This window comes from Monodelphis domestica, chromosome 7, assembly GCF_027887165.1.
Source record: "Monodelphis domestica isolate mMonDom1 chromosome 7, mMonDom1.pri, whole genome shotgun sequence".
Classification (NCBI taxonomy): Eukaryota; Metazoa; Chordata; class Mammalia; order Didelphimorphia; family Didelphidae; genus Monodelphis; species Monodelphis domestica.
In genome coordinates this window covers 172684855-172973212 of record NC_077233.1, presented here as the reverse complement: position 1 = coordinate 172973212, position 288358 = coordinate 172684855, and the positions used below count along the sequence as shown (strand labels likewise).

General features: G+C 38.0%; 1 protein-coding gene across 1 annotated transcript; it reads left to right on the top strand.

Annotated features, from left to right (window-relative positions):
* Window positions 1-107728: 107728 nt before the first annotated feature.
* USP31 (ubiquitin specific peptidase 31) lies at window positions 107729-262956 on the top strand. Its single transcript, XM_001377847.4, has 16 exons — window positions 107729-108800; window positions 173448-173585; window positions 174780-174868; window positions 181097-181189; window positions 182302-182437; window positions 185301-185445; window positions 193234-193414; window positions 198247-198358; window positions 198985-199079; window positions 225940-226017; window positions 227536-227665; window positions 237313-237432; window positions 241263-241488; window positions 248689-248847; window positions 251134-251286; window positions 254628-262956. Exons 1-16 carry the CDS (start codon window positions 108072-108074, stop codon window positions 256190-256192), a joined length of 4149 nt encoding a protein of 1382 aa, XP_001377884.2. The 5' UTR covers window positions 107729-108071; the 3' UTR covers window positions 256193-262956.
* Window positions 262957-288358: the final 25402 nt, after the last annotated feature.

Genomic DNA, 288358 nt, shown 5'->3' with positions numbered 1-288358 from the left:
AAAGGATTTCTGAATCCCTTGAATTTACAAGGCAGCCTACAAGCTTGGGCATGCTCATCTCAGAACTGGGTTCTAATAAACCCAGAAGCAGCTGCTCCAAGCTCAGCATCAGACAAATATAGGGAGGAAGCACACTTTACCTGCAACGTGCTCGGGGCCACATGGTGCCTGGGTTGGGAGATGGACCAAGATGCCCTTCTCTCACTTCTCTTGGGAGAGCAACTAACCACTCAGAGAGCTCAAAGAAAAAGAGAATCAGAGGCAGTCCTTGCTCTTTAAAGGTCCACTGAGTCACTGACCCTTCCTGCCCAGTGGCCAATAAAGGAATATCTTTGTAGTACTGAAGTACCAAAGAGCAAAGCAAACATATATGGTTGGTCAGAATCAGGAAGAGTAATTTTACACATTTTCTGTTCATCCCTAGATATAGAAATAAGAGATCCTATTGTAGGCTGTCAGAGCCATTAGTGATAATGGTAAAAATTTTAATAATTTAATAAAAGCAACATTTGAAAAATAGTCTTTATAGACATGTTCAGTTTTACCAGAAATGCAAAGATAGCTGTTTTCCTAATGTTGAACTCTCCTTGCATATATTCATCCATTCACCTACCCATTCATTAAAAAAAATACAGTTTCATTAAAGCCTTATATTTTTGCATCAGAGTAACTTCTAGATATCCTCCTCCTTCAAAACCTGCCCCCCCTACTGAGTGAGTGGTCCCTTGTAATAAAAGAAAAATTTAAGCAAGATGGCAAAGCATAATTATATCTGACAAAAGTTCAGGGGCAGCTGGGTGGCTCAGTGGATTGAAAGCCAGGCCTATATGGGAGATCCTGGGTTCAAATCTGGTCTCAGACACTTCCCAGCTGTGTGACCCTGGGCAAGTCACTTAACTACCATTGCTTAGCCCTTACCATTCTTCTGCCTTGGAATATATATGAACTTTTTAAAGTCCTTACCTCCTATCTTAGAATCAATACTGTGACTTGCCTAGAGCTACACAGGTAGGAAGTGTCTGAGGCCATATTTGAACCCAGGACCTCCTATCTCCAGGCCTGCCTCTAACCACTGTCCCATCTAGTTGCCCCTAGATATTGTTTTACATTTTCTTGTTTGATCCTCCCAACCCTCAGGGAAGTACTGCAAGTATTATCCCCATTTTATAGATGAAAACCGAGTCTCAGAGATAAATAAGGATCATCAGCTAGGTGGACTAAAAATCTAGTGGTATTTCCCTTATACTTTACCTACTTCATTGGGAAGAAGGGAAGGAAATATGCATTTATATTGCTCCTACTATATTCCATGCACTTATATTGTTCCTACTTTGTGCCAGACACTGTGCTTAGTACTTTTTAAAGATTTTAAAAATTAAAGGTCATCTCATTGATCCTCATAACAACTCTGGAATATAGGCACTATTCTTATTTTCATTTTACAATTGAGGAAACAGAGTTAGACAGGTTACAGTGACTTATCCTGTGTTAAACAGTTACTAAGTAGCTTAGGCTCGATTTGAACTCAGGTCTTCCTGACTCTAGGACTAGCACTCTACAAACACCAGCTACCTCTTTGACTGCTTCCTCCAAGTCATTCTGTGTAACCATGTCACCTACCTGTCCTAGAACAAGAGTCTTGGACATTTTCAGTCTTTTTACACATTAAGCTCTCCCCCAATATTCTGCAGTCTGGTGTTGCCAGCCTCCTTGCTGTTTCTCAAGCAAAACAATCAGTTTATCCACTTATCTAGCTTGTTTGCACATATCAGCTTTCATGCTGTCCCCCCAATAAACTGTGAGATCCTTGAGAGCAAGGATGGTGTTTTACCTTCCTTTGTGCCCCCAGTGCTTAGCCGAATGTCTGGTGTAGAGTTAGTGCTTAAGAAATGTTTATCAACTGGCTGACTGATTAGTGAAGATCCCACTGTTGGGACATATGGATAAATGGAACATACTCTTCTTTACAAGATTAGCCACAGGACAGAGTCAAAACAAATATCAGTTGATACTTCTTGGAAACAAGTATAAATCAGTCTAGCATCTTATTTTTGAGAACTGGTAAGCACTTGCTAGTTACAGGATTGCCTGTCTGGTTTAGGTAAAAGCATTAGTCTATATGCCAAGTTTCTAAGGAAGCATCATGTAACTTTCCATTGCCCTCAGGCCCTGGATTTTGAAAAACTATTCAAGTTAAGCCAGTGGGAAGCAGCCAGGAAATTTCTGAAAAGAAATCATTTAGTATAGCTGAATCCAGCCCTGGACCACCTTCCAACAAAATCCCTACTTGACTTCTATTGGTCCCTTCATCCAGAGCATGTGTCCTTTCAGGGATAGATAACAGAGACATCATCTGGTGTTTTCTTTTCCTTTCCTTTGTAAACCTCAAAATTTCTTAGACTTATAAATGTTGGAAATTTCACCATTGGGAAATTTCATACTTGGAAAATTTCTTAGTGATAGTCTATTGGAATGTGAACCCAATTGACAAGGGAGGTTCCTCCTCCTCCCTTCTTAAGATTACTTTAGGACAGAAACCTTTTGCTGAACAATGGAAAGGGCTTTGACCTATGCTTAAGCACAGAACAGGAATTTCTTTGAGTCATGATTGATTTTAGAATTGATACAATAGAGATACTTGGAATGACAGAACCAGGTCTTGGAAAATACAATCTCCACCCCACTCAGTCCTAACAGGATTTAGGAAGGGCTGCAGCATAGATCAAAATTTAATTATTCCAATCTCTACCCTACTCAGGGTAACAAGATTTAGGAAGGGATGTAGCAAAAGATCAAGATTTAATTATTTGAGAATATGACCTTCAACAGACATGTGCAAAGCCACAGACCTCTGGGCAGTCCTGGGTTAAGCTAGAGCCACCATTAGCACAGGAAAAATGATGGACAGTGATTGGTAGATGTGAGAACTGAGGGGAGGGAACTTGGATGGTTTCCTTAAAGATAGAGGGGTCTGAGGAGGGGGTTGGTTGGAGAGTTTTGGCTCTGAGTGGTTGGAGAGGTGCTCTGAGAAGCTTGCTCTAAAGGAAGCTGGAGGTGGAGGCCCGTGAGACTGTTTCTCCATTTTGGTCACGTGAGTAATAGGGACTGATCTCTTTTCTTTGCCCCAGCTATCTAAGGGCTTGGGCCTTTTGGCCCAGCCTAAACAGAAGGGGTATTTAAGCCCTATTCCCTTCTCTCCCCTTTCTCTCTCCCTCTCTCTCTATCTCTAATTCCTTTCTTCCTCCTGTTTGTAATTAAACTCTATAAAAGGTTGACGGCTGACTTGAGTTTTCATTAAGGAATTACATAGCTGAATTCCTTGGCGACCTTAAATTAATATATATCAGTCTTTTAAAGTGATTTCCTTGTCACACCTTTCTTTTCTTTTCCTTTCTTTTCTTTTCCTTTCCTTTCCTTTCCTTTCCTTTCCTTTCTTTTCTTTTCTTTTCTTTTCTTTTCTTTTCTTTTCTTTTCTTTTCTTTTCTTTTCTTTTCTTTTCTTTTCTTTTCTTTTCTTTCTTTCCTTCCTTCCTTCCTTCCTTCCTTCCTTCCTTCCTTCCTTCCTTCCTTCCTTCCTTCCTTCCTTCCTTCCTTCCTTCCTTCCTTCCTTCCTTCCTTCCTTCCTCCCTCCCTTCCTCCCTCTCTCCCTCCCTTCCTCCCTTCCTCCCTTCCTTCCTTCCTTCCTTCCTCCCTTCCTCCCTCCCTTCCTTCCTTCCTCCCTCCCTTCCTTCCTTCCTTCCTTCCTTCCTTCCTTCCTCCTTCCTTCCTTCCTTCCTTCCTTCCTTCCTTCCTTCCTTCCTCCCTCCCTTCCTTCCTTCCTTCCTTCCTTCCTTCCTTCCTTCCTTCCTTCCTTCCTTCCTTCCTTCCTTCCTTCCTTCCTTCCTTCCTTCCTTCCTTCCTTCCTTCCTTCCTCCCTCCCTTCCTTCCTTCCTTCCTTCCTTCCTTCCTTCCTTCCTTCCTTCCTTCCTTCCTTCCTTCCTTCCTTCCTTCCTTCCTTCCTTCCTTCCTTCCTTCCTTCCTTCTTTCCTTCTTTCCTTCCTTCCTTCCTCCCTTCCTTCCTTCCTTCCTTCCTTCCTTCCTTCCTTCCTTCCTTCCTTCCTTCCTTCCTTCTTTCTTTCCTTCTTTCCTTCCTTCCTTCCTCCCTCCCTTCCTTCCTTCCTTCTTTTCATTTTGAAAAGAAATCTGCAATTGTGTAAATAAAGTGATTTAAAAGGCCATATTCTTTGAAATCAGAGATTCCCATATCTCTGGCCCCAAGGAAATCACTGAGAAAAAGAGTTTTATAGCCCCACTTTTTTGTGATAGCCAAGAATTGGAAACATAGTAGATGCCTGTTGATTGGGGAATGGCTGAATAAATTGTGCTATGTCAATGTAAAGAATTTTACTATTCTGTAAGAAATGGTGAAAAGATCTACTTGAACTGATGCAGAATGAAGTAAGCAGAGCCAAGGATGCAATATGCACAATGACTACAACAATGTTAGCAAAAAGAACAACTATTAAAAAAGAAAAAAAATTGTAAAATTATCTAGAGCAAGTATGTCTTAAAAGAAGAGGTATTAGAAGGCACTCTCATCCCACCCTTTTGTAGAGGTGGGGGCATACAAATGTTATATATTGTATAGACTTTGAGACTTTTTTGATGTACTGATCATTTATGTTGATTTCCCCCCTTCTTTTTCTGTTCTTAAATATATTATTTATTATTTGGGATGGCTCTCTGGGAGAGATGATAGGAGGAATACTGGAGGAAACTATGATGATATTAAAAAAAACTCTCCTGAAATATGTCAATACAAACTTGTTTTTAAAAAAAGGAATTAATATTTTATCCTAGTGGCAATTGGGATCCAGCAAAGTTTATGACATACAAAAATAACTTTAGCGAGCTGCATTTATATAGTACTTTAATGTTTAATAAGTCTTTCCCCCACAATAGCCCTAGGATGTAGATATTCGTATCATCCTCATTTTACAAATAAGAAGCTTTGGCACAGAGAGGTTAAATTAGTTTTCCAGAATCACAGAGTAAAGAGCTAGAATTCAAATTCAGTTGAAAAAAATACACTTACCTTTTGTCTTAGAATCAATACTTGGGTCGGGCAATTGGGTTTAAATGACTTGCCCAGGATCACACAGCTAGGAAGTATCTGAGGCCAAGTTTGAAGCCAGGACCTCCTGTCTCCAGGCCTGGCAGTCTATCCACCCAGTAGCCCAGATGCCCCTCAAAATCAGTTTTGATAACAAGTTATCTTCCATATGTTGTTCCTCACAGCTTTTCCCCCCTTCAGGGACTAGAAGGGAAACTGGAATCATGGATCTTTTTTTGTCAAAGCTGGAAGCCAGAAGAAGTTATAGCTTTCTTCCCCATTCTTGCTGATTCCACATGTCTCATGAAGGCATGGTGTATTTAATAATCAATCTCTACCAATGAAGAGAGATCCCTAAATAAGATTCCCTTCACCAAAAGGTTTCAAAGAGGCAGGACATTTGGATTTGAATCTTACCTCAGGCACTTACTAGCTGCCATATACTACTAGCTGCTTGAGAATCAGTTAACATCTTAGAACCTGAGTTTTCCTGAGCTGCAAAATGAGGACAGTTTTGTGCAGCTCACCACCCTCCCAGGGTTGCTGTGATGTTAAATGATTGTAAATCTTAATACACTACATAAATAAGGGCTATTGTGATAAAAAAAAAAGCAGGGGAAAATACTGAATTTGGTTTGGTGTATGTTTTTGAATTTGGTTTGGTGTATGTTAAGTTTGAAGTGTTAGTAGCTCATCTAAGAGGCATTATGGTATAGTGGATAAAGGGTTGGCCTCTAAGCAAGGAAAATGGTGGTTCAAGTCCTGTCTCTGATAGATGTCTTGCCTATATTATTACCCTGGGCAAGCCACTTAAAGTTTTAGCATGCCAGTTGCTTTTCTAAGCTGTAGAGCAAGTAAGTCCTGGCCTTGTCTTGATAGAGGGAAGTTCTTCATCTGGGAGTTCTTTATTCCAATGAAATCATGCATTCAGTTTCTAGCCCTATCTCATTGTTTTCATGCAGTGGAAACATCTAGCAAGTAGCTGGAAATGTGGAACTAGAGCTTGGAAGAAGGGTTAGGATCAGCAACCTAGGCAAGAGTTGAAACGTTGGAAGTGGACAGGCTCTCTGATGGAAATGGTTTAGAGAAAAAGGAAAGGGCTAAGGACTTAGTCATTCACCGTATAGAGTGGTCAAATGGCACCTGATAAACTGCTATTAAGAAAAAAACTTGATTCAGGGAACACATGGAAGGGGTAACACCCAGAGCAAACCTCCCAAAGGACATGTTGTCCTCATCATAACCTAAGGCAATTAAAGCAAAGACTATTTACACTCAACAGACAGTGTCAGACAGCAGTTTAATAGGGGAACATCACACAGGACAGAAGAGGAGACAAACAAGAGTTAAAAGGGATGCTAATCAGAGTCCAAATAAGCAATATTTCTAACTCTCCCTCTGTAATCCATTTCCTGCAGACTAGGTTGTTGGGGTCCTGTTGACTATAAGACCCAGAGATTTGGACCATTGTATCTTAAAAGTTTTAAAAATAAAAACCCAAACCCTTATCTTAGAATGGATACTAAGTATTGTTCCAAGGCAGAAGAGTATTAAGAGCCTCTGAGGTCCCATCCAGCTCTAGATCCTGTCATCCTATGATATCGTTTCCCCAGCCCAAATATTCATTGGGGCTATTTGTGTCTGGCCTGTGGTAGAGCCTTCTGAGCTCATATTGCTCTGATTAGCCAGTCAGACACATTGAACACTGACCCCAACTTAGTGATGCCATTTTGGTCCTCTTTGAATATGAAAGACAACAACCAACCAACCAACCACATAATACTTATCAGGTTCTTTAAAAGAGGTGCCAACTACACCTCAACCTTCCTGAATGCCATGGGGGTGGTGACATTCTGTTTCTCCATCTATTTCCTGTTGGCAGGTAAACCCAGGGCAGCCTTGAAAGGCAATTGCCTACCCACTCCCCTGGTGAGTAATGATGTGGCACAATATTGGAGAATGGGTGGTGAAAGAATGCTGATTTCAGTGACTTCTTTGCCTCCTGTCTCCCTCCCTCTTCCACAAAGCAAGGCATGGAGGAACGTATATACTTTGGAGAGCTGGCCATATTGTAGGATTTCCTGGTCAGGCTAATAGATTGTGAGGAGTTAGTAGGATTGAAAGCAAATGATTTTCTATGTCTTTGCTGAGTTTCCTCATCTCTAAAGTCATGGAATTTGGGCCAGATCAGTGGCATCAAACTCAAATTGAAAGGCGGGGGCACCAAACCATATATAAATTTCTGGAGGCATCCAGGTGACTCAGCAAATTGAGAGCCAGGCCAGATAGGTGGTTCTAGGTTCAAATTTGACTTTAGATTGGCTGTGTGACCCTGGGCAAATCACTTACTCCCAATTTCTAAGACAGAAGATAAGGGCTTGAAAAAAACTCCCAACCAATCCCTGTGGGCTATACACTGACATAGAAAGCCACATATTTATATTATCTAAATTCTATTATATTTTATTTATTTAGATAAATATTTCCAAATTACATAAAAACAACAACAACTTATCTTCTGTCTTAGAATCAATACTAAGTATTGGTCCCAAGGCAGAAAAGCAGTAAGAGCTAGGCAATTGGGGTAAAGTGACTTGTCCAGGGTCACATAGCTAAGAAATGTCTGAGGTCTGATTTGAACCCAGGACTTCTTGTCTCTAGGCCTGGTTCTTTAGCCACTGAATCACCTAGCTGCTGCCCACTCTACTCCACCACCCATTACGTTTTAATCTGTCTTGGGTTGCATTCAAGGTTGTTGCTAATCACATTTTATACCTGTGGACTGGATGATATACCAGGTTTCCTTTGACCCTCTTACATTTCCAGACTTCTATTTAAATGAATTGATTTAATTTATTTAGTCCCATCTCATATTTTGGGGCCTATCCCAGGCTTAGACAACCTTGATTCAGAAGTTTTTTTTTTTAAACTCAATATTGTCAGTCTCAGAACTGAATACATAGGATTTGAGAGGTCCACTAGTTTAAGATTTCACCTAGATAGAGTGATTGTCTTTAAAATATTCCTTGTATGACCAAAGAGGAAAACAATAAATGTTGGAATGAATGTGGGGAAATTGGGACACTAATACACTGTTGGTGGAACTATAAACAGATATAAGCATTCCAGCAATACCACTACTTGGTTTGTATTCCAAAAAGCTCAGGGATAAGGGAAAAGGATCTACATGTACAAAAATAATTTTAGTGACAAATAACTGGAAACTAAGGGGGTGTCGGGGAATGGCTGAACAAATTGTGTCACAAGGGGCAATGGAATACTATTGCCCTATAAGAAATGACAAATGGGATGATTTCAGAAAAACCTGGGAAGACTTACCTGAACTGATGCAAATGGAAGTGGGAAAATCTAGAACACTATTTTTAAAAATTAATTAACTAATTAATTTAGCCAATTTAGAACATTATTCCTTGGTTACAAGAATCACATTCCTTCCCTCCCTTCCCTCCTCCCACCCTTCTCGTAGCCAACAATTCCACTGGGTATTACAAGTGTCCTTGATCAAAATCTATTTCCATGTTGTTGATGTTTGCACTAGGATGTTCATTTAGATTCTATATCCCTAATCATATCCCCTACCCATGTAATCAAGCAGTTGTTTTTCTTCTGTGTTTCTACTCCCACAGTTTTTCCTCTGAATGTGGATAGTGTTCTTTCTCATTCCATCACCAACATATACCACAATTTGTTCAGCCATTCCCCAATTGGAGGGCATCCCCTCATTTTCCAATTTTTGGCCACCACAAAGAGCGCAGCTATGAATATTTTTGTACAAGTCTTTTTTCCTTATTATCTCTTTGGGGTACAAATCCACCAGTGCTATGGCTGGATCAAAGGGCAGGCAGTCTTTTATCGCCCTTTGGCATAGTTCCAAATTGCCCTCCAGAATGGTTGGATCAATTCACAACTCCACCAGCAATGCATTAATGTCCCAACTTTGCCACATCCCTCCAGCATTCATTACTTTCCATTGCTATCATTTTAGCCAATCTGCTAGGTGTGAGGTGATACCTCAGAGTTGTTTTGATTTGCATCTCTCTGATTATAAGAGATGTAGAGTACTTTTTCATGTGCTTATTAATAGTTTTGATTTCTTTGGCCTGTTCATGTCCCTTGCCCATTTATCAATTGGAGAATGGCTTGATTTTTTGTACAATTGGTTTAGCTCTTTATAAATTTGAGTAATTAGACCTTTGTCAGAGGTTTTTGTTATGAAGATTATCTCCCAATTTGTTGCTTTCCTTCTAATTTTGGTTGCATTGGTTTTGTTTTTGTTTGTACAAAACCTTTTTAATTTGATATAATCAAAATTAGAGAACACTGTTTACAGTGACAGAAATGTTATACAATGATTAACTGTGAAGGACTAAACCATTATCAGTAAAGCTAGTCTCCAAGATAACTACAAGGGACTGACTTGTGATGAAGATGTTGTTCGAAGTCAAAGAAGGAACTGTGGGAGTCTGAGGGCAGACAAAAGCATGCCATCTTCCACTATATTTCCATCATGAGCTTTTTATTGTATGTGTGATGTGTCTTCTATCATCATGTGAGCAACATAGAAATATATATTATGTGAAAAGACAGATATAACCTATATAGAAAATAAAACAAAACTATTCACCACCCCAGGAAGAGAGGTGAGGATAGGGAGGGAGACAATCTGAATTCTAAAATGTCAAAAAATAATTGTCAAAAATTTTTTCTACATGTAACTGAAAAAATAAAAAAATATCGGAAGGAAAAAAATATCCCTTGTTAGACTCACTTTGCTGGGCTTCTAAAGATTTGGTCCTTGTCATTGTACGCCACCTAGTGTCCCAGTGACTTATTCTCTCTCTAAACCTCTGATAGTCTAATTTACCTTCTCTATAAAATGCACAGGGGCTGAACTAGATAATTTCTAAAGTCACAGGATCATAACGTCATAGGTCTAGGAACACAAGGGGATTTAAACGTCTACCTAATCTAACCCTCCCATTTTAAGCAAAATTTTCAGTCATTTCCATGGTGTCCAATTCTTCATGACCTCATTAGTTTCCTTGGTAAAGCTACTGGAGTGGTTTTCCTTTCCCTTCTCCAACTCATTTTACCAGGGAAGAAACTGAGGTAAACAGGTTTAAGTGAGATGCCCAGTGTCTAAATTTAGTACATACCCAAGACTGGACTTGAACTCAGATCTTTCTGACTCTAGACCTTATGCTTTATCCATTGTACCACCCAGCTGCTCCTTATTTTACTGATGGAAATATTGAGGCCCAAAGCAATGAAGTGGTCTCTCTAAGATTTTTTCTTTAAACCCTTACCTTCCACCTTGGAATCAATATTGGTACTAGTATTGGTACTAAGGCAGAAGAGCAGTAAGGGTTAGGCAATGGGGGGACTTGTCCAGGGTCACACATCTAGGAAGTGTCTGAGGTCAAATTTGAACCTAGGATTTCCCATCTCTAGGCCTGGCTCTCAATTCCCTTAGCTACCCAGCTGCCCCTCTAAGTTCTAACAAGTAGTAAGCATCAGAAGTAGATTTTGAACCCAGGTTCTGACTTCAGAGCCTGTTCTTTCCATTCTCTTCCAGCTCTAAGACCTGTGACCTTACAGTTTTATGATCAGGCTTCTGAATTTTCCTTTGTCCTTGCTTTTATGTCCCTGACTGGAGATACCTTCCTCCTAACCCTAGCAAGCTGTATCTGGATCCCTGACCATAGCAGTAGGATTTTCCTTTCCACTTACACCTGTGCTGATTGTCTTCACTTTATAGTAGTTACAGAAGAAGAAGGAACCAGAGCTATTGTCCTCCTGGTTATTTAAGGGAACCCCTGAAGGCTGTAGATGGTGGTAAGGGAGGCAGGGCAGGGCAGCATGGTTCTCTAAGAGTCCTTAGTGGGCATTCCCATGATCAGAGAGTGTCTGTCACAATTCTTGGATGTGGGTCTTTACCCCACCAAAACCGTACCCATTGAGAGAGCCTGTACAAAGGAAGGAATGAGAAAAGGAAACAATGGCTTACAAAGTTCATATGGGTTATAAGCCAGGTTGCCAGACAAGCCTGGGTTGTTTTGTGTGTTATTATGAATGTAGAAATAAACACCTAACAGGGGAGAGAATGTTGACATGATACAGTGTGCCTGTGTAAGGAGCAGTGTTGCCAGGGAGAGAGACACACAGGGTGGAAGATTCAATTTGAGATGGACCCCAGGGAGGAGAAAGAAGATACTGGAAGCTGTAGACAGGTAGGTGAGGCTGACTATTCCATGTGATTTTATCCTCTTGATAAAAATTAGATCTAGAGTAGCCACAGTCATCACTCTCTTTGCTGCTTTTTGTGATTTAATTGAATATATCTCATTCATTTTGCATCAGGAAATACTTTCCTTAAGAGACTCTATTTGGAAAATTGAGGACACATTCCAAAATGAATGTAATGAAAAAATCTCTGTAATAGATGAGTCTTTGTGGGGGTGGAATCAAGATGGAGGTGAAAGTTCAAGGACCATCTGATTTTTGACACATTACCTTCCAAAAAGCTATGATGTAACTTCTCAAAATGAATTCTAGGGCAGCATAACCCACAAAAATACAAGGTGAAACAATTTTTCAGCCCAAGACAACTTAGAAGGCCAGCACATAGAATCCAGTCTCCCAGGATGGAGAGGAAGCACAGTGCACCAGGGCAGGCCCCACCATGGCAATAAGCCTTGGGCACAGCTGAAGCAGCAGCCAAAGTTTCTGGAATTCTCAGCCACAGATGGTAAGGGGGGTGGTCAGAAAACTGCTAAGAAGGAGATTACAGGAGTCCCTTTTCTGGCTCTATGTGCAAAAATATTGTCACTTTGCCTATAAGCAGAATTGGGTCACAGTCCTGAGGTCCAGCCACAGCTTGTAGCCACAGGGGAGCAGGGGACCTTGGTCACAGTTCTAAGATGTTAAAGAATGCTTGGGGTTACTCACAGACCAGAGTACAGACTGTAAGGTTATTTAACACACCTCTCCTGATATCATACCATCTTGGAAGAACTGAAAGCAGATAGATACCCCCAATACCAGCTCTGAAGGCAGCTCCACAAAGAATCTGAAGCTTGGAACAGTGCTCCCTTCACCCCAGTTATAGAGCCCAACTTGAACTAAAAGAAAAGAAAAAGACAAAAAATGAGCAAACAACAAAAAAAGAAACTCAACATAGAAAGTCATTTTGATGACAGATTCAGACTCAGAAGAAGACAAAGTCAATATTGCTCCAAGAAAAATGTTAATTGCCCTGAAGCCCCAAAAGAATTAATGGAGAAACTAAAAAAGAATTTTAAAAACCAAATAAGAGAGGTAGAGGAAAAATTGGGAAAAGAAATGAGTGATACAGGAAAATCATTTAAAAAAGAGTCAATATATGCTAAAGGAAGCACAAAACATACTGAAGAAATTAATACCTTGAAAAACAGAATAGACCAACTGGTAAAAGAGGCACAAATTTTCAAAGAAGAGAAGAATTTCTTAAAAAGTAGAATTGGCCAAATAGAAAAAGATATACAAAAATGCCATGAAGAAAAAAACTTCTTAAAAGACAGAATTGGCCCTTTGGGAAAAGAAGTACAAAAATTCACTAAGGAAAAACTATTTACAGAGTAAAATTGTCCAAATGGAAAAGGAGGTACAAATGCTTATTCAAGAAAATCATACCATAAAAATTAGAATTGGGCAAGTAGAAACTAATGACTCTAGGAGAAACAAAGAAACAGTCAAAGTCAAAAGAATGGGGGGGGGGGAGGGAATGATAATTCAACTCTTAATCATTATTATGGTTTTTTTTAAATGCTTACCTTCCATCTCAGAATTAATAGTGTATTTTGGTTCCGAGGCAGAAGAATGGTAAGGGCTAGGCAATGAGGGTTAAATAATGACTTCCCCAGAGTCACACAGCTAGGAAGTGTCTGAGATCATATATGAACCTAGGACCTCCTGTCTTTAGGCCTGGCTGTTAATCCACTGAGCCACCCAGCTGCCTGCAATCATTAATTTTTTTTACCACTTTCCCCTTTCTTCACTGAATAAGAAAGAAAAGAAAAGCTTTTGCAACAAATCTTTATTTACCTATGCTTACTGATTATGTAAAGAGAGGTGTTTTTGTTTTTTGTAAGTGTGGGGATGAGACCTGGGAAAGAGGGTTGTGACATTGAGGCAAAAAAAGAAAAACATGATAAGGGTATCTACAAATCACTAAAAAGAAGTACACAGATCAGAAGGAGGGAAATTGAAAAGTGGGACAGTTTTGAGACTAGTTGCTTAATGTTTTATATACTTAAAGAAAACAACATGCTACATGCAATAGAGTTTTATGGTTTCTGATGCAGTTCTCTTTTTCTATTCTTCTTTAGATGTGGGAATGATGCTGGTGTTGGTGTTTGTCAAGTTCAGGATAACAAAAACTCCAAAACCCAAATTTAAAAATAAAATTATATTGCCAGGGACTAAGCAGCTTCCTTTTATTTATATACCTCACCATAATATAATCTTTTTAAATGTGAATTTTCAGTGAAAAGAATTTACTAAAGCACCTATTAATTACTAGGCATTAGAAGGTGCTGAGATTACAGAGAAAGTTATGGTATAGGTCCTGCTTACAAGACATTTACAAGTGAATGAGGGTGAAAGGGAGAAGCACAATATGGTACCATGCAGTACCAGAAATATGATTTGACTCCAGAAAACATAGGTTTGAATCCTGACTACCATTTGACTTTAAAAATTATCTAATCCAAGGGGGCAGCTGGATAGCTCAGTGGATTGAGAGTCAGGCCTAGAGACGGGAGGTCCTAGCTTCAAATCTGTCCTCAGACACTTCCCAGCTGTGTGATCCTGGGCAAGTCACTTGACCCCTATTGCCTAGCCCTTACCACTCTTCTGCCTTGGAGCCAATACACAGTATTGACTCTAAGAAAGAAGGTAAGGGTTATTAAAAAAATTATCTAATCCAATTCCTTTATTTTACAGATGGAGCAATTGAGGACTACTACTAAATGACTTGCCTAAAGTTATACAAGTAGAATAAGTGGTAGAAGTAGGATTCAACCCTTACTTCTCTGAATCCAAAACTAGCACTCTTTCCACTGTACCATAATGCTGGCAGCTCATCAGGAAAGTAGCAAATGGAGAGAAGAGGCAATACTCCCTCAGATAAAATTCATCTTTAGGGATATTTCAAGTTTGGTGAATCATATCCATAGCTATACTCATCTAGTACATCAAGTATCTCTCTGGTAAAATGTATCTTTTCCTCTCCATGAGGAACTCTTTCTGCTCAACCAACAAATATATGCGGTGTACTCTATCAAAACCAAACCCAAATAGAGCAAAACTTCTGACGTTTAACCTACCACCCCATCAAGTATTATCCTAATTCTCTCTAGCTATTTATTGCCAAACTCCTAAAACTTTTCACTTGTTGCAATTCCAACTTCCAATGGGCCTGTGGGATAGCTGATAGATTTGAAGTTTCCTGTTGCATAGTGGATACATCCTCAGGGAAGGCAGCTCAAATCCTGATTAATCAAGTCAAGGGTACAAATGGTTACCTTTGTGGCTCTTAGCAGGGAAGAGAATCTCTCTGGTGCTGGTCATACTCCTTGGATAAGCAGCATGTTTTCCTCAGTCTGCTCTGTAGATCTTATTTATTCAATGGAGTGACAGTTGCTGCTAAGTCTTCACAAAATTAATTTTTATCCCCTATGACATGATTCACTCTAGTTTTGCTTATTTTGTTAGGTATCAGTTCATAGACATCTTTTCATGCTTCATTTAAAGCTCCAGGGCTACATGGCTAAGGGATAGTGTTTAATATTCTTTATCTTTTAAACTGCCTAAACTTCAGGTAGAGATTTCCTATGAAGAAATGGACACGATCCTCTAAATTAAACTTTGTACGTTGTCTTCAGTGTAAAAGTGGCTACATGGAACCAGAAGAACATTGGCCACTGTGGCAACAATATTTTTTTAGTGAATAACTGTGAATGATCTAGTTCTTCTCAGCAATGTAGTCATCTACAACAATCCCAGAGACTCATATGAAAAATGTCATCTGCCATCTGAGAAAGAACTGATGAAGTCTGAATGCAAACTGAATATATTATATTTTGCTTTCTTTTTTCTTTTCATTTTTTCCTCATTTGAGGTCTCTTCCAAAAAATGACAAATATAGGGAAATGGTTTACATGATTATACATGTAAAATTGATATCAGATTGTTTACCTTTTGGGGAAGAGAGGAATGAGTGAGAGAGAGAGAGAGAGAGGATCAGAAGAACAAAGAGAATTTGAAACACAAAACTTTAAAAATGTTAAAATTGTTTTTACATGTAATAGGGGAAAATAAAATATTATTTAAATATTTTTAAAAAGTTATTACATAGAAAAATAGCAAAAACATTAGAAAATAAGATTCAAGATCAAGAAACATGATATTTGCAGATTATTCAGAAGTCCTGACGTAGTCTTACCTTCAAGAAGAGAGTTAGAGGGCTCTGAATGTGCTAAGCAACTAAATATATCAAAAAGTAAAACTATTTCATTTAATGTAATTAAATTTAAAATATTTATTAATCACTGATTATGCACAGATTCTAGAAGTACAAAGGCAGAAACAAAACAACAGACCTTGAACTCAAAGATATTACTCTGTGTTTGTGTGTGTGCATGCATATGCACGCACCCGGCAAGATTATCCTGTATGGACATGAGCAGTATTTGAGGTACAAAACAATAGTGGTTAAGGGAGAGTTTCAAAGTATTTTTGGCATATATAATGAGAGTGTCTTAAAGGACAAAAAATGACTAGTTATGACAGCATAGGATTTAGAGAAGCATAGGAAGAATGATATGAATGGATATTAGAAAGAAGTGAAAACCAGGAAAATAATAAGCACAAATCACACAAAAAGTTAGATGGAAAGAATAAAAAGTGGAAACTGAATGGTGTGTGATTATTTAAGGGTTAAATTAGGAGTTTTGACAAAATAAGAAAGCAGCTTTTAATAACTTAAATTTTAATGAGAATATAATAGTTATAAATTAATATTATCCCTTTAAACCAGAGAAAAGAAAACTTCTAGCAGCTTTTAATAATTAACAATTTAGTTTTATTAAAATAGAGATAGTAAAAGAATATAGTAAAGGAGAGAAATATAGGAAAGAAGTGGAGAAAGAAACTGCCTAATACCTAACTAGGTATCATAAAACTCCCTATAACTACGTATTACTGCCTGTAACTGCTTATAACTGCCTTTAGAGAAAGTCTGTCTGATCACCCTTCAGCTCAGCTCACCAGGTAGAATATAATATATACATATATAGTGAATTCTAAAACTACTCCACCCTACTCAGACCGTACTATAGAAGATCTGATTTAGCTATTTCCTGATTAGTAACAATGGAGATACTTGGTCTAACAGAATCAAGTCTTGGGAACTCTACAGTTCTCCACCCACCCTGCTTAGTTTAACAAGGTCAGGAATGTCTGCACCAAACTCAAGGATTAAGTATCTGAGAAAATGGTCTTCAACAGACGTGCAGAAACAGCAAGACAGACCCCTGGGCTGTCCTAAGTCAAGCTAAGCTATCATTGATACAGATGAGACGCAGGAAAGTGAAGTAAAACCGTCTATATAAGGCACGTCACTTCCTCTCTTCGCTCTCTTTTCCCAGAGAGGCGTCTCTGGCTGGCAGCATGCTAAGCGTTCCGACATCTTGGCGTGGTGGCAGCTATTTGTCTGGGTTTTGGCAGTGAGTTTTCCCTTGAGCTAATTCAGGTTCAGGCATCGTGGCTGAGCCCTCTTGAAGTTCAGGCTGATTCCTTCCTCTTTCACACTCCAAACCCTTACTTTCTAGATCCCCTAATCTTCCTGCTGGTACAAGCCAGGTGGGAGAAAATCCTACACCCTTTCCTTCTCTCTTCTTCTTAATTTCTTTCCACTATATTAATTAAATCACCATAAAATTTCAGACTGACTTGGGTATTTTTATTTTAGTATTTGGGATATCCATGGTGACCAATAATTAATATAATTTAGGTCACAATGCTAAAATTATTCTTTAATATATATATATGTATATATATATATATATGTATGTATACATATATATATATATAAATCCCACCACCAACTAACAACCAACCCACACCACTAGAAACCAACCTACAATGACCAACCACTTCCCAATGACCAACTCCCAACTCAAAAAAGATCCAAAAGCCCCTCAGTCTTCATGTAGGCCTTTTATAACTCCTTCTTACCTTACTTCCTATCTCTTTGGTTTCTATTTCCTTTCACTGTGGGCTGGTATATCTTTACACATCTCTATGGTAAAAGAACTTCCAGGTCTCCAGTTAAGTTAGAAGAAAGGGATTAAGAATTCCCTTTTACAATTATACTGACCCAAATGCCTAGAAACTACCTCAGCACTCAGGCATTTGATTTCTTTGTTAAGCAGAGATGTGGCAGATAAAAATAATACTCCCTTAGCAAAAAGGTCAGTATGATTCCATTTTAAAGCACCACAGAGGGGCTTGTAGGTGTCTCAGAGAATAGAGAGCTAGGCCTAGAGAGCCTGAGTTCAAATCTATCCTCAGACACTTCCTAGCTGTATGACCCTAGGCAAGTCACTTAATCCCAACTGCCTAGCCCCTACCACTCTTCTACCTTGGAACGGATATTTAATACCAATTCTAAGAGAGAAGGTAAATTTTTTTTTTAAAAAAGCCATGGAGGAGAATGACTAAAGACATTAAGTAATAAGTCAAAGGATATCAAAAGGCAATATTCAAAAGATGAAACATAAACTATTAACAACCATATACAAAAATGATCCAAATAATTAATAATAAGAGAAATCCAAATTGAAACAATTTTGAGCTGCTACTTCATAACTATTAGATTGGAGGGACAGATAGATGGCTTAGGGGATTGAGAGCCAGACCTAGGGACAGGAGGTCCCAGGTTCAAATATGGCCTCAGCCCTTTTTTTGCTGCGTGACCCTGGACAAGTCATTTAACTTCCATTGCCTAACCCTTATGTCTCTTCTGCCTTGGAACCAATATACAGTATCAGTTCTAAGATGGAAGGTAAGGGTTTGTTTTTTTTTAAAATAATATTAGATTGGCAAAATTGACAAAAGAGGAGAATGGCAATTTTAGGAACTGTGTTAGGATGTGGGACAGGCACACTAATACTCTTTTGGTGGAACTATGAAGTTGTCCAACCCTTCTGGGAAACAATTTGAAATTATATACCCAAAGTCACTGAATTGTGTCTGCCCTTTTGGTCCTGGTGATATGTAGGAACCATTTTGTACTGGCTGCCAAGAGATAGTTAAATTTTCAGTGTGAACACTTATACTTCAGAAATTGGCAAGTGCTACAAATGAGGACATGATTTATTGTTTTGTTAATTGTCTAGACTTAAGAAAGTGATGGAAAAAGTGCTAGTCATTCAGACAAAACTTAAAATGTGTGTTTCATGCATTCTTTTCCATCTCTAACCCCCCCCCCCCCCAGCAAGTTAAACATTAACTGCTGGATCCAGGTATAAGTCATCTATCTGCCCTGGGAAATTATGAAAATGCTTTCCTATACAGCTCCTGCTCCCAACAGTTATCTAATTGTTGGCTTTAAAAATTTTTAAGCATTAAAAAACTCATCTCCACCTGTTCTCCTCCCCCATGCCAACGTTAAACGATGGCACATATTTAGCAACAATCAGCAGTGGTTAACGGGCTTCAGAAAAAAAGTAGCCAGAAAGATTAACTTTTTTAGTAACAAAAATAAGTCTATTGTATCTGCTAACTGCTCTATGAGAGTCCCTGCCACATTAGCTTTGACAGATGAATATTTGCAACTGATCTTGATGATAGAGAATACTTTTAACTTCAGTGAGGTAAAATGTTATCCCTTTTGGTTTTAAAAACTCAGTCAGATAGTATGATTACAATTGTATTTTGACTTTTGTCAATAAGAAATGTCTTTTTTTCTCTCCTTTCATGATAAGTACCTACATGATAGCCTTCATTTTACCTCTTGGACTTCAAAACCTAACATATTTACTCTCTGGTCCTTTTGGCTACTGGCATAGGGCATAAAAAGTCCAGCCCAGGAGAAGTTGGTGTCTCTCAGACTTGGCTCAGATGGAAGTGTAACATCTTGTAACACACTCTTTTGACTGGATGTTATTTATGGAGACAAGGAAGATTGAACTGATGCTGTAGAGTTATTGAATAGCCCATCCTTACTATCATTAAATAAACTTCCTACTGGCAACGAAATGATGTAGTGGTAGAATACTGAGCCTGTAGTCAGGAAGACTGGAGTTCAAATTTGGCCTCAGAAAGCTAATAGCTATGTGACCCTTAGCAAGCCATTTCATTTCTGTTTGCCTCAGGTTCCATAATTGTAATATGGGGATAATAATAGCACTGATTCCCCAAGGTTGTTATGATGAAATCAGATAATATTGGTAAAGTGCTTAGCAGAGTGCCCAGGAAAACAGTAAGTACTTGATAATTGCTTTTTTTCCCCCACTTTCTTTTAGTTAACTATTAAGTGAGCTACTAATATCTAATTTTGTTCTTATCTGAACTGATCTGAGTCAAGTTTAGAGGAGAAGGGAAGGAGAAAGAAAGGGAGAAAGGGAAGGAAAGACCTCAACCTTCAGCTTCAGTAGTTCTTACAGAGATCCGTCCAGTGGTCTCTCTGAGAGTCCTAGGGGTCTCTCTGCCCAGATGTGACATCACGGTCCAGTAAAGAAGATGAGACACACTGTGCATTCAACCCATGCATGCAGGCATCACACACAGTCATCTGCCATAACACCGTGGTTCATTTATTATATAGGCTTTTTGGTACATGCTTCTTTGACATCCAATCAATCTTCTACGTATGTGACATTCTGCAGTTGGATTGGATATTATCAAATCGCCTAAACAACCCTCTTGTGATGTTACTACAACAAACAATCTGTGATCATTTACTAGGTTTCTACAACACTCTGTGATAGACATGATTAATGTGAATAAAGCCATTTGTAGGTTAGAACCCCTTGACCTGCTGAGAGGATCATTGTGCTTTTGGTCAGCTTTCACTGTCCACCATAATTGCTTGGGAGATGAACAATAAAACATCTTCGTATCTAGGTGTGAGGACCTAAAGCAGTCCAGTTTGGGGGTTTTCCTCAATTTACAAGTTCTATTTTTCTTGTGTTACTTTGAAGTGCCTAGCAATGCTGCGTGGCTTCTGTTTATCAACAAATTCATTGGAGTATAATAACTGTAGGTAAAGATTTATTATGGTGCTCAAGCTTTCGGCCAGTGTTTATTGTAAGGCCTTGAAGCGTGTCTTATGCTTGAGAAAGGAGGGGTTATGTGCAATAATCTTTGGGCTTTGATTCTGTAATTACAATCTTTTTGGGGTATTAATCTAGGGGGATTAAAATGGTGTATATATTTATTGTTCCTATAAGTATTTGCTCTCATATTATTTTTCCTGTATTGGGGAGACAATAATAATCATAGCAAGTCCATTAGTGGGGGAGGTTGAGGAGAGAAATCACAGAGGGGGATCAGAGGGGGCCTCAATTTCTGGGGGCTGCTTTACAGACCTCATTTCCTCAGACTGTGACCTTTTCAGCCAGTCAGGGTATCATTGTCCCCAGTAAGTTCTGACTTGTTCAACAACAGTGAATGCCTATTTCTCCCACGCATGATTTAATTATGTCATCTAGGCCTTAAGAGTCCAGAGTTAAGATTCATGGCAGCTGCTTCCCCTCTGTGGCTTCTTTCAGCTTTCACTCCCAAGTACTTCTTGCTTTCCCTTCCCAAATCCCTTAACCTGGGAGGAGCCAGCTTGTCAGTCAAAGTCCTCCCCATGGGAAGGGGGAATTCTTTTTTTTTTTTAACCCTTACCTTCCATCTTAGAATCAATACCATGAATTGCTTCTAAGGTAGAAGAGTGGTAAGGGCTAGGCAATGGAGGTCAAGTGACTTGCCCAGGGTCACACAGCTAGGAAGTGTCTGAGGTCAGATTTGAACCCAGGACCTCCCATCTCTGGGCCTGGCTCTCAATCCACTGAGCCACCCAGCTGCCCCCTAAAGGAGAATTCTGAGAGATTTCTACCTGAGCCCAGCTGGCATCCATCTTCAGCATCCTGAGTTCCTTGGCAACTTCAAGATAGCTTATACCTCTATTATCTTATTTGAGAGTAACTTGAGTGAAATGGGTGCTGTTATAATCATTAAAATGAGGGAGCTAAACTAGGACCCTACAGCTCTCAGGTCCTTTTTGGCTCTGACATTTCATAATGTTGAGAGATATGGGAGAAGAAAAATGGGAGGCGGAAAGGGAAAGGAAGAATAAGAGAAGCAGAGGAGAAATCAATTATAGAGGTGCTTTGCTTCTGATCCTTACAAAAGAAATAGATATCTTTAGATACATCACTTGTGTCAGAGTGCCTAAAAAAGGAAAACTCTAGGTCAACTTTTGGGAGGAAGCCCTGAGAGAAGATGCTAAGTTTCTTCTGCCTCAAATCCTGTCCAGAAAACCTGGGAAAATTATAAAAAACAGGTTAGTATCCTGGGATCAACTCTGTACTTGCTGTTCATACAGTATATCTAAGAAAACTCTTTAAGCTGTTTTTGCCCAACCTGTGGTAGAGTTTTCTTTTTTCTTTTCTTTTTTTAAAACCTGTATTTTCTGTCCTAGTAACAGCATTAAAAAAAAAAAATTATATATTTAGGTGGCAGCTGGGTGGCTCAGTGGATTGAGAGCCAGGTCTAGAGATGGGAGGTCCTGGGTTCAAATTTGGCCTCAGAAACTTCCTAGCTGTATGACCCTGGACAGGTCACTTTTAACCCCCCATTGACTAGCCCTTACCACTCTTCTGCCTTAGAACCAATACACAGTATTGATTCTAAGATGGAAGGTAAGGGCTTTAAATATATATATATACCACCACCACTGTAGCATCCTAGGTATATTCTCATCTTGAAAGTATTATTGATATATTAATATTATAACCTATGTGCTCATGTACTAAACTCATGGTCATATTATTTCTTGATCATTGTATTTCTAAATCTTCAGTCCAAGGGACAAAAGAATTCCTGAGCAGGACATTAGTTGCCACAGGGTCCCAGCTCCCACCTTTTAAGACCACATTCCATACCAGGTCACATGTTTAACTAACCTCCTCTTTGATCTTGTGGTTATCAATTGAGCCAATGTTAAATCCTATGCCATGTCACATGTTCATTAGCTACCTGCCACACCACTTTCCTGGATCCTTCAATAAAAGATTAGGGACATGCGCAGCACTCTCTCTATATATACCACCATCAGAGGAGCAAGCATGATGGAGCCCATGTTTTTCAACTCTTTATCTCTGAGTCTTTCTTCCTTTATTATGTCCCCCCCTCCTCTAGCCCCTTCACCCATTTTCCCTCAGTTTCCAATTCTCCTTCTCTGGTGTCCACCCATGAAAAGATTAATAAGTAACTGCAGGCAGTTGCTTTAACCACCAACAAAAAGTCATATACATATACATATACATATGCATATACATGCATAAAAATTATGTTCAAAACCACAAACTCCACACTATGATTTGTTTAAAAATGTGTAAATTATATATGTTGTTGATATAAATATCCTCTGTTTTTGATTTCCCTTTGGATTGGTTTTACTTGGATACTTTTTTGTCTGGATTTTTTCTTTTAAAAAATAGTCATAGTATGTATTATTCTTATTCTCTTTTCTTCTTTTTATATCTTATTTTATTTATTTATTATATATTTGATATATTATATTTAATATTTAATATATGTTTATATGTAAATAGTATTATTTACTTTATTCCCATATTTGTTATTTCTAGTAACATAATATAATTCATTACATTAAAATATCACCATCTATTCAGCCATTTCTCCCATTCATTGAATTTGTGTTATTTTCAGTTATTTTGTTGTTACAAAGTTTCCATGAATGTTCTCATACACACACAGCTTTTTACACTCTCAACAATGCCTGTAGGGCCTGATCCTAGTAATGGGATCCCTAAGTCACCAATTATGAATGGTATTACAGTTTTTAGTGTACTTTCCACCTTGTTTTCTAAAAAAACAATTCACAGCTGCTCTAGCAATGTAATATTGAGCTTGTTTCTCCATGTTTCTATCAGTCTTTAATTTGATCACTTTAACCTGTCTGATTCTCAGTTAATATACATGACCAGTACCATAATTAGCTAGATTAGTCCTTAGACAACGGTCACAATCTATTGCCAGGACCATACCCTTTTCAAAAACAAGTCTTTCCAGCTTAGTCATACTCAGTAGAGCTTTTGTTCCAATGCCTCAACCTCTCGGGAATGTAGGAATATTTCCATAGTCTGATGAGTGTCAAATAATACTTTTGAAGAATATATATGCTCTCTAACATATTGTTTTCTCACCAGATACTACAAGATTTTTGTTTGGATTATATGTATGCTTAGGCTTAGGTTTACTACTAATATGAACCTTAAGCAGGTAGGTGGGGTCTCTTTAGATATCGCTAATATTTAATTTACCTAAGGATCTATTCATCTCCTTAATTTTTCTTATTTATTTAATTTATCTATTTTAGTACCCTGTTATTATTATTTTGTTAACTATTTTCACTATTGGAGGCAGGTGGGTGGCTCAGTGGCTAGAGAGCCAGGTTTAAAGATGGGAGGTCTTAGGTTCAAATCTGACCCCAGATACTTCCTAACTGTATAACCCTGGGCAAGTCACTTAACCGCAACTGCCTAGCCCTTACCACTCTTTTGCCCTGGAAGTGATACTTAGTATTGACAGTAGGTCAGGATTAAAAAAAAAAAGAGTTATTGGTTAACTGAGTGTGTATGTGAATAGTGCAGCAAAAATTCTTAATTATGACTCTAAGTAAAGTCCTTTTAGGAAAGACTAACCTAGAGACCTGAAATCTTGTTAGTCTTTATAGTGAATCTCAGTGGCAAAGAAAAAAACTAATAAATAAAAATTTAAGCATTCTTATTATGTTATTAAATTAAAAGCATTTAGTAATCTTTTACTATGTGTCCACCCTGCTAAGTGCTAAGGATTTGAGTATTAAATCAAGACAATTTCTACTTTCAAGGACTTTTCTCTGGTAGAAGACAACATACTTAAGGGAAAGGTAGGATGAGAATATTATTTTGGTTTGGAATTTGATGCCCTCCTTGAGTAATTGCCTCAGTTGTAAATTATTGCATTCTTCTTCCCATAATTCAAAAATTCTTAGTATAGAATGAAAAATAAAGAGAGGGAGCACTAGGTAGATTTAGTAGATAGAGATCTAGGCCTGGAGACAGGAGGTCCTGGGTTCAAATCTGCTCTTGGACACTTCCTAGCTGTGTGACCCTTGGCAAGTCACGTAATCCCAATTGCCTAACCTTTACCACTCTTTTCCTTTGGGACCAATACTCTGCATTGATTCTAAAACAGAAGGTAGGGATTTAAATGTAAAGAAAAGTAAAGAGGGACATTGTTTATGTTTGCTGATTAAATAAGAGGAGAGACATTTATAGCTCATCTTTCCTTCTTCAATTCTTTTGAAAATGTATTTTTTAGCTTCATGTAGTCCCTTATTATCTACATCAGCCAGTCAGTCAAGAAGCATTTATTAAGAATGTGCTATGTGCCAGTTATTCTATTTATTAAGTAATGAGTATACAAAGAATAGGAAACAACTACATATACACATGAGACATATACAATGTCAATGTCATTTCAGAGACACTAATAGAGGAGGTAGGGAGTGGAGAGGGGGAGTTGTTGAAAAATGGAAAAAAAAACTTCTGCAGAAGCATATATTGAGTTAAGTTTTGAAGGAACATAAAAAAGACAAGAAAAACAATGAAGATGAAATTCTGCCTTGAGAATAACCATAGGAGATTATTTGCCATCTCTAGGAGGGAGGAAGGGAAAGAGTGAGAAAATTTGGATTGCAAAATGTCAGAACACAAGTACCAAAACTTGTTTCTGCAAGTAATTGGAGGAAAAGCAATTTTAAAAAGTATTTATTTAGGGGCATCGGGGTGATTCAGTGGATTGAGAGCCAGGCCTAGAGATGAGAGGTCTGGGTTCAAATCTGAACCTCAGACACTTTATAGCTGCATGACCCTGGGCAAGTCACTTAACCCCCTTTGCCTAACCCTTACTGCTCTTCTGCCTTGGAACCAATAGGCAGTATTGATTCTAACAGAAGGGTTTTTTTTTTAAGTATTTATTTAAAAACAAAAGCTCTAGCTAGAATTCCTAGAAGCCCATAGAGTCATTGGGACCAGAATCACAGAATCTGAGAGCTGGAAAATACCTTTGATGGGTGCAGCAAATCCAACCTATACTAGAAAGGAATGCCCACTATACCTACTTGACAAGTGCTTAGCAGTCTTTTCTTCTTGATCTCCGGGTGGGGGGGTTTGCGTGCAGTGTGGGGTGGGGGGGGGCGGCTTTGTCCCTCTAGACAGTCCATTTCACATTTGAACAGCTCTAATTATTAAGAAGTTTTGCCTAATATCAAGACTAAACTAGCCTTCTTGGAACTCGTACCCATTGTTCCTGGTGCTATGGCCAAACCAAACAAGTCTAATCCTTTGACTACAATAGATGGCAGTCCTTTGAATACTTGAAGATAGCTACATTATGTTCCCTGTGAGTCTTTTCTCCTCTCAGCTAAACATGTTCAGTTTCTTCAAATAGTCCAATACCATGTGTCCTAATAACCTTCTTCTAAACCCTCTGTAGCTTATCAGTGTCATCCTTAAACTGTGTCACTCAGAAACTAAACATAATAATCTAGATGAGTTCTGAAGAGGGTAGAGTACAGTGGGCCTATCAGCTCTCTATAGCTAGGAGAAAGAAGGTAGGTGATGCAGCTAGGTTGTGCAGTGGATAGAGTGTATGCCTGGATTCATCTTCTTGAGTACAGATATGACCTCAGACACTTATTAGCTATGTGACCCTGAATATGTAACTTAACTGCCTCAGTTTCTTTATCTGTAAAATGAACTAGAGAAGGAAATGGCAAACTACTGCAGTATCTTTGCCAAAAAACAATAATACAAATGAAGTTATGGAGAGTTGGATATGACTGAGACAAGTGAACAACAATAAATCCCTAGAAAATGACCCTCTTCATGCAGCCCAAGATCACCATAGTTTTTTAAAGTTATGATGACTCATAGTGAGCTTACAGTCTACTAGAGTCCCCCAAATTTTGTCAGAACTATTTCTTCTTTTCTTAAAAACCCTTACCTTCCATCTTAGAATTGATACTGTGTATTGGTTCTAAAGCAGAAAAGCTGTAAGGGCTGAGCATTGGGGGTTAAGTGACTTGCCCAGGGTCACATAGTTAGAAAGTGTCTGAGGGCAGATTTTAACTCAGGACCTCCCATATCTAGGCCTGGCTCTCATTCCACTGAGCTACCTCACTACCCCCATGCCCTTTCTTCTTCATTTTTGAGAGGAGAGAGAGCTCCAGTAATGCCTAGATATGTGAAATCCTCCATTGGAATTTTATTATGCTTCCATGGTAAACTTATGATCTATTTCCCAAATTCTTTATTTTTGCTTGCTTTCTAGATGGCTTATAGTATACTCCAATGACCAAATAACTTGTTTTTCCCTCCTTTGATATTCTCTCAAACAATGTCATGTTTCCTCTTTGTGGTTCCTGTATTTTCTTATATGGCTATTGCTTCTTAATATAAAACATCTCCCATCCTACTCCCTTTACCTGTCCTGTTTATTTTGCATAAGGAACTCAGCATTATAGCCTTTATCATGAATATTATCCTACCAAGTCTTAGGGTTACCTAGAAAGTCAAATTTGCCTCCTTGAGTTAAGACCTCTAGTTCTTTGTTTGTTGTTACTTAAACCATAGAAATTTGTGTATTGACATTTGAGGATATGAGTTTTACTATTGCCCCCTTTCTTGTCTCTTGGGAATTTCTGGGTGTCCCAATTGCTAGTCTTCTTTCTTCTTTATGGTTACTCTTTATGGTATTTAACTTGGAAGAAATGCTATATGTAGGCAGTTCTCTTCTCCCTCCCTCCCCATTTTAAAAAGTATTGAACCCTTACTTTCCATCTTAGAGCCAATAATTGGTATACAATAATTGGTTACAAGGCAGAATAGTGTGGAAGGTCTAGGCAATGGGGGTTAAGTGACTTGCTCAGGGCCATACACCTAGAAGTGTCCAAGGCCAGATTTGAACCCAGGATCTCCCATCGCTAGGTCTGGCTCTCAATCCACTGAACCACCTTGATGCCCTCTACAGCTCTTTTGATCAGATTTGACACCTGACAAATACATTATCAGCTTCTGTCAAGTATACTCCTTCTCTGGCCAGATATCTATCAAGCCTATATTGTAAGACACAATCAAGAAATTAAAATACTTCACTCCTTTTGCTAGCTATTCACTTCCCAAATTAAATTTTCTCTTCTATATCCCTTGTCTTCAGTGGACAATAGTGAGAAAAACATAACTTCTGACCTTATGGTAATCAGTTTCTTGGACAAGATCTCATAGTTGTTGGAAATCCTTTTCCAGTTCCTTCCTGAAGCCTCATTTCTGTCCATGTGAACCATGGGTAGTTGTAATTATTTTGATACCTTGTGGGGTTCCGTTATGTCCAAGATTCATACCATAGAAAGATTGCAGACTTTTTTATAGTTATTAGCTACCTCAATGCCCTCAGAATAGGGAATTATCCTATACCACTGTTCTTCTCTTCCTTCTCAGTCCCATTATTGATAAGCTCTCTTCTGATAACTTCTAGAACTTGACTATAGCATTTTTGTTTCTCTGTTTTTAAAAAGCCTTGCCTTCCATTTTAGGATCAATACTGTGTATTGGTTCCAAGGCAGAAGAGTGGTAAGGGCTAGGCAATGGGGGTTAATGACTTGCCCAGGGTCACACAAGTAGGAAGAGTCTGAGGTCAGATTTGAACCCAGGATCTCTCATCCCTAGGTTTGGCTTACAATCCTAGCTGACTCCTTACTGTGTCCTTTTTGGGAGGTTAAGCAGCTTCCTTTTCCTTAGATCATTCAATTCCATCCTTTTTAGGAAGAACCTCCAATTTGTTTGTAAGCTGTAATTGTACAGCTGCCCTTTTCTTTCTTTTCTACCTTTGTGTAATATTCTGCCATTCTCAGTCTTCTTTGTAAGAGTCAAATTCCTCTTCTTCTATTTCAGATCGCCCTGTTTTTCCCACCGAAGCCTTGCTTCATTCTTCCTAAGCATCCACAGTGCCGAGAGGTATTAAGTCCCTTCTGCTTCTATCTGTAAAGGGAAATGAAGCTATTTTTTCTTCAGTGCCAGCCTCTATCACAATGTTAAGTCACAGTTTCTCATCTGTGGCAGAAATACTTAATGTAAGTTACTACATGGTTTCCCTTCCTCTCTAGAAAGGTTGAGATGTTCAGCTTGGTTTCTTAGAACAACTTATAGATGTTTGTACCTTAACCATAAGTAACTGATTAAAACTACTACACCATTTATCACCTCTTAGTAACTTACACTCCACAAAATTTCTTTCCTTTGAATGAAGAACATGGCTTTAACTACATCCATTTGCCCTTCAGCCTGTATTAATCTGTTTGTTTCACCTATTTGTCCTACCTATCAACTCACTCCTTTAGTTTGTCTAGTCCACTGATTTACCTTTTTTTACTTATCCTGCCTTATCTTGCCAACTATCTTTTCCTTATCTTTTTTTTTTTTAGTTGACCTCTTTGGATTCTACTCAGTCATTCTCCTAGATCCTTCTTAATCTTTTTATGTGCTCCTTAGTTGTCTTTCCTCCCACTTCTATTTCAAATGGAAAAGTAAATCTGCCTTAGTGTATGAATTTAATTTAGGCAACTAGGTGGTGCAATGGATAGAATGCAGAGCCTAGAGTCATCTTCCTTAGTTTAAATTTGACCCCAGACACTCACAAGCTGTGTGATCCTGGGCAAGTCACTTAACCCTGCTTGCCAAAGTTTCCTCATTTGAGCTGAAGAAGGAAATGGCAAACTACTCCAGTGCCTTTGCCAAAAAACTCCAAATGAACTCACAAAGAGTTGGACATAACTGAACAATGAACATCACATCTGAGCTTACCTCAAATCTTACTCTATTTCTTCCAAATTTTGCCAAATTCCTTCTCCCTCAACTCACTTGAACCTATTTTACTAGTCTAAATGACACAATGGATATAGTATTGGACCTGGAGTTAGTATGACCTGAGCTCATATCCAGCCTTGGAGGCTATGTGACTGTGTGACTCTGGACAAGTCACTTAACCTTTGTTTCCTCATCAGTAAAATGGGGGACAATAATAGCACCTAACTTCTGAGTTTATTGTAAGGATAAAATGAGACAATATTTGTAAAGCAATTTGCAAACTATAAGGTTCCATGTAAGTCCTAGCTATTATTACTATAATCTACATACATACTTTCCTTTTTCTTATCATGCTCAAGTCCTTCTCTCTCTTGTACCTCCGCCTCTTGCCACCTTCCGTCATAGCATTTAGAAGAAGCAAACCACAGGATTCTAAGTTGGAAGCAAAGAGTACAGGAATGAATGGTGAGAAGCTCAGATTGGGGGTTAGAGATTGAGATTGTTGAGAATCCATTTGTACTATGCCAAGGGCAAGAACCTCCGTAAGGAAACATCCTATGATTACTGCAACCACAGTGCATTTAGCTTTCAGTTTGGGCATTAGATCTATCCAAAAAGTGATAGATAATTCTAGGTTTGGGAAATCACATCACATTTTGAAGACATTAAGGTAGCTGTTATTGAAGGTATCCCAGAAGTGTTCCATTATCATATTATAGGCTCTGCATCTCAGTAGGAAATATGCTCAATCACTTTCCTGCTTTGGTGAGTTCCTCTTGACTGACTTCGGTCGTGGAAAAAGCATACAGAATCACAGAATTAAATGGACTGTCCTTGGAAATCTTTTTGCCTAATTCCCTTGTTTTTATAGATGAGTAAACTGAGATCCTCAGAGGTTAATCCAATTGTCTAATATCACAGAATTAATAAATGGCAGGACTAGGACAAAGCCCAGGCTTCTGACCTATTCAATAAATGGTAATGATGCCCCTTTCATTATACTCTCACGACATCTTTTACCTCCCATTTTTTCTGTTTAAATTTTTGTGTCAGGTTTTATTTTCTTTTTAAATTCTTACCTTCTATCTTGGAAATAATGCTGTATTTTGGTTCCAAGGCAGAAGAGGATCTGTAAATCTGTAAATTGGGTACAGAAAAGGCATCTCCAGGAAGGAAGAGGGAGGGAGGGACACAATTTGGATCTTCATAACATCAGAAACTTATGTAAAAATTGTTATCACATGTAATTGGTAAAATAAAATAACCTTTAAAAAAGAAGAGTGGTAAGGGCTAGGCAATAGGGGTTGTTACTTTCCCAAAGTCACACAGGTAGGAAGTATGTGAGGCCAGATTTGAACCCAGGACCCCCATCTTTAGGCCTTGTACTCTACCCACTTAGCCACCTAGCTGCCCTTATGTCAGATTTTCTTAAAGTATGACCCATTTATATAGTTTTCTGTGTGTTCCTTGGCAATTGAGTCAAAAAGAATGTGTGAAAGGAATTGATCTCATGCCTAGTAATGGCTAAGAGCTGAAATTTCACAACTGATAACTTTTCTCATTTATCCCTAGGTAGGAGGTAAAGGGACAATTTTAATAGCCCACAGACAGAAACAATGAATTAGTTATAATATAAGTGGAATGGAAGGTCAGAAACAGGATTGGAGCAATTATACAGAGAGAGATTTTTTCATTCCTATTAGCCAGGAAGTGAGTGATGTACAAAGGTCATATCTGTTCATTCCACAGCACTGTTCTCCTCTGGTATTCAGCCCCTCCTGATGCTGGAGTTTCTAATTGGCATAATATATATTTCTCCCTCCCCCTTGTTTTGGAGAGTTTCTCTTCCCTAACCTAGAGGGGGAAAAGGATTGCCTTTTCTTTTCTTGTGCACGTTCAAGAGAATGAAAATGTGATGAATGAAAAAGCATTTAGTAAGCATCTCTGAAATCTGGCCTCGGACATTTCCTAGTTGTGTGACCCTGGATAAGTCTTGACTGCAAGTGCCTAGCCCTTACTACTCTTCTGCTTTGGAACTGAAAATTAATAATGATTCTAAGTCAGAAGGTAAGAGTTTTATTCTCAAAGCATCTCTAAGCCAGACTTTGCTTAAGATCCTAGAAACAGTGCTTCCTTCAAGGAGCTCACATTTTAAAAAGCAGAAACCATACTTATAGGGAAGGAATGGCAAGTGAAAGGAGCTTTGGGCTGAAAGTAATAGGAATAGAATCATAAGGTTGTCATGTTCTTTCCAGAAGCAATAATAGTATTGAACTTATTACTGTTCCCAGAACAAAAGAAATAGCGATGGAGAGCAGGTTTGGAGAATGAGTGGTGGAAGGGGGGATGACAAGATATCTAGGGTGGAGCATGGGAAGCATGGTCTAATTAGATATAGTGGGTTATTAGACAAGTTTGCACTCACATTACCAATTAAGACAACTCAGTCCCATGATGGGTCTCCCAAACTAAGTGGGTTAACGTGTCTTAGTGAAGGTGGGGTGAGAAAATGAAATATGAACTCTAGAAGTAAAGCCTGGTAGTTTCAATGTCTTTTCACAAATTCACCACAAAAGATCCATATAATGGGTTGGAAGTCTTTCTCACTCTTGTTATCTCAAAGATACTAGTGGAGTTTGTAGGTTCTGTATTGACTACTTTTTGTCACATACAATGTCCTACTTCAAATCATATTTTAGAAGTGACCCTTCCTTGGTTCTTGAAGGCTATACTAGTGAAAAATAAACTTAGTTCAGTTCTCTTATAATAGAAAAACTTCAGATAAGGTCCTGGACAAGGGCTGACTCTGTATTTTGAATATCGGCTTCAATACTTAGAAGAGGGTTAATTGCTTGGTAGTGAATTCTTTTTCATGGCAATCCATTCACTACCATGTAGTAGTAGTAGTAGTAGTAGTAGTAGTAGTAGTAGTAGTAGTAGTAGCAATAATAGTAGTAGTAGTAGTAGTAGTAGCAATAATAGTAGTAGTAGTAGTAGTAGTAGTAGTAGAGTAGTACTAGTAGCAGCAGTAGTAGTAGAGTAGTAGTAGTAATTGTGTAGTAGTAGTAGTAGCAGGAATAGTAGTAGTATCAGAGGAGGAGGAGGAGTAATTGAGTAGTAGTAGAAGTAATGGAGTAGTAGGTGTAGTAGTAGTAATATTAACTCACATTTACATGTCAAATGAAATATTTGTGAAATGCTTAGCATAGTGCCTGGCACATAGTAGGTGATTTATAAGTGTCAGCTATTATGATTATTATATATGCTTTTGTGGTTCTGAATATTCTTTCTTTATAATAACCGCATAAGTAGGTACTTCAAATATCATCCACATTTTTCAGGTGAAAAAACCAAGGGAGTGAGGAGAGATTAATTGATTTGCCCATTGTCACATAGAAGGGGAGGGATTGAATATAGATTTGTTGAATTTGATAATGTATTAGAGACCAGGTCCAAGCTCACACCTTTTTGAGTTATCCCTCAAGCTTTTTCTACTACTACAGTGGTCTTGGGCAAATCACTTTCTATGACTTCTTTTTCTTTATCTAATAAAATTATCTAGATGATCTCTATGGTCCCTTCTATCTCTCACATACTACTTCACTGTCTTTATGAAGTTTTTAGACTCTAGTATCTGGAATCAGCCATTTCCCCCTCGGGAAATATAGTAAAGCACTTGTATTTGGAATGTTAAACATATAAATAAGGTAAGGGGCCTCAACTTTTTGGGTATCCTGGACCTCTTTGGCAAACTGATGAAGCTTATGGATTCCTTCTCTGAATAAATTTTTAAAAAATTTCATACTTGAAGTTAATGCTAAATTTTAGTTAGAGGTTTATTTAAAATAAGATGTAATGTTTTTCCCAATCTAAGCTCATGGACCTCCTAAAATCTATCCAGACCTTTTTCAGGTCCATGGATCTGATTGATAATCCCTGATTGATGGTCTTTTCAGTGCCAGCAGAGAAGTAGTAATAAAGTAGTATTGACAGTAAGTAAGTAGTGATGATAACCCTAACGCTAAATTCATTTCTAACCCTAACCTTAAATTCGTTTCTAACCCTAACCCTAAATTTCTAACCCTAACATTGTGTTATTTTGGAAACTGTAGAGTCCTCCCGACTTTTTACTTTGCTTCTGAAAGATCCAGGCTCAGTCATTTAAGTATTTCAGTTGTTTAGATTTTAGATTAAGTAACCTTGGGAGAAGGCACTAGTAAATAGATGGTCCAGGAAAAGTTTCATTTAGAAGATTGCATTTGAGTTGAATCCTGAGTAAAACCAGAGCTTCCAAGAGGAAAAGGAAATGCATTCCAGGCATAGGTGACTGCCAGTCCAAAGATACAGAAATAAGAGATCTGAAATCTTTGACCCAGGTATCCTCAAAGCGCTCAAAAAATGTTAAAATTACCATTGACCTTGTGACACAGAATTGAACTTCCCAACTATTTGGTGTAGTATGTGTCTTAGAACTCAAACAGCCTAGTGCCTTCCCCCAGGGCAAATATAGATAGGCAGAGAAAATTGCACTTTAAGGCATACTCCCTAGAATTACATTGCTCTACTGCAAAAAAAAAGCAGTAAGGGCTAGGCAATAGGCATCAAGTGACTTGCCCAGGGTCACACAGCTAGGAAGTATTTGAGGCAAGATTTGACCTCTATCTAGGACCTCTAAATCTGACTCTCAATCTACTGAACCACCCAGCTGCCCCCTATACCTGTCTTTCTTGAGATATATCTTAATACATTCAATTCAACAATTAAAGAATTAGGGTTAGTTTAGTGAACACAAGCCACTAGTGGCAAGGAGTTTCTCTATAATTATTATAGTCCACATCTCTTCTATACAACCCCTTCTCTGCTCACACAACCATCCACCACCCTCATTCAGGTTCTCTAACTTCTTAATTGGACTTTTCACCTTAAATTTCTCTCCATTCCAATCCAACCTCCTCTTAAATGTTAAAGTGATTTTTCTGAAGTCCAGGTGTGACCATGCTCACTCAATAAGCTCCAGTGGCCATCTATTATCTCTAGGACCAAAAGTAAACTCCTCTGTTGGCATTTAAATCTCTCCACAACTTGTCCCACATTTTCTTTTTTTTCTCCTTTAGGCAATTAAGAAGTTTAATGCTACTAATAGAACAATTCTTCAGTACTTTTCTTATATCATATTCATAGAACAATACTCTATAATGGGAATATGCTAAATAGTAATTCCTACTGTCATATAGAGAGAGGTTTGATAGCATGATCTCTACATGCATTATTATCAGTAAGGAAAGCTTCTTGATAGTAGGACTATTTTTCATTTTGGCTTTGAATTCCCAGTTTTTAGTACTTAATATTTTAAAAATATAGTATTTTATTTTCCCCCATCTACATGTAAAAGTAATTTTTTAATATTCTCTTTTTAAAATATGGAGTTCCAAATCCTCTTCCTCCTTCCCATCTTCCCTTCCTGAGACTATAAGCAATTATAATTATATATAATTATGAAAAACATGTTTCTATATTAGTAATTTTGTAGAAGAGATCTCAAACATACAAAAAAGAGGAAATAGAGAGTGAAATAGAAAATGTTTTAGTCTACATTCAAATTATATCAGTTCTTTCTTGAAGGGCAGATAGCCTTTTTCATCATAATTCTCTGGGATCATCTTAGATCACTCACTTGCTGAGAATAATTAGGTCATTCACAGTTGTTCATCAAAAAATTTTGCTGTCATTGTATACAGTGTTCTGGTTCTGCTCACGTCACTTTGTATCAATTAATGTAAAACTTTTTAGATTTTCCTGAAATCATTCCATTTTCATTTTTCATAGCACAATAGTATTCCATCACATTTATACACCATTCCTTGTTCAGCCCTTCCTCAATTGATGGAAAACCCCATTATTTCTATTTTTTTGTGAACACAAAAGGCTGAAATGAATATTTTTGTAGGTCCTTTTCCCATTTTTGATCTCTCTGGATATAGACCTAGTAATGGATTTTGATGGATTAAAGGGTATACACAGTTGTAGAGTCCTTTAAGCATAGTTCCAAATTGCTCTCCAGTACGGTTGGATCAGATCACAACTCTATTAATAGTATATTAATGTCCCAATTTTCCTGCATCCCCTCCAATATTTTTCCTTCTCCTTTTCTGGCATATTAATCCATCTAATAGATATGAGGTGGTATATCAGAGTTGTTTTAATTTGCATTTCTCTAATTAAGAGTGATTTAGAGCATTTTTTCATATGCGTATACATTTCTTCATCTGAAAAGGGTCTCCTTTGATCCTTTGATCATGTATCAATTGGAGAATGACTTTTTTTAATTAACTTGACTTAGTTCCCTATATGTTTGAGAAATGAGAACTTTATTGGAGATTCTTACTATAAAATGTCCCCCTCCCCAGCTTTCTGCTTTCCTTCAAATTCTGATTGCATTTTTTTATTTGTATAAAACCTTTTAAATTTAATATAATCAAAATTATCCATTTTACATTTTATAATGCTCTCTACCTCTTGTTTGGTCCTAAAATTTTCCCTTATCCATAGATCTACAGGTAAACTAGTATATGCTCCCCTAATTTGCTTATGGTATCAACCTTTATGTTTATTATGTACCTATGTTGGCCTTATCTTGGTGTACACTGTGAGATGATAGTCTATTCCCAGATTCTGCCATACCATTCTGCAATTTTCCCAACATTTTTTGTCAAATAGTGAGTTCTTATCGCCAAAACTTGGATCTTTTGATTTATCAAATACTAGAACATTATTTGTGACTAAGTTTTGATTACCTAATCTATTCTACTGATCCACCACTCTATTTCTTAGCCAGTATCAGATTGTTTTGATGATTATTGCTCTTTAATGCAGTTTGAGATCTCATACTTCTAGGCCACCTTATTTAGGCAAAGTTGTCATTTTTATTTTATTTTTTTGCCTATTCATGAGGAATTAATATTTTTCCAGTTGTTTATATCTGATTTTATATGTGTGGAAGGTATTTTGTAATTAAGTTTATATAGTTCCTGGGTTTGTCTTGTTTTAGACTCACAAGTATTTTACACTATCTATCATTAATTTAACTAATGTTATATTTTAAGACTTATTTCACATTCTTCTGGTACCTATGTGGTAAAATGGATAGTGTATTGGACCTGGAGTCAAGAAGACCTGAGTTCAAATCCATCCCTAGAACTTTATTAGCTGTGCAACCCTGGGCAGGTCACTTAGCCCTGTTGACCTCAGTTCCTCACTTGTAAAATATGCTGGAAAAGGAAATGACAAATCACTTCAGTATCTTTGCCAAAAAAAACCCAGATGGGGTCATGAAAAGTTGGATATGACTGCAATGACTAAACAACAACAATAGATTATTATCTTCTATCTACTCTGGGGTCCAGAAAAATGAGTCCTCTTGCTATTACTTATAAATATCACTCTTATCTCTCATCTTTATACCTTTGGACTGGCAGTCACCTATGTCTGGAATGCATTTCCTCTTTTTTCCTTTTGGAATCAATGTTAAAGATCTAGCTCAAATGCTATAATCTTAATGAAACCCTTCCTGGTCTACTCTAGTTGCTTTTGCCTTCTCCCCAATGTTACCTTGTGCAGATTGAAAGACCACTGTGGAACCCACAGGGGCTGGAATACTATGCTCACTATATCCCTTTACTATGGAACCCATGCTTTCAGTCCAGACTGGCCTCTAAGGAGAGGAAAGGCATACTCCTTAACATTCCTTGACTTATTAAATCTCCCAAGCCAGCAGTGCTTATGTTTAGAACATCCTCAAAAGGCTGAGTAAAAAGACATTCAACATACAATATAAACAGGTATTTATTTTATCCCCTACCTTCTGTCTTAGTAACAACTCTAAAACAAAAAGGTAAGGACTAGACATTGAGGTAAAGTGATTTGCTTAGGGTCACATAACTAAGAAGTATCTGAGGTCAAATTTGAACTCAGGTCCTTCTGACTCTAAATCTGATGCTCTATCCACAGAGCCACCTAGCTTCCCCCAGACATTTATTTTCTGCATATAAAAAGAATGCCCCAAACTCTAAAGATTCTCACAAAGACTTATTGACACAAGGACTTAAAAAGGATTCAGTACCTTAACTTCTAAATATTATTACAATCTTTGGGGAGGCTGGTACTTAAAATTCATCAGAACATAAGGAAGATCGTGGAATTGCTGATTAGAAATTTTATATTTCATTCAAGATCTACACTGAACAAAGAATTTTTTTTAAACCTTTATGTTCCATCTTAGAATCAATCTCTAGGCTTGGCTCTCAACCCACTGCGCCATCTAGCTACCCTCTGTACAAAGAATTCTTGGTTTTCATCTGCAAATAAACATGGAGCTGACTTTGGTCCATCCTCTATTTGATCACCTTTTCCAAGAGCACTGCAGTAGACGTTGGGGATTCTTCTCCAGGCCATCTTTAACCAAAAAGACCCAGAACCTCTGGACCTCTTGAGTTCATAGGGTAACTTCTAAGCTAGGAAACATTCACTGTGAGATAAATGCTTATTTCTCTAAGACCAGGAAAAGAAACAAAAGCAGAAGGAGCAGACAGGAACTCAGGCACAAGCTTATCTAGTTTGGTCCCCTACTCTAGCTTCCAGGTGGACACGGCCACCATGATGCCAGAATGGTATATGGCCAGGTTTTCCCCACCCTTCATTGGAAGCCTTGAAGTTACATGATGCTACCTCAAGTGTACAGATAGAGAGAACCATCTGGAAGCTGACATACCAAAACAAAGCCTACTGCTGTCACAGGATAGGAGAAAAGGACCAAGATAGCACTTGGGATATATTGCATCATACCAACGTGCCACCATATGACTGGATACAGCCAGGAATTTCAACATTATGAAGAGATCCAAGGGCAGAATCACCTTGTCCTAGATTTCCTAGAGGTTACTCCAGGAATGCCAGGCATACCCTTCCAGGAATAACTCCTGTATGATGATATACTTTTTTAAATTTTATATATACTTTTATTTTATTTTATTTTTTGTATTTTGTATATATTTATATGTTGCCATTCTGAACTCACAGGACTTCTGTGCCTGCCTCTCCACTTGTGGCAACAGATCCACCTGTAAGAATGAGGAAATTGTCTGGCTCTAACATTCTCTGATTCTGATCCAAAGATTCTCTGGCTCTCACTGACTTACTCTAGTTACTAGAGTAAGAAGTTCTTAATTCATTTGTGTGTCAGGGGCTCCTTTGACAGACTAGCGAAGCATATGCCCCCCTTCCCAGAATAATGTTTCTAAATAATTGGAGGAAATTGCTAAGTTTCAATTAGAGGTCAGTGAACATAAAGATGCCATTTCCCCTCCCCCCCATGGAAGTCTATGGCCCCACAGATTAAGAAGTCCTGCTCCAGCAGCTGTGACCTCTTTCTTCAAAGGTCCTTCAACCAAAGAATAAGAAACCCCAGGTGCATCTTTGTGTTAGAACATGTCCAAGAAAGCCTGGCCTGTTTTTCCTGTTCCCAACTTGGGCAGAATTCTGATAACACAAACACTTTACTGGTTCAACTCCCCTCTTTGAAAACCTGTACAATCTAGAAGTGAAGGGGAACTGGGAGGGTTTATGGAAGACCTTTATTCTCCCCTGGAGGCTTCCCTAGCATGTATATTTGGGTGCTTAACCCCTTTAGAGGCCAGTGCCATGCTCCACTCTGGCGTGACAAAGGCTAACAATAGGAATTCACCAAGATTTAAAGCTGTCCCCAAAAGTATGGCTTGAAAAGGATTGGTTTGAGATCACTATCAGACTGCTTTCCAGTCTGCCAAAGCCTCCCATTGTTCAGAAGGTAATTACCCTTTTCCCTCACCAGGAATTTTCCATTTAGCCCTTAATGATTTAGTTTTCTTTCAAATCAACACCATGTTTGGGTTGTATAAACCAATCTCTATCAAGACTCTCCAGTTACAGTCCTTAGTTGACCTGGACCATCTTGGTTGGTTGAGGTTTCTTGTCCTCTTAGATTACTTGGCAAGCCATTACACTACATATATCACTCCTTGCATTCCATGCTGGTGTCATCATTCTTCAACATCTTCCTAATCAATGCCCAGGAGGTGTAGTGAAGCTATTTTAGGCTCTCTTCTCCTCAAGCTGTCTACAGAATTTGTTACCATCTTGCTTGCAATTTCTAGGCTTAGCCATTTGGTTTCACCATCAAGTTTGTTGCTACCTCTCTCTGGGGGGGACATGAGACATTGCACTTACACCCCTTCTCTCCAAGATCTTTTCAGTTCTCTATTAGCATATTTCTTCATTATGGCTAGGAATAGCTTTCTTCAGACCTTGTAATGAATATACAGTATTAGCAGTAATAATTATAACAGGTAGCATTTATTTAGTGTTTTATAGTTTGCAAAGCACTTTTCATATATAATGTCATTTAATCCACATAACAGTCTTGTGAGGTAGGGACTATTATTATCATTCCCATTTTACTGATGAAGAAACTGACACAGATAATTGATTGATTTATTTTATCCCCCCCCCACCATGATTCCATGATTCTTGTTGTCTCCCTCCCATCTTCCCTACCCATTCCTAGAGTTGACAAGCAATTTCACTGGGTTATATGTGTATTATCACTCAAATCCTATTTCCATATTATTTATTTTTAATAGAATAATCTTTTAAAACCAATCTCCCAAATCACATACCCATATAAACAAGTGATAAATCATATGTTTTCTTCTGGATTTCTACTCCCACAGTTCCTTCTCAAGTCCTTGAGAGTTGCCCTGGATCATTGCATTGCTTTTAGTAGCAAAGTTAGCTACATTTGATCATCCCATAATGTTACAGTTACTGTGCATAATGTTCTCCTGGTTCTGCTTATTTCACTCTGCATCAGTTCATGTAGGTCTTTCCAGTTCTTATAGAAATCAAGGAGCTCATCATTCCTTATAGCACAATAATATTCCATCACCATCGTATACCACAATTTATTCAGTCATTCCCCAATTGAGAGACACCCCCTCATTTTCCAATTTTTTGCCACCACAAAAAGCACCACTATAAATATTTTTGTACAAACAGAACCTTTCCCATTTTAAAAAAATCTCTTTGGGATACAAACCCAGTAAAGGTATTGCTGGATCACAGGACATGCGTTTTTTTAAAAGCCCTTTGGAGATAATTCCAAATTGCCTTCCTATTTATTTATTTTAAACCCTTAACTTCTGATGTGGGCTGACAGTGGACAGCAAGGAGTAACAACAGGAATGGAACCCTTATACTCTGAAATCTTGTATTTCTCAGCACTAGTTAAACATCAACTACAAAATCTGTAGTTTCAGCATTAGTCAAGCATGAATTTTAAATTGTTCAATCATCCACTCTTGGTACTAGATCTGTAACATTCTATACTAGGCATCAGCTTTGTGTTCTTAGAAATAATTAATTACCTACAGTGTATCACTCCCTACCCCCATGTTCTCACTCTAGAAGGGCAACAATAAATAAATGATGACAAAGTGGACAATGGAGGAACATGGAACCTGTGCACTGGGGACTCTGGCATTCCAGAAGAATCCCCTGATCTTGTGCATGCTCCTGGTATTCCCTGTAGCAACAAATCCCAAAACACACCTCTACCTGAGTTTAGAAAGGGAGATGCTAAGCTACCAGACCCCAGTAAATGTGCCAACCCTGATCCACAGGGTGTGGAATCTGCTACTTTACGTAACAGCTGCTACTCCATACTATTAGCTCCAAAGAGGTTACTCTACTAGTCCTTGGGCTTATCCATCAGCCCAAAGGTTATGTGACCAGCCCCCACACTATTCCACCAGCTGTGTTATATCACCACAAACCACCTCTATTTCAAATAAAATTCTTTTCTTTTTTCTGGATTAAACAAAGTTTGAATCTCCCATTCTTGGGGTGAGACTCTGCTACAGACTTGAGTGTGTTTCTCCTACATCACTTTCCATCTTAGAATCAATACTTTGGTTCTAAGACAGAAGAGTCATAAGGGCTAGACAATGGGGGTTAAATGACTTGCTCAGGGTCATACAAATAGGAAGTATCTGAGGTCACGTTTGAAACCAGGACCTCCTGTCTCTCAGCCTGGTTCTCAATCCACTGAGCTACTTAACTGCCTCCTTGACATGGAGAATTTATTTGATTTGCCCAAGGTCGCACAAGTAGTAAGTGTTAGAGACAGAAACATTTCTGACTCTGAGTACAAAACCCCACTGCATGGCCTAAATGCCACATTTTCCTCATCCTTAGATGAACCACCTCCTGTCCTTTAGATTCCTTCCAACAGGCAGTAATAGGGATCATTGGCTCTCTAGTAACGTGTGCATTTAATAATCTGTGTCCCCTTTTGCATCGATGTGTTATGTGCTTGCTGCTGGGCATTCATTTTCTGGGGAATCAGCACATCAGGCAATAAGCATTTATTAATTTATTAAGCCCTGCCCTCTGGGAGCTCATCTACTGGAGTGACTGCATATAAGCAACTATCTACAAACAAGATATTTACAGGATAAATTGGAGATAATCAATAGAGGGATACTGGAGAGGGAAATGACAAAGCACTCAGCATCCTTGCCAAGAAAGCCCTATGGATAGTATTAGCATGCTATGGTCCACAAATCATACAGAGTCCGACTCGACTGAATGACTGAAAAACAGCAATAGGGGGAAGGCACTAACATTAAGGGGGACTAGAAAAGGCTTCTCCTAGAAGGTAAGATTTTAGCTGTGACTTGAAGGAAACCAGGAGGTGGATATAAAGTTGGAGAGAATTCTAGACATTGGAGACAGCCAAGGAAAATTCCTGGAGTGGGGAGATGGAGTGTCTTGTTTGAGGAACAGCAAGAAGGCAGGTATCATTAGATCAAAGAATACATGGGGGAGGGGCATGGTAGCACAGAGGAGAGAATGTCAGGCCTGGAGTAGAGAGGACTTGGGTTCAGATCTAGCTTCAGATACTTCCTAGTTGTGTGACCATGAGTAGGTCACTTAACTCTGATTGCCTAGCCCTTGCTGTTCTTCTCTTTTATAATCGGTACTAAGATAGAAGGTAAGGGTTTTAAAAAAAGACAGAGATCCTTTATGTCTTGCCTAGTTCAATGCTTTGCATTATAAGGGGGGGAAAGGGTTTAATTTTTAAAAGGTTGAACTTTATATTTAAGAGTGTGGTCACCAGGAATTTAATTAATTCCAAAGAGATTTATTTATAATTTATTTACAAAATGTAGAAAGAATGAAGTAAGAAATCAGAGAGAGGATAAAGTAAGATATCTAGCCTAAAAACTAATTAATTTGCTCCTAGCCCCTGGACCGGGAGAGTTAGTTCTTAGCCAGAGGGGCCTCAACCCTTGTAACTGAGGCCCTGGGGATACAGGGAGCCTCTCTCAAGAGGATGTCTTTCCTGAGGCTGGTCTCTTCAGAGAAAAACCAGCAGTTAAGAGTCAGCTTTTCATTCACCAAGTGTCAGTCCAGTCAGGAACAGGGTCTCAGGTCTAGTCAGCAGATCAAAGAATGAAGAAATCTCCCTTCACAGGAAGTAACAGCTCCTTTTAAAGATATTTTCACTTGCATCATTTCCTGTGCCTTCACCTAATTCCATGTCTACCAATCACAGTTGAAGTCCTGCTCTAGGACTGCCCAGGAGGCAGTCAGTTGATTCTGATTAGTCACCCACTATCACACATGTGGGTCACAGTCCTCCCACTTCATGATTAAGTGGGATGTTTGCACTTTTGGTGATTAGATCTAAAAATGGGCAGATCTCCATACTTAACTTTAAGTACCATGTTTACTCTTATGGGAATTAAATCTAAAAATAGTCAGGGGTTACAATTTAATTCACAATCGGGAGAGTTAAGTATCTTCATTGTTATAATCAGGGAGAATTAAATTTAATCTTCACAGCATGTACTAGGTGCTTAATAAATGGTAGTTATTGAATGGATGAATGAATATACATAGATCTGGACATCTTATTTGATTTTGTTTTTTCTTTCTTTAGACCAAATCTTAAGACTGAATTTTTCAGCATGAATAAGTTACCCTTCCCTGGAATTGATCACTATCCTCCCAAGGAGGCAGGGGTGGTACAGAGCCCCAAAGTTGGAGTCAGCAGACCTGAGTCTAATACTATCTTTGATCATTATTAACGGGATCATCTACCTTTCTGGAACTTGTTTTTACTTATCTCTAAAATGAGAATAATAGAGTGTGAACTACCTGCTTCTTCACAGGTTATTTATTTTTTAAAAACCCTTACCTTCCGTCTTGGAGTGTGTATTATGTATTGGCTCCAAGGCAGAAGAGTGGTAAGGGCTAAGCAATGGGGGTCAAGTGACTTGCCCAGAGTCACACAACTGGGAAGTGTCTGAGGCCAGATTTGAACCTAGGACCTCCTGTCTCTAGACCTGGCTCTCATTCCATTGAGCTACCCAGCTGCCCCCTTCTTTGCAGGTTATTGTGGAGGTCAAATGAATAAGGCATGTGAAACTCCTTGTAAACTACAAAGAGCTACATGAATGTGTTACTATGTTGTTCAGTTGTGGCTGTGTCTGATTCATGTGATTCATGGTCCATAGCACACTACAGCCCTTCTATCCTCCACTATTTTCTTCCTTCCTTCCTTCCTTCCTTCCTTCCTTCCTTTCTTTCTTTCTTTCTTTCTTTCTTTCTTTCTTTCTTTCTTTCTTTCTTTCTTTCTTTCTTTCTTTCTTTCATCCCTTTCCTTCCATCTTAGAATCAATGCAGGGTATTGGTTCCAAGGTAGAAGAGTGGTAAGGGCTAGGCAATGGGGGTTAAGTGACTAGCCCAGGGTCACACAGCTAGGAAGTGTCTGAGGTCAAATTTGAACCCAGGACCTTTCATCTCTGGGCCTGACTCTCAATCTACTGAACAACCCAGCTGCCCCATCTCCACTATTTTCTGAAGTCTATCCAAGCTCATGTTCCTTGCTTCCATGACACTTTCCATCATCCTTAGTGGTTCACTTCTCCTTTTACCTTCAGTCTTTCCTAACATCAGGGATCCTGTCTTCTCATTATGTGGTGTGACCAAATGTATTTATACTTCAGCTTCTGAATTTGTCCTTCCCACGAATATTCTGAATTAATCTCTTTAAGTATTGACTGATTTGATCTCCTTGCTGTCCAAGGGACTCTCAAAAATCTTCTCCAATGTTGATTCTATGGCACTCAACTTTCCTTATGAGTGAACTATAATAGTATTTTATGCCCCCTTAGAGGCCGTATAGTTTAGTGGCTGAAGGGTTAGGGTTGGGGGCAGAAAGATCCAGGTTCAAATTCTGATTTTGATTTGATACTTCCTAGCTCTATGATCCTCTGTAACTCACTTCTGAGATCCTATAGGTAAAGTGCTTAGCAAGCCTTCAAACTAATAAAAACATTAGCTATTAGGTGCCCCAGGTAATTCCCTAGAATATATCTAATAAGTCTTAGGCAAATGTGATCTCTGTTGGTAAAGGAGTGTTTTCACAAATTGACATTTTTGTGCTGAATCACATGGGCAGCCTAGATGTTGTACCAGACCTGGAGTCAGGAAGACTCATCTTTTTGAGTTCAAATCTGACCTCAGACACTTTACTAGCTGTGTGACCCGGGGCAAGTCACTGAACCCTCTTATCTTCAGTTTCCTCATGTGAAGAAGGAGCTGGAGAAAGAACTACTCCACTATCTTTGCCAAGAAAGCCCTAAAAAGGGTCACAAAGACTTGGATGCGACCAAAAAATGACTAAATAGCAACACAAAATTACTGAACAACAAAAAAAAGCTGTATCATAGAGTCTTCTGGTTTTTGTTTGTATTCCTCCTGAAGACTGGAAATTCACTAGTAAATTCTACTTTCCACGGATAAGTATGTAGCTACTGGATAATATAGCCTTTAATATTCAAATAGTAAAAAAAAAAAATCCCTCTGTTTCTTAAGCAAACACAAATCTTTTTTTATAGTAAAATTGTATTTTATCTTCAGAGATCCATCTTCTGCTCATCTCCATTCACCTCCACTGAGAAAGCAAGATGAGTGAAAGCTGTATTATAAACATGGATAGCCAAACAATCCAAATTCCCAAATTGTCCAAGTTCAAAAAAATAGGTCTCAATCTGCATCCTGTGTCTATCCCCTTTCTATCAGGAGGTGGGTGGCATTCAGGGATGTGCTGGAGCCAGCTTTGACCAGCTCAAGAGAGCCAATTAAAAAATTTCAGTGTGAGCATTTACACATCAGAAATGAGATATAATACAAAATCAGGACTTGGTTGATTGCTTTGCTGATTGTGTAGATTTAAAATAGTAAAGGGCAAAATGTTAATAATGCAGATTAAATTTAAAGTGAGCATACTTTTTTCTTCTTCTGGAGAGCTGGTTGTTAAATATTTAACAGCATACCCCTGGAAGCATGTTTCATCATGAATCCTTTGTAATTAAGGTTGGCCATTGTATTCATTAGAGTTTTCAAGTTCTTTCAAGGAAATACAATTCTTACTAAGTTTGCTGGGTCCCAGATTTCTTACCTTCCTATAATTATGGTCACCAAGAACAGTATCCAATTTGACATCAGCTAATTTCTTAGGATTTTTCTTTCCCTTGGTGGTAGTAGAAAGAACAGAGGACATAGAATCAGAAGAAAGGTTCTTATCCTGACTGTCATCCACTGGTCTAATTCAATCACTTCAACAACTGTGAACTTCAGTTTTTTCATCAGTAAAATAAAGGTAATCATTTCTGATTCTATCATTTCTGAGTCTATCTAAAGGCTGTTTTGGGGCTCAAGTAACCAGAATGTATAAGAAAGAGCTTTAAAAACTGCAAAATTTATAATCTAAATCTATCTATCTATCTATCTATCTATCTATCTATCTATCTATCTATCTATCTATGTATCTATGTATCTATCTATGTATCTATCTATGTATGTATCTATTTATGTATCTATGTATCTATGTGTTTATTTATGTATCTGTGTATCAATATAGCTACGTGTCTGTCTGTCTATCTATTATCTATCATGTATCTACCATCTGCCTGTCTACCTGTCTATGCATCTACCTACCTGCTTACCTACCTACTTACCCAACCTCTTATCTGTCTGTCTATGTATATATGTATGTATATCTGTTTGCCAGTTAATGCCTTTTATGGTACAGGAAGGGGAGGAAAGGAAATAAATTCTATTAACAAAATTAAAAAATAAAATCGAACAAAACCTTGAGAAATGCAACAAATATTTAAGCTACTGTCACCACTACTACTGTTGTTCACTTGTTTCAGGTATGTCTGACTCTTTGTGGCCTCATTTGTTATTTTCTTGGCAAAGATATTGGAGTGGTTTGCCATTTTCTTTTCTAGCTCATTTTTTACAGATGAGGAAACTGAGGCCAACAAAGTTCAGTGACTTGCCCAAGGTTACATAGCTAGCAATGTTTGAGGTCAAATTTGAACTCAGATCCTCCTAACTCTAGGAGTGCCACTCTGTCTACCATTCCATCTAGCTGTCCTACTATGATGAGGATGATGACAATGACTAATTTTTAAAATTTGTATACAGAAGAAATTATAATAAATCTAGTTTATGTTTATATAAAATTTTGAGATTTTTTTTCAGAACACTTTTCTCACAGTAACTCTGTGGGTAGGTAATGTAACATTTGGGGAGGCAGAACAGTTGAGCCAATAGTTCTAATCAGGAACTCAACCTCTTTGTTGCTGAGACTGCCATGGGGCAAAGAAGAAAAGCAGCAAGATTCCAGGTTTTCAGGCTCACGTTCTTTAAAATGGCCCATATAACTTGATGGCAGAGATGATTATGTTGGCAAAAGGGAGAGCTAGAGAGGCTAGAGTGTTATCTGTAGCAAAACAGCAAAGCTCTGGGGAGCCTGGTTACCTTGGTGCCTCTGCACATTTGTCTGTTTGAGTTCTTCCTTGGTTGTATGTTTCTAGGCAAGTCTTGTGCATCAGCTGGCCTGAAGTTCTGGGCACCAAAAATGTGGGTAGGTTTAGGCAACGATGACTGTCATGTAGTTGGCATCAGCTGTTTCCTTGTGTCTCCCTCTTATTGGAGAGCTGAAGGATTGAGCACCGAACTGCTCTCAAAACTTTCTTTCTTAAAAATTTTTATTTTGTTTAAAAATACTTACCTTCCTTGTTTAGAATCAATACTATATATTGGTTCTAAGGCAAAAGAGTTGTAAGGGCTAGGCATTAAATACTAAGTGACTTGCCCAGGATCACATAGCTAGGAAATATCTCTAACCAAATTTGCACTCAGAACCTCCTGTCTTTGGGCCTGGCTCTCTATCCATTGAGTCACTCACCTGCCCCCCTCAAAGCTTTCCTTGTTAAGAGGGCAGGAGTTGGATTTCTAGGCCCTTCACTTTCCATATACAGTTCTATTTGGTTTTAACTCTCCCAAACAAGATCCTCCTCCCAGGATACCGCTGTTCACTTCTAATTTCATCACCATGCTGCCAACTCAGTACTCAATGTCCTGTAGATCTTTTAGCATTGCTCAGAAACCAATGACACATGAGGGCCATCTAATCATTATTACTCCTTCTTGCTACATGATTGGCCCATCTCTTTTTCCCAGATCCAATGGCACCTTTTAAGTAATTTCTCCTCTATGACTCCTCCTTTGTAATGTGCAACAGACTGTTTATGGCTGCAATATGCCTCTCAGTTGGGTTTTGGCTGGCCATCTACTTAAATTCCTTAGAGGATGTGGTATTCTCTAGTCATAGGACATCACCAGAAAGATACTGGCATTAAAAATGAGCTTTTGTTTTAAGGCGAAGTGGGAGTCATTAAAATAAAAAGCTTTGTTATGCAGATAAGGATACTAGATTACAGAGAGATTGACTGACTTCATCATGATCATTTAGCCAGCCTGTATCAGAATTGGATCTCAAGCTTGGTTTTCAAGTTTAGAGCTCTTTCTACTATATCAGACTCTAGTGACAATTGTATTACTTTTATAAATGAATCCATGGGCAGCTGGTGGTGCAGTGGATAGAACACCAGGCCTGGAGTTAGGAAGACTCATCCTCCCAAGTTCAAGCTAGCCTTAGACATTTACTAGCTGTGTGACCTTGGGCAAACTATTAAACCCTGTTGGCCTCAGTTTCCTTATCTTTAAAAAATGAACTGGAAAAGGAAATGACAAATCACTTCAATATCTTTGCAAAAACAAAAACAAATAGAGTCACAAAGAGTTGGAGATGATTGAAATGACTAACCAACAAAATGAAACAATGTTTTAGATCTAAAAGATATGCTTCATTAGAGCTTGTCCAGAATAGTTCACTAGATATCTTTGCCCTAAGGGAAAAAGCTGTAGGAATACTCTGAAAAAGCCCATCATGATCAACCTATAGCTCACTGAAAGGAATTCTCATCAGAAAGTCATGGCAAATATAATAACAGCAAAAAACAAACAAACAAACAACAAAACTCTTTCTGGGCTGGCTTTAAATGATCTGGCCCTACTCTAGCTTGCCAAAGAATTTTTCCTTTAAATTTTATTAAAATTGTTTTTACTTAAGCCTTCTATTTTTATACCTTTCTTCCTTTTTTTTTAAAGCCTTACTTTCTCTTTTAGAATCAATATTAAGTATTGGTTCCAAGGCAGGCAATTGGAGTTAAGTGACTTGCCCAGGGTCACATAATTAGTATCAAAGATCAGATTTGAACCCAGGACCTACCATGTCTAGGCCTCACTATCTATCCCCTATGCTACCTAACTTCCCCAATACCTTTCTTCTAAACACTCCAATCCCAAACCAAAGTTTTCTTTACAATAAAGAAAAATATTTAAACAAAACCAGCCTATTGCTTACATGCTACAGCTTCTGTAGTCCCAGCTCCTATTACTCTGTTCTTTTATTACATGCTATGTTTCATATAAGTCTTTCAGTGATTTTTTAAAAATTCCTCTAGGGATGGATACCACTCGAAACTAAAGGGTGTTCAACCAAATCAAGAGGCTTGCAGACCATCCCCGAGCCCCAAACCTATATGAGGAATGCGAAGATCTACTTATGTATAGATGTATAGTGTGGATGAATCTTTACCAGTCAAATTACTCAACTTCTTTGTCTTCATGCATCAGCAGCTCTTTTTTGTCCCTTCAGACTCTGCCTTCCTGAATTGTCTGTATCAATATTATTAATTTAACAAGTTTCTTTTTTAGCGAAAGAAACACAAGGTAATACCAAATTATCCTTTAGGTGCATCCTTGACCTCAACCCCTATTCAGTCCTTCTCCAGCCTCTCTAAACAGCATAGAAGCTTATAACCCTGAAAATTAGGTTTTTTGCTCAGCTTTCAGCTAGCAAAAGAGCAGTAGGGCTTTCTCTTAAAAAACTGAGTAATTGTTCAGACTGAGCTAGTGACTACAAGAACTTTAAGGTAGCTTTAGATCTCTTCTGAATGCTGCATATAATGGTGTGAATACAAAGAAATCTGGAGTTGATTTCACTTCTCCCTAGTGCTGATGCAGGTCTCAACTCCTTCCAGCTTCATGCTGGTCTCTCATGCTTGAGATTAGGCATATAATAAATATATCTTTCCTTTTAGTACTAGGATCTTTTGCAAATATCTTTAATAAAGTGATTACATGGCTGAACAAATTGTGGAACATGATGGTGATGGAATGGTGCTATAAGGAATGATGAACTGGGTGAGTTTAGAAAGAATTGGGAAGACCTCCATGAACTGATGCCGAGTGAAATAAGCAGAACCAGGAGAACATTATACACAGTAACAGAAGCATTGCAAGATGACCAACGTAGTAGACTTCGTTATTAACAGCAATACAAGGATCCAGGATAACTCTGAGGGACTTATGAGAAAGAATGCTATCCACAGCTAGAGAATGAACTGTTGGAGTAGAAATGCAGAAGAAAACGTATGATTTATCACTTGTTTATTTGGGTATGTGATTTAGGGCTTTGTTTTTAAAAGATTATTCTCTTACAAAAATGAATAATAAGGAAATAGATTTTGAGTGATAATACATATATAATCCAGTGGAATTGCTTGTCAACTCCAGGAGTGGGGAGGGAAGAGAGGAGGGAGACAATATGAATCATGTAATCATGGAAAACATGTAAAGTGGTTACTAGAATAAAATAAAGAAAAATTATAAAAAATAAAGTGATTGTAATACAACTATTACTTGAGATCCACTGACTAGTACAATAGGATATCTTCTATATTCAATCATTATTGTCCCTGTATAAGATCTTATGAGTCCAAGTGTAAAGGAGTTGGAAAGAGGGTTGGTGAGACACAACTTAGGCTATGCCTTTGACCCCAAGACTGTTTCCTGATCTTGGTTCTATGTATATTAGGTTCCAACAAACTAAGTCTCCATTTTTCTGTCAAATGAACACTTTGAACATATGTACATCTAGATCACAGATGTGACAAAACAAAGTCTCTGCTTCTGTATGGGAACCTGTCCTCTACCAGGGATGTTTTAGTGGTCTTTGATCCCAGGATCATTTTCTTTATGGAAGTAGTAATTATGCCCATAGTTCCATTTCTCAACAGAGAAATTTTTTTCTCTTTTGCTCCTTTCTTTGAATCAGAGTGTCTAAGCAAGGTCTCTTATCTTGCTTCCATGGTCCATACAAGAGATGTTTTAGAACCTACTACTGATCTCTTCCATGGTCTTCTGACCTTCTCTTAAAAACTTGACTTTCTGCAACAATTGGTATTTTCTAAAGTTCCCTGTATCCTAAAAGGTCAGCCAGTTTTCCTTCATCTAGCAATCCTCAGATCACCCGAGCTAGTCTGATATTTATTCCTTCTACCTTCACTGTTCTTTTGACTATCAGCTTTTGAAATAACTTTTCTAAGCAGAAATTTTAGAGGCTTTTCTCCCTACCATTGGTAAGTTCTGAGGAACTGGAGATATATTTTCCATTGATTTTTTGAGATATCAAACTAATTCTCTAGTTTTTTTCAAGCATTCCCACTTCAGGATTATGTGACTTCAGGTCACATATGAAATAAAATGTAGTTTCCTTGAGGTTTTATATTAGCTATTTTATTTCACCTCACTTTCCTTCTACTAATATCCTCTTCCAATGACATGTTCCATCCAGAACTTGAATGGTTTCTTCCTTAGCAGGATGTGAATGCTTTCCTTAAAAAGCCTATAACTTTCACAAATAGAAATCATGTTAACTATGCTGGAATCTATTGAATTGTCCAACAAATTTGTGTGTAGATCCTCCATTCAGGCTTAAGTAATCACTCAAACTTCACTCTTGGAGTGAGTTCAGAGCATGAAAAAATATGTAGCTTTCAATGGTTTTTACCTTTCTGAAATGCCCTACATAATAGCTAAGGGCATAATAAAAGGAAGCTCAGACTTCTATCACTACCCATAGAGGAAAAACTAAACAATTTCTGCACCTAAAATCAAAATTATTTTGTTGGAGAGAATCAAAATTTTAAAACAGTCAGCTCACATAATTCCCAACTGGTGATGAAATTTTATTCAGGCTAACAAGGTGGTGGTTCTCAACCTGAAAGAATTCAAGTGGAAGTTCAACAATGAGGTCAACAGAAGAGGAATATTTTATCTTATAGACAGGATTTAAAAAAGGCCTTCTAACCAATTGACCTGATGTATTAATGAAGAGGGGAAAAAAAGACTGTTTATTTCTAATAAATACTTGGAAATGTGGCAAAAAAAAAAGTGCATAACATAGGGCCTGGGTTTCTTGAATTTGCTCCAGCAGCTATAAAAGCTATTCATCATCTCTAGATCTTACACATCAACTTCCTCTAATCCACTTGTCTAACTCTGCCCTTAGACAATCCCTTTTGTTCTTTCTTCATCCTCAGGAGGAGGTCCAGTGACTAGTTGTCAGAAATAGTCTTGAATACTTACATCCTCAAGGATGCTGGAATTGATGGGTTGCTGATGGGGCTTTCCTTCTCTTTTTGTATTTTTTCTTTAACCTTTACCTTCCATCTTAGAATCAATATTATGTATTTATTCCAAGGTAGAAGAATGGCAAGTACTAAGCAATGGGGGTTAAGTGACTTGCCCAGAATCATAGTGGTAGTTTCTCGGTGACCGAGAATGACTATTGTCTTTGTGCATTATCATTTATTGATGTACCCTCATTGACTTTGGAGTCCAAAGACTGAGGCACAGAGTTTCTGGCACATGGGGCATGGGACGCCAGTTGTTACGGGAGGTGCAGCTGTGGCTTGGTGTCAGCGTTCACGCACAGCGGCAAGACGTCAATGTCACTCATCTTCAAAGGTGGTGGCGGCATGGTTAATGTGGGTTTGCCAGGTGCTTCTGACAGAGGCAGCGAGTTCTAGTTGTTTTGGTGTAATGCCAGCCCACTTCAAGTTTGACTTTAGCTGATCCTTGAATCTTTTCTTTGGTCTTCCTTGTTTCCTGAGTCCAGCTGACAGTTCACCATAGAATACCTGTCTTGGTATTTGCTGTGGGTCCATGAAGATGACATGTCCAGACCATCATAGCTGGGTTTTGAGGACCATGACTTCATGCTGGTGGAGTTGGCTCTGTTGAGGACTTCCTGGTTGGTGATTCGGTCCTGCCATAGGATCCTTATGATTGACAGGAGGGAGCGTTGGTGGAATTGCTCCAGCTGTCTCATGTGCTTCCGGTACAGTGTCCATGTCTCACAACCGTACAGGAGTGAGATGAGGACCACTGCGTTGTACACTTTGAGCTTTGTCACAGTGCTTACACCGCTATGTTGGAGGACTTTGGAGCACAGCCACCCGAGTACCTGGCTGGCCTTTTGGATCCTAGGGACCGGTCGTTGGCTGGTGCTGCCCAGGTACTTGAAAGTGTTGACGTTAGAAAGCTGCGTGCCGTCGACTGTAATGCACGGCTGGTTAGTTGGCCTCCCTGGTGCAGGTTGGAACAGCACCTCTGTTTTGCTGAAGCTGATAGTCAGGCCAAACAGTTTTGTTGTGGTGGAGAACCTGTCCACAATGGTTTGAAGATGATTTTCTTGGTGGGCCATGAGAGCACAGTCATCTGCAAAGAGAGCTTCCAGGATGAGTCTCTCTGTTGTCTTTGTTTTTGCAGTCAGGCGGCAAAGGTCAAATAGTGAGCCATCCAGCCGGTATTTGATATAGACGCCCAGGTCTAGATCCATCACAGCATGTCATAATACTTGGGTGAAAAATAGGTTGAATAGTACCAGAGTGAGGACACAGCCTTGTTTCACGCCATTGGAGATGTTGAAGCGATCGGAAGTCTCTCCACCAGATAGGACTTCCCCTGTCATGTTGACATGAAAGAGCTGGATCAGTTTGATGAATTTTGCTGGGCAACTGAGCTTGCTGAGTATCACCCACAATGTGTCCCTGTTCACTGTGTCGAACACCTTTGTCAGGTCTATGAAGACAACTTAGAGACTTAGGTTCTGCTCAAGGCATTTTTCCTGACTTTGCCTCACCGTGAAGACCATGTCGATGGTGCTACGATCTGGTCGGAAGCCACATTATAATTCAGGCAGGTTCTGCTCTGAAACAGATGACAGGAGTCTGTTGAGTATAACATGGGCGAGGATCTTTCCAGCAGTGGAGAGTAGTGAGATGCCTCTGTAGTTGTCACAGGCTGCTTGTGAGCCTTTGTTCTTGTATAGGGCTACGATGGAGGCATCTCTTAGTTCTGGGGGCATGTCTTCCTCTCCCCATATGCTGGTCAGCACTATGTGGAATGTCTGGAGCACCTTTCCATTTAAGGCCTTGTACACCTCGGTTGGGATCCTGTCTTTACCGGGTACCTTGCCTGCACTCATTTGTTTAATGGCTTTTTGGACTTCCTCTATTGAAGGAGGGACGTCAAGTTGTTCAATGGTGCAGTTTTTGGGGATCTGGTCAAGGGTGCTTTGGTCGACTGAAGAGGGTCGGTTGAGAAGCTGACTGAAATGTTCTTTCCACCTGTTGCTGATGCCTTTTTTATCTTTTATGAGAGTCACCGTCAGAGGATAGCAAGGGAGTGGTGGTGGATTTTAATGGCCCATAGACAGTCTTGAGGGCACTGAAAAATTGTTTGTAGTTTTTTGTATCAGCAAAACGCTGGTTTTTTTCTGCCTTTTTTTCCCACCATTGGTCTTGCATCTTCCTGATCTCATGCTGCGCCGTGGCTTAGAGAGACTTGAATCTGTCCTTTTTAGGAGCAAAGTTTTGGTTATTTTGCCACTCCATAAAAGCTTTGTTCTTTTTGTTCAATAGGTCTTCAATAGCAGTGTTGTTCTCGTAGAACCAGCCCTGGTGGTTGCATTGTTTGGGGCCTAGGACTGCCTTTGATGTTTCCTTCACTGCGTCTCTGAACTGGTTCCATTTCTCGGTTGAGTTTCCAGTGAGTGGTCCCTTGGCAGACAGCTTGTCGTCCAGGCAGGACTGGAATGTTTGCAAATAAGATGGATCTCTAAGACGACTCACGTTGTAAAATGCACGAACTGTCTGGGTGCATTTTGGATGGCGAGGCGCAATGTGCATTTGAAGAGTTGCTCTAACCAATTGGTGGTCTGTCTAGCATTCAGCTCCTCTCATGGCTCTGGTGATCTTTATATCCTGGATGTCTTGCCGGCCTACAATGATGTAGTCAATGAGATGCCACTGTTTTGATTGTGGGTGCATCCTCATTGTTTTATATTTGTTCGCCATTCTGAACACAGTGTTCATGATGGTGAGTTCGAAATCTGAGCATTTGCTGAGTAGCAGTAGGCCGTAGTTGTTCATTTTGCCCACACTGTATTTGCCGAGCACTCCTTTCCATCTTTCATGGTCCTGGTCAACGCGGGCATTGAAGTCTCCCAGTAGTATCAGCTTGTCATTTGTGGGCACTGAGTGCAGGACGGCACTCAGATCAGAGTAGAACTGCTCGATGGTCTCCTCTGTGCTAGTCAGTGTTGAGGCATATGCGCTGATGATTGTGGCATACCAGACTTTGTTGAGAGGTAAATGGATCTTCATGAGCCTCTCGCTGATGCCCATAGGCAACTCTGGCAGCTGTTTGAGCAAACTGGTCTTGATAGCCAGGCCAACACCATGAATTCTGTCTTCATTTGTGGCTCTACCTTTCCAAAAGGTGTATCCAGTGGTGGGTTCGCTGAGTGATCCCTCTTCTGGTAAGTGTGTTTCACTTAATGCTGCAATGTCGATGTTATATCGTGCCAGTTCTTTACCGATTAGAGCTGTTCTTCTCTCAGGTCTTAGGGTATTCTCTCTATCAAGTAATGTTCTGATGTTCCATGCTCCTAGTAGGAGTTTCTTTGTATTTTGTTTCTTTTGATTTTGACCGCTTAAAGGCATGACCCACCAGCCGTGGTGTGCTGACTGGGTGTTTGTAGGGCAGGCAATGTTTGGGACACCTTTTCTAGTCCCCTCCCTTGATTAGGGTGAGCAGTGCTGTCCTAGAGAGGGCTGCTCAGTCGCCCAGGATGCTGCCGAATGTCCCTGCTGCCCTACAGGGCTGAGCAACCACTGGTCCGTGGGCCGCCTATGTGCAGGATCGTGACTACAACTGCCAGTGGTCACCTCCACCTGTTGCGTTGCCACTCCCCCATCGCTTGTTAGATTTAAAATAGTTTTGAGTGTTAAATAGTTGTAGATAAGAGAGTGGGAGCCATAAAATGTGATAATTAAAATGTTTGGGAGCAAAGGAAATATATAACAATTATGACCGCTGAAATATGTTTTCTACTGTGTCTTGGTTTTATATAAATATAAGATGGTCGCCAGGGAATATATTCCTAATTTATGAATATGCCCAAGCCAACTGGGTTTTATAGAGAAATTTAATTTATAATACACTGATTAATCAATAGAAAAAGAGAGAAAGTAAGAAAGGAATAAGAATGAAGGGCCTCAAGCCAATAAGGCCTAGACCTCAGTCCTAAGAGATAAATCAGTCAGTTGGTTTTATCACTCACCCAAGATCTCTCTAGGTAAGGCTTCTCATGCCAACCTCAGGCTCCACCTTCAAGAGAGCCTCCTTTCAAGAAATGTTTCCAGAGAATCCTCCTCCTGACTCCTCCTGAGTTCTCTTTCCACAGCCTCCTTCAAGACCTCTCCAGGAGCTCTCCCTCCAGGACCTCTCTCCTCTCAGACCTCCTTAAGAGCATCAACCCTCTTTCTTTCAGTCCTCAGACCTTACTATCTTTAAGCCCATAATCTAAGTTCCCTCCCCTCAGTTCTCACATCTACCAATCACTGTCGATGTCTCCCCTGTGCCAATGGTAGCTCTAGCTTAACGCAGGACCGCCCAGAGGTCTGTCCCTTTTGCACATGTCTGTTGAAGGTCATATTCTCAAATAATTAAATCTTGATCTTTGCTGCAGCCCTTCCTAAATCCTGTTACTCTGAGTAGGGTGGAGATTGTAGTTTGCAAGACCTGGTTCTGTCATTCCAAGTATCTCTATTGTATCAATTCTAAAATCAATCATGACTCAAAGAACTTCCTGTTCTATGCTTAAGCATAGGTCAAAGCCCTTTCCATTGTTTAGCAAAAGGTTTCTGTCCTAAAGTAGTCTTAAGTAGGGAGGAGAAGGATCCTCCCATGCCAAGGAGTTTCATATTCCAATAGAGTTCTTACTAACAGTAGGAAATTTTTTCAAGTATGAAATTTCCCAATGGGGAAATTTCCAACATTCATAAGTCTAAGAAATTTTAAGGTTTACACGCTGCAGGTCTTGAAGAGGGTGGACGGGGTTAGGATAGATGAGTGTGCACAAAGATACTTGTGCGTGAAAGAGATTTAAGTGGAAAAGTCAATGCACAGAGACAATCCCACTCTCTCGGCGTTGGAAGCCTGGGTCCATTGGCACGAAAAATTGTTACGTCTGGAGACTTCCTCAGCTGCATTGGATGGCCATGTTGTCTTTTGTGCTCCAACATGCCCTAAGCACTCCACAGTGCTTTACTGTGTTGCCATCTCAGCAGTTGAACCTTCTTGTTGGTTTCTTCTGCCTGTTCTGCCAAAGCAGTCTTCACATGCTGGGTGATCAAAGCCCTAGTTCACCAGGGGTCGATGACCTGATGGCTACCCTCACAAGGTTTAGCCAGCCTGTCGAAGCCGTTGCCCAGGGTATGGCCGCTGCCACATACTAGCAGCTACTGGGAGCCACACGTGAGAGCTGGGTGTCAGGTGGGGGTCAGAGGCTGGAGAGCTGCCCTAGGAGGGCACGACAAGCCCTCCATACCAGAGATACTACCCCTCCCTGAGCACCCCATAAGAGGCCAGATTTGAATCTAGGACCTCTTGTCTCTATACTTGGCTTTCAGTCCACTGAGCCATCTAGCTGCCTCTTTTTTGTACCCTTAAACAAACACTTCTCTTCTTCTCAAATCACTCTGAGAACTTCTTAATACAACATGGATATTCTTGTTCTCATAGTAAATGGACCCTGATAACATGAGGAGCCCTTTATAAGGATACATATCTAAAGCTGTACACTGACATTCAAGAGATTTAACAGATACTTTGCTTATTTTAACTTACATTGTACACCACAACACAACTGTGAATACTTAATCACATAACTGTGCATCAATAACAATACCAAAGCCCACTAACATAAAATCGAAAACTATGAACTATAAGTTTTGTTCAAAAAAGGGAGTCTCAGTAAGAATAAGAAAAATTTGACCTGTCATAATGATTTAAGACAAGAAAAAAGGGTCACTTGGCTCACAAGAAATGATAAGGAGGCTGTACCAGATACATTTTTTAAAAAATCACACTTGAAATTATTTATACTCTAAATGAGCTTTCATGTGTAATGGATACCACCTAACACCAGAGGGCACTAGAGGCAGTAGCCAAGTCAAGCTATCCATCAAACTCTTTGGGCAGCTGGCTGTCAATCAAACGTTAGCCCCACCCCTACATAGGTGGTGTTCTGTTCCTGTATCCTTCTAAGGATGTACTAAGTGTGATTGCATCATGAAATCAATAAACTTATTTGCTTCTTTCTACCAGCATCTTTATTTGTCCCATTCAGATAGCTGTGTACCCTTGAATTACCTCTATATCATCACTTTGGAATTAAAGAGGTAAAAGAAAAATTACATTAATATTAAAGAAGCTCACTCTCCTCACTCCCAACGCACTTAAACCCATCCGAGACTATGATCTTTATTTGGTTCCACTCCAGCTTTTGCAACCATCAAGGGAAAACAAAACAAAATAACCCTAGAAGTTCAGTTTCCCTGATTCCTTCTTAAAGCAGTTTCCATGAACAAACTGGGAAATGGTTCTGAATAAACTATTGAGGGAAAGAACTGAGAAGTGTCTGTTGTCTCTTCCAAAGCTTATATACACTTCTATGAGTAGGGAGAGATCTGGAATTGGTTTTACTTTCCCTTTATGCTACTACAGGTCTCAACTCAGGTTGGTCTCATGTAAGAACAGGAATAGACATCAATATCCTTGACCCTTTAATACTGGAATAAAGTCTATTGTACTTCTCTATGGCGAGGTTGTATTGTCTTGTTATCCAAGTCCCTCTGAAGGAATAGAGTGGGTTGGCCACATTTGATTGTTATTACTCTTCTTTCATTTATCAGCATTCTCTCATCAATCATTCCCCATTCTTTCTCTCTCTCTTTTTTAAATCCTTACCTTCTGTCTTAGAATCGATACCAAGTATTGGAAGTATCAAAGGCTAGATATGAACTCAAGAAATTCTGTCTCTCAAACCACTGAGCCACCCAGCTGCTCTTCCCCAATATCTCTTAACCTAGACAATTGTATCTCTACCAACTAACATACACATTATTTGATAGTATTTCCTATGCTGTAATAATATTCCATCAGGGGGAAGCTGGGTGGCTCAGTAGACTGAGAGCCAGACCTAGAGATGGGAGGCTCTGGGTTCAAATCTAGTCTCAGACACTTCCTAGCTGGGTTACCCTGGAAAAGTCATTTAACCCCCATTGCCTAGCCCTTGCCACTTTTCTGCCTTAGAACCAATACACAGTATTGATTCTAAGATGGAAGGTAAGGGTTTAAAATAAGAAAGAACTCATTTAATAATGTTCCATTACATCCCCATGGCACAGTTTGCTTGGCCATTCCCAGATGAGGAGCTTGGACCAGATGACCTCTCAGGTCTCTTCCAGCATTAAACTTAGGGTCCTCTAGGTACAAAATGCATGCCTATTTTGTTTCTGATTTGTTTTTTGTTTTTTTGCTACCATAAAAAGTGCCAATACAAACTGCGAATGAAGATCTTTTATGTAATTCCACACTGCCAGTGGCCAATTTAACTCTGTTTCTCAGGAGATGAATCTGCCTTTGTATGCTTGAGGGAGTAGAGTTTCTTTGTAGGTATCGGATTGCATTGTGTATATCTGTATGGAACTAAAGGATTTCAGAAGTGAATCTTTAGGTAACCTATTAATGAGGACTTGGTACCTGCTGCTCTAAATTGACCTCATCTTAATCCATAGACTCAGGTCTGAGTCCTCTGTGACCATCAGTAGTAGCAGCAACCAGGGAAGATATGTACTCATTTGTGTTCTCTAAATGAATATTGCCAACTTGAGATTAAAATAATTCAAGTCTGAATGCACAAAATGTCATGAATCAGTTGTGTAAGGGGTAAAATTTATAGTTGGACTGGATATATCTTTAGTTGGTCACCAGGGATTTAAATTCTAAATCCCTATGAAAATACTCAAGTCAGAATGGAATTTATGGTGGTTTATTTACAATAGAGGGAAGAAATTAAAGGAATGAGAGAGGGAAAGAGAGAGAAATGGCTCTTATGGCCTGGTCTGAACCACGCAGCAATTCAGAAGCCTCAGACAAAAGAGAGCGGGGGACAGAGGATTGCATCTAACAGCTTCCAGCCACAAGGCCTCCTCCAAGATGAGGGGTCTCTCCAGAGGCTGGTGCCTCCAGAAAAGCCAAGGAAAGGGGAGTCAGCCTTTTAATTCACCATGTGACAGTCTAAGGGAAGCAGTCTAAGGTCTCACACGCTGGAGCTCCTCCAAGATCAAGTTCCACAGCAAACTCCCTCTCACAGGAAATGACAAGAAATATAAAGGAAGTTCTTTACGTCACTTCCTGTGTCTTACATGTACCAATGGTGGCTTAAACTTGGCTTTGGATGGCCCAGGGGTTCAGTAAGTTGTTTCTGATTTGTCACTTCTTAGCACACATGGGTCAGACCTTCCTCTCCTACACTTAGTGCTTAACTGGGGGTATATACATTCCTGTTTGCTAACATTCTAAAGACTAAGCAGGGTGGAGTAAATATAAAATTCACATACCCCCCTGATGATGATTGGGGGACTAATCTCCCCTATTGATCATTGAACATAATCATCTTGTACCTCTAAAATCTTCTAACTACAGGTGCATACAAAATTTGACCTTCTAAGAGGAAACTATAATAGTTAGAGATTAGAGGGGAATAGAAGAGAGAGAAAGCAAAACCAAAGTTTTGGTGGGTAGATTGACAAAAACCAATTTGGGGACTGTCCCCTTTGGCATATGAGTGTACATTCAAAATAAATGTTCAACCAACCTTCAGTTCAATCAACCACATCCAAACTTCATTCTGGATCTTCTTGCTGTAGTGTAGGTTTTTTAGGTATCTTTCTGCAAACAGTTCATTCTCTGGATTTTAGGAGTTAGCAAGCTTCTTTCCTTGCAGATCTTTCTCAAACAAAATTTTAAATCTTGAGTTTTTTTGAAAATACAATACCCCTTGAAATGGGTGTTGATAAACACCCAGTTCAGCTCAGGATGCATGGTTGAGTTATGGGGTATAAGAGTCAATTATCAAAAGAAAAAAAAGAAAAGAAAAAAATGGAAGAAAAATCAAACTTTTGGGAGAAAGAAGAGTATTTCACAAAGAGTGTGAATACAAGGAGTCCTATGTCTTAACATATGTCAAGTGTTGCAACCTCAAGTCTCACACTAGGTTCAAGTTCTTTTGTATTGGCTTAGAAGTTAATCAATCCTACTTGGATTGATTAGGTCCTTGTTGACCTTGTGCTTCATAGCACTGTATAATGGCCCTTTGTTCCCTTCTCCTAGAGTCAGACATAATCATTAATCACAATCTCATAATATTTATCAACAAATGTCAGGTTTCCATAGTCTAAAGCTGTTGGGTATGCATTAATATTATAGCAAGTATAAATTTTAAACTTATATTACTCTAGAAAAAACAATATTGATTCTATGTACTTTAAGTATAAGAAATGAGAAAAGGGGAAAAATCAAATATTCTAATCAAAATGTTAAAAAAGCAATAATAAAATAAAAATTCAGGAATTAATTGTGTTCCCAAAAACAGTATCCACTTGTTTATGGGTTATTATCTCCAATGAATGTGACAGGATACAGTCAATCAGTCTCAATAGAAGATGCTCTCTTTACATGTGAGCAATGAATCCAAGAGTCCTTCTTTCCAATTTTTATAGATGTTGGAGTGGTTAGAAATATTTGGAACAGCCCTTCCCAGGAAGACTGAGATGCTCTAGGATGCTGGAAGTTCTTTATATATACCTTGTCTCCTGGGTTCAGGTCATAAAGTGAAAAGTCTAGTGGTCCTGCTTATACTGCAGCTCCAGATTCTTGGAGTTCACACAGTTTGTACCACAATTCCTATATGCAGGAAGCAATAGAAGTATCTCCCCCAAATAGTGATGTATATGTAGGGGAGAAAGGCTTATCCTGTATAGGTGTATGTCCAAAAAGCATCTCAAAGGGTGAGGTGTGTAGATCTCCCCTGGGCCTGCTTCTAAGATAAAATAGGGCCAGAGGAAGAATTTCAGGCCATTTTAAATGTGTCTCAGTGCATAATTTGCCAATCATAGTTTTAAGTTCTCTGTTAATTCTTTCAACTTGACCTGAGCTCTAGGGATGATATGGTACATGAAATGTGGGGGTTATCTCCAAACAAGAATATATCTGATTTAGAACAGAATCAATAAAATGACTTCCCCTATCTGAATCAATACGTGCTGGCAGGCCAAAGCAAGGAATAATCTCTTTTAAAAGCACCTTCACAACAAAAGCCGCTGAGGCTCAGGCTGTAGGAAATGCTTCCAGCCATCTGATCAGTTAATTTACTATGACTAGACAAAATTTATAATTTCCAGCCTTTGGTATTGTTAAGAAATCTATCTGTAGGTGCTCAAAAGGTGTGTAAACCAGAGGACACCCACCAAAAGCTTTGCCATGAAAGGCATGTTGGTTATATGCTTGGTAGTTAGAGCAGGCTGTACAAACTTTAGAGGCTATAGTAATTATAACAGGGACTATCCATACTCTTTTAACAGTGTCCATGATGTCCTGGGTACCAAAGTGATCATTGTTATGAATAGATTGGCAAATTTGGTGATAAAAACTTCTAGGGAGCACGGGTTTTCCTTCAGATAACACCCATATTTCATTAATCTGTTTTGCTTTAAATTTTTGCTTCCATTTTTCCACTTCCTTTTTATTATAGGAAAGTGAGAAATTCAAGTCATTCGTGGTTGTTAATGTTAAAATTAATTTAGGCCCTTCTATGGCCACTAGCTTTGCAGCGGTATCTGCCTGGTCATTTCCCCTAGAGACAGGATTAGTGCCACTTGTATGGGCAGAGCAATGAACTATGGCTAGGGCTTCAAGCAGCTGGAGAGAAGAAAGAATAATTAATAATTTTTGTATTAGCTATAGATTTTCCAGCTGAGGTTAAAAATTCTCTCTGAATCCATAACATGCCCATTGAAAGATAAATGCCAAATGCATATCTAGAATCTGTATAAATTGTTGCCTTTTTATTTTTGGCAATTATATAGGCATGTTTAAAAAACAATCATAGTGTGAATTTCCCACTTTTTGGATTACATATGGTTCCTTACTGTGTGACGGTGGGGGGGGGGGTGTATAGTGATAATTGGCATTAAAATATCAGGGTCTGGAAAATAAAAGGTTTCACTCTTTGATTCCAAGGTCCTTACCTCCCCCCCCCCCCATAACACCTTCATAAAGAAGCTGGGACAGTTTTCTGGGATCCCCCACACTGATGGGGATTTTCACCCTGGTTATAGCATTAGACCAGCTCCACTTTTTATTCATTGTTGTTGGGCATTTTGCTGTATATTAGCATTTGTCTCATTTTGAGCACTGTCATTATTCTGATTGACATTACAGTTCCTATAGTTATTATTTCTTTTTTTTTTTTTACTGTAGCCAGTTCCTACAGACCATCATTACATGGCCTCTCTTTCCACAGTAAAGACATGTTAATGATTTATTTGTGGATTCCTGCAAAGGGGCTATGGTCTTTTCCTGATTTTTCAGTCTTCCCTTTAACATTTCAATTTCTTTTTTTAAGTCCCCCATTGATTTACTGTTTTCTTCACATCTTTTTGCATGGCCCTTATACATGTACCATGAATCAGGCCTACCAGAGCAAGCTCTCATAGATGTCAATAATGCTTCTCTGGCCTGGTTTAGTTTTGTGTAATCTGGTTCAACATTGGGGTTCCAATTTGAATTTTTGGGTGGCCAATAATTTGCTCCCCTACCTCACTTCTGATTTACCAGAGAGATGACTTTATTTTTCTGTCTGAAATTTTTCTAATAAATTTTCAACATCTATCCAAGTGGGGTCAAAAGTTTTGAATATGTTCTCCAATTTTTTAATAATGAATATCAGCTCCTCCTTGAATGAGGGGATGTCTTCCTTGAATTTATTTAAATCTTCAGGATTGAAAGGTAGATGGTGTCTTATAGACACCAAGTCCCCACTTTTTATTGAAGGTGGGTACTTCCCTTAAAGGGAATAAACTTCTATGTATTCCTGTCTCTAGGTTCCTTTGTTCATTTTCAATGGGGTAGGTAAGAGGAGGGTAAGGGATGGGCAAGCTGAGGGGGAGGGCCTGTGGGCCTGGAGTGTCAGAAGGATGAGAGGTAGGTGCAGCATGGAAATGGATTGGGCTGGGTGGAAAAGGGCTGAGACAAAGGAAGAAAGTGCAGGGGTGGGGGGGGGGGAGAATGCGGAGGGGTGGGGCAGGAGGCATGGGCAGGGGGAGGAGTTGGTTGGGTAGTAGAGGGAGAAGTAAGTTGGGTAGAGGAGGAGATGGTTTGAGAACTAGGAGCAGAATTGTTTAGGGCAGGGTGGGACAGTGATTCTGATAATGAGGAAGTTTGGAAAGAAAGATCTCTCTTACTCTGGGGTGTTTTAAAATTATTTTCCATACTTTTTATAAAAGCCATGATCTCCCCCAAACTTTCCTCCATATACTCAAGCCAAGCATTTAGTTCCACATATTGTTGAGTAGTGGAAGGAACAATTGGTCGGTTTCACTGGGAATGAGTTTTCCAAGGGGAGATTGACATAATTCTCCTATTTGATTCTCTAGCATATTTATGGTATTTTCCAGGTCTCTCAGAGAAAAATAGATACAGCATTCCACATCCAACAATTACAACCACACCCAAGAACCTTGTTGAGTATAACCATTGCCATACATTCTCTGGAATGAGCCAATTCAAAGAGAAAAGGAACAATACTTTTCCAAATTTGGTCATGGTGTTAGAAAGCCCGTGACAAAGTAGGCTGTATACTGGTTCTAACCACATTTTCTTAAATTCAATACAGGTAACAGTAAGTTACCTGTAATCTTGCTTTTTCTCAATAGATGGTGCAATTGCCTAAGATTTCATTTTGATGTATGGGGGGGAGGGGCTAGGCATTTGGGTGTGGTCCTTTTAAAAGCCTTAATCCAATTAACTATACTAGGTGAAAAGGGCAGAGGGAAAAAAACAAAGTCTTTTGCCTGAGGCTGAGTTTTTAGAAAGGCTAAGTTTGGGAGGGGTCACAAGGGGAGGCCCAAGCTTATGCAGCTTCTGGTTCAACAAAGAGGTTATTAGAAAGTTTTTGTTGTTGTTGTTTTTTCCTTCCCCTCAGGCTAAAACAACCAGAACCATGTGCTTCCCTCTTTGGGCAAAGCCTCCACTTTTCTTAGCTGGCCTCACCGGGTTTTTTTTTACTTCTTACTTATATTTAAAAACTAGAGACATGTGGGGACTTGGCATAAAAAGGAAAGTAAACCTCTAGGAGTAGGACAAGGATAAAACTTTCTCCAGGTTTTCCTCACAGCTAGTTAAGAACAACCCAGTCAGCTAGTATTGCCAGGGTGAGGGTCAGATAATTGGGTTGTTTGTTCCCTAAGGCAAGAGAGATTTGGAAACAGTTTCCCCAGATAAGACCTTAGGGCCCTGCTGATAAGATTAAAAATGGCTGTTCTATTTATTTTAAGGAGAAAAAAGAAATAAATGTTTTGCACTCACCTGATCCAGCAGTTTTGTTTTGAACTGTAGTTAGTTGTTTAAAAGACTGACTTGAGAGATAAAGAGGACAGAAAATTCAGGGAAATTGAGGGTACTGTGAAGATTGGATTTGGCTACTATCTCCTGATTTGTGACAATGAAGGTACTTAGCTCTTCCTTTATTATGAAGATTAAATTGTAATCCCCAATCTACTTTTATATTTTAATCCCCAAGAGTATTAACTCAGTATTTAAAGTAGATCTACCCATTTTTAAACACAAAAAGGTATTAACTTACCACTAAAGGTGGAACTAACTACAAAAGGTGTGATGTAACTACAAAAGGTGTGATCTAACGAAAAAAGGTATGATCTAACAAAAAAAAAGGTGTGAACACCCATTTAATACATTGAATGGGCAGTCCTGGAGAGGAGCATCTGCTGTGATTGGTAGACATGAAATTTAGGGGAGATGACACAAGAGAAAAAGGTCTTTAAATAGTGGAAACAAAGACTGAAGAGGATCAGTTACCCCAGGCTTGGAGTGAAGGATCAGTCACTCAGAGCTGGAGGGAAGACAGACACTTGAGGAGAGACTGGAAGACAGACACTCGAACGTGGCTGTGGAACTTGACCCTGGAGGACCTCGTGCAGGAGACCTCAGACTGCTTTACTTTTAGATGGTCACTGTGGTGAAGGCTGACTTTCTTGCCCTTTCTGGAGGCATGGGCCTCCAGGAAAGGCCCATCATCTTGAGACTCCTTTTCCCCTGGCTGGTGCCTTAGAATTTCTAACCGGTTTAGAGGAAGCTGTAATTCTCTCTCTCTCTCTCTCTCTCTCTCTCTCTCTCTCTCTCTCTCTCTCTCTCTCTCTCTCTCTCTCTCTCTCTCTCTCTCCTTTTCTCTCTTCCTTAAATAAACTACCATAAATTCCATTCTACTACTTTAGTAATTAATTTTGGGATTTAGAAATTAAATCCCTGGTGACCACATATTAAATATTCAAGTCCAACCATATAAAACTAACAGTACTCAGTCACAACCTTCTTGAATTAGTCAGACTGTTAGGGGTAAAATTTATAGTTGGACTGGATATATTTTTATTTGGTTAAAAGGGATTTAAATTCTAAATCCTATGAAAATACTCAAGTCAGAATGGAATTTATGGTGGTTTATTTACAATAGAGGGAAGAAAGTAAGGGAATGAGAGAGGGAAAGAGAGAGATGGCTGTTCTGGCCTGGTCTGAACCACTCAGCAGTTCAGAAGCCTCAGCCAAGGGGGTATGTGTGCAGAGGATTGAATCTAACACAGCTTCCAGTCACAAGGCCTCCTCCAAGATGAGAAGTCTCTCTAGAGGCTGGTGCTTCCAGAAAAGCCAAGGAAAGGGGAGTCAGCCTTTTCATTCACCATGTGATAGTCTAAGGGAGGCAGTCTAAGGTCTCATGCTGAAGCTCCTCCAAGGTCAAGTTCCACAGCAAACTCCCTCTCACAGGAAATGACAAGAAATATAAAGGCAGTTCTTTACATCACTTCTCGTGTCTTACATGTACAAATGGTGGCTTAAACTGGGCTTTGGACAGCCCAGGGGTTCAGTCAATTGTTTCTGATTTGTCACTTCTTAGCACACATGGGTCAGACCTTCCTCCCCCATACTTAATGCTTAAGTGAGGGTGTATATATTCCTGGTTGCTAAAATTCTAGATACTAAGTAGGGTGGAGTAAATCTAAAATGCACAGTTGAGTGATGTATAGTCTTACAGGAAACCTTAAGAAAAACTAGGATCAATTCCTCTAGGTTCATATAGACTTCTTTCATGTAGGCTTGGCCATAATATGTTCCAAAAATTTCTTTAAAAGCACATTTCTGAGGTAGAAGATAGAAGAATGAACACAAAGGCTAGAATGAACAAGACTGACAATCTGCTTCTGCTTGATTTGAAACAATCTCAGTTGCTGAGTTTGTGTGGAAGGCAGGAAGTAAGATCCAAACCACTATTCTGTTAAGATTAAAAATTAGTTTCTAGTAATATAAGTATTATATTTTAGAGGTTTATTAAAAGTTAAGAAATAAAGAAAATACAAAATAAGAAAGCACGTGCCTAGGAGGGCCAAAAGGCCCATTCAATTTAATTTACCCTACATCTTGAGAGACCATGTGCTTGGAAACAGAAGCAGGGAGCCCCAGTACAGTAGGCGGAGTCAGTTTAAATACCATTTTGTCCTCTGCCCAGGTGAGAATTCAGGTGAGGTTACAAAGCATTCTGGGAAATGGCCAAGGACTTCTGGGAATTGAAGTCCAGGGTGCAAATCTCCATTTTTACAATTCCAAGAAAATGGTTAACATTACTAGTTTTAAATAAGGCATAATTTTACCTAATACAGATCTGGTAACTTAGATTGGAAATAGGAACCCATTTAGAGTTCCAGGGAGAGATGGTAGTCTTTTAGGAATCATGAAGGGGAGATAGTATAAGGCAGAAGAGAGGACCATAGGAATGAGGCTGCTCTAGTGAGTCAGAACAGTTATTAGAGGGGAATAGCTGTGAAGTTTTTTTTTTTTAATTAATTGGTCCTATAATTATATTGGCTTAGGGTACTACTCCTGGTGAGGAAACTCCTCTCTCTCTCTCACTCTCTCTCTCTCTCTCTCTCTCTCTCTCTCTCTCTCTCTCTCTCCAATATATACTTTTTATTTATTTTGTCAAATATTTCCCAATTACATGTAAATTTTTAAAATTCTTTTTTAGAATTTGAGCTCCAAATTCTCTCCTTTTACTTCTTGAAAAGGTAAGCTATATATCAACTATACATGTGAAATCATGCAAAGAATATTTCCTTACTAGCCATGCCACAAAAGAAAACACACAAAAACCCAAAATAATAAAGGGAACAAAAGAATGCTTCAGTCAGCCCTCAGGATTTATTAGTTCTCTCTCTAGAGGCAGATAGCATTTTTCATTATGGGTCCTTTAGAATTGTCCTGGATCATTGTATAGATCAGAGTAGCTAAGTCTTTCAGAGCTGATCATCACATAATATTGCTGTTATTGTGTACAGTATTCTAGTTCTGATCACTTCATTTTGCATCAGTTCATACAAGTCTTCCCAGGTTTTCTGAGAATATCCTGATCATTTCTTACAGCACAACAGTATGCCATCATAATTATATACCACAACTCATTCAGTCATTTCTCAATTTATTAATATTCCTACAATTTCCTTTTTTTGTCACCACAAAAAGAGCTGCTAGAAATATTTGTGTACAAATAGGTCCTTTTCCATTTTATTTGTCCTCTTTGGAATACAGACCTAGTAGTGTTATTGCTGTGTCAAAGAATATGGCCTTTTGTTTGTAATGAGGAAACTTCTATAACTACAGACCAGCATCTGGCCTGCAATTTTACAGTCTTAGGACTAGAGAGTTGTCTAAAGGTCACTGATCTGTCAATAAGCATTTGTTAGCACTTACTATATGCCAGGTACTATGCTAAGTTCTGGGGCTACAAAAAAAAAAAGGCAAAAATATGGTCGTCCTCATCATTCTTCATGGGTCCTGACTATCACATTCTCTCTCTCTTTTAAACCCTTTCCTTCTGTCTTAGAATCAATACTAAGTTATAGAAACGTGTTTTGTGTGATAATAACATGTATAACCCAGATTGAATTGCTTCCCAGCTCTGGGAAGGAAGAGAGGGATCATATAACTTTGGAAAACTTATATAGAAATTTGTTATTACATGTAATTGGAAAAAAATAAAATAAAATTACATTTAGAACCAATACTAAGCATCAATTCCAAGGAAGAGGAGCAGTAAGGGCTGGCAATTGGGGTTAAGTGACTTGCTTAGGGACACATAGTTAAGAAGTGTCTGAGACTGGATACATAGCATCAATTCTAAGATAAAAGGGAGGGTTTTTTTTTTTTAAAGGATGGGACTATCCTTGTGAATATGCTTTAAAGAAACAGTAAAAAGAAGGGAGAGGGTAGGACATCTAAGAAGGGTAAAATGGATAGCTTTGAGGACAGGATTGTGAGAAGCCCAGGGAAATACTCTTTCATACTAGATAGGGAACATAACTTCCTCTTGAGGGGCCAGGAACCAGAGAAAGTGGGGCCCAAGAAAGTCAGAGAAGTTCAGTATATTCCAGGATCAGGGGAGATGGCATGTAGCCCCACACTTAGAGTAGAGCATAGTATGTAGAATTAGGAGAGGACTATGAATCCTCCCAGAAAGTGGGACACACCCTCATCTACTTTAGACTAGTAGTCATTATCCATCTCTTATCATCTTAAATAGATAAGGGGTACATAAAGAAAAGGAGCCAGGCATAGGAGCTCCCAATAAACTATTCAGCCCCAAACTGGCTACACTTCAGCTAAATTAGGATAAGAAATCTTCATTCTGTAAGTGTATTTATTTCTGTATTTCTGTAATTACTTTTTTCTGTCTAGTTTCCTAGTAAACTTCCTACTGAAAAAAATTCCAACTTTCTCTTGGTGGTACTATGGGGAAAAACAAGGTTAGAGAAGGGGATCAAAGCAGGGCATCATCAAAGGACTTCAGAATTGGAGAAAACTATAATTATCCTTCATGTCTAGTTTTTACTTCCTCCTTACCTCTGCCTCCTGGATTGCCTGGTTTCCTTTCAGGTTCAACTGAAATGCTATCTTACATGGAATATTTTTTTCTCTCAATGTTTTTTTCCTTCTTTCGGTTATATGTAGAAACATTTTTTGACAATTGCTTTTTTTTAAACCCTTACCTTCCATCTTAGAATCAATACTGTGTATTGGTTTCAAGGCAGAAGAGTGGCAAGGGCCAGGCAATGGAGGTTAAGGGACTTGCCCAGGGTCACACAGCTGGGAAGTGTCTGAGGCCATATTTGAACCTAGGACCTCCCATCTCTAGGCCTGACTCTCAATCCAATGAACCATCCAGCTGCTTCCAGACAATTGTTCTTTGATATTTTAGAATTCAAGTTTTCTTCTTCTCTAACCCCCCAAGGCAGTGAATACATATTTCAATATTGCTCATGTCATGATAGAAATCACATGTCACATATACAATAGAAATATCAAATGAATTATAATGGAAGATGGCTTGCTTTGATCTACACTCAGACTGCAATTGTACCTTCTTTGGCTGTGGAAAGTATTTTCATCATGAGTCCTTTATATTTATCTTGAAGACTTGCTTTGCTGATAATGATGTAGACCTTTACAGTTGATCAACATATAATATTTCTGTTACTGTCTGCATTGGTCTCCTGGTTCTGCTCACTTCACTTTGCATCAGCTCATATAAGTCTTTTGAAGTTTTTCTGAACTCATCCTATTCATTGTTTCTTATGGTGCAGTAGTAATCCATTACAACCATATACCAAAATTTATTCTTCCATTCCCCAAGTAATGGACAACCCCTTCAGTTACCAATTCCTTGTCACTACAAAAAAAAGCTGCTAAAAATATTTTGGACTATTTTTTGATTGAGGAATGCTTTGCATTCTTACAAATTTGACTCTGTATTTGAGAAATGATTCTTTTCACTGTAATAGTGGGATTTTGTTAGGGGAAAGAACAAGAAGGAAACATAAAAATCAGGTTTATTTTTGGTAAAGGGAAGAGGGAAAAGGGTAAGGAAGATTATTACAATTAATCTTAAACCCTAATTTCTATAAACCTATTTTAACCTAATTTATCTAAGCTAAAAACATTAAGTTTCCCCAACATAAAATCTCACAAATGGAGTCCAATTAATGGGCCAGGATCTTCAGATGAAAACTGTCTAAAGCAAGTCCAGTGGAGAAGTGAATCTTTAGTCCTCTGTTCCAGCTGCAGCAGCCAGTCCAAGCAGCATTCCTCTCTCTTTAGCTGGTATCAGGCCAGAACCCTGATGTAAAACCTCCAATCCAAGGTCGTTCAGGAGAGGAGTGAAGTTTCTGTTGGGACCTTAGAATCTTTACCCAGATCTTGACCCTTAGGCTCCCATGTGACTCTCCATCACATATGCCAGTCAATCACTAGAGAGTTTGCATTGCAAAGTTCTTTTGCAAATGTCCTCTTCCTATTACATCTCAGAGATACTTGCTATAAGATTCCCCCCACATTTGTTGTTTCCCTTCTAATCCTGGTGCATTGATTTTATTTGTACAAAACATTTTGAATTTAATGTAATAGAAATGATCTATTTCATTTTAAATAAGTCTCTATGTCTTATTTGGTCATACATTATTCCCTTATCCATAAGGCTGACAGGTAAACTTTTCCATGATTCTCTAATTTGTTTATGGTATCACCCTTCATTTCTAGATTAATTATCCATTTTGACTTTATGCTGATTTATAGTGTAAAATGCTGGCCCATGCCTCATTTCTGCCATATTGCTTTATAGTTTTCCCAGCAGTTTTTGTCAAATGGTGAGTTATTTCCCCAAAGGCTTGGATCTTTGTGTTTATTTGCCTAATCTATGGCATTGATCCACCACTCTTATTTATTTCTCAACCAGTACCAGATTGTTTTGATGATTGCCACTTTGAAGTGTATTATAAGTTCTGGTATGGTTAGGCCCCCATCTTCCTTACTTTTTTTTTTAACCTTAATTCCTTTGATATTCTTTGTCTTTTGTTCTTCCAGATGAACTTTGTTGTCATTTTTTCTAATCCTATGAAATAATTTTGGGTAGTTTGATTGGTATGGCACTAAACAGGTAAATTAACTTAGGTAGGACTGCCATTTTCACTATATTGACTCAACCTATCCATGAGCAATTAATGTTTTTCCAATTGTTTAGGTCTGACTTTATTTGTGGGAAGAGTGTTTTATAATTGTGTTCATGTAGTTGCTGAGTTTGTTTTGGTAGGCAAATCCCCAGGTATTATATTATCTAGAGTTAATTTGAATAGAATTTCATTTTCTATCTTTTGGTGATAGTAAATAAAAATGCTGCTGATTTATGTAAGTTTGTTTTATATCCTGTCACTTTGCTGAAGTTATTATTTTTATAAGTTTTTGGTTGATTCTCTAGGATTCTTTACATATACCATTATATCACATGAAGTCTTTACATGCTAGTTTTTCCCTCCCAAAGTTCTTTGAATCTATATTGTATATATTTTGTACATGTTATCTTTCCCAGTCAGATCATAAACTTCTTGAGGGCCAGAACTGTTTTTATTGTCTTTGTATTATCTATATCTGGCACCATGCCTGGTACATATTAAATGGTAAACTCCTTAATAAGGACAAGGAATGTTTCATCATTGTCTTTGTATTAGCAGTAGGCACTTGGTAGAAACCTAATAAATGCTAATTAGTTGATTGATTGATCTAGTCTACCCTGTACTGGAATAAAAATCCTCTGGCCTTTGCTTGAAGAACTTCAAATGAAGAAAGCCCACTGACTTCCAAGACAGTTCATTACACTTTTAGATTGCTTTTGTTACCTAAAGTCTAATTGTTCCTCTTTTCAATTTCAACCCATTAGACTAAGTAGTGATTTTCCTGGATCCATGGGCAAAGACTCTAATCAATGTAATAACAAACCACAATTTAGGAGAACCAATGAGGAAAACATGCTACCTACCTCCTGAAAGAGAGGGGAATGATTCTGAGTGTACAAAATAAGCCTTCTCTCTCTCTCTCTCTCTCTCTCTCTCTCTCTCTCTCTCTCTCTCTCTCTCTCTCTTTCTCTCTCTCTCTCTCTCTCTCTCTCTCTCTCTCTCTCTCTCTCTCTCTCTCTCTCTCTCTCTCTCTCTCTCTCCTATTGCCTATGTAGAAATTGGTTTGCTCTACATATTTTAAAAGGAATTTTATTTTTCATTATCAGTTGTGGGTGGAAGGGTAAGAGAGAAGGTAGATTTTTGCTAATTAAAAAAGAATACATTATTATTCCTTTTCTCTATCAAATAGTTAGCATTTGCAAAGGGCTTTAAGATTTGCACTAATAAATATTTCATTTTATGCTCCTAATAACCCTTGGAGGCAGGTGTTATTATTAATCCCATTGCAACCTCCTCCTCCAAAAAAAGAAACCATTAACATCAATAACCCATTTATAATATAATCTTTCAAATAGCTACCTCCTGGTGTATAGGCCTTGAGGTATATGGGGTTACTAATAAGGATGCTGATTTCATTGCCAATTTTTTTCTCCTGGGCAAGGAGAGTATGCTGGTAAAATTTTTGTTGACTAGTAAACATAGGTAATTACCTGCAAAACTGCTCTATGTCATAGTCACTAGCTTCATGTCAATAGAAAATTACAGATCTAGAGCTGAAAAGGAACTTAGCTGTGATCCAATCCCTTCATTTTATAGATGAGGAAACTGAGGTTCAGTGAGGCTAAAAGACTTACCCAGTATCAGTGTTGTTCAGTCATTTCAACAGTCTGACTCTTTGTAACTTCATTTGGGGTTTTCTTGGCTAAGATTCTGGAGTAGTTTGCCATTTCCTTCTCCAACTCATTTTATAGATGAAGAAACGGAGGCCAGTGGAGTTAAGTGACTTGCCCAGAATTACAGTTAGAAAGTATTTGAGACAAGGTTTGAACTCAGGTCTTCCTGACTCCAGTCCAGTACTCTATGTACTGCACCACGTATCTGCCTTTGCCCAATATCACAGAAGTACTAATTAACAGAAGCAGAATTTGATACTATATCTTCTGACTCTGAACACGTGGCTTCTCTCTGTTGTTCTACACTCTCTCTGCTATGCTAATTATTCTCTGTCAACTTTATTGTTTCTGGTGAGAGAGAGAGTAGCTTATCTATTGGCTTTCCTACAGCTAGAACTATAGGAAATTGTTTACAATCTGCCTACCAGCATTCCCAGAATCTCTCCTTTGGAGTACTATAAACAGTGGCCAGCTATAAACCCTGGATCCCTGATCTAAGGACTAACACAGATGTGCTAGATTTGCAGTCTTAGATGTGTGTGCCCGTGTAGTAGGTGTATGTCCACATGAGATGTCTAAATCCACAAAGAGGTGGCTTGAGGGGAGGCATCAATAGCTTTATCTGGAATCTTGCCCGCCTTTCTCCAAAGGATACTACAATTACTACCCTGAGGAGAACAGGACAAGTGGAAGTGAGTCTGGCCACTCTGTTCTTTGAGTATGACAGAGATATCTGATTAGACATATCTATCTGCTCCCCTTGGTGTTATCAAACGAGTGTCACAATTGGTTTAGATAAAAAAAGCCACTATTCCTTAAAGGGGAAACACACTCCTCAGCTAACACTTAGTCTTTTTCTACCAACCACAAACTTTTAGTACTATAAATAGCAAATAGCACCAATGCAGTAAAGATTAGAAGAAAAGCAGGAAACTGGAGGAAAAATAATATAGCAAACTTCTCTGATAAAGGCTTCATTTCTCAAATATATAGAGAAGTGAGTCAAATTTATAAAAATATGAATCATTCCCCAGTTGACACATGGCCAAAGGTTACAAACAGGCAGTTTTCAGATGAAGAAATCAAAGCTATCTATAGTCATATAGAAAATGCTCTGTCTTCATTGATTGGAGAAATACAAATTTAAAAAAACCCCTACCTTCTTTTTTAGAATTCATACAAGTGTTGGCTCCAAGACAGAAGAGTGATAAGGTGTAGGCATTTTGGTTAAGTGACTTTTCCAGGTTCACATAGCTTAGAAGTGTTTGAGATCAAATTTGAACCCAAGTTCTCTGGTTGCCCTAAGAAGTGCAAATTAAAACAGCTCTGAGGTACCACCTCACATTTAGTAGATTAGCTAATATGAGAGAATAGGAAAATGAAAATGTTGGAAGGGATGTGAAACATTTATGCACTATTGGTAGAATTGCGAATGGATTCTGGAGAACTTTTTGGAGCTATACCCAAAGGACTATAAAACTATGCATATCTGTGACCCAGAAATACCAATTTTTTTGGGGGGAGGGAGTCTGCATCTCAAAGAGATCAAAGAAAAAGGAAAAGGACCTATATGTGCACAAAAATGTATTTATAGCATCTTTTTGTGATGGCAAAAAGTTGGAAATCAAGGGACTACACATCAATTGTGGAATGGCTAAACAAGTTGTGGTCTATGGTTGTGATGGAATACTATGGTCTTAAAATAAATGATGAGTGCCATGATTTCAGAAAAATCTGGGAAGACTTATATGAACTGATGCAAAATGAAGAGAGCAAAGCCAGGAAAACATTGTAATAGCAATACTGTATGATGATCAACTATGAATGATTTACTTATTCTGACCAATACAATAATCTAAGAAAATTCTGAAGGACTCATGATAAAAAATACTATCCATCTCCAGAAGAAGAATTGAAGAAGTCTGAATGAAGATCAAAGCATAATTTTTAAATTTTGTTTTTCTTGCCTTTTTTTTTTTAACAACATGACTGATGTTTTGCATGATTTCATATGTATAATTTGTTTTTCTTGCCTTCACAATGAGTGAGAGGGAAGGGTGAGAGGAAAGGAGAGAAGCAGGAACTTGAAATGTAAAAAAAAATAACATTCAAAATAAATACATAATAAATTAAAACATCATGAATAGCAAGTAAATTTATTTAAGTAAATCGCAAACAAAAAATTGGAGATATTATCCAAATTAGATATTCCAGAAAACACACAAGAATAAATGAGGTTTTCAAATGATTTAAAGATGTAATCTTGTTCCCACAAGAGAGAGGTCTAAATCTCACTCCAGGAGAAATTCCCCTGTCTCTAGGGGGGCAAACTGGAAAATGGACATGTTGAGGAGCTGGCTTCCCCAACATGTCTGCTAGGGAATCTTTCTCTTTTTCCTTCTTGAATTTAGTTCTATAGAGCATTTAGAACCATATATGTCTCTCTTGAAGTACAAATAAAAGATATCTCTCCATTTTAAAGCTGATGAGTCAGTTCCTCTCATGTAGGCACACAGTTGTCATCACCTCCACATTGTCTCTATCAACTAGGAGAGTTTCATGCAGAATGCTCCAAGCTTGACCAGAAAGCTATGTTAGAGCAGTTCAAAGACTCAAGAGAAAATTAAGATGGTGTAAGAGCATTGCTTGGCCTGAACTTGAACAATGCAAGGATTCAAAGTTATTTGCTAGATCCAGAGTCATTTGTGGTGAACCTGAATATATTAATGAAATTTTCAGATATAAAAAGATGTTCAACTAGGATGAGAAAACAAATTTCTCTAATCTTGAAGGTTTATTGAATGCAATAGAACCAAACTGAGAGAAGGACCTGGGCTGAAGATTCATGGTCCTAAGGAAAACTTTTATTGAGATTTGTCTCCTTTTAAAAGCAATATATAGAGATGGGAGGTCCTAGGTTCAAATCTAACCTCAAATACTTCCTAGTTGTGTAACCTTGGTCAAGTCACTTGACCCCCATTGCCTCGCTCTTACTGCTCTTGTGCTTTGGAACCAATACATAGTATTGATTCTTAGGCAGAAGGAAAGAGTTATTAAAAAAAAAAAAGCAATGTAGCATGCCATGGAATAGACAGCTAAGTGACATAATGGATAGAACCCCTGACCTGGAGTCTGGAGGACCAAAGTTCAAATCTGACCTCAGACACTTAATAGCTATATGACCCTGATAGAAGTTACTTAACTTTTTTTGCTTCAATTTCTTCCTCTGTAAAATGACCTGGAGAAGCAAATGGCAAATCACTCTAGTATATTTGCCAAGAAAGCCCCAAAAGGGGTCATGAAGAGTCAGACATGACTGAAAAATGACCTGCAATAATACAACAGACCCTTGGGTTCTGTTATCAGCTCTAACATTTTTTAAAAAGTTTACCCCTGATCAAATTACTTAACTTTTCAGTTTCTTCAGCAATAAATGTGAAATGATAATATCTATAGTACCTCAGAGCTATTGAAAATTTATTATTATAAGCATGCATTGTTATTATTATTCTGAAATCTGGGTTTCTAAACTATTGTAAAATCTTCTCATTGACCTCCTTGCCTCAAGTGTCTTCCCAAGTCAAACTAGCCTGTCCACATCTGCCCAAATGATTTTTTTCTAAAGCGCTGAGCAGGTCATCCTGTTACTTAATAAATGAATGATTTGTTTTAAAATCAAATGTAAACTTACTAGTTTTGCTTTTATAGTTCTTTATTGCTTGGGTCCTTCCTCTTCTTTTTTTATTTTAATTTTTAAAAAACCCCTTACCTTCTGTCTTGGAACTGATACTAAGTATTGGTTCCAAGGCAGAAGAGTGGTAAGGGCTAGGCTTTGGGCCTCAAGTGATTTGCCCAGTAATTTGTCACATGGCTAGGAAGTATCCAAGGCTAGATTTGAAGCCATGAAGTCTCATCTCTGGTCTTGGCTCTATCCACTAAGTCACCTAGCTGTTTCCTTCCTATTCTTCTTACGCATTACTTCCTCAAACTCTATCTCAGGGGTCCCCAAATTTTTACACAGGGGGCCCATTCACTGTCCCTTAGACTGTTGGAGGGCTGGACTATTAAAAAAAAACAACTATGAACAAATCTGTAAACTACTGTCTGGGATAGCAGAGGCTGCAGCACTGGCTGTGATGGGCCTGTCACACCTTGCACAGCCCCACCACTGCCACCACTATATCGGATAGCAATATACACAGTGCAGAATCCCCTCCCCCAGATCACCACTCACCATGCTGATGTCTTCCATTGTGCAGCCACATAATCCTTTGCGGGGCACCTCCTTCTCCTTCAGTTACTCTCAGAACAAGATGCCACACAAAGGATTATGTCACTGGAAGTTGTGCTGTATGTGAGTGATGCCGTGCTTTGTGGCCACCAATGAAAGAAGTGCCCCTTCTGGAAGTGCAGTGGGGGCCAGATAAATGACCTCAGGAGGCCACATGTGGCCCACAGGCTGTAGTTTGGGGACCCCTGCTCTATGGTCTAGTCATATTTGGTCTATTCACTATATTCTATATTCTATCTTCCATCATTTTGCACTGGCTGTACCCCACTCCTAAAATGCTCTTCTTCCTCCCATCTATCTCTTATAATCTCTAGTTACCTTCTACTTAGTTCAAGTGCCATCTTCTGGAAGAGGTCTTTCTTTATCCTCCCACCTCCACTATGAGCTGTTAGCACCATCCTTTCTAGGACTATCTTCCATCTACTTTGTATATATCTTGTATGTCCCTACTTTTGTCCATGTTGTCTCTACAATTAGAATGTAAGCTCCTTGAGGGCAGAGGCTTTTCTTTCATATTCTCAGCACTTAGTACAGAGCTTGGCACATAAAAATTGCTTACTAAGTTAATTTATTGATTTCTTCTATTACTGTGATTTCTTGCCTATGTATTATTTATAGCTAATAAAGCCCTTCTTCTACTAAAGTTTTTTGTGTTGCCCTAGAAACAGTTGTCCTACATGTACTGCTGTTGATTACCCCATTAGGGAGTGGGCAGGAAATGAAGTAGAAAGAGCATGTTTATGAAGTCATTGTCTAGAAAAGAGCAACAAATTACTGGATTGATGGTAGCAAAGGCAAGGGAGCCATTGTGAACCAAGGGCAGATTTACCTAGATTTCTGGCAGAAGGGCCGTCCTTTCTCAATTCCCTATTTGCAAGTGACAGTAATGAATCATGAGAAGTTGGGACTTGAATGAGGAGAAACACTCTCTTTGTTTTCTTGGTTGCTAAATTCAGGCTCTGCCCAAACCTCCAGAATGGGCGAAAATCTCACAGTATGTGGGAATCTCTGCTATCACAAAATATGTGCCGAAGAAAATGAGTCTTTAAAAAAGAACCGTTATTGATGCCTTTTATTTTTTACCTCAGAGTAATTTCTGTGCACCATCACCATGATCCCTCAATGGTTAAGCAAAACCAACTAATGCACTGGGCCCAACAATATATGTAACACTCCAAATCCATAGTTCCCACTTTCTATTGACAAGAGGGAATCATATTTCCTCGTGTCTTCTCTCGGCATTTACTTACTCACGTACATATTATTAATTCTGGCCTTTGAGGAACTGTCTTTAAAAAAATAGCCCAACCCTTAACCTTTTCTCTTAGAATAGATACTAAGCATCATTGCCAAGACAGAAGAACTGTAAGGGCTAGGCAGTTGGGATTAACTGGCCCAGGGTCACAGAGCTAAAAAGTGTTTGAGGCTACATTTGAATCTAAGATCTCTTGTCTCCAGGCTGGACTATCCACCAAGATACCTCGCTGTCCTGAGGAACTGTCTTTTTATTTTCTTCCCTAGTGCTTAGTACAGTACTTGGTTCAGAGTAGGAACTTAATAAATACTTGTTGAATTTTATTGCTGTATAGGAATTTGGCTATATCAGATTGTACTCCAATAAATAGGACTCTTTCCTTGTTTTTAGGAATGTTTTAGATAGGTAGGTAGATAGGTAGATAGATAGAGAGAGAGGTAGATAGATAAATAGATACATAGATAGATACATAGATACATAGATAGATACATAGATACATAGATAGATACATAGATACATAGATAGATACATAGATACATAGATAGATACATAGACAGATACATAGATACATAGATACATAGATAGATACATAGATACATAGATAGATACATAGATAGATACATAGATACATAGATAGATACATAGATGCATAAATAGATACATAGATAGATACATAGATAGATCTGGAGGTACCCTTTGGTCTTTGTTTTTAAACTCGTGCTCTGAAGTCAGCATTATCAACCATCTGGCTTCTCAGCCTCTATTAGAATGCTGACTATGACCTCTAAAATCTAAATGGAAGAAGTCAAATTATTCTAAAGACCAGAGATGGGGAGATTCAGAGCTTCTTTATCTTTTCTGTTGCAGAAAAGCTGGAATTTTAATTCCTTCTGGAAATAGTAAAATATCCATGATTTTAGGCTGGCTTTTTGATGGGTATTTCCTATTATCTGGGAGAAATAGCCCTGACATTTATCTGGTCTAGCAGGGACTTATCTTTTAATCTCACAGTTTGGTCTGTTACCCTCTATTCCCATGGCCATTCTTTTTGTTATCTATTAACAGTATCTCATCTCCTGCCTCAATGCTTTGGTGCATGTAGTTCCCCATGTCTGGATTGCTTTCCCTTCTAATCTTTACTCCATAGAATTTCAAACTTTCTTCACAGCATAGCTTAGTGGCTGTCTTCTAGCTGAGGCCTTTCCTGACTCCCCCTTTTTTCTTTTGAAAAATCTATTTCTTTTTTATCACTCTTACCCTGTGTCTTATATCATCTCTAAGCCAGAAGGGCAGTTAGGGCTAGGCCAGTGTTGGTGAAGGTGTGGCACGTGTGCAGAACCTGTACTCAGGGAACTGCTCTGTTCCCCCTCTTCCCAGATCCCTAGGACACTTTTGCATGCCATGCCTCTCTCTCCAGCTGCCCAAAGTAAGTACTTCCTCCTTTGACTCTCTGGGGGTAATGGGGAGTGTGGGGGTGGATCAGAGACAGCTTGAAGTTGCAGTTTGGGCTCACGAACTTGAAAACCTTTACGAATGCTGGAGGTAATCAGGGTTAGGTAACTTGCTCCATGCCATACAACTTGGAAATATCTGAGGTCAGATTTGAATACAGATTCTCCAGACTTCAGATCTGGCACTCTAGTCACTGTGCTGTATCTAGCTGCTTCTCTCTTTACTCTGGTGAGTTAGAGGGATGGCTATCCCAAGTATCTGAAGACTTCTCCAACAGAATGGGTAGATGAGAAAAATTTGTTCCAATGGCCATAAATGTGGCTGGAGCAGCTGTTATAGTTAGACACTGAAGATGACACTGCATCTCAGGTCATTCCCAGCCATCTTGACTTTTCTCAAGACTTTTGTCTTGCCATTAGACTTCAATGACTCTGGAAGAGAGAGAGAGAGAGAGAGAGAGAGAGAGAGAGAGAGAGAGTGAGGTTGAGGATTTTGTGCAACTCTGCTCCATTTAAATCCAATTTATGCACAAGTTAAGAATCACCCCATGAGGTCTATAAAAATGAAGAATGAAAAATGGAGTCAGCTAGATGTCTCAGTAGATGGAGAGCCAGCCTAGAAATGTTGTGTCCTGGGTTCAAATTTGACCTTAGACACTTCCTAACTGTATGACCTTGGACAAGTCATTAAACCTCTATTGTCTAGCCCATATCACTCTTTTGACTTAGAATCAATATCCAGTATTGATTCTAAGACAGAAGGTGGGTTTTCTTTAAATGAAGGACAGACAACAACACAGCATTTTTTTTCAATCAATAAGAAGTTATTAAGTACCTACTATGTGCCAGTAACTGTGAAAAGCTGTGGGCACATAAAGATAAGCAAAAGATGGTCTCTACTTTTAAGGAGCTAATTAGGTCAAAAGGGTGAGATAATATTTTTTTAAATTTGTTTTAAATTTTTTAAATTTTTATTTGGTCATTTCCAAATATTATTCATTGGAAACAAAGATCATTTTCTTTTCTTCCCTCCCCTCCCTCCCACCACCTCTCCCATAGCCCACGCCCAATTCCACTGGGTATCACATGTGTTCTTGATTCAAACCCATTTCCATGTTGTTGGTATTTGCATTAGAGTGTTCATTTAGAGTCTCTCCTCAGTCATATTCCCTGCACCACTGTAGTCAAGCAGTTGCTTTTCATCAGTATTTTTACTCCCACAGTTTATCTTCTGCTTGTGGATAGTGTTTTTTAGATCCCTGCAGATTGTTCAGGGACACAGCATTGTCACTAATGGAGAAGTCCATTACCTTCTATTGTACCACAATGTATCAGTCTCTGTGTACAATGTTTTCCTGGTTCTGCTCCTTTTGCTCTGCATCACTTCCTGGAGGTTGTTCCAGTCTCCACGGAATTCCTCCACTTTATTATTCCTTTTAGCACAACAGTATTCCATCACCAACAGATACCACAGTTTGTTCAGCCATTCCCCAATTGAAGGGCATACCCTCATTTTCCAATTTTTGGCCACCACAAAGAGTGCAGCTATGAATATTCTTTTACAAGTCTTTTTCCTTATTATCTCTTTGGGGTACAAGCCCAGTAGTGCTATGGCTGGATCAAAGGGCAGACAGTCTTTTATCGCCCTTTGGGCATAGTTCCAAATTGACCTCCAGAATGGTTGGATTAATTTACAACTCCACCAGCAATGAATTAGTGTCCATACTTTGCCACATCCCCTCCAGCATTCATTACTTTCCATAGCTGTTATGTTAGCCAATCTGTTAGGTGTGAGGTGATACCTGAGTTGTTTTGATTTGCATCTTTCTAATTATAAGAGATGTAGAACACTTTTTCATGTGCTTATTATTGTTTTGATTTCTTTGGCTGAGAACTGCCTGTTCATGTCCCTTGCCCATTTATCAATTGGAGAATGGCTTGATTTTTTGTACAATTGATTTAGCTCTTTGTAAATTTGAGTAATTAAACCTTTGTCAGAGGTTTTTATGAGGATTGTTTCCCAATTTGTTGTTATCCTTCTGATTTTAGTTACATTGGTTTTGTTTGTACAAAAACTTTTTAATTTGATGTAGTCAAAATTACTTATTTTACATTTTGTGACTCTTTCTAAGTCTTGCTTGGTTTTAAAATCTTTCCCTTCCCAAAGATCTAACAGGTATACTATTCTGTGTTCACCTAATTTACTTATAGTTTCCTTCTTTATGTTCAAGTCATTCACCCATTCTGAATTTATCTTGGTGTAGGGTGTGAGGTGTTGATCCAAACCTAATCTCTCCCACACTGTCTTCCAATTTTACCAACAGTTTTTATCAAATAATGGATTTTTGTCCCAAAAGCTGGGGTCTTTGGGTTTGTCATAAATTGTCTTGCTGAGATCATTTATGCCAAGTCTATTCCACTGATCCTCCTTTCTGTCTCTTAGCCAGTACCAAATTGTTTTGATAACCACTGCTTTCTAGTAAAGTTTGAGATCTGGGACTGCAAGTCCTCCTTCCTTTGCATTTTTTTTCATGATTTCCCTGGATATCCCTGATCTTTTGTTCTTCCAAAGAACTTAGTTATGGTTTTTTCTAAATCAGTAAAGAAGTTTTTTGGTAGTTCAATGGGTATGGCACTAAATAAGTAAATTAATTTGGGTAGGATTGTCATTTTTATTATGTTAGCTCATCCCACCCATGAGCAATCAATGTTTTTCCAATTGTTTAGATCTAGTTTTAGCTGTGTGGAAAGTGTTTTGTAGTTGTGTTCATATAGTTCCTGTGTTTGTCTCGGCAGATAGATTCCTAAGTATTTTATATTGTCTAGGGTCATTTTGAATGGTATTTCACTTTCTAATTCTTGCTGCTGAAATGGGTTAGAGATATATAGAAATTCTGATGACTTATGCAGGTTTATTTTGTATCCTGCAACTTTGCTAAAGTTGTTGATTATTTCGAGTAACTTTTTGGTTGATTCTCTAGGATTCCTTAAGTAAACCATTATATCATCTGCAAAGAGTGATAGCTTGGCCTCCTCATTGCCAATTTTAATACCTTCAATTTCTTTTTCTTCTCTAATTGCTACTGCTAGTGTTTCTAGTATAATGTTAAATAATAGAGGTGATAATGGGCATCCTTCTTTTACTCCTGATCTTATTGGAAAGGCTTCTAGTTTATCCCCATTGCAGATGATGTTTGCTGATGGTTTTAGATATATACTGTTTATTATTTTTAGGAAAGGCCCTTCTATTCCTATACTTTCTAGTGTTTTCAATAGAAATGGGTGTTGTATTTTATCAATGGCTTTTTCTGCATCTATTGAGATAATCATGTGATTTTTGTCAGTTTGCTTGTTAATATAGTCAATTATATGGATGGTTTTCCTAATATTAAACCATCCTTGCATTCCTGGTATGAATCCTGCCTGGTCATAGTGGATGACCCTTGTGATGACTTGCTGGAGTCTTTTTGTTAGTATCCTATTTAGGATTTTTGCGTCTATATTCATTAGGGATATTGGTCTATAGTTTTCTTTCTCTGTTTTTGACCTGCCTGGCTTTGGGATCAGTACCATGTTTGTGTCGTAGAATGAATTTGGTAGAACTCCTTCTTGGCCTATTATGTCAAATAGTTTGTTTAATATTAGGATTAGTTGTTCTTTGAATATTTGATAGAATTAATTTGTGAATCCATCTGGACCTGGGGATTTTTTCTTAGGGAGTTCTTTGATGGCTTGTTCAATTTCTTTTTCTGAAATGGGGTTGTTAAGGTAATTTATTTCTTCCTCTTTTAGTCTAGGCAATTTATATTTTTGTAAGTATTCATCCATATCACCTAGATTGCCATATTTGTTGCCATATAATTGGGCATAGTAGTTTTTAATGATTGCCTTAATTTCCTCTTCATTAGAGGTTAGGTCTCCTTTTTCATCTTGGATACTATCAATTTGGTTTTTTTCTTTCCTTTTTTTAATTAGACTGACTAGTACTTTGTCTATTTTATTTGTTTTTTCAAAGTACCAGCTTCTAGTCTTATTTATTAAATCAATAGTTCTTTGACTTTCAATTTTATTAATTTCTCCTTTGAGTTTTAGGATCTCTAATTTAGTCTTCATCTGAGGATTTTTAATTTGTTCACTTTCTAATTTTTTAATTTGCATGCCCAATTCATTGACCTCTGCCCTTCTTAATTTGTTAATATATGAACTCAAGGATATAAATTTCCCCCTGAGTACTGCTTTGGCTGCATCCCATAGGTTTTGAAAGGATGTCTCATCATTGTCATTTTCTTCAATGAAGTTATTAATTGTTTCTATGATTTGTTCTTTAACTAACTGGTTTTGGAGAATTGTATTGTTTAATTTCCAATTAATTTTCTATTTACCTCTCCATGTTCCCTTACTAATTATTATTTTCATTGCTTTGTGATCTGAGAAAGTTGCATTTATTATTTCTGCTCTTTTGCACGTGTTTGCAATGTTTTTATGCCCTAATACATGGTCAATTTTTGTAAATGTACCATGTGCTGCAGAAAAGAAGGTATATTCCTTTTTGACCCTATTTATTTTTCTCCACATGTCTAATTTTTCTAAGATTTCATTCACTTCTCTTACCTCTTTCTTATTTATTTTTTGGTTTGATTTATCTAGTTCGGATAGAGGAAGGTTCAGATATCCCACTAGTATAGTTTTTCTATTTATTTTGTCCTTGAGTTCCTCTAGTTTCTCCTTTAGAAATTTGGATGCTATACCATTTGGTGCATACATGTTGAGTACAGATATTTCCTCACTGTCTATACTGCCTTTTATCAGGATGTAATTACCTTCCCTATCTCTTTTAACTAGATTTATTTTTACTTTGGCTTTGTCGGATATCATGATTGAGACTCCTGCCTTCTTTTTGTCAGTTGATGCCCAATAGGTTTGGCTCCACCATCTTACTTTCACCCTATGTGTATCTACCTTTCTCATATGTGTTTCTTGTAGACAGCATATGGTAGGGTTTTGGACTCTAATCCACTCTGCTATTCGCTTGCGTTTTATGGGTGAGTTCATTCCATTCACATTCAGAGTTATGATTACTAGCTGTGTATTTCCCAGCATTTTGATTTCTGCTCCTTTACCTGCCTTTTCTTCTTTCACTATTTCCTTCTACACCAATGTTTGCTTTTGAACAGTCCCCCTTGTTCCCACCCTTATTTTACTTCTCTTTCTACCCCCCTCCATATTTATTCCCCCCTTATTTTCCCTGTAGTCTTTCTAAAATTAATCCCCCACTCCCTCCCTCTATTGTACTACTTCCCTCCCCACCAGACCGTTTGTTACCCTTCTACTCCTCTATAGGGTGCAAATCTATTCTCTGCCCCCAATGGATTGGATTGTTTTTCCCTCTTTGAGCACTTTCAAAGCACGTAAAAGTTGAGTATTTCCTGTCTCTGACCTCTTTACCCTTCCAGTGTATTGATATTTTCCCCCCTCCCACCATGAGCTTCTTTATGACATATAAATTTATCCCCATTTGTTTCTTTTCCCATTTCTTTTAATATTAACCTATTTTTAAGCTCTAGTTATATATATAAACATATATATATATATGCATACTCATGAGTATGTATTTTTGCATGCATATATCTATATACCTATTTATGTCTTGTCCTTTCATCCTATACAGTTTGTTGCTGTTCCCTCTAAGTATACTTCTTTTTGCTGCCCAGCAAATAACAACAGTTTTTATGAGTTACCAATGACCTCTTTTCTTATAGGGATACATATCATTTTAACTTATTGAGTCTCTTTAAAAAATTTTTTTTCTTTCCCCCCCTCTTTTTTAATTACCTTTTGATGATTCTCTTGAGTTCTGTGCTTGGACATCAAATTTTCTGTTCAGGTCTGGTCTTTTCTTTACAAATTCTTGAAATTCTTCTATTTTGTTGAATGACCATACTTTCCCCTGTAAGAATATAGTCAGTTTTGCTGGGTAGTTGATTCTTGGTTGTAGACCTAGTTCCCTTGCTTTCCGGAATATCGTATTCCATGCCTTTCTTTTTTTCAGTGTGGATGAAGCCAGATCCTGAGTTATCCTCACTGTGGTTCCTTGGTATCTGAATGACTTCTTCTTGGCAGCTTGTAATATCTTTTCTTTGGTCTGATAGTTCTTGAATTTGGCTATAATGTTCCTGGGGATTAAGTCAGTTGGGGATTAAGTACAGGAGGTGATCTGTGGATTCTATCAATCTCCACTTTTCCCTCTTGTTCAAGGATTTCAGGGCAGTTTTCTTTAATAATTTCCTGTAATATAATGTCCAGGCTTTTTCTTTTGTCATGGTCTTCTGGTAGGCCAATAATTCTTAAATTGCCTCTCCTTGAATGATTTTCTAAATCCTCTGTTTTGTGAATGAGATGCTTCATATTTTCCTCAATTTTTTCATTCTTTTGGCTTTGTTTTATAGTGTCTTGCTGCCTTGTGAGGTCTCTCAATTCAAGTTGTTGTATTCTGGTTCTTAAAGACTGGATTTCATCCTTAGTTTTTTGGTCGTCCTTTTCCTTTTGGTGGGATTTTCTTTGGAGGTCATCTTTCATCTTCTTCACCTTATCTTTCCTCTGCTTTGCCTCATCTTTCATCTCCTTTGTCTCATTTTACAGCTGGTTGATTTTGGCTTTCAAGACACTATTTTCTGTTTCCAGATGACTTATCTTAGTTTTTAAGTTCTTTTCCCAATTGTCTTCAGCCTCTCTTAATTGTGTTTTGAATTTCATTTTGAGTTCTTCCAATGCCTGTATCCAATTCGCTGGGATTTCTGATTTTTCCTTTACTGGGTCCTCCCCCTCTGTTTCATTCGCTCTTTGCTCATTACCTGTGCAGAAGCTGTCTATTGTAATTTCTTTCTTCTTTTTCTGTTGTTTGCTCGAGTTTATCCCTTCTTTGCTCCCAGTATTTGGCTATGCTCTTGCTCCTCTCATTTTGTTTTGGTTTTGGGGCTGTCAGTCTCCCCTCTTGGAGCTTTGTCAGATCTCTTGGTACAGTCTCTAGGGGAGGAATGTTAGCTTCCCTGTCCTCTGGAAGCTTTTGATTGGATTGAGTTCAATTGGGTTGGGCTGTATGTGGTATGAAGCACTGAGGCTCTGAAGACTCCTGGAAGGCTGGGCTGCCCAGGCTCTCTCCAGTTCTCTCCAGCTGCTTCTCAGCTGTCCGCAAGTGCCTTTGCCTGCTTCCCTAAACTCTGAGGAGTTCTGATGGGATTAGTTCAACTGGATTGGTCTGGATGTGCCCGAGGCAAGGGTGAGACTGGAGCCTGATGGAGGGACTCAGTCATGGTCTGTTTCTCCCTGGCTTCCTCCCCGCTGTCCAAGTTGGATGCTCTGAGCCCGGCGCCCCACTGCTCACAAGGTAGACCCTGCAAACCAGCACCTTTGCCCACTCAGAGGTTCCCACTGCTGCTGGGGGCTCAGCCCTCTGGGTTGTGGGGGAGGGGTCCTAGGACCTTCACTCTGCCTTCCCCTTAGCCCTGAGTATTCTCAGATTCCGGCTTTTGGGGGGGTGTACCTTTTGAATTGAGTCCAGAAGGAGGGTTCCCCGCTTCTGTCCTGTTGTTCAGCTTGAATTTCGGTGCCCTAGGAGCATTTATTCTGTATCGGTAAGGAAGGGTCTTCCAAGAGGTCTGAACTTTTGCTGCTTGCTAAGCTGCCATCTTGACTCCACCCCCAACACAGCATTTTTATTACCCTCCCCAAACAATTTTGTATTTATGTGAAGACTGCTTCGGCTGAATAGGCAGAAGAAACCAACAAGAAGGTTCAAGGTTAAGATGGAAACGCAGCAAGGCACTGTGGAGTGCTTAGGGCGTGTTGGAGCACAAAAGACAACACGGCCATCCAATGCAGCTGAGGAAGTCTCCAGGTGTAACGACTTTTCGCGCCACTGGACCCAGGCTTCCAACGCTGAGAAAGTGAGACTGTCTCTGTTCATCGACTTTTCCACTTAAATCTTCATGCACAAGTGTCTTTGTGCACAAAAACGCACAAAGACAATAGTCATCCTTGGTTACCGAGAGACTACTACTACTAGTATACAATGTCTGCCTCCCCCTCCCCCCCCCCAGAAGAATGTAAGATCCTTGAGGGTAGAATCTTGCACAGTACCTGGTATGTGTTTTAGTCATGTTTGACTCTTGTTGACCCCATTTGGGATCTTCTTGTCAAAGATATTGGAGTAATTTGTCATTTCCTTCTTCAGCTCATTTTACAGATGAAGATACTGAGGCCAACAGAGTTCAGTGACTTGCCAAGGATCATACAGCTAGTAAATGTCTGAACAGATTTGAATTCAGGAAGATGAATCTTCCTGACTTCAGGCCCAGTACTCTTGTCCACTGAACCACCCAGCTGTCCCTACCTGCTATATAACAGTCATTAAAGTTTTTGTTGAATGCAATTGACTTGGTACTTTGAACAGGGTCATGTCTCATCTTTACTGCAACAATTTTTCAGTCAGCCACTCTGAGTCTGGGTTTTTTTTTTTTTGTTACAATTCATCATACACATCACTGTCAGATAATTTTTCCTAAATATGGGTCACTACCCCTCTTAACAACCTTATTGCTCATCAGAGTCCAAACTCTTCAGCCTGATGTTCAGGCTTTCAATCGGTCCCACCTTGCCCCAGTCTTATCTCTCCCTCTTCTCTAAGAGCTACCAACAGCTCCAATCAAGCAGTCCTTTCTATTGTCTTCCAAACACACAAGGCTTATTCTTATCTTGGCTCAAACCTGTTCTTTATTTGCCTCCCTCACAGGATCCTTCAGAAGAGAGCACTTTGAAAACTAGAAAGTGCATAGAATTGTGAGTTGTTAGTGAATGTGACTTGTTATCTTTTGTTTGGAATGCTCTTCCTTCTCTCTGTTACTTCAACTTCATTTCAGGTCAGCTTTTCCATGAAAACTTACATGATGGTTTTAGTTCACATGGACAGCTCCTTTTCATAGAATCATAGAACCTTACAAATGAAATCAAATGAAGTGATGCATGTAAAGAGCTTTGTAAACGTTGAAGAACTTTATAAATGATAGCTGTTACTATATTGTTATTTTTTCTTCTAATTAGTATTACAACTTAAAAGCACCTCAGAGATGATCTATCCTGATTTTCTATCTGATACAAGAATCTCTTCCATATATTTTGCATGATAATACATGTACAACCCAGATTAAATTGCTTGCCATCTCTGAGAGGAGGGAGGGAAGGGAAGAAGGGAGACAATTTGGATCTTATAATTTTGGAAAATGTATGTTGAAAATTGTTATTACGTGTAATTGGGAAAATAAAATATCTTTGAATTTTAAAAAATCTCTTCTTGAGCATTTCTGATAGACATTTCCTCTCTAATTGACTACCTCTAATAATAATAATTCAGTCGTTCTGTTATATCCATCTCTTGGGGACCCCATTTGGGATTTTCTTAGCAATGAGATTGGAGTAGTTGCCATTTTCTTTGCCAGCTCATTTTATAGATGAGGAAACTCAGGCCAACAGGGTTCAGTGACTTGCCAAGGGTCACACAGCTAGGAAGTGTCTGAGGCCAGATCTGAACTCAAGTTTTTCTGATTTTAGGTCTAGTTGTCTGTCTATGTACCACCTAGCTGTCCTACTTCCAGTGATTAGGGAACTCATGACCTAAAGAAGTTTTTTGTTCCATCAACAGATTTGTTGACTTGTTAGGAAATATTTCCTTATTCTTAATTTGGCCCATGCTTAATGCAATAAAGCAGAAAACCCAGAAAACAACGACATTTTTAGGAGAACGTAACTGAAAATTATGTGTAGGCTGGATAGATTAGAATGAGGAAGCCCAGAGTTGTAGTCACTGACTAAGTGGTTGTTGCAATCATTGTTTTTTTAATACCCTTATCTTCTTTTTTTTAATTGAAAATTTTATTTATTTAATTAATTTATAATATTTTCCCCATGGTTACATGATTCATGTTCTTTCCCTCCCCTCCTTCCCACCCCCTCTTCCATAGCTGATGCACAATTCCACTGGGTTTTACATGTGTCATTGATGAAGACCTATTTCCATATTATTGGTATTTGCATTAGGGTCATTGTTTAGAGTCTACATCCCCAATCATATCCCCTTCGACCCATATGACCAAGCAGTTGTTTTTCTTCCGCATTTCTACTCCCACAGTTCTTCCTCTGGATGTGGATAGTGTTCTTTCTCATAAGTCCCTCAGAATTGTTCAGATCATTGCATTGCTGCTAGTAGAGAAGTCCATTACATTTGATTGTACCACAGTGTATCAATCTCTGTGTATAATGTTCTCCTGGTTCTACTCCTCTCACTCTACATCAATTCCTAGAGGTCATTCCAGTTGACATGGAATTCCTCCACTTTATTATTCCTTTGAGCATAATAGTATTCCATCATGTAGAATTTAAAGTTAGTTTCTCTGCTAGAAGTATTATATTTTTATGAAGTTTTATTAAGGATTAAGAAATAAAGGAAATACAAGATAAAATAAGAAAAGCACATGTCTAGACCCAGAGAGCCCATTCACAATCATTCACTCTACATCCTTCCTGGTAGAGCCGTGTGTGCCCAGATGCAGAAGCCAAGAGAGCAGTTAGGCTGATACAGTCAGTTTAAATAGCCATAGTGTTCTCAAACTCAAGTGAGATTCAGGGAGATTAGAGGGCAATCTGGGAATTAGCAAGGACTTCTGGGGATTGAAGTTCAGGGTTCAAATTTCCATTTTTACAATCACTGCCAGATACCATAGTTTGTTCAGCCATTCCCCAATTGAAGGGCATCCCCTCATTTTCCATTTTTTGCCACCATACAGAGTGTAGCTATAAATATTTTTGTACGTATTTTTTCCCTATGATCTCTTTCGGGTACAAACCCTGCAGTGGTATGGCTGGATCAAAAGGCAGACAGTTTTTTAAAGCCCTTTGGGTATAGTTCCACATTACCATCCCTTTCCTTCTGTCTTAGAATGCATACTAAGTATTGATTCCAAGGCAGAAGAGTGATAATGTCTACACCAGGGGTCCCCAAACTTTTTACACAGGGGGTCAGTTCTCTGTCCCTCAGACCGTTGGAGGGCTGGACTATAAAAAAACCATGAATAAATCTGCAAACCACTGTCTGAGATAGTGGAGACTGCAGCACTGGCTGTGATGGACCTGTTACATCTTGCACAGCCCCATCACTCTCACCACTATACTGGGCATCAGTGTACACAGTGCGGAATCCTCTCCCCCAGATCTCCCCTCACCATGCTGACGTCTTCCATTGTGCAGCCACATAATCCTTTGTGCAATGCCTCATTCTCATTCAGTTACTCTCAGAACACGACTCCACACAAAGGATTATGTTACCCAAAGTATTAGTGTACATGAGTGATGCCACACTTTGTGGTGCTGCCACATACAGTGCTTCTCTTCACCAATGAAAGAGATGCCCCTTCCAGAAGTATGGTGGGGGAAGGATAAATGGCCTTGGGGGGCCACATGTGGCCCGCGGGCCATAGTTTGAGGTCCCCTGGTCTAGGCATTTGGGTTTCAGTGACTTGCCTAGGGTCACATAGCCAGGAAGAGTCTGAGATCAGATTTGAACCTAATTCCTCTCAACTCTAGGTCTGGCTCTTTATTCACTGTGCTACTTAGTTGTTCCTATTGCAGTCATTCTCATGAAGGGAGAAGAGGGCCTGGACAAGTAATAGTGGGAATGGAGAGGAAGGGAAAAATGTGAAAGATATTGTGAATTGGTGACAGATTAATATAAAGAAGAAATCTGTTGCTCTCTGATATCTGTCTGTTGGTTGTAGGAAGTCTGCCCTCTGAAGCCACAGAATAAATCCAATTTTAGTCTCATTTTTCTCTGCCATGGTTAGAATGAATCTAAAGTATTCTTTTCATTTTTGGACATGACAATTTAGGAATGACATTGACAAGTCAAGGAATATGCAGAGGGGGACAACTAGGCTTATTAAGGGAATTGAGTCCATGCATGCCATTTGAGGTTGGGCTAAAACCTTTTTTGTATCATTGACCCCTTTGGCACTCTGGTGAAGGCTATGGACCCTTGCTCAAACGAATATTTTTAAACACATTAAAAATGCATAGGATTACAAAGGAAACCAATTGCATTGAAATACAGTAATCAAAATATTTTTTAAAAATTCACAGACCCCAAGTTAAGGAACTTTGGGTTAAAGGAACTGGGACTTCTTAATTTGGAGAAGAGAAGACCCAGAGAGCATGGTAACTGTCAAATATTTGAAGGACCATCCTATAGAAGAGTGATTAGAAGTGTTCTCTGTGGCTATAGAGAACACATAAGATACTATGGATGAAAGTTGCAAAGAGGCCAATTTAAATTTGATGTCAGGAAAAGACTTCCTAACAATTAGAACTTTCCAAAAGTGAAAAGGGCTGCTTTAGGAAGTAGTTGGTTTCCTCCCTCTTCATTTGGAGGTTTTCAGGCAGAGGCTGGATGCTCACGTATTGGGTTATATTGTAGTTGGGAATCCTTTCTGGGTATGGGCCATTAAGACCCCTTCCAACTCTAGAGTTCTGTGATATTGTACAAAATAGTAGGAAAAGGAGGAAGAGTAGTAGAAATAGAAGGAAGAGGAAGAGAAAGAGGAGGAGTAGGAGTAATAGAATGAGTAGGAGGTATAATAGAAGGAGAAGTGGTAGTGGTAGTAATAGTCGGAAAAGGAGTAGTAGCAATACTGGTAGTAGTAGTAGTAATAGTAGAAGTGGTAGTAATACTGGGAATAGGAGTAATTTTGGAGAAGGAGTAAGAGTAATTGTAGGAGTAGGAGTAATAATAATAGAAGGAGTAGAAGTAATAGTAGCAGTAAGATGATTGGTAAGAGACAGTGGAGGAGTAACAGTAGGAGTGGGAGTATTAATAGAAGGAAAACTAAAAGAAATAGTAGGAGAAGTAGCAGTAATAGTAGAAGTAGGAGTAATAACAATAGTAGGAAGAGTAGGAGTAATAGCAATAGTTGGAGGAGCAGGAGTAATAGTAGGAGAGCTTCACACATAGGAAGCACCTTCTGTGGTCTTTCCCTCAGTTTGGCTGATTTCTCCCAGAACTTCCATTTGAGGAAGAGCCATATTTTCATTCCTCTCCAGACAGCACTCCCAATTTGATTCTCCTGGATTTTCTCTACCATTCTCCTCAGCCAGGTACTTTTATGTCTTTTCTGCCTCCCCTTTTCAACATCTTAAAAAAAATCCTTTCCTTTTGTCTTAGAATCTCTACTAAGCATTGGTTACAAGACAGAAGAATGGTAAGGGCTAGGAAATTGGTACAAAGTGATTTGCCCAGGGTCACACAGCCAGGCAGTGTTTGAGGAGGATAGATTTGAACCCAGGTCCTCCTGACTCCAGGCCTGGTGCTCTATCCAGTGTGTTATCTAGCTACCCCTTCTTTCTTTGATGTGTTGTCTTCTTCCATTAGAATTAAAGCTGGAAGGGATTGATTTTCTTTCTGCTTGGATTTGTATTCCTAGTACTGTACTTAGGACAGTTCTGGCCCATCACATAGGAAATTCTTAATAAATACTTGTGGTCTGGGCTTGACATGAGAGCTTTTTTCAAATATTTGAAACCATAAAGTATCTTCCTTAAATACTCAGCTCTCTGACCTTTATAGCATCTGGACTTTAGAGTACATAATTTAGTATTATAGTAGATAATTTTGCATTTTTCTCTGGTTACTTCCCACATCTAAATTTGGTCTCAAAGACGCAGGATAAGGGTGGTGGATTATAGGATGATTTTGATTATTTTTCTTAATGGAAAGCATTGTAGAGTTTGTTTCAAGTTCTGTCACAAGAGTAGTACATTGGAAGGGCAGCTAGGTGGTTCAGGAGATTGAGAGCCAGACCTAGAGATAGGAGGACCAAGGTTCAAATTTGGGCTTAGACACTTCCTAGCTGCATGACCCTGGACAAGTCACTTAATCTCACTTGCTTACTGCTCTTCTGTCTTGGAACCAATACACAGTATTGATACTAAGACAGAAGTAAGGGTTGACAAAAAAAAGTAATTAATCATCCTATATGGTACTTTACATACTTATGATTTAATTGGTTCAACATTGCATGGCTTCAGGGCTGCAGATCATGTTCCTGCTATCGTTTAGGAGATTGTTTTCAAGAATTATAGTGGCTGAAAAATTCATTACCTTGTGACCAATCTAGTGTTGAGACTCTAAACTTGTTCTTGGATGACAAGCATGCAGGGCATCACTAGGCCCATTTTCAAAATCTCTCCAGTTTGGTAAGACTTGTAGGAGCTTGAGCTCCATTGGTTTAGCCTTGGAGGGTCCAGGGTCAAGTTCATTCCTGGTGAGTTATCAGAGCAAGATATTAGAAGAGGGAGAGTTGCTACATAATAGAAAATTTTCTCTGACTTTGATCTGTGGTCTACGTAATGACCAGCTGCTCCATATCAATTCACTCAATAGAAGGGAATGTCATTATTGAGGCAGACACCAGGATGCAGGTGAGTTCTTGAGTCTTGGGTAGCATTGCCCTTCTATCTCCTTTTTTTCTACTAGGTATACTCATTGTGCAGCTGCCTCTACTCATTTCTGGGAGAGGCTATTTATCTCTTTGCTCTTTGTTACTTGATTTGCAAAGGAATCTAGGAGCTGGAAAGGATAACTGCAGTGCTTTGTAAATGTCAGATGGCTTCTAGGGCTTTTTAGCTGCCTGTGGCAACCCCACAAATCTCCAGGCAGTTTTATTACATAATTTTCAGAGGCCTCTATTTTTTCTTCTAAAATTTAAAAGTCATCTTGTCACTGCTTATATTGAGTTTTTGCTTTTTCTTCTATTGGTTTTTTTTCTTCTTCTTGTTTTCTTGGAAATGTGGTCATTCAGGACCTCATAATATATTCCTGTTCTCTTTTTTTTTTTTTCCTATCAAGCAAGCCTCAGCATCCAAAGACTATGGATCATCAGTACCTTGAAGTGGGGCCCAAGTCAGTTATCTTTCCAACCCCTATAACATCTGTGATAGGATTGAGCTCACGGTAGCACTTAATACATGCTTAAATGAATTAAGGGTTCTTTTGTCTGTGATGGTTGGCATTAATTGATGGTAGTTACTTCTCTCTAAAATGGTTATTCCTTTGAACACATGTACCTCTTTCAAGAAGAATTGTCTTCTTTTGTAGCTTCTTCCTTCCTTCGTTCCTTCCTTCCTTCGTTCCTTCGTTCCTTCCTTCCTTCCTTCCTTCCTTCCTTCCTTCCTTCCTTCCTTCCTTCCTTCCTTCCTTCCTTCCTTCCTTCCTTCCCTTCTTCCTTTTCCCCTTCCTTCCCCCTTTCTTCCTTAGCTCCTTCTCTCCTTTCTTTTCACCTTCTGGACTATGCCATATCCAAGTTTGTCTGTTGTCAGGATCAGAGTTTACTTTTTTTTTTTAAAGCCTTTACTTTCCATCTTCTTAGAATTAATAATGTATATTGGTTCCAATACAGAAGAGCCATAAAGACTAGGCAAATGGGGTTATGTGGCTTGCCTAGTGTCACACAGTTAGGAAGTGTATAAGGTCAGATTTTAATCCAAAACTTCTTATCTTTAGGCCTCACTCTCAATCCATTGAGCCACCTTGCTTTCCCCCACAGTTTATTTTAGGTGGATAAACATTTCCCCCCTTCTTATTAAGCTGCAAAGAAAACAGGAAGAGAATCCATATTCTTTTGAATGAATGAAAAACAAAACAAAACATTTATTAGATACTTAGAAACACAAAAATGAGAAAGTCCCTGCCTTCAAGAAGTTTACATTTTCATAAGGAGGGACAACACACATAGGGAGCAGTGTCCAGGGGAGGGAGTTTTGGTTTGGAGACTCATAAGTATTACCTGTGATTGGAGTCAAAAGGCAATGAGTCATAATGCCTTTTCTAGTAGTAAGGATGGTATTGAATTGATTACTGTTTTCAGGTTGAGACTGAAAGTGGAGATAGAAAGGTGGTAGTTACCCTAGTGCTATTCCAGGAGGGGAAAAGCGGCAGCAACAAGGCATGTGGCAAGGTGTCTAAGTAGGCACAGGTCTCCTGGTGGATGAATTGCTGGAACATGAAACGTGGTCTTAGGCTTTATTGATATAATGGGTTACCTATTTGACACTAGGAGAAGCTAAGTGGAATCACAAACCATTACCAAATCCCCTGCCAACTAGACCCATCTGGCCTCCTGGACAATCACCCCTCTTGTAAGTACACTAGGTGAGTTTGTTATCATTGAAGCCAAGTACTGAGACTCAATATAATTGTAATAATCTCATTGGCTTTGATTCTCCCTAATGGATCTGTATCTAGGTTAAGTCTTACAATAGGCTTTCTTCAGTCTTCCTCTTGGATTCTCTTGGTCAGTACTTGGCTGCTCTGATTACCACAGTAGTTCTGATACATATACTGAGGATCAGAAGGGACTTTAGATGTCATCTAGTTCATTTCCCTCATTTTATAGACAAGAAAACCGAAACCCTGAGAGTTTAAGTAAATTGCTAAAGGTCAGACATGTAGTAGTAAGTAGAAAAGCTGGGATACAAACTAAAATCCTGTAACCTGATCCAGGACTTTTGCTACTGCATTATTATGCCTCCTTGTCCCAGCTACATACATGCCCTTAGATTTATAAGAATGAAATTCAGGCATCATTCATAATAGTAATAACAGATAACATTTATATGTAAATTTTTTATATATTATCTCATTTGATCCTCATAACAATACTTTGAAGTAGGTATTATTATTATCTTTATCTTCACTTTCCAAATGAATAGACAGGAAAAAAGAATGTCTCTAGTACATTAGGGTAAATGTCTCATTTCCTGTGCCTATGATGAAAGGCTAGTGTATCAAGAAATATGAATTCCTATTGGTGATGGATATTTCTGGACTTGAGGAAAGAGAAGATACACTAAGTGTATCTTCACTGGTACTGACTAGAAGTTCAGAAGTTCCAGCATGTTCCTGACAATGTGAAGTAAGAAGAGATGAGCTATGGGGAGATTCAGGCAATATGTGGGCAAAGCTAGGAAAGAGAAAATTGGAAAAGAGTATGGGAAAAAGTAGGTTTAGATCAACATCTTATACACTATATCAAGATAAATTCAAAATGGGTAAATGACTTAAATATAAAGAGTGAAATCATAAAGAAATTAGGGGAGCATAGATTAGTCTACCTGTCAGATCTGTGAGAAAGGAAGAAATTTAAGACCAAGCAAGAGATAGAGAACATTGCAAAATGTAAAATGAATGATTTTGATTATATCAAATTAAAAAGATTTTGTACAAAAAAACCCAATGCAACCAAAATTAGAAGGAAAGCAACAGTCTGGGAGAACATTTTTATAACAAAACTGACAAAGGTTTAATTTCCCAAATATATAAGAAACTAAGTCAAATTTACAAAAAATCAAGCCATTCCTTGATTGACAAATTAAATCAAAACTATCAATAAGCACATGAAAAAGTGTTCTAAATCCCTCTGGATTAGAGAAATGCAAATTAAAACAACTCTGAGGTACTACCTTACACCTAGCAGACTAGCCAATATGACAGCAAAGGAAAGTGATAAATGTTGGTGGGGATGTGGCAAAATTGGGACACTAATACACAGCTGGTGAAGTTGTGAATTGGTTCAACCATTCTGGAAGGCAATTTGGAACTATGTGCAAAGGACTTCAAATTAATGCCTACCCTTTGATCTAGCCATAACACGGCTGGGTTTGTGCCCCAAAGAGATGGTAGTAGTCTCTTGGAAGCTGAGAATGACAATTGTCTTTGTGCATGTGTGCACAAAGATACTTGTGCATGAAAGAGATTTAAGTGGAAAAGTCGGTGCATAGAGACAGTCCCACTCTCGCGGCGTTGGAAGCCTGGTCCGCACGAAAAATCATTACACCTGGAGACTTCCTCAGCTGCATTGGGTAGCCGTGTTGTCCTTTGTGCTCCAACATGTCCTAAGCACTCCACTGTGCTTTGCTGTATCGCCATTTCAACCATTGAACCTTCTTGTTGGTTTCTTCCGCCTGTTCTGCTGAAACAGTCTTCACATGCTAGGTGAACAAAGCCCTAGTTCACCAGGGGTCGGCAATGACCCAATGGCTACCCTCACAAGGTTTTGCGGGCCTGTTGAAGCCATTGCCCAGGTTGTGGCCACTGCCGCATGCTTAGCAGCTACTGGGAGCCACAAGTGAGAGCTGTCAGGTAGGGGTCAGAGGCTGGAGACCTGCCCTAAAAGGGCATGACAAGCCCTCCATACCAAGGTGTTACCCCTCCCTGAACACCCCATACACCCCAAAGAGATAAGGGGGAAAAAACTCAAACTTGTGCAAAAATATTCATAGCTGTATTCTTTGTGGTGGCAAAAAAACTAGAAAATGAGAGGATGCCCATCAATTGGGGAATGGCTGAACAAATTGTGGTATATGTTGATGATGGAATACTATTGTGCTCAAAGAAATAATGAAGTGGAGGAATTCCATGGAGACTGGAACAACTTCCAGGAATTGATGCAGAGTGAAAGGAGTGGAAACAGGAGAGCCTTGTATACAGAGATGGATACACTGTGGCACAATCAAATATATTTGACTTTTCTACCAGCAGCAATGCAATAACCCAGGACAATCTTGAGAAAGAACACTATCCACATCCAGAGAAAGAACTGTGGGACCAGAAATGCATTAGAAAAATATATGTTCAATCACATAGTGCAATAGGAATGTGATTAGGGTTTTGATGCAAATATGAACAATATAGAAATATGTTTTTGAACAATGATACATGTATAACCAGTGGAACTGCTTATTGGCTTTGGGAGTGGGGAGGAGAGAGCGAGGCAGGGGGATCATGAATCATGTAACCATGGGAAAATATTCTAAATAAAAATTTTTTTAAAAGCTGGGAAAAATCAGGCTGGGACATTGTCAATCACAGAGTGTGAGTATTTGGTTGACAGGGGTAGAGAGGAGATTGGAATTGCTTTTTGGTATGTTTTTTTTTTCTTCTGGGGAGATATGGAATTTACATTAAGGATGGTGTTACTGAGGAATGTGTGCATACTTGCATGCACAGGGAAGAGACAGAGGCAGAGAAGAGAAGAGATAAAGGGGAAAGAGATAGAGAGAGAGGCAGAGAGACAGATAGAGGCAGAGAGAGAGAGAGAGAGAGAGAGAGAGAGGAAGGGAAGGAGAGGGAGGGAGGGAGTGAGGAAGGAAAAGAGGGAGGGAGAGAGAGAGGAAAACATACACTTAGTTTACAAGTTTGCCATTTTAGAGGCAAGTCTTACAGATGCTATTTTCCTCAGTATCAGTTGGAAAAGAGATTGCATTCATTTAGGGAATGTGTACTGAGTGTTTCTAATGGCCAAGGTTTACTTTTATGTTCCAATTAAACCCTTTTTCAGTGATTTTTAAGCTGCTGTTTGCTAGGGTTTCTGTTGATATGGTAATAACTTGAGTATCTAGACCTGAGCTGATCTTAGAGGTTCCCTATGTTACATAGGAGTGCAGGCTTAAGCCATGTGAGGTACACTTAACAGAAGGTATCCTTTCTGAACATGAATCCAAGTTGGTGAGAGGTTAGTGCTGATTGATACATAGATGAATCTTATTTTACATTAATACCTATCATGCAAACCATGTTTGAGTCAAATTGAGCTACAAGTTGTTACCTGAATTCAACATGCCTTCTCTTGTCTTTGAATTCACACAAGCTTAAGAATGCATTCTCTCTGTGTGCGTTTCAGATACCCTATTTTCCTTCAAGACTGCTTAGGTGCCATTTCTAGCATGTAACATTCCTTTCTCTTTCCAGCTTCTAGTGTTCTCCACCTTCTCAAAACATTCTCTACTACTATTTCTGCCCTCTGGGATAAAGGATAATAAACTTAATTCCTTTTCCACATGATAATTCTTCCAATACTTGAAGACAGTTTATAGTTCCCTTGTAAGTCTTCTCTTACCTAGGCAATCATCCCGCATTCTTTCAAACTGATCCTCCTATAGTGAGATTCCAAATCTCTTACTATGTTTATGACTTTCCTAAAATGTGGTGACCAGAATGGAACACACCATTTTAGATGTGGTCTGACCAAGGAAGAATATAGGGGAACTATTACTTCCTTTATCTTGGACACTATACCTCTCTTAAGGCACCTGAGGTTAGCATTATCATTTTTGGTTGCCATATTTCTTCTCCCTCCTTCCTTCCTTCCTTCTTCCTTCCTTCCTTCCTTCCTTCCTTCCTTCCTTCCTTCCTTCCTTCCTTCCTTCCCTTCCTTCCTTCCTTCCTTCCTTCCTCCCTTCCTTCCTCCCTTCCTTTCCTTCCTCCTTTCTTTCCTCCTTTCTTTCTTTCTTTCTTTCTTTCTTTCTTTCTTTCTTTCTTTCTTTCTTTCTTTCTTTCTTTCTTTCTTTCTTTCTTTCTTTCTTTCTTTCTTTCTTTCTTTCTTTCTTTCTTTCCTTTCTTTCTTTCTTTCTTTCTTTCTTTCTTTCTTTCTTTCTTTCTTCTCTTCTTTCCTTCCCTCTTTCCTCAATATTTTTTGGCCAGAAGCCATTCAAAGACCACACAAACCAAAGAGTAGACACCAGTGATCTTTATGTATGAGTGTGCTCTTACAACAATGACCAATATGAAAACATGTTTTGCATGACTATAAAAAAAAGAAAAAGAAAAGAAAAAAATACATGATAAAGAGAGCCAACCTCAGATTCAGGATGATCCAGTCCAAGTCCTGCTTTTAATGAAGACTAGTTAGATTACCCTGGGCAAATAACTTAAACTCTTAGGGCCTGTAGGCATACACCTAAGACTCTAAGTTGCAGAATAGTAGCTGACCTGCATTGACCAGAGGATCTGGGTAGAGAGAGTCTTCTCCCCAGAAGTTGTCTACATCAATGAAATTATAGGTTTGGATATAAAAAAAAAGTCATAAAACTCAAAGAAATGATAAAGATGGAAACAAAAGTATGGTATGTAACAATTTAATTTGTTTCAAAAAAGGTATTGTTGAGACCATTCCATTTCTATATTGATTAACTCTGGTTTTTGAAGTAGCCAAAACAGAAAGGCTACAATAGTTACGTACACATCTAGATTAGACAGTAACTCCCTTCTCCCATTTAAAAAAATGCCTATCTCATTGATGGACTGTATATAAATGTTACTACAGAGGTCAGCTTTGATTCCTCTCTTCATAGTGATATATACATATTTAGAATCAAATTTTATTTTATTTTCAGGTTTGCATTCTTTCCTTCCCACTTACCCATTGAGAAAGCTAGCAAAACAAATCCCCTGTTTTAAACTTATATAGTCAAGCAGAGCAAATTCCTGCATTTATCAAGTAAAAGAAAAAGTCATTTAATTTACTAATGCAGACGACAGTCTTTCTATGCCTTGGCAGACAGGAGTTGTGGACAAAAAACTAACTACCCTGGTATTATAGTGACCACATTTAGCCAGCTGCCCTGTAAATGATAGACATAGAAATCATTGTTGGGTCTATCTGAGCATCTAGGATAGATGCCTTTAGGTCTGTAATTAACATTTAGAATGGGACTAATTACAATTACGTCTAAGAAATTTCTGGCATGGTTCTAGTTAGATGGGAGAGAACAAACGAGTCTGGGAAAAGGTCTTTCTCAGGGCCAGTTAATTCTCTCTTGTATTCTGACCTATCTAAATAAAGGTGGATTCTCATATCACATTTGCCAAGAATCAATGAGTCAAAACCTTATCATAGATCACTAGCCTGCTATTGCCTTTGCTACCATAAGTCTTTTGCTGAAGGAAAGTGGTCCTTCTGGCCCCCGATAAATGTTGAACATGAACTCCATAGTGGAAGCAGTATAGTATGGTGAGAAAGACCATGAACAAAGAGTCATATATCCTGAGTTTGAATCCTGGCTTGAAGTGAATCATTATTTTAGAGTACATTTTTTTAATTACAGGCATTTTTGTGGACGTGAAGTAGACAATAATCACCTAAAAGGTTTATTGAACTCTGGGAAAGATGGTATTGATCAGACAGAGTGATATACCACTATTAAAAAAAACAATACCAAACCCTTAGTAGCAGTTCTAAGACAGAAGGGTGGCAAGGGCTAGGCAATCTCTGGTACATTATCTTGACCCTTGATGGAGTTCCAATACTAGCTAAGCTGTTCAGAGGTTAGCAGCAGATAAAAAAATATCTGGAAATCTGGCAAAAGAGTTTCCAAAACATACAGCTCATTTCTGCCCATCCAGCACCCCCAACAGTTAAAGATTAAGCAAGTAAAGATTAAACCTCCTTCAGTTAAAGCTCCTGTCCATGTGATTTGCCATAATCCAATATCGACAGAAGCTGGGATTCCCATAAAAACCACAAGTCAGATCAATGCCCTTGTTCAACTCCAGAACCTTGGATGATAATAATTATAGTTGCCTTAGCCTTTTTCATTTCCTTGAACTTATAGGTCTGAAGAGACATTTAACAGTGTAGCTGGATATTTGATCAAAGCATGATGTTTAGCAGACTGGCTCAATTGACTGCAAACTTTTGCAGGTGACAGAATTAACCAATATATTACTATATGCTCTGTGTGCATATGTATGTATGTAGGAGAGAGAGACAGAGACAGACAGACAGACAGACAGACAGAGAATGGCAGGTAAGACCTAGGTAGTTTTCTATAGCAGTGTGCCATTGCTTCTTCTTCTCTGTCCTCTCCTCCTTGAAGTAGCTAGTTAGCAGAGTGGATAGAGTGGGCCTAGAATCAGGAAGATCAGGGCTCAAATATGGCCTCAGACACTTCCCAGCTGTATGGCTCAGGGCAAATCACTTAACCCCATTTGCCTAACTTTTGCTACTTTTCTGTCTTAGAACTGATACTAAGGCAGAAGGTTGGCAGGGCAGTTTGTGGCTCAGTGGACTGATAGCCAGGCCTGGAGATGGGAGGTCCTGGGTTCAAATATGGCCTGATATATCCTAGCTATCTGATTCTGTACTAGTTACTTAAGCCCTATTGCCTAGCCCTTACTGCCTCTCTTCTATTAGGAACGTATATAAATTCTAAGGCAGAAGATACAAGTTTTAAAAAAAAGAGTCTAACAGAGGGCAGTCAGTAACACTCTTTGAGCAGTAGAATGACATAATTAGAACTTTTTTCTTTTAGGAATATCAAATTTCCAAGAGTGGAGAATGGGTTGTAGAGAGGAGAGAATAGAGCCTGGGGTACCAATTATAAGATTATTATGTAGAATGCCAGGCTTGGAGTTGGGAGGACCTGAGTTCAAATATGGTCTTGAATATTTCCTATCTGTGTGATCTTGAGCAAGTCACTTAACCTTAGATTTCCTGGCCTTTGCTCTTTTGTCTTAGAGTGGTTACTAAGACAGAAAGCAAAGGTTTTAAAATAATATATTATTGTAATAGCCTAGGTGAGAGGTAAAAGGTCCTGAACTCAGGAAGGTGGAGATATCAATGGAGAGAAGAGGACAGATGTCCTCTTATATTGTGGATATATTGTGGAAGATATATTGTGGAAGGAGAATAAGGCTTGACAACTGACTGGTTGGAAGGAGATGAGGGAAAAGAAAGTAGAAGATGATGCCTATGTTGTAAAACTTGAAGCCTTGAAAAAATGGTTGTGACCTCTTCCATATCAGCCCTACAAATACTTAAAGATCCCTGTCATACCCCCACTAATTTTGTCTAAGCTAAACACTCCCATTCCTTCATATGGCCTATACTCAAAGACCTTCACTATCTTAGTTGGCCTTCTTTGGACATTCTAGTTTAGCTATCCAGATGGGGGTCTAACCAGTGTACAACTATTATCTATTACTAGGGATTATAATTTCCTTAATGCAGGTTAATTAGTTTTCTTGGTTGCCTTATTATTGCATTGTGGACATATATTGCTTGCAGTTTGCTAAAATCCCCAAATCTTTTAACCACTGTCTAGCAACAAAATTTCCCTTTTTTACTTGGAATTTGATGTTAAAGAATTTTACAGCTGAAAGGGGATCTTAGATATCTTAAATCAGTATCTTCATCTTGCACAAAAAGGAAATAACACTACTTCTCATATTTAGTGACATTCTCCCAGTTACCCAGGATTGAAACCATCCAGTCTTTTTTAATCTGTTCTGCTTCTTTCTTTCAAATTACCAACTCCAAATTATTGGAGGGAAGTCCTTATTCTTTCTGTCTACAGTATTTCTTGTTTTCAGTTCAAACAACCCATTGTTGTCAGAATAGGCAGCCAACAAATATTTATGAACCACTTACTATGTCAGTTATTCTTAAAATTGGAAATACAAATACCCTGCCCTTAAAGAACTTATATTTCAATGGGAGTAGACAACACATAAAAAAGGCCTTTAAAAGAACATAGTATGGGGAAAGAGACTAAGGTATAATGATTGCTTAGGGGAGTGACTTCTTCCCTAAATGGAAGGGAGGAGCCATCCAATCACAGTGAGAGTCTCTGGGGTGGAGGATCCTTGTACTTTGTGAATTTAAGGCTAGAGGAGCTTCCAGGATGAAGTTTTCTGGGACATGGAAGAGAAAATCCTTTCTAAAATATTAATTATGACTTCACTTCCCTGCTTAAGCATATTGTTGCATTACTTATAGGATTAAGTTGAAATCCATATGAGGCCTCTTTTAGATATGGTAGTTTTCCTCCAACATTCAGTATTGTGGGTTCCCAAAATTAACATTTACTTATATTATTTTACTAGCCTATTATGTTTTCCCCCGTTTCTTGTGCACACCCAATTTTCACCCATCCTTTAGGATTCAGCTCAAATTTTATCTTCTTCAGAGCATTTCCTGTAGTAGTAGTACTAGCAGCAGCAGCAGCAGCAAGAGAAATAATAATATCTTTTTATGTCAATACTTTGGACATTTCATTTGGAGCAGCAGTGGATAAAACAATTAACTGGTGAACCATATTGTGCTTGGCTGGTCCTTGACCCACAGACACACAGAAGCTTTTGAGAAGGAATGCCAGAAACTACCTGGTTCTGAACTCATTTAGGAATTTCCCCTCTTAGCCCACAATGGTCATCCAGCTATTTTGTGAAGATCTAGTTCTTGTTAGGAATGATAATAATAACTGCCATTTAAAATTTGCAAAATGCCTTACATGTATTATTTTAATTTCCTTTACTATTTATATTTATATTTATATTTATATTTATATTTATATTTACTATTTCAATTTATTTCTGTAAACCATTACTTGTAGCTCTGTTTTTTCTGGCCAAGTAAAACAAATATCATCCCTCTTTTACTATTCTAAGGGCCCTCATGTGAAATATATGGTTTCCTCTATAATTCAGGTCTACTCTTCTCCATCACAAAGGTTCGGGTCCTTTCAGCTGATCCAGGTAGCAAATGCCAGGATCAGAACAAGTACTCAAGTTTCTTTCTTTCTTTCTTTCTTTCTTTCTTTCTTTCTTTCTTTCTTTCTTTCTTTCTTTCTTTCTTTCTTTCTTTCTTTCTTTCTTTCTTTCTTTCTTTCTTTCTTTCTTTCTTTCTTTCTTTCTTTCTTTCTTTCTTTCTTTCTTTCTTTCTTTCTTTCTTTCTGTCTTTCTTTCTTTCTGTCTTTCTTTCTTTCTTTCTGTCTTTCCCTTACCTTCCTATTTGGAGTCAATACTGTGTATTGGCTCCAAGGCAGAAGAGTGGTAAGGGCTAGGCAATGGGGGTCAAGTGACTTGTCCAGGGTCACACAACTGGGAAGTGTCTGAGGCCAGATTTGAACCTAGGACCTCCCATCTCTAGGCTTGGTTCTCAATCCACTGAGCTACCCAGCTGCCCCCTCAAGTTTCTTGATTCCAAGACCAGTTGTCACAGGGCATCTCTTTGCTGGTAAACTTGAAGCCTGGAGCTATAATTTACTTTTTTTTTTTTGGTCTCACTCAAAATATATTTGGAGCTCAAAAAATGCTGGTGGAATGAATAAATGAAAACCCAGGTCATAGACCCTTAGACCCTTAGGCAAGGTTGGTACTGATGATCACACAAATAAATGTAATATTGATCACATGTTTATATTTTACTCTTTTGGGGAGACAAAGCTGATTGTGTTGGGGTTATTGCTCATTCAGTGGAATTGGCTCTGTGCATTTGTGTGTTAAATGACTAGCTAATTAACTAGTGGGGAAACATTTCCCCAGCATTTCGGGGCCTCGGGGATAATGACGGGGTGCTAGGACTCCAGACAAAGACTGTGCACCCTCAGGGATACTCTCCAGCTCCCTAAGTACCAGAGTAGTAAACTTCCGTTTGCTTTGCCTGAGCCGCATCAAACACCAGGCTACCTAAGTTAGGCCATTGTGATAGTGATCATTTGAGCCTTTGGTGCAGGTACTTTTCAGGTCGAAGCTGCAGGATTTCTACAAGTTTTCCCAAGCTTTTGTACCCTCGGCTGGGGCGCTAGCGACGACTCGGCAGAGTCCAATCAATTGCACTCTTCCCTCACTTCTCCTAGCTCTGAGCTAAACAGCCACAAACCTATCCAGCTTGTTACTTCCCACCCTGGGAATAGGACTTTGCCCACACTAGACATGGCCACGCTCTGGCTTCACCGAACGGGACTGTGCCCAGAGCAGGCAAAGCTCCCGTGGCCGGGAAGAGGAGGCTCCGTTCCCACAGTCGACATGGCCGCCGCCTCAACTTCATCTTCACCGCGCGGGGGGGAGGTGAGATGGGAGGGGGGGGAGCGTGCCCTCCCGCGTCCGTGGCCACCGGCCGGCTCCCAGGCTTCGGGGGTGGAGGCCACGTGACCGGCCTCCAGCTGTGCCGGGGCCGCGAGCCCTTGGGTCGTCGCCTCTAGTCTGTGCCTCTCGCTGGGTCCCTCTCCCGAGTGTCGTAGCCCTCCCCGGGAGCCCGCGAAGCGCAGGGGGCGGGGGATGCAGCTCGGCAGCGGCTGGAGCAGGAGCAGGAGCGGCGGCGGCGGCCTCGGGGGGCGGAGGCGGGCGGGCGGCGGAGTGGAGAGGGGATGTACATAGGGAGCCGAGGCCATGTCCAAGGTAACGGGGCCCGCGGCCCCCGGGCCGGCTGTGACCGCGGGGCCGGCGCCGGCCGGGAAGGAGAAGCGCTCCTTCAGCAAGAGGCTGTTCCGGAGCGGGCGGGCGGGAGGCGGCGGCAGCGGCGGCTCCCCGGCCTCGCCCTCCTCCGCCCGCTCGGTGGGCAGCTTCATGAGCCGGGTCCTGAAGACGCTGTCCACTCTATCGCACTATAGCTCCGAGAGCCCCCCGCTGCCCGGCCGCGGACGACCTCCCAGCGGCGCGCTCGGCCCGGTGGGCTTTCGCAGCTGCTTCCCGCCGGGGCCCGGGTCGGGGCCAGCCGCCCCGCCCCAGCGCTGCCAGCAGCAGCAGCCGCCGCCGCCCCCCGCCGCGCCCACGCCGCCGCCCCCGGCCGAGCTGCTGTGCCTGACCGGAGGCGACCCAGTGCCCGGCGTGGCGGGGCTCAAGAACCACGGCAACACCTGCTTCATGAACGCCACCCTGCAGTGCCTCAGCAACACGGAGCTCTTCGCCGAGTACCTGGCCCTAGAACAGTACCGGGGCGGCGGCGGCAGCGAGCAGGAGCCCCCTGCCCAGGACGCCCCAGAGGACGGCCACCAGGCCAACGGACTCCCCTTCTCCCGCAGCCCACAAGGCAAGGGCGAGGTCACGGAGCAGCTGGCACACCTGGTGCGAGCTTTGTGGACCTTGGAGTACACTCCGCAACACAGCCGGGACTTTAAGGTGAGCGCCTCCCTTCGCCGGCTGGGAAGATCGCCTGGGGACTAGGCGGCTGCGGTTGGCCTCAACTGGGGTACAGTTGGGGGGCAGCTGTGGTTTGGTGACTTTATTGTAACCCTGGGGAAGGTTGGGCATCCAGGTCTCACCGGGGCCTCAGTCTACTGCGGTTTTGAGTACGGTTTCCTTTCCTCCCTCCCTCCATCTCTCCCTTGCTTTCAGTCTTTGATACACGCAGAAATCTGACTCGGTGGTTAGAGTGGTAATTTTGTCTCCCGGTCAGAAAGATTTTCCTTGCTGCTCAAGGAGGTTAAATTATGGATCTTGCTAAACAGAAGGATATGTTTTCCCCTTAGAGAGTTTCCAGCTCTTAAGAGATTTCACGGAGGGGTTTCCACTTGATTCATTTAATGGTTTCTTTTTTAAAAGAAAAGAGACCGATATTACAAATTCCAATTTTAATCCACATTTAGTCTAATTTGTGCATTTTGAGAACTACGTTACTGTGAGTTTATGCTCTGACCTGGGTTTTTAAAAAAGTGCTCTTGCACTTTGATTGTGAACATTTGGCTCTGAAAGCCAACAAAGAAAAAGTATACTAAGACTGGAGATATTTAAAAAAAAAAAAAGCCAGGAAATCAGAAAAGACCTTAACTGGCCATCAAAAGTCATGTTTTTAGTTTATTTCCTTGTATCTCTGAGCATTAGTTATAAACACTGTAAGCCTTTAAAAGATTTTATCTAGGACATAAATTCGGGGAAAAGTGGAATACAAAGCATTAAATATACTTTCCATGACACATTCCAATTGGAATATTATCCATCCTTTCCCCTCCTCTTAATATTACCTGACTTTCTAGTCTTATTCATTAAAGAAGCTGAGAACAGAAATGGGTCAATAGCTGTAGAAGTTCAGAATGATTTATAGGTGTGTTTGGCATTGATGAAGGATTCTTACAGATAGGGACTGGACAGAGTGTAAGGAATTCTCAGATGAGGAAACTCTTGCTACCAATGCAGGTTGGAGTCTTAGAGAGCATCCTAGATCACTGAGAGATTAAAGAGATTTCCTCAGGGATGTGTCAAAATCTGGACTTGAAACCATATCTTTTTGGCTCCCAGGGCCAACTCTTTATCCAACTGGCCAAAGAGATGACTGATTGTCTTAGAAATGAAGAGCTTTTCTAAATATGATGTTTAGTAGATGTCAATAGGTTCCTGTTGCACTCTTTAGGATTTCAGAAAATTTGTCATTAGGTCAGCAAACATTAAATTAAAGGGACAGGCTTCAGTTTTAAGGTGGTACATTAGGTATTCTATATAACAAATATTTATTAAGAGCCCTTTTGTACAGAAGAGTATGAGAGTGATACAAAAAGGAGTAAGACAAAATGCCTGCCCTCATGGAGGTTTTGTCTTCTGTATATATGGAGGGAGGGGAAGGGATGAAGCAAATACAGGATCATAGACCTGGAGCTGAATTTATCTAGTCTAACCTCTTCATTTTAAAAAGAAAGATACTGAGCCTCAGAGAGTTTGAATGGTTTGCCCTTGGTCTCACAGCTAATTGTCTGAGGTGGGAATTGAAGACAAGTCTTCCTGACTTAGGCATTCTCCCCTTTATTCTGGGATGCCTCTCCATATCTAACAAGAAGGATTGAAGAAGTATCTTTAGAGGTACAAAGTACAATGGGGAGATCTAGTGAGATTGAGGAGGGAACAAGACAGGTTTCATAAATGAGGTCAGATTTGAAATAGGATTGAAGGATGGATAAGGTATCAGAATATATCCATTCCATAAGTATTATAAATACCTATAATATGCAAGGCACTCTGGGTGTGTGTGGGGAATAAAGGGGATAAAGAAAAAGAGTTCCTGCCTCCACTATGAACTCATAGTCTGTTGGGGGGGGGGGGCGGAGTGAGAAATCTAACATATTCAGACAAATATATATATGTGTAATTTGATTAAGATGGAGAGAGCACCCGTGAATCAGTTAACGTTTATTAAGTACCTGATTTGTGTCAGGCATTGTGCTATCTGAGGATATAAAGAAAGGTAAAGCACTGTTCTCAAGGAGTTTACAATCTAATAGAAGTAACAACTTGCAAACAACTTTGTACAAATAAACTATATGTAGGATAAACTGGAAATGATCAACAAAAAGAATGTACTAAAATTAAAGATTTAGAAAGACTTCTTGTGTAAGTGGGATTTTTAGCTAGAACTAGAAGGAAGTGAGGAGACAGATCACGAAAGGAGAACATTTTTGGTATGGGAGACAACCAGAGAAAAAGCCCCAGTCAGGCAATGGATTGTTTAGTTTGAATAAAAGCAATGAGACTACAGTTACTGGATTTTACAGTACATGAGGATGAATAAGATATAAGAAGGATGAAAGGGGTGTAGGAGGTCAGGAAAGACTTTTCTTTCCATAGATGACACACCAGTTGAATCTTTAAGGAAACTAGAGATTCTAAGGAGCAGGAGTGAGGAAGGGACTGCATTTAAGACCTGGGAAAACAGCCTGTGTAAAGCTATAAAATGGTACATGGGAACGGGGAGCCTGAAGTATCTAGTTAGGTTGTCAAAGTATTACAGGTGAGGTGATGAAGATAGTGTCTGACTTTATGACTAAAGAGGAGTTATCTGAGAAAGATGTTATGGAGGAAAAATTGACAAGACTTTGCAACTGCTTTGCCATGAGAATAAGAAAGAAATGTTGGGGATGATTGAAGTAGTGGATCTGAATGACTAGCACAATGATTGTGCCCTCAATGAAAATAGGGAATTTTGGAGGGCATGTGAGTCAAGGGAACTAGATAATAAGCTTTATTTTAGACACATTTATTTATTTGTTTATTTATTTAGAGACACTTACTGGACAACTACTTGGAGACATCCAACAAACAATAGGTATGGGACTGGATGCTCGAGAAAGAGACTTAAGCTGTACACATGATAAATCCAGCACTTTTTCTTGTCTGAAGTGGAAGGTGGTGATTGTAAAAGCCCCTTTCATCTTTGTCTTTAGTGCCTTAAAAACTTGGTTGCAAGATCTGGTTTAGAAAATAATTGGGTTCAAAATTAGCTTCCTTTTTGTTTTTCCTATCATCATTTTCTTTACTTTCTAACCACACTGTAGCCCAAGGAGTTTGGTGAGATAAACTGCTTTTGGATGGGCTACAAAAGCTATGTTTTGTGTTGTTTTTTTTTCCCATTCCAGTTCTGAAATGTCTGCTATTTCAAGAGACTCTGCTAGGTGTTGGGTATGTAAAACCAAAAATGAAATGTCTACCTTGAATGAGTTTATGATCTATTGGGATTGGGGCTGAGCTAGTAATAAGTATATATAATAAAATACATGATGATTTTTGAGGAGAGATTGAATTTAGAAATGGCAGAATCAGGAAGACCTACAAAGAGGAGGCAGTATGTGGTCTGAGTCTTGAAAGAAGGGTATGATATTAGGGGCTAGTTGACTGATTTAAATCTAAGGACTTGGTATGATTCCTAATTTAACAACTTTAGATCTTGTTCTACTCTATGACTTGATTTACTATTTTCTTGGCAAAGATACAGGAATGACCTGCTGTTTCCTTCTCCAGCTTGATTTATAGATGAGGAAACTAAGACCAGCAGGGTTGTGTGACTTGCCCATAGTCACACAGCTAGTAAGTGTCAGAAGCTGGATTTGAACTCAGGAAGATGACTCTCTCTAGACTCAGTGCTCTATCCTGAAGTTAGTATTATAGATTTAGAGGAAGTTTAGGGATTTTATCTCATCATGTGCAGTTCTTCATTGTTTTTGACACACAAATTACTGACACTTATTTTTGCTAAATCAAGGCAATATTTTTTTACTGTACTCCAATATTTAAGTCCCCCTGATCTAGAGTAGTATTCTTTCCTCTTTTTACCACCTATTTATTGCAATAGCTAACTTGTTGCTTTCACATATCAGTTGATACTATTGTAACTTGGCCCTCCTCTAGTTGACCCCTCTTAAATTAGTTTTGTAGTAACAGTAACTTATAATTGTTACTCAAAATCAAAACTTCTTGATCCCTGAATGTACTGTTTTTAGGGAAGCAATTTGTTGCTTGACCTTAGTCTAATGATACTATGGGCACCTATTTTGGGTATGGGCATGAATTTTGAGGTCCCTGGGAGTTCTTATAGATATCTAACTTAAATCTTCTCTACATACTTTTTGCAAGTAGTAAAGGACAGATGTGAATCTCAAATAATATTGCTAACTTATGAGTAAACACATGTTTTATTTTAAGATTCTGTTACATAGTGGAGGCATAGAGCTGATAGTCATGGAGCATGCCTGTAATCCTAACTAGCTTTGAACTCAAGTGTTCCTGACTCAGTCCAGTGCTCTATCCACTGTGTCACCTATATGGACAAACTCATCACATGCCAACAAACTTTAAAAAATATATAAAAAACATATTTTATGAAACAAAAATTCAATAAGAACAATGCCATTGTTTTAGATATTTTTTTCAAACCTCTTTAATGTTTGGTTTACTAGAAAACAGTTGGATTCTCATAGTTGTTTCTCTATTCAATCTATTGTAATGCTATTTTGGTTGACATGTATAAAGAAAATCTATGCATATACAGATGTGTAATTGAAAAGGGGTTAGTATTTTATTAGGCAAATGACATTTTAATATTTTTACGAAAATAATTCTCACCTCAGGGACCCCCTAGAAGGATTTTGGGAGCCTTGGACTACAGTTTGAGAACCATTTGGCTAGTGAGTGTTGAGGTGCATTGGTTTAATCTGATTAAGTCTGGCATCAGTATGGTGAGCCTCCAGTGAGCAGGGCAGGGGTACCAGGTTACCTAAGAAGGAATAGAACTAGAAGTTCAAAGTTGTCCTGATCAGCAGTAGGAGGTGGCTTGTGATTGGCCTGTGAAGTTTTTCCATGAAACCTCATTGTTTTAACCCTTTATGATTATTTTTAAAAATTAATTAATTTAGGATATTTTTTTCATGGTTACATGATTCATGTTCGTTCCCTCTCCTCTTCTTTCTTCCCTCTCAGGACCAAGGAGCAATTCCACTGGGTTTTACATGTGTCATTGTTCAGAACCTATTTCCATATCATTACTATTTGCAATAGAGGAATCATTTAAAGTCACCATCCCCAATCATATCCCCTTCAAATCATGTGATCAATCATATGCTTTTTCTTCTGCACATGAAACCTCATATTAGAGAAAGTCTGTTCTATTTAAGAAGTTTATGTTCTCATAGAGAAAAGATTTCAGTGTTAGTAGTTATGGTTTCATGTTTTCATGATCAGTTTTTACTAAGAGGCTGTGTAATGTTTCTTGCTAGTACATTTCCACCAATGTTAAAAGCACAAAGAAGAGATAGGTAGTTTTGCCTGGATTTCAGCAAACTTTCATGTTTCAATTTTTTCTTCTGTTGTATTATTCAGATTATAAAGTTGTGAATAGAGGTGGTTTGTTTTTAATTAAGTCAAATAATGAATTCTTGGAGAATTGGGGGGGGGGAGGCAAGAATCAAAGATATGGAAATAAGACTTGTGCTCCTAAATGGGGAGATATTCTCCTGTTCAGCCCTGCAGCCACTATTTTTTCTCTTCCCACCTCATTGCACCTCAGGTTAGATTTCCTGCCCCTTATGAGTCAATAAAGTCTGAATCACTTGAAGAGTGATTTCCTGGGTGACTCCCAAAGTTTATTTAATTCATGATATGGGAAGTCAGATCCTAATGCCATGCCTTGATCATCCATTCATTGCTTGCTTTCTGAGGTATGACAAAGGGATTGTCCAGACCTATCCTCTGTTGTCGTAATCTCAAACCTGAGGCCTACTTTGGATTTGTCTTGCAGTTCCCTCAAAGGATATGGTGCAGCCCTTTATTCAGAAAGATATGTAACCAGATTAATGAGTCTGAAGAGAAACAAAGATTTAGATACTATGAACACAAGTAGTTTCTTTATAAACTTGAAACAAATGAGAGTTGAACTTGAAGTCACTGATCTAAGGGAAAACATGGGGAAAAGGATTGGATCCTCCTCTTGCAGTTAGCCCTTTATTTATTTATAGTCAGCCTTGTTAGTTTATCTTCCTCATTGTTACTACACATGATTAGGCATGTAAAACCGGCCCCACTAAGTTGTCAGAGACTCATCAGTTTTCCTGTTTCTAGCATGCTAGAAGTAATCATATGCTTTAGAGGACTAGCCGTTTTAGTTGTGGCATGCTTCCTATTTGCATGCCATCACTAGGCCATTGAACCATATTGTCACTTTCAACTGGGGAAGCCTTTTTTTCTTAAAAGGATTTAGTGTAGAGGGGAGAGAGGTACATGTGAGAAAAATGTATAAAGGTGGGAGACAGAATAGAAGGCATCCTAGAACTGGAGTTGGAGGAAGTGAGTTCAAAGTCTGACTCTGACATTTAAAGCTTGTATGGTTTTGGGCAAATAATTTATTTCTCTGGACCTCAGTTTCCTTATCTATAAAATCAGGGAGTTGGAAGAGATCTTCTTTAAGATTCTTTCCAGCTCTAAAACTACTCTTTGCAATCTTGCTGGGCCTGGTTACTCACCCTCTATTCCTCATGCATCTGAAACTTTTGTTCTTGTTCATCTCTATTTTGAAAACTCCCTTCACCTGGATCTTTTCCTTTGGATCCTCACCTGGATATTTTCATTTGGAGGAATCATACTCTCCTTAAAGTTCCATCAAATATTCCTTTAGCTTCATTATCAAGTATTTATTGAATGCTTAGTGTTATGGGATCCAACAAAGATAATTCCTGTTTGTATAAAGATTACAATCTAGGCATTTTGGGGTAGGGGAAAAAGAAGATAAATTGCTAAACTATAATGACTATAATCAGAAGGTCAGAGAAGGGAGAAGACACCTCTGGTTGGAATAGTAAAGACATATATTTTGATGGAAAGATGGCTTGGAATTACTTGAAACTTGAAGAATCAGTACAGTCCTTTGGGCAGAGAGGCTTTGAGGTATATGTAGGAGGAAGCACCATGAAAAATCGAATAGAGATTAAAATTAGCATGGTCTGTGCTTGAGTCAGTGAGGAGAGAAAATGTATAGCAGAAAGATCATTGAATTTGTAGTTAGGCTAGATTCAAAGCTTGTCTCCCATTTTTTACTTTTGTTGTTTTATCTTGGGCAACTCAGGCTTTCTGAGTTTTAATTTCCACATGTGTAAAATGAGAGAAGTTTAATTAGATTATCTCAGACCCTTTCTAGTTCTAAGTTCTGTGATCTTGAGTTCTTGGCTGCCAGTATTTGAGAGTTCGTTTTCAATGAGTGGTGTAAAATAAGTTTGCTTTTTTTTTTTTTTAACCCTTATCTTCCATCTTAGAATCATTACTGTGTGTTGGTTTCAAGTTAGGGCTAGGCAATGGGGTTAAGTGATTTGCCCAAGGTCACATATCTAGGAAGTGTCTGAGGCCAGATTTTAATTCAGGTCCCACCATCTTCAGGACTAACTTTATCAGCATGGGTATGTTTTGTGAAAAGTTGGAAGGGCTGGAGAGGGGAGCCTTTGAGTCAAGCACAAGGATCAAGTTTTGATATAGAAGGTAATGGGTATGCAGTTATAGGTTTTCAGAGTGACATGATAAAAGTGGTCTTCTGGAAAGCTGAGTCTGGTAGGGGTGGTGGCAGGCAGCAATAAGAGAGAATGACCCAGAGAGACTAGATAGGAAGCTGACTTCATTACCCTGCTCATGTTCCTATTTACTTATTTTTGCCTATGAAATTATCATTCTTTTAGTTACTTAGTTTGTCAATAACTTAGTTGCCATTTCTTGACAATCATGTATTCTCTTTCTTTCTCTTCACACCATAATCTTGCTGTTGTAATAACCACTGAACAGATTGCTGTTTTAGACACTCCTCTCACTAATCTACTCTTCCTATCACTGCCAAAATACTTTCCCTAATGAATCAGATCACTTTATTCTCATCCTTTAAAACATTTTTTCCATGGGATTATGGACTTTTTTTGTCAGTTTGGTGAAGGTTATGGATCTCCTCTTAGAAAACATTTTTAAAAATTCACAATTTACAAAATGTGAAATTTCAGTTGGAGGTTAGTGAAAATCCAGTCCAAGCTTACATACCTCTTGAAATCTATCCACAGGTCCCATAAGGATCCATAGAACTTAAATTAATAATTCCTGCTCTAAAACATTCAGTAGCTCTCCATTGTTTACCAAATAAAATGTAAGTTCCTTAGCTTGTTAATCATGACTTTTCATAATCTGGAGCCAACCTTCCTTTTCTTTTTTTTTCTTTTTTCTTTTTTCAACCCTTACCATCTGCCTTAAATCAAGACTGTATATTGGTTTTAAGGCAGAAGAGTGGTAAGGGTTAGGCAATGGGGGTTAAGTGACTTGCCCAGGGTCACACAGCTGGGAAATATGAGGCCACATTTGAACCCAGAACCTCCTATTTCTAGACCTGGCACTCTATCCAGTGAGTCACCTAGCTGTTCCCCCTTCCCCCACTAACTTTTAAATGAAACTTTTTCTGACTTAGGCTGCTGCAGATGTTTCCCTGCCTCACCCTCACACTTGCATTTATTTTGCATGTATTTATGTATGTATGTTCTGTCAAGGCATGAACTGTTTAATTTTTGTTTATATGTTTCCAGCACCTAGCATTGGGCCTGGCACATAGAAGGTACTTAACAAATGCTGGCCAGTTGATTGAATATAATCCACATTCCAATCTGTCTGGGCTCTTGAGTTTTTATAAGATCTCTTCTTATTCTTCCCCTTCTGTGCCTTGGCTCATACCATTCTCTGTGCCTAGAGTTAACTTCTCCCACATATTTGCCTCTTGAAAATCATTTTCTTCTTTCAAAGAGAAACCAAGAACTTCTTCATGTAACCATTCTTGATCCTCCTCAGATAGCTATGGTCCTTCCTTCTTCTGAACTCTCATGTTGTGGTATTTGAAATTTTCTATGTCCTTTAAGCACATTTTAACTTGTATTATAGATATTCAAGTACATTTTATACCTCTCATACCTCTTTCTCATTAGATCATAAGATCCCTTGAGGTTTTCTCAAACATATAGGCAACTGAGTCAAATTTATCCGAGTACAAGTCATTCCCTAGTTGACAAATGGTCAAAGGATATGAACCAGCAGTTTTCAGGTGAAAAAAATCAGTGCTATCAATAATCATATTAAAAATATTCTAAATCAACATTGATTAGAGAAATGCAATTAAAAAAAAACTCTGATGTACCACCTTATGCCTATCAGATTGGCCAATATGGCAATAAAGGAAAAAGATGAATTTTGGAGGCAATAATGGGACACTGATGAATTGTTTGTAGAGTTGTGAACTGATCCAATCATTCTGGAGGGCCATTTGGAACTATGCCCAAAGGGCTACAAAATGTGCGTGCTTTTTGATCCATTAATATCACTACTAGGCCTGTACTCCAAAGAGATTTTTTTTTTAATGGAAAGGACCTATTTGTACAAAAATATTTTTAGAATTTCTACTTGTAGTGGCAAAGAATTGGGAATTAAGGGATGTCCGTTAACTGGGTAATGGTTGAACAAGTTGTGATTTTTGATTTTGAGGGAATTCTATTGTACTATGAGAAGTGATGAACAGTATGATTTTAGAAAAAACTGGAGAGACCTACATGAACTGATACAGAATGAAATAAGCAGAACCAGGAGAACATTGCATACAGTAACAGCAATATTATCTAATGTTCAACTGTGAAAGACTTAGATATTCTCAGCAATACAATGATCCAGGACAATTCTGAAGAACTTATGACAAAGAATGCTACCCATCTCTAGAGAAAGAACTGTTGGAGTTGGAATGTAGATCAAAGCATTCTATTTTTCACTTTATATTATTTGTATCTATATCTTGGGGTTTTGGTTTTATATGAATATTCTCTCATAACAATGACCAATATGGAAATATATTTTGCATGATCATACATGTGACCCAGATCAAATTGCTTACCATTTCTGGGAGTGGGAAGGGAAGGGAAGAAGGGATATAAATTGCATCTTATGTTTTTTGAAACTACATGTTGAACATTTTTATTACATGTAATTGGGGAAATAACATTTTTTTAAAAAGATCCTCTGAGGGCCAGGACACTATTATTTTTCATCAGCACAGAGTAGGCATTAAATAAATGTTTGGGGGTTGAATGAGTCTGAGAAGTGAAGCTGCTAATGCATGATCTTATAAAAGTTAGAGCCACAGAACTGAAAGTGCTTGATTCAATTCTGCTGAATTCAAATCTAATAATCTTTCCATAGAAGTCTCTTTTCTTCTCTGTCTCCTCAGAATCTAACTCTTTACCTTTACCATATTCCTTAGCCATTTCTCAAAATTTTGTCCATTTTCTAGGCTTTCTCCTCGATAAATTCCACTCACTTTCAGAGATTTCACTGTTGCTTCTATAGAAGTGATGTCAAAACTTTTGGAGACCAAGTGCCCAAACTACAAGCCTTATGCCACTTGTGAGTCTCCTATCTTACCCCAGATAGGGGAGGAAGGAAGTACTCTCATTGGACTTCTGGGCAGAAGGATAGATAATATGAGAAATATATTTATGTACACAGGGAGATTTGGAAGGGAGCAGCCCCCTCTGGGCATGCATGCCATAGGTTCACCAATATGGTTCAATAGCAATGACTAATAAGCCTGTCTCTCTAGGTCCATTCATTGAATGAACAAATTAATGAATGAGTTACACAAAGAGAAGGGATGTTAAAGGGAAGTTCTATGAGTTTAGAAGAATTTCCTTCTTAGGAATTATGAAAGTTATAGCTTGAATAGAGACACATTCAGACACATAAGTAATGATTTTTTAATAACATTGCCTATATAGTCAGTGGAATGTAGAACAATGGGTAGGGGAGGAATACAGCTGAACTTTTATGACGAACAGTTGTCAATGTGTCAATGGGTTAACTGCAAATTCATTACCTGGATGCCAAAATTCTTTCAAAATCAGTCTTGATTGGCTCTAGTCACTGATCTTGTCTTGAAAAATTTCTTAAGTAATTTGATTTAAAATTGATCTTTAGTTTAAGATAGTATGTATCTATTAGTAAAGCTTACTTTTCTTCTTTCATAATTCCTTTCCCCATTAAAAAAAATAATATTGTAGTGTAAAGCGGAAAAATTTAGGGGCTATTGACTGAATATATTATACTAGTGGTCACCAGGTATTAATTAAATCCCAATAAAATACTCAAGTCAGTTTGGGAATTTTATGGTGGTTTAATTACAATAGAAGGAAGAAATTAAGAAGAAGAGAGAGAGAGGAAAGAGAATTTAAACTGTTCCAGTTTGGGCTGAGCCAAGCAGGAGTTCAGAGGTCTAGGCCTAGGGGCCTCCTCAATCTAGCCCGGCTACCAGCCACGAGACCTCCTCCAAGATGAGGGTTCTCTTAGGAGGATAGCGTTTAGGAGGTAAAAGAAAAAGGAATCAGCCTAAACCACTCACCAAGCATGCTAAGAACTTCTCCCAGTCACTTCACTGGCAAGCTGCAAAACACCAAAAACCCTACAAGAGCTGCAAACACTCCAAACACCACCCAGTACTCCCCATGCTGCTGACAGAGACCAAGGTCTCTGTGAGTGAGAGAGAACGGAGAGAGGAAGTGCCACGAAATATATAGACTGTCCTTTACATCACTTCCTGCTTCTCACATGTACCAGTGGTAGCTTAAGCTTGACTTAGGAGGGGGGGGGGTGTAAATCTTGAAATCTCTCAGACTTGTGAATGTTAAAAAATTTCCCCATCAGGGAATTCTTATTTGGAACAAATTCCCTACTGAGAAACATTCCCCATTTTGATGTGAGAACTCGCCAGGATCAGAAATGGGAGGACCTCTACTCCAACCAAACTTAAGACTGCTTTAGGGGAAAAAAACTCCCTGCTTAACAATGAAAGTACTTGGATCCATGCTTATGGTGGGGCAAGGAGTTCTTTGAGCCAGGCCCGTTTTTAGAATTGATACAATGGGATGCTAGGTACCTAAAAGGGTCGGGCAAGTTTTGTCTTAATAAGATTAGTTGACTCAGCTGTGTTTTCACTGGTTCAGACTTCCTGAGGAGATTTGTCAACTTAGCAGGAATTTAGATGGGCAGTCCTTTGGAAAGCATCTACAGTGATTGGTAGATGTAGGGACTTAGGGGAGGTGACATGGGAGAAAAACCCCTATATAAGAAAAAGCAGAATCTCTTGAGGATATCCTTTTGGAGAAAGCCTTTTGGAGGATCTCTGATGAGGATCGCTTGGGAAGAATCTCTTGAGAGAGGCCTTTTGGAACAGTCTCTGGCTGGAAGGCTCTCTGGTGAAGTCAGCTGAGATGGAGTTGGCCTGATGTCACTACAATCTTTGTTTAGTCAGACCTTGTGGTGAGTGTTAAAAAACTGACTGATTTCTCTCTTAAAACTCAGGTCTAGGCCATATTGGCTTGAGGCCCTTCATACTTATTCCTTTCTTACTCTCTCTCTCTTTCTTTGATTACTCATTGTATTGTTAATTAAAATCTCTATAAAACCCAATTGACTTGGGTATTTGAATAATTGGGAATATTTCCCTGGTGACCACCTTATATTTGATTTAAAAACCAAGACACTGTAGTGAAACATATTTCTGTGGTCAAATTTACTCACCCTCTCTTATATCTATCACAATTTATATCTTCCACCATTTTAACTCACTACAGTTTAAGACCTCAACCATTTTAAATCTCACAGGGGGAGGGTGTCTGTCAGTTATTTCTTATTTGTCACTTGAGGTTGCATTTGAATTGGATATTAAAGAATGGGTGGGATTTTAACATATAGAGATGGGAGTTAGGAGGTCATATGGTGCCTCGGGAATTGCATAAGCTAAGTCAAAGAACTAGGAAAATATTTGACTGACTTGGGTGATGGTAAGTAGTCCAGTTTGAAGGACAGAGTGTGGGAGGACCAGTAGTGTGTGAGAAGAGGGTAATGATAAGTTAGTAACTAGTAGTAGAAGGACTTGACTTGCTAGGTAAAGGAATTTGGCTTTTATTTGGTAGGGAGCCATTGAAGAATTATGAAGAAAAATGTTTATCTTGCCCAATGTTTGGTCAGTTATTGTTATGATCTTCAGGTATTGTCTTATCAAAAAAAACAAAGCTATATACATATTATACATATGTTTGTATATGGCTGTGTGAGGCATTTACTTGCTTTAAGTTTGTTGGTTGGGCAACATTTTGTGACAATACTGATTTTATCAATCAAGTCAGCAGGTCTACAGGTATTCAAACATAACTGTTTACTATGTGCTAGGAACTGTGAAGAGGCATAAGATTCCAACTTTGGAATGAAAAAAGGGCATGTATTTCTTTACAGGTTTCTTTATTATGGTTTTTAGGATTTGTTTTTCCCCATGCTGTCTCTCCCATTGGAATGTTAAACTCTTTAGGAGAGGGATCATATTTTTGACTTTCTTTATACCTCTACAATTTAGCTCAGTACCTGGCACTTACTTTTTTTTTTAACATTATTTTATTTCATCATTTCCGAGCATTATTCATTGGAAACAAAGATCATTTTCTCCCCTCCTTCCCCACCTATCCCATAGCCGACAGGCGATTCCACTGGGTATCACAAGTGTTCTTGATTCGAACCCATTTCCATGTTGTTGGTGTTTGCACCAGAGTGTTCATTTAGAGTCTCTCCTCAGTCATATCCCCTCAACCCGTGTAGTTTAGCAGTTGGTTTTCCTCGGTGTTTTGACTTCCACAGTTTGTCCTCTGCTTGTGGATAGTGTTTTTTCTCTTAGATCCCTGCAGATTGTTCAGGGACATTGCATTGACACTAATGGAGAAGTCCATTACGTTTGATTGTACCACAGTGTGTCAGTCTCTGTGTACAATGTTTTCCTGGTTCTGCTCCTTTTGCTCTGCATCACTTCCTGGAGGTTGTTCCAGTCTCCATGGAATTCCTCCACTTTATTATTCCTTTTAGCACAATAGTATTCCATCACCAACATATACCACAATTTGTTCAGCTATTCTCCAATTGAAGGGCATCCCTTCATTTTCCAATTTTTGGCCACCACAAAGAGCACTGCTATGAATATTCTTGTACAAGTCTTTTTCCTTATTATCTCTTTGGGGTACAAGCTCAGCAGTGCTATGGCTGGATCATAGGGCAGACAGTCTTTTATCACCCTTTGGGCATAGTTCCAAATTGCCCTCCAGAATGGTGGGATCAGTTCACAACCCCACCAGCAGTGAATTAGTGTCCCTACTTTGCCGCATCCCCTCCAGCATTCATTACTTTCCTTTGCTGTCATGTTAGCCAATCTGCTAGGTGTGAGGTGATATCTCAGAGTTGTTTAATTTGCATCTCTCTGATTATAAGAGATTTAGAACACTTCCTCATGTGCTTATTAATTTTTTTTTATTTCTTTATCTGAAAACTGAAAACTGCCTATTCATGTCCCTTGCCCATTTATCAATTGGAGAATGGCTTGATTTTTTGTACAATTGATTTAGCTCTTTGTAAATTTGAGTAATTAAACCTTTGTCAGAGGTTTTTATGAGGATTGTTTCCCAATTTGTTGCTTTCCTTCTGATTTTGGTTACATTGGTTTTGTTTGTACAAAAGCTTTTTAATTTGATGTAGTCCAAATTATTTATTTTGCATCTTTTGACTCTTTCAAAGTCTTGCTTGGTTTTAAAAACTTTCCCTTCCCAAAGGTCTGACATGTATACTATTCTGTGTTTGCCTAATTTTCTTATAGTTTCCTTCTTTATGTTCAAGTCATTCACCCATTTTGAATTTATCTTGGTGTAGGGTGTGAGGTGTTGATCTATTCCTAGTCTCTCCCACACTGTCTTCCAATTTTCCCAGCAGTTTTTATGAAATAGTGGATTTTTGTCCCAAAAGCTGGGATCTTTCAGTTTGTCATATACTGTCTTGCTGAGGTCACTTACTCCATTGAGTCTATTCCACTGATCCTCCTTTCTGTCTCTTAGCCAGTACCAAATTGTTTTGATGACCGCTGCTTTATAATATAGTCTGAGATCTGGGACTGCAAGACCCCCTTCCTTTGTATTTTTTTTCATTATTTCCCTGGATATCCTTGATCCTTTGTTCTTCCAAATGAACTTTGTTATGGATTTTTCTAAATCAGTAAAAAATCAGTAAAAAAAATTTTTGAAAGTTTCATGGGTATGGCACTAAATAGATAGATAAGTTTGGGTAGGATGGTCATTTTCATTATATTGGCTCGTCCTATCCATGAGCAGTTAATGTTTTTCCAATTACTCAAGTCTAGTTTTAGTTGTGTGGAGAGTGTTTTGTAGTTGTGTTCATATAGTTCCATTGTTTGTCTCGGGAGATAGATTCTAAGTATTTTATTTTGTCTAAGGTGATTTTGAATGGGATTTCTGTTTCTAGTTCTTGCTGCTGAGCTGTGTTGGGAATATATAGAAATGCGGATGACTTATGCAGGTTTATTTTGTATCCTGCAACTTTGCTAAAGTTGTTGATTATTTTGATTAGCTTTTTTGGTTGAATCTCTAGGATTCTTTAAGTAGACCATCATGTCATCCGCAAAGAGTGATAAGCTTGGTCAATTTCTTTTTCTTCTCTAATTGCTACTGCTAGTGTTTCTAGTACAATGTCAAATAATAGAGGTGATAATGGTCATCCTTATTTCACTCCTGATCTTATTGGGAATGCATCTAGTTTAACCCTATTGCAGATGATATTAGTTGATGGCTTTAGATATATACTATTTATTATTTTTAGGAATGACCCTTCTATTCCTATGCTTTCTAGTGTTTTTAATAGGAATGGGTGTTGTATTTTATCAAAGTCTTTTTCTGCATCTATTGAAATAATCATGTGATTTTTGTTGGTTTGCTTGTTGATGTGGTCAATTATGTGGATGGTTTTCCTAATATTGAGCCAGCCCTGCATCCCTGGTATAAATCCTACTTGATCATGGTGAATGACTCTTCTGATCACTTGCTGGAGTCTTTTTGCTAGTATCCTATTTAAGATTTTTGCATCTATATTCATTAGGCAGATTAGTCTATAATTTTCTTTCTCTGTTTTTGGCCTGCCTGGCTTTGGAATCAGTACCATGTTTGTGTCGTAAAAGGAGTTTGGTAGAACTCCCTCCTTGCTTATTATGTCAAATAGTTTGTATAGTATTGGGATTAGCTGTTCTTTGAATGTTTGATAGAATTCACTTGTGAATCCATCAGGTCCTGGGGATTTTTTCTTAGGAAATTCTTTGATGGCTTGTTGGATTTCTTTTTCTGATATGGGATTATTTAAGAAATCTATTTCTTCTTCTGTTAGTCTAGTCAATTTATATTTTTGTAAATATTCATCTATATCACCTAGGTTGGTATATTTATTGCCATAAAGTTGGGCAAAGTAGTTTTTAATGATTGCCTTAATTTCCTCTTCGTTGGAGGTGAGGTCCCCCTTTTCATCCTTGATGCTGTTAATTTGCTTTTCTTTCCTTTTTAAAATTAGATTGACCAGTACTTTGTCTATTTTGTCTGTTTTTTCAAAGTACCAGCTTCTAGGGTTGTTTATTAGTTTAATAGTTCTATCACTTTCGATTTTATTAATTTCTCCCTTAATTTTTAGGATCTCTAGTTTGGTTTTCTTCTGGGGGGTTTTAATTTGGTCACTCTCAAGTTTTTTGATTTGCATTTCCAATTCATTGATCTCTGCCCTCCTAATTTGTTAATATATGCACTCAAGGATATGAATTTTCCTCTAAGTACTGCTTTGGCTATATCCCATAAGGTCTGAAAGGATGTCTTACCATTGTCATTTTCCTCAATGAAATTATTAATTGTTTCTATGATTTCTTCTCTAACCAATTTTGGAGTATCATATCATTTAATTTCCAATTAATTTTTGACTTGGCTCTCCATGTGCCCTTACTGATCAATATTTTTATTGCCTTATGATCTGAAAAGGTTGCATTTATTATTTCTGCTTTTCTGCATTTGAACGCCATGTTTCTGTGACCTAGTGTATGATCTATTTTTGTGAATGTGCCATTTGGTGCTGAGAAGGTGTATTCCTTTTTGTCCCTATTTATATTTCTCCATATGTCTATTAACTCTAATTTTTCTAAGATTTCATTACCTGGCACTTATTAACTGTTTGATAAATGTTTGTTGACTGTTTAGTAGCATTTGTATACAAAAATATATGCATATTGCATAAATGCATATATGTTATATATACATATATTTGACAGTATTATTATATCACATTTTATTATTCTTCAGACTAAAATATTCCTCCAATATGATAGCAGTTGGTTCTGCCATTTTGCAAAGTAAGACAAAAGAAAATTGCAGCTTAGACACAAGTTTGCATATTAACACTTAAGTTATTACAAATACAGATTCAGTAAAGTGTTGGGCATTATCCCCAGAATTAACTGTAAACAAATGTCCAAACTTGCAGGCAGGATTTCCTTCACTATCAAAATTGAGCAGTTGTTTTTGTTTTGTTTTGCTTTTATTTTTGTGGGGGTGGGATGGGGGAAGGTCTCCCATACCAGGTTAGTAATTCAACTATAATGTTTATAGTTTAAGAAATACTTGGCATAAGAATAAAAGCCACCCCTATTTGATAAATGGGAGGATAAATGCTAAATGCTAAAAAAATATGAACAGAGTTTTTAGATTAAAGAAATCAAAGCCATATTCAGGTATATGAAAAATGCTCTATTGACTAAAATGATAAAAGGGCAAATTTGACAAAATGATAAAAGGGCAAATGTTAGAAGGGATGTGGGAAAATGAGAATGCAAATACACTGTTGATGGAACTGTGAATTGCTTCAATCATTTTGGAAAGCAATTTGGGATTATGCCCAGAGAGCTATAAAATAGTGTATATACCCTTAGACCTTGCTGGATATGTTTCCTAAGGAGATCTGGAAGAAAGGAAAAGAACCTATGTGTTCCAAAATATTTGTACCAAATCTCTTTGTGGTAGCAAAGAATAGGAAATTGAGGGAATGTCCATCAGTTGGGGAATGGCTGGAAAAATTGTGGTTTATGATTGTGGAATACAACTACTGTGCCATAAGAAACAATGAGCAGTTTAATTTTTTTTAAACTTGGAAAGACTTATAGAAAATATTGAAGAGTAAAATTAGTAGAACCAAGAGGACATTATATATATAAATATATAGATATATACATATATATATATATATATATAGCTTCAGAATTAATATTTGAAGAATGACTTATAAATGTCTACATCCAGAGAAAGAACTGATAAATAAAAACATGAAAGGCATAATTTATACATACATATCTTTTTTTGGTTCGGGAAGTAAGGAAGGAGTTGAGATACCTGGGAATAAATTCTATTAAAAATAGTTAAGTGGTTTCATGATTTTATGATGATAGAGATTTCTTCTACTTATGCAGGTAGGACTCTTGGAAATTCCATATAATTGTTGTCTATATCTTTCTATAACTACTTTATACATCTACCAAACCTCTGAAGGTCTTCCTTTGATTCTTTTTAATATTTTTGAACAACACTCAGATTGTCTTTTTTTCTCTCATTTTCTTTTTTGTACTTCCTACTTTTAATTTTATCATTTTTATTGATGCCGTAACTTAACTTGGTATTTATTATTTGTCCCTTTATTTGGGAAATATTTCTTATTCCCCCCTATCCAGGAAGCTATCCTCTGTAACAAAGAAGAGAAAAAAGAAAGAACAAAGAAGACAGTTCAGCTAAACCCACCAATGTGTGTTACTCGTGTTTAACGGTATATATAGCACTCCAAATACATAGTCCAACATCTTTGCAAAGAAAGGGATAGAAGTCACTGCAATTACATAAGGTATGGCTTTAGGGCCCCCACCGCCATTTACATTTTTGCCATTGTTTACATTGTCTTCTTGGTTCTACTCACTTTAAATTTTATTAGTTCATATAATTCTTCTTTTGATTTTTTCTATTCATAGCATTATTTTGTATGGTATAGTGATGCTCTGTTGCATTCATATGCCACAATTTGTTGAACCATTTCCCAAAAGTTATTACCTATTCTGGATATAATCATCACCTGTTTACCCCTTTGGATCCTCTTACAACAAAAAATAATGGCTAAGTGACTTCAACTTAACACACCAATTGTCAGACAATGTTCTACACCTGTAGTCCTTTGTAGTTACCTAGGAAAGAGTTATATTTCATCACCTGTTCTCTCATTAACTTTCATTCTTGCTATGTGACTGTCTCTTTGTTTTACTTTTTGCTGTCCTTAATTACATCTTTAATAACACTTTTTGAACACTAACCTTTTTTGGTATATGTTTCAGACTGCACCAGGAATTTTTGCATTGCCTTTTGGATTACTTGCAGTGTGAATATTTGTACAACTGTTATGTTACATGATTCACAACCATGTACACTACTAGGAGACTAGTGTTTAACACTACCAGTGTCAAATAGTTAGGCTTTCCCCTACTTCATGTTTATGAGAATATAAGAATGAATGTAAAATATAATGAATATCTTCTGAATTTAGATACATTTAGCTCTTTATCTTTCAAGGTAGTTAAATACTTTCAGTTCTTTGATGGATCTCAGAATCACGGGGCTAGTTTCATAACTTCATTATTTTAAAATTTATCATTGCTTTCCTTTGTCCCTCTCTTCTCCTTTTTCTTTTATAAGAGCCCTTACTTTTTGTCTTGGAACCAAAAATGAGTATCAGTTCCAAGACAGAAGAACAGTAAGGGCTAGGCAATTGGCATTACATGACTTGCCCAGGGTCACACAATCAGGAAATGTCTGAGGTCAGATTCGAAGCCAAGACCTTCCATCTCCAGGCCTGTCTCTATCCACTGCCTAGACAACTCCTCCCTCTGCCTTTCATTTTTTTTTTTAAGGTTTAGCACAAGTCTGGGACTAAGTCCATGACTATTTTTTTTTAATTTTATTTGGTCAATTTCAAAAATTATTCCTTGGTAACAAAAATCATATTCTATTCCTCCCTCCCCTCCCCCTGCCCTTCCTGTAGCCAATGGGCAATTCCATTGAACCTATTTCCATGCTGTTGATATTTGCACTAGGATGTTCATTTAGGGTCTATATCCCCAGCCATATCCCCTTCAACCCATGTAATCAAGCAGTTGTTTTTCTTCAGTGTTTTTACTCCCACAGTTTTTCCTCTGAATGTGGATAGTGTTCTTTTAGGTAGATCCCTCAGAGTTGTTCAGGATCGCTGCATTGCCACTAAAGGAGAAGTCCATTACATTCGATTGTACCACAGTGTTATCAGTCTCTGTGTACAATGTTCTCCTGGTTCTGTTCCTTTCGCTCTGCATCAATTCCTGGAGGTTGTTCCAGTTCCCATGGAATTCTTCCACTTTATTATTTCTAGGGTGATTTTAAATGGAATTTCTCCTTTTAATTCTTGTTGCTGAGATGTGTTGGAGATATATAGAAATGCTGATGACTTATGTGGGTTTGTTTTGTATCCTGCAACTTTGCTAAAGTTGTTGATTATTTCCACTAGCTTTTTGGCTGATTCTCTAGGATTCTTTAAGTAGACCATCATATCATCCGCAAAGAGTGATAGCTTGGTCTCCTCATTGCCAATTTTATTACCTTCAATTTCTTTTTCTTCTCTAATTGCTACTGCTAGTGTTTCTAGTACAATGTTAATAGAGGTGATAATGGGCATGCTTGTTTCACCCCTGATCTTATTGGGAATGAATCTAGTTTATCCCCATTGCAGATGATGTTGGCTGATGGTTTTAGATAAATACTGTTTATTATTTTTAGGAAAGACCCTTCTATTCCTATGCTTTCTAGTGTTTTCAGTAGGAATGATTGTTGTATTTTGTCAAAGGTTTTTTCTGCGTCTATTGAGATAATCATGTGGTTTTTGTTGGTTTGCTTGTGGATATGGTCAATTATGTGGATGGTTTTCCTAATATTGGACCATCCTTGCATTCCTGGTATAAGTCCCACCTGATCATAGTGAATAACGCTTGTGACGACTTCCTAGAGTCTTTTTGCTAGTATTCTATTTAAGATTTTTGCATCTATGTTCATTAATGAGATTGGTCTATAGTTTTCTTTCTCCATTTTTGACCTGACTGACTTTGGAATCATTACCATATTTGTGTCATAAAAGGAATTTGATAGAACTCCCTCTTTGCTTATTATGTCAAATAGTTTGTATAGTATTGGGATTAGCTGTTCTTTGAATGTTTGATAGAATTCACTTGTGAATCTATCAAGTCCTGGGGATTTTTTCTTAGGGAGTTCTTTGATGGCTTGTTCAATTTCTTTTTCTGAAATGGGGTTGTTAAGGTAATTTATTTCTTCCTCTTTTAGTCTAGGCAATTTATATTTTTGTAAGTATTCATCCATATCACCTAGATTGCCATATTTGTTGCCATATAATTGGGCAAAATAGTTTTTAATGATTGCCTTAATTTCCTCTTCATTGGAGGTGAGGCCTCCCTTTTCATCTATAATACTGTTAATTTGGTTTTCTTCTTTTCTTTTTTTTTACTAGATTGACTAGTACTTTGTCTATTTTGTTTGTTTTTTCAAAATACCAGCTTATAGTCTTATTTATTAGTTCAATAGTTCTTTGACTTTCAATTTTATTAATTTCTCCTTTGACTTTTAGGATCTCTAATTTAGTTTTCTTCTGGGGATTTTTAATTTGTTCGCTTTCAAGTTTTTTGATTTGCATGTCCAATTCATTGACCTCTGCCCTCCTTTATTTGTTAATATATGAACTCAAGGCTATAAATTTTTCCCTGAGTACTGCTTTGACTACATCCCATAGATTTTGAAAGGAGGTCTCACAACTGTCATTTTCTTCAATGAAATTATTGTTTCTATGATTTGTTCTCTAGCTAACCAATTTTGGAGAATCATATTTAATTTCCAATTAATTTTTTATTTGGCTCTCCATGTACCCTTACTGATCATTATTTTTATTGTGTTATCATCTGAAAAGTTTGCATTTATTATTTCTGCTTTTCTGCATTTGTTTGCCATGTTTTTATGACCTAGTACATGGCCAGTCTTTGTGAATGTACCATGTGTTGCTGAAAAGAAGGTATATTCCTTTTTGTCCCTATTTCTTTTTCTCCATATATCTATTAACTCTAATTTTTCCAAGATTTCATGTTACCTCTTTCTTATTTATTTTTTGATTTGATTTATCTAAATTTTATAGTGGCAGTTTAGTTTTATTATCTATTTCCTCCTTCAATTCCACTAGTTTCTCCTTTAGAAATTTGCATGCTATACCATTTGGTGCATACATGTTGATTACTGATATTTCCTCTTTGTCTATACTCCCTTTTTTCAGGATGTATTTACCTTCCTTATCCCTTTTAATCAGATCTATTTTTACTTTGGCTTTGTCAGATATCATGATTGCAACTCCTGCCTTCTTTCTATCAGTTGAGGCCCAATAGGACTTGCTCCACCCTTTAATTCTGACCTTGTGAGTATCTACTTGCCTCATGTGTGTCTCTTGTAGACAACATATGGTAGGATTCTGGATTCTAATCCACTCTCCTATTTGTCTACGTTTTATGGGTGAGTTCTTCTCATTCACATTCAAAGTTATGATTGTCACTTGTGTATTCCCCAGAATTTTGATATTCTCTCCTAGTTCTGTCCTTTCTTCTTTTGCTATATCCTTTTAAATCAGTGGTTTACTTTTAATTAATCCCCCTAATCCCCTCCCTTGATATGCTTCCCTTTCTGGCCCCTTCCTTTTTGTTCCCTTCTTGATTTTTTAGGGTCTATTAAGTTCCCCCCCCCACTTTCCCTACTTTTTTGTACTCCCCCCCCCCTTAGTTTCCCCTTCTCACCTTCCCTGTAGGATAAGATAGAATTCAAGACTCCAGTGCATCTAGAGGCTCTTCCCTCTCAGAATTGATTTCACTGAGAGTAAGGTTTAAGCATTACCTATTAGCACTCTCTTCCTCTCCTTCTTATAAGAATATTCTCCCCTCCCCTTCTTATGCATATCTTTGTGTGATAAAGATTATCCTATTTATTTTATTTCTTCAAGTATCTCTTGGTGCCATCCTCGATTCCCCCCTCCCTTTTTCTTTTTTTGTATATCATCTAAAGCACTTATTACCCCAATCTCTTTCTATGAATGATTCTTCTAATTACTATAATAGTGAATATAATTTTTGAGAGTTACAAATAACATTTCCCCATATATTAATATATACAATTTGATCTAATTGTAGCCCTTAAAGAAGAAAGTTTGAATAAAAAAATTTCCTCCTTTTCCCTCTCTTTCTTATTTACCTTTTTATGTTTCTCTTGATCTTTGTGTTCAGATATCAAACTTTCCCCTTAGTTCTGATCTTTTCTTTACAAATACTTGGAAATCTTCCATTTTGTTGGATGCCCATACTTTCCAATGGAAGTATATAGTCAGTTTTGATGGATAGGTGATCCTTGGTTGGAGACCCAATTCTCTTGCCTTTCTGAATAATATGTTCCAAGTTTTGCGCTCCTTTAGTGTTGTAAGCTGTCAGATCTTGTGTGATCTTGGCTGGTGCTCCTTGGTATCTGAATTGGCGCTTTTTGGCTTCTTGTAGAATTTTCTCCTTAGCTTGAAAGCTCTGGAATTTGGCAATTACATTCCTGGGAGTTGTCTTTTGAGGATTTAGTGTAGAGGGTGTTCTATGAACTCTTTCAATGTCTATCTCCCCCCCCCCCCCTCCCCCTTGTTCAAGAATATTAGGGCAGTTTTCTTGGATGATTTCTTATAGTATGATGTCAAGATTTCTGTTTATTTCTGGGTTTTCAGGTAGACCAATGATTCTCAAATTGTCTTGTCGTGATCTGTTTTCCTCATCTGTCATCTTGTCAGTGAGATATTTTATATTTTCTTCTATTTTATCAGTCTTTTGACTTTGCTTTATTAATTCTTACTGTTTTGCAAGATCATTGTCTTCCAGTTGCCTAATTCTGGTCTTTAAGGACTGATTTTCTGCTATAATCTTTTGATTTTCTTTTTCGGTTTGGTCTATCCTGCTTTTCGTGGCTTCCAGCAGTTTCTCCAATTGGGAGTTCTTGTCCTTTAAATTGTTATTTTCTCTTTGAATTATTTCCCACTTTTCTTTTCAGAAGGCTTCCATCTTTTTGGTAAGCTCCAATTTAAATTCTTCAAGAGCTTGTGGACAATTTCCACTTTTTTTGGGAAGTTTTGAGTTTATTCGAATTTCCTCCTATATTTCGGTTTTGAGTTTATTCGAATTTCCTCCTATATTTCCTCTGTAAAAATTTTCCAGGGTCAACCCCTTTGTCCTGTTTTTCTTGGAGGGAGGTTGTTGCTCCTGGGCACAATTTGCCATCACTGTGGAGTTTTTCCTTCCCTTTTTAGTCAGAAATCTGAGTGAGATGGGCAGGCTCTCTGTGTATGGAGCTAAGGCACAAGGATTTTGCCTGAGGCAAGCTCTTGAATCTCCACAGCTTCTGCTGTTTGCTGCTCTTCTCTGTGCTATTTCCCCGTGAGTACCCAGGGTCTGTGCTCTTCAGTCTGCTGGGGTTTCAGGTGTAACTGCTCTCAGGGTTAGGTCTTTGGGTGGTCTTAGTCAACTCCCAAGGATCTAGAAGTGCCCCTTACTCACTCTAGAGGTGGCCATCGCTCACTGATTCTGGTGGGCACTGGCTCTGACTCTGATTCTGGCTCCGTAGGTGGAATGGGGGAGGGGGTAGATCAGCTTGCAGTTTTGGTGGGAGTTTTTTCACCCCCTTATAGTGTGGAAATGCCCAAATCCCATGTACCTTCAATGCTGCTCCCTACTGTAGAATCCCTTCATTCTTAAGAATTTGTTTTTTTTGGTCTTTTGAGGTAGTCTATATCAGTGGGTTCTGAGGAGAGGATGAGTCTTACATCTAGACTGCTGCCATATTTACTCGGAAGCCCCCTTTCTTTTCTAAATTAGAAGGGCAGTAAATTTTTAATTTCTATTCTACAGGAATAAATATATATATAGCTGTAAGTATTCCCTGCACTCTCTTACATTTGATGCTTGATTAGGTTTACAATAACATTTACTCACTTCTGGATTAAAAATCACTAAGTGGAATTCCACAAGCAAAGAGATTATTGGTACTTCCTTTTATTTCTCTCATTGTGAAAAAAGCATTGAGCCTTGAGGGAAGAAATACATCTTTTACATTTGAGAGTTGTTTTATATTGATTCTTTCAGTAAACTGGAATTATAAAATTATTTTTTTAAGAATTAGAAGGGACTTAATGACCTGATAGTTTTACATAAAAATACTATATCACATAGATTTTTGGAAAGTCAACTCTGAGTAGTAATATAAGTATTTCAAATTTTTTATTCATAATTACAATGTTTCAAAATCTAAATCTTTTTAGTTTTTTAAAAGAAGAAAAGCCTTCTGTGGATATCATTGACCTTCTCTATTCCCTTGCCTAAAATCTCAACTTTAAAGTTACATATTTTACAATATAAATAAGTGGTCAATCATCCATACTTCAGTGGATCCAGACAAACTGGAAACTTTCCTCTGTTTCTTTGATTTCTTTTTTTTATGGATACCAGTGTAGTACTAGAGCTGACCAACTGTTGTTCCTCATTTCTGTTACATGACTAACCAGCTTTCTTTTTCAGTCATTCATGTCCTTCATAGGATGTATTTAATGCTATTCCTTATACTCAAGTCATCTTTGGTAGTATATTGCTTCTTGCTTAACTAAACAAGATGTTCTCTGCTCATATGTTATGCTATTACATAACAGTTGTGACCAAAGTGGTAACTTTTGTTCAACAGTCAACTGCGTAAGTTTCGTCAGATCATAAACATTCTCCCTTAAGATGTTCATTAGTATCATGGAGATTATTTTGTGAGAAGTCCAAGTAGAACAAATTCCTTTTGACAGAGGTAATAAAGATGCTCTTGTTTGTGCTCATATTGTGCTGGTTACCTTTAGACTGATTCCTTCATGTCCTCTCTATCTTCCATCCCTGTGAAATAGTCAGTAATATTTGCTGTACACTTATTTCAGGAAGCTGTCATGAGAATTTATGAATTTTATTAACTCTTAAAATTATTTTATCTACTCCTGTTGAGCTGCTCCCTGAAATAGAAAAATTAATGTAAAGGACTTTATAATTAAGGCACTGTGTTATCATAATACAATAGCCTGAATGAAAAGTACTGAATTATTGAGATCCCCAAAAGTGATTCATTTTGCAAAGTCCCTATGGATTTGTACATTTCAGTTAAGACCAAAGTAGTTTTAATTGAGATGAATTTTCTGGTTTATTCTTTGTCATTTAACTTTGTTCTGGTCTTTTCTAACACATGTGATTTTTGGGGGGACATTTGAAAGTTACTTGGGTCACTGAGAGATTAAGTGACTTGTGCAGTCACATAACCAGGTTATATTAGAAGCAACATTTGAGCCTGGATTTTCTTGACTCCAAGGTTAGCCCTCAGTCTACTCTTTCATACTACTTCATGACTCTTGATAGATTTAAATAAAACTATGTAAAAATATTTTTTCTCCTGGGAGATTTAAAAAAAAAATCAATGTTTTGTCCTCTTGATTGCTTTCCTTTGTGACAGTCTTATTTTTGTTTGCTTGAACTCCATTTCTAGATTATCTTTATTTTGCTCTAAATTTGGCCCTCTTCCAAACTTCCTTAATACTGTCACTATTATCTTTTTAGTCATGAATGTTTGAGATATTAAATCATCTTCTCTTCTTTCTCTTTCACCCCAATATACAGTCAGTTGACAAGTCTTGTCCACAACATTTATCACATTCATCCCCTTTCCTCCATTCACGTATTCACTACTTTATAGCCTTCAGACACTTATTCCTTCCTGTCTATTGCCTCGACTATTGAAATAGTATTAGAATTATTTTCCACAATCCTAGCTCCTCCCTTCACTAATCTATTCTATATACAATTGCCACAATAATCTATGTCTTATACATGCTGGGTCTCCCAATAGTATCTATGTTCTTTGAGGGCAGACTAGAGAGTTTCAGTTTGCCTTTGCATTCCCAGAACCTTCTATGGTTCCTGGAATATAATAAGGTGCTTAATAAATGTATAGTATGATTTATGTCATTCTCTACTCAAGAAACTTCAGTGGCTCTCTATTGCCTGTAGGATAAAATATGTACTTCTTTGATATTTAAAGCCTATAATCCAGCTCTTAAGAGGGAGCTGGCTTAGTATATAAGAGAGCTGGGCCCAGAGTCAGGAAGACCTGAGTTCAAATCTAGCTTCAGATACTTAATCTGGGCAAGTCACTTAGCCTCTTTTTGCTATAATTTTCTGGAGAAGGAAATGCAAACCACTCTGGTTTCATTGCAAAGGAAACCTCATATGGTGTCAAAAAGAGTCAGACAACTGAACAACCACCACCACCACAACTACCTAGGTCCAGGCTACCTTTCCAGTCTTCACCTTACCTCTTTCATGCATTCTGTAATGCTAGAGGAGCTATACTACTTGCTATTTCCTGAACATGGCATCCCATCTTCTACTTCTCTGTCTTTGCCTAGGCTAACCACACCAGAACTCTCCTTGTGCCTGGAATGCTTATTATATCTTCTTAGAATATTTAGCTTCCCTCCAAGCTCAGTTCATGTGCCAGCTCTTATTTGAAGCCTTTCTTGTTCTCTTCATTTTCAATGCTCTTTGCCTTCTCAAAGTATTTTCTGTTTACTTAAATGTTCACATATTACATCTCTAAGTAGAGTATAAGTGCCCTGAGGACAGGGGTATTACTGTAGTCTTTGTAACCCAAATATGTAACAAAGGCCTCAAATATGATAAGTGTCTAATAAGTATTTTTAAAAATGAATTGAGAAAAGGCAAGGGGCTGGGGTAGGGGGAGAAAGGAGACCAGCACTGAAGGAGGGAGGCTAGATACTGACTTGCCAGAAATAATTTATTTAAAAACATTTTTTTGTATAATGCTATCCACCTCCAGAGACAGAACTGTTGGAGTAGGAATGCCGATGAAAACATAGCATTTATCACTTGTTTATTTGGATATATGTTTTGGAGTTTTGGTTTTATAAGAAGTGAATAATATAGACATGTGTTTTGTGTGAGAATACTTATATAACCTAGATCGAATTGCTTGTCAGTTCTGGGGGGATGGGGGTGGGAGGAAAAGGGAGGGAGACAATTTGGATCATATAAATTAGGAAAATGTATGTGGAAATTTGGTATTAAAAATAAAAACTTAAAAAAATGAGTAAAAAAAATTGTGTTCAGGTCCAGTCTCTACCTTTCTCCACCAATGAGAAGGCAAGAAATATAATATCCATCATACGTAGGAAATCATGAAAAATAAGAACTGTGGTACAGCAGATAGTTCTTAACCTAGGATCCAGGATAGATTTTAAGGTTATTTTCACTAACTTTGTACTTAAATCAAGTATTTCTTTTTAATTACTTAAAAATATTCTGAGGAGGGTTCTGTAGATTTCACCAGATTGTCAAAAGGGTACATGGCATGAAAAGGTTTAGGAATCCCTGTTGTAAAGGCAATTTGTGCTTCAAATAGCAGATGGGTTTAAAGGATCTGTAAAGTCCCTGTCAGCTTCTTGTGCTTGGAATGTATCCCCATCTCACCTCCAATTCATGGAATCTCCTGGTTTCCTTTAGGACTCAGCAAAAACACCACTTTCTGCCTAGGGCTTTTCTTGATCTCCTCAGCAACTTGTGTGTGTGTGTCCTACTTATTAGAATATAAGCCCCTTGAGGACAAGGACCATTTTTTTTTGTCTTTTTTTTTCTCAGGGCCAAGCACTGTACCTGACACATATTGTATTATACATGTTGCTTGTTGATTTAGCTATTGGAAACTAGATTTGTTCTTGGGACTAGATAGCTAGTACAGTGCTCTTTTAGTATAATCTGCTGCAATTCAGGGCAACAAGTGTTTCTTGTGCCAAGTCTCTGTATCCACAAGTGGGCAGAAAACTTTGTTCTTCCTTTTCTCTCCTGAGAAAGAAATGAGTTCTTTCTAGCATGTTCTTAGGATGTAGTATATTTTTATTTCTTTAATATTTGGTTCTTACAGTTCTTAGAGTCAATCAGTGATTTAAAATTTTGAAGATTTATTGTACTAACATAAGCAAGTTTAAAAGATACAAAAATGATTTTAATTTTTAATAAATAACATCACAAAGATGGGGGAAATGTATGGAAAATTATAGTAGAAGGAAATCAGCTTATGCATTCAAGTTCAGTTTATTAGTTCTATAAATTTATTAGTCATTTAACTGGTTGAGGAAAATCTGTTTATCACTGGATATTGGCACCTATTTTGCACGTTCTACTCTTATAGAGTTGCCTAAGGGATTTGCTCAGAATCACAAAATAGCATTTGCCAGAGATGACTTACTTTCTGACACTGCAGTTGACTTTCTATCCATTGCCTTTCATTTGGACTATGAGGATTTTGTGATATATGAAAAAAAGTCTGCTCTAGTCTCACAGTGTAATAATAGAGAACTTGCTGTGGAACAAAACTAAGATGAGGCCTAATTATTATTATTTCCAGTAGCCATAAACTTTAGTAAAGATACTTGTTTTGATACATGAGAAATCATTATAGTAATAGTTTACATGTATGTAGAAAACCTAGTTTTTGAGTTATCAACAAACATAGGATGCCATAGTAAGAGTTTTTGAATCTAGAGGACTCAGTTTGAATTCTGGCCTCCACCATTTGTATTACCTTTGTGATGCTGGGCAAATTATTTCTTTTCTCTAGGTTTCAGTTTCCTCTTCTGTAAAATGAGAGGCAGCAATGAAATGATCTGGGACTCTTCTGAAAAATTTATGAAAGGGAGTGCTCTCCACTTCCAGAGAAAGAACTGTTGAAGTAATCTTTCACATCAGTGTATGTCTGGTTTATTCGGGGTTTAAAGTGTGCTCTTAAAACAGTGACTAATATGGAAATGTGTTTTGCATAAACATAAAATAAAAAAGAGAGGATTGGATTAAATGACCTATAAGGTTCTTACCAACTCTTAAATGTATATAATCCATATCAAGGTAGCTACTGTAAAGTGGGCAAAACCTTCATCAATTCATGCCTATTTGCAATAACTTTCAGAATGGTCTCCCTGCCTTTGGGTTCTAGCTATTTCAGTTCATCCTCTACTCAGCCATCAAAGTGATTTTCCTAAAGTATGGATCTGATTATTACCTCACTCCTCTACTTAAACACCAGTAGCTCCCTACCACCCCCAGAATCAAATATGAAATCCTCTATTTGGCTTTTAAAGCTTTTCAGAACCTTCACAAAGAAATCTTTTCCTGCCCTCTTATGTTTTCCTTCCTTCCATATACTCTGTGATCCAATGACACTGGCCTCTTTTGCTGCTCTTTGCACTGGATTCTCCATTTCCCAATTCCTTATCTTTCACTGGCTATCCCTCATGCCTCCCTCTTTATCTCTAGTCTTCATCTCAAATTTCACCTCTGTAAGAAGTTTTACCCTTGATCATGCTGTCACCCACAAATATGCAACTTCCACGTTCAAGATATCCAACCATAATCCATTGGTTTTCCAGATCTCCTTCTGCTTTCCTTCACCAAACCCTGCTCTTTGTCTACATCATGACCTCTAGTCTCTTGATCTTTCAATTCTCTCCCAAGCTATCTTTCCTGTATTAGCCACTGTCTCCTTTTCTCATCATCTTGTCCTCTGGGTGAACCATTTCCACTCTATGCTGTCTTCTTTTTTTGAGTCCCCACTTGCCTTTTCACATTGCAAATTACAACCTGCCAAGTCTTAGCCTTGGACAATTTCCACTCTCTGCTGCCTTCAGTTCTACATGAGTTGTTCATTGAAGGTAGAGAAAATAACTCAATTATTCTGATTAGGTTTCCTACAAATTTATGTTCTACAACCTCAACCGGGTCCTTACTGCTGTTAGCCAATCCTGTTGTACTGCCTTCATTGACAATTTATCCCACTTTCAATAGTAGCTCTTCCAAATCTTTTCATCTGTCCCCAAGTCTTCCATAGTTCCTTTCCCCCCTCTCTGAGGTGAGAATTTTGCTTCATATTTTACAGAAAAAGTTGAGGCAATTCACTGTGACCTCTCTCTTTTTCTCTCTTCCTCATCGTGTACCATGCACATGCCTCCTATCTCCTTTCTTTATCTGACATGAAGATGGGGGTCTTACTCCTTACCAAGGTTAATACTTCTACCAGAATAAATAAATCCTATTCCATCTAATCTCCTCAAATAGATTCCCCCTTTGTCTTCTCTACTTTACCACTTACCTTCATTTTCCTGGAAACATGCTTACATGTCTCCCCATCCTTAAAAAAGCCCTCACTTGATCTTTCCATTCTTGCTAACTTTTGTTCTTATTTTCTTCTGATCCTTTCTGGCTAACCTTCTTGAAAATGCTGTCCACAATAGGTTCTCCTCTTTCTTTCCTCTCATTCTTTTCTAAACTCCTTACATTCCAAATTCTAACCTGATTCTACTGAAACATCTCTCTTCAGTTACCAAATCCAATGGCCTTTTCTAAATCCTCATTCTCCTTGATCTCTCTGCAGCCTTTGATACTCTTGATCACCCTCTCTTCCTAGATACTCTTTTCTTTCTAGATTTTTACAACCGTTTCTCCTAGTTCTCCTCCTACCTGACTATTTTCTCATTCATGCTGGATCCTCATCTAGATCATACCTTCTAACCATAGGTGTCCCATAGGTTTCTGCTTCAGCTTTCTCTTCTCCCTTTATAGTACTTCATTTGGTGAATTCCCATGAACCATAAGTACCATCTCTAGGCTGACAATTTTCAAATCTATTTATCCTTCTCTAACTTCCCTGCTGACCTCCAGTCTCTTACCTCCAGCTACACTTCAAGCATACTCAATTGGATGTTCAGGTGACATCTTAAATTCATTATGTCCAAAACCAATCTCATGATATTTCCCCCTAAACCTTCCCCATCTCCTACTTTTCTAATACCATAGAGGGGAACAACATCCTCCATGTCCTTCAGCTATGTAACCTTTTTATTATCCTTGATTCTTTACCCTCTCTTACCCCTCATATACCATCACTCTGGTGCAGACCTTTATTATCTTACTCCTGGACTATTGAAATAGTCTGTCAGTGTCTGTCTCAAGTCTCTTTCCACCTTAGTCCATCTTCCATCCAGTCTCCAAAGTGATTTTCCTAAAGCACAGGTCCAAGCATGTGACTACTTCCTTTTCAATATATTTCATTGGCTCCCTTTTGCCTCCAAAAGACAAAATCCTCGGACATTTAAAACCCGTTATAATTTAGTTCTTTCCTACTTTTCTAGTCCTCTTACACTTTACTCCCTGCTTACTGTTTGATCTAGTAACATTGGCCTCCTTTTCCACAAATAAGATACTGTATCTTGTGGCTTTTGGGGCATTTTCTCTATCCCCTAAGCCTAGAATGTTCTCTTTCCTTATCTCCACCTGCTGGCTTCCATAACTTTCTTTAAGACTTAATTATTTTTTATAACTCCTCTTAATTTCTAGTGTCATCTCTTATTTATTTCCTATTTATCATATATATAGCCCATTTGTACATATTTATTTGTTTATTCTCTCTTCCATTAGAGTATGAGTTTCTGAAGAGAAGGGACTGTCTTTTGCCTTTCTCTCTCTCTCTCTCTCTCTCTCTCTCTTTGTATCTCTAGGGACTGCCACAGTGCCAACCACACAGTAGGTAGTTAATCAATGTTTATTGACTAACTTTCCAACCTCTCTCCACTATTAATACTTTCCCTTTGGGATTACCTCTTACTATACCATCTATATCTTGTTTGTATAACATCATTTTCATATTTTCTCCCCAAGTACACTGGGAACTCCTTGAGGGCAGGAAACATGTTTTTGCCTTTTTTCTTATTCCCTGCACTTTGGACAAAGTGTGGCACATAGTAAGCCCTTAAGAAATACTTCTTGATTGGCTAATACTTAAATAGATAACAATTATGAAAGACCTTAAAAAAGAACTCTTTACTTCTGCTCTCAGTCCCACCTCCAAATTATATTAATGAAAGCTGGTGAGTGATTCTAATGGTTTTCATGTGGATTCATGCTGGTGAACCTATGCCATGGGTCCTATGCATGGACCTAGAATCACTGCATGCAGAGACCTCTCTGTCAGCATGAATTTCATTGCCTGCTAGATTTTGTTATTAGAAGGGCAGAGGGTCTCAAGTGGAGCTGTTCCCTTCCCCCATCCATAGTGCCTGATGATGTTTCTCATATCACCCACCCCAGCCCAGTGGGAATGCTTTCTCCTTCCTCTGTGTGGAGTAAGGGAGATGTGGGGCACTCACACTGGGGGGAGCAGGACATGGCATTCAGTCTCTAAAAGGTGTTCTATCACTGTTCTAGGTGGTCTTCATAGAATGAGATTCTTTCCCTTTTGTTCCTGATGGTGAGTGTAATTTTAGATATAAAAAGAACTTGAGTGACCATCTAGTACAATCCTTTTATTTTATCAGAAAAGTCCAGATAGGTGAAATAATTTGCCCAAGGTCACACAAGAAGCAGAATCATCAGTTTATCAAACCTATGTCTTCTAACTCCCAGTTCTCTTCTTTATTCCTTACAACAGCCACTTCTTAGAGATAGTTTAAATACTACAGTGCTTTTAGGAAATCCACATTTATGTTTGTTTGTTTTTAAAGAAAGAAACTAAATTTCAAGACTTAATGGTCTTCAGAGTTAGACCACTAATTAGAAAATGTGGAAGACAGGAATGTTGGCTTCATGGAACATATATTTGGAACAGCCTGAAAGTGCTGATATTGTGTTTCCATTGGGAAATTGCCCTGTTAAGGCAGCAGGGAGTTGCCTAGAGAGTGATGGTAGCTTGACTGTCACAAAAAGAAAGGGAAACAAAGGGACAGGATAGCACAGAGAGAGATGAGGCTAGAAAAGAAATCAACAGATCAGCATGCAGCAAGGTTGTGGTATTGTCTGCTTTGCCAGACAATCCTAAAAGCTTTTGATAATGAGATACTGGGAACTATAATTTATGAGGCCAGCAATGATCTGTTCTCTCTAATTTTACTTCGTTACCCAATCAGGAGCAAGGGCAGCACAAAGGAAACTTCTTTTTTTTTACTCCCCCTAGTCTTTGATTTAGGTCATGTGAGGGCACTATTTGGTTCCCTTTGGTTAAACTTTATCCTATGTACTTACTGTAGATTTAGATTGTTGAATATTAAACAAAAACTACTGTATCTTCAAAAGTCTCTTGTACATTGGTCCTGGTAATTTATAAATACAGGTAAACCTTATTTTTAATAACGGATATTACTGAAAAGCTATGTTAGGTAGGTGTGATCTTGTTTTTCTACAATAAGTGAAGTCTTTTGTTTATCCTGATTTAATCATGTACTCATAATTCAGAGTCAGAGTCACAGACAGAAACAGAGAAGCAGATTCAGAAATTCAGGTTTCTATTGTAGAAAGCAAATAGGATATATTTTAAAGCAATTTTTAATTTTTATTCTCTTTTTTCAGATTTACTTTAGAGAAAACTGGCACTTAGGTTATTTTATTTGTCAATGCTGTTTGAAGTCAATACTTGGCAGGTGAATCATCTAGGAAATTGTTAAAATGCATATATTTAAAATTTTTATTGTTGTCTTCTGTTTATTGATTCTACACATTTGTCAATATATCTCCTTCTTATTTCCAAAGTACCATCCTTTATAACATGAAATAAAAAACAAAAATATAGTTTGGCATAACCAACCAAAAAATCAGTCAAGTCTGACATTATATGTAGTTTTCCATGTCCATAATTTCTCTCCTCTGAAAAAAGTTGGGAGAGATGCCTTCTCATACCACTTCATTGTAGCCAAACTTGTTTGTTATAATTATATAGAATTCAGTTTTAGTTGTTTTGATGTTATTACTCTTTTTTTTACATTCATATTTGTGTATATTATTTCATTGGTTTTGCTTCTACTTCATTTTGGAACAGTTTATGTAAATCTTTCCACTTGTTTTATTTGTCATGCTTTTTGCTTCTTATGGAGCAATAATAATACATTACATTTTTGTACTGCAACTTATTTAGCTCTTTCTCAACTGATAGGGGAATCTACTTAATTTCTAGCTCTTTACAAACAGTGATGTTTTGGTGCATATGTGATTTTTCTTTTGATATCTAGCCTCTTTGTGGTACATATTTAGTAATGAGATCTTTAGGTCAAAAGGTATGTTCATTGTTTCTCACTATATTAACATAATTATAATTTCTTTTCAGAATAGCTAGTCCAATTCATAGCTCTGTTGATGGAATATTTTGCTTTGCTGTATTAGAAAGAATGAAGTTCATTACTAAAAATGATATGTAATTGGTTTGCATTATTGAAAATCAAGTTTGTATAGTTAGACTATTTTTAATAACATGCATTTAATTACTTCAACAAAAACTTTTTCTGAGTTTATTTACTTTAGTTAATTTTATTTTATTTTTTTAATAAAACCCTTACCTTCTGTCTTGGAGTCAATACTGTGTATTGGCTCCAAGGTAGAAGAGTGGTAAGGGCTAGGCAATAGGGGTCAAGTGACTTGCCCAGGGTCACACAGCTGGGAAGTATCTGAGGCCAGATATGAACGGACCTCCCTTCTCTAGGCCTGGCTCTCAATCCACTGAGCTACCCAGCTTCCTCCACTTTAGTTAATTTTAAGTGAATTATTTCAGCCTAGTCAACATGAAGTTATCTGGCACAGTGAAAAAGCATTCAACTCTTAGCTAGGAAGTCTAGCTTTGTTGAGTTTTGAATCTAAAACTTACTAGCTGTTTGATCTTTGGCAAATGACTTCTTTGAATATCAGTTTCCTCATCCTTGACTCTTGATTCTGTCATCTTTTATATCTACCAAGTACGTTTTATCTATGTCCCTGCAACATCTCTTTTCATCCCAGTCCTTTCTGTCTTCATCACAACCATAATTCAGACCCTCATCAGCTCTTGCCTGTTCTGTTGCAATAGCCTTCCTAATTGGTCTTTCAGAACCTAGCCCTTTCCCTCTCCAATCTATCCTCTACACAGTTGACAAGTTGTTCTCCCAGAAGCCAGAGTTTGACCATGTTACTCCCAGTTACTTCACTGGCCACCCATTTCCAATAGTGTTAAATAAAAATTCCTCTGGTATTCAAAGCCCTTCACAATGTAACTCACCTAATTTTGTAGCTGAATACACATTGCTCTTCGTAATGAATTCTGTGCAAAGACACAGAGAGTGAAAAGGGAATGTTAAATACAGGAAATAGCAAGTAGTCTAGTTTGATTGAAATGTATAGTATGTGAGGGAAGATGCTAAAAAGAGAGATTGGAACCAGATAAAGCCAAACTGGATTACTCACTATTTCCTGTACTTGAGACTCTATCTCCAATCTTTCTGCCTTTACACAGGTTGTCCCCTTTGCTCCTCACATTTTCTTTTTCAACTCCATCCCTTAAAACCTTGTGGCTCAGACCAAGTTCCAGATTCCATAAGAGGCCTTTCCTGATTCCCCACAGTTAATAGTTCTCTGTCCCTTTAAATCTCTTTGTTTTTATTTTGGCATGTTTTTTTAGCTACTTAAGCATTTGTACATTTTTTCCCCCTTCTGTAGAATGTAAATTTTTGGATTGCAAAGTTCTGTTTGTTATTGCTATGAATTTCTATTCCTGAGCAAAATACCTGGCACATAGTAGGTGCTTCACAAAGCCTTGTTGAATTGTATTTAGTTGAGTCATCTGAAAAAAAAAATTTTTTTTAAACCCTTACCTTCCGCCTAGGACCTCCCATCTCTAGGCCTGGCTCTCAATCCACTGAGCTACCCAGCTGCCCCCATCTGAAAAACTGAAACAATGATATGTCTCAGGGCAGCTAGGTAGCTCAGTGGATAGAGAGCAAGGCCTGGAGACAGGAAGTCTTGAGTTCAAATTTGACCTCAGACACTACTGTATGACCTTGGACAAGTCACTTAATCCCAATTGCCTAGCCCTTACTGCTCTTCTGTCCTGGAACCAATAGTATTGATTCTAAGATGGGAGGTAAGGGTTTACAAAAACAACAATGATATGTCATACCTATTTAACAAGGCCATTTTAAGGAAAAAAATTTTGTTTATGTAAATCACAGACTCTATTGAATAGAGTTTAAGTTTTTAAAGGATTAGTTGGCTTGTACTGCCTACTTTAAATCCAGTAATGAAGGAACCTTAGAAGAATCCTTGGGGGCAGCTGGGTGGCTCAGTGGATTGAGAGTCAGGCCTAGAGATGGGAGGTCCTAGGTTCAAATCTGACCTCAGACACTTCCCAGCTGTGTGACCCTGGGCAAGTCACTTGACCCCCATTGCCTAGCCCTTACCACTCTTCTGCCTTGGAGCCAATACACAATGTTGACTCCAAGACAGAAGCTAAGGGTTTTAAAAAGAAGAAGAAGAACCCTTGATTTTAGACTTGAGGAATCTGAGGTCCAGAGAAATAAGAAATTTTTTCAAGAAGCTTCAATGGCTTTCTTTGACCTTTACAGAAAACCAATTCCTCTGTCATTTAAAGCCCTTCACAATTTGACTCTAATCTATCTTCCTAGCTGATAATGTATTAATTTTCTTCATGAAGACATCTACCCTTCTCCTCACCTTCCTTACCTATTTCCCCACTCTAGAGAACTAAAACCAAAACCAGGTCTAGAATCTAGGGCACCATATTCTAAGTCTAGCACCATATTGTTTTCCTCTCTCCTGTCAGAAGGGTGGACTAGTTAGGCTACTTCCTTTTCCCTTCATTATCTTTCCATGCCATCCTGGTCATATCTTTGGCTGAAATGAAGAGTGGAGTGGAAGGCATAGGATTCCAAAAGTAAAAGTACCCATCTCCCCATCTTTAGCCTAATGTACACCTGGTTCTGCCCTCTGTTATCCTTTGACACTTGGAGTAGGCTCTTCTGTCATCTGGTTGTTCCCCAAACTGCCATGTAGTAGGCTATTGACTGTATCCTCCTGTGTCCAGAGATCTTCAGAAGTGTTTCAAGAGCAGTTCCTTGCTTTCCAACTATTCTAATTTTTTCTCAACTGTTGGCATGGGAATAGGAATCACAAATTCACTACCTTTCCTCAATTCTCTGCCTTCTGCCTCTTTGACTCTCTAGGCCAGTCTTATGCTCAGGGTAGGGTAGGTAGAGTGGTGAGAATTAAAGAAGACTTCCTTATCCCCAAATATTATGAAGAATATGAGGAAATCCTGAAGCACTGGAACTTTGAAGAGGGCAGTCTTGAGGAAGCTTTGGGTAGCACAAAGGTCTCAGGTCTCGAAAAATGAGAAAACAAACCTGTACAAAAGGGTTGGGCACTAAAAACAAATCTTGCAATTTTGTTATTGGTGAAACTTGCTCTTTCTTCTTTTCTGAGATAGATTTCAGCTGCTATTTTGACTTTCGTCCTTTTCACCCTGGTCCTCTTTTCTGAGGAACATTGGGCTTTGCATGAACTCTATTATGATTAGGTGTATGTTGTCAACAAACCTAAGGTGTGTATGTGAATGTCTTCTTATCCCAAGGGGTTCTCTTTTTTATGCTGTCAAAGCCTCTTCTACTTAGGATAGAAAGAATATTTATTTGTTTTCATCAGTGTAGGAATTCATGACTTCAAAGCTCTATGAAATAATCTGCTTAAAAACACGTGCCAAGTAAGTAGAAAGACTTTTAAAGTTTGAGTAATATTATTGCTTTTGCTTGAATGTTTTATTAGTGATCCTTCAGGATACCTTTGAGGAAACTTTTTATCTTATCTCCATTTTATGTTGTGCATCAATTTTTCAATATTCCAAACCCCAACATCGTGGCATTTTTTTAGGGAGGGCAGATAGGGTCCAACTTTTTGGCTTCATGTTCTTTTATAATTTACAATTTTAGAGAGTTGGCCAGGGTCCTGAGAAGTTAAGTGACTTGCTCTTAGTCCCACAGCTAGAATGTTTTAGAGGGGAACTTTGCATGTTGGAGATTCACACTAGACCCCAAGACCAGCCCTCTATCCATTATAATATGGAGCTTTTTCATCCCCCACCTACACCTCCCCCTACCTCCAGGATATTATAAAGTATGTTGTGTTATGATTGTGACATAAGTATATCTCTATTGTAGAATAAATCTTTGAGGAAGACAGATAAGAGAGATTCACTTAGATGGAGCTTGTTACTTACTCTTTAGTATGGCATAAAGTTTGAGTTTGCTATGCCACTAATTCTTTTGAGATATTGCATTTTCTGATAATTGTCATCCTTTCCTGTGTCCACCTGTGCAATTGTTATATGATGGGGATACTAAATTAGGCTAGTGTTCTCTATTCATTTAATTTCAGCACAGCTGTTTCCTCCTGTAAACACTGTGGAAAACAATGACCCCGTATTTTCCACAAAAATCCTTTACATATAACAGTGGAAAAGAAAGAACACATCCAATGTTGGATCATTTAAAGTTTTCTGTTGTTTCTCTTTAAATTTTTTTTCATTTGTTTTGCTAGTTTGCTCAGACAGAAGCCCTTGCTTGAATGAGTTTCTTTTTTATTTGACAAACAGTATTTTCTGTGACTGAGCAAATCAGGATCTTTTGTTTTTAATGTGATTGGACTCTCTGTTACAAAAGCATTGTTTTTGTGACTTGGATTGTAAAAGCTCCCAAAGGAATTGGCTGGTCCCCACTGTTCATCTGTTGTGTTTCCTCCCCGTGACTGCCAACCAAATGGGGCTTGATGTTTGGTGGATCTACTGTAACTAGTGAGGAAATGCTGCCATTTTTTTAGTAATTGTTCATGATTCTATTGTCCAAGACACACCTCTGGAGTGCTATAAAAATTTATAATTTCTTACGATATTTCTTGCTTTTAAATGCTAGACAGTTCCCTTTAACTCTTTCTTTAGAGTACCAAAGCAATTCCAGACTAATGGAGAAGCTAGAATTATTGATAGATTTAGAACAAGAAAAGGACTAATGTGTCATCCAATTTCTTATAGGTGAGAAACTGAGGCTCAGAGACATTGAGGGACTTGCACAAGGTCATACAAATATTAAATGACAAAGTCTAGATTTGAACCCAGGTTCTCAGATTCTGAATTTCTACTATATAACATTGCCAGAAGGGTTGTCTTGTACTGCAAGGATTAGATTTATTCTTCCTGGCCCCAGAGGACAGAACTAGAAGCAGTGGGTGGAATATAAAGAAAAACTTCCTAGCAATTAGAGCTGCCTAGAAATGGAATGAGCTGCCTCAGGGATTATAGTTAATTCTCTGCTACAAGAGATCCTTAACCGGAGCCTAAATGACCACTTTGGGATTTTTGTCTAAGAGATTCATTTTTCTGTCATATATGTTCTGTATTCTAGCCATTTATGGTTGTATTTTTTTCTTTAAATTGTCAGCTCCATGATCAGTGCCAAACATAATACTCTGCTTATTCTCTAGTGTGCCAGGTTGACTTGATAGACACAAGAATTACTGAATGAATGTCAGTTCTGGCTAGGGGCAGGAGGGAGCTAGTCTCTTCATAGGACCAGGACCATAGGCTTTTAAAATAGTATAGACTTTTCAGTTTGGGTATTAGCAACCCACAGGCATTGGGTACATGCACTAAGCAATAGCTGAGTACATTCTAGATGCTTTAAAAACATGTGTTGGCTGATCAACATGATAATTATACCAAGGACTAAATTCATTTTCAATGCATTAAAATAAAAAAATCCAGAATTCCATCATCAGGAAATTTAACTTGTAGAACATGAGTTTTCAGTTACAATTAAAACATCTATTTCACAAAATTAACTTAATATGGAAACCTGTACTAATACAAAACAGTATGTGTTCCAAAAATCACTTGAATTGAACTTTACTATGATTTTTTTTTAGCATATTTTTAATTTTCTAGGAAGGTTTGCTGGTGATAGTAGCTTGTGTTGTCTGCAGCTTGGTGTGGTGGAAAGAGACCTAGGTTCTAATCCTGACTTTGCCACTAATTAGTATATAAGCAAGTCAGCATTTTGTTCACCTCTAGTGCTCTTATCATGTAATATTTTGTGTTATAATTAGCTGTTGGCTTGTCCTATGAGAATATTACCAACTTCTCTCCTACCTGCCAAGTGAATCAGTCACCAAGTCCTATGACGTATTCCCTTATTTTTCCCTTCCAAATGTCATCATCTTAGTTCCAGCCCTTCTAATCTTTCACCTGGAGTACCATAACAGCTTGCTGATTTGCTTCCACTTTAATTTTTTGCTCCTATAATTCATCCTTCATAAGGTTGCTGACTTAATAACACAAAAGGATAGTTTACTTGTATTATTCCCCTGATCAGGGGCTTCCTAAAGAAGTCCACATTCCATAGTCTAAACACTTTAGAATTCTCAACCTAAATTTGTTGTATCCTTTCGACTTTATTATGTGCAGCCCTCCTATACGGACCACCTTCACTCCAGAGTCTTTTGGTTACTATCCCTGGACTTCTTGTCTTTCTACAATTATAGTTTTCAATGATGCCGGCAGCCTCTCCAAATCCTATCTCTCCTTGCCAGTAATAAGCACACAATAAATATTGGTTGAATAAATGAATGACAATTGGATCAAATTCTATCTTTTCATTGTATTTATTGAACTCCTGATTAAGACAAGTGTCCCTAGTGTATCCTTCCTTTATCACTCTAAACCAAAATGGTCTCAACATTCTCAGAAGAGCTGTAGTAATTATTGCTGGTGAGTTCATTTGTCAATTAAATTGTGATATATTTATTTTTGTCTAGAACAGATCTTCTGTTAATGTTTGTTTTTTTATGTGTTCATGTATTGACTTCTCATGAATTAAATTATAAGTTTCTTGAAGGTAGGGACCAGGACTCCTTGTATTTGCTATAGCAACAAGTCCAGTGCCTTGTAAATAACAGGTGCACAGTGAATACAGTAAAACCTCTAATTACTGGGGTTCTGTGCATAACATATAATATTGGATTACAAAGGAAATCAGTGGATAGAGTGCTAGGCTCGAGATCAGGAAGACTCATCTTCCTGAGTTCAAGTCTGGCCTCAGACATTTACGAGTTGTGTGACCCAAGGCCAGCTAATTGACCCTATTTGTCTCAATTTCTTTGTTTATAAAATGAGGTGGAAAAGGAAATGGCAAACCACTCCAGTGTCTTTGCCACAAAAATTCCACATGGGATCACACACAATTGGATATGACTGAAATGAATAAATAACAGTAGTAGTACTAGTAGTAGTAACAGCAGTAGTAGCTTACATATTTATAGTATTTCTCAGTTTTTGAAGCTCTTATACATTCTGTTGAGAGTCTCAGAACAGCTTTTAGATAGACTAAGCAGGAATGATTACCCTCATTTTGCAGATGAAGAAACTGAAGTTCACAGATGTTAAAATGATTGCCTTAGGCCCTTGGACGACACAGTCATGATTAGAACTTTCTTCTGAGTCTACATCCCATGTTCTTTTTACTACCCCAAGAGCAAGAAAGGTCCTAAGAAAGAAGTTGATGTCAAAGGGGATGATGTTCTTGGTGACCATAATTGAAATGACTGAACAATAACAAAGTTATCAAAATATAAAAGTTAACAAACCAGGTTAAGAATTCCTTTCTAATACTGTAATTGTTGAAGAATATGACATTCTAGTTTTTCAGATAGTTGAAGGATATTTCACAATTTATTTGTTTTGTATGTGTAAATATTTCTAAAGTGCACTGTGCACTTCTCATCCTTCTGTTCCTTATATTATTGAACTTTGTTGAAGATACTGGTGAAGGCTGTATGGGACGATGGGGCTGACTAACTTATCTAGACCTACTTTTCCTTCAGGGGCAGCCAGCTGGTCCTTTCCTCAACCCTTTCATATTTCTTCACTCTACCTCCTCCTTTTTAGTGAAGCAGGGACCAGCTAGTAGAGACATTATGGTGTCCTAGAGAAGGCAAGACTAGCTCAGACAGGGTGAGGTTAGGCTTAATCAGAGTAGGGTGAGGTTTGTAGGCTTTTAAACTAGTACAGACTTTTCAACTGGGTATTAACAACCTACAGGCACTGGACACAGGCCAAAGGATGATTTTTAGTGGCATAACATGTTATCAAGGCATTGGTCAAAACTATAGAGTCATTTGGACTGTCTTACTTGTCTTCCCTTTCTGGATCCTTTTCCCTCAGCTGAGTATGGGTAAGTATCCTTGCTATCTCCACTCTACTATCTCACCCTGGCTAGCTTTCCTGCAAATTGCCCTGCACTCTGAATTTGCCCTTCTGCTCCCCACCTCAGACAGAAATCTCCATGGGGGGGGGTAGGCGTTTCAAAGATAGTGCTATAACAATTTAATTAAATCAGTTGCCACTGAAGTATGAGTGACTATTAGATTTAGTACCTTTTGGATTTGTCTTGATTGGTCTTCCTGCCTCCAGGCTTACCCCACTGCAGTCCATTCTTTACTCAGCTTCCTAAAGCCCAGGTCTGACCATATCACCCTTCTATTCAGTAAATTCCTGTGGCTCTCAATTACCTCCAGGATCAAAAATAAAATCCTGTTTGGCTAGTAAAACCTTTTATAGGCTGACCCCTTTCCACCTTTCCAGTCTTCTTATGCTTTACATCTCCCAATATGCTGCACAGCCTAGCCACACAGGCCTAATTGCTGTCTGTTATATGCACACAACGCTTCTCAGTTTAGTGCTTTTCAATAGCTGTCCGCATGCTGGGACCCTCTCTGTTGACAGCATCTCTTGGCTTCCATGACTTCACTCAAGATTCAGCTTAGATCCCACTTTCTGTAAGAGAACTTTCCCAAATCTCTCACCCTTGCCCCATTTGTGCCTTCCCTCTGAGGTTGCCTCCTATTTTACATAGTCTGCATACAGCTGTTTGCATGTTCTCTTCCATATTAGAAAGTGAGCCAGTCCCTTGGGGTCAGAGATCAGGTTTTGGCCTTTCTTTGTCTCATTGTCTCTTAACACAGTGCCTGACCCACAGCGAAATGTTTAAAAAATGTTTGCTGATTGATTGTCCTTTAAAAGAGGAATTTTCTTACCCACATGAATCTCTCAAGTAGTATGCAATGTATGGAGAAGATTTTCTGAGCAAGGATATTTCTGGTGCTGTTCCCTTCCCCCAAACATTCTTTGGTTCCCTGTATTCTGAGGGGCTCAGGAAAAACAATCCTGGGGAAGAGACATAGGTGCCACAGCAAGTCTTCAAAATCTCAAAGGAAATAGGTAAGCCTGCTGCATCTGTTCTGTTTGGAGAAATGGTAGGGGTGGGGAAAGGATCTTGAAAGACCATGGGAAAGGGAATTTAATAGCTCTTTTACTAAGTATATAGAGAACTGCCACAGCATGAACCTATGCCCTGCCCCCATGGCTAAAGGCAGGCTCCAAGTAATTATAGAGTGTAATTGTAATTCCTTAATCTTACTCACCCTAGGCTCAGAGTGAATCCCCTATGGGGCCTGCTGGGGCATCATTGTGTAAATTTTTCTCATCTCCTTAAAGGGAATGGCCTCACCTGTATCCCTCTTTAGAGATCTGAAAATTAAATAAATAAACATTAGCCTTGTAAAGTAAGAACATTTAGAGCAAACTGTCCCAGAGAGAGAGGACAGATTCCTTTAGAAGAAGCCACTCAGGGTAAAATAACCAGGGGTTTAGGAGTTTAGGGATTTAAAGAGAGGCAGTATTTGAAAATCATTCAGAGAGAAAGGAAGGAGAGTGGCCCCTTTTCCTTAGAGGAGGGTTTTCAGAGGTAGTCTCATATCTTCATTAATTCATGCCTTCATGATTGGGAAGCATTTTATGAGGGTTTTAGTTCTCTTTTCTGAGCCACTTGACTGGGAAGGCATGTGGAATTCAGCTTGAGTTCTTCTCCCATGCCTTTAAAAGCTTTAGGAGGAGGCAGCTTGGTGGCTCAGCAGATAGAGACAGGAGGTCCTAGATTCATAAGGCCAGAGCCTTAGACACTTCCTAGCTATGTGACCCTGGAGAAGTCTCTTAACGCTAGTTACCTAGTCCTTACCTTTCTTTTCCTTAGAACCAGTACTTACTATTGATTCCGAGATACAAGGTAAAGGTTTAAAAAACAAACAACTTTAGGAAACATCTTAATTCTCAGTTGATTTCTTAGTGGAGACTAGTAAGAAACAGGACCTGTTAGTGGCAAAGGACATCTAAAGGATTCCAGGGAAGGGAGGTAGGGAGTTGACAAAGATGAAAATTGTGCAATGTTTTCTTTAGGTGAACCTAAAGGTATTTTAACTTTGTGACCTATTTGAATTACACAGGAACATCTTATCTAGCATTAAATGAATGGGTTAGGGTGGATATCAAAACTTTTAAAAATACATTTTTGTTTTGTTTTTTGTATGTTTTGTATTTGTATATTTTATACATATACATATGTATACATGCATTTTGCATATACCTGTGTATATACAAAATATTTGTATATTTTGTTTTTGAACAAGAGAGTATCTCTCTCTTCTCAGATAGCTATCCTTTATAATAAAGAGTAAGGGGAAAATCCAGTAGTCAAAGTAATCAATATTTTTTAAATGTCTAATATATGTATCTTTGTAATCTTCCACTTCTTTAAGGTATAGCGACCCCCCACGGGAGTCCTATAATATTTGTCTGTGGGTAATAGCCTGAGGTGGAGAGAGGAGGCTAAGGAAATGGGAGAATAATAATGACTCAAAGACAGAAGTAGAAACACATGGGGAGTAATGCAAGCTCCAAGGAAATAAGAGGAACAAGAGAATAGGTGGGGAGTGTCAACCCCTTGATACTCCTAGACAAGAGAGTCTGCTTTGGGGGTAACAACGTCACTAGGAAAAGTGGGGAGTCTCAACTCCTTGGTGCCAAGGCACTGGGGGTAACAATGTCACTAGAAAAGGGGGGAGTCACAACTCCCTGGTACCTCCTATAACAATAGGAAGCACTGGCGACAGCATTGCTATGAAAGAGATATAGTGAAGCAAGAGAGTAAGAGGAGAGGAGGGAACAGAAGGAGAGAGGAAGAGTAAAAGTGAGAGAGCTAGCAAGAGAGCTTGAAAAAGAGTTTCACACTAGTACCCAGGTGTTTATTGAAGGTTTTAGGAATGTGGATCAACGAATACATAACATAACATAAGTTTTAATATTGGTTGAATTGACAATGACGAGATCAAAGAAGTGGGGATTAATCCAACCTGTGGTTTGCAAATGAGTGTAGTCCCAGAGGAGGCATCATGGTCCTGGTGGCCCCTTCAAGGCCCAGCCCATGAATTTGCCTGTCCTTTGCTAGTGCTTCAGCCTATTCCATTCCATACAATGACCATCAAGAGGTCTGACCATGTGTCTGGTAATACAATATCAATATATCAATCATACTTCCCAGATGCTAATATGCCTGGTATGCTACAGACAAAATAGTTCCTTCCCTGAAGGAGCTTGTATTCTACTAGGTTGATGCTAAATAAATGAAGCTAAGTTAATATGAAGCATTTGCCAGGTGATTTCCATAGAAGGAAACATTAATAACTGAGGAAGGACCTGCAAAGGCATGTGTGTAAGTGGTAATACCTGATCTGTGTTTTGAAAGAAGGTAGGAATTTTAAGAGCTTAGGAGTAAGTGCATCCTAGATAATTTGAGGGCAGTATTTGCAAAGGTGTGGAGACAGAATAGATGGATAAATCTGCTTAATTTTTTTCTTTTTTATTTTTATTTGAAAGTTTTTATTTAATTAATTTAGAATATTTTTCCATGGTTATGATTCATGTTCTTCCCCTCCTCCTGTAGCCAAGGAGCAATTCCACTGGGTTTTATATGTTTTTTACATGGTTTTATATGATCAAGACCTATTTCCATGTTATTAATATTTGCAATAGAGTGATCATTTAGAGTCTACATCCCTAATCATATCCCTATTGAACCATGTGATCAAGCATTTGTTTTTTTTCTGTTTCTACTCCCATAGTTCTTTCTCTGAATGTGGATAATGTTCTTTCTCATAAGTCCCTCAGAATTGTCTCAGATTATTGCATTGCTGCTAGTAGAGAAGTCCGTTATATTCGATTGTGCCACAGTGTTCTGTTTCTGTGTATAAGGTTCTCCTGATTCTGCTCCTTTCACTCTGCATCAATTCCTGGAGGTCATTCCAGTTCACATGGAATTCCTCTAGTTCATTATTCCTTTTATCACAATAGTATTCCATCATCAACAGATGTTTTTTTTTTGTTCGGCCATTCCCTAATTGAAGGGAATCCCCTCATTTTCCAATTTTTTGCCACCACAAAGAGTGTGATTATAAATATTTTTGTACAAGTCATTTTCCTTATGATCTCTTTGGAATAGAAACCCAACAGTGGAGTGGTATGGCTGGATCAAAAGTCTGCTTAATTTCTAACCTGGTACATTAATCCCATCTACAGCACCCTCAATCAAATGATCTCTTAGGATCACTTCTATAACTGAAACCATGTCTTAGCAAATGTGTTTTACACTCTTGTAGATACCCTAGCTTCCTTCAAAGCATACCTTATCTCATCATTATTTGTACTCCTTTCCTCTTGAAATTAACTTTGCATTTAACTGTGCATTTGTTGTTATTGAGTTGTCAGAGTCCATTTGGGGTTTTCTTGGGAAAGATTTGCCATTTTCTTTTCCAGTTCATTTTATAGAGGAGGAAACTGAGGCAAACAGGGTTAAGTGATTTGCACAGGGTCAAATGACTGGCTGGATTTGAATTTAGGGAGATGAGTCTTCCTCATTCTAGGCCTGGCACCCTATCCACTGTGCCACATACCTGTCTCTAACTGTATAGTCTATGTAAAATAATTTTTTCCTTCAAAGAAGGATGGCATTAGCTGATATGACTTGTGTACAATGAGACTGACACAATCAGGGCAGACTTCCTGAAGGGAGATGGAATTTAAACTAGGTCTTAAAGGATGTGTAGAATTTGCAGTAAATATTATTGGGAAAGATATTACAGACAAGTAACAACATCGTAATGGAATGTATGAGGCATATTAGTAAGATAGTTAACTAGGTTTGTTAATCCAGCTGGACCAGAAGGTTCATATAGAAGAATGAGGAGAGATGAGGCTGTAAATTTGTCTGGGATCTGAGGACCAAATTAAGAAATAACGGGTTTTGTTAGGGAATAAGGGAGTTCAGTGATGGTTTTGAGGAGGGGAATAACATGTTCAAAAGCTATGATTAAAGCGATTCATCAAGAATTAATTTGTTTTATAAAGTGATGGGTACAATGGTAACAGATTTTATACTTGTAGGAGATTAGCATTTGATTTCTTCTTAGGACTTGAGTTTAAGCCTTTGCTTTGCTATTTTCTATCTATGTGCTCTTAGGAAGGTTATATAACTTTTTCTGAATCTTTTGCCTCATCTGTAAAATAGAAATAATAATATTTCACCTAAAACACTGCCTGGTCATAAGGAAAGTACTTTTTTTTTGTTTTTAATTTTTATTTAGAATATTTTTTCATGGTTACATGATTCATGATCCTTCCCACCCCTGCTTTCTCCTCCCCCCTCCCAAAGTTGACAAGCAGTTTCACTGGGTTATACATTATCATTGTTCAAAACCTATTTCCATATTATTCATATTTGCAGTAGAGTGATCCTTTAACATCAGAACCTTAATCACATCCCTATCGCACTACGTGGTTGCTGATATATTTTTCTAATGCATTTCTGGTTCCACAGTTCTTTCTCTGAATGTGGATAGCATTCTTTCTCTTAAGTTCCCCTGGATTGTCCTGGGTCATTGCATTGCTACCGGTAGAAAAGTACATTACATTTGATTGTACCACAGTGTATCAGTCTCTGTGTATAATGTTCTCCTGGTTCTGCTCCTTTCACTCTTCATCAGTTCCTGGAGGTCATTCCAGTTCACATGGAATTCCTCCATTTCTTTATTTTGGGAAAGTACTTTGTAAAAACTTGAGGTCTTACAGTAAGGAAGAATAGTGCCAATTTTGATATAAATTTGTTTTAAGTCAAAGTTGATTAAGTGCCTACTCTGGGCCAGACTCTCCACCAAGTGCTAGTTATACAAAGAAAGAGAAAACAGTTCTTGCTTTCTAGTTGCCTCAGATTGGAGTTTGCATACTAGTTCTATTATTCCTTATCTGTGTGACCTTGAGGCTATCACTTCCTCTTTCAAGTCTTCAGTTTGCTTATCTGTAAAATGAGAGGAAATTAGATTAGATGATCTGTAAAGTCTCTTTTAGCTCTCAATACTTGCTCTCTTGTATTACTTCAAGTGCACACTGCATAATCTAGGGAAGATCAAGGTGAACTAGGCATGGTTTAGGAGATATTGGAGGGTGACAGTATTAGGGAGGGGATGCTGGGTGGAATTGTGCTATGTTCTGAGGGGAGCTGTTATGAGATTTAAATGCTTGTAATGTGTCTTGGGGGACAAGAATTAGTTTAGACATCAGTCTTTGGTGTAGTTTATGCCCTCAATCAAAATGACTAGTTTACTTAGTCAAATACACATGATGTTGGGGGCTTAAGATAGGGTCATATTGAGGTCCTTAACAAAGAGTCATCAATCAGCTATATTTATTGAGTGTTTTAGCTCCATGGCAGGGTAATATATAAAAACAAATGAATCCTCAATGATGACTTAATAGCTAATACTTATATAGAGTTTAAGGTTTTTAAGGTTCTTGGCATATATCATCTTATTTGATCCTCAAACAACTCAGTAAGATGCTATTATTCTGCTAATTTGATGGAATCAGAATCTAAGGCTAATAAAGGCTAAGTAATCTGAACATCTTCCTAACTCTGGCTAGTGCTCTATTGTACTATCAATTTCTTATGAAATAGGTGGAAAATTAACTCTCCTTTTCTTCTTACTGTTGTTTGGCTGTTCTCAATTATACCTGTGCACATTATCTCCATAGAAATAGCTGCATATTGATTTAAAACTAAGTTCATGCCCAAATGACTGGAAACCCTTTGTAAAAATGGGGTTTGGTCCAAATATTGTACATTAAAAAAATTCTCAGCACAAATCAATATTACCAGAATTGGGAAAGAGAAATGAGAGCATGGAAATCTAGTGTCTCTTCCCTGTATCTTGTACTTCTCTCTTCCTCAGCTGCACTAGGAGTTGATTGCATTTGCTTTATAATTGGGTGGACTGTAAACCAAAGTTTTATTTTTGTTCGGTCATGTTATAATTTAAAGGTGAATCTAAGATTAAGGAAGGGATTAGGGGGTAAGAAGAGAGATGCTGCATCTAATTGCTTTCTGAATGAAGTAAGCTGTTCACATAGGTGAAGGAGGATGGGACCCTTTTAAGCCAGAAGTCAGTGTAGATAGTGGCCTGAACTGACCCTGTGCTTGGCACCAGAACAATTATTATATTTATATAGCACTGTGGTAAGACTACTGTGGCCTGACTTTCATCTCTGGGTAGCAGAGTTGCTTAGACTGGTTTAGAATTTTAAAATAACGTTTATGAATAGTGCAAGTATTTATCAAGAGAGTAATGCAACCCCACCCCCAAAATAAAATAACTTTCATATCAGTTTGATGATGGACATGTCTCATAGGACAGATCTTTATGTCTGATCACTACTTTTTCCTCATCTCTTAGCCTTCTTTGTTTTCTTTAGCTTCCCAGGAGTGCCAAGAAGCACAGTTGTCTCTCATAGCCTGCAATTTGATCCTTGGTCATAATGCTGGAATATGATCTTGAATTCCCTTCCATGCCTCATATAATCCTAGTCATATTACCTGGGACCTGCGATTAATTTGAATGTATTAGGGGTCTGTATTCTAGGGAGAGATACAATTTTCAATAAAATAATCAGACTCAGTTTTTATAATCCCTTGAATAATCTGTAATATACATTACTTTCAGCAGTAGTTAATTATCAAGCATTTATTAATAGGCACTCATTTAAGTTCTGGAAATATAAAGAAAAGCAAAAAGTCACTGGCTCTGTCATCAGAAAGCTCCCATTGTAGTGGGGTGGGAGTGAGAAGACAATATACTAAGTACATGTCTGATATACACAGATGGAAAGTAATCTTAGTAGAGAAGGCACTAGCAGGGGGGAGGGAAGGGGACGGGATGGGAGAGGAGGGGAGGACTAGGAAAAGCCTCTTACAAAAAGTAGGATTTAAGTTGAATCTTATAGGAGGTCAGACAAACAACACCAAAAATAAAGCTTCAAACAATTAAGCATAAATTTTATAACTAGTTACATTTTAAAATGCATATAAAAATTCAAACACATCAGATTACTGTTTTCTTTTTAATTTTTAAGAATCAAATTTTTTTCCCACTGAACCCCACTACCATTAAAAAGAAAATAGAACTCCTATAATTATGTACTCATATATATATATAAAACCAATCAAAACAAATTCTTATGTATCAAAACATGTATCATTTTGCAGCTTGAGTTTAATACCTTTCTGTCAGAAAGTAACATTTCATCATCAGTTCTCTGGAATTATATCTGGTCATTACATTGTTCAAAGTTTTCACTTGTAAGGGGTGAATTTAAGGTTGAGACTGAATATAACTTTAGTTGGTCTCCAGGGATTTAATTTCTAAATCCCAATAAAAATACTTAAGTCAGTTTGGGAATTTTATGGTGGTTTAATTAATATAGAGGGAAGGAATTAAGAAGAAGAGAGAGGGAAAAGGGTATAAGATTTCTCTGGCCTAGTCTGAGGTATGGGGAGTTCAGAGACCTTCCAGCCACGAGGCATCCTCTGAGATGAGGGGCCTCCTAGGAGGATGTCATTTTAGGAAAGATAAAGAAAAAAAAAAGAGCAGCCTAAACTCTGAGAGAGCTCAAGGAAGATAGATACCTCACCTGACCCATGCCAAGATGCCAAAACGCTGCCATGAGCCAAACCCGAACAAGAGCTGCAGGCATGCCAAGACGCCCAGCATGCTGCCATCAGCCACGTCTCCACCACGAGAAAAAGCGAGCCACCTCTCCTGGAAAAGAGAGGTCTGAGAGAGGAAGTGACGTGAAATATATAGACCATTTTTTACATCACTTCCTGTGTCTCACATGTACCAATGGTAGCTTAAGATTGACTTAAGACAGCCCAGGGGGTCTCTCAGTTGTTTCTGATTTGTCACTTGCTAGCACATGTCTGTCATGGCCATTCTTCTCAACGTTTAATCCTTAAATAGGGGTATATATGTTTCTGATTGCTAGACTAAGCAGGGTGGAGTAAATCTAAAATTCACAATCTCCCCTGAGGATGATTGGGGGACTAGTCTCCCCAGTTGATCACTAAACATACTCATCTTGCACCTCTAAATTTTTCTAACTGCAGGTGCATACAAAATTTCACCTTCTAAGAGGAAACTACAATAGTTAGATAGAAGAGGGAAATAGAAAAGAGAAAGACAGCAAAACCAATGTTTGCTTGGCACATTGACAAAAACCAATTAGAGGGAAGTCCCCTTTTGGCATAAGAGTATACATTCCAATACATGTTCAATCAAACTTCACTTCAATCAACCACCCCCAAAGTTCATTCTGGATCTTCTTGATGTAGTGTAGATTTTCTGGCATCTTTCTGCAATAGTTCATTCTCTGGATTTAGGAGTTAGCAAGCTTCTTTCCTTGATGATCTTTCTCAAACAAAATTTTTAAATCTTGAATTTTTATTAAAATACAATCCCCCTGCCCCAAAGTGGGTGTGGAGAAACTCCAAGTTCAGCTCAGGATGCATGGTTGAGTTTTGGAGGTGTATGAGTCAATTATCAAAAGAAAAGCAAGTCCCAATACTAGATCAACAGTTTTTGTCACTAGTAAGGATGTAGCAGTACTCTAAGACATGGTGGTGCTCCTGATGCTTCTGGGTCCAGTTGGGCAGAATAATAAGCAATTGGGAGCTGGAAAGGTCCCAAAGTCTGAGTTAAAACACCTGAAGCTATCCCTCTTCACTCATGTACATACAAAGTAAATGGCTTGTTGTAATCTGGGATGCCTAGAGCAGGGGCAGACAGGATAGCCTGTTTTAGATCGATAGAGCTGACAGGTGTTCTGACTCTAATTAGAGGGGTTCAGGGACCAAATCCCTTGTTAGTGCTATAAGGGGTTTAGTAATTTCCCCACAGCAAGGGATCCATTATCCTCAAAACCTTGTTGCTCCTAAAATTGCTCTCAACTGTTTCTTGTTGGTAGGAGTGCTTAAATTTTGAATATTTTCAATTCGTTTGGGAGAACTAGAGTGGGCACCCGCAGTTAAGATGAACCCCAAATATTCTACTTTAGGGAGACACCACTGAACTTTATTCTTCGAGATCTTATGCCCTCTTTTGTGTAGTTCCAAAAGAAGGTGTTCACTATTTTCCTGACATGCTTCTGCATCTGATGAGGCCAAGAGTAGATCATCTACAGATTTCATTAATTTAGTATTTTTAAATGTTATATTATCTGTGTCTTGGCTCAAAATTTGTGCAAATAAACTCGGGCTTTCCATGAACCCTTGTTGCAGATGACTCCATGTATTTGTGAGCCCTTCCAGGTGAAACCAAAGTTATACCTGGAGTTCTCATGTATGGGTATGGAAAATAAGGCTGAGCATGTGTCTACCACTGTAAAGTATGTAGCTGTGCTAGGAATAGAAGAAATAATCATATGTATGTTGGAAACTACGGAGTATCTCTTTATAACATGGTTGTTCACAGTCCTCAGATCCTGTATGAATCTATAGAGGTACTTGCCATCGGGCCCTATTTTTGGTTTTTTAATGGGCAGGATGTGCAAATTGTGTTCAGATTTACAAGGAATTATTATTCCCTGGGCAATTAATGCATTTATTACTGGGGTAATACCCTCAATTGCCTCTTTTGAGAGGGGATACTAAGGAAGGAGGTGGGCTAGATTTAGTTTTTATGTGCACAGGAACAGCCGACTTAGGTAAGCCTACATTGGAAGAAGATGTGGCCCAAGGACACTCCGGTATATCTGCAGGTATTTCAAAGGTGGGATGCTCTTTCCCCTCCTGACTCTCTGAGAGAAGTACAGGGAGTAATTTTAATGATTCCTCAGGTACTTCCAATGATAAAGAACCATCTGGGGAGAAAGTTATTGTGGCTTTGAGTTTTCATAGAAGGTCCCTCCCCAGCAAATTTAAAGGGGAGTCAGGCATCAAAAGGAGGGAATGTTTTACTTCTAGAGGTCCTACAGACACCATTCTAAGGGAAAGCTTTTTAACTCTTTGAGGTATCCTTGGCACTCTCATTATATTCTCTGAGCCAATGGAATAGCAATGTAAATCAGGTGTACTCTAATATAGACTTGGAAGCTCCAGTTTCTAGAAGACAATTATAATAGATGTTACCAACCTTTAAGGTAACAGGGGCTCATCAGTATAGGGGGTTAGTGGATAGGGACAGCGGGTAGTAGGACATCAGAGTCTGGAAAATCAAAAGCTGTATCCTCTGTGGCATTTAAAAGAGTGGGAGCCATAAACTGTAATAATTAAAATGGTTGGGGTCATAAACTGTAAGATTTAAAACAGTGGAAGATATAAATTGTGATAGATATAATAGTGGGTGAGTAAATTTGACTGTAGAAAATGTGTTTTCCCTACAGTGTTTTGTTTTTAAATCAAATATAAGGTGGTCGCCAGGGAAATATTCCCAATTATGAATATACCCAAGTCAACTGGGTTTTATAGAGACTAATTAATAATACAATGAGGAATTAAAGAAAGAGAGAAAGAGTAAGAAAGGAATAAGTATGAAGGGCCTTAAGCCAACATGGCCTAGACCTGAGTCTTAATAGAGAGATCAGTCAATCTTTAATCACTCACCACAAGATCTGTCCAAGCAAGGATTCTAGTGACACCAGGCCAGCTCCATCTCAGCTGACTTCACCAGCTCAATCCTTCAATCTGAAATATTTCAAACTGTGTCCCTTGAGCTCCTATCTGAGCTCCTATTTAAAGGGCAATTTCTCCTATGTCACCTCCCCTAAGTCCTTACATCTACCCATCACAGTAGACGTTTTCCAAAGGACTGGCCATTCTTAGTTCACATTTTGTTATCACCTTTTTAATTCACATCTTGCTCTCACCTTTTCTGGGTAGACTAAAACTTCTGAGTAATTCACATCAGGAAAGCTCTGAGTAAGTTTTCACCTCTTTGCTCCTTGTAAGTTCACAAGTTGCCTGACCTTTATAGGAACTTAGCACCCCTTTGTAATAATTCTAAAAATAGGCATGGCTTAAAGAACTTTTTGTCTCATTATAAGTATGGGTTTAAGTACTTTCATTGTTTAGTAAGGAGTTTTCTCCCCTAAAGCAGTCCTAAGTATGGGTGGAGTAGAGGTCCTCCCATTTCTGATCCAAGTAGAGTTCTCACATTTTAGATCTAAGTAGCTTCACTGTTTAAAATGGGGAATGGTCTTAACCAAATGTTCTAAGGTTGAGTCTAAGAAATTTCAAGATTCACACCTCTGATTACTGTGCCCCAGCCCCCCTGGACACCTTCATAGTATTTGGGGACTTCCTTGGGTACCCTCCTGAAGGGCACCCCCCTGAGGGGCATTAGATCTGCAGCCATCTTGGGCAATGTGTTCTAAAATAATTCCTAATCACTTTCCAAGAGTTACTGACAACATACATTCTAACTTGTCTTGTGCAATTTTAAGGTCAAAATCCAGATATTGACCCTTAAACTCAATTATTCTGTCCATGAATCTGGAGGGTGTCTCTTCCTCATTTTGCTTAATTCTCTCAAATTCTGTCCACTTATCTGTATTGTCTGCACACTCTCTCATTGCTTCTTAGATGGCCTCTCTACAATGGTATAGTTGTAAATAATCCTCAGAGTTGTTATGGTCCCATTTGGGATCCTGAGATGGCTGGTGTGCTGCATTGAGCCCCCAGGTTTTATTGATGTAAGCAATTATTTTATTTTTCTCACGTTCAGTTAAAAAAGCCTGTAGTAAGTTTTCATCATCTTTGTAAGATGGATTATATTGAAAAAATATGTCTGTCATCCCTAACTGCCTAAATCCCCAGTCCCTGATCTTGGCTAAACTAAACGAAACCCCCCTTAGCTGGTTCTAAAGAAAGGTTCTGTTTAAGCCTTATAGGGCCCAGGGAAAATCCCAGATCCAAAAGGACCTAGGCCTGGTCTCACAATCACTGCAGATGATTCAGGATCACTAGGAACTGCCATAGATAAAACCAATCAGCAAAGAAAGCAGGGCAACAGAGTAGCAGAGCGGTAGGGCAGATGGATAGGGAATTCAGGATATTATAGGGTAGTATCAGCCACTAAGGAAAAGCAGCTTGTCTCTCCAGGTTAAAACCAGAGAAAGACCTCTAAACCTCAGTTAACCATCTCTCCCTTACTCTCCCATTTTAGAATGCTCTCCCTGCTAGTCTCATTCCTCTGCAACTTACATACTTTCCTCCTTAACTTTACTTTTCCTTATAACATTAGTTATAAATTGACTTTCTTCCATAGAAAATGTCAGTTCCGATCCTTTGACCAGTTATCATTTAGGAAATGGCTCTTACTCTTAAAAATTTGAATGAATTCCTTACAAATTTTGGAAAAAAAAAAACCTTTAGAGAAACTTGTTGCATAGATTTTCCCCAGTTTTCTCTTTTGTCTTCTTATTTTAGTTGCATTAGTTTGTTTGTGCAAAATTTGTATTTTATGTGATCAGACTTGTCTATTTGATCCTCTCTGTCCCTTAATTGATTATGAACTCTTCTTCCCACAAATCTTAAAAGTAATTTCTTCTTTACTCTTCTAATTTGTTTCTGTTATTATTTATGTCTTAAGTCAGGTACTTCTTTGGTATATGGTGTGTGATATGTTAGTGTATACCTAGTTTCTATCAGACTGCTTTCGAGTTTTCCTAGCAGTGCTTTGTTGAATAGTGAGTTCTTACCCCAGAGGTTTTATTAAACAGGAAATTACTGTGTTTGTGTCTATATGTTGAGTACTGTTATGGTTAAATTTAATGGTTGGACAATAATTTTTTGAAATTATTTGGTTGCCAATATTTATTATATCTTGAGTCAGAAATTTATTTACAGATATGTATACAAATAGAGAAGAAACAATGAAGAAGAGAAATGTGAGGTGGTTAGAGAGGTTATCTATCCTATCTTAATCCAGGCAGAGATTAATTATCTCTTATCCAGGAAGTCTGGTAATGAGTAACCACATGGCCTCCAAGATGGAAGCTAGTCTCTCCAGAAACTAGGAAAGTAGTCAGCCTTTCACTCACCCCACTAAGTAGTCCAGGAGTCAAGAGTCCAAATTGAAGACAAGCTTCAAGCCCATGATCCAAGCCACAGTCTCTAGGGAAGCTCCCTTAAAGACCCTCTCTAGTCAGGAGAGTATCTCCACAAGACTTACTCAAGTTGAAGGATTCATGGTTTTATGTTGCATGAACTTCCCAGGGGGCAGTGTTTGTGAGCACCAGTTCTCACCTTCTGGAGGGGTGTACTCAATCAAAGGCCTCTGAGAGTGTCATCTTTGATCATAGGATTCACAAATTTCTGGAGTTGTCACCCATTGTAGTAAGTGACTTGTGAACTCTTCTATCTAGTTCAAGCTTTTGTTGGTTCAATCCAAAAATGGACAAAGGAGAGTTAATCCTGTCTTCACAATTTAGTGAGGTACTAAGTAGGCATACTTAACTTATTGTTTAACTAAGTGCTAACTCAAAATAGACACAGGGAATAAAGAATTCCCTTTTATAAATGTAAACTTAGAAAAGAGAACAAAGAATTCCATTTGGTACCTAATCCTTAGACTTCTCTTTCCCCATTGGCCTCACATAATACTTTGAATCTCTTTTATGAATTTATGTATATTACATATTAAGATTATATAAGTATGTATCAAATATGCACCTTGAAGGAAGGAGGCCATTTCCCTAGTGCCTAGCTTAGTGTGTTCCCTTTTTAGGAAGGCAACATGGCTCAGTTGAAAGGTCACTCATTCTTGAAAGGAGGAGCTAGGCTTGATTTCAGTCTCTGCTATTTACTACCTGTTTGACTATAGACAAACTATTTTACTTCTCTGGCTTCTGAGGTGTCTTTTGTGTTACCTTTTAGCTCTAGAGCTTTGATCTTGTAAAAATTAGGAATGTAATAAATGTTTTTTGAGCACCGAATAAATGCTACTACCAAACCATTCTATTTCATGGTAATTCTTTTCATCCTCTCTTCTTGTAATGGTTATTTGTGAATAAAAATGTAATCCTCATTTACTAAATGGACAGCAAGGAACCTGGAGAAATATAAGATTCAGTCATTGGCCTCCAAATCTAATTGTGATAAGAAAAATATAAAGGTACAGAGAACTAAGTAATAATAAAGATTTATCAAAAGTAAAGACAATCAGTGACCAACTGCTTATTGAGTGCATAACATGGGGCAGGCACTGTGCTAAGCTAAAGGGATACTAAGAAAGGCAAGAAACATGTCCTGTTCTCTAGTAATTCCATATTATGGGTTAAGAAAATATGTAAAACAATATAGATATAGGATAAATTGGAGATAATCTCAGAGGGAAGGCTTTAATATTAAGGAAACTAGATAAAGCTTCTTATATAAAATTGGATTTTGGCTAAAACATGAAGAAATCCAGGGGAGAGCAGGAGACAGATGAATTGGGGGAGAATTCCAGGCATGGGATACCAGCAGTGGAAATGTCCAGAATTGGGAGATGGAGGGTTTTGTTTGAGGAACAATAAGGAGATCAGTTTTATTAGATCTTGGAGTATAAAGAGTGGGAGTAAGGTCCAATGAGCCTAGAAAGGTAGGAAGGGGCAAGCTTATGAAAGGCTTAAAAGAGATAAATTTTTAGGTTTTATCCTGGTGATAATGGGGAGTTAGCTGTTGAAGTTTATTGCATAGGAGGGTGACCTGGTCAAACCAATCTGACAATTCTGTGGAGGATGGACAGTTCTTTGGCACAAGTTTGACTGTAGTTGTGAAGGACAAGCCAAGAAACTGCTAGAATTAATGGAAAGTAGAGGGAGTTTTGAGACAGGGAGACCATCCAGTGGGCTATTGCACTTAAACTGGAGTTGGGTTATGAGGGCCTGTGATCAGTGGCATTATCAGAGGAGACAATAGATGGAGTGAGTGTGAGAGGTCTAATGTGACACCCAGGTGTTTTTTTTTTTAATAAAACCCTTACCTTCCGTCTTGGAGTCAACACTGTGTACTGACTCCAAGGTAGAAGAGTGGTAAGGGGCAGGCATTGGGGGTTAAGTGACTTGCCTGAGGTCACACTGGGAAGTGTCTGAGGCCAGATTTGAACCTAGGACCTCCTGTCTCTAGGCCTGCCTCTCAATCCACTGAGCCACCCAGCTGCCCTCGACACCCAGGTTTTAAGCCCAGGGAAGTTAGAAAGAGGGTAACATTTTTGGGAAAAGATAACAATTCAGTTTTGGACATTTTGAATTTAAGATATTCAGTTGCAAATGCCCAAAAGGTAGTTCTAAGCACAAGATTGTATGTCAGAAAAGAAGTTGGAACTGAACAAATAGATAATAGAAAATTAGAAAAAATAGAAAAGCTTAGGAGTAAGGCAGTAGAGACAGTCTTTTTTTTTTAGATCAGTATGCTAAAAAGATTGATAGTTAAAATAAATGGAATAATATATATATATATATAAGATAGAAGGAACTTTAGAGACAAATGTAGTTGAGTTTGTTTCCTCCTTAAGACTCATGTCTATTTGTAGGTATAGGAGAATGAGTGTGGAAAAAAATTAAATGAAAATGGAGAGAAATTTAACAAATTCAGTTCAAATACCATTTATTAAACACTATGTTTAAGATAGTGTGATAAGGGCTAGAATTGTAAAGATGAAAAGTGATACCGTCCTGGCCTTTAAGAAACTTACTGTCTACTAAGGTGGATTGGTAGGAATATGAACCCTAATAGATACTATCCGATGTAGGCCATGATAGGGGCAAAGGTCTGAAAGCAGAGATGAAATGGGAATGCATTCTGGGCATGGAGGAAAAATTGTATGACAGTGTGGTGGTGAAAAAATAGCAGTTTGGTTGGAATGTAGAGTGTCTGAAGAAGAATAATGTAAATTAAAAATGGAAAAGTAGATGGAAGCTAGATTGTTTGGATCTAGAATGCCATGCTAATGAGTTGATAGTTTAGTCTATAGTCAATAGGGATCCACTGAATGATTATGGGTAGGGTAGTGATGTGGTCAAATTCTTCCATTATAAAGCTTATTCTGGCAGCTATATGAGGTTATACTAGAAAGGGGAGGGTCTAGAAAGTATGAAGAGAATTAGGAGGCTACTCCAGGAGTGGAAGCAAGATATGGTGAATATATTAATAAGGTGGTGCTAGTATAAGTAGAGAATAAGGAATAGATGTGAGAGAGACTGGGTAAATATAATCTGCAGGGCTTGGCAATATTAGATGTGGGGTATAGGGAAATTAAGACTCAGAAGTGACTGAGGTTTTTAGAGTAGGTGACTGAGAAAGATGATGTTTTCAAGAGAAATAGGGAAGTTGGTTAGAAGGGCTGAATTTTGTGGAGACTGATGAATTCAGCTTTAGAAATGTTCATTTTGAGATGCCAGTGTAATATCTAGATAGAATAGGAAGTTGAAGGTAAGGGTTGGGATTGGACGTATAAATTTGGCATTCATCTGTTTAGGAGCGAATCTTGAATTTATAGATTACCAAGAGAGTATGGCAGTAGAATAGAGGGGTATTGATGGGACTTTGGGGATTGCTCACACTTAGTGGGGAGAAGATGATAAACCAGTGAAGGAAGAAGCAGTTTGGAAGTAGGATCAGGATTAGAATGGTGAATTGGAAGTCAAGAGAAGAGAGGGTATTCAGGAAGAATTAGGTGTACATTAATGTCAAATGCTATAGGAAAGATTAAAGAGAATGAAGAATAGAAAGATTTAGAAGTGGGAACATTGAGGGGGGGATGAACGATATCTGAGGGTACTTTAATCTTCTATCAGCCTGAAACTGTGTGTGTGAGATGATTATATATAATAGAAATTTAAATACTGGCTGAATTGAATTGAGCGTTCAGATGGGAAGAGTCATATAAAGGGAGTAATGACACATTTTTCTCTGATAAAGGAGAAGAGAAATTTGGTGATACACTTTTTTTAAAATAATATTTTATTTGATCATTTCCAAGCATTATTAATTAAAGACAAAGATCATTTTCTTTTCCTCCCTCCCACCCCCCATAGCCGACGATTCCAGTGGGTGTCACATGTGTTCTTGATTCGAACCCATTTCCATGTTGTTAATATTTGCATTAGAGTTTCGTTTAGAGTCTCTCCTCTGTCATGTCCCCTCAACCGCTGTAGTCAGGCAGTTGCTTTTCCTCGGTGTTTCTATTCCCATAGTTTATTCTTTGCTTATGAATAGTGTTTTTTCTCCTAGATCCCTGCAGATTGTTCAGGGACATTACACCACTACTAATGGAGAAGTCCATTACATTCGATTATACCACAGTGTATTAGTCTCTGTGTACAATGTTCTCCTGGTTCTGCTCCTCTCGCTCTGCAGGTGATACACTTTTTAAGAGTCAGGCTACTGTATGATGAATAGAGAGTCAACCTTGCAGCTAGAGAGATTGAGTTCAAGTCTAGCCTCTGATACATGATGATGTACAGTAGGCAAGTCATTCCATCCCTCAATGCCAACTTTTGTTGGAAGGAGTTTCCTTTACTGGGATTTCTGAACCAACAATATCACAGGTTCAGTCTCTATTATGATCCACCATGTTATATATTAGAGCAGGGATTCTTAATTTTTGTGTGTGTCATCTATTTCTTTGGCAATCTGGTGAAAGATATGAACCTCTTCTTAAAATAATGTTATTAAATGCATAAATAAAACATATAGGATTACAAGCCATTTACATTAAAATAAAGATATACCTCCCCCCCCATACAAGTTAATAAATGACCTCATCAATGAATCTTTTGGGGAATGTAGATTCCACGTTAAGTATCTCTGTGCGCTCTACAAATTGCTTAGGTCACTGATAGTAAAATGCCCAGAGTCATAAACACATATACATACACACACACACACATACACACACACACACCTCTCTCTCCCTCACAGGGTATAATTGAGAAGAAAGTGCTTAACAGAACTTTACAACATAATACAAAATGAATTATAACTTTCATATGGATTATCTTGTTTGACAGTTCTATTTAATATGCAGCATGAATATTATTCTTAATGGAGAGGTATTAAAGAGCTGATGGCATGAACATTTCAAACTTTTTGCTGAAGTTAGAGTATGAACTTTAATTGAGTGAAGATAAGTAGAGGAAGATTAAGAGAAAAAAAAGGTGTTTTTTGGTTAGAATTCAAAGATTGGGAAGCCTTGATGGAAAATGAAGTCAGAACAAGAAAACTATTACACACATACACGTGTGTGTGCATGCAGACAAAATTCCCCAACAAAACAAAATTCTATTTAATATAATGACCAAGGTTGTCCTTGATAAAGAGTTTAGAAAATGCTCCTTCCCACATTTGGAGGGTTATAGGTATAGAATATTGTATATACTGTTAGAGTTGATATATTGAGTAGCTTTGTTTAACTGCTTTTCTTTTTTATTCCACTTTCATTCCATCATATAGGTTATAGCTATCTAGGTATGTTGAAAGGAAGGGAAATATTTAGAAATGAAGGCATTATGAAAATAAAAAAATGTTAATAAAAAGAAAAATGGAAAACAAAAAACCCAGAAAAGGCATTTTATATTCTTTTGGATCTTTTAACTTCTTTCTACCTTTCTCTGTGGGTGTGGGTATTATATTAGTTCAGGAAACATTTGGACTTCCTTAATTTTCAAAGTTTGCCTGATTGCTCTTTTTGCTCACCTCTTGGCAAAAGCTTTGTTTTCTCTTCAAGGAATCTAAAAATGCATTAGCTGTGGATTTGTTCCAAGCTTGATTATTCTAGGTGCAGTCTGCTTTGTATTTGCTCTGAGGCACAAAGTATTAATTTGAAAACTATGATATTGTCTCCTTTAAGACCTCAGCATAACTGGACCAACTGGAAGCATCTAGTGTTTCCTCTGGTACTCTCTTAATGTTTGTATTCAATTTAACTTAATTAAGAGAATATTTATTGAATGTCTGCTACATGCAACACACTATCAAAGGTGCTGCTCAGGAAGCATAATGTCTAGTTGTATGAAATAAGAACTGAAAAAGCTACAAGAATTTTTGTAGACTGTAAGTTCAATATGAGTTAGTAGTATAATATGTTGGCCTCAAAAACCAATTCAATCCTGAGCATAGATTAAAGGAATGGAGAGATGATAGGCCATCAGTTCTTTCCCTCATCAGACCTCATTTGGTGTATTGCATTCAGTTCTGAAGATCTCAGCTTAAGAGGGACATTGTTAAGCTCGAGAATGTACAGAGAAGAGCAACCAGGTTAGTGGAAGGCTTTGAGTGGACACCATATGAGGATTGGTCAAAGAAATTGGGCATGTTTGACTTGGAAAAGAAAAGGCTTATTGGGGATATGATAACTATCTTCAGATATTTGTAGGACTGCCATGTGTGGTGTGTTTGCATGTGTGTGTGTGTGTGTATGTGTGTATGTGTATGTAAGTGTATATGCCTGCATGCATGCAGGGAAACTAGTTTTAGTTTGTTTCACTCCAGAGGGCATAACCAGGAACAATGGATAGAATTGTAAAGAGAATAACTTAGGCTTTTGAGGAAAAACTTCCCAATAATTAGGGCAGTCTAAAAGTGAAAATCAGTTGCCTTGAGAGGTGATGGGGTCACCAACCTTGGAGGTCTTCAAGCTGAGACTGAACTACCTTTTGTTCAGCATGTTGTAGGGGGAATTCCTCTTGTATTTGGGTTGCACTAGATGGCTGCTGGTGTTTTCATTCTCATATTCTGTGATTCTATGAAGACAAAGTCACTGAAAACTATCCTGTAAGGCAGATGAAAGCCAAAGTCTATATTTTGGCAGTTTCTACCCATTTTGATTAGAATCCAGCGCAATAACTTTAATCTCTATTCCACTTGTGAAAACTGTAAAGGAAATGTGAACCAAGGTGCTCTGGGCATTCAGAGGTAGAAAAGTTATCACATCATCTTGCAGGAATGTCTTCATGAAGAAGGTCATGTTTGACCTAGACTTAGAGGGACAAACAGGATTTCAACAAACAGAAATAATTAGGGGAAGGCATTCAGCAGTAAGCCCCTCATTGTCTCGTGGGGAATTTATCATTGTCATTCACTTCCTGAATATTTTTTTAACTCTTCAATTTATTTTAAAAAGCAAGATGGGTCCAAATTTTTTGAAAACAAAGCATTCTATTTCCAGTCTGTTTGTTAAGTCTATATATAAAATATTTGATGAAATCTAGCATCCTGAATTTGGAGGAGTAAAGAGACAGCTATTTTTAAAGATAGCACTATACTGATCTAGGATAATTTATGTACTTGCAGAGTATTGTCTCAAAGAATGCACTACAGTATCGGGGGAATTCCCAGCATGATGCCCAGGAGTTTCTGCTATGGCTTTTGGACCGTGTGCATGAAGATCTCAACAATTTTGTGAAACAGAGTGGTCGACCTCCCTTGAAGGTAAGGGAATTTATTTGATTCTCTCTCCATTCTTTTGGTTGGAGGTATAATTTTTTTATTAGTGTGTGTGATGTGTTATAATGTGTAATGTGATATAATAAATGTACAAGACAAAGAGTAGAAAGAAAGGTTGTCCCAAATTGTTAAGGAGTTATTTTTGCAGAGTTTGCATTTAGTTAAACCAATACAATGAAATAAAAAGAGGCTCTGGTTAAACTGTAAAATAAAACAAGAAATATTGAGGGCTTATCATGTACTTGAAACAATGAGGCTAAAAGATGTTTAAATTTCAGTTCATTAAACAAATCAGTGAAAATATGATCCATGATTAAGTGTCAGTGAGTGATAGAGGTGATCCATGCTGTTGGAGTTCAGAAGATTTGAGACTTTGTGAACTGAAAAGGTCCTTAGAACTTTTGTTGGAAGAGCTAGGATTTGACGTAAGCCCTGAAGGATAGGAAATTTGGGTATATGGATAGGAAAGAGGGATAGTATTCCAGGTAGGGGAAACTCAATGAGAGAAGGTAAGGATCTGGGAATGATGACAATATATTTATGGAGAGAGATGATGAAGAGACTGAGACCAAAAATATTAGCTGTTTCTACTCAGGAGATCAATTATTAAGTTCAGGGAGCAGGTAGGTGGCTCAGGGATAGAGAGCCAGTCCTAGAGATGGGAGGCTTTGAGTTCAAATGTGGCCTCAGACACTTAGAGACTGTGTGACCCTGGGCAAGTCACTTAATCCTATTTGCCTAGCCCTTACTGCTCTTTTGCCTTGGAACCAACACTTAGTATTGATTCTAATATTAAAAGTAAGGTTTAAAAAAAAATCAGTTGTCAAGTTCAGCAAACAAAATACCTTTTAATAAGACTTCTGGAGTCAGGCAGACTTGGGCTCATTAGTTGTTGTAAACCTTAACAAGTCTGTTATAAGTTCCCTGTTTCATTTTCATCTCTAAAATGAAGATAAATAACTTAACAGGGTTACTGTTAGTGTCAAATGAGACAATATTTGAAAAGCATCAGTCAAGCCTTAATGTGCTCTGTAAGTGTTGGCTGCTATTATTGTTGTGGTTGTTATTTCTGGCATATAACCTTCTGTAGCAGTTTAAAAAACAGTTTTGAATTTTAAAAGCTAACCTCTAATGAAGAATTGGGATTTCCAGGTTAAAGACGTGTCCTTTCTTTTCTAGCCTCCATTAGAAGATGATGTGGTTCCCGAAGGACCCTCCTTTCCAGTCAGTAGCACTTTTGTACAAGAACTTTTTCAAGCCCAGTACAGGTATGGTATGTCATGAGATTTATGGGAGTATATGGAACCTCTGTTGTATTTAGGACAATGAGCCTCTTCTAATCTCTGGAGGGGGAGGAAAGCTTCATGTGATACATGCTAACAATTCTCTACACAGCCCTTTTGTTCTTTTAGTCTGGTGGTAGTTGATTCTTTGTTCTTTGCAAATATAGGAACACAAGAATTTTGACACTGGGTCAGTCCTTTAGCCCATTCATCGCTGATAGTGGTGAACAGTGGAGAATGTTTGTGTGGGAGGACATGACTTTCCATCAGGTCACCAAACTTCAAAGTCTGGGAATGTATACTCCCTGGTATTTTGGTTTCCTTTTCATTGAATTTCCTTAATGCTGCCTCCTTTCAAAAAGAAGGCACAAAACTTTATTTATAGCTGATGTCAACAATTAGGATAATGATCTTTATTACTTTCTCATACCTTCTGTGAAAGTGATATAGGCCCCCTTTAGTTCTATTCCTTTGGATCCCCGTGAATCCTTGCCTGTAGTACTCCTCCTTACTGACAAAGATTTGAACTCATTTGATTCACTAAACTTTTTCATTTTATTTTATTGTATTTTAAAAACTTTTCCCAACTGCATGTAGAAGCAATTTTTAACAATTATTATCTGACATTTAGTGATTCAGATTCTCTCCCTCCTTCCTATCCTCCTGTCCTCCTGTACTCCCTCCATAAGGCAGTAAATAGTCTGATATAGGTTATAGCAGTCCTATCATGAACCACATATTTCCATATTCCTCATTTGGTGAAAGAAGATATATTGCACATGTGAGAAAAAAACTCATGAAAGAAATGAAGTGAAAAACATTACATTTTAAAACTGAAACTAAAAGCAATTTTAATGGACCTCTTTTGGAGAAAAGGTGAGTTTGAATCATGATGAGAATTTATCAGTCTTCTGGCTCTGTATAAATATATCTACAATTTATAAATATGTATATAGAAAATAAAATTAATATTACTAGAAGCTGTTGCCTTGATTCTAGAAACAGTCTAGTATTTGTTAAAACAGGTTTCTATCTGTAAAATGTTGACACATTTCCCAAATGTGTACAGAGAAATTTGTTGTTTGTAGATTCAGTCATTTTGTTTTTGTTCTTTCAAACATTTTCTCTTTCCTGTTTAGTTTCAAAAATAACCTGGTCTGTTTCAGAGATTCTGGCTTAGGACTTGCCCTCTTTTCAATTCTCTTCTAACCTTACTAATTACTTTAGCTTCTTTCATTCCTTTAGTCCTTCCTAGAATACCTCTTTCCCTCAGTAAACAAAACCCAACACCAAACAACCAGTTCGATAACTGTGAAAATATCTACCTAATGTTTTGATAAAATGTGTTTATTTAAACATATCTCATAAATGAAATGAATGCCCAAGTTCTGTGTAAGTAATAAAGTACCACATAAATTTAAAATATTGATTATTAAAATATCATTGTAAAGCATGAAATGTTGATAGATAAGTAATGAAATAATCCTCTATAAGAATGATGAAATGAAAAAGTGAACAGTATAGGATTTTCCTTTTAATTGAGTTGTATTAAGATCCTCAACATTTTATTAATAATGAGCTGCTGGCATGGGGAAATAACTTTGTTATAGAGTACGACCATATGTTATTCTATTTTGTAAACTTAGATTCTATCTACTACTCTATGGAGGAATCTTTCCAGGTCCTTGAAATTGAGAGCAGCTAGTTGGTGATCTAATTAGGAAAGTTTATAGGAAGTTAGGGAGTAACTGATGTTTTCAGTACCAAGTAATTTTTATTCCTTAAAGGAATTGACAATTCCAAATAAATCTCAGATTGATGGAGTGCCCATGGGAATATTGGTTTTTTATCTTTTATTTTAAAAAATATTAATGAAAATTAATTAATTAAGAATATTTTTTCATGGTTACATGATTCATGTTTTTTCCCTCCCCTCTTCCCTTCTCCCTTTCGGAGCTGACAAGCAATTCCACTGTGTTATACATGTATCATTGTTCAAAACCCATTTCCATATTATTAATATTTGCAATATTTGCAAATGAATGATCATTTAAAGTCAAAATCCCCAATCATTTCCCCATTGAACCATGTAAGTGATCATATATTTTTCTTCTGTGTTTCTGCTCCCACAGTTCTTTCTTTGGATGTGGATAGCCTTCTTTCTCATAAATCCCTCAGAATTGGCCTGGATTATTGCATTTCTACTAGTTGAAAGGTCTCTTATGTTTGATTGTGCCACAGTGTATCAGTATACATTGTGTATAATGTTCTCCTGATTCTTCTCCTTTAAATCTGCATCAATTCCTGGAGTTCTTTCTAGTTCTCATGGAATTCCTTGAGTTCATTATTCCTTTCAGCACAATAATATTCTATCACCAACATATCCTACAATTTGTTTAGCCATTCCCCAATTGATGGATACCCCTCATTTTCCAATTTTTTGCCACTACAAAGAATGCAGCTATAAATATTTTTGTACACATATTTTTCCTTATCTCTTTTGGGTATAAACCCAGTAGTGGTATTGCTGATCAAAGGGTAGGCATTCTTTTAAAGCCCTTTGGACATAGTTCCAAATTGTCCTTCAGAATGGTTGGATCAATTCACAACACCACCAGCAGAATATTACTGTCCCAATTTTGCCATAACCCCTCCAACATTTATTATTTTCCCTTACTGTCATATTGGCCAATCTGCTAGGCACGAAATGATTTCTCAGAATTGTTTTGATTTGCATTTCTCTAATTATGAGAGATTTAGATCACTTTTTCATGTGTTTATTGATAGTTTTGATTTCTTTATCCCCGTGGGAATTTTGTTTGGTTTCTTCTCATGTTCTTTGGCTACTTTGGATGTCTAGCCTTCTCAATGCCCCAAACTAGCTTCTTACTGGGAGGAATAGATGGAATCAGCCATTCATTAGACCAAGCACCAGCCCTCCTTCTTTTACAAGTAGCTCTTCACTCCATAACTCCCATTAAGAGTAGAAAAGAAAGTGTGCATTATTCAGTCCTAGAATGGAGAACTTCTCCTATGTATGTATTAATTTTTCCAAGTAAATTATTGTTTCTTTTTTTTTTTCCTCCTAAAAACCCTCACCTTCCGTCTTGGAGTCAATACTATGTATTGGCTCCAAGGAGAAGAGTGGTAAGGGCTAGGCAGTGGGGGTCAAGTGACTTGCCCAGGGTCACACAGCTAGGAAGTGTCTGAGGCCAGATTTGAACCTAGGACCTCCCATCTCTAGGCCTGGCTCTCAATCCACTGAGTTACCCAGCTATCCCCAAGATACTGTGTTTCTAATGACTGAAATCAGGTTCCCTCTAGGAGAAAAACCTAAACTTATAATTTACTTCTTTACCTGTTCTTAAATTCTGTACTTGTGATCTACTTATGGTCTTTAAAAAATTTTTATATTTATCACTAGTTGCTTGTTTCTAAACTTTGACTTATAGAATCTTTTAGTTGGAAAGGGCTTCACAGGTCATTTAAATAAAACTGTACCTAACAAGAAATTCCTCTACAATATTCCCAACATGTGATCACCTAGCCCAGCCTTGAAGACCCCACTGATAATAAACTTTCTTGTACCTAAGTTAGTCCTTTCCAAGTTTGGACAACTGCAGATTATTAGTAAGTTTTCCCATTATAGCTAGCCAAAGCCTATCTTTCAGCAACTTCTACTTATAGTTTTTTTCCTTATGGAGCCAAACAAAACAAATCTAATCCTTCTTCTACATGACAACCTGTCAAATACTGAAAAGAAGTTATGTCTCTCTTAAGTTTTGTTTTGTTTTCTTGCTTGGAGAGAAGCCAACATCTCTAGTTCCTTTAGCAAATCCTTTTATGACATGATTTTTGGTTCTGAGTTGCTTCATTATTCTAGTTACTCTTCTTTGTGTATTCCCCAATATTTAGGAATATCCTTCCTTGGTGACATCAAGAACTAATTGTAGTATTTCAGTGCAAAATATTACACCATTATGCCTTTCATCTTGGACTGTTTTTCTCCCTAATATGGAATAAGATTGAATTTGCCTTTGACTATTACATTATATTCTTGACTGATACTAAACTTTTCATCTTTTGAACCTCCTGGGGCTTTTAAATTTTTAAATTTATTTCAATGAACAAAAATCCATTTGTTCTCCCACACTCCTCATTAGGAAAAAAAGCAATGCCATATAACATAAATGTGTTCTAAACAAATGCCTACATGGGCCATATCCAAAAAGTATATCTTAGTCTATACCTCTTCAGCAGGACATAGAAGCATGCTTTATTTTTGACCCTTGGGAATTCCTTCCCTTCCCTCTCCTTCCCTCCCTCCTTGTCCTTTCTCTTCCCTTTCCTCTCCCCCTTTTTCCCCTCTCCTTCCCTCAGTATCCTTCCCATCTTGTGCTTGGGAATTGTTTTTTCCTGAGCCTTTGAATCTCCTAGGAGATTTGGTCTGCTCTTATACTTTATTGAGCTCTTTTTGTATCTTTACCAGCTAGCATATTACCTATATCTTCCCTTTCTCTATCCTCCAACTTTTGTGTCATGTTCACAATTTGATAAGGATCCCTCAAGGACCAATACCTTTATGGCTCTACTAGATTGTTTCCTCTGAGTTGACTTTGACCCATGAATGACTATGTTTTTTGGCCTGGATATTTATTCAATTCGCAAACCATCTGTCTTTACTTTCATTTAGTCCATATCTTTGTATCTTATTCACAGTATCCTGGGAAACTTTATGAAATGCCTTGTTAAAATCCAGGCATGCTATGTTTATGGAATTTCCTTTTAAGTACCAGTCTATTATCACTGTCCAAAACCCCCCCAATAAAACAAAGAAATGAGAAGATATTAGTCTGACATGCCCTATTCTTGAAGCTATGTTGGCTTTCATTGATTACCATTTTCCTTTATAAATGCGTATAAGCCAACATCTTAAAAACATGTACTAGAAAATTTCCAGGAATTAATTTCAAGCTGACTGGGCTATATTTTGAAGACTTTCCAGTTTGAAGATCATTCTCTTTGAGAGAGGAAATAGAAACAAAGTAAAAGTTTACTGTTTTTATCTTTTGTTCGTGGTTTATCATTATTTTCTCATCTGCTCAGAACAGGGGGTCCTATTGCTTCCCTGGGGCAACTTTTTACTTTCCATGAATATTTGAAAAATACCTTTCCATTGTCCTTATCATTCATTACATGCCTCAATTTCTTCTGTGGTTTAGTATTCCTGACAATTCTGTGATTCTCAGAGAATTGTGCTGTTTTCCATGTTTATTTACCCACTTGTAAATTTACCCACTTCCATCTTTTGTACATATCTTTTTAAAACTAATCTATTTAATGAGTGAACTATTTGTGTAGTTCATAAACATAATCTACATACCTCTCTTTTTTTTCTTCATCAGAAGTATTTTGTATCCATATCATCAGAATTTCATTCTTAAGGACTTCCCATTATTATGCAACTGACTCCCTCTGTAGAATTTTCTACAATCTTACTTCTTTTTTCTTGATGATCATTGGTTTGGAGGTAAAATTCATTTGAATGTTTCCAAAATATCTAAAGCTCTGGACCATAATGACTAAGTTTCTAAGGAGAGGAATAATTTCAATATCAGATCAATTTTTGTTAATTATTGAATGCATACCACATATGGGCTTTTGCTGGTGGAATGGAGAGGTTGCAATGAGATAGGAAGATGAGTAAGACATTTCTCTACCCTCAAGGAGTTAATATCATAGGAGGGGTAAGCCAAATACATTAATAATTATACTTTGTGTGCCAAAAGAGAGATACTACAAAATACTATGGAGTTTAAGAGAAGGGAGAGATACCATCTGGTAGGGAGGAATGTTTCATGAATGTTTATGAACAGTGTTCTATTTGCCTTGGCTACATGTAAAAACAGAGTTGGTTTTCTTGATTCCCTTCCCTGTCCTTCTCCCTAACATTTGAATTTTGAGATCATAATAATTTTGGGTGAAGACATTTGATGAATATAACTTGGCCTTATAGTCAATGAGTTTCACATATGTAGTTTTGCTCACATTTGATTAAAGTTAAGAAAAACTAAAATGCTAGAATGATAATTTTTTCATTACCTTTTTTTCCCTTTTTGATTATTTGTTTCTAATGAAATGGGAGCATCTGGATATTGGGACTAAATTCTAACAGTGTTGCTATCTTTGTGTCTCATGCTTTTGTTTTTGAAGATCCTCTTTGACTTGTCCTCATTGCCAGAAGCAGAGTAATACTTTTGACCCTTTCCTCTGCATTTCTTTGCCAATTCCTCTGCCCCATACAAGGTAAGAATAGAATTGATTTCACGAAGACTGTGTATATACTGTATAATTTGTTTCTCCTCTCTCTCATTATTGACATTGGCCAGGAAAACATTATACAAGGAACAGGATTCTAGATTAAGTTAAAGCATCCTCTAATAAACCCTTACAGAAGTACTTCCCTATATTCACAGGGTGCGCAGATCTTAGTGGTAGATATATAAATGCTGGAAGCTATTCCATTCAATCACTCCTCCCTAGACATATCTTTATAGTGAAGACTGTTGTTTTGGTCTATCAGTTAGTTGGTCAAACATTTGTTAATATTATGCTGTGTTCTAGGCAATATGCTTGATGCTGAGAATAAAAAGAAAAAAAATCAATCATTTTCTGCCCCCAAGAGCATATTATCCTGTCAGGGAAGCAAAATGTACACGTAAAATTCAATACAAAAATACCTGCAAAGTGAAGAAAATGAGAGGCAATTTCCAGCCAGTAGAGGGGAGATACTAGTATCTAATGGAATCCGCGGCTCCCTTTGTGTACTTTTTGGGGTCACTTTGCTATATCATAATAAGGTTAGATGTAGTACTTTTAATAATTTTGTGTGACTCAGTGAAATTATATAGTAATAGTAATAATAATGCAAAGCTCAGAAAACACAGGTTAACTTTCATTCCTATACTTGTGCTTTAGCATTTTGTTAGTAAAAGCAATCTTTTTAGAATACTTTTCTTTTTTAAAATCCTTACCTTCCATCTTAGAATTAATACTATGTATTGGTTCTAAGGCAGAACAACAGTAAGGGCTAGGCAATGGGAGTTAAGTGACTTGCCCAGGGTCATACAGCTGGGAAGTGTCTGAGGCCAGATTTGAACCCAGGACTTCCCATTTCTGGGCCTGGCTCTCAATCCACTGAGCCACCCAGCTGCCCCCTAGAATATCTTTCTTGATCTCAAAGCATTGTTTGTGCTGTTCTGGTCCACAGGATTTGTTCGGTTTGGTTTTTAAATTGTAAGTTGTCTGGAGGTAGATTTAGCACTGAGTTCAGCTCAGGCTAGATTTGTTTAATTATAGGTGTTAGCTGAAATATGAACAACCTGCCTAAAGGAAAGACTCAACTTTAATCTGTGCAGGCCTCTCTATGTCACAGTCGTGTATCAAGGAAAATGCTCTCATTGCATGAGAATTGGAGTAGCTGTACCTTTGTCTGGAACTGTAGCTAGGCTTCGGGAAGCAGTGTCTATGGAAACGAAGATCCCGACTGATCAGGTAAGGAAGAATTTATCCCACAGAATGTTGTACATCATGTGCATTGCCCATATGGCTGAATTTTTTTTAAAGTTCTAAACTTAAACATCAGGTAAAATGATTATTTCCATATATGTTGCAAAAGAAGGGAGGAATGTATATGAAACTTATGTAGAGCTTGCTTTTCTTTTAAAGTATATAATAAATTCCATCTAACTTTCAATACTTTCTGGCTTGTCTGTGATTCTTTCTGGCCTCCTTTCTTTTCTGTTCTCTTTTCTTGGGGGAAATCTATCTTTGAGCGTTACTTCCTTCCCCTCCCCCACCTAACTATTCTAACAAATAGATCTAGTCAAAGAAAAGAAATCTGCACCTTTGCTGGATTAAAAAATATATATATATACACATATACATGTATATATTTCTGATTCTGCACCTTGAGCCTGTCACCCCTCTGTTAGGTGGTAAGTAATTTTTTAGTATTTTTAAGAGTTTGCCTACCCAACATAAAAATAGATTATTTCTTTAAAATGTTGTATTCAGAGAGGGAGTTTTTCAGAGCAATATTGTCTAGTATCTTTTAAAAAATTCTATATGTGTATACATCTATATATCTTTTAAAAAATATAAACAAGATGAGAGATTTTATTATAGGTACCTACAAAAGCTTATTCCTAAAATTGTGCAGGGGATATAAAGACAAAAACTCCTGATGTTTCTAAATTACTTTATAATCATTATTATTAATTCTCAAGGAGATATGGAGCCAATAGAAGTATTATCCCATTATTAGCCAATGAACAGGAATATTTCTTATATATTGTCTAGTGATTCATGAAGCATCTGAAGCAAATCAGTTTTCAAATGAGTGAGAAGTGGGGAAAGATGTTTGTAATTCTTATTGCCTTTCTTTACACCCAGGTAATTAAACTGATAATTCATATCAAGATTCCTCAGCCTGTTCAGGTGGAAGAAGATACATGGAAATTCTCAGGGCATGTTAATATAAATCTTCTATTTTCTTTAGATTGAATAAAAAGAGCTTAAACCTGTTTGTCACTAGACATATGCTTTGGATATAGTCCCTAAGCATTTGCTACTGTGATTTCAATAAGAATTTCTTATATTGAAATTTACCAAGTCCTTTCTGATAGAACTCCTGTCATGGAGGTCATGTATTTATTAGCCTCCTTTTACAAATGGGAAATTGAGAGGATAGCTAGGCAGCTCAGTGGATTGAGGGCCAGGCCCAGAGATGGGAAGTGCTGGGTCCAAATTTGGCCTCAGATACTTCCTAGCTGTGTGATCCTGCAGGAGTCTTTGTCTCTTAACCCCATTGCCTAACCCTTACCGCTCTTCTGCCTTGGAACCAATACACAGTACTGATTCCAAGACAGAAGGTGATTATTTTTAAAAAACAAAAACAAATGTGAAACTGAGGCTCACAAAGGTAAGGTTAAGAAATGGGATTTAAGCCTGAGTCTTTTGACTTCAAAAACCAGTTCTCATCATTATCGTATATTGCTCCTCCTGAGAAACATTTCCATTTTGGAATTTTCTAAGACATTTGAAGTTTTTAGATTCCTTTTCCCTGATAGTTTCTGGAAACCACTGTGTAATTGGTTTAATAATAAAGATGCTTTGTCCCTGTTCTCGTGGGATCTCATTTGAGAAACAGTTATAATAAAGCAAACTCTATGAGCAATGACTGTTAACCAAAAACATAAAAATTTCTCAATTTCTCTAAGATTATAGAATTATTGACTTTTGGCCCAAGGTTTGTAATGATGAAAATAATATGATTAGCTGCTACTGGTCTGATTCTTTATGGCTTACAAATATTTTACATACACTCTTCTAAGAAGACATATGTTTAAAGTTAACTTCTCAGGATAGAAATTCTGTAGTTATGAGAGAAGATATATAGCATAGGTTTGGGTAAGAGCCAGCCATCTCCAACGAACTCTTTGTCTGATTGAATGGGAATTCTATTGCCTTACACCCTAGCTCTTCCCTAGGTTGTGGGTGGTGTAGAGTTGACTAAGTGCTCACCTTGATTTCTTTTAAAATTCATACATTTATTTAAAAAAAACCACCCTTATCTTCTGTCTTAGAATCAATACTAAGTATCAGTTACAAGGCAGAAGAGTGTTAGGACTAGGCAAGTGGAGTTAAGTGACTCTTCATGGGTTACACAGTTAGGAAGTGTCTGAGATCAGATTTGAATCCAGGTCCTCCTGTTTCTGGGCGGGGATCTCTATCTAGTGAGTGAACTAACTGCTCCTCACATTGATTTCTGATTATCTTCTAAACACCTTCCCAATGAAGGAACCCTGACATACTTTTGACTTTGGTTCTTGCCTGATTACTTTCCCACAAAAGACACATATTCCTCATTGAGGAAACTTTGGCAAGGTATACCAAAGAGATCACGAGGTGTGGAATCAAGAGACCTGGGTTTAAAATTAAAGCTCTGCATCTAACTAACTGTGTACCTTAGGCAAAGTATTTAACATTTAACATTCTTTTCCCCCCTTATCTCTAAAACAAAGCTGTTGGCCTAGGGAGTCTCCAAGATTTCTTCCAACTCTAAAATTCTAGAATCATATTACTTTCTTTAGAGCAGTAACATGTCCTGAAATTAGAGTAAACCATGCCAGTACTTTCTTAAACGTGCCAAGGGATTTGTCCCTTCTAAGATGTGCCCATTGAAAAAAGGAATTGTGGAAGTATGTGTTCTTTTCCTGTGAGTTCTCTTAAATTTGCTTCACTGCCAACTTGAGTTTTTTGTTTTTTAATTGCTCTGCTTCCTAGTAGAATTGGGAGATTAATTTTTGACTAACTCTCTCTAGTTGTCTAACATTTCTTTTTTTCCTATTTTTAGATTGTTTTAACGGAAATGTACTATGATGGGTTCCATCGCTCCTTTTGTGACACTGATGATCTGGAAACAGTGCATGAGAGTGACTGCATTTTTGCCTTTGAGACTCCAGAGATATTTAGGCCTGAAGGAATTCTTAGTCAAAGAGGTAAATCTTTAGGTTTTACACAGTAGTCCTTGGCCTTTCAAATATTTTGATTAACTATTGTTTTTTATGTCTTTTAAAATTGTGGTGTATTTTAAAGTAATAGATTTAACCAAATAACACAAGAGGAGGTGTTTTCTAGATTAGTGACTTGCTTTGTTATATCTTTTCCCATTAAGATTGTCCTTTCTTGGATTAGGTCTAAAAATACATTTTCACCTGAGCTGGTTCAGTTATTGAGAACTTAATTTTCAAGGTCTTTGGACAACAAAATGAGAAATATGTAAATCTATGTCTTCCTTATTTTGAATATTACATGAAAATAATAGGGAGAGTCTGATTGGCCTCCAAACTCTAAAATGTTTGTTTGCTGAGCTTGGTACCTATTTCTAAGAAATAAATACATGGCATTTTGCTGCTGGCACAGTATTGCTTGTTATGCCACTTAAAAAACATAAAATGTGCATCTGAGAAGATCTCCCAACAGCAGATGGTGAATTCTAGGGCTCTCTCTCTGATGGTCAGGAAAACTGTTGTCTTGGCAGCTGTCATAATATCTTTGGGGATCCTTTTAGGGGCTATCTGTTTTCAGTAAAAATGAAATGTTTGCTATAGATCTTCTGGTATTAAGGTAAGTACCTCACTTAAAAACAGGAATAATTGCTAACTTCATTGGGGATTTCAGGGTGTCTGTGTTGTAGAAGGGTATATAGTTGTTTCCTTTTACAGCAGTCTCAGAGGTTAAAAATATGCCTCCACATATACTAGTTTATTTTTTAATAACTTCAATAAAAAAAATTAGACTAATAAAAACCACTAGCACCTTAAACCTTCAAACTTAGTATTTCAAAAACTGCTTATTTTTTGACCCAAAATATGGATTTCATTATCTTTCTTTACTGCTTTCTTTTGCTAATCTCCCAGATTTGGAACCTTGGTTTTATTTTTGGCTCTTTCCACTTCCTCACCTTTCATACAAAATCATTTACCCATAATATCTATGTTATACAATTATTAAGTTGTTCAAATGAAATAATATATAAAGGACATTTTGTAAACCTTAAAATGTTTTATGAATTCCATTTTTTGTTTTTTATCTTTTTTTTTTTACCAAAGGCTTGTAAATAGATTAGGTTAGAATTTTTATTTTTATTTTTATTCTAATTTGCTTTTGATCTTTTCTGTTGGAATGGTTTACGGGTATACAGACAGCTGATTCAGAAATGATTGTCATAGCAGTAAGAAGCCATTTTGTTTTGTTAGACAATTTCACTTGGGGGAATAATGTTGTGTGATGTGTTTGAGGAAGGCATCCATTGTTATGTAGGTATGAAGATTCTGTATAGTTTATGTCTTTGGCTTTCCTTTCTTACTCCTGAATTATATTGTTCAGTATATACACACATGCATGTAATACATATATACATATACATTTATATACATTCATGTATGTTATATATGTACACATATGTGTACCCACATTTCCTATGCTATCTTTTTAACAGTACTAAAAATTCATGTTGATTTAGTTTGGTGGGTCTTTTTGAGTTCTTCATATCATTTCTTTGCCTCCTCATTGGCTATTTTAGATATTTAGCACATGGTGCCATTTTTATGTTGATTTTTAAAAAATAAATGCTTATCAAGAGCATTGCAATTTTAAGTTATTAAGTATTTAAAGAAATAATGCTTCTTATTGACTTTGGAAACATGAGAAAACCAACTCTGACAACTTCTTTATTTGTTTCTCCAAAGAGGATCTTTAAGACATCTTTCCAGGTATTTGTGACTTCTTTTAATCTTTTGTTTTTCCTTATAGCAAGAAGGTCAAGATGGATAGGCTCTAGGTCTTCCAGTTGTAGGTCATTTAGAGTGTTTATAGATGGTCTGAAAAAACCTTAATATTTTTTGCTTCTTTTTCTAACATTCTGAAAACTCAGTGCAGAAGGGGAAGTGGAAAGGCATATTATGTACTTTTTTGGGTATCTTTTATTTTATGGGTTGTCATGAAATTCTTCATCAAGTGGCAGAATAATTGGGTATTTTTGCTCCTGAGCTAAGAGTCAAAAGGGGAGCTTTGAATTGGAAATAAAGGAAAAATAAGAACCCCAAAGGCCAATGCTAGGGAAGAGAGGTTCAGGAGATTATAGATTAGAATTGGAAAATGTCCTAGAAGACATCTGGTCTACTCTCATTTTATAAATAATAATAATAATAATAGCTAATACTTATATATGGTGCTTATCAAAGACTGGGCACTGTGCTTGGTACTTCACAATGATTATTTCCTTTGATCCTCACAACAATCCTGGGAGATAAGTGCTTTTGTCACCCCCATTTTACTGATGAGGAAACTGAGGAAAATGGAGGCAAAATGACTTGCTTAGGGTCACATAGCTAGTATGAGTATGAGGTAGGATTTGAACTTGGATCTTCTTGACTCCAGGCCCACTCCACCACCAGCTGACTTTGTTGAGGTTATTGAGGTAGAAAGAGGTTAAGTGACTTGCCCCAAATTACTCAGATCATAAATGACAGAGCTAAGATTCAAACTCAGATTCTCTGTTTCCAAATCCAGGGCTCTTTCCCCTGCACCATGTTGCCATCTACTTCTATAGGTCATTTGGTAACTTTTAATCCAGCATGAATTTATTAAATGGCTACCATGTTGCAGTTGCAGCTGTGGATACAAAAAACATGATCATTTGAAGGGAGAAACAAGAATAATTATGAGGTTCAAGAAATACTTCCTACAGAAAGTACACATGCACTGAGACTTGAAGGAAACTAGGCGTTCTGTCGAGGTGGAGGTAAGGAAGAGATTGCATTCTAGGAATGAGAGCATCTTATTCATTATTCTCACAGAGATGGGAGCTAAAATTCCAAGTCTGGACAACGTTTTGGTCCTTTGGCTAGAATGTAGAATGAGGAAAGGGAATAATGTGAGATAAGTGTGAGAAGATAGACTGGAACCAGATTGTGAAGAGTATTAGATGGCAAACTGGGGACGGGTAGGTAGCACAGTGCAGGGCAGTAAATTCTTAGAAGTGCTTATTCAGGGGCAGCTAGGTAGCCCGGTGGATAGAGTACAAGTGGGAAGTGGGAAGGTAAACCTGAATGATGAGAATTTTGGTGGTGCTCTCAAAAGAACTAGGTAAATTTGGAGAAGCAATGCTTTAATAGAAGATAACATGTTCCATTTTTGACATGCATATGAAATGCCTATAAGATTTTAATTTGGAGATCTCTAACAAAGAGATGGTGATACAAGAGTAGAACTCAGGAGAGAGACTAGGGCTGGATACATACATCTGGGAGACATTTGAAAAGAAACCTATGTTTGGCAATCAGATCACTTGCTGAGAATCAGTATAAAGAAAGAAAATAAGGGGACGTTAGAAAGATCTTTGTGGGGCTCTTATAATTAGTGGGAAATTGGTTATCCAGCAAAGGTCACAGAGAAAGCATGTTCAGGTAGGCAGAGAATCAGAAGAGAGTGGTATAAAGAAAACTGGGGGAGGAGAAAGGATGGTTTGGTCAGCAGTGATAAAAACAGAAAAGAGGCAAAAAGAAATTCTTGGGGTGGCACCCTTGATACCATGTATCATCTTCCTATCCCATCCTGCTATAGTCAAGTACTAGGAGGCCCTGGTATGTTGTCTGGGCTAAATCTCCCATCTACCTGGGGCATGGACTGGATGGATAGGATAATATTCAGTGGGAACTGGGGACTTGTTGGAGTCTGATAATGGAGGTGGAGAAACTTCACCTTTCCTCAGCTCCTCACTCTTTTCTTTGTACTTAGGTAACCAAGAGACCCTGCTGATCTCCATTGTTCTTGGTTTCATTTTATGCTGAAGTTTCAGGGAGTGCTGAGAGTAATGGAGCAAGATGTCATAAAAGAAGAAAATGTGCTTAAATTTAATATTCTTAGACCATAGTAGGACTTAAGACTGTTGTCTGTCATCCCTCCATCATCTTCTAGGATCTAAACCTGCAATTGTTTCCCTACCCAAAAGCTTTTGGGGCCATTTTGATATCATCTAAATTTGATCATGACTGGAGCAAAACTTAGCAATCACTTTGATTTTGTTCTTCAAATGGCCACCTAACTGGAGTTGAGTCTTTCATACTTAGTTTGTCTTTTGAAAGTAGGTAGAGTATGCTACTAAAATTAGACCCTAAAGCCTTTCCAGCATGGTAGACCCTGTCAGAATTTGTGTTCCTCCATTATAAATGTCAAGAACTCGGGCCAGGATGAGGCACCTGGGAAGTTATTTGTGGATGCATTGTTGTTCAGTTGTGTCTGACTTGTTGGCAAACATACTGGAATGGCTTGCCATTTCCTTTTCCAACTCATTTTACAGATGAGGAAACTGAGGCTAACAGAGTTAAATAACTTGCCCATGGTCACATAGCTGTCTGAGGCCATATTTGAACTTGGGTCTTCCTGACTTCAGGTCCAGCACTCTATCCACTGTGCCACTTAGCTACCCATTGTGGATGTTATTTATATAATTTGGGAATATTTGTGTTAATTGATAAGAACCCTAGCTAAACTTATTTCCCAATTCTTCAGAGAGAGGTGGCACACAAAAGATATGGAATGAGGTATATATTTTCAGATATGACCAATATGTTGATTTTGTTGTTAGTTGCATTTATCTGTTACAAGGGAGAGTCCTTTGGCAGGATTGGGGAGAATCATTTGAAAGTCATTGCCATATTAAAAAGGAAAGGAAAGGGGGCAGCTGGGTAGCTCAGTGGATGGAGATCCAGGCCTAGAGGCGGGAGGTCCTAGGTTCATATCTGGCCTTAGACACTTCCCAGCTGTGTGACCCTAGGCAAGTCACTTAACCCCATTGCCTAGCCCTTACCACTCTTCTGCCTTGGAGCCAATACACAGTATTGACTCCAAGACGGAAGGGTTTAAAAAAAAAATAAAAAGGAAAGGAAGTTGATATATCAGCCTGTTGGATAGGCTGAACAAAGATATGCTTACATATGGAAGATGTGAAGAACTAGCTCTCTAACTTCTATCCTGTTATCCCAAACTCAGCTTAGGGTCTATGAAGGGATCAAGAAATATTGGCTTGAGGTTTAAGTGGTAGCTCTTAGATCTTTGTCCTAAGCTACAGACCATAAATAAATTATGTCAAATTACTGTAATTAAGCTAAGCTACCCAGAAAATCCATTACTTGGCTAGAAATTCAGGGCAACAAAGTTATAATACCAGAAACTAGGTCAGCCACCCTACCACCCACATATCTGTAATCCATGTTACACAACTAATTGTCAGCTTTTCCTTAATAACAGTATTTGTTATCCCTTCTTTTACTATTTCTCTTACTAAGAAAACTGGGAACTGGAACTACTGTATCCTGAAATCACTTTATTTCTGTAGACATTCCAGTAAAAGTCTGCATTGGGAAATCAAGGCATAAACACTTGTTAGGGCTATGTGGGTGCATAGTGAGTTGAATAGAGTTTACATTAATCAAAATATTCTTCTTTTGTGCCTTATATACCTTTTAAAAGTACTATTTTTTTTTAGTTTTCAGGTCTCTTCATTCTGTGCTTATCTGCTGTCTTCTCACTGTTACTCTGCTTATGTATCCATACTAACGTCCTTTTTTTTTCCTTGAACTTAATTTTTCTCTGGTGTTTCTGCTGTATGAAACTGAACCACAATGGAAGCAACTTTTGCAGAGAGCACTTTAAAGTTTACAAAGTGTCTTACTTAAAAAACAAAACAAAACTCTGGGAGGTAGTTAGGGAGTTATAAACATTATTATGCCCATATTTAAAAATAAAATTTTATTGATATCTTTTGTTACATCATTGAAATTTCCATCAGTACTCTTCTCCCTCCCCTCTCCAACATCCATCACCTATAATGATTAATATTTTTTAAAGAAAAAGAAGATTAAAAAGTCAGGAAAAATGATCAGTACCTTGAAAAAGTCTGAGAATAGCTGCATAATGCAATGATCCAGGACAATTCTGAGGGACTTATGAGAAAGAATGTTATCCACATCCAGAGAAAGAACTGTGGGAATAGAATCACAGAAGAAAAACAATTGCTTGATCACATGGTTCGATGGCTACATGATTGGGGATGTTGACTTTAAATGATCACTCTATTGCAGATATTAATAATATGGAAATAAGTTTTGAACAATGATACATGTAAAACCCAGTAGAAATGTGTATCCGTCTCTATGTACAATGTTCTCCTGGTTCTGCTCCTTTCACTCTGCATCAATTCCTGGAGGTTGTTCCAGTTCCCATGGAATTCCTTCAGTTTATTATTCCTTTGAGCACAATAATATTCCATCACCAACAGATACCACAATTTATTTAGCCATTCCCCAGTCGAAGGGCATCCCCTCATTTTAATTGGTTATATTTTGAATTTTAAATAGGGAAAGGTACTGCTATTGTAATACTAATATATTTCTTCCAATTCCATGCTTTCATATTCTTATTTCCTTTTTATTTATGTTTAAGTAAGTCAACCAACATTTCTGGTTTGATATTTTTCTTCTTTTAAGGTGTTTGGGAGAGGCAGAGGTTGAATTTTCCCCTCAATTTTGAGGGAGAAACTTAACTTTCCGAGGAATGGCTAAAGTTAACTAAAGTGAAAAATCCTCATTTTCATTCTTCTGAATCAAGTTCTTGGGCAGCTCTAGGAACAATGAGTAGAAAATAAAGAGAGGCACATTTTGAATTGGTATAAAGAAAAATTTCTTAACAATTATAGCTCTCCAAAAGTAGAAGAGGTTGTCTTGAATGGTAATTACTTCTGTATCATTTGTAGTCTTCAAGCAGATACTTTCTGGAGTGGAAGAATGTTGTAGAGGTATCTGGTTGAATAGGTATGGGTAAGAGTAGGTAACCTTTGAAGGCCATTACAACTTTGAGATTCTGTGATTCTGTGAAAGAAATACACTTCTTTTCCTTTTTTAAAAAAAATGTACTTTTACTTATTTTGTTATATACTTACCAATTACATTCAAATAAGTTTAACATTCATTTAAAAATTTTTTGAGTTTCAAATTCTCTCCCTCCATCTCCCTTCTCTGTCATTTACTCAGAAGGCAAACAATACAATATCCATTATGCCTGTGAAGTTATGCAAAAAATATTTCCATACATTAAACATACATTAAACTCTGAGAAAAATAAAGTGAAAAAAAATGCTTCAATCTATGTTCAAGTGCACCAGTTCTCTGCAAAGGTGGTTAGCATTTTCCATTGTGGGTCCTTTGGAATTGTCTTGAAACCTTGTCTTAATTAGAGTAACTAAGCCACAGTTGATCATTGTTACAATAATATTGTTGCTGGGTATGGTGTTCTCCTGGCTTCACTTTGCATCAGTTCATCTAAGTCTTCCCAAGGTTTTCTGAAATCATCTGGTTCATCATTTCTTATAGCATAATAGTATTCTATCACAATCATATACCATAACTTGTCCAGCCATTCCCCAATTGATGGGCATCCTTTCAATTTCCACATAAAAGGAAATATTATAAATATTTTTGTACATACAGATTCTTTTCCCTTTTCTTTGATCTCTTTGGGATACAGACCTAGTACTGGGTTAAAGGGTATGCAGGTTTATAGCCTTTTGGGCAAAGTTCCAAATTGAAGAAACACATTTTTTTCCTAAAAAATGTGTTTACTACAGTAGCCTTTGAGTCTACTATCAGGTAAAATTCCTGAGAGATGTCTTGAATAAAAAAGAATGCCTAAGCAAGAGAAAAATGCCAGTTCTTACTTTACTTTAGGAATGCATCTAAACAACAACCTGAACAACTTGAAGTTTGGCAGTGATCATCATAGAATATCTTCCCATGCACAGACAGCCACAAAACAAGCAAAGCCGGACCTTTCTTCCACAAGAACAGGAAATGACAAGATTGTTCTGCTGGTGTGTAATAGAGCATGCACTGGGCAGCAGGGGAAAAGGTAAAACATCTATTTCCTAATGAGATGTTAATTTTAAAAGTTTTTAAAGACCTTTTAGTTTAACTACTTTTCCATCTGACAAGTATTCATCAGGTGCCAATTCCGTGCAAGTTCCTGGAGATATAAAGATTGCTTGCCATATATGACAAGGTATAACCCATTTTGGTATCTAGTATAATATATACAGACCTGTAGAATTCCAACCACAGACCAACTTGTTTTTTGCATAGAAATATCTTATTGTGAAGGTTGATCCTTGTCTTGTTGCTAATTACTCTATTGTGAATTTGTATAACATTCCTTTCTCTTAATGCACCTACTATATTCAGTCTGTATTAGAGTTATTTGGGTACATAGCTTATCTCTCCTATTAGATTATAAGCTCCATAAGGACAAAGATTGTGTCTTACTCTTCTTTATATCCCTCTAAATTCTCACCAATCATACCCTGGTCTTGTACATAAGCATTCTAGAAATTTTGGTTGCATTGTCTGGAAAGAGCCAGTGTATATCAATGGGCTAGTTAGAGGGATAAAGTACATTTAACTTTCTTCACTGACCTCTATGTTCTTATTTGTAGAATAAGGGGGATGTCCTAGATGATATATAATGTTCCTTCCCTATCCTATTGTCTACAAACTTCCCTCAGCCTCTTCCCTTCATCCCTCACTTCTTTTATCAGTTATTATTTGTACTTTCCATATCAAGCCTCTTTAGGGTCTCTGCTGTCATGAATTGGAGCAATCAGTTAACTATACATGATGGACCATTTGAACTAGGGACCAAGAAAACAGCCCCAATTTACTTAAGGAAGACACAAGGTCTGGCTATCTCATAAATATCACTGGAACCATCATCCTTCTTCTAAAACTGATCTAGATAAAGTATTATTTATTAAACTTTTTTCTTGTAAACTTTTAAATTTGTACTCAACTGAAAGAGCCTATTAAAAAATAGTACTTTTCTTTTTGTATTACTCAGATCCAAATCTTTGTTTCTTTTCCTCACACTGGTTAATCAGATTGTAAAGTTGTCTGAACAAAGAGGCAAAGTCTACATATTCTGTCCTGGAAAATTTTAGAGACCAAAACTTTTCCTAACTTTTTCAAGCTCTTTTGGGTGTTTCCTTTATCCCTTCTCAGTCCTTTCTGGGAACAATACTTCCTAGGCTGCTATATTTTAACCTTCTTCTGTGTTGCCCTATTATTATTTTTAGTATATACTGGTGTCTAGGAATGCCCTTATTCACTAGTAGAACAAATATGGTGTAGCTTTTGAAACTGTGACTGCCAAAATGTGGTTGCCAAAGCTGTAAATGTTAAAAACTGTAAAGATAATTTTTAGTGTTTTGACTTAAAATAAAAAAATAAGTGGTTGCCATGGGAAATCCCCAAATATGAAAAATACCTAAGTCAGCTGGGATTTATGGAGATTTTTAATTAATATAAATGAAGGAATGAGAGAGAGAGAGAGAGAGAGAGAGAGAGAGAGAGAGAGAGAGAGAGAGAGAGAGAAAGGGCCTATTAAGGGAGAGCGAGTCAGTCTTCATCACTCACCACAACATTGTCTTCAAGCAAGCTCCAGTCCTTCGAACTCTGAACTCCAACTAACTACCTCCAACTCTCTTTTTGCCCAAACTGACTTCTCCTTTTAAAGAAATTTTCTCTTATGTCACCTCCCCTAAATTTTCACATCTACCAATCACAGTAGACGCTTTCCCCCAGGACTGCCCATTCTTAGTTCTCATCTTCTTTTGTTCTCACCTTCTCTGGTTAGATTAAATCCTCTGAGTACTTCACACCTCTTTTGTTAAGCTTGCCTTGTAAGTTGCTTGACCTTTTAGGTACTAATTTAACCTTTATAGGTACTTAGCACCCTTTTGTATTAGTCTGTATTTGTATTTGTATTTGTCTATTGTCTATAAATAGTATTGTATTTGTCTAAAAACAGACCTAGCTTAAGGTTCTAGCTTTACAATAAGGTATGAGTTGGGGACTTTTCATTGTTCAATCAGGAGTTTGAAATGTTATCTTCCCCTAAGGCACTGTCTGAGTAGGGTGGAGTAATTTTAAAAGTTCTCAATACATTCCTGATTAAATACCTTCATTGTTAAAAATGGGGAATAACTTAATCAAATCTTCTGAAGTAGAGTCTGAGTAGTTTTAAGACTCACAATCTCCCCCTGGTGATCATTGGGAGACTAGTCTCCCCATTGATCATTTAACATAATCATCTTGTAGTCCTAAACACTTCTAACTACAGATGTATACAATATTCAATTTCTAAGAGGAAATTACAGTAGTGAGGGAGGAATAGAAAAGAAAGAAAGCAAAACCAATGTTTTGCTAGGCGTATTGACAGAAAGCCAAATTAGGGGCAGTCCCTTTGGCATAAAAGTGTACATTTACAAATAAATGTTCAATCAAACTTCAGTTCAATCAACCACACCCAAAGTTCATTCTTGATCTTCTTGATGTAGTGTAGGTTTTCTGGCATATTTCTGCAACAGTTCATTCTCTGGATTTAGGAGTTAGCAAGCTTCTTCCTTGAAGAGCTTTTCTCAAACAAAAATTCAAATTCTTGGATTTTTATTAAAATACAACCCCCCCCCCCGAAGTGGGTGTTAAAAAACATCCAGTTCAGCACAGGATACAATGTTGAGTTATGGGGGTGTATGAGTCAATTATTAAAAGAAGAGAAAAACAAACAAAAAGATAAGGAAAAAAATTCAAAATAGGCCCTTGTATAGGTCTAATTTAAAGTAATTTCTATCCCACAAGTCTGTAGGACAGAATGCAGTAATATTTCACTTACCCATTTGCAGCCAAGACTACAGGAAGTTGCCATACTATAAGAAGAAAAGGAACTAGAATTTTATTTTGATAGGGAAGCATCATTCCCTGGTCTGATTTTTGTCATTCTCGGATATAGGGAGCCAGGATGATAGTCAGACTTTGGTACTTGTCTGAGTACTTCACAAAGAGTGTAGATACAAGGAAGTCCTACGATTTAACATATGTCAAGCATCACAACCTCGAGTCTCATTAGTATTTTCTGTGTGCTCTTTTCGGCACTATTAAGGTTAAGTCTGTGCTCCTTGCTTTTATCCCATTTCCTAGAATCAGACACAAACATTAATCACAGTCCCATAACATTTTATCAATAAATGGCAGGTTCCCATAGTTTAAAGCTTTTGGAGTATGCATTGATATTATAGCTAGTATATATATTAAACTTATATTACTGCAGAAAAATAATGTTAATTGTATGTACCTTTAGTACAAGAAATGAGAAAAAAAGGAAAAAATCAAATATTCTAATCAAATAAAAGAAAAGCAATAATAATAAAAATAAGGAGGAAAAGAGAAAAAAAATCATGAGTTCAATGTGTTCCTGAAAACAGTATCCACTTGTCAATGGATTATTATCTCCAATTCATGTGATAGGACACAGTCAATCAGTCTCAACAGAAGATGCTGTCTTCACATGTGAGCAATGAATCCAAGAGTCCTTCTCTCCAACCTTTATAGATGTTGGAGTAGTTAACAATTTTTGGAATGGTCCTTCCCATGAAGGCTGAGTTGCTCCAGTACGCTTGAAATTCTTAATATACACTTCTCCTGGGTTCAGGTCATGAAGAGAAAAGCCTAGTGGTCCGGCTTGTACTGCAGCTCCAGATTCATGAAGTTCATGTAGTTTGTGCTGTAATTCCTGTATAAAGGAAGCAATAGTAGTATCTCCCCCCTAATACTGATGTATATGCAGGGGGAAAAGGTTTAACCTGTATAGGTGGATGTCCAAAAAGCATCTCAAATGGTGAGATGTGTAGGTCTCCACTAGGACGCATCTTCTACCACAAACCTCTTGACATAGGGATTCTTAATTTTTTGTGTGCTATGGATGGGCCCCTTCTCAGAATAATACTTTTAAATGCATAAAATAAGGTATTACAAAGGAAACCATTTGTACTGAAATAAAGTTATCAAAATTTTTTAAAAGTTCAATGATCTCATTAACCCCTACGCTAGTCCTTCTACTGTAGCTGTCCTGATCAGCTAGGACCCCTCAGAAAGATGAGACTTCACTACTCCTGTGGAATTAGAGGTGCTATTAGGACTTGGAGGATTCACATGTAACCATCTAGCTATGATTGACATTTTTGGCCCAAAGTTTGCCATATCCAGCAAGTAATATGATAGGGGAGATTGTCTCCACTCCAAGTCCAGTGAGTCCCTTCTTAACAAGTTATTCTTGTTGACTCTGATGCCCTGGAATATGGACTCTGCCTTCTTTTCTTTCTGTCTTAGCCATTTTCCAAATACTTGACCTCTCATCTGCCTGACCACATAGTACTCCTGCTGATCCATTTAGCCCTATCTATTTCTCTGGTTTTCAATCTTCCTGTCTGCCTAACAAGGGAAACTTCTAGTCCTAGTCTTTCCTTCCTAGATCTCTGTCTGCTTTGCCATGCCAGTTCCAAGATACCAATTTAACTTAAATCAGTTATTACCTGTAAATTACTGTTCTCATCCCATTGATGCTATGGGGAAAGGAATGAATGTTGAATTTTCTAGTTTCATTTCAATTGAAGATATGTCCCAAGAGCATTTTTATTCTGATTCCAGATAATTAACTAGCAAAATAACCTCATATTTTGCATAGCATTTTAGATTTTATATAATATTTCCCTCTCAATGATATTGTAGGTTAAATGGTTACATATTATGATCATTTTACAGATGAAGAAATTCAAAGATATTATCAATAACTTATGGTAGGAATACAGCAAAAGATATAGTTTTAAGACTTTTTAAACATTTTATTTTCTTTAGATTTGGACAACCCTTTGTGCTACACTTAGAAAAGACAATAGCATGGGATCTCTTGCAGAAGGAGATCTTGGAGAAGATGCAGTATTTTTTAAGGCCCACAGTTTGCATCCAGGTGAGTAAAACATTCCAATTTCCACAACTTTGAATACTTGGCAAAGAAATTAAGTTATTAAAAGTGGCTTTAAAATTCCAAATTCATTTCTCATTAGGCCAGGAAACCAGGCTCCAGGGTAGAGAAGACCTGATGAAATGTAACTTGATTAAGTTGAATCTATTCAAATTTTTAGTAATTGTTGGGTTGTGTTCATCACAAACCTTACATATGAATCATTATTAATGAAGTTCAACACAAAGAAAGTTTGGGGAAATTTTGGTGGAACTTTTATATCTTGCCCTCAAAGTCTAGGCATTATTCTTTGTAAAAAAAAAAAAAACAACATAATTTGATCTCCTTATCTTAAAAAGAAAACAAACTCAAATATCATTGAGTTTAAAATGATGTACAAGAATACTTTGCTTTATGTAAATTATGTTAGATTTTAGCCAATGGACTTGTTAATTGGTGAAGATTTTTAGTAAATTATATTGTTCTTAAGTGCTTTAGAGGAATTCTCTTCTTTAATGATTCTTTGACAAAGCAACCTTTTATCTGTTCTGTAAATCTGATTATGTTAAATAATAGCAGGGATACACTTGTACTAGGCTTCCTACCTAAACTAACTCTTATGTTCAAAATAGGTGTGCCCATTTAGCTTGCGTGTTGTCAGTGTTGTGGGAATAACATACTTACTACCACAAGAAGAGCAACCTTTGTGCCACCCGACTGTGGAAAGGTAAAATCACGTCTTCTCTGACCTCACTGGCAGAGTGTGCTTTTTGCATGTCTGTATACCTGAGATTAGAGGGATATCTGTTAGACATTTCTCATTAGTGGTAAATTCTCTAGCCCTGCTCTGAAATTGAAGTTTTCATAGCTTACACAGCACATCTCTGGAATGAAAATGAGTCTCATTTGACATTTATCCATTAATTTTATGGTTATCTTCAACTTTATATTTTGGCAAATAACAGTAATAACATGTTTCGAGATCATACATTTAGAGCTTGAATTAGTTATGTATTCATTTATTAGGTGCCTCCTAAGCACTGTGTTGGCTGAGGATACAAAAAGAAGTGAAAGACAGATCCTGCCCTCAAGGAGCTTCCAGTCTAATGGGGGAGACATGTAAACAGAGATATGCAAAAGCAAGCTATATATGGGACAGACCGGGAAAAATACATATACATACATACATACATACATGCATACATACATGTGTGTATCAAGTAATTTGGTGGAAGGGGAAACTAGGACCTGAGTTGGGGCTCAGATAAAGTTTTATGTAGGAAGTAATTTTTAAGGTAAACTTTGGAGGAAGCCAGGTATTATGAGAGGCAGAAATGAAGAATGAGTGAATTCTGTGCATGAGGGAAAATTTTTACAAAGACACGGCTGGAGATAAGATGGAATGGCTAAAAGGGAATAGTTTGCAAGAAATTAGAAAAATAGTCAGATGGGCCAGGCCTAGAGACAGGAGGGTTCAAATCTGGATTCAGACACTTCCCTAGCATCCTGGGCAAGTCACTTAACTCCCATTGCCTAGAGTCCTTACTGCCCTTTTGCTTTGGAACCAGTACATAATATTGATTGTAAGATAGAAGGTAAGGTTTAAAAAAAATAGATGGGAAGGAGTCAGATTGTTCTGATCTCTGAATGCCAAATAAAGCAGATGGTGTTTTATCTCAGAAGCAAAAGGGAGCCCTGGAACTTTTTGAGCAGGCAGGTTTCAATCTTTAGGAATATCACTCCAGGAACTGGGAAGGGAACCTTGTATGCTACCTAATTCAACCTCCTCTAATTTTAAGAATAAGGAGAGTCACAGAGAGGATAAATGACTTGCTCAGGGTAACAGATAACTAAATGGCAGAGCTAAAATTTGAACTAACTTCAGATCTATTACTCTATGCACTGAATTAATTGGGATGCTTACTTTCATAATTTTAGAAAGATTCTAGTTACCAACCTCAGTGCAAATAAAATATTCTTATAGGTAAATAAAAACATGCAATTTGAAGAAAAAACTACTAATAGCTTAATGTTCTAGTTGATGAAATTGTTACTTGGCTTTTCTACATTCGGGTTCTTTGCTGGAAGGCAAAAAAGTAAATTAAAAATGACACCTTCTAAATATACAGTTTCATGACATAAGTGTCTTTTGTTTTGCTACCCCTTTAAATAGAAGTAATACTCCATTCTTAACTCATTTTTATTTCTTAGGATCTAAGGTAAATCTAAAATTAGGATAGAAAAATTTCTGGTAGTTTGGTATAAAATCAGAGAAGGGAAGGGACAAAACAAGTTTATTTCCTTGTATTTTTTAAATAAAAAATTACATTTTATTTTATTTTCAGATCTGAATTCCCTCCCATCATCCCTCCCCGCCCTCTTGAGAAAGCTAGAAAAACAAAACCTTTGTAACAAAAATGTAGAGTCAAAGACAAAACAAATAACTGCATTGACCATATTCTCCACCTCCCCCCCCTACTGCCCCATTATGTTTCAGTCTGTACTCTGTATTCCTCATTTCTATCAGGAAGTAGGCTGTATGTTTCATCTTGCATCCTCTGGAATTGTGGTTGCTTATTATGCTGACTAGGGTTCCTAAGTCTTTCAAAGTTGTTTGTCTTTACAATATTAATATTATTGTGCAAAGTGTTCTCCCAATTCTGCTTGCTTCACTCATATCAGTTCATACAAATTTCAGGATTCTTTGAAAGTGTGCTTTTCATCATTTCTTTCAGCACAGTAGCATTCCATCACATTCATATCCCATAACTTTTTTAGCCATTCCTCAATTGATGGGCATCTCTTCTGTTTCCAATTCTTTGCCACCACAAAAAGATCTACTCTAAATATTTTTGTACTTGAGTTCTTTTTCTCTTTCTTTTATGTCTTTGGTAGTAATAATAACACTGGGCCACAGTAATAGCTCTTGAGGCATTTTTCCAAATTGCTTTCTCAAATGTTTGAACAATTCCTTGTATTTTAGGTTTAAATTAATTCTAGGATAATAGGTCCATAGAAATAGTATCCTTAGAAAAGAGATAATGGAACACACCTCCCTTATCTCAGAAGAGAGGTGAGGAATTATTATAGCAGAATATTGTATGTGTTGTTAGATATTATCAGTGCTGAATGCTTTTAACTTTTTCTTTGATAGGAGGGAGCTGGAGGGGGCATATTTCTGAAATAGATTGTGACATAAAAACAAAAGGAATAAATAAAACATAAATAATAAAAAGAAAAAGAAAAATAGTATATCCATGAATACATGTATCCCTTGCTTTACAAAGATTTTCTTGACTCTGCTGCTTTTGACACTGCTCACCTTCCCCTCCTGTATACTTTCTATGTTTTAGTTTTTGTGGCAATGTTCTTTTCTGGTTCTCCTTTCTTTCTGGAGTTCCTTCTCAATCTTCTTTCCTGGTCATTCTGACTAACCATGGGTAGTCCCACCTCTTTTCTGTCTATATTATCTCAGTTGGTGAGTTCATCAACTCCTATAGATTTGATTACCATCTCTATGCAGATCTCTCTCTGTCTCCGTCTCTGCTGTCTCTCTCTCTCTCTCTCTCTCTCTCTCTCTCTCTCTCTCTCTCTCTCTCTCTCTCTCTCTCTCTCTCTCTCTCTCTCTCTCTCTCTCTCTCTCTCTCTCTCTCTCTCTCACTACTTTTCTCCTACATTTGTAATCTTGACAGTATCCTTTACATCTTCAACTCAACATTTAATTTGTTGGCAAAATTTGTCATTTTTACCTTTATGACATTTCTTATTATACATTCCCTAATATCCTTGTAAATAGTAATGACCTTGCCTAATGCTCTCATCTATTCTTGTCTGCACTATTGTAGTAGTTTTCTGGTGGATCTCCATGCCTTGAATCATTTCCCACTCTAATCCATCCTTGATTTAGCTTCCAAAGTAATTTTCCTAAAGCATAGATCTTCCCATGTCCATCCCTCTACTTAGAAATTTCAATAATTCTCTATTGTCTCTGGGATCAAATATGAAGTCTTCTGATATTTAAAGCTATGTAAAACTTGTCCCCTTCCTACATTCTTAGTCTTCTGTTAACAAAGAATGATGTCTTCTTATGCTTTACTCCCTTCCATGCACTTCTATTATTCAACTGCCCTGACCTGCTTTGATGTTTCACCTCCCACCCATCTCTTCACTTTTTTACTGGCTATTCCTCAGGCTTGGAATGCTTTTCCTCCTAACCTCTACTTCTTAATTTTTCTGACTTCCTCTAAAGATCAGTTCAAATTTCACTTTCGATAGGAATTCTTTCTTGCTTTCTTCCTTCTCTGAATGCTAATACCTTTCCTTCTGAGATTCCCTTCCATTTATGCTGTATATGTAAGGTTTGCATATAACTATACGCCATCTACTCCATTAGATTGTGAGGTCCTGGAGGGCAGAGGATGTTTTTGTCTTTTCTTTGTATCCCTATAGCTTAGTCCAGTGCCTGGAATATAGTAAATTTTTAATAAATGCTTTTTGACTGACTGGCTAATGTGAACTTGCAGAATCTATTGAGATCCAATATAAATATTAAGAAATGTGTCATGGAAAAAAATTCCCCAATAAACTGATATGAAAAAATTTAGCAGATTGGGACTTAAGATTTATATGCTGATCATTATAGTATGACAATAGTATTCCATCTGTTGGGAGTTTTTAAAAAAATTCTAGATTCAGTTGTTTTGTCATGAATCATCTATATATTAATATATGTGTGTGTGTGTGTGTGTGTGTATATATATATATATATATATAATTATCTTGGATACTATTTGGCATGCAAAGAAGTATAAGACACTTTCCTCCATGTCCTTAAGTAACTCCCTGGTAAGTTGGAGAGACTAGACTTCTGACGAGACAATATATGATAAATAACAGATAAGTGGTACAGAGAATCATGTTAGGAGGAGAGAGAAATTCAAGTAGATTAGAATTGTTTAGAATGTTGTTGTCAAGGCCTTCCAGAGCTGCACTTGTATACATTTCTGCATCTTCCAGTTTAGGACTGTACTCTCAGTTGGAAGGCACCCAGGAATCTTTGGATCCAGCCACAATCTGAACAAGAATCATCTTTACAAAATCTCTGACTAGTAGCCTATTTGGTCTCCATTTTATGACTGTTAGTGATACTTAGGACTGTTAATGATGGGCATCTATTCCAATTTAGGGCAATTTAAATGTTGAGGAAGTGTTTCTCATAATGAACAAAATATTCTTTTGGGCAATTTTTTTGTTCTAAGGTCTGTTTTATGGGGCCAAGCAGAACAAATATTTCTATATATTCATTGTTATTAATAACAGTAAAATATTTCATACTTTAAGGTTTACAAAATACTTTAGCTATATTATCTCATTATTTGAAGATAGTCTTCTCTAGGCTAAATCACCCTGATACCTAATACATGATTCACATGTGGCATAGTTTCCAGTCTTTTCACCATAATGATCATCTTTCTCTAGATACAATTAGTATGAAGAATATAAAGAATGGTAAGGCTTTATAATGGTAAGGCTTTATATGAACTAATGAAAAGTTAAAATAGGAAAACAATATGCATATTGACTACAAATCAAATGGAAAGAACAAGAAAAATGGTACAGCATATATTATAGCTATGATAACCAAGCCTGACCTCTAAAAAGAGATGAGGAAAGTATATCTTTTTAAGAAGAGGTAGAGGACTATGAGTGTGGAATACCACAATATTGTCAGGATCAGTTGACATATTGAATGAGTACTTCTCAGAAAGCACACCCACCAAAATAGGGACACTAATGCATTATTGGTGGAGTATGAGCTGATTCACCCATTTTGGAAAACAATTTGGAACTATGCCCAAAGGACTATAAAACTGTGCATATCCTTTGACTTCACAGTATTTCTATTAGGTCTGTATCTCAAAGAGATCAAAGAAAAGAGAAAAAGACCTGTGCAGATAAAAATATTTATAGCAACTCTTTTATGGTTACAGAGGTGAGGGGATGTCCATTAATTGGGGAATGACTGAACAAGTTGTGGTATAAGATTGTGATGGAATCTTAATTTGTGCTATAAGAAATGCCAGGCAGGATGGTTTCAGAAAAACCTGTGAAGACTTATATGAACTGATGCAAAATGAAGTGAGCAGAACCAAGAAAACATTGTACACAATAACTGTAATATTGTAAGGATGATCAACTGTGAAACATTTAGTTACTCTGATCAAGACAATAATCTCAGACAATTCCAGAGAAACTAATAATAAAAACATATTGTTCACCTTCAGAGAGTGAATGGATGAGCTTTTGAATGTAGATTTAAGCATCCCTTTTTTTTACTACCTTTATTTTTAAAAACTTTTTTGCAACATGGCTAATAGGGAAATAGGTTTTGCTTGATTTCATGTGTATAATCGATATTATATTGCTTGCTTTCTCAAGGAATAGGACAAGAGGGGTTGGAGGAAGGGATAGAATTTGGAACTCAAAATGTTAAGAAACTAATGTTAAAATTAAATAATTAGTATAAAAGGAAAAAATAATTGAAAGAATTTACAGAGAATACTAGATGAACTGAGTCTTGAAGAATGCTAAAGAACTGAATAATGGAAGAAGGAAAGAAGATATTTAGGGAAAACAATATAAATAAACATGTAATATGAGAGATTCACAGGGCACATTCATGGAAATGAATGTATAGACTATACTGGTTTATGACAGACAAGAAGACTGGATGGATAAATAGAAGCCAAGAAATGAAGAACTTTGAATTCTTGACTGAAGACTTTGAATTTGATCCTAGAGACAATGGGGAACCAAGGAAGGTTTCTGAGTAGATTTTTAATGAGAATGGTGGCTTAGGAATATTAATATGATATGGATCTGCAGGTTGGAGTAGTAGTGGGGAAAATTAGACAAGGAAACCAGTGAGTGAATGTGGCTTCCTGCCATTTCAACCCAGCATCTTCTTCCTACTTAGACTCCTATATGAGGACTTTAAGAAGTAGAAAAGGTACTTTAGAGATTACTTAGTCTCACCTCTTCATTTTACATTTGGGGAAAGCAAAGAACCAGAGAGATCAAATAACTTGTCCAAGGTTATTTAGTTTGCTGTTATCTGAACTAGAACAAGAACCTGTATAGTTCAGCTCATATGCTTACTTTGCTCCCCTCTTTTAGTTCTGACTCTTCCTTTTTGCTGGAAGGATTATGTAATGTATCACAGTAAGCATAGGCCAACCCTGTGGTCAGCTAAGAAGCACTGGATCAGAGCTATACATTGTGGTACTTTTGTTGCTTGTGGATAAAGTTAGGACATCTGTGATCAACAAAGCTTTTTTTACCTCATTTTGTACAGCTATTGTATTAGTACTAATGTATTTGTATGCATATAGAAATGTGACTACAAGATATTTTCCAGGTGATTGGCAATGTCAAGCATTATCAGGCAATATTGCCAACTGGCAGTCTCTCTTAGTCCTTCCTTCCTCCCTCCCTAGTAATAATTTTAGGACAGAAGGGCAAGGACTAGGTACTCTACCCACTGAGCGGCCTAAATGCCTCATCATTGGGAATGAAAAACAATTAAAACATTCCCTGCCCTCAAGGAATTCATGTTGTAATTGGGGAGACAACATGTAAAAAAATGCATGCACAGAGTAGATGCAGAGATGGCAGGAGCTAATCTCAGAGGTGTCAGCACTATCAGCCCAGAGGACTAGGAAAGGCCTTCTGTCAAAGGTGGGGTTTGAGCTGAGTCTTGAAACCGAGAGACAGAGGTAAGAATGATTTCAAGTCCATCCTTCTTTGCTGCCTCCCATTGCTTCTTTGAAAGCTAAGAGTCAAGGAACCTCCTTCAAAATGTGCTGCCATAATGTCTATTTTAACTTGTGTAAAGATTAAAATTTAGGAATATGGGGAGACTGAGGCAGGTAGAAATTAGTTTCTCTCTGCAAGGAGTATTATATTTTTTAGAGGTTTATTAAGGATTAAGGATTAAAGAATATACAAGTAAGAAACATGTGCCTAGGCCAGAGGCCTAGACAAAATAACCTCACATCATGGAAGAGACGCCTCTGCTCCAAAACAGAAGTCCAAAAAGAGAGAGCAAAAACCTTTGCCACCAGCTTAAATCCTTCCTCGATCTTGGCCCACCTCTAGAATTCCCGTGAGATTACAAAGCATTTTGGGGAAGGTGGAGCAAGGGCTTGTGGGGATTGAAGTCCAGAGTTCAAATCTCAATTTTACACTTGCACCCTTTAACCTATGGACTATCTAGAGAATTTTGCTTGAAAACAGAGAGGCAAGTCCACATATTTAAACAGGCATAGCAGAGAGCCAGATTTCCATCTTTTGAAAAGGTACAGGACAGCTAGATGGCACAATGGATGGAAAGCCAGGCCTCTAGTGGAGAGGACCTAGGTTCAAGTTAAAGTCTGGCTTTAGATTGGGTTTAAGTGAGTTGTCCAGGGTCACATAGCTAGGAAGTGTCTGAGACCAGATTTGCATCCAGGACCTCCTGTCTCCAGGCCTGGCACACTATTCACTGAGCAACCTAGTCATACTGTTACATATACCTAAGATGAGCGGGAAGGGATCTCAGTGACTCTTATTGTTCAGATGAGAAAACTAAATCCCAAGAGAAGGGAAATGACTTGCCCAAAGTCTCATAGTAAGACTGAGAAGTGGGATTTGATCAAACCCAGAACCTCAGAGCCAAACTCTTTCTGATATACTTTTTGGCCTCTTTTGTCTCTCTGAGGTTCTACACCTCTCAGGGATGTTTGGAGGAAAGCTCTTTACAAACCTCAAAGTCCTGTTCAGATGTGAGGAGTTTCTTTTTTGTTATTTTGATAGGTTAATTTTCTGAATAGGTGGAGGACAGACAAGAAATGGTCTTATCAGGAACCTGCTAGACCAGGCAAGGTAGCTCTTGTTTCCAGGGTGATCAAATTGCATAGGAATTTAGACAATTTCTGCCATGCCCCAGCTATCAGGACTCCTGCCTTGAGGCAGTGCTGTTCTTATTGGTTGAGAGTCTATTTCTTCTACCTACCTACTTTTCAAATTATGTGACATAGAGTTTGTAGCAAAATGACAAAGAGAACAGTAGGCAGGAATTATGAAGGATAGAGGAGGGAACAAGGCAGGTGAGGGAGGAGGAGGTAAAACTAATTTGGAGTCAAGAAGACCTACTCTCAAATCCAGCCTCAGAGACTTTCTTAGCTGTATGACATATCAGCAAGTCCCTTAACCTCTTAGCCTTAGCTACCTTAACTGTAAAATGGGGATAATAATAGCTCCTATTTTTCAGTGTCATTGTGAGGAACCAATGAGATGTTTTCTACTGACCATAGCATAGTGCCTGGCACATAGTAGGCATTATATAAATGCTAGCTGATTGTATTTGACTTTGAAAGATGGGTACAATTTACCCTAGTTAGATGGAGAAGATTGTGAAGGGAGAAGGATGTGCCTGAAGACACAGAGTCCGGGATACACATAACATGTTTAAGGAACAATAAATTGACCAGTTTTGTGTGATCAAAAAGTTCATATGGATGTTAAGTTAGTGTCTTGTGTATCTTTAAATTCATAATATAATACTTAGACTCTTTATTTTGTATTTTTTTCCCTTTTCATTCTTTTTATACCTATTTACTTTTTGTTCTGTTAGTTGGTGGAAAATAGATATACAAAAATTCCCTGTCAACAGTTCTTTTTGTTATTTCATCACAGATTGTATGTCACAAAATTTCAAAGGTAGAAGACAACTTTCTACTTTAGTTATGATGTGCCATTTAAATAGTGCACAAGGCCAAACTCTGGTTAACCACTCACTTTAGAGGAGTTAGTTTTGTAAATTTAAATGGCAAAAGAATAGAACAGAACATCTTTTAATTAGTTAAAATCATGAATTAGGTCTAGGAGATGTAGTCTTTCTATGGGAAATGAGAGAAAAAAAGTCATAGTTTTGGCCAGACTTCTGTCTTAGATTGAGATTATCCATGCAATGTTTAAAGTAGTAGCTAGGGTTCAAACATTAGATAACATGCTTGTTCACAAAAATGAAATGGAAACATATAACAGATTTTGAAAGGGGAAAAAGAGCTCAGAAGTCATTTAGTCTAACCCTCTCATTTTAATGGTGGGAAAACAAGAGCCAGAGAGTCCCCATCACAAGGAGCGTTATTATATTAGCTAGGATTTCTTTGCCTCCTGCCCAACCCCTCTGTATGTACTTGAATAGAATTGGCTTCTGGTTTCTCACTCTTCAATATTAAAAAAACAAAAACAATCATCTTGTACCCTAAAAGCCAACCAAATTTATCTCCTTCTTCTGTGTGTATCTTTAGTCACAAAATGACTTTTTGGGGATTTCCCCAATGACCATTTGTGGAACCCTCTTTCTTGTATGCAAAATAAACTGAAGAAAAATCTGGCCTCAGCTCATAATCTTGGGCATCCTGGTTATTTCCTATATAATGTCCTCGCTATTTCCCTTTATCCTAGTTAATTTCCTTTGTCATTTCATGAAGAATATGAATCTTCCTCCTTCCCCACCATGGATTATGTCTCTACTTTGCCCTATGCATCTTGCAATCAATTCTAGATATCCTTCTTGCTACAGAGGTACACTAAAAACACTGCTACATAATAGTACATTGTAGCCAAGAGCCTAGTCTCTAACATCTTTTGAATGCTGGTTACTTTGTGGTGTAGTTGAACTTGGGCTCCCTCTGGAGTTAAAAGGTATGAGTTCAAATTCTGCCATCCAACCTTTTCTGATGTTACCTTGGGCAAATCATTAAACTTCCTGGCCCTCAGTTTCCTCATAGATAAACCAATTGGATGGGACTAGGTAGCATCTAAAGAACATGTTCTTAAGTTAGGGTGTGAATGTGTTTTTTCTAAATATGTATTTTTGTAACTACATTTCATCAAAATTGATTTCCTTTGCAATCCTATTTTAAGGATTTAAAAACATTATTCTAAGAAGGGACCTATGGACTTCAACAGACTACTAAAGGAATCCATGAACAAAAAAAATTAAAAACCTCTCTATAAAATCTCCTTAAAAAAATAAAATCTCCTTCAGATCTCTGTCTATAATCCTGTTTACTTTCAAATGGGGCAGCCAAATTGACCAAAGAAAGTGGCATCTCTGATACAATTACACCACATTTCACATTTGTCTGTTTTGTGATGGCATTAGAAGAATTTTAATTGAATTTATTGTACCTCTAAAGATATACTTTAACTTCAGTTGTGGGGCATTGTCATTTAAAATCCATTTAAAAAATGATGGCCAATATAACATTTCCAGTGGATTTATCTTTCATCATTTTAGACAAACTTTAGTCAGATTTGGTATGTTGCTTAACTTTACTTTTCCTTCAGGTATTACCACCCCACTGGGGGAGAAAATGGGGCATTTAGAGATTCTTTGGGTTCAGAAATAAAGAAAAAAATGTTAAAAGAAAAAATAATTTGGGGAAGCTAAGTAGTACAGTGGATAGGACACCAGCACTGGAGTCAGGAAGACCTGAGTTCGAATATGAACTCAGACTGGTTTTAGCTCCGTGACCCTAGGCAAGTCACTTCACCCTGATTGCCTAGCTCTTGCTGCTCTTCTGTCTTAGAATTGATACTAATTTTTTTTTAAAAGAAGAATAATTTAGGAACATTAACTTAAAGAGTAAACTCCTAAAAAGCACCATACTATTTATATGTTGGGTCTCTGCCCAAAGAATTGTTAAGATGTTAGAACTGAAAGGAAGGGAACAGAGATCATCTAGTATAATTCCCTTATTTAACAGATGAAGAAATGAAGGTCCAAACTGATGACAGTCACACAGTGAAATGATAGATTTCTGGCACATCCAGCCCCAGAACTTGGGTCTGCTGATTCCCAGCCCTGTATTTGTTCCCACAACTTCACAGCTGCCTCCTTCCCCCCACCCACACTGCTAAAAATTTCCATGGGTCTTTGTCATACTGTCTGAAATTCCTCTAATTAGAGATTTATTTGGGTTAATAAGTATTTACTTTGAAAAAATACAACTGCGTTCAGAAGTGTTAAGGAGCTATACATCCCTTATACCTTAGTGTGAAATAGTCTGATTAGATTTGTTGTTGTTTTTTAACAGCTGCATTAAGGGCTTAAAGAGTTTTTGTTACGGTGAGTGAAAATAGCTTATTTGGGGACTTGGAGCAGCACTTAGGGAATTTGTATAGGGTAAGTCTATACTTGAGGAAATATAGCTGATCTTGGATTTTAGAGCACAACTTTGGGGGTCTGAATTGTTTTACCCTTCCTTAATCTCCAAGTGCTGAGGGGGTGAGGAAGGAGGTAGGAGAGAAGGGAAGAAATTGTGAGATTATTTAAAACAAATTTCACATTTTTGCCCTGACTAGGTTCATGCCATTTCCTCCATAGCATCCCAGATCTAGAGCTGACAGGGACCTCAGGGGCCATCTGTTACAATGACATCATTTTACAGATGATGAAACTGATACCTAGGAAGGTTAGTGACATACCCAAGGGATTATTGCAGGCATACAAATATTTTTGATGATAATAAAAAACCTTTGGGGTGGTATTGGCCCATATTTCTTGCACAGTAAAGGAGTTTAGTAACATTTACTTGATATGTCAACATCATTAAAATGTTCTTCAAATTAAATTAAAAACCTTTATCTTTCATCTTAGAATCAATATTAAGGATCAGTTTCAAGGCAAAAGGAGAGGTAAGAACTAGGCAATTGGTATTAAGTGACTTGTCCAGAGTCACACAACTAGGAAGTATCTGAGGTCAGATTTGATCTCAGGGTGTCCTGCCTCCAGGTCTTGCTCTCTATCCTTTGAGCCATTTAACTTCCTCTACCCACATCACTTTGAATGATTTCAAAAATGCCTATGGAATCTTGGTTATCATCCCTATACTTATTTCCAGTTTACTTGAAAGAATAAGCCCGATACTAGTACAGTGTTCAAGAAATTTTGTTGATTTTTAGGTTCAAAGGCATGGGGAGGAACCTTGTTTCCTCAAAAAGAGATAGTGTGGTATAGTGAAAAGACTTTTGGATTTGGAGGTAATAGAGACCTACGTGCAAATCCAACCTTTTAGTTGTGTGTTAAGTTCTGAAAGCCTCAGTTTCCTCATATACAGAATGGAGTTGGTAAAAATATGTTACCTATGGTCCAGATCGTATTCCATTCCATGAGAATCTTTGTGCTTCAGTGAACCTAGGTTTGATCCTAGAGACCCAGACTCTAAGAAGAAAGGGGATCAAGCTTTTGTCATTCTCTGGCTCTTAAGACCTACTCAGGAGTTTTTAGGAAAATTTCTTAAGCAACTGTCTCCTATAATGTATTTATAGAGTTCATTCTAACAGAAGTACACAATGTAAAAAGCAGGTATCTGACATAGGGTGGCTATTTATTTCTTCTACCACAAAGGAAATGCTTAAAACATAAGACACTTATTCTTTTGTTTTTATGTCATTTAGATTTCCCCTGTAATTTGCTTAGATTCAAGTTCAGCTATTTTGGGGTTGTTCTCTCCCACTTAACATTTTTGTACTCAATTGTATATTATTTTCATAGCACTATTTCACATTGCATCGGTTCATGATGGTCTTATGTTAATTTTTTTCATGTTTTTCATTTCTTATTAGCACAGTAATGTTCCATTACATCAGTATACCATGATATGTGGAGCCATTGCTCTAGTTCTTTGACTCCATTTTGTTGCTACCACAACAAAGTGCTGCTATCAATACTTTGGTGTAGATGGAGCTTTACTTTTTGTCATTCTTCACCTTTGTGTGTGTGTGTGTGTGTGTGTGTGTGCGCGCGCGCACATGTGCATGCACACATGTGTATACTTGTAGCTGCACTTTAATCTTATTTAATGTCCTATTTAATTTTTTTAATTTCCTATTTTTCTATTTAAACCTATCACAATGTATATATATGTTTACATATGAATATTTGTGTATATATGTGTACATATGCACATATAACCCCTTAGCATTGGCGCTATACTATTAACTAAAATAAAGTTTTAAGTAACAGAGTAATTATAAACTAAAATATTAAACAAGATTAAATATGGAATGTGGATAGCTACCTCTGTCTGTTCTTCTCTACCTACTTGCCTAGCAACAGAATCTTGAGTGAAAAGATATGGGTGTTTCCAACACTGTATTTGTATTAATTCCAAACTGCTATCCAAATGAGTGTACCAATTCAGAGCTCCATAAGCACTCTTTTAGTGGGGTTGTTTTTCCATAACCCTTCCCACTTTGACCTTTCCCATATTCAGTTATTCCACAAGGGGACCTCAAAAGCATTGAGTTGAATTCTCTCATTTTATAGGTGAAAAATTGAGGTTAGCACAGACTGTGACTTACTCTGAGATGCCCTACAATTAAGTGTCTGAGATAGAACTGAAACTCAGATCCTCCTGAATTCAAACCCAATATTCTATCCAGTGTGTCCTCCTAGTTGCTTTGGAGGCATGCCAGTCCAGCAGATAGGGAATTTCCCTGGTATACTCCTGCTGCTTTCAAGACCTTACCTTACAGGATTGCCATGAGGATCAAATAAGATCATATCTATAAAGTGCTTTGTAAACTTTAACATGTTCTATAAATGTCAGCATCAGTTGTCACTGGTATAGATGTATTGTGGAATCTTTTAGCCCTCTGGCATTTAGGAGTATAGAAACACATCAGGATTTCTCCCCAGCCACTTCTTATTGCACCTCTAGGGCCTTTAGACCATAGACTGGATTTTTAGACAGGCACCATTTATGTTTATAGTTGCAAAAACAAAACCTGGCCCTAAAAGTCTTCAGTAGCAATACTCAAAGAGGCTATAAGATGAAGATGTCACTCTGTGTCATGTGCTGAAGCTTCATATGTTTGGGTTACTAGGCTTAGTGTTTCCAAGATGATTTCCCTTTATTTTTCCCAGGTACATTTCCTAGAATTTGGATAATCTACCACCAGTGGACTGCTTGTATCCTAGTATACCAGCCTCCTGGGATGAACAGCTGAGGTTCTCATGGTGATAGTTCAATGAATAACATGCCATGCCATTATCTTGCACCCAGTTGGTCTTTCTAAAATAATAAAATAAAATCCAAATGGCTAAGGTAGCATTCACTATTCACTAACTTCAGGAGATCACTTATCTTGACTTGTATATTCCATCCACCTGTATAGATCCCAATCCACTCATGTCTTCTCATCTTGTCGTGTGTTTTTTTAGTGGTCCATAAGATTTGCCCAGTAGAGGCTGTATAGGCATCTGAGATTCTATCTGTTTTGTGTGATTTAGAATTGTTGTTATGCCTTGTTCTACTTGGTATAGCTGGAATTCCCTGCCCTGCTTTCTACAATGCAAGTGTTTTCTGTTCTTTAACTCGAATTAAATGGCGCCTGATTCTCCTCTTGCAGTTGAGCTTGCCTTAATGCCTGTCCACGGGGTAGTCATGCTGCAGTACCTAATGCCCACGGACCCTCCTGGTGCTTACTGATAGAGAATTTTTTTCTAATTCATAACATATATTTTATGCAAAGGCTAGCTTCATGGTCCATCTTTAGACAAGGCAGTCTGCCCTGAACTTTTGCTTGGTACAATCTGTCTCTTAAGATTTTGTTTGTGCCACTTGCTACAAAGGGTCTTTCCTGATATTCCCAATTGTTAAAGTCTTCTGATCCCCCCAAAACCAAAAATTACTTTGTTTTTATATTATTTTATATATAAATATATATATCTTATTTTTGCCTATTTGTTTTTTAAAAATTTTATTTAATTGATTAAGAGAATTTTTCTATGATTATACAGTTCATGTTCTTTCCCTCCTCTCCTCCCAGCTTCCTCCCATAGCCAACAAGCAATTCCACTGCGTTTTACGTGTGTCATTGATCAAGACCTATTTCCATATTATTGATATTTGCACTGAGGTGATCATTTAGAGTCTGCATCCCCAGTCATGTCCCCATCAACCCATGTGATCAAGCAGTTGTTTTCTTCTCTGTTTCTACTCCCACAGTTCTTTCTCTGGATGTGGATAGCATTCTTTCTCATAAGTCCTTCAGAATTGTCCTTGGTCATTGCATTGCTGCTAGTAGAGAAGTCCATTACATTTTATTGTACCACAGTGTATCAGTCTCTGTGAACAATGTTTTCCTGGTTCTGCTCCTTTTGCTCTGCATCAATTCCTGGAGGTCATTCCAGTTCACATGGAATTCTTCCAATTCGTTATTCCTTTTTAGCACAATAGTATTCCATCACCAACATATACCTACCACAATTTGTTCAGCCATTCCCCAATCAAAGGGCATCCCCTCATTTTCCATTTTTTATTTTGCCACCACAAAGTGTGGCTATAAATATTTTGGTACAAGTCTTTTTCCTTATGATCTCTTTGAGGTATAAACCCCACAATGGTATGACTGGATCAAAGAGCAGACAGTCTTTTAGAGCCCTTTGGGCCTAGTTCCAAATTGCCATCCAGAATGATTGGATCAATTCACAACTCCATCAGCAATGCATTAGTGTCCCTATTTTGCCACATCCCCTCCAACATTTATTACTTTCCTTTGCTGTCATGTTAGCCAATCTGTTAGGTGTGAGGTGGTACCTCAGAATTGTTTTGATTTGCATTTCTCTGTTTATAAGAGATTCAGGACACTTTTTCTGTGCTTATTGATAATTTTGATTTCTTTATCTGAAAATTGCCTATTCATTGCTTTTGCTTATTTGTGTATGTGTCATTCTCTGCCACCATTGCTCTGAAAGGTGAAGGCTTCTTGACAGCAGAGATATTTTCAATTTTGCCATTGTGTTTCTTGAACCTAGTATGGTGCCTAGCCTAACCATGAGTGCTTAATTAGCAAGAGCTTATTGAATTGAATCAGATGGCTTTCCTAGCAGTCTGATCTGCTGGTTAGTGAATGACCTAATACATGTGTAAGTCCAGGAATCCTGTGATTCAAGAGTGCTGAGATGGATGATGTGTCCCTACCCTACATAAGCAGTTTTGCTTAATTTGGTCAGTTACTGGTAAGTCCAGTGGTGACTTCTTTGGGCAAACGATGACACTGGAGGAGTATTCCCCAGACTGTCAGCAGACTGAGATGATCTTCAGTTTACTCTGTTTTTCTTTAATGAGCATAGTTTTTTTTTTTTACATGTTGTCTTGTCCCATTAGAATGTGAGGTTCTTGAGGGCAGAGTCTATTTTTTTCTTCCTTAGTGTCCCCAGCACTTAACACAGCTCCTGGCATATAGCAAATGCTTAATAAATGCTTATTGAATTGACTTCTCCCCATAAATCTCTCATAAAGACACTGCTTAACATGCTCAAAGTCTTTTTGTGTTCCTTTAAGTCATGGAGAACAGGGATTTGGATTGTCTCGTTGATGATATCTCTTACTTTTGCTAAATACCTGTCCAAATTCCTTTTCTGGTCAGATGTCCTTGATAATGCCTTTGATATCACTTTTTTTATGTGTCATCCTTAGTATGCTTGAGCCTATTTCTATTTACCATGGATCTTTCCATTGTCCTTTGGTTACCTGCAAATGAGATTCTTGTGTTCCATGATTCATAACCATAAAGCATCACTTCAAGAATATTGGTGTGGAAAAGAGGAGCTTTTGCTGCAGTTAATAGACTGGGATAATGGAATAGACAACAATTTCTTAATATGATTTGGACTTATCTCTTCTCATATTTAGTTTTGGATCCAAATGATTTTCTACTTCTAGCATCTGCAATCTAGTTGTTCTACCTTTTCTTCTCCGCACTTCTACCCTCCTCTCCTATATCTGATAGGCAATATACTGTGGAATTAAGAAGCTTATTAATGAGGGTGAAAAGAGAGTGTAAAAGCTGGCTTGAAGGTTAACATCAAGAAACTAAGATCATGGCAACTGGTCCTATCACTCACTTCCTGGCAAATAGAGGGAGAAGAAATGGAAGCAGTGCCAGATTTTATGTTCTTGGGTTCAAAGGTCACTGCAGACAGTGACCATAGCCATGAAATTAAAAGACACTTGCTCCTTGAGATGAAAGCTAAGGCAAAGCTGGACAGCATATTAAAAAGCAGATATCACCTTGCTGACAAAGATTCATATTATCACAGCTATGGCATGGCTGTGAGAGTTGAACTTTAAGGAATGCTGAGTGCTGCTGAATCGATGCTTTCAAATTGTGGTGCTGGAGAAGACTTTTCAGAGTCTCTTAGACAGCAAGGAGATCAAATCAGTCAATATTTAAAGAAATTGATTCTGACAATTCATTGGAAGGCCAAATACTGAAGCTAAAGCTTAAATTCTATGGCCACATAATGACAAGATAGTATTTATTGGAAAAAATCCTGATTTTGAAAAAGATTGAAGGCAAAAATAAAAGGGGATGTAGTAAAGGATGAGATTGTTGTTGTTGAGTCACTTTCAGTCATATCCAACTTTTTGTGACCTCATTTGGGGTTTTCTTGGCAAAGATGCTGGAGTGGCTTATCATTTCCTTCTCCAGCTCATTTTATAGATGAAGAAATGGAGGCAATCAGAATAAGTGACTTTCCTAGAGTCACAAAGCTAGTAAGTGTCTGAGGCTGGATTTGAATCAAGTCCTCCTGACTCCAGGCCTAGCTCTCTATCCATTGAGCCATTTAGCTGCCTTAAATGGATAAATAATGAAATAATGAACGTGAACTTGGACAGACTTTATGAGATAGTGGAGGATAGAACGGCCTGACCTGAACATGGTCTGTGGGACCACGAAGAGTTAGACAAAGTGCTTTAGTGAATAGGGAACTGGTCTGTGACTCGGGAATACTTAATTTGCTTGTTTCTTTTCTAAATCCTTACCATCTGTCTTAGTATTAATTCTAAGACAGAAGAGTGGCAAGGGCTAGGCAGTTGGGGTTAAGTGACTTGTCCAGGGTCACATAGCTAGGAAAGTGCCTGAGGTCAGGAGAACCCAGGTCCTGACTCCAAGCCTGTCACTGTATCCTCTGTGCAATTTAGGTTTTACCTCTGATTTCTGTGTCACCATGGGTAAGTTACTTAACCTCAGAATGCTCTAAATCAGAGGAGTCTAAGGAGGGGTTGGGGACTTATTCCAAGAGGCATAATATGTGTGCGTGTATTGATGGAGTAACTCAATGGGCTGCCTGCCCAAATGCATATCGTCATCTGAGCAAGAGTGTTTTTCATCCTATTGTTTTTCCTTGGTGGAAGGCATGCTTAGCTTAGTTCTTTTAGTGATCTCACTCACAAGACCCTTTAGCATTCTGGGACTATATGCAATCAGCATAATGGCATCTGGAAGTTTCTGTGGTAGTGCTCCATTGATAAGGGAAATCCCTCTTCTTTTTGAACATTGTGGAAGACTGTCTGTTGGGTTGTGAAACATATTTGCTTCATTCTTCCATTCAACAAGTATTCTATTTAAGCATCTACTACATTCTGGCAACTACTAAGTAGCTGAGCACATTTCCCAGCTTAATGCCTCTCTTGATGTTGAAAGTGGATCACTGAACAAAGTTATATTTGGGTTACCATCTATCATGGAATCTTATATGTGCAAGAAGCTGTATCTGAGGAAAAACTTTGTCGTCCTGTTCCTTTAAAGAGCTCCTTGAGGGGGCAGCTGGGTAGCTCAGTGGATTGAGAGCCAGGCCTAGAGATGGGAGGTCCTAGGTTCAAATCTGGCCTCAGACACTTCCCAGCTGTGTGACCCTGGGCAAGTCACTTGACCCCCATTGCCTAGCTCTTACCAGTTTTCTGCCTTGGAGCCAATACACAGTATTGACTCCAAGACAGAAGGTAAGGGTTTAAAAAAAAAAGAGTTCCTTGATTTTAATCACAAAATAGATATAGTAGGATTCTATATTCCAAATAACTCTAAGGCACTTGTATAACTCAAGATGCTCACCATAGAGAGCCATCTGTGAAATGGCTTTCTTTCTCATCCTTCCTCATTTTCCACAAGGATATTCTCAATGTGTATATAAACTATCATCATTTAAGATATGTTATAGAGATGTGATTCTGAATGATCAGTAGTTGCTCATTAATTCATTTTTGTTTTTTTTTGGGGGGGGAATAAGAGTATTATTCATAATCATGTCTAACTTTTTGAAATTTGCCCCTCTTTAGGATACCTTGAAAATTAATCTGAGTTTCTTTAAAGTTATTTTCTTCTCAACAAAATATAAATTTCTTGAGAGTAGCCTCATTTTTTTTGGTCCTCATATCCTAAGCATCTTGCATGGTGAAATGAACACATATCCCATGAAATTATGTTTTTGTTTGGTTTTGGATGGGTGATCAAAACAATTTCCTTGGCATCATCATTATTATTTTGAAAAAAAAAACTTAACTTCTTGCTTAAAATCAATTCCAAGGTAGAAGAGCTGTAAAAGGTAGGCTGGTTTTAAGTGACTAGGTCAAGGACATACATCTAGGAAGGGTCTGAGGCCAGATTTGAAGCCAGGACCTACAGGTCTGGCCTTATCCACTGAGACACCTAACTGAACACCACCACCACCCCCTCTCCTGGATCATTATCCACCATCTTTTTTAGGAGGATCTAGAAGTTATCTTTCTATTTGATTGTAACTAGTGTATCTTATGGTTTTATTTATATTAAGAATGTCTCTTTGGATAGGATATAGTTTTTACAATAGGGTAAATATTTATTAATCATTAGATTAGCATTTACAGTGCCAGGAATCGAATTAATATTTTAAAATCAATCAATAGATCAATCAATCATCATTAAGCACCCACTATGAACCAGACACTGTGTTAAGTGCCAGAGATATAAAAGGCAAAAGACAGTCCCTACCTTCAAGGACCTTACAGTCTAATGAGGGAGCCAGTATATACATATATGCAAATGTAAGTTACACAGGACAATAGGAAATAATTAACAGAAGGAAGGCATTCATATTAAGAGAGGTTGAGGAAAGATTCCAGCAAAAGATGAGATTTTAGTTTGGACTTAAAGGAAGCCAGGTGGAATGGAGATGGTAGAGTGTTTCAGACATGCCCCCATGCCAGGGAGAATGCCAATACTTGAGAGAGGTTGCAAAGGTGAAATCAACAGGTCTTGGTAATAGATTGGTTATGGAAAGTGAGAAAGAATGTTTTTTTTGGTTCTTTTTTTGCTAGCCCCCAAGTCCTAGAATCTTTTTGCATCCCCCTGCCCATTTCACCATGTTGGTACTAACATAATAGAAGTTGTTTTGTATTTTTATCTCTTTCAAGTGTCACCATGGTCAAAAATTTCATCAACTTATAATAGTCACTCCATTCTGGTGATGAGTAGGGGTGATCTTAGTGAACAGTGGTTGTTACTGGTATAGCATTCAGGAACTCAGATTCACTTCCTGATTATGCTAAGGAATATAGTTATAACAATATATAGAAAGAATTTAAAGAAATAGAAACACTTTGGAAAAAAAAATATACCTCACTCACTGATTTTCAACACTATTCTCTTTATACAGTATTTATCTCTTAAAGGGAACTTAAAGATCATCTAGTCCAACTTTTTCCCCAGCCCCAAATCCTAGTTTTTGGTTGAAGAAACTGAGGCCCAGAAAAATGAAATGACATGTAATCTAACATATTTTGTTGCAGAATTGAGTGAACATTTATTTCAAACTCTCCTTGAGGCTTCCCAGCCCACTGTGGTGCTTGTTACTTTGATCATGTTTTGGGCTCAAAAGTCTTTCAGTTATCTCCTGCTTTTAATCTCAGTGTAGCCAGACCTGAAGTCAGGAAGACTCATCTCTGCTGAGTTCAAATCTGGCCTCAGATTCTTATTAGCTGTGTGCAAGTCATTTAACCCTGTTTCCCTCATTTTTCCTTATCTCTAAAATGAACTGAAGAAGAAAATGGCAAATGACCCCATTAACTTTGCCAGGAAAACCCCTAACAGGAGCATAAAGAATAGGACATTACTGAAATGACTGAACAACCAAAAGAAATTGAAATTCTTGACAGATTGTAGTGACAACATCAGGCAGCAGTTTTCTCTATCCATGACCCCCTATCTCTACCTACTGATGGAAGAAATCTGACTAGTTACTAAAATTATTTAATGTTTAGCATTTCTTTTAATGTTCTTTTAGTTAACATTATTGTAATCACTCTTTTTTTGTTCTCTTTGTTCCACTTATTTTGCCATGCATCAATTTCTTCTGTTTTTGCAAAGAATTTAGGATTAAAAAAATTATAAACCAAATATTTCTCATACTCTGTACATAGCCTTTTAAAATGATTTCTCCAAATACTCCATGAAATTAGATAGCCTTTTTCTTTATAATGAGATATGGAGTACTTTCTACTTTTCGAGAATATATTATTATTTTTCAGTAAATCTGAGGTGTATGATAGGAGGAGAGATAATCCATTTTGAGCAAGAGAGCAGTCTTTGACAGAGATCAGCTGCAGAGATAGTGAGGAAGGAGCAAAAAGAAAAAACTGAAAGTTCCAGGAGAGAATGACTGAGAACTCCAACTGGTCACTCACTCACTTCCAGCTGGGAGCCAGAGGAAAGAGGAAAGAGGAAACCCTCCTAGGCTGGGAGGAAGCCTCGCTCTCTTTGGAGAACAACTGTGTCTCTTTCTGAGCTCCTAGATACCTCTCATTCAACTCTAAATTACTACAATCAAAAGCCATCAATGGATATTGTGGACTGGGACTTTGAAGAGAGCCATCCACAGAGAGATCCCTTTATCTCACTCTCCATCTCTCTCCTTTACCTGTCCCTGGACTCCTGTATTCAAGTTAGTTAGCTTAGAAGCAGGGATCAACTGGCAGTTGGCAAGAAGAGGGATCAAGACTGAGAAGTCTTGAACCCCAAGACTTTGGTGGGCCAATTTGCCAGAGGGTGCAAGTTGTAGGGCTTCCTGTTCACCCATTTTCCCTACTTGATACTTTTACCACTCCTTCCCTGTTTGAACCCAAATAAATTATCTCTTACTTTAGATTTAGGTCTGGGCCAGTTTCTAATAATAGAAAAGGGACTAAAGATTTGGGGAGGGTCATTCTTCTCCCCCAAAAGCGGAGTTAACCTCAGGATCCCAGTGATCCAAACTACCAGACCCAAAGAATAAGCATCTCTTCTTGGCTGTGGAGTAGCCCCAAGGTCCTGAAGGGAATTGGCAGTTGGTGTCCCTGAGGAAACCAGAGGCAGAAGAATTCATCTTGCCTATTAAGAATAGCTTGGACCTCAAGGGGGTCATTGTGTCATTTTACTAAAGTTTTCCCCTCTAGTTTTTGTCCTCTATCTCCCAGAACCATTCTCTGAGGAGACATACTCCGTCTTTCAAGGAGAAAGGACTTGGCTATCTCCTCCCAAAAGAAAGAGAAGGGAAGAACAATCTTTTCACCGTCTCTCCCCATTTCCCTCTCTCCCTCCATCCTCCTTGTTCCCTTTTAGTTCCTATATTACAGAGGAAAACAGAGGGTTTCAGGAACTATTGTATTTCTGAGCCACAGATAAGGAATAGATAAGTTTTGATAACATACTGACTGTATTTGCCCTTTATAATCAAGATATATTTTCATTCTGAAAAATGCATAGCACTGGTGAGTAAGACCTTTTTATTTCAGTAGTTTAGTATATAATTAAGTTTCATTTTCATATTTATAGGCATACTGGCCTTCAGGTACTCGTATCGTAGGATTTGAGAAGTGAAGGCAGGGAGTTAGGAGGAGGTAAGAAAAAGTCGATAGGCAGAAGAAAGGATGTGAGAAAAACATAGACAGAAGAGAGAAATGATACTTTTAAATGCTTTAAATTTTTTTCTGGGTTTCTTCAAGATGAAAATGGAATGAAATTTTTTTCCTTGAATTGCTGGAATTTTCCTTCCTTCCTTCCTTTCCTTCCTTTCCTTCCTTCCCTTCCTTCCTTCCTTCCTTCCTTCCTTCCTTCCTTCCTTCCTTCCTTCCTTCCTTCCTTCCTTCCTTCCTTCCTTCCTTCCTTCCTTCCTTCCTTCCTTCCTTCCTTCCTTCCTTCCTTCCTTCCTTCCTTCCTTCCTTCCTTCCTTCCTTCCTTCCTTCCTTCCTTCCTTCCTTCCTTCCTTCCTTCCTTCCTTCCTTCCTTCCTTCCTTCCTTCCTTCCTTCCTTCCTCTGTCTTTCTCTCTCTTTCTTTCTCTTCTTTTTTTTTTTGGTAATCCAAAGGAGATTACATTAAAAGATACTTAAGTTTCCTGAAACAGGTGTGTCATTTCCTCATATAATAATAGAGATTGGGGATTTAGGAACTTATTTTCTATTCTTATTATCTAGTCCCTGAGCTATCACTAACTATCTGTATGATCTTGCTGTGTCACTTAAATTCTCTTGTCTTAGTTGTTTCATCTTAAAAAATGAAGGTATTAGACTGGACCTCTTAAGGGTTCTTTTAGACTGAACATTTTATGATTTTTAAAATTGTTCTTTTTTTTTCAGTTTCAGTCACATGTGACTCTTCATGACCCCATTTTGGGCACGTCTTGGCAAAGACTCTAGAATGCTTTATCGTTTCCTTCTCCATCTCATTTTATAGATGAGGAAATTTGAGACAAACAGGGTTAAGTGACTTGCCCAGAAACACATAGCTAGAAAGTGTCTGAGGCCAAATTTGTATTCAGGTCTTCCTGACTCCAGACTCCATACTCTATTCACCTAGTTGCCCCCGTTCTAAAAATAGCTTTATAGAACACTTCAAGGTTTGCATTTGCTTTTTCCATTAGCTTTGTGAAGTAGTGACTATAAGTACTATCTCTATTTTGTAGATAGGGAAACTGAAGTGCAAAGAGTTTAAGGAATTTACCCATAGTTACTTAGCTAGTAACTGGAGTGGGATTAAAACCTAGACCTGTGATGACTCTCAATATAGAGTTCTTTCTGCTATATCATGTGCTTCCTGCCTCATAGCTAATAACCAGTTCTATTCATAGCTATAAATTAGTGTTTATTCATTTTTTTTTACTAATTAAGCTTTTACTAATTATAAGAAATATCCTTGTGCTTAATAACTGTGTGACCCTGTGCATGCCTCTAAATCTCCCTGGATCTTAGTTTCCTGAGCATAGGGTACAGCTTGTGCAAAGGTTCAGGGGTGGGAGAAAACAGTGTTATGTAGAAGGAGCAGCAATGAGCATTTCAGAAATCTTCCCAATCTCTCGTCTCTTCTCTCTTCTCTCTTCTCTCTGCATCTCTCTCTCTCTCTCTCTCCTCTCTCTCTCTCTCTCTCTCTCTCTCTCTCTCTCTCTCTCTCTCTCTCTCTCTCTCTCTCTCTCTCTCTCTCTCTCTCTCTCTCTCTCTCTCTCTTTCTCTCCCTCCCTCCCTCCCTCCCTCCCACCTGGAATCAATTGTACCACATATCTCATTTCTCTACATTTACTGTCCTATTCATTTGTTTGATTTGTGCCCATGGGCTCATTGCAAATTGCTCCTCGCTGTGATCCCTATCTAGTTATTTTGGGGAGCTTGCAAATTCATAAATGAACAAGTATACCCCCTATAGAATGTATAAATAATATGGGTCTCATACACACATACACACATTTCTCTTTTTCAAATGAATGCTGATGCTATTGTGACGAATAAAATGCAAATTCCTTTTAAAAATTATTGAATTCATAGTAGCTTCCGGTTACTTATTTTCTCAAATAATGAATACAGAAAGGTGAGGTTTTTATAATGGAACAAGTCCTGGTTCTTAAGTCCTAAGCCTGAGTTTCAAATCCTACCTCTGTTGCTTGCTGTTCAAAATCCTTATCTCTAAAATATGGGTTGGACTTTGAAATACCTTCTAGCTCTGATTCTATGATCATATTATTTTATGATAGAATAGTTCCTATCTGGGGGATCCAGGAAATGCTTTGATTTTTTAAAAAAGGACTTTCATGCTTGAAAAGTCTGGGGACCACTTCCCTACGTCATCACTCTTATGTCTCCCTTATGACCCACCTGCAACTATCTCAAGAGACTGTTCCTGTTTCCTGTGACAATCTCAGCTGGAACTTGATCTCAGCAGCTGTTAATATGAAAGTGTAAATGTGATAGGGAAGCTGCTGTCCTCATAGGCATTTCTGGAAATGTAGGTGCTGACACTCATCCCACCCTATTTTCAAAGCTTCATGAGCTAAGATGTTCTCAGGGCAACTTGAGGACATTAAGTAAGTTAAAAGGGATGACTGTTAGCCCCATTCACTTGGGAGAGTTCAAGACTTCCTTTCTTCCCCAAGCAGAGATCTAGCTACTGATCCATCTCAATTCAGCAAGCATTTGTTACATGTCTACCATGTGTCAAGCACTGTACCAGGGTTATGAAAAGGAAACTCTAACCCTGTAAAACCAAAGCCTGTTTTTAAAAAAGTCTTACCTTCTGTCTTAGAATTAATACTGAGTATCAGGGGTAAGTGACTTGCCCAGAATCACACAGCTGAGGTCATATTTGAACCCAATACTCTGTCTCTATCCACTGAGTCACCTACTAGCCCCTTTCTAAGCCTAAATTTTAAAAAGGAACAATTATTACTTCAGTTATAAAGGGTAGAATTTACAAAGAAACTCTCCAAAATTCTTTGTAATACCTAAAATTCTTCTCAAAAGTGAACAAAAACATCTTGGAAGCTGTTATAATTTTTTTAACTTAACTGTTGGAGTAGAGCACAATGGGTATGTAGTTAAGTAAATGTAAGATATATACAAAGTAAATTTAATTTGAGGGACAAGGGAAGAGTGGATGGAAAGAGAGCAGAGGGGAAAAGTGAAGATGTCATCAGCTATTTGCCTTTGCAGCTAAAGGGAGTTAGTGTACTGCTGTGCTTGCCACTGCTTCCTGGTACCCTGTTTGTCTGTAGGAGACCTCTGTTCTCACTTGAATGTTCTTTGTTCTCTTTCTGCCTTCCTTTCAGGGACCTCAAACTTTGTGAGGCTGTAAGGTCTCATATTATCTCCTCCTAGCCAAGAAATGGGCTACATTAGGAAAATAGATTAGAAAGGGCTATACTAGGAAGACTGATTGGGGAAAGTTTTAGCTGTCAAACAAAGGACTTGATATAGAAGCAGTAGGGAAACTTTTTGATCAAGGGAGTACATGGTCACATGTATGCTTTGGATTTATTTTTCCCTTCACAGTGTTAGGAAAACCTGATCTAGTTCTGACTAGGGAATCCTCAGATTTCTACTGAGTTAGGGCACCTGGATGTTTAGATTTTAAATGTGTAGAAGCTGGCCTCCAATAATTCCTATCTGTATGACCCTGGGCAAGTCGCTTAACCCAATTTGCCTGGCCCTTTCCTTCTGTCTGAGTTGTTACTGAGACACAAAGTGAGGGTTTAAAAAAATTTCATAAGAACCTTTGAACTTTTGAAAAACTCTTGCCTTCTGTGTTGGAATCAATACTAAGTATTGGTTCCAAGGCACAAAAGTGGTAAGGGCTAGGCAATAGAGGTTAAGTGACTTACCCAGGATCACACAGCTAGGAAGTGTCTAAGGCCAGATTTGACTTTAGTCACATTTAACAGAATAACACAATATTTTTTTCCTTCTCATAGGGCATTAAAGTCATGTGGACAAGGTGGTACTGCTCATGTGAAGTTAGTAGTGGAATGGGACAAAGAGACAAAAGATTAGTGAGTATTGAATTACTTGACAATTATGACATTCTTTTAGTTTTTCTCCTTTTTCAGCTCTGACCTTTGAAAGATTTGCTGGGCAGAGGCAGAGGAAGACATCCTTTCCCTTTCCCTGATGTAAATACCTTGAGAGTGTTACAGTCCGTTTGATTCATCTTCCCAATTATTCCATGCTTAGCTTCAGTTTTCCAGCCTCTCATACTTTCCTATATTTGTTTTAGTGCTAATGAAAAAAAGGCCATTTATTCAATTTCTTTATGTCAGTTGGCTTTATTGTATTCTCTTCTTCTCCTTCTTCTCCCCCATCAACTATTTTTTTCCAAACGGAACAGTCCATTGTTGGCAAACTATAGTAAGTTTAGTATGAGTTGCTACAATTCATTGTCACTACTCTAAAAGAAAATTCCTAATCCATTTTTTAAATCCTTATCTTCTGTCTTAGAGTCAATACTTTGTATTGGTTCTAAGGCAGAAGAGAGGTAAGGACTAGGCAATTGGGATTAAGTGACTTGCCCAGGGTCATGCAACTAGGAAGTATCTGAGGCCAGATTTGAACCTAGGACTTCCATTCTTCAGAAGGCCTGGCTCTCTATCCACTGGGTCACCCAGCTGCCCCTCAAATGCATTTTCTACTGAAAATGGGTGGATTTGGAATCAGGGGGACCTTGGCTCAAATGTCACTTCTGACCTTACTTGTATAACCTTGGGCAAATCACGTAAGTCTCTGAGCCTCAGTTTTCCTCAGGTGCAAAATAGACATAACAATGACCATAACTTCACAAGGTTACTATGAGCTCAGATGAAGTAATGTATGAAAAGTGCTTTGCAAACTTTAAGGCATTAATATAACTATAATACTATTGCTAAGCACAGTACAGTTTTGTTTGTTGTTGTTTCATGAGATACTACGGCCAAAGAATTAATTTCCTGTAGCCAGCCTATCGGGGATATTCCTTTTTCTACTTAGCTGGAGAGGTTTAGGAAAACGAACTCATTGCCTTCTAGAAGCCATACTCCATTGCACAGCTTTTGAGACCTCAGGCTCACCTCCATACCACATTTCTGTGGCAGGTAAGCAGGTCAGTTGGCGAAAGGTAAAAGGTGGATTATCTGAATATTTAATATCTTCAGGATGTAAGGAGAAAAGAAGAAAGGCCTTTAGCATTTTGAATAGAACCTCTGAGTTCTATCAGGCAAACTGAGAGAAAACACAAATAGGAATTGCACAGGACTGGCAGACATGGATGGTTTGCAGTCTGCATTGTTGGAGAAATCATCCACATAGATGTGATCACTGATTGCTTTGAGCTATATTTGAGTACTCTTCAAATTAATATTTTGGAACCCAGAAAGAAAAATCACATGTGTTTGTTCCTAATAGTTTTGCATATCTTTTGCTGTGAGTGCATTCACAGCTACATGGACCCATGATATTATTGGAAAGGGCTCCTACAGCTAGAGCCGTCTTAGTTTGTCTTTGTCTTTGGTAACACCCTTCTTTTTTTTTTTTTGCAGCTTGTTTGTAAACACAGAAGATGAATATGTCCCTGATGCAGAAAGTGTCCGTCTGCAGAGGGAACATCATCACCAGCCTCAGACTTGCACTTTATCACAGTGTTTTCAACTGTACACCAAAGAGGAACAGGTGGGTGGCGGTAGAATTGATAATTTGGCAATTTAAGAAGGTAGATTGAATTACTTCACAACAAACAGATCTAATCATTTCCATTTATTTTTAGCAAACTATAGCTTGTGGAATGATACTTGATATCATTTCCTTCCAGTTAACTCTTTGTTGATCATAGAAAAATCATTTTATTCTTAGAATAGTGCCTGGAACTCAGTAGGTACTCAGTGAATGCTTGTTGACTGTTGTTTTACACCACCCTGGACCAACGTTTCCCCAGCTGGAAAACAATAGAGATGGTAGTAGTCAGGGGATGTTGGATTAAATATCTAAAATTCTTTTCAGTTCTAAAGCCTAAGACCCTTTGTTTCTTTTAAGACTTTAGTTACTGAGTTATTAATATAACAGTAAAATGTTGATTGATTCGATGGCTTAGAGCAGGGTTTCTTAATCTTTTTTTTTGTTTTATGGATTCCTTTGGGAATTTGGGAAAACCTATGGGCTCCTCAAAATAACATTAAAATCATAATTGAAGGAAATATTAAGTTTCAGTTAGAGGTTAGTGAAAATAAAAATGTAATTTTTTCCCCATTTATGTTCATAGACCTCCTGAAATTATAGACCACAGGCAAAGAAATTGGTTTAGAGAATGAGGTATATTTGTTGGCTACTTTAATTTAAATTAAATTTAATTGAAATTAATTTCTATTAATTAAGAATAACACTGAAATCTTTTTGTTTCAATTTATGCTGTCATAAAGCTTTCTAAAATACATTAGTTCATTTATTGGCTATCTTCCATCCTTATATTTCTATAATGCTTTTCTTTTATCAAGTAGACAAGCATTTTTTTTTGTACCTACTCTGTGCCAGGCACTGTGCTAATGTAAAATTTAAATTTAATCTCAAATAATAAAATATTATATTTTAAGGGATTAATTAATGATTATTAGAAGTAAAGGAATAAGGAGGTAAAAAATAAAAAAACATGTGCCCATTACTAATCAGCCTGTTCAAAACCCCCTTACCTCCACCATGGTTGCTGACAGAAAGCCAAAGAGAGCCCGAGCAGGACAGCCCACTGAATTCATCCCCTGTTTACAGGAAGTACGTAATGACAGGAAGTCAGTGAGCTCCCAGGAAGTGTAGTTCTTTTTTAAGGTGACAGATTTTCAATTATACACTGAGCTAGACCATTTTAAAAAATGCTTACCTTCCATCTTAGAATCAGTATTGTGTATTGGTTCCAAAAGCCAGACAATTTTAAAACTTCAAGCCTTTAATAATCCCATACATTTCATAATATTTAGAATTTGTCCTATATGCATTAGGACTTGTAAGTAGGATCATCAGAGATGCCTTTTTCTCCTGGATATTCCATCTTCCCCCCCCCCCCAACCCCCATTACATGTAACAACAATTTTTAACATTTGAGTTTTTTTTAATTTTGAGTTCTAAATTCTCTCCTCTTCCCCCTTTCCCTTCCATGAGATACAAAGCAGTTGAATTACATATAAAACACTTATTTTAAAAAGAATTTTAAAATATTTTAAAATATTTTAATTTTAATATATCTTTAAAATTTTTAAATAATAGTATTTTCAAGTAAGTCTTCCCAGATTTTTCTGAAAGCATCATCTTTATCATTTCTTATAGCATAATGGGATTCCATCACAATCATATACCACAACTTGTTCAGCCATTCTCCAATTGATGGACATCCTCTCATTGTCTAATTCATTGCTACCACAAAAAAGCCACTATAAATACTTTTTTTTGGATAATTTTGGAATACAGACCTAGTAATGATATTGTTAGGTCAATGGATATGCACAATTTAATAGTCCTTTGGCCATAGTTCCAAATCTCTAGAATGATTAGATCAGTATAGTGCCCCAATTTTCCCATATCCCATCTGATATTTGTAATTTTTCTTTTCTGTTACATTAATCTGATGCATTTGAGGTAGTATTTCAAAGTTTTTTTTTTAAACCTTACCTTAGAATTGATATTAGTATTGATCCAAAGTAGAAGAGTGGTAAGGGCTAGGCAATGGGAGTTAAGTGACATGCCCAGGACCACACAGCTAAGAAGTGTCTGAAGTCAAATTTGAGCCCAGAACCTCTCATTTTCAGATCTCACTCTATATTCTTTGAGCCACTTAGCTGCCTCTTCAGAGTTGGTTTAATTTGCATTTCTCTTATCAGTGATTTAGAGCACTTTTTCATATGACTATAGCTGGCTTTGATTTCTTCATCTGAAAATTTCACATTCATATCCTTTTAATATTTATCAATTGGGGAATGACTTGTATTCTTATAAAATTTGGCTCAATTTTCTATATATTTGAGGAATGAAGCCTTTATCAGAGAAATCTGTTATAAATGCCACCTCTTCCATCCCCTCATTTTCTACTTTCCTTATAATTTTGACTGTATATTGGTTTTGTTTGTTCAAAACCTTTTAAATTTAATCAATCAAAATTTCCCATTTTATATCCCATCATGCTATCTATCACTTTTTTGGACATAAATCCTTTCTTTATCCATAGATCTGACAGGTGAAGCATTCTATGCTTGCCTAATTTGCTTATGGTATTACCCTATATGTTCAAATCATGTATCTATTTTGATCTGACCTTATTATACAATATGAAATGTTTCTGCCAAACTGCTTTCCAGATTTCCCATCAGTTTTTGTCAGTGAGTTCTTGTCCCCAAAGATGGAATTTTTGTATTTGTCAAACATTAGATTCCTATGGTCATAACCTGCTATTGTGTACCCAATGTATTCCACTCATTTGCCACTCTATCTCTTAGTACCATAAAGTTTTGTTTTTTTATGATTACTGCTTTATAATATGGATTGAGATATGGTACAGCTAGGCCACTTCCCTTACAATTTTTGTTTCATTAATCCTTTGATATTCTTGACCTTTTGTTCTTCCAGATGAATTTTGTTATTATTTTTCCTAGCCCTATAAAATAATTTTTAGTGGTCTGATATTGCACTAAATAAGTAAATTAATTTAGGTAGAATTGTCATTTTTATAATATTGGCACAGCCTACTAATGAGCAATTAATATTTTTTCCAGTTACTCAGATCTGACTATTGGTCAAAAATATTTTTTGTAATTGCATTCATATAGTTCCTGAGTTTGTCTTGGCAGGCAGATTCTGAAGTATTTTATATTGTCAACTGTTGATTTAATTGGAATTTCTCTTTCTATCTCTTTCTGCTGGGCTTTATTGGTAGTACATAGAAATAATGATGTTTTATGTGGGTTTATTTTATATCCTGTAACTTTGCTAAAGGTGTTAATTATTTCAACTAGTTTTTTAGTTGATTCTCTAGGATTCTCCAAGTATAACAACATCTCATCTGCAAAGAGTGATAGTTTTATTTCTTCATTGCCTATTCTATTTCCTTTTCTTTCTTTTTTCCCCCCTCATTGCTGTAGCTCACATGCAATATTGAGTAATAATGGTGATAATGGATATCTTTGCTTCATTCCTGATCTTATTGGGAAGGCTTCTAGCTTATGCCCATTATAGATAATGCTTGCTGATGTTTTTAGATAAATATTACTTTTTATTTTAAGGAAAGTCCCATTTAGTCTTTTGCTTTTTAGAGTTTTAAATAGGAATGACTATTGTATTTTATCAAAAGCCTTTTCCATATCTATTGAGATACTCATGTGATTTTTTTTTTTAGTTTTCTAATCAATATGGTCAGTTATGCTGATAATTTTCCCAATTTTGAATCAACCAACATTCCTGGTATAAATTTCTCCTGGACATAATTTATTATCTCTGTGATGTATTGCTAGTGTTTTATTTAAAAATTTTGTATCAGTATTCAGTAGGGAAATTGGTTGATAGTTTTCTTTCTTTGTTTTTGCTTTTCCTGGTTTAGGTAACAGCACCATATTTGTGTCATAAAAGTAATTTATTAGGACTTCTTCTTGGCCTATTTTCCAAATTGTCTATATAGTAATTAATTGTTTTTTAAATGTTTGGTAGAATTTATTTATGAATCCACTTGATCCTGAGAATTCATTCTGAGGGAGTTCATTGTTGATTTATTAAATTTCTTTTTCTAAGATGGGATTATTTAGGAGTTCTTTTCCTGTTTGGTTAATCTGGGTAATTTATATTGTTATAAATACTATGAATTTCACTTAGATCCTCAGAGATCCTTAAACAAAGCTATACCCTTCACTAAAATCCTACTCCTCTACCCTACTGTGGTGTGGGCAGGCTCTCTAATCCAATGCAGTTGGAGTAACAACTTTGGCAATGCAGTTGGATTAACAATTTAGATATGGTCTGGACAAGGAGCACCCTTCCAACTCTGAAGTTCTGTGATTATGGTTTTTTCCCTTCTTTAATTCTGAATATTGAAAGAAAACATTGCAAATGGAGTCAGAAGACAAGGGTTCATATTCTGTATTTCTAGCTTTGCCATTTCCTAGGTGTGTGACTTTAGGCAATTCTCTTATGCTAAACCTCAGTTTCTTTTTTTTTTTTTCAGAATAAGATAATGGGAAGAGGTAATAGTATTTCTATTAGCTACATCACAGTTTTCCTTTTGAGAAGAGTACATTGAAAACCCTTAAAGGTATAAAATGAGATACTGTATTATTTATAAATGCTTTCAGGATATTGGCTTCACTGAATCTCAGACTAAATTCTGTATGGGTTTGTTTTCGCCTCAATTGCTTTTTGCTATTTTATAAGTCAACAGTGCTCCCAGGCTATTAATGTTCTGTAATATTTTATAAATGAGTGTATATCCTCAGTCAAAGCTGTTTTTCGTTTTTGTGTCTTTCTGCTTTGACAAAATTATCAGGTGTTTGCTGGCTGAGCCCATCTTTTGGTGTTGTTATTGCAGTGACTTTTGCATTGTTCTAATGCAAATGGTGGCAGGTAAAATTTCAGACACTGACTCTTTTTTCCTGTTTTTCATATTTTGAGGGTTCATTTAAACAAGTCAGTTTAGAGTGGCTGTAACTGCATGTAGTGTTTTTTTTTTCATCCAATTCAATGAAACTTTTTCTTATGAGATATGCACTTTGGCCTTTGCTCCAACCAGTTAATGTTTCAGCTGCACACAATTGGCTGATTCTGAAAGGACTGCTCTATTGGTAATCAATTGTTTTCAATGTATTCAATATTTAAAATATATTCAATAAGATATGGCTGATATATTCTAAAAAATTATGTACTTTGGGGTTCTCCATGGCTGTAGTCTCCTGAGTCTTCAAAGTATTCAGGGTGTTTGAACGCACATTTCTAGTCACCTTGGATTTCTTTCATTTCTTAATGCCAAACCACATTTTCGAGCAGCCCTTATTGCCTTTTCCTTTACTCATGTAACAAAGTTAAGGATATACTGATCTCATTTGGAGAATCTCATCAGGTTCATCATAGAGTGTTTCTTTTTCTTTATATTTTATCTTTTCTATTGGTGCCTAAGGTACAGTTCTCCTACTGGTATTATCTGTTTAGGTTTACTTATAATCATAGAATGATGAAGTGATAAAATGGTCCTCTTTTGGTGGAGTAGAAGGAGCACTGTATTTGGAGTCCAAGGTCATGTGTTTGAATCAGATGCAGCATGTTGGACTTACAGTAGGGAATACATGGGTTCATATCCCACTTCTGACACTAGCTACATGCTCATGGCTCTATGGTCACTTTTTTTTTTTTCAATTCTTGATAAGTTTGATTAAGTTTTGTAGCATTCTTTTGTTTTGTTTTGTTTTTGAAAATTTTATTTATTCAATTTAGAATATTTCCCCCTGATTACAAGAATCATGTTCTTTCCCTCCCATCCTCCCAACCCCACCCGTAGCCAGCATGCAATTCCACTGGGTTTTACATGTATCCTTGATCAGAACCTATTTCCATATTATTGTCCTTTGCACTAGGGTGATCATTAAGAGTCTACATCCCCAATCATATCCCCATTGACCCATGTGGTCAAGCAGTTATTTTTCTTCTGTGTTTCCATTCCCACAGTTTTTCCTCTGAATGTGGATAGTGTTCTTTCTCATAATCCCTCAGAATTGTTCTGGATCATTGCATTGCCACTGATGGAGAAGTCCATTACATTCAATTGTACCACAGTGTATCAGTCTCTGTGTACAATGTTTTCCTGGTTCTGCTCCTTTTGCTCTGCATTAATTCCTGGAGGTTGTTCCAGTCCCCATGGAATTCCTCCATTTCATTATACCTTTGAGCACAATAGTATTCCATCACCAACATATACCACGATTTGTTCATCTGTTCTCCAATCAAAGGCCATCCCCACATTTTCCATTTTTTGCCACCACCAAGAGTGCAGCTATGAATATTCTTGTGTCTTTTTCCTTATGATCTCTTTGAGGTATAAACCCCACAATGGTATGGCTGGATCAAAGGGCAGTCTTTTAGCACCCTTTGGGCCTAGTTCCAAATTGTCCTACAGAATGGTTGGATCAATTCACAACTCCATCAACAATGCATTAGTGTCCCTATTTTGCCACATCCCCGCCAACATTTATTACTTTTCCTTGCTGTCATGTTAACCAATCTGTTAGGTGTGAAGTGGTACCTCAGAATTGTTTTGATTTGCATCTCTCTGATTATAAGAGATTTAGAGCACTTTTTCATGTGCTTATTGATAGTTTTGATTTCTTTATCTGAAAATTGCCTATTCATTGCTTTTGTTTATTTGTGCATGTGTCATTATCTGCCACCATTGCTCTGAAAGGTGAAGGCTTCTTGACAGCAGAGATATTTTCAATTTTGCCATTGTGTTTCTTGAACCTAGTATGGTGCCTAGTCTAACCATGAGTGCTTAATTAGCAAGAGCTTATTGAATTGAATCAGATGGCTTTCCTAGCAGTCTGATCTGCTGGTTAGTGAATGACCTAATACATGTGTAAGTCCAGGAATCCTGTGATTCAAGAGTGCTGAGATGGATGATGTGTCCCTACCCTACATAAGCAGTTTTGCTTAATTTGGTCAGTTACTGGTAAGTCCAGTGGTGACTTCTTTGGGCAAACGATGACACTGGAGGAGTATTCCCCAGACTGTCAGCAGACTGAGATGATCTTCAGTTTACTCTGTTTTTCTGTAATGAGCATAGTTTTTTTTTTTTACATGTTGTCTTGTCCCATTAGAATGTGAGGTTCTTGAGGGCAGAGTCTATTTTTTTCTTCCTTAGTGTCCCCAGCACTTAACACAGCTCCTGGCATATAGCAAATGCTTAATAAATGCTTATTGAATTGACTTCTCCCCATAAATCTCTCATAAAGACACTGCTTAACATGCTCAAAGTCTTTTTGTGTTCCTTTAAGTCATGGAGAACAGGGATTTGGATTGTCTCGTTGATGATATCTCTTACTTTTGCTAAATACCTGTCCAAATTCCTTTTCTGGTCAGATGTCCTTGATAATGCCTTTGATATCACTTTTTTTATGTGTCATCCTTAGTATGCTTGAGCCTATTTCTATTTACCATGGATCTTTCCATTGTCCTTTGGTTACCTGCAAATGAGATTCTTGTGTTCCATGATTCATAACCATAAAGCATCACTTCAAGAATATTGGTGTGGAAAAGAGGAGCTTTTGCTGCAGTTAATAGACTGGGATAATCTTTTTCCTTATGACCTCTTTGGGGTATAAACCCAGCAGTGCTATGGCTGGATCAAAGGGAAGAGAGTCTTTTAGTGACCTTTGGGCATAGTTCCAAATTGCCCTCCAGAATGGTTGGATCAATTCACAACTCCACCAGCAATGCATTAATGTTCCAATTTTGTCACATCCCCTCCAACATTTATTACTTTCCTTTGCTATCATGTTTGGCTCTATGGTCTTAAGAATCCCAACTCTGCTATTTACTACCTGTGTGACTGTGACAACTCATTTAACTGCTCTAATGTTTGTTTCCTCTTTATGAATATGAAGAAGTTAGGTCAGATCCTCTAATAGTTTATAAAATGAGGGGCAGTCTATAAAGTTCTATATATTTTTTAAAACTCTTACTTTCTGTTTTAGTAACATCTCTTAGAAGGGTAAGGGCTAGGCAAACAGGGTTAAGGGACTTGGGACTTGTTCAGGGTCACACAGCTAGGAAGTGTCTAAAACCAGATTTGAACCCAGATTCTCCTGACTCCAGATGTGGCACTCTATCCACTGTGCTACCTAGCTGCCCTGACTCCACTCATTTTTGAATCCTATGTTGAGTATATTACCTAATCTTTCAGTTATATGTACCTGAGGCAGAAGCTTATATTTTGGGCATTATTCATCAAATCAAGAGCAGCATAATGCGAAGGAAAGAGTCTTGGAGACAGGAGAAATCTGGATCTGAGTCTGACTCTGCTCTTTACTACTCATGAGACCCTGAAGAAAATCACTTAACTGTTCTGAGCTTTGGATTTCCTCACACTTAAAATATCTTTATATAATGGTATGCCATCATAAAAATATCTGTAATACCTATTTGACATGGTTGTTATGAGGAAAGTACATGATCTCCCTTAACGTACTATATGAATATAGCAATCAAGTCCAATTTGGTGTGAGCATTAGTATCTTTCTTACCTCATCAAGCTATTAAATGTATAATTTCTTCATCCTGAGCCAAGGCTGCTTAGGACTAGAAACCAGTCTCCAGTATGCTATTAAATCCTGTTTCCAGTGAGCCATCCATAGCTGAGATCAGCAGCAGACATTTTCTGAAGGTATAAGTTTGAAGGAACCTTGGAGGCCACCTAGGACAACTCTCTTGTTTTACAGTTGAGGAAATGGAGGCGTAGAGAGCTCGAGTGACATGCCCAAGGTAATAGGTAGTCAGTACTAAGCTAGGATTATTTCCACTCTGTCTTTCCCCTCTCAAATGCTGTGACTATATAGATCAGAACTCCCCTCCCTGATTAGTGCTCCTCCATGAGTGATGTTCTTCTATTAGAATGTAGACTCTTTGAGGTAGGGACTGTTTTGTCTTTCTTTTGTGTTCGTACTCCCTGCACCTAGCATATTGCTTCACACACAGTAGATGCTTAATAAATACTTATTAGTTGATTGATCTTACTTTGATTCTAGGATGTGCTTTCCATTGCCATTATAAGCTAATTTTCTGTATTTATCCCTATTTTCTCTAAAGGAAGAATTTAGTTTTTCAACAAGAGGTTTATGAACTTGGGCTAGAAAATACATCTTTATTTTCACCAACCTTTAGTTTTCTTTGTAATCCTATTAATTTTACTTTTTTGAATTTAACAACTTTATGTTAAGGAATCCTATAACCTTCATTAGACTGCTAAAGGGGTTTGTGTCACAAATAAGGTAAACCCCTTATGTCAAAAGTCTTAGTCTTTGTTTTATGGCATCATGCACTTTACCTCTTTTATTTTTCACCAGTATTATTTTGAATTGGAGAGTTTGGTGGGAAGGAAAAATTAATTTCCTTAATCTACATAAAATATCACTGGAAGATATAGCTTAATACAAGGACAACTTGTTCAAAATTTTTTTTAACCAATCTTTTTGCTCTTTAACCTATCTCTGGGACCTTGTATAAATCACTTCACTTCTCTAGACCTGATTTTCTGCTATTGTAGCATGAAGGGGGTTGGATTAGATTCTCTAATACTTGCCAATTCTTCATTTTAGCTTGCTCCAGATGATGCTTGGCGTTGTCCACACTGTAAGCAGCTGCAGCAAGGGAGCATAACATTAAGCTTGTGGACCTTGCCTGATGTGCTTATTATACATCTGAAGAGATTTCGACAGGTAAGGGCATCCTCTGCGGGATAGGAAGAACCCCAGTGACAAATTCTAAGTTTTGGGTACCATCTACTAACTGGCTTTCCTATGGTGAAATGGTGCCCCCAAATGGCCCTGTTATGCATAGCCCACAACTCCACCTTTGCCTCTCATTATTACCCAAATCAACATTGAACACCCTGACCTCTCTACAAGTTTACACGTTTTATTTCATGTTGCAGTTGCTTTGATATTCTTTAGTGTTTATTTTATTAATATATTTCCAAATGCTCAGCTTATGGTTTGGGGTATGTGTGAAGTTAGTGGAAGGTAGCACCAGTAGAATCCAAGTAATTGAGATCAGAAGTAATAGATTAGAGACACAGATAATTACGATTGCCCTTCATATAAGGTATGGCTGCTAGCTCTCATTCCTTCTATCAGTTCTTAGAAGTATTATTGTCTGCAGAGAAAAATTTGTCATATACTTGCCTGATATACAAAATTCAACTATTCCAGTAGAATATAAGTTCCTTGAAAGCGGTTCCTCTTTTGCTTTGCTGTTGTATCCCTTGTGCCTAGTACGGTGCTTGCGCATAGTAAATGTTTTCCACTTTTAAAACCTTTTAGGAAAGGTGTTTTTTTTAGTTACAAAAGAACTTATGTTGGTATCACCTGGGAAATGCAGCAGCTATAATCAATACAATCATGACAAGAGATGACTCATTAAGAGAATAGACTGATGGAGTTGGCATATGGTTGCTTAATAAATATATTTGAAATGAAGGTGATGTAAAAACAACAGATAACCACTGATTTCTTTTTGGAAAAGTTTCTAAATGACAATTTCATTGAAATAGTACTGTTTATGAAATAGTTTATATGAAATAATACCACTTCAGGGGCATCAAAGGCCAGTTTTTATGGCTTGTCCTGGGAAACCCAAGCATAATTAATTTTTTTAATGGAGAGATTTATTCTAGATTCTAAACAGCTGACTTATAAATTGTTGGAACACAGCCTGCTTGTTAATGAGAAGTTGGGGCTTATTTGTAGCATGAATCCTTTATATCTGCACTGCTAGGGGGAAACAGAACCTGTACATGTTCATTTCTCTTTTCTTTGAGATGTGATGCTGTTCTTAGAAATGAGAAACCATGGGGGTAGGGGGATAGATTGTTAGAGATGAGGTCAAGAAGACATGGGTTTGAATCTTGCCTTGGACATCTGCAAGATATTTATCTCATCTAAGTTTCAGTTTTCCCATCTGTAGAGGGATATAACAATAATACCTACCTCCCACAGTTGATGAATTTTAAATGAAATGGAAAGTATAAATCTTAAAGTTCTGCATAAATACAAGCTATAATTATTGGAAGGTAGCTATAATGTTGATGTTAGAGAGTAGCCTTGAGGGGTGAGTGGGTCTAAGTTCTATCTCTGACACATGCTGGCCATTTGATTTATCATCTCTATGCCCTGAGAAGTCTGCATTGTGTCCAAAGGTATCTAGGGTCCTGCTCCACTGTGGAGCTTATCTGGGCCCACCATCTTTGTTAAGGGACAGTCTGTTTTGCCATTGCTTCCTAACCTCCTCAGGACACTGCTGTCTGCCATGCTGTGGATTGAGAGCAATATCTCTCTATTAAAATGTTCATTGAGAGAACACTTATATTTCAAAGGCTTCCTCTACAACCTACATTAAAAAGGAGATAGCAGCTAACATAACAAAAATGACAATCCTACCCAAACATTTACTTATTTAGTGTCATACCCATCGAACTACCAAAAAACTTTTTTTATTGAATTAGAAAAAACATAACAAAGTTCATTTGGAATAACAAAAGATAAAGATTATCCAGGGAAATAATGGAAAAAAATGTGAAGGAAGGTGGCCTAATAGTACCAAATCTCAAACTATATTATAAAACAGTAGTCATCAAAAAAATATGGTACTGGCTAAGAGAAAGAAAGGAGGATCAGTGGAATAGACTTGGGGTAAGTGACCTCAGCAAGACAATCTATGATAAACCCCCAAAATCCCAGCTTTAGGGACAAAAATGCACTATTTGACAAAAAACTGCTGGGAAAAGTGGAAGACAGTATGGGAGAGATTAGGTTTAGATCAACATCTTACACCCTACACCAAGATAAACTCAGAATAGGTGAATGACTTGAACATAAAGAAGGAAACTCTAAGTAAATTATGTGAACACAGAATAGCATACTTGTCAGACCTTTAGGAAGGGAAAGATTTTAAAACCAAGCAAGACTTAGAAAGAGTCATAAAATATAAAATAAATAATTTTGACTATATCAAATTAAAAAGTTTTTGTACAAACATTGAACCAATGCAACCAAAATTAGAAGGGAAGCAACAAATTGGGGGGAAATCTTCATAACAAAAACCTCTGACAAAGGTCTAATTGTTCAAATTTATAAAGAACTAAATCAATTGTACTAAAAAAAATCAAGTCATTCCCCAATTGATAAATGGGCAAGGGACATGAATAGGCAATTTTAGATAATCAAAACTATTAATAAGCACATGAAAAAGTGTTCTAAATCTCTAATAATCAGAGAAATGCAAATCAAAACAACTCTGAGGCACCATCTCACATCTAGCAGATGGCAAATGAAAGTAATGAATGTTGGAGAGGATGTGGCAAAATTGGGACATTAATGCATTGCTGGTGGAGTTGTGAATTAATCCAACCACTCTGGAGGGCAATTTGGAATTATGCCCAAAATATGCTAAAAGACTGCTTGCCCTTTGATCGAGCCATAGCACTGCTGGGTTTGTACCCCAAAGATATAATAAGAAAAAAAAAAAACTTGTATAAGAATATTCATAGCTGTGCTGTTTGTGGTGGCAAAAAATTGGGAAATGAGGGGATGCCCCTGAATTGGGGAATGGCTGAACAAATTGTGGTATATGGTGGTAATGGAATACTATTGTGCCCAAAGGAATAATGAACTGGAGGAATTCCATATGAACTGAAACGGCCTCCAGGAATTGTTGCAGAATGAAGGGAGCAGAACCAGGAAAACATTGTACACAGAGACTGACACATTGTGGTACAATCGAATGTAATGGACTACTTTATTAGACACAATGCAGTGATTCAGAACAATTCAGAGGGACTATTGAGAAAAAACACTATCCACATTCAGAGGAAAAACTGTGGGAGTAGAAACACTGAAGAAAAACAACTGCTTGACCACATGGGTCAATGGGGATATGATTGGGGATATAGACTAAATGATCACCCTAATGCAGACAATGACAATATGGAAATAGGTTTTGATCAATGACACATGTAAAGCCCAATGGAATTGCGTGCCAGCTATGGAAAGGAGTGGTGGAGGGGAGGGGAAGAACATGATTCTTGTAACTAAGGAAAAATATTCTAAATTGACTATTTAAATAAAAATTTCAAAAAAAATTAAAATGAGATAGCACTTGAAATTGACAATAAAGTAAGTTATTCAGTTACTAAACAAGCATTTATAAAGCTCTGTCTGTATAAAGCCCTGTCCTTAGTGCTGAAGTCAGTTGGTTGATATCCTGATTCAGTAGATTTTGGGGTCAGATGGCCTTGTCTTTGAATCCTGCCTTGGCCACTCACTGACCAGTGTGAAGTTCAGGTTCATTTTCCTCATATGTTATGAGTAAGAGGATTTGGCCACATGGTCTCTGAGGTCCCCTTCAGCTTTAAAATCTAGAATCCTATGATCAAACCACTGCCCTGATTTCTTAAATAAGAGAGTTGAATACGCACCAAGCAAAATTGGCTGTTTTACTTAAGCTTGCTTTAAGTGATCACCATTATTGTAACTTGTTTTCCTTGAAATAGGAGGGTGACAGGCGAATGAAGCTCCAGAACATGGTAAAATTCCCTCTGACAGGCCTGGATATGACACCTCATGTTGTAAAACGGAGCCAGAGTAGCTGGAGCCTCCCATCTCATTGGTCCCCATGGAGGCGTCCTTATGGACTAGGGAGAGATCCTGAGGACTACATCTATGATCTTTATGCTGTGTGTAATCACCATGGGACCATGCAAGGGGGACATTATACAGGTAATCATGCAAGTCTGCAATTTGAAAAGTTGTATTGCTTTTCTGATGATCTCTCATATTTTTATCTTGCTGGTAGCAGAGTTTCTCGGTGTTTTGTGAACCTTGCTTCTTCTGTCAGCAACCAGGTGAAACTGAACATCTGTGGTAGCAATCACATCTGCACATGTCCATGAATAAAATGAATGAAAATCCCTTTTTCTTTCCCTGATCTGAGCATCAAACAGCTATAATAACATCTTATTTATCTGACATCATTAAAAAATTAGGATAGTCAGATTGACTATTAGGCTACCTAATTTGCAACACCAGGATGAAGTTTTAACTGTATTCATCCTAGGGTTCACATGGTAATGGTAGGACTATGGATAAATAAAATTAGTTTAATATTAAATCAAAATTTATTTTTAAAAGTAAAATTAATAGAAATGAATGAATGAAAAAGCATTTGTTAAATGCTTACTATATGCTATGCCAAGTCCTGGGGTATAAGTACAAAAGAAGATATTTCCTACCCCTAAGAAGCTTCTACTCTAATGGGAAGACAATGCATATAATGTATAGGTATTCACAGAGAGGGTTGTTTTTCTTTCTTGAAAAGTTATAGGAATGACTAGTGGAGCCAAAGGGGAGTAGATTGACATGCCCTTTCCAGCAGCAGTGGTGGTATGGAATGTATTTGATTCCAGAGCTAGAAAGTGGGGTGTGGGCACGGGGTACAGAGTGATGGGTATATATGTAGAAAAGAAAAGGGCTGATGAAAAAAGATGGCTACGGTGTAAGTAATAATGATTTTGCTAATCAATCAATAAATGGATAAATAATTAAAAAATAGGGATCTTGACAAGGAAAATTTTAAAATATGGGAATAGGATGAAGTCATTGCCATTGTCTTGACTGCTACTGGAACTGTCCAGAAGATGCTTTCTGTGAGCCTACAGAATATGAGACTCAATCATGGGGTCTTTTTTTCAGTTACAAAAAGCAGCTACTTTATCCAGCAACAACTTGTCCTACAACCATGTTTATCTGAGTGCCATTAAAAAAGATGACAATGATATGGCAATCATAATATCTTATTTATGTAGTGCTTTATTATTTTCAGAATGTGTTCAAAATGCAAGCATTTTCCTCCTTATTTTATAGGTGAAGGAACCTCAGAGAAATGTCTACTTGCATGAAGTCACATGGCCATTAGAAATAGAACTTTAGTCTTTTAACTCTTCTTTTTTTAAAACCCTTACCTTCCATTTTAGAATCAATACTTTGTAAGAACAAAGAACAGTAAGGATTAGGCAATGGGGGTTAAATGACTTGCCCAGGGTCACATACCTAGGAAGGGTCTGAGGCCAGATTTGAACCTAGGACCTCCTGTCTCTAGGTCTGGCTCTCAATCCACTGAGCTCCCCAGTTCTCCTCCAGTCTTTTAGTTCTTAATCCTGTGTTGTTTCCCATATATTGATCAAGTGCCTCCTACTATGTGCTAACCACTGTGCTAAATGCTGGGGATACAAAGAAAGCAAAAAAAAAAAAGAAAATCCCTGGCTTCAAGGAGCTTACAATTTAATCAGGGAGATAAGTCAGCAAATATATACGAACTACAATTTGTATAAATTAGAATTGATTAATTGAGTGAAGGCATTAGAATTAAAAAGCATTTAGAGACTCCCTTTAATAAGGCAGGATTTTCCCATTCTTTTTGTCCTGCCTTATCACCCTGTTAGATTATGTAAAATACTTTAAAGTGAATTCTAGGATTTTTTTCCTTTGGAAAGAAGTTGAACCAGATGATAGCTAAGATCTTTTCCAAATCGTTAATTTTTAAGTGTCCTTTGAGCCCCAATTTTTGGAATTTGAACTTACACATCTCATAGACTTCTTGAAACTTGGAGCTGGAAAGGACCTAAGAGAAGATTTTATAAGTGAGGAAAATGAGGCTAGGAGAAATATCTGACATAAAGCAGTTTACTTAAGCATGAGTATGATTAGCTTCAGATGGTCACTCTTTTGTTATGCTTTGTATTTTAGAAGTTTGCATTCATTGCTGTCTTACTTCACATCTTCATGGTGTTAAACTCATTTCAGTGGTTTCTGCAGCAGAACCTCTGGTGCTAGTTTTAGGGATATGATAGGGATTGAAGAAATGGCTCTTTTAGCTAGTATCCTAAAAAACTCCATTATTCATATCCAGAAAAAAGCCTCAAATACCTATACCTATTGGCCTCTCTGAATAGAAGAGTATGACTTGAGATAGGGGACTTTGAGTATGGAACACTGCATATAATTTCAGAAGTTTTCAATGAGTAGTTTTATTCAACTGTTTTTGCTCTTTTTAAAAAAATAATTTTTAAAATAAGCAATAGCTATCTGGGAGGGATAAAAGGGAGGCATAGACTGTAGATGATGTAAAGCCAAAAAATATCAGTAAGAATCTTAGTAAGAATTTTAAAAGTATGAATGAATCTTCCGCTATTCTTTAATATGTGTGTGGGAAGAGACGTATAGGGGGAAAGACAAGAAAAATTCTGTACTCCTTAACTTCTGAAATCCTTAATGAGGTCTTTAATTATTGAAGTGATCCCAATGACTACTTTTCAAAAGAAATGACCCCAACTTTTAATATAGTTCCCAGGCCAATAAAATTATTTAGAATTTTTGAGTGCTGTGGAAAATTTTTCAAGAAAAAAGAAGATATTCATTAAGGCCCTCAAGGAAAAATTTAAACAATGATATTGTATTGCAATGTAAAGCATCTCCCAACCTCAAAGCTCTCCTAAATGTTAAGAATGAGGGCAGAAATATTAACTGTTTTATTATTTATTATCTTAAATTTAAGATGTGGAGAGCTCCATTCAGTTCAGCAAAACGGTTATTAAGCTCTGATAATGTGCCAGAAACATGAAAAATGCCTTTCCAGGTGTTTATAATCTAATTGAGGGGAAACGGGACATGTACCCAATAAGAGTGGCACAGAATAGAATGTGATAAGGACAAATGAGAGGTGTAGATAAAGTGCTGTAAGAAACATGTGGAGGCAAGAGCTGTATTTTTTAATGTGCTGTATGTACACTTTATAGGACATCAAGGCCTCTTGTATAATCAGTGTGTTCAGTAAATTTATAACCATTTTATAGGACTTGGAGCATAATTTTACTATCTTAAATGATTATAGAGGTTTATAGCTGTTAGATCTTTGCTTTTATGGCAGAGTTGGTCATATCTATTATTTACTGGATGTTGACTCATAGAATCTTAGAGAGAGACCTTAGAGCTCATCTAGTCCAACCTCCCACTGGCTGCAGAAATTCTTTGTACAACATCCATGACAGATGGTTATCCAGCCTCTCTTTTGGTCAGGAATGTAACCCCCAATTAGAATACTGCCTCTATGGGAAAATACAAGCTGTTTTATAGTGCAGGTTCCAGAAATGCATATGCAGCGAAAAACAGTCTATGCCAGGTTTTTACCAGCTAGTGTTGCTACTTGTGCAGAACAGACTTAAGAAAAAAACAACTTAACCCCTTCTCTGTCTACCAGAGAGGAGAAACCATTTCCTCAGTTTCCATGCTTGCGAATTATCACTCTCCTTTTGACATCTGAACATATACAATTTTTACTTTTGTCAATAAGCCTCACCAGAAGATCCATCCTGTCAATAATGGAGAGTCTCATGGAATGGAAATGATTCCATTAAGCATTTACCCGTTCAAGTCTTTTTTGTTTGTTTGTTTTAAATCTTTAACTTTCTGTCTTAGTAACCACTCTAAACCAGAAAGGCAAGGGCTATGCAAATTGGATTAAGTGATTTGGCCTGGGTCACACAGTGAGGAAGAATCTGAGAGGAGATTTGAACCCTGGTTCTCCTGACTCTCAGCCTCGTGCTCTATCCACTGTGCTGCCTAGCCCCCCTTACCCTTTGAAATCTGAAAAAGAATTTTGTTTCTTCTCATGAAGGAGAATCAGTAAATAAGGCATCATTTTTCATGGATGTCATTTACCTATACTGTATGCACCGCTCAATTTCATTGCCTTTAAAGCACTTATATGTGTGCCAGGTACTGAGCTGAGCATTGTCAACATATAAAAAGGCAAAAATACATTCTCCTCCCTCCAGAAGCTCACAATCTAATTGGGGCAGAAAACCTGCAAATAATTGTGTACATGCAAGTGTATGGACACAATTGTAAATGCAGGGTCACCTGAGACGAAAGTCACTGTCAATGGAAGGGGAGGAAAAACAAGAAAGTCCTTCTGAAGAAGGTGGCATCTAATCTCTCTTGAAGGAAGTCAGAAAAACAAGGAGTCAGAAGGGAAGAGGGAGAGCATTCCAGGTCTAGTGGACATCCACTGCAAATTCACAGAGTTGGACCATGGAATGTCAAGCATGTGGGGAAGAGTAGGTAAGCCAGTGTAGCTGGTTCATCGCATGCTTTGAAAAGAGTGAAATGTAAAAAGATTGGGAGGGTAGGAGGGAGCCAGAGGATTTTATCATTGATCTTGGAAGTAGTAGGGAATGACTAGAGTTTATTAAGTAGAAGGTGACATGGTCAGACACGTGTTTTTGTAAAATCATATCGGGAGCCAGATGGAAGAGGACGAATTGGTATGGGAAGAAGATTACATCAAGGGGGAAGTCAATTATTAGGCTAATGCAGTAGTCCAGGAGAGAGATGATGAGAGCCAGTAGGGGGCAAATGATTTTGTGAGGGGAGAGAAGGGGTCATGTAGGAGAGATGTCAGTTTTGTCTTTATAATAGGATTTGACAACAGTTTGAATGTGTTGTGAGTGAGCAGGTGAGGGTGACCTTGAGGTTGCAAGCCTCTGTGACTAGGAGGAAGGCGGGTGGTGCTTGTCTTTTTTTTTTTCAAAAGATCTTCAGTTTTCATTAATGTTCCAGTGATGGAAGCCACATTATTAATAATAATAATAGTGATAACTACTGGCATTTTTATAATGCTTTAAGACCAGAAGGCACTTTTTTTTTAAATCTATCATCTCATTTGTTTTTCCCTACAAATTTGTGAGTTAGTTGCTATTATTATCTCCATTGTGCATGTGAGGATCCTGAGGCTTAGAATGCTTAAGCAACTTACTCAGGGTCATTTAGCTAGTAAGTATCTGAGGCATCATTAAAACCCAGGTCTTCCTGATTCTAAGCTCAGCACTCAGTTTTCATAAATAGTTCTTGCAAAAACCTCATTAGTTAACCTTATAATGTAGATAATATTGAAGGTTCTGTCTTTTGTTAACATCTTCTTCAGTGTCTCTTTGGGGTGTCTGTGACTCCTGAAGGCAATACCAGTAGCTTTGACAGGTCCAACCAAGCTGGAAAAGTTCAACTTATGGACCTTTTGATGGACTATTAGGCTGAGAACAGACTAAATCCTGAAAGATTGTTCAGTGATGAATCTAATAAAAACAACGTGTATAGGACATCTAGGTGGTTCAGTGGATAGAGAGCCGGATCTAAAGAGGGGAGGTCCTTGGTTCAGATCTGGCCTCAGATACTTTTTGGTTGTAGTGTAGTTGGGTTACCCTGGACAAGTCACTTAACCCCATTGCTCAGGCCTTACCACTTTTTTTGCATTAGAACTAACAGTATTGATTCTTAGATGGGGAGGCAAGAGCTTAAAAAACAAACAAACAAAAAACCCAATTCAAATAACCATTTACTAAGATTTGACTATGCAAGTCATTTTATCTTTCTGAATCCTGGGTACTTCATCTTTAAATAGTCATAATTATAATATCCATCACACAGGGTTGTTGTGAGGATCAAATGGGATAATACATGTAAAACACTTTATACAGTAAAATGCCACATACATGCTATGTATTCTAATTATTTCTTTATTATTATTGTTGTTCTTATTTCTGTGATCTGCCTTGGAAGGCATAGTCAGTGAAAATTACAAGTTGTTTGAAGTATAAGTAGTCTGTACCCAAAGCATGGCAAGAGACCGACATTATAAGTAAATACTGTTCATGAAAGATGGCCTCTTCATGGCTTTCCCTGGTAGGATAGGAATAAGCTGGGGATCTTACAGGGTACAGGGAACTCTAAGATGAAGAAACTCCTACCAACCCTCCTTTGCAACTTACAGTTTAGTGAGATGCCTAAGGCAGTGGTTCTCAAAATGTGGTCTGGGGACCCTTGAGGGTCCTTGAGATTGTGCAAAATCAAAATTATTTTCATGCTAATGCCAAAATGTTTTAATTTTTAATGTGAAAAAATATTGATAGATATATTCCACATAAGCGAAAGCTCTTAAAAGAGGAAGTCCTTAATTTTTAAGAATGTAAAGAAGTTCTGAGACCAAAACATTTAAGAACTTTTGGCCTAGAGAGGTTAACTTGCTTTGGGTCGCGCAGCCAGTATGTGTCAAATTTGGGACTTCAAAACCAGGTCTTTCTGACTCTGAAGCCAGTTCTCTATGCCCTTCTTCATCCTGCTCTCAGAAATTCTTATGAAGGAAAATGCTGACTCCCTTGTAGGAAGAAAAAAATGAGAATTATTTTGCAAATGTATCATTTATACTTTCATTTCCCCCTAAAAACAATGGATATTTCCAAGCTTCTGATAACAAATTATAGATTTTCCAGGGAAGAAGATTATAATGTAGCTTCTTATAGGATGGCAGGTCTCTTCCATGAACACAGTTTTTATTTGTTTATTTCAGCTACAACATGCATATTCTTCATTTCTATCTCAGTCTATTGCTTTGACCTGGAAAGGAGGAGTCATCAGCTTTCAGTGTTTGTAGAGTTGTTCTCTACCAGCCTGATGAGCATGTGTGGGTCATCTCTCAGTGCCTTCATTGTAAGCAAACACTCAAGCATTGCATCATGTTGAAATAAACTGGGTGTATTATGTTTTAACAATGACCAATCATTGCAAAGATAAAACAACTCATTTTTGTGTGCTCCTGTCTCCTGTTTCTACATATGTGTAGCGAGGTACTATTTGCTTGAGTGTGATGTATAACTTAGGTTATCTTTTGTCTTTTTCTCCAAAAGTTGTACTAATTGATTGGATTAACTACCTGCTCTCTTCTTGAAAATTCCATAAATTGACCCTATAACCCCCAAATATGGTGCTTTGTAGTTCATCACATGGTTGGATTTTGATGATGCATTAGTGGGAATGCATTAATGAGTGCTGAAACTGAACTCACTAATGATGGAAATTTCTTGTTGACAGCGTACTGTAAGAACTCTGTGGATGGTCTCTGGTACTGCTTTGATGACAGTGATGTGCAGCAGTTGTCTGAGGATGAAGTCTGTAAGCAGACAGCATATATACTTTTTTACCAGAGGCGAACAGCTATACCATCATGGTCAGCCAACAGCTCTGTGGCAGGTGAGGACCAGCTCAGGTTTCTGAAAGATGTAGCCTTTGTGTTCTTTTTGTGTGTAAATTTCTTTTAGGAAAGAAGTTTGACTTTTGGTGTGATGTCCCCCCTCAGAAGATCTTTTCTTTATGTAATTTATGATCCAGTTGTGTTATTTCATCAATAATATTGTAATGATCTCAATATCACCATTAATTAAGAGATGAGGAAAAGACACACAAACTCTCCAAGAAGATGATAAGAATCTAGGATTGGGGAAGGATACCTTTATATCAGAGATATGAGGATAGGGATATGACAGAAGTTTATAAACCCATAAATGGATTAGATAAAGTAAACAATGAACAACTATAGCAAATCGAAAAATATTGGAATCAAAGGGACTGCCTTTGAAAGTTGAGAGAAACTGAGAACAGAAGAAAAACATTATTATTTGTTATAGTGCGAAATAAAATGAAAGAATTCATTATTGTAAGAAGAGTGATGTTGGATATTATAGAAATGTTAAATGAATATATAGGAGATGAAACCATGAGTTGAGAAAGGAAATCGGAATGTTTTAGAGGGACATCTTACTAACCTTTTTGAATAATAATAGTAAATACATCCTAGCTTGTTGGCAGTCAGAAATGGAATACTTGTTTGGATATACCAAGGGATTAACCTTGCTTAACATTTCTTATTCTCTTATGACCTTTGAAGCAAATCATGATTACTCAGGAGACTGCTTGGTAGATAACAGGTGTCTCTGCCCCAACACAGAAGAATATAAAATTAGACCCTAAAATTTTATCTAAATGGGATGGTTACTTCCTAAGCAATCGTTCACGTTAATTATGAGTTGAGAAAGTGAAGTTTTTTTCCCCTAGGATGACTGTAGTGTTACTCTTACCCTCATGGAATGCTTTTCCTGGAAGTCAAAGCCCTAATGTTTCTCAAGTATTTCTGCCCATTTAAGCACCGAAATACAGTGCCATGTGCAGATCAGCACTCTCCTGGATTGCATTTCTGACAAATAGATTGCTTGATTGAGAATAGTTTGAAAAATCAACTTGGAAAATCTAGGGAAGCAATGTAGTGCAATAGAAGAAATGATAACTTGGGAGTCAAAGTACCTGGGTTTGAATGCTAGTTTTTCTCCCAACTACCTGTGTGACCTTAGACAAGTATTATGCCTCTCTAGGCCTCAGGTTCCCCATCTATGAAATGGAAAACTTGGACTAGACAACCTCTATGGTCTCTTTCAAATGACATCTGTGATCCTATGAATTTTGGTCATCCTGCGGTAGTTTTACAGGTTATCAGTAAGTAGGGAAGGATCTCTGGGGTCATTTGTCATACCTTATACCTGAAACATGAATCCTTTCTTATCTTGTCCCCAAAGTAGTCATCTAGGCTTTATTTGAATACTCTCAATAATCTTTGGGTTGTCCTTACTGTTAGGAGGGACTTCCTAATACTTATTCTTACACTATGCCTATCCTTATAGTTAATTGGTGTCCATGTGATTTCCATGTGTTGATGCTTGTTATTCTCTCCTGTGTCAGAGAACAAGTCATAGTAGCATAGACTTAGGCTCTTGAGGTCATTTAGTCCAAACACCCTTCATTTCACAGTAGAAACTAAAGCCTAGAAAGATTGATGTGAGTGGACAAGCCAGGATTGGAGAGCAGGTGCTTTTATTCCAAGTGTAGTGCTCTGTGTACTATACCACACTGCCTGCCTTCTAACTCTCTTTACCACATAACAGCTTTTCAGTTCTTCAGGATAGCTGTCTTAGTGTCCTCTCTTATTCCTCCACAGGTTAAATATTCCTTCAAACTGATCCTCCTCTAACATAGTTTTAAATCCCCTCACTTTCACTATCCAGGTCTGACTTACCTCCCTTTGTGTATTACACTGTGTAATATACTATATTGTGTATTACAGTATAGGAATAAATAATTAAGTCTCCACATACTTTTGAACTAAAAAAAAAAAAAGGATCCCGTGTTGACAGCCTTGAAAATGAAAATCACTTATTTCGTAACAGCCAGAAATATTACCCTGGGACTATGTTCTATTCAGCTGACATCTTCTCTTAAATTTAAATTTTGCTTTATGAAGCATTAAGAACTGTACTTGCATTATTTATAGCTAAAATGATATAATATGTACGGGAATTGGTTCCCTCCTTAATTAGTCATAGTGTACTGTCTCACTTGTGATCAATCAGCAGGACTTACAGGGGGCCCTTTAACTTGTAATTGGCCATGTGAGTCTGCTCTGATCTTAATTCTCTGGATTCTCTGCAGGTTCCACAAGTTCTTCACTGTGTGAACACTGGGTAAGCCGGCTTCCAGGGAGTAAGCAAGCCAGCGTCACTTCTGCAGCTTCTTCTAGGCGAACATCTCTGGCTTCACTCTCTGAGTCAGTGGAGTTGACCGGAGAAAGAAGCGAAGATGATGGTATGTATAGAAAGAGATGGAGGACAGGAGGAAGTGGCTCCTGGAGCTGGTCTCCAGTGGGGCTTCCGAACCTGGGGCCCATGGGACACCTGAGGAGTCTGCGTGTAGATTTCAAGGGCTCCTTGATCTTGGAAAGGGAAAAAAAAGATGTATGTCTCATTATGATTGGTTCCCTTTGTAATCTCATGTATTTTATTTTATGCGTTTAAAAACATTATTCTCAGAAGGGATCCATAGACTTCACCTCCCTGCCAAAGTGGTCCAGTGGCCCTGAAAATGATTAGGAATCTCTAGTTTGTAGTTTCTCAAGTTTGAGAGCACTGAGCCTCTGCAGGAATGTTCAGTTGTTTTTTCAGTTGTGTCCGACTCTTTGTGACCTTTTGGGGGGGGTTTCTTGGCAAAGAGTGGTTTGCTGTTTCCTTCTCCATCCCATTTTACAGATGAGGAACTTGAGGCACACCAGGTTAAGTAACTTACCCAGGGTCACACAGTTAGTCAGTGTCTGAAGCCAGATTGGAACTTGAGAAGAGGAGTCTTCCTGACTCCGGGCCTGGCACTCTGTCCACTCTAGCTGCCCCTTCTTGGGCAAGTTGATGAAGAACAGAGTTCACAGACTCAGGAGTTGCAGAGCAGTTTGCTGACTGATAGTATTAAGCCCCAGGTTATACCTGTTAAATTTATTTGTGGTTGGACTCTGAAATATATTATTAGGTGGTCGCCAGGGATTTAATTTCTAAATCCCAAAATGAATTACTAAAATAAATGGAATTTATGGTAGTTTATTTACAATATTTACAGTAGAAGGATGATATTAAGGAATAAGAGAGAGAGAAAACTCGGACTCCTTCTGATACCGGTTAGAATTTCTAAGCCCCAGCCAGGGGAAGAGAGTCTCAAGAAGATGGGTCTTACCTGGAGGCGTCCCACCTCTGGAAAGGCGGGGTCACTAATTCAGCTTTTCACTCATCAAGGGTGACAGTCTAAAAGAAGTCTGGTTGTCTGTCTTCTGGTCACTCCTTGAGGGTCTGTCTTCCAGTCGCACCTCTGAGTCAGTGCCCGAATGAATGATCCAAATGTCTGAATCCGAATGATTGAATGATCCAAATCCCAAATGATCCGAATGTCTGAATGATTTCCTTCTGCCTTTTGGTCCTCTTTTTAAAGATCTTTTTCTCTTGTGTCACCTTCCCTAAATTTCACGTCTACCAATCATAGCAGATGCTTTCTCCAGGACTGCCCACTCTTTAGTTCTCACATTCTTTGGTTAGATTTTCTCCAGGACTGCCCACTCTTTAGTTCTTACCTTCTTTGGTTAGATTATGTCTTTTTGGATTACTTAACACCTTTTTTGGTAGTTACTTAACACGTTTTTGTGGTTAAAATGGGTAGATGTACTTAAAATACTGAGTTATTACCTTTTTGTAGATTAAAATCTAAAAATAGATTGTAGCTTACAATTCTAGCTTCACTATAAAGGAAGAGCTAAGTTTCTTCATTGTTACAATCAGGAGATTACAATTTTATCTTCACAATAAAGGAAGAGCTAAGTTTCTTCATTGTTACAATCAGGAGATAGCTAAATCCAGTCTTCACATACCAAAAGCATAAGGCATCCTGCTATTCACCTTGCTGGTCTCCATTCTTTCCTACTTTTGTGATTGAGTGTATCATCTAGAAAACTGGAGTCACTGCTCTTTGGTATTGTTAATAATACTTGCAAGACAAATGGTGAAATAAGTTAATAATAGTAATAACAGAACCAGCATGTCATAATGGATGGGACGCTGGACTGGAAGTCAGGAAGACCTGTTTGCAGTGTTGGCCTCAGATACTTATTGTGAGCATGTTATTTAACCTTTATGTGTCTCTGTTCCCATATCTTTAGAAATAATAAGGTTGGACATGATGACCCCTAAAGTTTATTCCAGTTCTCAACCTATGATCCTGTAAACTTATATTTATACAGAGCTGTGAGGTTTGCAAAATGTTTTTCACATGTTATTTCATTTAATCCTCATAGTAACCTTGTCGTGTAGATGCTATTATTATCCCCATTTTACAGATGAGAACACTGAGGCTAATAGAGGTTAAGCAGTTTCCCTTTGGTCACATACCTTAATCAAGTGTCTTGAGTTTTGATTTAAATCTTGATCTTTGGAACTTCCAACACTACGCCACACTGCTCACATGTCGGAGTTTGCTTATCATGGAAGGGATGGTTTGGGCAGACCCCACGGTTATAATATGAAAGTTTTTAAGTACTTTAGGGTTATAATACTAAAGAGTTATAATACTAAAAAGTTGGAAAGGCACTCATGGAAAAATGAACTCCTCCAATGAGCCTGTGTTCTTTTTTATTTCTTGACTGAGAAATCATTCAGGTTATCTTGGGGAGAGGCATGCCAGAATGTCGATCTCAGAGCAACCCGAAATTTGTAGCAGGAATCATCGCGAGCCCAGGGGCGGCAAACATGGGGAATATCTGGAGGTTGTTAGTTCAGATTCTGCTACAAGGAGGGTGGGAGGAGGAACAACATAGTCAGACCTGAGCTTTAAGGAAGATTATGTTTATAAATAAGTAAAGGATGCGCTGAATTGAAGGGGGCGTGGGACAGGGAAACCACCCAGCAGACACCAGATTGAAACGTCATCACTTGTGCTAGATTGTGTGCCAAGGAAACAGTTCAGATGTGCTCCCTGCTTCTTAGGAATTCACACATAAAAGACACTACAAATTCCATAGTGAATTCATTAATATTGGATGGGTGAAGGATCCTGTAAATGTTCATTCCCTGGCACTAGAATACTATGTAATACTAACACCATGGAGGGTGGGAAGAGGTAGGTGACTCAGTGGACTGAGAACCAGGCCTAGAACTAGAGACAAAAGGTTTGGGGCTCCAAAATCTGGCCTCAGGCACTTCCTAGCTGTGTGACCCTGGACAAGTCACTTAACCCCCATTGCCTAGCTCTTACCAATCTTCTGCCTTGGATCCAATATACACTGTTGATTCTAAGACAAAAGGTAAGGGTTATTTTTTAAAAAGGCACTCTAGGCAAAGAAACAGTATCAGTGCTGAATATGCATATATCAAATGGCATGGCCTCTAAATTCTTTTTTTGGAAAAAAATTTTCATTCCTATCTCTTATGTTTACATCACCTTTATATCCGAAGGCGTCCTTCCCCCTTTATCCGCTTTATCATCATAAGTCACCCGTCAGAACAAAATATAAAAAAAGGAAGAAATGAGGAGGAACATCAGTACCCCCATTTTAATTTCCTGAGGCTATATGTTTATTCTATGCTTGGCCCTCACTTTGCTTTCTTTGCTTTTCCCAGGTGGGTTCTCAACTCGACCATTTGTAAGGAGTGTCCAGCGCCAAAGCCTCTCGTCCAGGTCCTCTGTCACCAGCCCCCTGGCCGTCAATGAAAACTGCATCAGACCGTCTTGGTCCCTGTCTGCTAAGCTGCAGATGCGTTCTAACTCCCCGTCCCGTTTTTGCGGTGACTCTCCTGTGCATACCTCTGCCTCTACCTTGGAGAAGATAGGGGAGGCAGCAGATGATAAAGTCTCTATCTCTTGCTTTGGTAGCTTAAGGAACCTTTCTAGTAGCTACATGGAACCAAGCGAGAGCCACAGCAGGCGCGAGCACAGGGCTGTGGGGAGAGCCCCTCTGGCTGTCATGGAAAGTGTATTCAGAGATGAGTCAGTTCCCAGGAAAGTGGCTCCCAGTCTCTCGGATGCCCAGAGCAAAGCCTCAGCACCAGGGGACCGAGTGCATCCCGTCTCAGATCCCTTCGATAACAATAATCAGATTGCCTACGTGGATCAGAGTGATTCTGTGGACAGCTCCCCCATCAAAGAGGCAAAGCCCCCCAGTGGCTCCGGCTCACTTGCAGAAAAGCCAGACAGCACAACTAAGAAGTCCCCTAGCGCCAAAGGGGTTTCTGAGCCAGATAAAAGCCTGAGGAAAGGGAGGACAGTCTTGGCTCGCCAAGAGTCATCTCTTTCAAACACTTCACCCACTTCTCCCGTTCCCTTAAAAAGCTCTGTAAAGACTTCCCGCTCTAGAAGCAAAGCAGAATCTTCCCAAGTCAGTAGGCGACATGCGTCCCCTGTTCCTGGTCAGTCAAAAAAGGAGTCGTCTACCAAATCCCAGGACACCGTGACTGTTCAGCAGAAACAAAAGTTAGCTTCCTCCTCTGCTTCTATTTCTTCCTCTACCGCTGCCAAAAAAACCCCTTCGGGCTCTGCCCCCAGGGGTCCCTCCTCTGCTGGGAAGAGTAGGACTTCAGACCGAAGCCTGAGCCGGGAAGGCTCCAAAATAAGCCTTGGTTCGGAGAGAGCCAGTGTCACTTCCACTTCCAAACCAAACTCCCCTCGAGTGGGCCAGTCTAAAGGAGGGGAGAGCAGGATGGATGGGAAGCATGTTAGGAGTTCCTCCATGGCGAGCCTGCGGTCTCCCAACCCAGGCATGAAGTCAGGTTTGAAGAGAGACAGCAAGTCAGAAGACAAAGGGCTGTCCTTCTTCAAATCAGCTCTGAGGCAGAAGGAGACCCGGAGATCAACTGATCTTGGGAAAACCACATTGCTCACCAAGAAATCAGGCGGAGGCTCCACCAAGGCGTCCGGCAAGAACACAGTGGACGAGAAGTCCGAGAAGGGCGGCCAGCCACTGCCCTCCCAGCAGCCAAATGCAAATACTGTTTCAAAAGAGCAGCCCGCTTCCAAGGATTCCACTTCTGTAAAACATTCCCTACTTTCTACCCGCAGATCCAAGTCTTCCCAGCTAGATTCTGGAAATCCCTTGTCTCCTAGTAGCAAGCAGTCTGCTGAAAAATCTTTAAAAAAGTTACCTTCTAGCATGCACACCTCTGCACGGCCTTCTCAAAAACCTCAGTGAGATTTCTGCAAACCAGGTGTTTTATCTGTAAAGACACTTATTTATTCAGAACTGAGAACTCTATTTTCGTTCCCTTTCCCCAACATCCCCCCATCCCCTGCCCCTGCTTTTGTTTTGTAAGTTTTGGTTCATGTGCCTAATGCGTGTGTGAGGAGAACTTAAACTGCAGTGTGTTGAAGTGTCTCCTTATTCTGCCATCAAACCAAATAATAGCCATAGGCAAAGAAAGCAGTGATACCAAGTTAACTGGAATAATTGTAAAACCGAATCCTGGACTGCCTCTTAGCACTTGTGCATATTTCTTTCTAGTGAAATGCCACAACTTTTTGTCAAACACTAGGGTTTGTAAACCTGTGAACCAGTTATGCTGTAAGTAGTATATGCTCTGTAGAACTGTGAAATAATATTATTTGGGATTTTTTTGCCTGAGCAGGAGTTCTCCTTATTGATTTCTGGATTGTTGTCTGGTATAGTAAGAAGTAGAAGCTGCGCTGAAACTGAGAACACTGTTGCTGCTTCTGCTCTTGCCCCAGGCTTCAATCTTTTTTAAAGGGCAATATTTTCACACTAATGTTGTTTCTCAGGTATATACTCAGCTAGTATAAGAGGGATGAGCATTAGTGAATGAACTGAATATAAAGGTAACCTTTCATGTGTGAATGTATGTCATTTTTCTCTTAGTATCATGGATGTCAGCTTTTTGAGATGTAAAGAATCTTGTTACTCTCATCTAGGTAAGATGTGTGCATACCTTAGCTGGCTATCCCTTAACTCTTGGACGTTGCGCTAAGAGGTGGTGAATCGGATAGCAAGATGCTAGTCACTGTCCATTCTTTTCCCCGTCCTCCATTGGAGTTCTGAAATATAACTCATCAGCATCTTCTAAGTTGTACCCTGGTAATTTTTTTGAAAACTGGAAACATGTACCTGGTGGTGTGAATGGTGCCTGGGTGATGCATAGATGTACCACTCTCCCTCTTGGCTTCCACTCCTTGTCTGTAAACAGAAGAATCAAATCTTGCCTTCTGGAAGTGTGCTTCTGTTTCTGTGTGTCTCAGCCCAATGCCAAAAGTCAGCAATGCAGTATCAAGGCTCAGTGTAACAAAATATTAAATGCTTGTTTTTAATATCTCTTTGTAAGGCTTGAATGTAACCGTGTTCTCTAGCAAACAATTCCTTTCCCTCCGAGTTACAGGTTTCATCTCCCTTAATCCCCTCCCCAAATCCGAAGTCAAAGCTTAAAGCGCATTCCACAAGGCATCAAGTTACCTTTCTTATTTCAAAAATGAAAACATCTCCCACCCTGCTCAATTTACAATGCACACAAAGACTGCTTTTATTTTCTTAAATTTTAAGACCTACTCTGGCTTTGTGCATCTCTTTCCTTCTTGATGAGAGCTGTGTAATCTGGGTTCTCTGTGAAGCAGATTGTGTCATTTTGCCATAATACAGGGTGGGATGTACTGTGATCCATGTTCATACAGTCTCTGGTTTGCATGTTTTCCAACATTAATGTTTTTCCAACACATAAATTCACCCAACTCTACACCAACTGTTAGTATCCTGGTTAATAACTACAACAAATAGTTTATCCATCCTGTAATATTCATTGCTTAACTTTTCTTTTGGGGGTTGGGGATGGATGATGGGAATTCTGGTATCAGATCACTTGTCTTACATAATTGCTCATTTGAGCATCAAGGTGACCAATAGGCCTAGAACCCATTCATGTAAGGGTAGTCAAAAGATCTAAACCCTTGCAATATTTAAGATTAGGATTCTTTTATATTCAGCCTTGTGAATATTTCTGTAATGCTCACTGTAATTTATTTGCCATGATCTTCTTGGCCACAGCCCTCTGCCTGGTCATCCCAGTTTTGTTTTGTTTTGTTTTTCTCTGTGTAATATAGGTATTTATCCCATGCCAAAGCAGTATTGCTCTCTGGTTTTCCTATTATTTGGCTTCTGTTCAAACTCCCTTTTGATATTGTTATTACTTTGACTGGTATGTTGAGTTTTGTGTAGTTACCTTTCCACAGAATAATATTTTAAACCCAGTGTGACTCCTCTCTAGTCTAGATTCTCTACAATGAAAAAGGGCATAAGATGTGAACAGTATCAATCACAGTTGAATGCTTTTTCATGAAGCTCTTCTTTCCTTTGAATATAGGGCAGAGTTGAATTGGAAGGGCCACTTCACCAAAATTTATAAAGCAGCTTTAGGATAGTTACAAGAATTTCTTTTGGAGAGGATTTATTTTGGCAATTACCAAGGTAGTAGTTTAAACTCTAGAGAAATTTGCTTCTTTTCCAGACAGACACTTAAATTCTAAAATTTAGGTTGGTTTTCTATAGGAGTAAAAAAAGAAAACCCATCCTTTAAATCCCAAGAGATAATTGCTTTGAGCTCAAATATAATTTTTCATTAGGTTTTAACATTACTTAGCTAGTAGAACAGATTCTCCTTTCTGGTCAGATAAGAATGCAGACCCATGCTTTTAGGAGAGACTGGCATTTTCTTGAACTATTGATGCTATTCTATTTCCTTTAGTTTTCATGTTTGATAAAACAAGGAAAATCTGATAAAATAGCAATGATTTCATTATCTTAGATTACTATATTCTTTAAGGACACCAGACAGTGAACATGGAAAAAGAACAAAGAATCATTGCACCCAAGGAGTTTTGCCAGAATGGTTCAAGGAACAATTTTAATAAGTTGGTTTAAAAAAAAAAAGAATTTAGGGTTTTTTTTTTTAACATAGGCAGATTTTTTTCCTTTGTGTTGCTATTTGGAATAAGGTAGTTGCTTGTTTATTTAGGTGAACAATTATCTGTAGATCATCATGGTCTTGTGTTTATGAAAGCTCTTTAGAGAGGTATGGTTAGAAGGAATTATTCCCTGGTGAGCACAAAAGATCACTAACAAATCCTGAAACTGGAGCAAATCCATAGTACTTTATTATTAATGTCTTTGGCATTGTTCACTTTGAGATAGTATTGGGATTATACAGGTTCTCCCACCCTCCCAACCTCCCTTTTGATAAGGAGACATGATGGTAAATAAACATTTTCTTCTGTTGTCTTTAACTCCCAGGAGCCCTTACTGCATACCCTTTTCCTAGTCCTTAAAGCAACCCTGTGCCAAGTTGATAACAATTTTTGCTGGATACTTAAAAATGAATGTTAGAGTATATTTGTGGTTTGGTGAATGTTTGTAATCATTTGAAAGGCTGCCTTGAAATTTCTTATTCAATACATAAAATAAATTGAAAAGGATATTTGTGTAAAAACTTTTGTAAGTTCACTTCTCAAGTTAGCTTTACTTTAATTAGCTCAGGGGCACCTAGAGTGCAGCCCATGGACCAAAAGAAGTCCATGCAGCCCTAACTGGGGCCACCCTCCCTAACATGGAAATCTATTTTACAGATCTTGCTGAATTAGCATGTTCTAGGAAGGGTAGTCCTTGTGACCAATTCTCTTTTATAGAGAGTAGTTGTAACCAATTTCATTTTATGGAAAGTAGATGTAGTCCTCATTTACCCATCAATCCACTATATGTCTTTCCATTGGTTTAACTCTTCTGCAGCCCAGCAATGAAGCTATTTAACTAGGTTCCTAACACTAGAATTTGGTCCTTCCATGTTTGAGGTGAATATGTGACTTTTTTGAAAAGAGAAGAAAACAAAACCCCACTTTTCTTCAAAATAGTTTCCAAGAAAAAAGATGTAGTAAAAGATTGCAATGAAACAGCTGGCTGCAGCTTTTAATGGAAAGTGGAGCCCAGGGGAATGAGATCTTTTTTATTTTTTTTAAGTGGGGAAACCATGGATTTAAATTGTGGGTTTTCATTTGGTCTGTATATTTCATTGTGATGTATTGCCTTTTTAGATCATTGAGCAATTAAGTTCTTTTTTGGGGGGGTGGGTAGGGAAGGGGTCTAATATAAAAGTTATTGTAGTTTTGTGATAGAAGAGAATCAATATTTCTGAGCTGGATTTTAAGATACTATTTAGTAGGATGCAAATCATAAGCACATTTTCAATGGGAAATCCCCCCCCCCAACCCAACAACAACCCCTTCTATATTATGTAAGGCACTTTGAACTTTGCCTTACTGATGGAGTGGAGAAATATACATTTTAATGACAAACTGGTGCCTATATCTTTCTAAACATGATGTATATGTGTCACTCGGCAAGGTTTTTGTCCCTTTTTGTTCACAAATGATTTGTTATAGCTAAATCAGCCCATATGCTTTAGATGGAAACCTGACACTTTGATTACAAGACTACATCTAAGCTGCCTCCCCCATCCTCCTTCATTCCCTCCTCACCCCTTCCATTTCCTTTTGTTCAGCTCCCAAAATGCAGAACTCTTGGCTCTCCACAGCTGTAATTTGAGCATGACCCGCCATTTTCCCCTCTAAGTAACAAGAACAATTCTGCATGGCCTTTATCTAGTGCTGCATCCTGAATGCATGCTCTCATTAACTATGCAAGCAACTGATACCGACCATAGATGGCACTAACTGCTTAAAATGAAGCTATTAGGTAATGGAGCTCTATTTTTGAATTTGTTGTTTTGTTTCCTCTATGATCTGAGTATCTATACACTCAGGAGCACGTATATGATTTCTTCTTGCTTTATTTTGCACATCCTTAACTCTTTTCTTTGCAGAACTTCTGGATTATTGACAAGATTGATGTATAAAATTCCTAAGTATTTTTCAAATAGGAAAGATATTGGATATATTAAAATGACAACATGCTGGTTTATGTATTATATTGTGGTGTCTGGGTAATCTACTAATGTGTCATCTTCTCTAAGTAACCTGCCATTTTCTATAGGATTTTAATGATTTATATCTTCTATATGACATCATGGTCTCAAGAAGAGACAAAAGCTTCTAGCAGCATTGACAATTAAAAAATTAAACCATGCTTTTGTAGAACTTTAGTGCTATTTGAAGTTGATATTTCCAGCCGGTAGACCCAATAGGACTAGTACCATGGTGTTTATGGCAGTACTGTGCAGTTGAGTTAGGATCTAGAGCTATCTCCCATTCAGTTCATCCATCTGGTATAGAAGACTAAAGCTTCAAACCTCTCAAATAAGAGACCTGATAAGGAAGAACCTGAAGTCCTAAAGGGGACAGAGCAATGGGATGCAGATTTAAGTCATAAGGCACTTGTGCAAATGGGGCCTTGGTTTGCTAGAGCAGCCAGCACACTGGAGGGCTTGGTGTTCTTAGTAACCCTCTGTCCTTGTCTGTAGATAGCAAGTGGAGGATTCTCTTGGTGAGGTTATGGATTTCTCATGGAATAATAAAGTGATAGAAAGTTAAGACAAATGGTCTCTGAAAAGCTTATCAATAGATAGAAGAGAGTGCCTCTTAACACCAAAGTCCTTTACATAGTGAGCAATTAAAATAGCAATTACCAGGCTGCCTGAAGGTTGCTCTTAAACCCTTTCTCTCTTGCGATCCTTTGAAGGATAACAGTTTCAGGAATTCTTTAAAACAATATGAAGAGTTGTGTTCCAAAGTGACATTTGATATCATTTTCCCCTTGTAATATTTTTTAACACTTCTTGTGAAATTTGCCAACTGACCCTAAATAATTTGGCTGTACATGCAGAGGCAACTGAAATTTAGTTTTAATCTTTGGTGAGCCAAAAGTACTGTGGATACCTCATTAAAAAAAAAAAAGCCAACTGTTAAACTTAGCTGTTTATCCTGTGGAACATTATTTTGCAAACATTTGGAAGTCAGGATAATATAATCTTTGAGCTTGATGTGGCAGAAGCCAGTAGCACCCAAATACATCAGTTTAAAATACACCCAAAATAATAGTGGAAGTGGATAATTAAGCTGAACTCCACCCTTGAGAAGTTTGAGCAGTGAATCCTCTAGGTCTGTGCTGGCGAACCTATGGTACGTGTGCCAGAGGTGGCTGATCCCCTCCCCCTATCCACATGCTCCGGAGGACATTTCTCTCATCACCTGACCCTCTGCCCAGCAGCCCAATAGGAGAGCTTCCTCCCTCCCCTGTCTGGGGTAAGGGGGTGATTCACATGTGGCATGAGGGACACCGTTTGGGCACACAGTCTCTAAAAGATTCGCCATCACTGCTCTAGGTGTTCATGAAAAAGCAGCATAAAATTGTCCTAGGTGCTATCTTGAAGGCTTTGGTGTCATTACACCAAAGAGAAAATGGTGGTAGTATTTTTTGAAGATAAAGTCCTCTTGTGGCCTTTCAAGTGCACCATACAGGTTTGCTCACCAACTGTGCCTCACCATTGGTTAAAATTGAATTCGGATCTCATTGCAAATATAGTTTCTTAACTGAAGTCATGCTTCAGTTTTTACACTGGAATTTCTACAGTTCTTCTCAAAGCCGCATGCCATTGTCACTGTACACAAAAACATTTTGGTATAGTTCACACCTTTGATATTGGCTTCTGTATAAATACTTTGGGGTTGTACAGTAAGTAATCTGGAAAGCAGAACGTCTTTATCTGAGACTGGAGGAAACATAATTGTGCCGTAAATTTTAAATTATTTGAAGACAAGTGCATGAGACTGTGTCATTGCCTCCTGTTATTTATTTGTATGTTTTATTATTCAAGGTGGATGCACTTTTAATATGCAGAATTTATATTTTTATGTTAAAACATTTCCTTTCTGAAAGAACAGTTTGAATATTACAGTATGTAGTTGGAATTAAGAGAAAAGTGGAAAATGTAATAAAATACATTAAATTTATTACATGATGTCCTGGTCAAATCCTTTCCCTCTTTCCTCAGTGATGAACAGATCTCTGTTTTTGTGTTGACTTAAGAATCTTCCATTTTGTAAGATGAAAACAAACTGTCAAATCTTTTTTTTTCTTTTCCTCTCACCTTCCTTTTTCCATCTCTCCTTTGACTTTCTTTTAAATTTCCCCTACTTAACCTTCCCCTCCCCCTCCATCTTCATTCTCCCTTCCCATCTTCTTCCCCTTTTTTCTATTCCTCTCTTCTCCTTTCTGTCTTGCCTCCCTTTCCTCCATGTTTTCTCCTCTTCCCTTTTTTTCTCCTCAATTCCATTCCCTCCTCTCATTTCTTCCCTTGCCTTCTCTCTCTGTTCCCTTCTTCTATTTCCATCTCCCTTTCCCCTCCCTAATCAATCCCCACTTCCCTTTCTTTTTCATGTATCTCCCTAATCTCTCCAAATGTGCAATGCAGACTTTTGGCTTCTCTCAGTTCTTTTTGGGGTGGTTTATATTATGAATAGCCACTTGAGGGCACTAAAGTCCTATGCAACTATCAAATGTGCCCTCTCAGTCTGGAAATCCTAACAATTTTTTTAATACCCTTGCTACTTCCGATTGAGGAATTAAGTACTTATATGCATTTAGCAAATGAGTACAGGGTTCAGTTTGGGAAAGAGCTACAGGCATGTCTTGCCTTTTTCTACCATATGTTATTGGGAAAACTCATCACAAACAAGCTGTGTTAAATGAATCATATTCACAAAGAACAATGTTATGATTGAGTATTGCATTCCTGATCAAGGACTTTGTACCAAATAATAATTTATTGCCAGCAATATGTCATAGAAGCAACTATCTATTTCCAAAACCGAGATCTCATTTCACTGGTATGGGGACCTCCATTAATGCTGAGAAACAACTTTTCTATGAATTACAGTATTTGAGAGACCCTTGTGGGCAACTGAGAGGTTAGGTGACTTGCCACAATCATGTAGTTCATATGCATCAAAGCAGGACTTGGACTTCTAGTTCTGACTGGTCCCCTCTCAGCTATCCCACATTTTCTTTAAAATCCTTTTAAGCCTCTATAATGTGAAATCGCACGTTTATGCCCTCAGCCCCAGAAGAGGATATAAATGTACTTACGCCTGATTACCCAGGATCAACATAACTCATAAAAATGTGTATTTGACTTCGAGCTACTTTTTTATATAGAAGAAACAGCTATTTAATAATTTTGCTTCCCTCTGTGAAATTGGAATGGGTTTACTCAGAGTAGGGCCCACACTTCCTTAAAGACTTGTCCTGGAAAGTTTGAAATGATGCTTTTTCCCTTTTCATCTAAATTACCCTTTTGCCAACAGAGGCCTTCCAAAAGATCCCAGCAGGGTGATGCCAGGAGTCCCCGGTGAAGAGTCTGAATGCCAGGGATTTAATCCAACAAAGTGTGGGATTCAGGCAAGTCATCTCCCCTTTCCATGACATTTGGGAAACCAAACTGTTGGACTTCATCTCCGAGGTCCCTTCATTCTCTAATATCTTGGCACTGATCCTTCAACTGCATCATTTAAAAAGAGGCCATAATTACTAATTGATGCATTCTTATGGCAGATCAGATGGAGAAATGGACAGAAACTGCATTGTGCCATATTAGAGCAGTAGGCAATGTCTGTGTATTGCTTATCCAGAGTTTCCTGGAATTGGTACAGCAGAAATGAAATTAATTTAAAAGAACAACTCTTTTGTTTCATGAGATTTCTTAAAACTTTTCTTCTTAGGCTTTTTCCTCCGAACTCCCAACTTTTCAGCATGGCTTTAGATGCTATGAGATAAAGTAATAATAATAACTAGAGGTAGGCTAGCATTTCTATGGCACTTTAAGCTTGGCAAAGCACTCTGCAAATACTCTCATTTTATCTTCTTAACCTCAGGAGAGAGGTGCCATTGCTATTCTCATTTTACAGATGAGGAAACTGAGGCAGATGGGTTAAGGGGACTGCCCAGGGTCACACAGCTTTGGAAGTATTGGAGACCAGATTTGAACTTGGGGTTTCCTGTTTCTGGGTCCAGCATTCTTGTCTTCTTCCCCCCCATCTGCCCCTGACACATATTGGCTATGTGATGGAAGACAAATGCTCCTGGCAGTTCACAACCATCAGTCTCAGAGAAGTTGCTGACCTGCTTTGTTAAGGGGGAGTTCCTGATGAAATCACAAGTCTGTACAAAAACACCACCAGCAAAAAAAAAAATGATGCTAAAAGATAACATCATGGTTACCCTGTCTTCCCTCCCTGGATGGGATCTCGGAGACCTTCTAATCTATCCTCCTCATTTTATACCTGAGAAAACTGAAGACTCAAGATCCAGATTTACAGTGACCCTGACTTATCACTAGTGGCCAAGTTCCCACTGTGGAAATCCAACACTATGACTTGTCCAAGGTCACAAACATGGTAAGTGTTAAGAGGCAAGATTTGAGCCCAAGTCCTATAACTGAATCTTAGGGCAGTACTCTATCTAAGGATGATGCCCAGACCAACCATCTCTTCATTTCTCATCTCATAGTGCTCTTTTTTGAATTTCTCCTATGTCTGGACATCTTCCCCTTGCCTTTTTGGCTTCCTTTTGTGTGGTGTCTTATCTTTTTATCCCCAGTGCTTTCCCAATACCTAGCACAAACAGTTGGCTTAGTAAATATTTCTTGACTCACTGACTCCACTGCTTTGGCCTGCTTAGCCTTATAAAGCTAAACGAACTATACAAATGTAACACATGAATGTACTTGGAGGTTTTATTTTGTTTTGAGCTTTGAGCTGTAGTACCTTACATATTTAGGCAGGTGGGTGGCACAGCAGAGAGAGGTAAGGGAATGAGGATGAGTTTAAAGAACAACTAATAGTTCAGTTCAACTGTTACAGGATATGACTAGGGGAATTATGGGAACTGGGGCTGAAAAATCAATTATGGCAAAATAATGGAGATCATGAAAAGGAAAATTAAGGATTTTGTATTTTATCCTATGGCCAGTTAAGGGCCAGTGCAAGCTTCTAAGTAGAGAAATTACAGAGTTAGATCTTTGCATCAGCAAGATTATTTTGGTAATCATGTGAAGGACAGAATGGAGGAAAAAGAATGGAGACAGGGAGAACAGTTAGGAAGCTTTGTACTAGTCCAAGAGTGAAACAGATCCTCAAGCACTCAGCTCTGAGCTTGTCTACACAAGCCTAGGATAATCATATACTTCCGTTGTGATGTCCCCTTGCTTAGCTATTTCTCAAGACTTATTTTTATGCTTCATTCTCCACAACCCACCCAATATTCAATCACCTATCAGTTTTGGGAGTACAGAACCTTGTAGCCTTATTCCAAAATTTCCTTTTAAAATAAAAAAAAAAAAGTATTTCCCCAAACAATTAAAAAAATGGACAAAGATTTCTCTCCCCAATGGCTTCAACTCCTCTGGATAGTTCACTTCTCTAATCAGGGTAGTTAAACTCTAATGCAAACTCCTCCACCAACTATAAAATTCTTTCACTTATCTGGACCCAAGTTTCTTCATCATTAAGTAAGGGGATGGACCAGAGGATATGTAAGTTTTTTGTTATTGTTCTTCAGCCATGCCCCACTCTTCATGACTTGGGATTTTCTTGGCAAAGATACTGCAATGGTTTGCCATTTCCTTCTCCAGTTTGTTTTACAGATGAGGAAACTGAGGCAAACAGGGTTAAGCCCAGTCACACATTTAGTAAGTATCTGAGGCCAGATTTGAATTCAGAAAGGTAAATCTTCCTGATTCTGGGCCTGTTACTCTATCCACTCTGCTTCAATTGATATAAATTAGTTGATTTAATTTGTTTGTTATAAGTATGATCTTCACGTTAGCCAGGTGTTTCTAGTTGTCAAAACAATTACTTGCCTATGAATAGCAAGTTTAGATTGATTTTCTGCTGCAACAAAACTATAGGGAAACAAGGTGAGGTCAGAGGATTTCCTTTATTATCTAGGTTCTTGGTGCTGGTACCTCCTGTCTGTTTTCCTCACTTTCCCCTGTTGCTCTTAGCCCTTACAGATCTTGTTCCTCACTGTTGATGCAGACTGCCTTTTAGCAATACTTATATCACTTTGGTTCCCGTCTGCTGACCCTCACCCTTGAGCCTCATCAATAATTCAATCAACATTTAATTAAAGTAAATAGCCAGGCACTGTGCTCGATGCTGGTTATGTGAGTATAATGAACGAAGCAACCCCTACACATAATACTTTGAGCCTAACTTGCCTACAGTAGGGCTCCATTAACCTTGGAGAATACATTCTAAGACCCATCATGGATGTCTGAATCTGGATATATGAATAAACACTTGCTCACTCCATATGTAATATGATTTTCTCATACCTATATATGGATAATAAAGTTTATTTTATAGATTAAATACAATTAAGACATCACCAACATCAAATGCGGTAATAACAAAGTATATTATACGTTATTCTATAATATATTCTTTTGGGGTATATGGAGGCCCTTTATAGGGCCTTTATAGGGCCTCCATCAACCTTTGGTATCCAGCTGGCATTCATCTCTAACCCGTGGCTCCAAGAATCTGGTAGCAAGTGCAGCAGTCTCATCCTGGACTTGGCAAATGGTCTAACTTAGGTTGAGGGTAACTGATGGGTCACAAACCCTTTGGGGAGTTAGGGGAGTGTCTACCCTAAGTACATGAAAACTTCTTTCTAAAGAATGGATGAATGAGAATAATTTGTTCCAATAGCTATGAGGGTGGCTGAAGCAGGTGCTGTGGAAAGCTTAGAGCTTGGTCAGACATTCAAGAAACCAAGGTCATCCACTGCATCATGAACCATTGTCAATTGTCTTGACTTTTGTCTTGCCACTAGATTTGAGTGACCCTGGAAGAGAGAGTGAGACTGACAACTTTGTGCAATCTGCCTTACTTAAATACAATTTATGAGCAAATCAAGACCAAAATCCCATGATGTCTCCTCTCCTTTGAAAATGAAAAATGAACAACTCCTCTCTCTCTCTCTCTCTCTCTCTCTCTCACACACACACACACACACACACACATATACACACACACAGAGGTGAGTCAATTACTAGGTATTGGACTTTGCCTTACTCAATAGTCAATAAGTTTATTTATTTTCTGGAATTTCCCAAATTTTTCAATTTTTCCATGGTTAACCATGGATAACTAAATCTCAGATACCTAATTAGTGGATACCAGGACCCTACCATACTTGGTTCTGATTCCATGGCTTTGAGCTGTCTTTTAGTACTTTAATGCACCCTTTCTATAGATTACAAATTTAAAGTATTTGGAAATTTCACAAATATAGGAGTTACCAAGAAATAACTCCAAGGAAGCCTTTCTAAAATAGATACACTATATGTCCCTTTATTTCTTTTCTTTTGTTTGAGTTCTCTTTCATAAAAGGACAAATATGGATCCATTACCTTCCATCTTAGAATCAATACTGTTTATCGGTTCCAAGGCAAAGAGTGACAAGGGCTGGGCAATTGGAGCTAAGTGGCTTGCCCAGGGTGACACAGTTAGGAAGTGTCTGAATCAGATTTAAATCCAGGACTTCTTGTCTTCAGGTCTGGCTCTCTATCCACCAAGCCACCTAGCTGGACCCTCATTTAGTGGGTTCTAAATTTTTTAAATTTACCAATATCTTTTTCTTTTATATTACTTATCTCTTCCCAGAGATCCATCCCTTATAATATTTTTTTAAGAAAAAAAAAAAGTGAATTGAGACTAACCAATAAGCCCAGTCAGGATCCTCTCATCTCTCTCCCTGCCAACTTTAAATGCTTGTTCATTTCTCCGAGTATGTAATTGTTTACATTAATCACTTCTAATATTTCTGTAGTATCCTTCCTGAAAATATCTTACTGCCAATCCCCCCTCTTTGAAACCGCCGGCACTCCTGTGCCCCTTTCCAGACCTTGCAATTGGTCTTCTGCTCTCAGACATCCAGATTTGAGGTCAGAAAAATGAATTTCCCTGATTCCAAGCCCATTTCTCTACCCACTCCGCCACCTAGCTACTCCTCTCACAGAGTCATCCCTTATAACAAAGATTAAAAAAGAGAAAGAAAAAGATGCTGTTAAAGGAAACATATTTTATTTAAACCCAAACAGCTGACCTTACATGCAGTATTCCACACTTGTGAGCTTTTTCCTTTGCAAAGGAATGTGGAGAAGTATCTTCTCAACTGTCTTCTTTGGGAACAAGTTTTCTCTCTCTAAATTGTAACAGTCAGTTTTGATTGTTTTGTGGTTGCTTTTCCACTTAATTTACAATGTTGTATCCATTGCGTTCCTATTTTTTTCTTTACTCTCCTTACTTCACTTTGTATCAGCTCACAAAAGACCTCCCCTTCACTGTTGTTATTCAGTCCTTTTCACTCATGTCCAATTTTTCATGACCCCATTTGGAATTTTCTTGGCAGAGATACTGGAGTGGTTACCATTTCCTTTTCCAGCTCCTTTTACACCTGAGGAAACAGAGGCAAAGAGGATTAAGCGACTTGTCCGGGGTCACATAGCTAGTATGTGTCCGAGGTCAGATTTGAACTCATCTTTCTGATTCCAGACCTGACATTCTATCCATTGTGCCACTTCGCTGCCCATTCCCTTCACTGCCATTTCTTACATCTTAGTAATGTTCCCTGACTCTTGTGGGCTTTATTAATTTTAAGCAGAATTTTATTTTTGTTTTTGTACCTCTACTTTCTTGTCACATGGGCTCCACATTCCTCCCTAATTTCCCTCCTCTCTTTTTTCTTCTCAATTATCCCTTCTGGTCTGATTTATGAGTCTCAGCTCACCTTGGTAGTGGAGTTCCCCCAGGACACTGTCAAAGTATTAACTCCAAAAGCTAGTTGTATAAAATTGTCCTAGCCATACACAGTGCAGAAATCACCTCAAGAGTATGTAAACCTTCCTGGTAAAATGCCACACAGTAGAGTGGGGATTAGAGGGCCCAACTGTAGAGATGGAGCCTGGGGGACACCAAAGCCAGAAGGGAAGGGAATATCAAGAATGGCGAGTTGACCTTCAGTTATTTTGGGGGGAAGAAGTATCTAGTGGTGGGTTCACTTAACCTTGTTTGCCCCAGCTCCTCGTCTGTAAAATGAGCTGGAGAAGGAAATGATAGACCATTCCAGGACCTTGGCTAAGAAAACCCCACATGTGGTGACAGAGTCAGGCATTACTGACCCCAATCATGAAGTTGCAATTGGGAATGACAGAAAATAAAGTCAAAGTAGGAATAATGAAAGACTTGAGGCAGGATGGAGGGGTGGAGAGATTGGAGTTGCAGACAAGGGTTCGAAAAACAGGTTTATGAGGGGTGAGCTATGGGAAGAGAGGGAATGGTCTGTTGGGATGGAAGAAGGGAGTGTCAGAATGTGATCACTTGGGTCTTGGGAGAACCAGGACATGTTCATGTCTGTTCATGGCTATCGTGGAGAGGGGAATGGAATATAGATTTTTTTAAGTACCTACTATCTGTCAGACACTTGTGCAAAGCACTCTAGAAGTGTCATCTCAATAGATCCACACAACAACCCTATGAAGTAGTTGCTATTTATTTATCCCCATTTTTACAGTTAAGACAGACAGAAGTTAGGTAACTTGCCCAGGGTCACACACTGTAACTCTATCCTAACTCCAGGTCCAATTCTCTAGGCACTGTGCCACTCAGTTGGAAGAATAGATCCTAGGATGTGAGGAGATTGAGTAACTGGGAAGTTAGAGTATTTGAGGAAGTATTAACATGAATATGGAAGTCTCCTGGTTTAAGGACAGGAGTTGAAGAAGGCTATGAGCCAGGTGCCAAACTTCTTGAGAAAAGAGGGTGAATGACCCGAGGGCTGTAAAACAACAGCTATTATTATGAAAAGGGGTGAAACATTTTAATAGAGTGGTCATGGAGTGATGGCAGCAAAGGGACTCCCCTACCAGAACCCGTGTGTTGGGGGTGGGCTGGGAATGAGAGAAGGTACAACTACTGCTAAAGACTACAGTATTTGATGCTAGGAATGTAGTATTGTTTGGGGGAAATAAATGGAAGGAGTATGGAAGGAAGAGATCCATGGTGAAAGGAAGTTTGTTCTTTATGGAATAGGGATTCTAGAAGACAAAATAAAAGGGTGGGCAGACAGGGAGTGAGACATGGGTGGTGGGGTGTGTAATTAGAATCTGGTACCCTAAAAACTACGATTCCCAGCATCCCATGTTCCTTCTCACATTATGTGCTGACATAGGGAGGATATAAGTTTGGTGTGGCCCCACCTCTTGCTCTTTTTCGGTGATAGTGAGCTGTGGAGGTGAGCGGAGGGGAGGGGAGGGGAGAGGTAGGAGAAACTTGCTCACATAGTTTTAATTTTGTTAGATAATTAGGGTTTTTTTTACTTCTATTTCCTTTTTATTCCTTTTACTTCAAGTGATTATTAATAAACTTTATAAAATATAATACTTATAATATTGAACATTCATTTAAATCCTACAAGGGTACGATTGAAGGGGGTCAGGATGAGAGAGCCAGTGGTAGGGGATGGAGTTAGTTTACCCCTAACTAACTAATGATTAAGTAATATAAGGGTAGAGAAGTTGAGATTGTGAGAATCTGCTAGCCAGAGGGGTCATAGGGGTGTTAGATAAGCCTTGTTGTCTTCTTGGAGTGGTTTTGCATGGCACAATCTTATCTTTCTATCCTCAGGCCCAGTAGAGTGTCTTTTATTAAAATTATTTTTTATTCCCAATTACATATAAACAGTTTTTAGCACTTGTTTTCTGGCATTTTGCAATCCAAATTCTTTTCTTTCATCCTTCCCTCCTCCTCAAGATAGCAAGTAATCTGATGTAGGTTAAACATGTGCTACCGTGCAGTATCTATTTCCATATTCATCATGTTATGAAAGAAGACACATATTGCGCATACAAGAAGAAACGTGGGAAGGAAATAAAATGAAGAATGGCATGCTTCTATCAGCTCCATCTATGGCAGTGAATAACATTTGTCCTCATGGGTCCCTGGGAGTTGTCTTGGATCTTTCTAATATAATGTCTTTCAAATAATATTTCCTTAACAAATGCCTATTGAATTGAAATGAAGTGGGTCATTTAGATTGACCCTGCTTTCTCTGACCACTGTTTATCTCCCTTCTTATAGGGAGCCCCAGTCTCTACCTCACTTTCCTCCCCGCCTCTTCCCTTTCTCCCTGGGATTCCCGGACTTTCCTTCTTTCCAATGCACCAGCCAGTCACAAGCTCTGAAGAGAAGGCTCCTGTTAGGTTCACACTCGAAGACTGTTTTTATGTTATAGTGATCACTGTCATACATGAATTCAATCACGATTTTCATCGTTTGAATGAAGCACAGTGTAGTAGAAAATGGTGGATTTGGAGTCAGAGGAAGCAATTTGTGGAAAGATGACTAGAGTTGGATTCAAAAATTCTTGACTCAACTACTTACTAGCTGGTTGCTGATCCTCTCCGGGACTCTTGATCTCAGTTTTTTTCTAGAAAACAAGGAGCTTGGACTAGGTAACCTAGAAGAACTCTTATGATTCTAAATCCTCTGATTCTATGATTTCATATTTTATGCCAATTTCACATGTTCCTAGCATTGAGTTTCTTTAAAAAATGAATTATTAAAAAACCCTTTAGAGAAAACTGTTGAAGTTGTCTTTCACCTCAGTGTATTTTTGGTTTTATTTTGGGGGTTTGGTTACAGATGACTTCACTCTTACAACAATGACCAACATGGAAGTGTGTTTTGCATGACAATAAAAAATGAAAAAATAAAAATAAAATTAACTTTTAAAAAACTCTTACCTTCTGTCTAAGAATTAATACTAAGTATCGGTTCCAAGGCAGAAGAGTGATAAGGGCTGGGCAATTGGAGCTAAGTGACACAGTTAGGAAGTGTCTGAATCAGATTTAACTCCAGGACTTCTTGTCTTCAGGTCTGGCTCTCTATCCACCAAGCCACCTAGCTGCCCTACTATCGAGTCTTGAATATAGTAGGCACTTATAGTCTCTTGAGTTAAATTTGCTGAATTATTAAAGAAAAAAAATTCTCCTTGATTTTGTTCCCTTAGTAGTATGAGAGTCCTAGAATTCAGGTCCTGTGAAAGAATGAGAAGGGTGAGAACAGAACCCTGAGTCACTAGTTCCTCAAAAGAGGACCGTGTTTCCTGATATGTAAGGAGGTCACTACCCAGATTTGATCAATAGACTTGTTTAGTGGCTGCCAGTGTTGAGGTTGATGCTTCTGAATCTGGCTTTATAAGATGTGGTAGTTAAAAGCAGTGCCAAGTTAGGGTGAATCGACCTGTAAATACGGGAGCGTAAGTTATTAAAATTGATGTTGCTTCTGTTTGTGGCTTCTCTATGGGCCCTGCCTAGAGTAGCAGATGGTCTCCAACCCGATGCACAGATCCTTCCAATGACCTAAAATAAATTACTGAGGAGAGGAACCAACACCACAGCTGGCTTTAACCAAAACACTTGTCTCTAGCAGGGATTTAATGTTGCAAAGATGTGAATGTGATCTGTCAACGGATTTCCTGGCCTATAAAAACAGATCTAGAGGGACATGAGAGGGGGTCTTCTGTCGTACAAGGAACTCTAACAGGATATGCATCATTGGAATGGCAGGTTAGGGAAAGGTACAAGCATTTGAGAATTTATGCTTTCTGGACCAGAGAAATGTATTTACTGCAGGTGAAAATGTGGCCAACCTTCTCAGCTAGGGGGCCAAGCTAGTGAGAGAGATGGGACCAAATTGGAAGTGCTAATTTGGGAACAAAAGAAAACACTTGAACAGGGATTTCTAAACTTTAGACCACACAAGGATCACCAAACGATATCTGGTGAAATAGTTCAGTGGTAAATGAAACACCCAGGAAGTAGGTGGGTGGGCAAAAGAAACTCTTTGGTAAAGTTTAAGGAGACAGAGAAGAAAGTTGAATAATACATTTTTGGTGCATTTTTATAGCTGTATGAAATTTAAATATTTAATACTTATCTATAAATATTTTGGAAATGAAAGGGGAAAAGCAGTTTAGCAAAGCCATTCAACACAAAAGAGTTGTCATTTTCCATGGTACATACACTGTTACACATCCTTAGTCACCCATTTCTGTAATGAAAGGAATACTGTGCATTTCCTCAACTCTTCTATGGGGAACAAAGATAGTCATTTTTATTACAGATCATTCAGTTTCAATTTTTTTAGAAGTTATTATTCTGTTTAAAGTTGTTGTCATGTATATTATTTTCCTGGTTCTACTTACTTCACTCTGTATCAGTTCATATAAACTGCAGAGAAACTTTTTCAATGGTGGTGCCAAATTTTGTTAGTAACCCATATTCTTCCTTTCTTCCTATCTTCAGTATTCCACAGTCCTGCATATGGCCTTCCTAATTTTTAATCTACCTGTTTTAGAACTTGAAGAATTCATGATTTTGTTCCTGAGGGCAATTCCTTCCCTGACAATCAGTACACATCTTTAACTAAGAAGATGATTTTCAAGATTGCTTTGATTGAAAAATAGCTTTTCTGGCTTAGCTAGGCTGATCCTTAAGTGATGGATATGAAACCCATTTCAAGTATGTAGCCTCTTTATTTGGATAGAACCTAAACCAGAGACTCCTTGAAATGCAGAAATGGGAGGAAGAATTATTTTATTTTATTTTTTAAACCCTTATCTTCTGTCTTAGAATTAATGCTGTGTATCAGTTCCAAGGCAAAAGAGTGGTAAGGGCTAGGCAATGGGGGCTCAAGTGACTTTTCCTGGGTCACACAGCTAGGAAGTGTCTGAAGAAGAGCACTTTAGTGGAGGTCAACCTCTAGTTTACAGGTCAGGCAATGCAGTTTAGTTTAAGATTAGTCATTGGTACTGATGCCAAAGAGGTGTGTTATTCCTTCTCTAGAGTCTAGAATGTTTTTGGATTTAGAATCAAAGAATTTTACAATTGGACTAAACCTTACAGGTCAGTTATATCAGGAATTCCAAAGGGAAGGAGAACAATTCACTGAGACTTCTGACTTGTAGCAACTGCCTCTTCCAGTCATATTACTTACACCTTTGTTTCTGTGAATAAATATCCACATGAATTAACATTTTGTTATGAGGAGGGACAAAAATTTAGACATTCGTAGAGAATATAGATTGCCTGATTAAACATGCAAATTAAGTTTAAGACTAGTAATCTAGGTAACATCTCATGCAATGCATGAATTTAATTCTACAGCCTTCCTGAAAAATGGCCATCCATGAATGCTTTTAGTAGAAGAAATTCGCTGCCTTATGAACCTTCTCTAGTTAGAGAATTTTCTTATGCTAAATCAAAATTTACCTTCCTATAAAGTCTTAATTCTGCTTGCTGGAGCAATACACAAAAAAGTCTCCATCTTTTCAATGTCTGGAATGATCTTCATTCCTATATTTATCTGTTGAAGTTGAACACCATCCATTCCTTCCATGAATCCTACCTTCATTTCTACCCACTCATTAATTTTGGTAACAAACTTTCCCGTCAGATCTCAGGTAACTCTTTAAAAAATGACATTGTAGTTATCTTGGAAACTCCCACTTTGGTGCCACTTCCCCAACTCCCTTCACATTGGCATGTTGGGTCCCCAGAGGAAAGTGGAATCCTATTCCCCTTAGGATTCTAGGGATAATCCTAAGGGGTGGGGATTTCTAACAATGTTAATCATGAGACCCTTTCTAGGGTTCTCATTATTAATCAACTGGTAAAATCCCATTTAATTTTAGAAAAGGGATTTACTGAAAGGAGGAAGGTAAAGTAAGAAAGGCAGTTATAAAACATTTCCATCTGTCCGGGGGCACACTCTCACTTGGCACATGCAAGGACCATTTGGAGAATATGCTCAAATTTAAAGTACAGAGAGAATGAACACACATGTAGATAATGTGAAGTTGAGGGGGTTCCTTAAAACTCTTGGCCTTAGGAATCCTTTTCTTCCTTCATGGAACCACTGAATTTAGGTTTAGCTATCTGATGGGTTCTGATCACCTTTTCTTGAATTTAGATCCTGCATTTCTCTGTATAACAAGGAGACACAAGCCCTGAAACTGCCACTATCTGAGGTGGTGGAGAAGGAGATATCTTACCATCTCCATTTAAAGGCCTGTTATTGGCCACTACCATGGGCAAACTCTACTGATGACTCTGGGACCTTGGAAGGCTTTGATGGATCTGTTGGTTGTCTAGGCACTCCCCTCTCCTAATACATGTTCACATAAAAGTAGGAAAGAGAAAACATGAAGAACAGAGATACCATGTGCTCATGGACATATGGTGGCTGGTGGGGAGAAAAATGTCTAGCTTCTTAATTGGCAGCTCGTACCAATTCTTACTCAGAAGCTGTCAGGGAAAAGAGTGATAGATTATCTGGTCTAAGCTTGTGTATGCTCACTCAGTTTTCACTCAGACTAGCATGAGTCATTAGTCCTGGCAGCCCAAAAGCCAACAGAAAGCATTTTATCAACACATATTACTAACCCTGAGTCATCAGGACCAAAACCAGCTTCCAAAGCTCTACAGACTGGATTGGCAGCAAGCAGAGAACAATCTGACCGTGTTCTGTCTGAGCCAAAAGAATGGCAAATCCAAATCAAACTTGAAGAATTCCTGAGTCCAAGTCCTACACTATGGCCATGTGCAATTCTGCCTCCCAGGTAAATATCGATTCGTGAATCAATACTCTGGTATGGTTGTTTAATCAACTGGGAATCCATATAGCAGTGCTGAGGCTTAGCAAGATTAAGCATCAGTGTTGGGATTCAAACTCACTGAGTGCCTACATGACCAGGTTGGCAGCCAGTTCACAGTACGCAGTTTACTATGAGACAACACATTATACACGTTCCCTCCCCCAAATCCTCATACATTCTAAACAACATTAAGCAGACGAAGAAACTGAGAAGTGACATATCCAAAATAAGAGCAGTCTAAGAGTCAGAGTTGGAATAGTGGTCTAATCCAGATCTGGCTTTAAATTCAGTCATTTTTCCACCACATCACCATGGAACCTTAAGTATCTAGCCTAACCCCATCATTTTATAGATGGGGAAACTGAGACCCTAAGAGAAGTGACTTGTCAAGGTCACACAACTTGTTAGGAGGGAGAAGGAGAAGAGCTCAGTTCTTCTGATTTAATACTCTTTCCATGACACTATTCTAACTTAGCAGAAGCCCCAAACTAGTGTTTCAACATCGGTGCACCTTTGCTAATTAGAGGAAAGCCAAAAGTAAGTAACTCATCCCCGTTCTTCTGCCAGGTATACTGGGTTACCTAAGGATAAGAGGGTTCTTCCTGGCTTCCCAAGTCTTATAGAGGTTGATACCAGGGGGACCACTGAAGTCCTGAGGGGTTGGTGTGGGTAAAGGTAAACACATGGAGAAGCTGATTGTTTTGTTTCTCTCTGTGTGTGTCTCTCTGTCTCAAAGCTGTGATCATTTTTCATATATATACTTCATATATTATTTTAAAGTATATTTAATATATAATTTTATATAATATATATTTTCCCTATAAATATGTTTCTATAGTTGCTCAAAGAAGTGGTACGAAAGGAACAAGGTGAAAGGAAAAGATGTGTAAACCATGATCTAAAGGGGCTGATGAGAAACCTTCAAGGCTGAGGGTGAGAGGCGAGAGGCTATGGATCCTCCTGTAGAATGACCTATAGGGGACTTGGAGGAAGCTACTGGGCTGTGCAGGAGGGAAGGCTTTGCAGTTGTATAGGCGTACCCTTATATCAGAGGCAGCTTCTTTCTTCAAATTAGAAGCATTGCTTGTAAGGCTTAGACAAATCATCTGACATTATGCTCTTGGAGGAGTGGTGAGATGGGATTAAAGGGGTCCTATGAGAATTAGAGTAGGGGGAATGGCCACTCTGCTCTTCTCAGAGAGAGCGAGTACCAAGAGGGATTTATGTCTATCTGGATCCATAAATATTATTAGTCTGGTGGGAAAAAAATTAGGTTAAAGATTCTCCTTAATAGGGAAGGTATTCCTCATACTATATAGTCAAATCTTGACTACCCTTTCCAGCAAACACTAGTTCTACAAAGATTATACATAACAAAAAAAAAAAAATCCTATTTATCCAAATTGATAGCAAACCGAAATCAGAAGTTTAAAAATGAGAATATAATAACCAATATACTAAGTAAATGAGCTTTTCCATTAGGACTGCTTTATTTTAGCTCAATTGAGATGGTCCCAGAACTAACCCAAAGGGAAATTCCCTAGAGTCTCCAGTATAGCAGCCTGGGGATAGGCATATGATTGAGGTGTTAGATCTTCTACATGTTGACTTTTTCCCAGTCTTTCTCTTCAGAGATTTCTCCATGTAGAGAACCTGAAATATTTAAGACTAAGATCTCTCTTCTCTCAAATTCTCATTAACTGCCCCCTAACAAGGTTGGGGAGCATGAGTAGTCAGTCTCCACCAATGAGGAGGGTTTTATGCAAATGAGATTTAAGCCTAGGGTTACCCTTTATTTCCCTCTTTCACTTAGGCTTACTCTCATATCTTTTCTTCTTTCCTAGGAAGATATAAGACAGATACCTTTCCTCCGGGAAAGTCTATTTCTTAAAAATATATTTACCTTTCTTTGTTTAAATGTTTACTTTGCCTCTTAAGCTGGCAGTTCTGATAAAGCCTTGTTAACCACTGGCATTGCTAATCTATATGTGCCATTGTTCAAGTGCAGTGGAGAAGAGGCTATTGGGGAAGCAGGTGGTAGGGAGAAAGCAAAAGGGAAAGAAGGATTTAAACTTGTGATATTTGACAGAATTTGATCTCTGACTGGGGGTTCAGAATTAGAGAAGCAAGCTGTTGATTCACTTCTCAACTTCCCAGTACTGAGAAGGAATACTTATACTAGAGTGCCCTTAGATCAGTAATGGCAAACCTATTATAGACCGAATGCCTCCCCCTCCCCCAACAGGGGAAGGAAAAAGTGCTCCCATTGGGCTTCTGGGCAGAGGAGTGGGTTATGTAAGAAATGTCTTCAGGTGATGTTGAGAAGGGGAAGGGAGCAGCCCCTTCCAGCCTGCTCCAGCACATATACTATAGGTTCACCAACATGGCCCTAGACCAGGGATGGGCAACCTTTTGAGCTTGGTGTGTTAAAATTCACCAAAAAGTCAAGCATAACTCAGGTGGTGTGTCACTTAGAGAAAAAAAAAAACATAATTTTGTGATACTTATAGCTTAAATAACAAAAATGTATAACTGCAACATATTACTGAATTTAATAAACCCAAAACTAATTATTTAACTTATCTACTTAGTGACTTCTTTGTTAATCTGTCAGTTGTTTTGTTGTTGTTGTTGTTGTTGGCCTTGTTATTATTTAACTTGTAAGGGGTGCTGTGAACTAAGATAAGTGAGGCCGAGAGGGGTTTCTTTAACCTGCCTATTAGTGACTTTTTTGTTGCTGAATTTCATTGGCTAAATCTTTAATTGAAGGTCGTTTTTTTGTACACTTCAAGCCCAAGCAAGAACTACTAACTTTATCTGTCAATCTGTTTCTTTTGTTGGTTTTGATTAATGCTGAGAATAACATCTTACAAAAGTACGTAGAAGGAAAAATTTTGAGTAAAGCCATTGCTATATTTTTCAGGGTGCTAAAAGTGTCTGGTAATTGGTTCTAGGCATTCCAAATTTCCTGTTTGTAGTGGCACTCCTCTTTTTTTTTATGAAAAACCCTTACCTTCCTTCTTGGAGTCAATACTGTTTATTGGCTTCAAGGCAGAAGAGTGGTAAGGGCTATGCAATGGGAGTTAAGTGACTTGCCCAGGGTCACATAGCTGGGAAGTGTCTGAGGTCGGATTTGAACCTAGGACCTCCCATCTTTAGGCCTGACTCTCAATCCACTGAGCTACCCAGTTGCCCCCAGTGGCACTCCTCTTAATTCTCCAAGTGGCACCTTTCCAGATTCTCAAGCTTTGACCTCAAGTCAACAAATACTCGAGCCCAGATGCTGTCTTGAAATTCTCCAAATCATGGGCTTTGGCAAAGTTAGGACATTAATGCATTGCTGGTGGAGTTGTGAATTGATCCAACCATTCTGGAGGGCAATTTGGAACTATGCCCAAAGGGCGATAAAAGACTGTCTGCCCTTAAGTGCTGAGTTTGTACCCCAAAGAGATAATAAGAAAAAAGACTTGTACAAGAATATTCATAGCTGCGCTCTTTGAGGTGGCAAAAAATTGGAAAATGAGGGAATGCCCTCCAATTGAGGAATGACTGAACAAATTGTGGCATATGTTGGTGATGGAATACTACTGTGCTCAAAGGAATAATAAACTGGAGGAATACCATGTGAACTGGAACAACCTCCAGGAATTGATGCAGAGTGAGAAGAGCAGAACCAGGAGAACATTGTACACAGATACTGATATACTGTGGTACAATTGAATGTAATGGACTTCTCCATTAGTGGCAATGCAGTGATCCTGAACAACTTGGAGGAATCTATGAGAAAAACCACTATCCACATTCAGAGGAAACACCGTGGCAGTAAAAACACCAAAGAAGAACAACTGCTTGATCACATAGGTTGATGGGGATATGATTGGGTATGTAGACTCTAAATGATCATCCTAGTGCAAACATCAACAACATGGAAATAGTTTTTGATCAATGACACATGTAAAACCCAGAGGAATTGTGTGTCAGCTATGGGAAGGGATGAGGGGAGGGGAAAGAAAGAATATGATTCTGATAACCAAGGGAAAATGTTCTAAATTAACTAATTAGATAAAATTTTTAAAAAATGAAATTCTCCAAATCATCAATTTGCATCCATTGGAAACCATTTTATTCCAAACTACTGTATACTACTACATCAGAATACTTAATTATTTTCATGGTCTGTTCTAGGCTTCTAAATTGATAAAATCTATCACTGAACTGGTCAAGTAATGAGTCTAAAACATACTGGCACTTTATATGCAAGGATTCCATTTCATTTTGTACAGCTGCACTGACCTCAAAATACTTTGATATTCAAGGAAAATACTTATGTAATAATTAAAATAGTTGTTAGCCATAAACTGTGGCAGTTAAAAGAGTTGGGATCATAAACTGTAAGAGTTAAAATAGTTGAGGTTGTAAACTGTAGTGATTAAAATAGTTGAAGATATAAATTGTAGTAGATATAAGAGTGGGTGAGTAAATTGTGACCACAAAAAATATGTTTCACTACAGTGTCTTGGTTTTAAATCAAATATAAGTTGGTCGCCAGGGAAATATTCCCAATTATGAATATACCCAAGTCAACTGGGTTTTATAGAGAATTTAATTAATAATACAATGAGGAATTAAAGAAAAGAGAGAAAGAGAGAAAAAAAAAATAAGTATGAAGGCCTTAAGCCAACATGGCCTAGACCTAAGTCTTAAGAGAGAGAGATCAGTCAGTCAGTCTTTTATCACTCACCACAAGGTCTGTCTAAGCAAGGATTCTAGTGACAGAGTCTCCTCAGAGAGAGTTCTAGCCAGAGTTCTCCTCAAAGAGCCTTCCAGCCAGAGACTGTTTCAAAAGGCCTCTCTCAAGAGCCTCCAGAGGGACAGAGTCCCCTCAGAGGAGCTCCAGTGAGACCTCCTTAGAGATTATCCTCCAAGAGCTTCCCTTCTCCAGAGCATTTCCTCAAGTGATCCTCCAAAAGGATTGTCCAAAAGGATTCCAAAAGGATTGTTTCATAAGAGATTCTGCTTTTTCTTATATAGGGGGTTTTCTCCTATGTCACCTCCCCTAAGTTCTTCCATCTACCAATCACAGTAGATATTTTCCAAGGGACAGCCCATTCTGAATTCACTGCTGGGTTGACTAATCCCTTTAGTAAGTTTGAATCAGAAAAAACACTGCTGGGTCGACTAATCCCTTTAGTAAGTTTGAACCAGAAAAACTTCTGAATAAGTTTTCACCTCTTTGCTCCTGGCAAGTTTACAAGTTGCCTGACCTTTAATAGGTACTTAGCACCCCATTGTATTAATTCTAAAAATAGGCATGGCTTAAAGAACTTTTTGCCTCATTATAAGTATGGGTTAAAGTACTTTCATTGTTTAGCAAGGAGTTTTTTTCCCCAAAGCAGTCCCAAGTACTGGTGGAGCAGAGGTCCTCCCATTTCTGATGCAAGTAAAGTTCTCATATCCAAATGTGGAATGTTCCCAGTAGGGAATTGTTCCAATTGAGAATTCCCCAATGGGAAAATTTTTAACATTCACAAGTCTGAGAAATTTCAAGATTTACACTTATAAGTTTTAGTTTCTACATCTCACTTGAAAATTTTAAGTTTACTTTCAAAATCTTTTATGTAATCAAACATAACATCAATACTTTTGCCAAAGCCTTGAAACTTTAAGTTCAGTTTATTAATATGAACAGAGAGATCTGTAAAAAACATCAGGGTGTTGACCCATTTATCATCATTGAACTGAGGAAACTTTCCTCAAGAAATACCTAATGAACTTCTCCATTAGTGGCAGTGTAGTGCTCCTGAATAACTTGGAGGAATCTATGAGAAAAACCACTATCCACATTCAGAGGAAACACTGAAACACCAAAGAAAAACAATTGCTTGAATACATGGGTCGAAGGGAAATGGTTGGGGATGTAGACTCTAAATGAGCATCCTAGTGCAAACAACAACATGGAAATAGGTTCTGATCAAGGACACAAGTAATACCCAATGAAATTGTGCGTTGGACGGAAATGGGTTCAAGTCAAGAACACATGTGATACCCGGTGGAATCATGCGCCGGGTATGGGAGAGGTGGGGGGGGGGGGAGGAAAAGAAAATGATTTTTGTTTCCAATGAATAATGTTTGGAAATGACCAAATAAAATAATGTTTTTTTAAAAAAAGAAATTGCGTTTTGGCTGTGGGAAAGGTGGGTGGAGGGGAGGGAGGGAAATAATGTGATTATTGTAACCAAGGAATAATGTTCTAAATTGACTAAATAAACTAATTCAAATGGGAAAAAAACAATACCTTTATTTCTTCAAAGCACTCCACAAAGTGCTCAAGAACTTTGCATTGGCTCAGCCATCTTACATTATTGTACATCAGCAGTCCACTGTAGGTGGAATCAATGTCCAGTAAAAGTGCAGAAAATTCTCGCTTGTGAAGGAGGTGAGCAGCTATTAAATTAACTATTTTTGTAACAAGTGACATTGTCATTTAAGTTGGTGAATCCTGCCTTGGCTCATAAAGATTCCGGATGGATAATACAATGAAAAGGCACAATCAGATGTCCAATAGTTTCCATAAACAATTTGAGATATGGACAATCTTGCTTACCAGCATAGCAAAACACCAAACCACTACCACTGTTAGACACATATTTAAAGCACTGTCATGGGGAAAGGAGGATTTTAGATACTTTTTCTGCCATTTTTTTGCAGAGAGGATGATCTTTGGCTGGAAGTAAAGCTAAATTTTGTGCCAGTTAGAGGAATCCCAAAATGAAAAGGGTTTCTGCAGGAAAATATGGCTGCCTTTCACTGGAGGTTTTCAAATGGAGTCTTATTGACAACATGTTCACAACAGTGAAGAGAGGGAGGTGGAGTCAAGATGGCAGCTTAGAAGCAGCAAAAGTTCAGACCTCTGAATACCCTTACTTACCAATTACAAACTAAATGCTCCTAGGGGACTGAAAATCAAACCTAACAAAAAGACAGAGTGAAGGAACCCTCCAGCTGGATTCAATCCAAAAGGTACGCCCCTCCCCCCCAAATCTGGAATTCGAGAACACTTGGGTTTAAGAGGAAGGCAGAAGGAAGGTCCCAGGACCCCTCCCCCACCCACCTAGAGTGCTAAGCTTCCAGCGGCATCAGGAATCTCTGGGCAGGCAAAGGTGCTTGTCTGCAGGGTGTACCTTGAAGACAGGGCTGTGCCAGGCCCAGAGCTTCGAACACAGGTGGTGGGGAAGGAGCTGGAGAGGGAGCGCAGAGCAGGCAGCCTGGTCACAGAGGTGGAGACCTTCCATATTGCTCCAGCATTCCAGGAGGTTTTGGCCTCAGAGCACATCCAACCCAACCCAGATGAACTTAATCCCATCAAAAGTCTTCAGAGGTCAGGGAAGCCCAAGCTCCAACACCTCTCCCCCACATACTGCTGGACTGTAATCCAATCAAAAGCCTCCAGAGTACAGGGAAGCTTAAACTCCACACCCCTCCCCCACAGACTGCACAGAGAGATCTTTTGTCAAAGTTTCAAGAGGGGAGACTGACAGAAACCCCCAAAACCAAAAAAATGAGAGGAGCAAGAGCACAAATACAGGGAGCAAAGAAGGGGTAAATATGAACAAACAACAGAAAAAGAAGAAAGAAATTATAATAGACAGCCTCTGTACAGGCAATGAGCAAAGAGCAAATGGAACAGAGAGGGATGGATCAGCAAATGATAAATCAGAAATCCTAGCGAATTGGATGCAGGCTTTGGAAGAACTCAAAATGCAATTCAAAACACAATTAAGAGAGGCTGAAGACAATTGGGAAAAGAACTGAAAAACTAAGATAAGTCATCTGGAGACAGAAAATAGTGTCTTGAAAGCCCAAATCAACCAGCTTGAAAATGAGGCAAAGGAGATGAAAGATGAGGCAAAGAAGATCAAAGATGAAGCAAAGGAGATGAAAGATGAGGTAAAGAGGATGAAAGATGACCTCCAAAGAAAATTAGACCAGAAGGAGAGGGATGACCAAAAAGCCACGAATGAAATCCAGTCTTTAAGAACCAGAAAACAACAATTATTTCAAAATTATTCAAAAAAAAAACTGCCGCAATATTCTAGAACAAGAAGGAAAAGGGGAGATTGAAAGAATCCACAGATCACCTTATGTACTTAATCCCCAACTGACAACACCCAGGAATGTTATAGCCAAATTCAAGAACTATCAGACCAAAGAAAAAATATTACAAGCTGCCAAGAAGAAGTCATTCAGATACCACAGTGAGGATAGCACAGGATCTGGCTGCATCTACACTGAAGGACTGAAAGGCATAGATATTCTGGAAAGCAAGGGAAGTAGGTCTACAATCAAGAATCAACCATCCATCAAAACTGACTATAGTCTTACAGGGGAAGGTATGGTCATTCAACAAAATAGAAAGATTCCAAGAATTTGTAAAGAAAAGACCAGACCTGAACAGAAAATTTGATATCCAAGCACAGAACTCAAGAGAATCATCAAAAGATAATTTAAAAAGGGGGGAAAAAGAAAAACAAAATAAAACAACAACAAAAATCCCCTTTTTAAAAAGAGACTCAATAAGTTAAAATGATATGTATCCCTATAAGAAAAGAGATTATGGGTAAGTCTTAAAAACTGTTGTTATCACCTGGGCAGCTAGAAGAATTACACTTAGAGGGAACAGTGACAAACTGTATAGGATGAAATAACAAGATATAAATAGGTATATAGATATATGTATGCATAAATACATATACATATATATACATATATATACAACTAGAGCTAAAAAAAAGGGGTTAATACTAAATGAAATGGGAAAAGAAACAAATGGGGGTAAATTTATATGCCACAAAGAAGCTCATGGCGGGAGGAGGGAGAACATCAGTATACTGGAAGGATAAAGAGGTTGTAGATAGGAAATACTCAACTCTAATGTGCACTGAAATTGACCCAAAGAAGGAAGAACAATCCAATCCATTGGGGCAGAGAATATATTTGTGCCCTATAGGGGAGTAGAAGGGTAACAAATGGATTGGTGGGGAGGGAAGAAATATAAGGGAGGGAGAGGGAGGGGGGTGGTTTTAAAAAGACTGCAAAGAAAACAAGGGGGGAATAAGAATGTAGGGGTGTAGAAAGGGAAGTAAAATAAGGGTGGGAACTACGGGGACTGATTAAAAACAGTGTAGGAAGAAATAGTGAAAGAAGAAAAGGAAGGACTAGGAGTAGAAATCAAAATGCTGGGAAATACACAGCTGGTAACCATAATTCTGAATGTGAATGGAATGAACTCACCTATAAAACGCAAGCAAATAGAGTGGATTAGAATCCAAAACCCTACCATATGCTGTCTGCAAGAAACACACATGAGGAAGGTAGATACGCATAGGGTGAAAGTAAGAGTATGGAGCCAAATCTATTGTGCATCAACTGATAAAAAGAAGGCAGAAGTCACAATCATAATATCTGACAAAGCCAAAGTAAAAATAAATCTAGTTAAAAGAAATGGGGAAGGTAATTACATCCTGATAAAAGGCAGTATAGACAATGAGGAAATATCAGTACTCAAAATGTATGCACCAAATGCTATAGCATCCAAATTTATAAAGGAGAAACTAGTGGAGTTCAAGGATGTAATAGATAGAAAAACTATACAAGAGGGAGACCTGAACCTTCCTCTATCTGAACTAGATAAATCAAGCCAAAAAAATAAATAAGAAAGAGGTAAGAGAAGTGAATGAAATCTTAGAAAAATTAGAGTTAGTAGATATGTGGATAAAAATAAATAGGGACAAAATGGAATATACCTTCCTTTCAGCAGCACATGGTACATTCACAAAAATTGATCATGTATTAGGGCATAAAAACATTGCAAACAAGTGCAAAAGAGCAGAAATAATACATGCAACCTTCTTAGATCACAATGCAATGAAAATAATAATTAGTAAGGGTACATGGAGAGGTAAATAAAAAATTAATTGGAAATTAAACAATACGATTCTACAAAACAGGTTAGTCAAAGAACAAATCATAGAAACAATTAATAATGTCATTGAAGAAAATGACAATGATGAGACATCCTTTCAAAACCTATGGGATGCAGCCAAAGTAGTACTCAGGGAAAAATTTATATCCTTGAGTTCATATATTAACAAATTAGGGAGGGCAGAGGTCAATGAATTGGGCATGCAAATTAAAAAACTAGAAAGTGGGGACTTCCGGTCAAGATGGCAGTTTAGAGAAAGCTAAAGTTCGGTGCTCCAGAAACCCTTCCTTACCGATCTCAAACAGAATGCTCCTAGGGCATCGAAATTCAAAACAAACAGCAGAATAGACCCCGGAAACACTCCTCCTGGACCTGGATCAAAAGGTAAGGCCCCCCAAGAGTCGGAGCCCGAGATCACTCGGATCTAAGGGGAAGGCCAAGGGAAGGTCCCAGGACCCATCCCCCCAACCCAGAGTGCTGAGTCCGAGGCAGCAGTAGGAACCTCAGGGCAGGCAGGGGGGCCTCGGGAGCCAGCTGTTCTGAGGGCCACCCCCTGAAAATGACCTGAGCCAGTCACGGGGGCACCCAGACAGCAGGGAGGCAGAGAGAGACGGGGGAGCCTGTAGTCCCCTGACCAGAACCTTCCATCTGGGTCTCACTGAAGGTTGCTGCCTGAGGGCATACTCAGTCTGAGGTTAATCCTATCACCAGCCCTCAGAGCTCCAGGAAGCCACGGCACCTCCCCCCTCAGAGTGCAGGGTCTTCTGAAACAACAGTAACCCTCAGGGCTGGCAAAAGGGCCTTGGAGCTGAAGGCCAAATCCTGAAAAAACTAGAAAGTGAACAAATTAAAAATCCTCAGATGAAGGCTAAATTAGAGACCCAAAAAATCAAAGGAGAAATTAATAAAATTGAAAGTCAAGAAACTATTGATTTAATAAATAAAACTAGAATCTGGTACTTTGAAAAAAACAAATAAAATAGACAAAGTACTGGTCAGTCTAATTAAAAAAAGGAAAGAAGAAAACCAAATTGACGGTATCCAAGATGAAAAGGGAGACATCACCTCTAATGAAGAGGAAATCAAGGCAATCATTAAAAACTATTACACCCATTAATATGGCAACAAAGATGGCAATGTAGGTGATATGGATGAATACTTACAAAAATATCAATTGCCTAGACTAACAGAGGAAGAAATAGATTCCCTAAACAACCCCATATCAGAAAAAGAAATTGAACAAGCCATCAAAGAACTCCCTATGAAAAAATCCCCATGTCCAGAAAGGATTCACAAATGAATTCTATCAAGCATTCAAAGAACAACTAATCCCAATATTATACAAACTATTTGACAGAATAAGCAAAGAAGGGGTTCTACCAAATTCATTTTATGACACAACTATGGTACTGATCCCAAAATCAGGCAAATCAAAAACAGAGAAAGAAAACTATAGACCAATATCCCTAATGAATGTAGATGCAAAAATCTTAAATAGGATACTAGCAAAGCAAAAAAAAAATAGGATACCAGCAAGTCATCACAAGGGTTATTCACTATGACCAGGTAGGATTCATACCAGGAATGCAAGGATGGTTCAATATTAGGAAAACCATCCACATAATTGACCATATTAACAGACAAACTGACAA

Excerpts from the sequence above, each read along its gene's own strand:
- USP31 (XM_001377847.4), top strand. The coding sequence starts at position 108,072 with ATGTCCAAGGTAACGGGGCCCGCGGCCCCCGGGCCGGCTGTGACCGCG. Across the intron at positions 108,801-173,447 it reads AACACAGCCGGGACTTTAAG|AGTATTGTCTCAAAGAATGC; the intron begins GTGAGCGCCTCC and ends ATGTACTTGCAG. Across the intron at positions 199,080-225,939 it reads TGCCACCCGACTGTGGAAAG|GGCATTAAAGTCATGTGGAC; the intron begins GTAAAATCACGT and ends TCCTTCTCATAG.